This window comes from Podarcis raffonei, chromosome 2, assembly GCF_027172205.1.
Source record: "Podarcis raffonei isolate rPodRaf1 chromosome 2, rPodRaf1.pri, whole genome shotgun sequence".
Taxonomy (NCBI): Eukaryota; Metazoa; Chordata; class Lepidosauria; order Squamata; family Lacertidae; genus Podarcis; species Podarcis raffonei.
In genome coordinates this window covers 69,704,324-69,986,256 of record NC_070603.1, presented here as the reverse complement: position 1 = coordinate 69,986,256, position 281,933 = coordinate 69,704,324, and the positions used below count along the sequence as shown (strand labels likewise).

The following is a 281,933-nucleotide window of genomic DNA, read 5'->3' as shown; positions in this document are numbered from 1 at the left end:
GAAAGTAATATGGAACTAGCCTGAAGCAAATGCTATGCAAATGATTGCAAGAGTATTCTGGGCCCCTGGGGGGGACGACCTATTTGAACAAGAGTCATGCCTTCTCGCTGCATGTGGGTGAAGCAGCTGGCACTTACTTGCAAGCAAGACCCTTGTTTATGACCTATGTCTGTTCAGATTGGCAGGCAATGATGTTACCTTATGGAAGAGAGAGTCCAGTCCAATGCCGCCGACCTACAGGAGGAGGAAGGGTCTTGCGGGCACCACCGTATTCCTACTGCCCCAGCCCCCAAGGTACTTACTTAGCACGGGTGCCGACTCCTGCACCTGACTGTTCATCATACAACACATCTCTTATTCACTCTCTTATTCACTCTGCCTTCTTCTTGTCTTCCCTCTCTCTTCTGGAAGTACTGGGGGTTTGCTTGTTTTCTGTACAGTTAGCTCTCAAATAGAGATGTGTCTAGTCTACTTATTGCTAAAACAAAAGGACTCCAGGCAGAAGCCACAGCAGGTGCAAGGACGACAGCAGCTCACCTGTGGGAAGGGATAAATATGGTACTTTCACAACCTTGTGTCCTCCAGATATTTATTAGACTCCAACTCCCAACCACCCCTGTCAACATGGCCAGTGGTCAGGGGTTATGAGAGTTACAATCCTACAAAATCTGGAGGACACTAGGATAGTCTGTTACTTTGGGCATTGCATTTTCCTGGGGAGATATTGGGGCTCTTAAATATGGCACTGAAGATGGCCTTTTGGGGGGCGGATGCTGGCCTATCATGGGATGGTGCAGCAGGATTTCTTTCTGCTGGATCCTTTTTGGTTGATTAGTTCCAAGGAGAGTCTCCAGAGATGCTACTAGTTTCTCTGTGAACTGCTTTACTCACAACAGGATATCCTGACCTGGGACACAAGTTAGTAATCCACATCTTTCTCCACAGCTCTGCAGAGGATCCCTGACCCTAGAGCATATCTGTTTCCCACAGTCAGTACTGTGAGTCATCTGGACCATGAGTACCTTTGCCCAGGTTCTCCTGGGAAGTTGTCTGAAACCATGGAGAAGTATGAACTGGACACTCATTCCTCCAAGCCATGGAAGGGACCCCATGCAGGCTTGGATGAAGGCCAGAAACCAGGTAAGAGAAATATGCACAGGGCCCAGCTAAACATAAGAAGCTGTACTGGAGCTCCCTTCATTATTCAGTCTGTTTATTTATTATTATTGCAAGTAGGGAACATGGGGCCCTCCAGATGTTGTCAAACTACAACTCCCTATATTTGCAAAAATAATTTAAAAAACCCCAAAACATCTCACATCACCCGGGATTGTTGGCCGTCTTATTTACCGGTATTTTTTATATTTTTAAAATTGAATTTAGATACTGCCATATACCTGGAGGTCTCAGGGTGGTTCATCTTGGCTGAGGCTGTTGGGATTCAGAGTACAACACCAGCTGGAGGGCCAAGGGTTCCCCACCCTTGTTTTAAATATGTATGCCCAATTTTTAAAACAACCTTTTTTCCAAAGCAGTTTACAAGGAGTAAAACTGATTAAATACAAAATGTATTCTGTATAATGTTACATCCTGTTAACATTAAAACCAAAGAAGACAGCATAAAGGGGGTAGAAATTAAGAGGAAGCATGGCAGACCTCCCCAGGCAGTGTATTCTGCAACTGTGATGCCACCATTACTAAGGCCCTGTGAGTATCTGCATATCTCATAACCTGGGTGAGTTCACATAGGCAGAGGCGGTCCAAAAGCTATCCCTGCCCTTTTATCTACCTGGAGGGCATGCTCCAGCAGGGCACATCTGAGAAATAGTGCAAAAGAGGAGAGCTAGCCAAGTTGCCAAAGGGCACTGAGATGCAAAGTCAGGATTGCGAAAGTCACAACTTCTCCATGTACAGTGGTACCTCGGGTTACATACGCTTCAGGTTACAGACTCTGCTAACCCAGAAATAGTACCTCAGGTTAAGAACTTTGCTTCAGGGTGAGAACAGAAATTGTGCAGCAGCAGCGCGGCGGCAGCGGGAGGCCCCATTAGCTAAAGTGGTACTTCAGGTTAAGAACAGTTTCAGGTTAAGAACGGACCTCCGGAATGAATTAAGTTCTTAACCCGTGGTACCACTGTATCTTTCCAAGAAGGTATCAACTAGATCAGGGGTAGCAAACATAGCACCCTCCAGATATTGTTGGACTCCAGCTCTCATCAGCCCCGGCCATCAGAGCTGATGGGAACTGAAGTCCAGCAACATCCATGTTAACTTCTGAACTAGCTCAAGGGTAGCTATCAAATTCCATCATGGGGAACCTCTCTAAATCCAGTATGTGGTAGTGAAGGTGGGGTGGAGGGGAGAGGTTTGTTTTCCTAGGGAGAAATTAAGGGCCTCGTCAAACAATGTTCTGTTATTCAGCGAATGTATTCTGATTTATTGGGCTGGATCCAGATCTCTTCCTTCAAGCTAGTATTGTTGCAGTGTGATATGACGTTATCCTGAGATTCAAGCAGAATTGTTTCACGTAGGGGGTCCCCTGTCCCCACAGCTGCAGTCTCCGTACGCTAGGGTTGCCATATCTTGAAGAGCAAAAAAGAGCTGCTGCCAGCCCAAGCCGTGGAAAGAGGTGCACAGGGCTGCTGCTGCACCCACACACCTCTTTCTCTGGCTCAGGCTGGCAGCGGCCACAGATTGCAGAGCAGCCCAAGCCCAAGCTGCTGCCAGCCCAAGTGGAGGCAGGACCCCAGCTCTGAGCTTATCTTTGCTGCTATGTCCTCGCTCCACTGTGGCACTTTGACTTCCAGGCACAGTGCTTTCCCGGGCATGCACATGCCCCCCAACCCCCAAATACCCTCCCAAACCCAGACATTTCCTTTAAAATGTAAAAATCTGCCCAGATGGGCATATTGCCCCCCCCAAAAGAGGACATGTCCTGGTTCTCCTGGACAACCCTACGGTAGGCTAATGGCACTGCTGTATGTAAAGTGTTTGTAGCTGTTGCACGAATAACATGGGTTCCTGTTGAATGCTGCCTATAACATCATTGGCAACAGCTCTTTCCGCCCATGCCTCTGCCATTCCATAACCTTAAAAGTGCTTTAGATGCTGCGTCCTCCTCCACAATGCAAATCCAGCATGAGAGTACTTATGTAGAACACACATTATAGACAATCACCAGCATGGCTTCCCTACGGCAGTGCCTTGCTATTTTGTCATTGATTGAATTTTAATTATTCCTTTTGCTACAAATGTTCAAAGGCATTCTTTTTTGCTGCACGTATGCAGTGTAAGTGAACCCATCTTACAAGCACAGATAATTGCCCAGCTGCCTTTGCAAAGTCCATTGTTGCTAAACCCACAATGTTTAAGAAGTCTGTGAAAAGGGAATGAGGGCTGTTGCATGCGTTCAAGTAAGGGCGCTGGCAAAACTGAATGTCCCTGCTTAAATGCTTGTGTGCAGGATTGAGGGGGAATGAGTTCCATGTGCTTTGATCCTGTGAGCTACTGCTGCAGCTCCCTTGCCCTGCTCAAGATACCAGAAATTGACCTCGGGGCAAGGGCAGTGACTGCTGCTCCCTAGGCTTCACTAGAAGTTCACAAAAAGTTTGACCTGTTGCAAACATTTGCTTTCAGGGTGAGCTGCAGGATGCTTGTGCATTCACAAAGGGAACTTTGTGAACCCCTCCCGATAAGCCACAGCCACATTCTTCCTTGCGTTTCCATGATCTTTCACTTAGTCTTCACTGCCTGGTCAGAATATAGAAATATGGGAATCTTCCTTATACCAGATCAGACTGTTTCTCTGTTTAGCCTAGTATTCCAGGTATCTTCAACTTTTCAGATCCAGGACCCACTTTTAACCCAAACAAGAATTTACATGGTGCTAGTGCTCCTGTTGTGACCCATATTGTACTAGTGGGTCCTGACCACCACTTGAATTCCAGTGGACTCTACTCTTACCTGCGATAGCTTTCAAAGAGTTTCAGGCAGATGTTTCACACAGCACTTGCATCACTTGAGGTCACCACCTTGCTGATGCTAAGCAGATCTAGGTCTGGTTAGTACCTAGAGATGTGGCTGCCTGGGAGCCACCTTGGGTGGCCATGATGCCATGATGGAAGATAGGTGGAATATAAATGTTGGACATGAAGAAGACAACAATGAAGAAGACGATGCACCTTGCACAGCAGGGATGGATAAGTTGTGTTCTTTCCCATGCTTTGGACTACAACACCCATCATCCCTGACCACTGGCCATGCTGACTGATGAAAACTGGAGTCCTATAATGCCTGCAGGTCTCTCCATCTCTGGCGTGCACTATTGCTGTTTTGCAGAGGATTACTGGTTTGGTTGCTTCCACACTAGCTTTTTCCAGCATTGCTGTCCAGTCACTCAGTTTTTATGAAGTATCCAGATGATAAAATTGTCAGGTCATTGCATTCCAGTGTTTCTCACTTGATTTGTTTTTGCTGCTATTATTATTATTATTATTATTATTATTATTATTATTATTAAGCATCAGCCTGTCTAGAGCTTTTTAGGGATAAATTTAACTGAACATTTCCTGTTGACAGGCTCAGCATGAATTATTAATTCCAGGTGTACCCGGTAAAGCTCTCAGCAATGAATATCCTCCCCCCCCTGCTTATCTTAATTGCCCCAATACCACCCTACATTCCTGAGGTGGAGGGTAGAAAGAAGGCTTAAATTATTAATACCTTTTTCAATTTAAATTTTCTGTTGTGAAACAGTGCTATTTCTCTAAAGAAATAATGGAGAAATCAGTAATCAAAGCCTCCCTCACTAGTCCCCAGGTACAGAAACTGATATTGAGGCAATTAAGAGAAACTATTCAAGGGGCAATAAACAAAGTATTTGTTGCTAATCCACACCTCTAGCAATAAAACGGGCTGACTCTACACAAGCAGCAAACTTTTAATTAACAGTAGTGGCAATCTCTGCTGAACGGGAATTAGCTGTGAGTAAACATTATAAGAAGGTCTCTTGGCCATAAGATACGGCACCAATGAGTAATATAGAGCTGTAATAAGTGCTTGTGCGCACCTCCCTTTTAATTTCCCTTGTAGTGAAGTGCAGAAAAGCAATGCCTCAACAGCACTCAAGAGCCCAAGTGTGGTAGCCACCATTATGCTTTGAGTTTCAAACAACAGGCAGAAAAAAAGAAGTCTTGTTTACATCCTTTTTCAGTAAATGGGTTGCATCTTGGATTCTGTGTGTTCACCCTGACCACAGGCCCCTGTCCTTAACAGACAAAGCTTCAAAGAGGAGGCCCTCCCATTTATGTATAACCAGAACGGACTGCAGCCATCACCTCAGTGGTACCAGGGCAAGGTGCAATGGGAGGGAGGCGTGGCAAGTTGCTATGGAGACCGTGCCACGTCTTCCTGTCAGAGAGAGGGCCCGGGTGTCATGTGACATGGAAGCAGCCCTCCTGCCATGTCTGCCAGGGGCCTTTCTGAGGAGAGGACGGGGAGGAGACCGGCAAGGAGCCCTCCCTGGTGGCTCCTGACATGGGAACTAACGTGCAGACCGGCAGCGCAGGAGGAGGGTGCTGTAAACAGGTTCTGTTCTGGAGCTGAGGCCTTGGGCCAGGGGGAGAGCCACATCCATGGGCAGACGCAGGGAACCTGTGGCCGTCCAGAGACAGTTGGACTACAGTTCCACCTATTCCCTGACTATGGGCCTTGCTGGCTGGGGCTGATGGGAGGTTGCCAATATCAGGAGGGCCTCCGGTTCCCCAGCCCTACCCTTGGGCAAGAGGGCAGTGACCACTTCTGGTGGGCTAGGCATACTATGCTACTTGGGCAAAATTGTTACCTGTAATAATAATTTTATTATTTGTAATCCACCCATCTGGCTGGGTTGCCCCAGCCACTCTGTACCAGGTTTTGCAGGATTAGGGTGACCATAAACCATAGCCCAAAGATACAACTGTGTTTACAGGGGCTTAATTTTCTTCGAGGAACAGTCTAAGGCTACCACCCCAAATAAGCCCCTTCCCCCAGAAAGTTGTGATACCAAGGGACCAGTGACTCACCCATCCTTGATTTCTGGCCCTTCTACCATCAGTTCCAGGACTGCAGGAGCAGAAATAATGATAAGCCCAGAGCTCATTTGGAAGCCTAAGGCCTCGCTTCCCTCAAGGCTTGGGTAGAGGAGGAGACAAGGACTAGTCACTAGCACATGCTCTGGATCAAGGTGGTGGAAGAAGGTGGGGCAGCTGGGGTCTCAGTCTCTGCCTATGAATTGCTGGTGCAACAGCTTCTCGCCCAGCTTTGCTGACCCAGCCCTGCATTTGCTGTCTCTTCTAGCTCCTTCCCAGCTTTAGCCATCAAATATTTTAGAACATAAGTAGAGGAGTGTCACCCCCCACCCCCATCCTCCCATTTTGTATGTAGCTCAGCCATCTTGTGCCTTGGTATACTGGTACTGCTGGTACTGCTGGTACTGGCTGAATACCTGGCATAAGCTTCATCCACAGCTGCTGGTGAAATTATCATTACTTACATGGCCAGTTTAAAGCATGATTCTAGGGCAGGGATGGAGAACTTGTGGTCCTCTAAGATGTTGTTGGATTTCAATTCCCACCAGTCCCAGCTGGCATTGTCAATAGTCAGGGATGATGGGAGCAACCTTTGAAGAGCCACAGGTTCCCCAACCCTGTTTCTAGGAACTAGCCCAGTTCCCTCCTTTCCCCCAATACTTCAGCTTCCCTTATAATAGCATGTCATTTATCTTGCTGTTGCAGTTTGCCTCGTAGCTCATTGGCTATTTAGCATTTAATCACTATATAATTAGAAATGTGGACACAACTTGATTTTTTATCTTCTAGTATCAGGAGAAGTGAGACTGAGCTATGCTTGTGCAAGAACAAAAAATAGCACAGAATATCTGAGAAACTCCCTAGATACAAACAAAGCAGTGGGGGACATTTTCACAATCACATACTGTTCCTCCATGTACTGTATGTTAAGTTTTAAGCTTTTTTCCTCAGCCAGTATGACCAAACTGCCAACTGCTTATGTGTGTGAACTTTCATTTCAAATTATAAAATCTGTGGGTCGTTCCAACCTGCTAGATAACACAGTGTGTGCAATGAGTCAATACTTTAATGTTGACTATTACTTCTTTTAAGACAGTGATGGGATTCTGTGGCCTTCTAAATGCTGTTGGACTCTCAACTCCCATCAGTCCCAAACAGCACGGCTAATAGTCACAGGGATTATGGGAGTTGTAGTCAAACAACATCTAGATAGCCACAACTTCTCCATCCCTGTTTCAAGAAAGCAATTTTAATTCGGAGCATGTCCCACTGAAGTCAGTGAGTCACTTCTGAGTAAACTGGCGTACAATAGGGTTGCATATTATAGGATGCAGCTGAGGAAATAAATAAGTTCAACTAGCTACCGTTATGTCTGTTATCTTAATCAAGCTGATAAGGACTTTCACCATCCCCCTTAACTCTGGCCTAACAAATATCCTAACATTCACCCTTATACCCAAAATAAACAGAAGATGTGAGCATTTGTAAAAGTCAAAGCCGGGGTCAGAATGCCTGAAGGGTATTGTGTGCAAAGCCGTAGATACAACTTCATCATGAATCAGTAATGATTCCCTGCTTGTTAGACTTGATGTGAGACATCAAGGCTGTGTAACAGTGACAACGACACACAATCTGTTTCCAGCTGATAAATATTGAGAGAGAACATTTCCCACAGAGAAGTCTCCCTTGAGAGAAACAGCTGAGGCATAGGATTGTGCAAACTAGCTCAAACCTTTGCTGACCCCCATCTCTCTCACACTGCCCTTCGGTCAGAGTTAAGGTGCTCATGTTGTGTTAGGACGCACTTCCTTTGCATTGTTCTCAGTTGCCCATGCTGGCTGCGTGGGTGCCTGAAGGATTGCAGTTCCCACTTCTGTCCATTTCCCTGCTGCGAAGCACTCAGCATTTATAGAAAGATGATTGGCAGGTTCCTTACTGTTACTAAGCAACCCACACTGGAGTTAAAATGAAATGGGTTTGTTTTTAGAACTGGAATGCCAGTCTGACTAAATGATGCCTCTCCTCCACCTCCCTCTTAGTGCAGATTGGGGCACAAGCTGACCTGGTGGTCATTTTGTGCTTTTGCTTTGTACCTTTCCTTGTTATTTTTTTGTATTCTAGTTACAGGGCCTGAAAAACATCTCCCTGCAGAGATTCAGGGCTCATCCAGACTTCCTGTTGCGCCATGTTTTCCAGGCTCAGGTCTGGAATTTAAATTTCCATGTCCACGTGTTTGGCTTTTCTTTCCCCCTTGACACTTTCCCTGGGAAAACTCACATTTTACCGGTGAATCAGAGCAAATGGCAATCCTCAGTGGAAGCTCAAGTCTCACCCACACTTCTGTTTATCTTGTGCCTAGAAAGCATGTGTCCGAGCAGGTTTCCTGTGCTCTTCTCCTTTCCAAGAAAAAACTCACTCTTTAGCAATATATCAGAACAAATGGCAATCCGGGGAATACCTGAATTGCCCTTTGCTCTGATGGAGTGCTAAAGGGTGGTTTCCCCCCAGGCGAAAGCAGCTGGACAAGAGGAAGTATGGAGAAGCCCTAAGTGTGGGGAAAGAAGGGAATAATTGGTGGGTGCAGGGGACTTGAGAGGCTTCAATTGACCAAGATAATCTCTAACCTAATGTCTATTGTTCCATTGCAGCACTTGGAAGATGGGCAAGGACCAAATCCATCCTCATCTCCATTCTCAAGGTGCCTCTGATGTTTGGCTTTTTGTACCTGTTTGTGTGCTCCCTTGATCTGCTGAGCTCTGCTTTCCAGTTGGCAGGAGGTGAGGGTCACAATGAATGCCTGTCTCCCCTTCCTCCCTTCCTTTCTCTATAGGGTCCATGGGAATGAAGCTGCTTAATCCCCTTCCCTTTGGTCTTATGGCTTCCACTTCCTGCCTTTCTCTGGAACTGGAGTAGGTCCTGCTGAGTCCAGGCTATTGCAAAAGAGCCTGAGGTCAACAGCATGGACAGGGAGAAGTGCTTTCTCGTTGCTCCCATGGTTAAAGACTGCCAATTCTGGACCCCTTCATCCAGATGTGCTTTTCCTAATGGGGAGTCCAGAATCCTCAGAATCTCTTTCAAAAACAAGCCATTTTGTTTGGAACATTTATTTAGTTTTCTAGCACAACTAGAAAATGACTCATCCAGATAGGAAGCATTTCTGGTTTGCTTTGTCCTGCTGCTTTACAAGCTGCATTTAAATTGTGGTAGCCACATCTGCTACATTTTATAAGTGGCTCAAGGAAAATTCTGCCTTGCTTTGTAGGCCCTACTTGTCAATGTTAGTATTTCATGCCTCCGATGCTGCAGATGTGATTGGTGTAATTCACATGCCTGTCTGGGAAGAGTGTGGGAACGGAAGACAGTCTTATCTCTTCCGCTATGTGTACTGTTACACTGCACAGTGGCACCTCGGGTTGAGAGCTTAATTAGTTCTGGAGGTCCGTTCTTAACCTGAAACTGTTCTTAACCTGAAGCACCACTTTAGCTAATGGGGCCTCCCGCTGCCGCTGCGCTGCCAGAGCATGATTTCTGTTCTCATCCTGAAGCAAAGTTCTTAACCCGAGGTACTATTTCTGGGTTAGTGGAGTCTGTAACCTGAAGCATATGTAACCTGAGTTACCACTGTACTTTTGCTTTTGCTTTTGTTCTCTGTTCCCTTGGAGCTGGAGAGAAAACATGCAGTGATTCTTTTGCTGGTATGTAGCGTGTAAATAAATACGTAGATTAGCTCTACAATGTCTCGTTCTTCTTGCTGTGTTACGCCAGGAGATTAATGTGCATATATCAGTTGATGTATGTCGCTGAAGCGCACTGGAGAAGAAGGGGAATGCCTTTTCCAGAGCTGCGCATACCGTAGGAACGCTCAGAGTTTGGGGGCTGCAGGGGCACCCCAGGGTGTTTTTCCAACAGTCAACCCCACCTCTCAGTCCTGAAATGTATTGTCATACCACTTTGTGTTCTCAGTTCAGCATCTAACGGGGGCAGCGCAATATCTCATGAGCCCCGAGATTCATTATCCTTGTATTGCATTCTCTCCTTCTTTGGCGATCACTCGTAGCCAAGTAAGATTGTCTTCCATGAATATGATCTTAACAGTGTGTCCATAGGTGACTGAGGAGGCCAATTCTGGATCTGCACATCCTTCCACAGTGGGGACAAAGGTTTTCAGGCAGGAGTTGATCACAGTGAGAGTTTGCCAAATGTGCCTTCCTCTTAGCTTGTTTCTCTCTTTCAGCCTGAGTAAGTGCTTCTTCAAAGTCCATGACACCTTTGGTAGAGGCTGTTCTCCAATTGGAGCGCTCACAGGCCAGTGTTTCCCAGTTGTCAGTGTTTATACTACATTTTTTTAGATTTGCCTTGAGAGCGTCTTTAAACCTCTTGTGTTGTTCACCGGCATTACACTTTCCATTCCTAAGTTGGGAATACAGTAGCTGCTTTAGAGGATGATAATCAGGCAACCAAACAACATGACCAGTCCATCAAATGTTGAAGAATCATTGCTTTGACACTGGTGATCTTTGCTTCTTCCGATACACTGACATTAATTCGCCTGTCTTACCAAGTGATAGTAATTTTTTTTTGAGACACCTGAATCCCAAAATGGTTTTAGACCTTCTATATTGCATTATACCACATTTCATGGTTATGGAGTTAGTGATATTTCAAAATGTGCTCGCAGCAGAATGCTAGAGACTCAGACCCCCAAAAACATATTGCAAGAGGCCTCCAGTGACCAAGCATGGCTTTTGTTCTCTGCACAGCTTCTGCTTGTGCCTCCCACATCTCCACTTCTTCCTGATTTTTGGGTCCTGTTATCCCTTGTTCTTGATCAATTTGCATTTCACAGGAGAGGCCCTCTGTCCCTTGAGAAGGGTTATCTCGCTTGGCCTTCTAATAAAGTCACTTTGGTTTCCTTCTATATCAGGGACCTGCTACCAACTACTACTGGATAGCATCATATTCTCCTTTCCACTGCCTCATTTCACTGGCTCTCTATAGTTGGCTCCTTTGTGCTTGCCTTCCCATCTATGCTGTTGGCAGGGCTGGGCATGGGGGAGTAGAAATCTGGTTTTGAATCTGGTTACATTTGTATCCCATTCAGTTGAAGGGAGGGGGACCCATGTGGACTCGTAGGGTGGAAGGCTGTGTGGCCAACGGTAGGTGGAGCCTTTGCCAATGACTGGTGGAGCCAACTAATTCTACTTTTGCCCCCTCCTCCTCCTCCCTGCTGAATTATGCAAGGGCAACACTGGGACAAAGGAGGAGGCAGCTGACAGCCAAGGGCACCCCCTGGCTGGATGTAATCAAGAAGGCAGGCAGGCGGGGGCTGGCTGAGGGGCAGACTTAAGTTGGTGGGGCACTGCTTGCCTGGGTGGAGAATGGAGAAAGATGTGTGGAGCAGGCAGAAAGCTCTGACTTTTGCATGGCTGCTATGTAGCCTACTGTACAAAGTCAAGAGTCACATCCAGTGCTCTACCCACTTTGGCCTCTGGCCCCACTAACCAGTGGCGTGTGGCCTCTGGAAGGTCCCCCACAAGGGAATGTGGCCCTTGGTCTGCAAAAGGTTCCCATTCATGGTCAATCTAGAGAAGCATGAACAACCTTCCACTTACATGTTTCCTTCCTTAGTGAAAAGCAGCTAAACTTGGGAGTGGAAGAATGCCGGGGAGGAGGGGCTTGCTTAAGGATTTCAATTCCAGCCAGCTTGTTGCTGCTAGAAATCCCTTCCCCAATTTGTGAGCAAATGTGGAAACATTTGGGTCTTACCAAGTGCTCACACAGAGACTTCTGTCTTCTGCCCCATAGGTAAAGTAGCCGGGGACATTATCAATGACAACGCCATCCTCTCCAACCCAGTGGCAGGGCTTGTGGTGGGAATCCTGGTCACCGTCCTGGTTCAGAGCTCCAGCACCTCCAGCTCCATCATCGTCAGCATGGTCTCCTCGGGGCGTGAGTCATTCTGGCAAACATCAATGTAGAAGGGAGGGGATGTTTCTGGAGGTGTGGCTTCATGTGGGTGCAGGAGAAATTAGGTTGCATGCTCCCCGCTACTCCGTTCCCTCATTTGATTCTTGTATGTCTACTGGCATCACTGTAGCCATCAATTTGCCTTGGCAGCATTTTCATACTTTGCTGTTATCACAAGGTATCTTTGAATTTGGCTGGGAGTGGGAGACGGATGAAATCTGAATGGGATGTGTGCAGGGCTGAGGAGGAAGGGAGAAGAAGACAGCACATGTTGGGGCACCATAGAGAGGTTGTTTGCTTGAAACCTCACTCTGTTTCTAGTGCCCCAGATGGGGTACGGAGTCAGAGTACCCAGAAGGCACTGCCCTTGCCCTTTCCTTCCTAGTGCTGGAGGTACGTTCCGCCATCCCCATCATCATGGGTTCCAACATTGGCACTTCAGTCACCAACACCATTGTGGCACTGATGCAGTCCGGTGACAGAGATGAATTTAAGAGGTGAGTGTTGTGGTGGGCATGCGATGGGAGCAACCAGTGGGGCTGTTGAAAAGTGGAGATTGGTGTGGGCTGCATCTATGGGGTATTTTAGAGAGAAAGCCAGTTGTAGTGCAGCTGACAGAGATGGGTGAAGACCAGGAATTAGGAGGGGATCAGAGGCGCTTGGAAACTTTAGGGTGACTGAAGCTCCTGAGGCCCATCGGAACTGACTGGGGCAGTGAGGAACAAGACCATCTTAACAAGGGAGTAACTGTACTTTTGACTGACTGGGTAGGCCGAGTAGACAGACAAAGATCTGGAGTGGATGGGTGGATTGGAGAGAGATTTGGCCATGCAGAGGGAAATTGTTTGGCAACACAATGGTAATATGAAGTATCTGATATTTGGACCATTGCCCAGTTGAGACCATCCCCATCATTCTCATCCCCACACTGCTACAGTTCACATCAGTGATGGCTTCTCTACTGCCTTTCAGAGCCTTTGCAGGGGCCACCTTACATGACTGCTTCAACTGGTTGTCAGTGCTGGTTTTGCTGCCTCTTGAAGTGGCCAGTGGCTATCTGCACTACCTCACCACGGTGACTGTGGCAACTCTCAACTTCCCCAGTGGACAGGATGCTCCAGAGCTTCTGAAAGTAATCACAAAGCCCTTCACTAGCCTTATTATCCAGGTGTGTGTTGTTGGCAAGTCGTGCGTGGTCTCTTTGGGCTTTGTCATAAGGGAAATAGCCACCTCCCCATGCTTGGGACCCTGGCCATGTCCTTATCCTCCATTCTACCTTCCAGTTCTCTCTCCAGGTGGTGAGTGTCAGGAGCCTAGCCTTTGTCTACATCTAAGGACTGTGGTTCTGTTGGTCTCTGTGAAGTTCATACCTTCAATAAATTGTGGGGCTACTGAAAGATAATTATTTGGCTGCTGGTAAAGGGTCTATGTCCAAGATGCTGTAAAGCAAAGTAGGAAAAGGGATTTGGTAGCCAATAGTTGAGGGGGAAATGGGGAGCCAAGCAAGTCCTGCTTTACTCACTTCAGGTCACAACTCATGCAATGGGAGAAATGTTATTCTCTTATGGTGCAAGATATTGTGATGGGGACAGCCTTGGCAGGGGGAAGCCCAGGCAGGTGTTGCAGTCAGTTCCCTAAGAACCCAGCTCAATTCCATAGCTTCAAGCTGATATAAAAATTGCTAGTCTGTTTGTCCAGGATTTCTAAAGAGAACATAAATTTCCAGACACTCCATGCCAGGGGTCTGCTTCTCCTTCTCTTCCTTTTACGGGAAACTTTGGGCTCTCTGTCTCCCATCCCTGACAGCATATCCATTATCTTTCCCCCTGTTCCCACAGCTGGATAAGTCAGTGATCACCGGCATTGCTACAGGTGACGAGAGTTTGCAAAACAAGAGTCTGATCAAGGTGTGGTGTAAAGCATCAGCTCTACAGGTGAGAGTTCAGGGTGTGTGTGACCGGGGTGATGTGATGGGAAGGCTAGAAGCAGTAGGGGCTGAGTATCAGAATGTGCTGATGGTCCTGGCAGAAGACTTCAAGTCAGCGACTCAACATTTAACTACACAGTCCAGAAATTGATCAATAAGACACCTTTGGGCATTTTGGAGAACGGAGTGTGAACAATTTCCATTTCTGTGCAGGGTTGGAAAGCAAGGTTGCGCAGATCCTAGGGCACAATTGTGCTTTTTGGAGACAACAAAGCAGGAATGTTGGGGTGTGAGAGATGACATTGACCCGGTTCGCAGATCCTATTAAACCACCGTTAAAATTAAGCCATGGTTTAATGTGCTGGTTCACAGTGCTGAAATCACAGAAGCTTCACTTCTCCCCTGCTCCTGCTGCTACTGTCCCCAGGAAACAAGCCATGATTTGACTTGTCATGTTGTCTTAAGCCAGTGGTGTCCAAACTTTATTCAAAGAGGGCCAACCAAGTTGTTGAGCTTTTTTAAGATTGAAGTTGTGGAGGTTTTTTTTTAGGATTTTACCCCAGGAAATAAAATAAAATGCCACAGGGGCTGGATTAAACCGACCAGCGGGCCAGATTAGGCTTCAACCCAAGGACTATGGTCACAGTGCTTAGCCAAAAAGACTGGACTTATGTGAGATGTTAACGCAAGCACACAGAATCATTATGGACAGGCATGGGAGACAATGCATTAAAATGAGCATTATGCATTGCTATCCATTAAGAGCCATGAACAATGAAGTGCCATTTTAAGGATTAATTGATCACTGATGCAAGGTTGACAGCATTTAGAGGTTTTACTAGTGGGTTATCTAGAGACTCTTTGAAATAAGGCAAGTACTGTGGTGGAAACCTGACAAAAGAAGGATGATTGGTGTTGGAATTAGCATTTTAGTATTCTTTTGCCTGCTTGAAATAAGTCGGAATGCACAAAGGAAGTAATTTAGGATGGCTAACTGAAATGGCTAAACAGAGACACCAAATATTAACTATAGAACAACAAGGCCCTTTCTGTCTCAGCATGGGTGACTCTTTCCCAAGGTCCACAAAGCGCCTGCATGTGGCTGATGCCTCCCTCCCTTTTTCTACAGATTTCTTCCTTGAGCTCTAGAGGAAGCTTCCTGAACTGCAGCTCCCGTGCCCTGTGCAGCTTGGACAGTGCTGGGAACCTCAGCAGGGCTGTGAAAGAGAAATGTAAGAACTGCCAACCCCAGGCAGCAGGACCCTGTTAGAAACGGCAGCTGTACCTGTGCCGTTCCTGTGAAGGTGGCAAGGGAGAATCATGACTTAGGGCAAGAGGAATTGGATTGTTCCTAATGCACTCTCTGCACCTTGCTCCTTCACCTAGGCCATCACCTATTTGTGGACACCACTCTGCCAGACTTGGCTGTGGGCCTCCTGCTGCTGGCTGCCTCACTGATTATGCTGTGCACCTGCCTGATCATGCTGGTCAAGATGCTCAACTCTGTGCTCAAAGGCCATGTGGCCAAAGCAATCCAGAAGGTCATCAACACAGGTAGGCTGGCTGAAACCAGGCCCAGAGAGAACTCCTGGCTCCCTCAGTGGATACCCAGCCGTGAGCCAAAGGGTGTGGATTCTAGAGGAGACTCTCTGGGTTCCAGGCCACCAGAAGTTCATTAACTGGGTTCTCATGGCTGAAGCTATCTGTGGATCTCAGTCTTTCCTCCTTGTTCCTGGGCAGATCTGCCATCCCCTTTTGGCTGGGTTGCTGGCTACTTCGCCATGCTTGTTGGTGCTGGAATGACCTTTATTGTACAGAGCAGCTCAGTCTTCACTTCAGCAATCACGCCACTTATCGGTAAGTCAGCACTTACTCTGGTTCCATGGGCAAGATAGAAGGGATGTGTGTGTTTACACAAAAGGAAACTAAAATGGCCAGACTGACAATAAAGCCTATAAGTCCCGTCTCTCCCACTCGGCCTCTTATGAGGAAGTGGGTCTTCGGATACCTGAACATCACTAACCCAATATAAGCATTTAGAAAGACCAAGGTGTTGCTGTAACTTCTGCTAAACAGTAAGTGATGGTGCTGTGAAGCATAGCTAGCTCTGGAATCCCTCAGGAAGAAGATGTCATGAGTAATAGCAGAGTATGTCTCGAGCCGCTCTTTCAGTGGCATAAAGGTATTTAAAAAGGAATGTTCCCCATTGCCTGTTATCTTGAGTGACTGTTGAGGGGAAAGAAAGTGCTGTTTTCCTGATGGTTTTCTCTTTTTTTTTCTTCTTCTGTGGGACAGGCCTTGAGCTGATTAGCTTGGAACGTGCTTATCCACTCACCCTTGGTTCCAACATTGGAACAACCACCACAGCTATCCTAGCTGCCCTGGCAAGTCCAGGAGACAAGATGGCCAGTGCCTTCCAGGTGAGCAGATGCCCTCTCCCTACTTGGTTAGGGTGGAATTACTTTAGAAGAGCATACCTTCCAAGCCAAAGGGTGTGTGTGTGTGTGTGTGTGTTATGTATACATACACACACACACATATGCATTATATACACAAATGCTGCCAAACAGAATCCACCTTGCACAGTTTGCGCATCCCAGGTCAAATATGGCTGATTTCAGCAATACCCATCTGGTCTTTTATGTATTTCTGTTTACTGCAAATGCAAATGCAATGAATCTCTGTTTGGGAAAAAGGCAGTATAGAGAAGCAAGCAAGCAAGCAAACAAACAAACAAACAAACAGTTTGTCATGACCGTATTGATCTTGGAAGGTCCAGGGTTATTATTATGTATTACATTTACTGTATTTTTCACTCTATAAGACGCACCAGACCACAAGACGCACCTAGTTTTTGGAGGAGGAAAACAAGAAAAAAAATATTCTGAATCTCAGAAGCCAGAACAGCAAGAGGGATCGCTGCGCAGTGAAAGCAGCAATCCCCCTTGCTGTTCTGGCTTCTGGGATAGCTGCGCAGCCTGCGTTCGCTCCATAAGATGCACAAACATTTCCCCTTACTTTTTAGGAGGGAAAAAGTGAGTCTTATAGAGCAAAAAATACTGTATATCCCACCTTTCTTCCAAGGAGCTCAGGGTGGCATATGTAGTTCTCCCCCACCCCATTTACCCTCACAACAACCCTGTGAGGTCAGTTAGACTGAGAGACTGTGGCCAACTCAAGGTCAACCATTGACCTTCATGGTTGAATGTGAATTTCCACTCTTGTCTGTCAGATGTCAATCCAGCACTCTGGCCGCTGCACCACACTGGCTCTTAAAACATGAAGTGGCCCATGGGGAAAGTGGGATTATCTTCTTTACATGCCCTACTTGTTTCAGCCTGGCATGCCATCATTTCTCAGTCTTGCTCCAGGATGGTTGCTATGTTTCTGTTTCCCCCTCCTCAGATTGCTCTTTGCCATTTCTTCTTCAACATCTCTGGAATCTTACTGTGGTATCCCTTGCCTTGCACCCGTCTGCCCATTCAGATGGCCAGAGCGCTAGGTGAGCAGACGGCCAAATACCGCTGGTTTGCCGTCTTCTACCTACTCATCTGCTTCCTGCTGTTGCCATTGCTGGTTTTTGGACTCTCCATGGCAGGATGGCAGGTCCTAGTGGGCGTGGCAGCCCCTTTCCTGTGCCTTCTGGCTTGTGTGGCCTTTGTCAACGTCATGCAGTCCCGAAGTCCCGGCCGACTGCCCCGGTGGCTCCAGAGCTGGGACTTCCTGCCGTACTGGATGCACTCCTTGCAACCCATGGATGAGCTGATCACTAGGGCCACACTGTGTTGCGCTGGTCGTCGCTCAAGCAGCCAAGAGGAACAGAGTGATTTATCTCCTCAGATTAAAGCCAGTCTCTCAATCACTTCCTTAAAGGAATTGTCACTACCACCAAGGCTCTCTCCCCGACTAAATTTACCAGCAGTGCAAAATGCTACCCACCTGTAACCTGTGTTGGAACATAGCCCCATTGCTGCCTGCAGATAGTGGTGCTCAGCAGAAAAGGAATGGTAGACCTGACCTCTGAAAACAAAGTGTACCTGCCACCGTGTAGGGAAGGGTGTGTGTGTGTGTGTGTGTGTGTGTGTGTGTGTGTGTGTGTGTTGAGCTGCAGTGCTGGTGGCTTCATGTGTGACTCTAGCTGTATGACTGCCATGTGTGTACCTGTCTTCCAGCCATTGTGGATTCTTCTGCCACTGTGTATGACCCGGTATTGTGTGTGTGTATAAATGTGCATTCAACTGTTGCTTTAAACATCAGTGTGTGTGGCTTGCATCCATGAGTGCAAAATTCAGCCGTTGCAACTGTGTGTGTCTCAAGGTGAGGGTGTTTTGTGTGCAGTGCATTAGATGCCCTGCCATGAGTTGGTTTGGGAAGTTGAGCAAGGTCTAAGCTCGGGATGTTCTGCATGGAGACAGCAGGGAAGTTCTTCCTGTAGCAGCACTGGGGATTATCCTGTGAAGTATTTTTCAGGATGTGCCACACAGTTGCAATATATTAAACATAATTATGTAGTGGTGCTTGGAGATCATTCTCCACCCTCCTTTCCTGACAATATGGTGCCAATAGCCTCTTTGTGGCCTCTTGTCTCTCTATGACGGGGGTTCTAGACACTGCTTTAGTAAATATCATCTTTAATTTTTAAAAATTGTTTAGAAGTTTTAAGAAAAGTATTGCTGAGTTGGGGATTCACATTGCTTTTATATCTGCAGATGAGTTCTGAACAATTTTCTAGGTGGACTATCAGGGCTCAGTAGGATGGGAATGGGATGAGATAAGTGGCTTGAAGGGGCTTTTTTCCATGTATCTTTTGTTGTACAACTTCTTGCTTTCAGTCAAAGTGCAAACCAGAGTTTCATGGTTCAAATAAAAATCCAGATTGGGAAGAGCTTGATGTTTATTATTTACAAAATTTGGTGCACTATTATCTTTGTCACACACACACACACACACCCCAACTCACCCAATGTACAGCAAAGTTGTATAATGCAGATCAACAGCTAGCAGTCAGCAAAAAGAAATTGCACATAAAACAGAAGCCATTTCTTACATATTTTTGGAAAAAAAAACAAGTCCTGTGTTGTTAAAGAGAATATGAACACTTAAGAAAGCGCTGCCTTGGATGAGGAACCTGGCATGTGATGTGGGCAAATTCTCTGTTTGAGGCTGTCATCAAAATGCTTCTTTTGAGTTCTGAAGCCTGACCCATACTGCCTTAGGAAAATGTACACACAAGGATAAATTAGGAATGCCTGTGGTTTTTTTTAATGCTTCTAATTGTTCTATACCTCACTAAATAAATTTCTTTTCATTGAAGTTTCAGAACTGATTGTGTGGTTGAGTGTCTTTTAGACTAATTTGAGTTGTTCCAGGCACCTGCATTTTTTCTTCTTTAGATGTTCCCATGGTCCTTTTTCACACGTACCATGTGCTCTCCTCAAGAGAATCAGTCTAAGCCACCTACCCACTTCATCACATACCCTTATATCACCACCGAATAGCCAAGGTTCCTTCTCTTTTTGCGGTCTCCGGCACTGGCAGCACCTTTGAACTGCAGTCCTAGGATTCAGAAATGCATTTTCCTGTTGTTCCATTTGATTGTTCAGGTAGGGTTTCCAAAGGTAAATGTCAAAAATAATGGATGCTTTGGAGCTGTAGCTTTTGTGTTTGCTCTTTATGACAGCTATGACTATGAGTGCCATAGTAAAAGGAACATCTATTATAATCTTATGTGTCCCCACTCCCCCAACTGATGGGATGTTCCAAGGGTGTCATTACTTGATTTGGCTTCCTTTGGAGGAGAAAGAGCACTTTGGGGTCTGGTTCAGACAGAATGGGAAAGTATGTGAATGAGCCACAGTATGTCTCACACTTGTGTGCTCTCCATCTCTCATTCCCATACGGAGATAAGAAAAGTCTGCTTCCAGTTTAAAACTAACCACAGTTTTCTGTCTGAACTTGGGAAACTGTAGTTTGTTTAAACTATGGTCAGTGAGAACAAGCCAGGATCATAATGTGGTTTGTGATAAATCGTAAGTTTGCTTTTTTAATTTGGAAGTCATTCGGTATTGCAGTTAGTTTTACAAAGTGGAAACTTCTGATCTTTTCAGTCACAGAAAAGGAGGAAAGGAAAGAGGAAAGTCTGCAGAAGCTCGCCTCCACTTGTTCATGTCCAAACTAGGCCACGATGCCTTTATAATATTTGCATTATTTATAAATATGCAAGCAGATAATAAGTGGAGGTAAAGTGGTGCACTGTCAGAAACTGAGCTATGGTTTGGCTTAGTATTATGTCTGAACCCAGGCTTGTTGTTTGTCTCACTTCAGACAAATGATGAACTGTAACCAAGGTTTGTTCTTGGCTTACCACTTGTTGCTTGTTTGTTTGCGTGACTTAAATCCCTAAAATAACCTAAGGAAGTTTACATAAGGAAAATTTCCCATCCCCTTCTCACCCATGTAACCGCTTTTGAAGGGCAAGGGTCCCTCCTTGGTCAGTATGGGCTAAGACCAGGGCTTTTTGCAGCTGGAACTTGCCAGAATTTAGTTCTGGCACCTCTCAGGTGGGCGCCATTACCATTATAAGAAAACAAGGGATGTGTTCATGGTGAGTTTAGGCACAACTTTTTCTAGGAAAATAGTGCTGGCTAAGGCATTGTGGTGGTGGGAAACATTGCTTCTTTGAATTCCCTTGTTTAATTTATCATAGGATCTGAGTCTGGGCAGTGCCTCCATTTCTCAGCAGTTCCACCTGCACCCCAGCCCATAATGTTCAAGAGGTTCCCAGATTCTCCAAGCAGTTTTTCAGGAAGATGCAGAAAGAGGGCATGAAAGTTTCCTTCCATGAGCTTCCTTACCTTAGGATCCATGCCAGTATTATTAATTGCTTGTGGCGCAGTTCTGGGAAAATCAATATTTAATGCAGAGTATGAATAATTCCATGAGATCTTCTGCCTTGCATGGAACAGTTGCTATAAATTGCTCAGACTCTTGGCAGACAGCTCTTTAAAATGCTTACCTGTGTGTTTATGTGTGTCATATTTTAAGTTTTAACTTAAAAATCCCTTATTTGGGGCTGATCGTGCATAGTTTACAATGCCCCAGACTGCATCTTTTGGGAACCAGGAACAGACATGGCCACTGGATGGCACTCCTGAGCTGAACAGAGCTTGGAACGGAGTTTTAGCTCCTCGTTGAGCAGGCAAAAAGACTTGGGATTCATGGCGTGACTCCCAGAAGAGCCCAGGTGGGCTTCTGGCCACCCAGTGAGAAAGAACTGAGCCGTTTCAGGTCCTTGTCTTTCTTTATAAAGATGGAAGAGCATTGGCTTGGAAGAACAATGGAGTTCCAGCAGAATTTAGGTGAGAAAGATTTCAACCTGATCATCAGGAACCTCTGCACCTGGAGCCTTTTAATGAACCATTTCATAGGTAAACATAGGAATATGTGGTAGACTAATCAAAATGGTGCATCTGAGCATGTTCGGAGTTCCTTTTTCTCATTACTGAGTAACCACAGCCACAAATGGAGAGACACACTAACTGCAGGTTCAGGGTTGGTTTCCGGTGCTGGATATAAGGGTTAGTTTGCCTTCTAAAAGAAAAGACAGTGGTGTGTGAAGAGCTATTAAATCTCTGTGTACAGTAATATATTCACCGTGTACAATAACTTATTCACACTATACACATACATTTCTAAGAAATAAGCCAATCATACACCTGTGATGGAGGCATTATATCCTTTATTTTATCCTTTCTTACATTTGCTTAGGCTTTATTATAATGTCATCTGCTCCATTCCCAGCTATCCCAAATCCTCTTTTTCACAATTCACCATTGTTACACAACCACTACTTTCTTTGTAAATTCCATATTTCTTTCCATTCTTGCCTGTTTGTCACCTGCTCCCATAACTTACAGTTCCCAAGCCTCTGCAAACCTGGTCCTTGTTATCTTGTTAAAAATAGACATCACTTGGGACTTTTCTCCAGCTATCACCCCTGACCACTGGCCAAGCTGGCTGGGACTGATGGGAGTTGGAGTTCAACAACATCTGGGGTAGGGAACTACAACTCCCTTCTTCCTTGACCATTGCCCATGCTGGCTGGGGTTTGCTGGGGAGTTGTCGTTCAACAGCAGCCAGAAGCCACCAAGATTGGGAAGGCTGTATTGGGACAGTAAAGAAGCAAGAGAAACGTCATCTGCCCTGGCACAGGTGAGAGCTTTACTGGATGGTTGTCCACTATCACTGGTGGAACCTCTACAAGGAACTTCCCCTCTGGTGGCTCATAGAAAAAGCTGGGACCCTCTCTCAGTCAGTAGACTCAGAGGTAAGTCACACCAGATTAGCTGGATATATGCCTGAGTTTAAAAAGTTTAGGATCTGGGTTGTAGGTGGCTAGGCACAGCCCTTCCCCAGCCCTTTCCTCCTTGTGTGTGTGCACGCCTGCCAGGTGCTCTGAGCCTGGGTGAGGGAGGCAAGCTCCCCCTCCTGGGCTCTTAGTGTTGGCAGCAAGCAGCCTCTCCCACCAGCTGGAGCTGGCTGGGCGCCTGTAGGCCAGCCAGCCAGCACTGCCTGCCCCTCCCTTCCCTCCCCCCCAAGGGATCTGCTCAGAGGCCGGATGCAAAGAGGCTCAGAGCTGGAGCAGCTCTGCCGGGCTTCACACCACTGCAGGGAGAGGGAAGAATCAGCAGGCAAGAAGAAAGGGGTGTACTCTGCACATACCCACCGCTTTGCCTTGGACATGCTTAGTATCAAGTGGAAGCCAAGGGATTGAGGCCATCTGTGGACTGATCTCTGAGGGAACTGTGCATCTTCTAGATCTGCTGCCTGGGGGCACTAGATTTACCTATCTGCCCTGAACTGCGCTGAAATCCACTATAATGTTCCATGGGACATGACACTTTGAGATCTACCATGCCTCACTGGAACTTGTCGTTTTGCTTTAGTGTCTGATGTGCTGCGCCAGGATCTGTTGGGCCTTCCCACTGCTGTGCTGTTGAGCCCCACAAGGTAGGATGGTGCCAGGTGAGAGGAAGGCTGCTGGGCCCGTCCTTTTCTGGACCTGTGACCATGAAACAGAGCCTTGTGAGTAGGCCCGGGTGAGACTTGGGAGCCTGTGAACCTTGCACAGGTAGCTTTGGGCACCCCCATGGCCTGGTCTGGGGATGCGTGGTATGGAGCCACAGCAAAATGGATCTGGCAATCAGAGTGACCAGGCACCCGCTGAGCTCCCGCACTCGCCTCTTGGCATGGCACTCATCCTGGTGGCCGTGCTGGTCATGGCACTTGTGACCCTACTGGGGAATGTGTTGGTAGTGCTGGCCGTGTACACCAGCCGGGCCCTCCGGGCCCCGCAGAACCTCTTCCTGGTGTCTCTGGCTGTGGCAGACATCCTGGTGGCCACCCTTGTCATCCCCTTTTCCTTGGCCAATGAGGTCATGGGCTACTGGTGCTTTGGCGGCTTTTGGTGCAGCCTCTACCTGTCGCTGGACGTGCTCTTCTGCACCGCCTCCATCATGCACCTCTGTGCCATCAGCCTGGATCGGTACTGGGCCGTCACCCGCGCTGCCCGGTACAACCTCAAAAGGAGTCCCCGGAGGGTCAAGTGCATGATTGGGGCTGTCTGGGCCATTTCTGCCTTGGTGTCCTTGCCACCGCTTTTCAAGTCAACGCACCAGGACCAGCTGTGCTTGCTGCACGACGACACCTGGTACGTGCTGGCCTCTTGCACTGCCTCCTTCTATGCCCCCTGCCTCATCATGGTCGCTGTCTACTGCCGGATCTACCACGTAGCCAGGCACAGGAACTCGGTGGTCATTGCTGCGAGACGTGTCTCCTACCCCAACCTTATCACTGCAGCAAAGTGCGACGCCCGCAGAGTGAGCACCCAGCACCCTGGGGAAGCGCAAAATGCAGGCTCGGAGCACGGCCAGCTTCCCCACCCCCAGCTTAGCTTGCCCCGGCTCTCTCGGCAGTGGAGGGCAGAAGAGATTGGCAACAGTGCCAGGTCACAGAGGACCCCCAGGCTTTCTTGGTCAGTTCCCTCTAGCCGGCAGCAGCGCAGGAGCAGGGACATGTCCGTCTCCACCAACCGCCTGGTGCAGGCAAGAGAACGCCGGTTCACCTTTGTCCTGGCTTTCATCATTGGGGCTTTCGTGCTCTGCTGGTTCCCGTTCTTCTTCACGTACAGCCTCGAGTCCGTGCTCGGGGAAGGCTGCTGCATCTCCAAGCCTCTCTTCAAGTTCTTCTTCTGGATTGGCTACTGCAACAGCAGCTTCAACCCCATCATCTACACCGTCTTCAACCGGGACTTCCGGCGGGCCTTCCAGCAGCTTCTCTCCCATGCCGACCCACTTACATGCAGGAAGTGAGGACTCGTCTGCTAGAGGGCTGTTTGGGGAGGTGGAGAGAGGTGTTGGCGTGCAGGCTGGGGTTCTGGGGCCTGTGGCAACAGGTTGAGGCTGATGAGCGGGATAATATCGCTGCTGGTTTTGTGCTGAAAAAGCTCCTGCTAAAGTGGTAAATCTGTAGCATGAGTGGCACAGGCAGCCAGACATTTGTGACATGAAGGGCTGGTGGGCCTGGTTATGGCACAGAGTCAGGCTTACACATGCCCTGCCTACCTCTCCTGTACTGCTTACCAGTCCAATAGGCCAGAGGCCAAGCACTGGTGCATTGAGGGACAGGAGTAGACTGCTTATGGGGCAGTGGAGTAGTGGTAACTTCTGAAGTGCAGGTGTGCTGTTCCTGGCAACCCTTCAGCCCAACAATTTTTGGCTGAGGCTGACATTTTGGCCTCAGTACCTCACCAGCTTCTTTAACCTCTCCATCTGCTCCTTCGTTTAAGATATCCAATCTGATGAAGAGTTCTAGTGGACCCAAGAGCTTGCTCACTATCTTGTGACATTTGGTTGGTTATTTAAAAAAGGGACTTCGACTTTTTTCAAAAATAAAAGTGTTGACTTAACTCTTAATCATGCATATGAAATGAAATCTACCTCTTTCTCTGCTTGGTTTATTTAGTAGGTAGCTGTATTGTGCAGGGGGCGGGGGGAGTGTACACAGAAGATTGGCAAATGGCAGCCCAGTGATGACATTATCATTCTGGTAATGACATAAGGGGTGTAGACTTCATTTTTGCCCATCCCTGCTTCACTGCTCCAAAACAGTGGTACTACTCCTACTTTCACCTTACCTTATGGCAGACCTGCTAAAACATTTGCCCATCATCACAGTAAATTAAGCAGATGTGTGCTCTGCATTTTGCTACCTTGGTTTAGGACTGCCAAGTTACAGATCCCAACAACCATAGAGTTGTTTATGAATCCCTGAAATACGCTCTCTATTCCCAAAAGAGTTCTAGCCCACAAAAGCTTTGCTGCGCGCCTTTCTCCCAGCTGCTCTGCGGTAAGGAAAAGGATAAGGTCTGCCTTGGAAGAGATTCCGTGAGGTGACTTGCTTCTGTATTGGGGATGGAGACATACAAGGGATCCCTCTCAAATGCTTTTCCTGCCTCAGGTCAGTGGCATTTTGAGGGAATCATGGGCATAAGTAATAACGTAAAAATGGCCTTTCTGAATCAGGCTAAATATCCATTTAGTGCAGGGGGGAGATAACTTTTTTTCTGCCAGGGCCACGTTCCCTCAGGGGTAATCCGTTGGGGACTGCATGTCAGTGGTGGGCAGGACCAGAGTGAAATGTGGATGGGGCCATCTCTTTCTCTTTCACCTCTTTCCATCTACTCCCACCCCAATCAGGGGTCTGCTGAGGGAGGGTTAGATAGCCCATGCAGGAGTTCACAATGGGTCATTTGCAGAGGGCTTTTGAAATTAGATTGAGCCCCCCTCCCCATTTTCCCAGATTGCCCACCCTTGATTTAGTGGACCAGTCCTCTATATGTAAACCTTGGCCATCCAGATGCCCCTGAGAAGCTTGCAAACAGGCCATGGTGGCGACAGCCCAGCCCATTTGGCCTCAGTATCTAGTAGCCAGAGGCATTACCTCTCCCTCTGAATGTTTCTCTGTCACCTTTGGGCCTGAGAGGCTGGGGTTTGGGCCTACACCTTCCCAGAGAGAGCAGCAATAAAGAGACGTCAGGCAAAGTCACTGGTGACCCGAGGGCACCATGTACTGGAGCTGAAGTACTTGAGCAAAGGATCAGTGTGTTCTAGTTCACTCTCCCCTCTCTGTGCCCCCCCCTCCAAGAGTGACTTTGCAGAAAAGAAGACTTTTCTCTCAGTTGTGCACAGTGCGGAGTTTCCTTCCGGCAAGGTCAAGGTTGGTGCTGGTGGGACCCATGGAATTGCTGTGTCTCCTCTGCCTGCCCCCTTTGTTCAGTAATCACATGTTTTAGTTTTGGGATGTCTGCCTCTGCCTCAGTTAGTCTGTTTTGCTGATCCGAGGGGAGCTGGGCAAAGCTAAGAGGGAGGCCGGATGCTGAATCAGCCATCTGGCTCTGGGAAACAGATATTTACCCCTGATCCCACTGCTGGTCAGATGCCAGCTACTGAAAAGTGGGTTTCCGCTGGCCAGCCACAGGGAGCAAAGCTCTGGGGATATTTGGCTTTGAGGGGGTGAAATCCCTTGTTTCCTGCATGAAATGTCAGTTATTGGGTGTTTGTGTTGCTCCCCCAGCTGTGTTTCCTCCACTATTTAGAGTTGTAGTCAGGAGAGGATCCAGTATTTCAGGTTGGGGAAAACGTTGTGCCTGCAGCCAACTACTTGGGGGATCTCTGGCTATATGTCTTATTTGAGTTTGTAGCAATTAGTTCCACAGGTTGGAGCTGGTGCCACAACGCAGCGGCCTGCTCTTTGTAGAGCACCTAACCCAACTATCAATTCCAGGCGCCTACTTCCTATTCCTCAACACACAACATAGCTCCAAACATCACCACCCCTTGAATGGCCTCAGGTACCAGGCTGCTGTATAAACAGACTGTATAGCTAGAATTTCCTCTTTCCCCTGACCTTTTGATAGCTATGTGCCAGGCAGGCATTCAACGGATGTAGCTTTTCAAGGCATGGTGAGAAGGGGAAGCTATACTTACTCAACTTCTGCTTTTTCTGTTAAAGTGAGTAGAGTCTCTCTAAGGGAGAGTGGGGAAAGGTGCCAACCTTAGTACTGAAGGCTGTGTCCCAAGTTGCACTTTCTTACTGACAGGCCCTCTGGTGGGGGGTTTTGTGATTCCCCTTAACTGGGTGCCTGGTGTGTATTTGAAAGTTTTACATGTGTAAATTGCTTTCCTATCAATCTGCCTCTTCCATGTTTTCAAGTGATCCTATGGTTGGCTAACGTAAGAACCAAGCCTCAAATTCCCAGCAGATATGAATTAACAATGATGATATGAATTCCCAGCAGATATGAATTCCCAGCAGATATGAATTAACAATGATGAACACCGATCGCTCTGTTACCACACATACATACCCATCAATGCGGGAACGGGACTGCATAGTTAGTCCCCCTAACTTTACCTATTATCTAACTATACAGACAAGCAAATTAATAGCTCACACAAAAACATCTTCCCAGAAAACAGCAACTCAAGGGTGGTGGCAAGGCAGGAAGGTTTCCATGGAGACAGGCCCTATTAATCCTGTTAGTAATCTACCCCAGTTCCAGCAGCTTAGAAGGGGGCAGCTGGTGCCTGGCTGTTATCAGCTTGGCACTTTCCCCCCTGACAGAGCCCTGGTGGGTTCTGTTCTCATGTACTGACTGCCCACTTGGGTACCACGGTGCAGAAAGGCCTGATAATAAAATGTTTGTCTCTAAAACTGCAATGTACCTGGCACCATGTGTCAGCCTCCCCATTTTACATCAGTTTATCTGTCGCAAGCATCTTCCATGTGCACAGATCAAAATTTCCTGATGTTTCTAGTCTACCTATCAGGATACAGGAGTAGATTGGAAATATCTCCCAGTTTTCATCTTTCACTTCCACCTTCCAAGCGGTGCTGAAAGGTGCCAGTGGCTCATCTTCTGTGTATATGTTGGACATGCAGTGTTCCCCAAGTGTCAAAGCTCTGCCCTAGATATGGGCCAAACCCATGTAGCCATACCTGAAGGATCTTCTTTCCCAATTAACCCCCCACCCTGATTCCACAGGGTTGGAAAATGGGGATTGTTCCTTGTACTGAACATCATGGGTGATCCTTTCAAGGCATCTTGGGCATCTTCACAAGGATGTCCTATGAAGCAGGTCACACCACAACAGAAGGCAAATAAGGTAGAGTGTGATGCTGCCATTCAAAAAATTGCTTTGACTTTTTACACTGATTTTAGATTACCATCAATAAAGCAGGCAATGCAGCAGCTATAGCTTCCCTTGACCGTTTGTACTCTAAGCAACCATCCACCACAACCACCTGCGCAGCAAGCAAAAATTCCAGGTGTGCTGCACAGCAGGTTAGTTGATGTGGGGAGACCCCCCCCCTCTCAAACTCACTGATGTGGTCCAAAGGAAAGCACAGCAATACATTTGGCACCAGCTTGGCTGCAGGAGTTTCTGGAAGGAGGCATACAAGGCTCCATCCAACTGCCTTAGGGACTCCACTCTGAATTTGTGTAGGGTTTACTCCTCAGCCTTTCCTTCTCCTGAAGATATTCCACACAAGTCAGTGGAGGTTTAGGATCAGAATTTTCCGTTTCCTAGATGGGCTATCTTCCCAGATTGATGAGCCCCATCTGCCTCTTGCTTCCCTCTACTACAGCATGGGCAGAAACCGCCTTCTTGACTGTTGTTCCCACTATTGGTCTCATTCACTCAATTTGCTAGAGGCTGTCTTCGTATGTAGGTCCTTAACTCACCAAGGTTTTGAGACCCATCGGCTCCCCTCACCTGTTTTAGCTAACCAGTCGAAGCTATTTCCCAGGGTGTGGTTGCTGTCACATGCTGACTGCTTCGAGGAGCCACAGTGCAGGGTGGGGACCAAAGACGGACGAACTACCCCAGAAAGAGCACAACGTGCCTCCCACCAGCAATGGCTGCCTATTCTATTTTTCCCTCTCCGAGGATATTTATGTATCTTTCTGTTGCAGGAAGTTCTGTCACTGAAGAAAAAATAGATCCAGACCAACTGCTCTGCTCTGAGGGTTTTGAGTGCCCCTCAAAAGCAGTGTTTGGCCGAGTTCTGCTTCCTCTTTGAAGCCTGGTGTGTTGGGAATAAATGACCCCACATCCCAGGCAATAGGGGAGGGCCTCAACGGGGTTGCATTCAAATTCTTGTGTCAGTAAGCCCCTCCCACTCTGCATCTCTGAGCGGCAGCCAGCTGCCCTAGGGGACAATAGGCCTGGAAACGGCTTTGATGTCTGAATGGGATGGGCCCCCAGGGAGCTGTATAGTTAATGATTGTGCAAGGCGGTAGGAAGAGCAATATGTTCTCAGGATGTTTCTTGGATGCCCCTTGACCCTCTTGTTATTCTCACACCCCCTCCTTACTCTCTGCAATTTCCCTGTAGAGGTGTCAGTTTGGAGAAAAAGATGTCCTGAGCTGAGCCTTCCTGCTGTCTCAAAGCTGGGGACAGGAAAATTTCACTGCACTAACTGAGCTCTTCTTTGGACTTCAGTCCTAGGCAGAGGTGGATTTAGGGGACCGCGACTGATTGCACTGCACTGGGCACTGAGCCTAGGGGATGCTGCAGGGTACCATAAATGTGACATAGTGAACTGAGCAGAACGGAAGGCGAGAGGCAAAGGGCGCTGAATTCTGGCCTCACACAGGGTGCCACTGAAATTCAAAAGACCCAAGTCTAGCCCTGTCCTATGTTTCCAAAAGTTCTGAAAGTTTAATGCACCCATTTGGGATGGGGGAGAAACTGGATTCAGTTTGCGCTTAAAGGTGAACTTATCAGATGTGCACTTTCTGAAGCAGTTCACACACCGGAAGAAAATTCACACTTCTCCAAATTTTTCAGTGCTGTTCTTTAGCCAAGTCGTGTGTAAAGAAATGCATGTACTAGGGTGATATGTGAACAAAAATGCTTGCATTAATGAAAATAACTTATAAAAATGCACTGTACTAGACAGTATTATTTTTCTAGAAAAAGAGGTGCCAGAACTCACCACGAACTCCTGCCTCATTCTCTTAGAATGGCAATGGCGCCCACCTGAGAGGTGCAGGTCAAGTCCAGAGCAAAACTCCTTTTCAGAAGGGTAATTGCAACATCAAAGGTGGATATAGGGGAGCGCAACCTGTTTGGTCGCACTGGGTGCAGGGCTTCATGGGCGCCACAACTATGAAGACCAACGGAAGGCGGGGGGGAGGATTTTGGTGTTGCATTTTGCTGCTGGACGTGCAAAGGGACAGGCTGTAGTACAGAGGGGAAACTTTGCTCCCCCAGATGTTACTAATCATCCTTGGCCATTGACCATGCTTGCTGGGGCTGATGGGAATTGTAGTGCAGCAACATCCGGAAGGCCAAATGTACCGTGCACCTACTGTAGCAGCTTTGCCACGGATGCGGTATGTCCCTATTTGTACAGGGGTGACAAAAGGTAACCCAAAACTGAGGGCTCATCCACATTTCCACTTTCCCTGGGGAAACCTGGTGCTTGCTGCCAAGTCAGAGCAAACATCAATCAAGTTTTCTCTTCCCGATTTAGAGCTAAAGAGCAGTTTATGGGGGGAAAGTGGCAGGGCAAATGCAAAACCGCTCACACTTATGCCTAGAAAGCACAGGAGAAGCTGAAAACTACTTGGACCCGTGCTTTCTAGGCACAGGACAAGCGGAAGTGTGGACTCTGAGGGAGCAGGAGCTGAGCTGATACAGAACCTGTTTGTGCAAAATTTCCATCCTGGCTCAGCAGATGAATGTAGCCAAGCTGCAACTAAGGCCTTGGAGATGGGGGAAGGTGGGGGACGCTGAGAGGATTAAGGGACAGAGGAGGGTGAGTCTGCTCATGAGCTAGGATGGGAATCTCAAGCCAGGCTGGCCGGGCTGCTTGGCTCAGACACACAGAGGCCAGAGGCTGACTAATTTCCCCAGCTTTGTGGCTCAAAATAGAAAAACTTGAAACATTGACCCTTCACCCATCTAAAAACAGCTGTTGGCGCCATGGGAGCTGGATTCCACAAGGCCCAGGGCCCAGCTCCAAACTTCTGCACTCCCTTTAGCTTCCAAACCCAGTGATGCTGTGCGATAAGGAGCCAGGCCCAGAACCATCAGGCACCAGTTCTCAAGGAGACGTTGGGCCAAACATCCATCATAGCTGTGGTCTGGCACAGGCTCATAGGGGGCGGGGGAGCGGGTTTTATGGTCTCCACTCTCTTCTTGTGGCTCTGAATAGAATCTGCAGCCAGCATTCCTCGGTAACATTTCTAGCACTCAGGAACACTGATCGAGGCTGGAGGCAGCCCGCGGTTTCCCGCCCCCACCCTGACCCAAGAGTTGGAAGTGGCTTGAAAAATGGGTTGCTGCTGCTGATTTGTTGCCCCTGAAAATAGGTTCTGAAGAGTTTCCCCCCCGTTTTTAAAGCCCGTTGGATTGGAGCAGCACAGGAGTGGGGCGGATCTATCCATGGAAAACGATGCGTCTTTCATGCTGCTTCCAAATCTTTGCAGGAGGACTACAGCCCAGTGCGCAGTAAAGTACATGCAGAATTGTAAGCCCTGGCTGCTCATGGTCTCCTAGCTAGTCCACCTAGGGTACCTTGAGCCACACAGGATAATGCTGGCAGTACCAGGGATTCAGGGGGCAATCTGAGAAAACAGCCACAAAGCCATAGGTGGAGAGGTACTGTCAAAGTGGCTGAGTTGATTTTAATGCCAGACAGATCCTTGGAAGGTGTTGAAAACAGACTGTCCTATCATTGTGTCTGTAAAGAGACTTTGGGCCTCCTCTGAAGGAAGGTGAGGACAGGTGACCCCACCTAGGCCCGAAGTCACCCCCCACTCAATAATCACACCAGGCCTCAAAACTGTCCAAAATTCCTTTTGTCTTCTAAAAATCCACAGCTACAGCTTTTCACAAGATGATGTGCATAGGCAAACCGTTACTTTTTATCAGTACAAGAAGGCTTCAAAAAGCTAATGAATAGACTCTGTCAGAGCAGGCCTGAGAACTGACTTTTATCTCATTCGGTTGCAACATCTTTGGACATGCTGAACCGCTCTCAGCCCCCTTTCCTGGGAAGGGCGCCAAGAGTCCAAAAGAGTCCCAAGACAGGGGAGCTTTCTGTTCATGCTCAGAGGAACTCATGGGCAGGACTCCTGAGGGAGGAGAAAGGGGAGGGAATTGGAAGGGGAATATATACTCTGTGCAAATGACTGTGAACTCGTGCATACTTTTTGTGAACTATCACACTTGCTCCTTCTACCAGTTCATGGATGGTAGAAATAAAGCTTTTTCTCCGAAACTATTCCTTGAGTGTCTGTTGACTCCCATCTCCCTTTCCCGGGCGCAATATTTTTCCCACCCGAGGGCAAAGCCTCATAAGGCTACACCTTCACATGTTTAGACAACAGACAGCAGACTCCTGCCTTGATGGGATGGCCGTGTGTGAACTTCGCTTTCACAATATTGATCTGATTTGTTGGCAAGCCCAGCATAACCTGTCCTGGCATAGAGTAGCACTGCCACATCTTTATAGAGTTTTCATAGAATCAGAATTGTAGAGTTTGTCTAGTCCAACTCCATGTAATGCAGGGATTTAGGATGTCTTAGGCAGAACCTGAACACTTGGCACCCCAAATTCTATGGCACATAGTCTGGCTTTCTGTTAAAAACTTTCAGGGATTGATGGACAGATATATTCAGAGCTGGTTACCAGAGGTCTTGTCTTATCACAAGCTTGAACATCATGAAGATTATGCATCATATCTTGTGCATATAAGTTAGGATTATTTGCTAGTCAGAAATGTAAGGTTTCAGTTACTGTTGTGTCAAAGAAATATGTGAGCCTCTAATAATGGTGATTTGTACACAGAGTTACGTGTAAAACATGGGTCCCTTGGCAGTCTGGTTCCTTGTAACACACACATTTCTCAAGGAGCCATAAAGTCAGGCTGTCCAGATGTTGATGGACTCCAACTCCCATCAGGCCCACCTTGCATTGCCCATGATCAAGGATGAAGAGACATCTAGTGCAGCAACATCTGAAGTGCTACATGTCATCCCTACGTTAAGGAGAATGAGCTAGCCCATCCTGGCTGTGAGTCCTGAAAGACCTGCCCCCTGCCTTGCAGGTCTTTTTCCACCTGGCCTGGGAGGGGAGGGCCCTGACTGACCCCAGCTACAAAAGCTGAGGCTGCCAAACAGACTGTTGAGCTGGGGTTTTGTTTAGAGGGTTTTGTGAGGGGGGGAGGTTGTGCTGTTATTGATTTTCATTTCTTACAGTTTTATTTTAGACACAGGAATGGCAACAACAATGAATTTTTTTAGATCTTACGATAATTGTGGAAACTGTTTAATTTCGTTAGTGCACTTTTTATTGTTTACAACTACTTTTGTTATGTTTGTAATTAGGTGGTTTTTTCCATGTTGTGAGCTGTCTTGAGCATGGTTTTAACTATGGAAAGGCAGCGTACAAATAAAATGATGAGATGAGATGAGCCCTGAGACACGTGCTTTGCCATGCCCTGTATAATGCTGTGGTTCTCTGCCAGGGTATGAACATGTAGTTGAAAAAGGCACAGTGCGGTGTACTATGTACTTTCTTCTGAGAATATAAGTTCTGTAACAAACTCTTTGGTCCTTCTGCACTGTGCACATAGCACTTGCAGGTTTCTTTTTCCAGCTGGTCTCTGTCACTGTGTCCCAATTTCTATCCTGCTTGAATCCTGGTAGGCTGGGCAGGCCCTTGCTTGTCATCCCACCAATATCTGGGCTTTCTTACCTAGTGTGTGTCATAAAGTGGTGATAAAAATTATGTTCAATGAGTTTCCTAGTCTCAGTCGATGCAAATTTGCCGTCCACGCTCTAGAGTCTCTTACTGGAGATAGTGTGGACATGGGCTGCCCTCTGGTGTTCAGAAATTAATAAATCTTCTACCCCCCCCCCCCCGCTCCAACACAGTTTTTGTTTATTTTTTCCTCTTGGGGACCATGCACAAGATACTAACATGCTCAAATTAGGCCTGTGATCTTGGCACTACAAGCTCTTCTGCTGAGAGTCGGTTTTGAGCGGCCATGGGCTTGGCCACAGGACAACAGCTTCCATAGCTCTGTGAGCATTCAAAACCACACCTTCCCCCTCAAGAGTAATGCAGAGGGTGTTGCCTGGAGCTGAAGAATATGGGCTGTAGGGCGGGGGTGGGAGAAACATGCCAGTGTTCTGTGAGGAAGATGGAAGTGAGGAGGAGAAATGTGAGGTGTTCAGGGGAGAAGGCAAGACAAAGAACATGAAAACAGTCTTAGTGGAGATGAGGGGTAATCAGCTGGACCAATCAATGTCAGATAGCAGTACATTCCCAGGTAGCATTTCTTCAGAAATGATAGTGCCCATATTGGACAATTGACAATTTCCCTTTGTTGGAAATTTGATTTATTTTATGGTGGGTAAATGACACAGACATATCTGACTTTAAAAAAAATAAACCTCTGAAATACTGTCTAGTCTAGCAGAATTGCACGCACACACACATGCTTACACACATACACAGAGCAGATCAATAGCTGCAGAGAAAGACACTGTACCCCCATCCATCCCCCCACCCCCGCAAAAGGCAGCTGCATAGGTTTTGGTTTTGTGAAACTGCCATCTCAGGCTTGCTAACGCATGTGGTTTTGGATCCAGTCAAGATAGTGAGTGACTCTGGTATAGACCCCAGGCTTGTTCTCCAGTGCACAGCCTGTGCCCCAGCTGATGATGCCATATAGTGTGGCCTTGCCTTGCTCATCACACACCAGGGGTCCACCAGAATCTCCCTGCAACACAGAAAGCAGGGGTGTGAATACATAGGCAGAGGCCAGAATCAAACCCATCCCCATCCCACTTCACATTTTGTTATTGAGATCAACACTTAGAATCATAGAATCATAGAACTGTAGAGTTAGAAGGGACCACAAGGCTCATCCATCCAACTGTTGCGATGCAGGAATCTCAGCTGCAACATCCGTGACAGATGACCATTCATTCTCTGCTTAAAAACCTCCAAGGAAGGAGAGTCCACCACCTTCCAAGGGAGTCCGATCTTGTTACAAATGCCTCTGGTACTTCATACAGGGAATGTACAGAGATTAATAGCAGAGCATAGGGAGAGCATGGGAGTAGGAGGAACAGAACATAAATTCAAGGTTTTAGCCTTCACACTAGCTCCTAGCCTAATGGGCCGGTATCTACCTTCTGATGTATGCCACCTTGAACTCCCTGGAGAAAAAGGTGGGATCAGGGGTACATGCCCCACCCTGCATAATCAATCACATGATGCTGCGCACACACACCTTTTGAATGGCAATGCCTCCTCAAATATATCAGGGGGGGGGATAAAGGGACCTTGGCCCCTAGGAGTTGGCTCCTATGGGTGGGATATAAATGCAATAAATGAATGAATTTGCAAACATGAATGCTTGTCTCCACCACAAAGCCTGCTCTGTTCTGTGTGCCAGAGATCTCCCTGTGCTGCCGGTAATTCAATATAGTCTCACCTGACAAGCATCAGCTCTTCCATCCATGTACCCAGCACACAACATGTCTTCTGCAATGTGGGTCCCATGGACCTCTTCGGAACGACACTGCTCATGAGGAATGATAGGCATATCTGCCTCCTGCAGGTACACAGAGAGTTTGTCGGCTCCTGCAGGGAAAGAAGAGGACCCCAGTGAACCAATCCATCCCAATGCACAATCCAAGTTTGGCCTTGTGGCCATTGAGAAAACTGGGCATCCTGAGACCTCATGAGTCCGCTGCCAATCCCAAACAATCCCTCTTGTACGGAAGATTTTAGCTGTGGGCTGCCTTTGCTGATCAGTGGAAAAAACCCCTGCTCAATATGGTAGATCAAGATGGAAAAGATGCTAAGGAATTGCAGGCACCATCTGGCACCTTGTTTATCCAACATGAGTGGGGATTTCAGAAATGGATGATAAGGGAGGGGCAGAGAAGAATATGAGACAGCATCATGCCCTCCCTCTCTGTGGGAACAGGTAGCCAGCCAGCAGGCGTGGATGTTTAAGGGAAGGATAATAAGGCCTGCCTAAACTTCAGGTCTTTATCTGACCACTCCCTTCTCACCTTCATACATATGTCCCCATCCTGCGATCTGGCATGGCTTGCTGGTGTCAAATGTCTCTGTTGAATTTGGTAGGCACACTGGCAAGACGGAGTGTGACAACTCAGCACAGTGTCCTGGCATCTTCTCCTTCAATCGCACCAGTGCTGGGGAGGGTACAAGAGAGCAGGTTAGAATTGGGGCTCAGGGATGAGGTTTGCATGGGTGGGCGGGCAGACAGGTAGGAGTGGATGAAAGCCTTGTCTTCCTTGATCGACTCTGGACTGGGGCTGGGAAAAGAAACTTAGAATGAAGACTCCCACCCACAAGGCAGGTGAGCAGACATCTGGCCTACCATAATCCAATATCATATTTTCCACTCCCTCCTGGGGCAGCATGACATGGATCATGGCAGAAATGGTCAACCTGTGGCCTTTCAAATATTGCTGGGCTCCCAACTCCCACCAGCTCCAGCCAATGGTCAGGGATGATGGGAGATGGAGTCCAACAACATTTGGAGGGCCTCAGGTCCCCCAGCACCAGATTAGGGCCTTGCAGTTCATGTCCTTGAGCGATACACACAAGTCTGGAAAGACTAACTAGGGGCTCTTCTGGGTGGGTCTTGGTGAGGTCGAATAATAATAATAATAATAATAAATTTTATTTATATCCCGCCCTCCCCAGCCGAAGCCGGGCTCAGGGCGGCTAACAACAATAAAACAGTACAAAAGTACAACACAAACAACACTCTAAAATCATTCATTATAAAATTAATTAAATTCAAGCCACTGGCCACCATTGGGCCAGAGCTCCGCGAAGATTGCCGAGGGAGGGAGTCAGGCTGTGCCCTGGCCAAAGGCCTGGCGGAACAGCTCTGTCTTGCAGGCCCTGCGGAAAGATGTCAAGTCCCGCAGGGCCCTAGTCTCTTGGGACAGAGTGTTCCACCAGGTCGGAGCCACAGCCAAAAAAGCCCTGGCTCTAGTTGAGGCCAGCCTAACTTCTCTGTGGCCTGGGACCTTCAAGATGTTTTTATTTGAAGACCGTAAGTTTCTCTGTGGGGCATACCAGGAGAGGCGGTCCCGTAGGTACGAGGGTCCTAGGCCGTATAGGGCTTTAAAGGTTAAAACCAGCACCTTAAACCTGATCCTGTACTCCACCGGGAGCCAGTGCAGTTGATATAGCACCGGATGAATGTGATCTCGCAGCGAAGACCCCGTAAGGAGTCTCGCTGCAGCATTCTGCACCCGCTGGAGTTTCTGGGTCAGTCTTAAGGGCAGCCCCATTATAGAGCCATATAGAGCCCCCAAAATGTTTCATGAGCGACTTGGGCAGAGGAGATTGGACTGGTTGTTGTGGCCAAGGAGGGCTCAGGCAAGTCCGGCTACCTTGTGGTGGTGAGGGGGTGCAGGACATAAAAAAGAGGCTCTCACCAATGTCATGGCGTTTGGTGATCTCAGAATAATGCTCATGCAGTAGATAATTCTGTACTTGGAACTTCACGGAGCCATCTGTGCTTCTGTTGTATTGGGTCTGGCCCAGCACCACTGAAATCTTGGAAACATCTGGCCTATGGTACAAGATCTGTAGTCAGCAGAGTCTTTCATGGCTCAGAACAGGATTCTCCAGATTTTGGTGTAGCCAACATGGTTTTCTCCAGATGTTGTTGGACTCCCAATTCCTATCAGCTCCAGCCAGCATGTCCAACGGCCAGGGAGGATGAAAGTGGAAGTCAAACAACATGTGGAGGGACGCAGGTTTCCCAACAATCCTATGCACATTAACTTGGTAGTATATCTCACTGAACTTAGTGAGACATGTCTCATTGAACAGGCATAGGATTGGGCCACATAACATGGGATGCAGTGGGGGGAGAGAGCTTTAACAAGTGACCATCAATAAATTAACATGTCTGTCATCTCCATCAAGCTGATAAGGATTTCTACCATCATTCCAAACTCTGGCCTAATGTACCTCAGTGGGGCAAGCTAGCCACAACCTAACTTTCACTGATTTCATTGTGCACTATGTTCAAGTAGCCTGGATGCAGCCCAGTGTCAGTGGACTTTGGGATGGATGGTAAGACTTACCTGAACTCTAGGCAGTGTGCAGCTGTCAGGACCCAGCAGGAAGCAATGAGGCTTCCTCCACAGAATTGATCCCCTATGTAGATGGCAGCCATGTAGGGGTGGGAGCCACGAAGTGCCACCATGCCTCTCACTACACGACTGCGTGAGGAGGTGGTGGTCTTGGGAAAGCGCAGCCCACACACTGGAGCTGGGATGGGGACAGTTTGGCTTGGTCCAGCTGTTGGCCTGACGCTCTCAGGCTTCTTCGGAGCCATTGACTCTCTTTCCAAAGATGCCAGAGGTACTGCTGCCGTTGGTGCCATGGTATCTGGGGAGAAAACAGTTTAGCTCTCATTCATGTCAGGTTCAGCCACACACGCCATTTCTTCCAGAGCGAATGGTATGCCTCACCTGTATATTGGGGATGGCAGCTGGTGATATTGCAGAATTCCCAGCTGAGCTGCATATTGCGCAGCACATAACACCATGGGCGGCTGTCACCGTCTGGGTTTCTGCACAAAGAAAAGGCCCAGTCCTCTCTTAAGCAAGGGCAATGTTCAGCAACCTTGCTTCAATAATAATAATAATAATAATAATAATAATAATAATAATAATAATAATTTTATTGTGTGTATCTCCCATCTGTCCCCTGTCCATGTGCCAGCTGCATTCCTTTACCTCACCTCACCCCCTAGCATTTCAATTTCCTTTCATCTGCTCTACTTCTTGGATGTTAGTTGTGGCGCTTTCCATACGTGGACACTTTCCCCCAGATGCCCTCTGAACCAGTGCCAGACCAAGGCATTTTGCTGCCTGAGGCAAAAGCCAATATGGTGCTCCTCTCCCACTTCCAAAAGCCATCTGGAATCACAGCTGCTGAATTATACTTCAGCGCTTACAACAGGACAGTATCTTCTGCTGCACCTAAGGGGTTCAGCATAGTGTAGGAGGCACAGGGCAGACTGTATGCGGCACAGACTACTCTGTCCTTCAATCCCATGCCACCACTCCCTGACTCCCACCCCCAACACCTGCTGCCTGAGGCAGCTGCCTTACTTTGTCAATTGATAGAGCCGGTGCTGCCTCTCACTAACATTTCCTGTGTTCTGTCACAAGCATCCCCATTTCCCATGCTAAAATATATCTCACCTGCAAAAGGCGTGTGGCCCCAGGCCAAAGATGGATGAGTTGTTCATACTGCTGGAGAACTCATTTAACAGGAGTGGGGAGTCCCAGGGGAGGCACGGTGCCCCTGAGACAGTGTAGTGGGCCATGCCTCGGTATAGCCGCCCATTCTCTCTGTAGCAGGTCTGAGTGTGCTCTAGGGAATAAAAAGACCAGGGACCCTCAGGTGCTTTGGAAAAAAGGTTAGGCCTTGAATAAGGTAATATTTTTATGCCCCTGTCTACCCTCTCCAAAGAGAACAGCCCCTTCTCACTATTCCATCAGGGGTGAGGAATCTATGCTTCAGTTCAGGGGCCACATACAATGTTCAGAATTGAAGAACAGAACATTAAGTATGTGACTGAAGTAACTTTACCCGGTGTACATCTTTTTATTATTTTTTTGCCAACAGCGGCAGTTCCCATTTTCCATTTCATTAGCCAACACTGGTTTTCAAAGTTGGGCAGTTTTAAACATGCATACATGCAAACTGATATATTTTCCTACTTTACTATTTTTGATATGAGTTTCATGGTGCATTTTATTCTGTTGTAAACCACTTACAACTGTAAGATTTGTAAGTGTGATTCTTAAATATTATAAAAATAGAAACATACCTATATCGCACAGTGGCCCAGAAAACCCTTCAGGGCAGCTGCACACCGAGCTGTGCTTCACTTCTAGACAGCGGCCTCCATTCATACAATTGTTTGTTGCGCATGCTGTGGGTCAGAGAAAGTGATATAGATCACAGGAAGTTGCCTTGTATGAGGTCAGACTGTTTTGCCCCATGTAGCCCAATATTGCCTTACTCTGCTCTGACTGGCAGCAGCACCAGTCTAGGCTCTTTAAGCAGGGATCTTTTATATCAGACAGGGGTGCCTGGCGTGCTCTGGTCCATGGGGTCACGAAGAGTCGGACCAAACTAAACGACTAAACAACAACAACGCCAGGGATTGAACCTGGAACCCTCTGCATACAATGCATCTGCTCTGCCAACGAGCTATTGACCCTCAGAGACAACTGAGAGCATGGTCTGGCTCAAGAATTAACAGTGCAGTTGAGACTCCATCAATCTAGTATCTGCTTAACTGCCTACTCCTTCCCTTCCCTGCTATGATGTTTTTGACCTGCTGATCCATCAACTAAGGAATAATCCTATCTCTCCTCGTTCCATATACAGTGTGACAGCTGCATTCCTTGTGCTCTGTCATGACAAGATTACCTCTCTATGCCCATCTTTCATCTTTGCCTTGTGCATTATGAGACAAGTCCACCACCTATAATGCAGGCACCAGCATTGCTGGGTCCCCAGAAGCCATTCTTCCTAATTCCAGATGCATGGGAGTTGGCTTTGGTTTGGGCCACCCATACGGCACATTTGTTTTAGTTTTAACGTTCCAGGTCTAATGACTGGCCTCTGCTTCTGTCCATGCCTTTAAAAGTTGTTTCATCTGCAGATGTTAGCATGAGACACTGCTTATTTCCAAGCTGTGAAAGGATTCAGTGGTAGAGATATGAATATCAAGCAGCTTTTATAGTCACAGAGGCAGGAGGGAACATGTTTTTCTAAAGAGTGGAATTTTGGGGGGAGGGAAGCAGCAGGACAAGAGGAAGCATGGATGAGCCCTCAGACTCAAGTCTCACATTGAAAACAGTCTCTGGTGTAAATTCCCTGTGAGCCATGGCTCTAATGTGTTATGATTTCTTTAAAATTGTGTTTTGATTAAAATAATACATATTGTGTTAGGCTTAAAATGCAGGACTATGATCTTTATGGGTTGGAGCCAGAACATGTTAGTTGAACTTAGTTCCCATTGAAATCCATTGGCAAATAGTCAACCGTCATTCATTCTATTGATTTCAATGGAACCTAAGTTCAACCAAGGTTGCAGTCCTGTACCAACTTTCCTGGGAAGTAAGCCTCACTGGAAATCAATGAAAATTACATCTGTGTAGGCACTCTTAACATAGACTGGATCCATCTCATGTACCATTACTATATTACAGGCTCTAGGGATGATGAGGATATTGGAGTAAGAACCTTCATTACAACAATACAAAGATACCTGCTTGGAGTTTATATTTTGTTTTGATGAGGTTCAAAAGATTATAGGAGTTCTAATCATTTTAGAATTACAGTGGCTGCAGCCAAGGATGGGCATGAAAAGACTTATTCTCAAGCCTTTTAGATGCAGCATCACTGGAATACAAAGGACCTAACTAAACATTACATACAGATGCATGTAACAAAATGCTAGCAGCCTTTTTTTATTTTTCTAAAGGAAAAGGTGCTCCCGGAGCCCCTGGGACAGAAAAATAACAGGCAGGCAAAGAAAGGTTTATGCATCTCCCTGCAACACCCCCCCTCCACTCCAAATCAAAGTTTCCACAAGCAGCTTTTCTGGTTTCATTTGGTTTTTAATTATTGAAGATTTGTTACATGCAGTTGTGTGCAATGCTTCATTTTATCCAGTGAAAAATCAGAAATCTAGATATGATATAGTGAGCGATACTCAGTGATTACACTTTGTATTGTCTTTGTCGGGGAAGTGAATTAGAAACTATTACCTTTGTTAATAGTTATTTCAAATGAAGCCCAGGCAATGTAGTGACCACACAGGGTAGTCTTATCCCACCTGTCTGCCTTGTTTTGCCCCACCCACCCATCCCCACTTTATGTCAACTTCTGCTCAGCTCTGACCCTTTGCATGCATGGGCTTGCAGACAAGCTTCTTCCTTGCGCAATGGCACTCCTCTGGTCCAGTAGGCCGGTGCCGCACCCAGGTGTCCTTCCTGCCAATGTGCAGCAGTCCTTTAGTTCCAAAGCAGTCTTCTGAAAAATAAAGTGATGGGATGTTATGGACCAGAGCACAGTTGACTGGGACTGATAGGAACTGTGGTTCAAAACATCTGAAGGGCATCAAGTTGGCAAAGGTTGATTCATGGGGTGTGAAAACAGCCAGGTCACCATATGTGCCAATATGATGTCATGGTCCTTAATAATCTCCATACTGAGTTTTTATGTACCAGGAATAAAAAGAGCTACCCAACCTAACACTGTGAGGTTCTGGAGGTCCACCAGCCCCTTTCGTAATGGAGGCATGGCTATCAGCCATGTTGATTGATGTGCTGCCGGTTCTCAGTCTCAGGCAGGAGACATAAGATCAGGTTTGCCCCAGAGTAAAGACCTTTTTAAGTTGACCAGGGTGCCGGGGAGAGAGGGCAGATATCCAAGGCCAGGTCTCCATGTGCTATAGTTCCAGGAACCAGCCTCAGATACCTTTCTCACAGTGTTTCCCATGGAAGCCAGCTGCACAGATACAATGGAATCCTATTCGCCTAGCTTCACAGTCCCCACCGTTCTGGCATGGGTTAGGGTCACAGTGTCCTGCCAAAAAATAAATAAATCCAATAGTCAGTAATGGCTGGAAGTCTCAGGCTTTGGGCTATGTCGGGGATAGTTAATTTTTTTCAGTCCAAGAGTTATGTTCTCTTCAGAGGGTTGAACTAGATGATCCTCAGGGTCCCTGCCAATTCTATAATTCTGTGATTCTGTGAAGGTCACATGCCAGTGGTGAGTGGGAAAAGTGGCTGGAACAAATGAATTTTGCCCTTAGTATAGTAGGTTGGTTTCTACACACATTCACACACCCCTCGCTATCCTCCATCCAGACAAGCAAGAGGCGTCCTTGGAGTTCAAGGGCACATTTAAGCCAGGCAAAAACACAGAGTGTGAAGGAGGGATCGTGAGGGGTTTGACTTAGGGAGAGCAGGTGTGGCTTAGCCCAGGAAGAGCCCTGAGGCCTGAGGATAATTCTGTGTTTGGCCAGTGGGCCTGAGCTTCTCAGCCTGTGAGCTACATGGATATTGGAGTAAGGCCTGGGTGCTGCATGCTGCTGGTCGTAAAGACTGACAGCGCTGGAAGCTGTACAAATTTATTTCTTGCTTTCTTGAGGACCAGCATCACTTTAGGCTAAACAACCGGGGGGTGGGGCGCTTGCACACCCTGGTGAAGCTTCTCCCCTCACTGCCTGCTGTGGTTCGAACGGATTCTTTCATTCCCACTTCCCCCTACCGACTCACCTCTTGGCCTCTCCTCTTTCCCACAGTACCTCCATTTCCCATCTCGGTCGTAGTTCTCTGTGGTGGCACACCTGATGGAGAAACGTTTTGAGTCATGGAAGGAAAACCTAGAAGCTGGGCCTAATCCAAAGCGGGAAGCTGCAGGCCATCATGCCTTTCCCCACATACCACCTTAAAGTCCGCCGTCCCCATTTCGCTAGCGTGTTCTACTGTTTGTACTCCCCATATGACTCTTTCTCGTGAAGAAGAGAAGCTTACCAGTGCTTATGAAATATGGAATGACTCATGATGCAAGAATGGTGCATTTCACGTTGGAAGCGGAAAGGGAAATGGCAGGGCTCGTGCTCACTGAGTTCTGTCTCTGCAAGGCAAAAAATAAATGGGCTGCTTCCACTGAGGATACAGGCTCAGAAATATTGTTATGAGTTTGGATGGGGGGAGCAGAGACCCTTCTAACCCCTGGAACCAGCAATTGTTAAATTATAAGTCAGGCTGACTTCCTGTGTTGAGGTGATTACCTGGGTGGACCATTAAGAGAACAAAGGAAAAGCGTCTCTGTGCAAGATGGCAAGGTGGCCAAAGGCTGAGTTTTGCAGCGATGTGACTGAGAGGTAAAGCATAAGTTGGAGAGAAAGTCAGAGGAATGCTTCAGAGCCATGTTTACTTTCTGTTTGAATCCAAGGCTGCGGCTCTGGGAGAAACAAGACCCTTTTGGGTGTTGATGTTATGAACCCCTCCATTGTAGGCTCAGGTTGTATATATGTGTAAATAAACCATGTATCATAAAGGCGGCACTGTCCCTGCTGTGCCTCACTCCCAAAAGGAAACACAAACCCTGGGATCCCTGGGCTCTTGCACCGCTTGGAGATTGAGGTGGTGTGCAATAATATAAATGCGGGCAAATCACACTTCTGTCCTGCCTGGCCCCTGCTTCTGGTCACATCCATGTGCCTTCTAAGCTGATAGAAGACACCTACGCTTTTCATGCAATTGTGCCATGGACTCTAGGCTTCTTTCCTCAAATGAGCACTTCTGTTGCAGGGAAATAACCAATTCTCTTCCATCCCAGGCATGGTTATTAATCCTGAAACCAGCCTCCCATTCCTTCACTTCTATTGCGAGGTGAAAGACTAGTGCACTACTTTGCACTTAAGTAGTGCAATAGTCTTTCACCTCACAATAGAAGGCAGGGAGAGAGGTGATAATGCCTCCTTTCTTTGGTGATCTGGGTAGGACCGTAGGATCCCAATCTTGGAATCCTAGGCTGTGTACACAGCATACTTTTACAGCACATTCAAAACACATAAAAACAGTGCTTTTTCTGGGGGGATGCAGGGGGACGCATACCCCTAAACATTTTGTGAATCTTTGTATTTTTGTCCATTTACTGTATTTATTTTCCCCAATTTGAACTATAAAATGGTGATTTTCTTGAGTCAAAATGAGAGTACCCCTAAACATTTTTAAAGAAAAAAACCACATAAAATTAATCCTGGGATCTCACAGAGCTACAACCAAGTGTCCTTAACATACTAAAGTTCCCACTATTCTTGGGGGCAGGGAATGCTTTGAATGTGCTAGGAAGGTATAGCTCATGTTGTGGCTACTGTTCCTTTCACTGGCACAAGCACAAAGTTGAAACTCACCTTCATGCATCCTCCTAAATGGCCGGCCATGCAGATCCTACCCGGAAAAGAAAACAGATGTGTTGCAGCATAGTTTAAACATACCATTTTCTGTTCTGGGACATAAACACCTCAAAGGCCCTTTTGGGGCTTGCGTTCAACTGGCCCCAGAAGGGCTCAAGTGAGCCTCTCTATTCTGCATATACATATATTCTGTATAGCATATGCATCCTTGAAAGCTTTTAGACCATTTTTGAAAGTAATATAAATAATTTATAAATTATCTGTCCTTTTCCATTCTACAACACCTCTAAAATGTAAAGGGATAGTGTGAGAGGCAGGCTACCCTTTTAATGAATTTTATTTGTGATTTGTAATTTTTGTTTGTTTAATCAGAGCAGTCATCTGATTAAAGAAATCTCTGTTTATTCATCATAATTTTGGATTAGTTGATTAATCAATTAACAGTGCGGTGCTTGATAGGTCTATTCAGAAGTAAGCCCCAGAGGTCAGTGCAACTTAATCCCAGCTAATTGTTTATAGCCTAAATTTATATATGAATCATGGCTCTGAAGCCAAAAGCTTCCACTTTTTTTGTTTTTAGATTATATTCATGTGTTTTGTACGAAGCATCGTCTTAGGAAAGGTATCTTCTCCTGTGTATGAAAGGTGGGGTGCTTGCCATATGCAGTTTTTATAAGTACTTGTGCTTAGAAAATAATTTGTTTTATTTTTAAAAATTATTTAATCAGTTAATCAATTCAAATGAAGCCCTAGTTTTCATACTTATTCTGCATTTTTTTTATTTTCAGTGTGTTTTGACTGATTGTGTCATTGTTTTGGAAGCTGTCATGCCTTAGCAAATAAGTAAAATCTGTCTAAAAATCCTTAGGGATGCCTGTAAACTGAAGGTATAAAAGTTGAGTATGAGAGAGAGGGTCGGGGAAGGAATTAAAAACTTGTGCACAGCCAATTGTAATATTACAAGGTGGTAGGAAATTTCCTCTTCCTTCCAGCTGAGGGCCGAGACCCATGACGAAATGGTAACTTGAAGGAGGAATGGGAATGAAGGCAAAAGGAATGGCTTCTATTCTTACATAATGTATACATCTGGGTTGCCAGCATGTTGCTTCCAGGTACAATTGCCAGCATCCCTGACCATTTGCCACGCTCGCTAGGAATGCTGGGAAGTGGAATCAGCATTGGTTACCCTGATGTACTGATACACAGCCCACAGCAGGGATGACAGGAGTGAGTGGGAGCCCCCTCACTCTTGTGAGTATGCACCATAAAGCATGTGTGAGATGGGGGGTTGTAGCAACCCTGAAGGACGGCTTGTCAGCTGCTTTCTGTTTTAAATGGCACAATAGACATGTTTTCCGTGCAGAAGGAAACACATACCCTATATATACATTTTTTGGGGAGGGGGTAGTGCAAAAATGGCTGAGGCAGTTCTGCGAGGGAGGAAGCAGCCTTGCGCAAGTTTTCCAGATTTTAGGGTTGGGGCGGGCACGCGTAGGGGAGATTTCCCTCTCCCACCATGGCTACACTGGGACTCCCTTGGGAGCAGTAAAGGGGGACTGCTCGTCCTCTAAAGCCAGAAAAATAAACATGAAGCTCTTAAAATCTTTCACATCATTTTGTACAGGCATTGGGAAGGGAATGGAATGTGTTGCTTGCCACTAACTCACAGAGCTCCCATGGTTTCGCAAATTGACTTCAAGCAGTGGGTGGGTGAACCACATATCCCACTCAACAAGATACAATGGTCTGAGTGCTGAGGAAGCAGAGTTCCTACCTGGTGGGCATTTGGGGTTCCCTGGAACATTTGAGAAACAGCTATGCACTCGTTGTGTAATAAAGCAATACACCAGAAAAGCCCCTGAAATGAATCAGGCATCACAGTTCCTTCCTCACACCATGCTTGAGTTGCCTAGGCCGTTGCATTTTAGTCCAGACAGTGGCAACTCACAAGCCCCACAAATGCAGAGGGTTAGGCCCAAACTATTAGGATGGATCTGAGGTGGTGGTGGGGTGCTAGCACTGCACATTGGCCTCCATGACTCTAGGCCCTTCCTGAAGCCTATCTCACCCTGAATAGTTTACCAACAAAGACTACCTCCTGCTTCGCTTCCTTGCTGGAGGCCCTCACATACCCTCCAACATTTCTCTGATGAAAATTGGGACGTCCTATTCCATCATCATTTTACTATTTATACCCCCATCCCTCTGACTGAGTTGCCCCAGCCATTATGTGTGGCTTCCAACATAACGTATATAAAAACATAATGCAACATTAGATTTAAAAAAACTTCCCTATACAGGACTGCCTTCTGATGGCTCTGGTGCTGGATAACTCCATACCCTCCAACATTTTGCTAATGAAAAAAGGGACACCCTACCATACCCTCCAGCATTTTTCTGATGAAAATAGGGACATCCTAAGGAAAAGTGGGACATTATGAGATCAAATCAGAAACCGGGGTGGCCTCTGTAAATCCGGGACTGTCCCTGGAAAATAGGGACACAGGGACAAATGTATTATCACTCTTATTGGGCAAGCTGTAGAAATGTTAAAATGGGAATGAGATTTTGGGGATAAATTACCATGGGCCTAGGAGGGAGACCTAAGCAAAAAGCCAGGGGGTGGGGAGGAAAGAGAAATCAAATGGGTGTTAAATGGATGCCCCAGGAGTCTCACCCGGAATGGTTGCCCTGGAATAAGAACCACAAAGATCAGCAGCAGCAACAGCAGCAGCAGCAGGGATGTCATGGCGGCACCGAGGGAAGGACAAAATGGTGATCTTTGTTCCTTTGCTTCAGGCAAAGCAAACAGCCCCAGATCGATGCAGCTCAAAGCAAAGGTCTTTGGGTGGGATTTAATCAGCAGTGTAGGGATTGTAGCATGGAAACAAACACTAGACTATACTAGACTAGACTAGACTAAAATAGAAGTATAGGGCTGGGAGCCAGAAAATTAAAAAATGGTTTGACTCCCCGCAACGGACCCATGTGTCTGTTTTCTGTGTCCACAACATCTCTTCAGCCAGCACAAAAACCAGATGTCAAGTATGGTGAGAATATTAATTGATTGCCTTTTTCTCTAGGGGGTGGGGTGGAGAAAAACATACTATTGCAAAGGAAAGCTTGCAAGTGGGGCTGCTGAAATTTCAGTTACTGAAGGGGACATCACTGTGGAAGTTACATTGGCCAAAGATTTTATCTGGCTCACTCTCTCCTTAGCCTTTACCCCATCTAGCCATATCATGCCTGAATGTGTTTCCTCCTCTGTGGCTAATTAGTTTAGTAGATTTATATATCACTTCACAGAACCAGAAGGAATCCCAAAGCGGTTTACAAGAACAATTAAATACAAAAGTACCATATATAATAGAATATCTATTAAAAGAAGAGCAGTACCAGTTGGTGGTGTTGTATCAGGAAGGCAAAGAGGAATGGCTCTGAACCCATTAAAAGAGCATTTGGGGACATTCTTCAGTTCTTCTTAAATCCCCACTTGAATAGCAAGAGCCTCTCTCTCTTGCAATCTTTGCATCCCTACAAATCTCTCCAAAGTAACACATACAAGATTTGTTGGTGAGAACTGAGCATTATTGAGGATACTAGAGGTTGATTGACCTTTTCATATAAAAGATGCTCAATAGCTACTTGTTTGTTGTGGTGATCTTTCATTCACATCATGCTTTTGTAGGGACAGTGAGCATTTTGTGGGGAGTGGGGCACATTTGGGGGGAAAGAACAGGAACTCACCATACTTCCCCATCTTCCAAGCATAATGGGCTTTTAGCTACCTGTCAGACTTGATGGGCCTTTAATACAAAATGAGCAGTGCAATGAGGACAGGTCTGACAGGTTCACTCTGGCTGCAGCTGTTTTGGATACAAACAGTGGTGCTGCAATCAGTCAGCAAGGGCTCCTGCCTCTGAGCTCATTCCACTAAACATCACAGATGCCTTGTTTGCAGCAGCAACATCTTCCCACTGGGGTCTTGCTCACCAACTGATCGCCTGGTTTTGTAACTCAGCAAAACAGCCAGCTTCATCCAGCATATTTCAAGAGTACATAGTCAGGAACATGTGATCCTTTGATCCTTCCTTTTGCCCTGCCCATGCAAAATCTGCAGTGACTTGAAAGCTGTGAGCTTTCTGATTGTTGTGGGTGTTTTTCATTATTTACTCAATCTGGCTGGAGCTGCATATTTGTTTTGAAAGTACCCAGTCCCTGGGAATGAGGTGATGCTTGGAGATAACCTTATAAAAGCATACAGAACCATCCATTAAACTCACTGAGGCTTACTTCTAAGTAGACGTACGTAGGGACACCACCATCTATTGTATAGCCATCTATCATGGAGCGCGCAAGGGTGCAGGAACCTCCTTAGAGCATCACAGCTGCTAATCATGGGATGAATCACCCTCATGGCCTGCACAGAATGGGATGCAAGCTTTATTTTTTAAAAAAAGTTCAAATTATATGGCATGTTTCCACTGCTGTGTAGGAGTTTATTGTCTTTAATTTTTCTTGTTCAGTGGTTCCCATACTTTTCTCTTCCTCCAATGGGCCATTTAAAAATTGCTGCAGTTCTGGGCGGTCCACTTAATTATTTTTCTGCCTACTGAAGCAATTGTAATTCTGTATTTATCTAAGAGTGGAATTTACTTCTCAGTAATTGCACACACGGGACGCGGGTGGCGCTGTGGGTAAAAGCCTCAGCGCCTAGGGCTTGCCGATCGAAAGGTCGGCGGTTCGAATCCCCGCGGCGGGGTGCGCTCCCGTTGCTCGGTCCCAGCGCCTGCCAACCTAGCAGTTCGAAAGCACCCCCAGGTGCAAGTAGATAAATAGGGACCGCTTACTGGCGGGAAGGTAAACGGCGTTTCCGTGTGCTGCGCTGGTTCGCCAGATGCAGCTTTGTCACGCTGGCCACGTGACCCGGAAGTGTCTCCGGACAGCGCTGGCCCCTGGCCTCTTAAGTGAGATGGGCGCACAACCCCAGAGTCTGTCAAGACTGGCCCGTACGGGCAGGGGTACCTTTACCTTTACCTTTAATTGCACACAGGATCTTAATTGCACATAGGATTTCCAGGTATACCTGTTCAGAACTGTAGCCTTTGAGATGTTATGTATGGAAAGGTGAGAATGAATGAATGAATGAAAGACAGACTATTTTGTGTGCAAAACAAGAAGAGGGCACATGCAAAAGTGGAAGTGGTAGTATGCAGGTTCAAAGTAAGGGTGTGTCTTTGGGGCTCCTGTTGGTATCATTATCATCTCCCCACTTTCCGAAGCAGTGAGAAGCCCCCAGAGCCACGCAGAAAGCACTGGAATCTTTTATTGTCTTTGTAATATTTGCTTTATTTATTAATACAAAAGTGGTGCATAAGTGGAGACAAACAGGCACTCATATAAGGAAGAAGTTTCCCCATCCACATCAGAGAGTTTCTGGTGTTTGCCAGGCCATGACGCCCTCTGTCTTTGTAACCCCAGCTTCAAATCTGCTGTTTCTCATACTTACACAAAATCTGCCAACCCCTCCTCATAACAGACCTGCAGGTGAACTGTTGATTCAAGAAACATCCAGTCATCAGGTTCATTTGCTCAATCCCCAATTCCTACCCCGATGGTACAATCTTAAAATTGTCTACCAAAAACTAAGTCCATTAATTTCAATGGGGCTTACTCTTCAGTGAATACAGGCTCACAGCCTAAGCAACTTTTGGCAAAACAAAGTGCTGTAGATCCATTCACAGTAATCACATAGAAAACTTAGAAGTTTTCTAACTTGGGAGTTTTAACACAGGCAGGAAAAGCCCTATAGGTTGCAGAGGTGGATGGTTCTATTTAGACTAGGTTTCTGAGAGCTGAGCTGTTGCTACTTGTTTACAGTGTGTCAAGGAAAGCTGAGAACCATGGGGTGAGTGACTTCCTATGGCTCCCAGCTTCTCTGAATGTACCACATATGTACAGCAGTGCCCAGGGATTAAGGTTTGCACTAAGGTTCTTCATGTCCCAGTGGACATCCAGCAAATTGTACCTCAATATAATTTCCAGACCAGCCTTGGAAGGGCTTACCTATTTCTACCTCAGGTCCTCCTGATCTTGAGCAGGAATTTATTCCGCTTAGCCAAACAAATATTGCAAGGACCTGATGAACTCCATTACATGCTGTTTCATCTGAAGGCAGCCCTGTTTAGGGAAGTTATTGATGTTTGATGTTTTATCGTGTTTTTAATATTCTGTTAGGAGCCGCCCAGAGTGGGCATGGTATAAGTAATAAATATTATTACTATTATTATTATTATTATTATTATTATTATTATTATTTCCCTTGATTTCTGATTCCTGCCTGCCAAACACCTCTTTTACCCTTTATCTCTTCAACAAGCACACTTCTGTGTTGCTTCCCAAATCACACCGCTGTCTGGGCTCCCAGTCTGCTTGCACTTCTTTCTAGAGCTGTTCTTGCTTCCATTGCCTTTGGATTGTCTCTCTGGCTACAAACCTGATTCAGTCTTTGAACTCTGCTAATATTCTAACTCATTCCCCCATAACTTGGCTTGGAACAGCCACATCCAAATTACAGGCATACCATCTGCCACTGAACTCCCCCCCCCCAAAAAAAACCCCAACCAGCTTAGGGTGCCTTGTCATTAAGATTATTCTATCCTTTTGCCTTATTCAAACCAGGAGGCCATTCTATTAGTTGATGTTCTTCAAAAGGCAATGGGCAATATCATCTGATGGTGCTGGTGTTGAGCACTCCACAAGAAGTTGGACAATGCTGTGGATCCTAGGTAGGACCTCCAGCTAGCTCATGCTCCTGAGGCCCTCTGCCACAAGATTGCTTGAATCCACGAGGTTCTGGCTGCTTCCGCCACAGCAGGGCAGCCTCCAGTTGGCAGGCTTCATGTTGAAGTAGTACACCAGAGGGTCAAGAGCACTGTTGATGCTAGCCAGGGCCATGGCAGCCCGCTGGGCTGAACAAGTGAAGCGCAGCAGCTGCGGAGCAGGCAGAACCCCAATCCGGCCCAGTGTGTGCAGAATGTGGATGATATGGAAGGGGAGGAAGCAGACGGTGAGCAGGGTGGTCACCATCAGGAGGGTATGCAGCGGGTTCCTCCGCAGCAAAGAACCTTGGGCTGAGCCACGTCTCAGGTTCACGATGCGCCGGGCAATCACGATGGAGCAGATGACGATGGTGAGGAAAGGCAGGAAGAAGCCCAGCACTGAGAAGGCCAAAACCATGGCGGCCAGGCCTCCACTCCAGACACGAGCTGGGAAGTGCTCCATGCAGGCTGTATTCCCGTTGGGGAAGTGATGGGTCACGGTGCTCTTGGAGAAGAGGGTCAGCAGCCCGATCCCTACCACGGACCAGATAGCCATAGAGATCAGCACACGGTAGAGGGGCCACCGCAGGCGCAGGTAGAGGATGGGGTGGATGACGGCCAGGTAGCGCTCCAGGCAAATGCAGGCCAGGAAAAGCGTACAGCTGAACATGTTGGCCAGAAAGAGGGCGTTGGTGGCCTTGCACAGGCCTTCGCCAAAGGGCCAGTCGTTGCGCCTGGCGTGGTACACAGCCTGTAATGGCAGCGACAGGGCAAACAGCAGGTCGATGACAATGAGGTTGTAGGTGAAAATCATGATCGGGGGTGCCTGGGCCCGGGTGGCCCAGCTGCTCCACAAGGCTACAGTGTTGGAGGCCAAGCTCAGGGCGCAAACCAGGCTGTACGTGATGGGCAGGAGCAGGTACTGGAACTGGGCTTCAGCAGCACACTGCAAAGAGGCTGAATGGTTAGGGAAGGCCTCACCTAGGGGGTTCGTGCCATTTGCCCACATCTGCAAAGCGAAGAGAAGATCCACGGGTCAGATTAATCCTGCATGTGTCAGCTATTCTTGGAACCCTTTCAGGAAGCCCCTAAGTTTACATCTTGGAGAACACTCAGACATGTGGCAGTGCTGTCCCAAGGGAAAGATGATGGGATCAGCTATTTGATAAGGGCACCATTTGCCCCTGTGTGCAGCACTACACCCTCAATGACTGACATTCTAAGGAATCTGCACATCCCAAGGATTCAAAAGGGAATCACCTGATCCATTGGGGGACCTAGATGTCCTCCTCAAGGATATCTTCTGGCTGCTCTCATCCTTAGCCTTCCATCTCATCCAGCAAACTATATTCCAGCCCTCCTTCCTACACAACCCATTGACATCCTACTTCTGGGTAGGTACTTTAGGCCTTTGCAGAGTTCAGTATCCCTTTGTGCTGAGTGCTAGGGAATCTTTTTTGCTGGTGCTATTGCTCCCATGCTGCTCATCAGCCCCAGGAACTCTGGCTCAATATATTTTGCTGCCTGGAGCAAAGGCCAAGAATATACACCCAACATTCCATGTTTGGAAGTCAGCTGGACTAGTGATTAAGTCTTATTTCAGTACAGGCAATGGGTTAGTATCCTGCACTGTACTTGAGGGCAACAGGCTAGTTCTGGGGGCTCAGGACAGACCAAATGGCAAACACAGCTCCAACAGAAGGGTATGATCAGGAGGCTGAGGAGAAACAAATGTAGGGTGCCCCCCACTCCCTCCCAGTATTTGCCACCCAAAACACTTACCTCACTCTGCCTAATGGTAGGGCCGGTCCTGTTATTTGTTGTTCAGAACACCAAAAATCCAAATATGGCTAGCCCCAGAAATCTATGTCATTCATACCTTCTGTGTGTCAGACATCCAGAGACATGCTTGCTCCTCTGGTGGCTCTGTGGAACTTGAGAGAGATGCAGTTGAAATTGCTCAGGAAGGAAAGTGTGGGTGCCCCTATCAGCCTGTCCTTTTTCCTGTTCTTGGCCTAGACTTGCGCAGTTTAAGAATTAATTTTTATTTTGGGTGCCCATGGTTATGAGGCTCATGACGTCAGGGGTGGCAGTATGCTCCTGGTCTAGCCCTTGAATACCGTTGCCTCTGCTGTCTTAAGACTCAGCTTGGAGCCTTGGACCTTCATTTTTTAGAGTTCATTCTACTGTTCACACTCAGCTTCACCCATATTTACACAGAGTAAGGCCTCTGATCTTCTGGATTCAACAAATTAGATCAGAAAGAATATCCACAAGACTGAGCAGTGTGCAAGATACTAGTGCAATGTTTGCATTTTGTTTGTTTTATTTATAAATTAAATTTATTGGTTGCTTTTTTATCAAAGTGACAGTATATGCATGGGTTCCTGTGCTGGCCAGTTGTGGGTGGGCTTTTTGAGGAAAGAATTGTGTGGGTAACAGGGCTGGCCCAAGACATTTTGGCACCTGAAGCAGAACCCAAAATGGCTCCCCTTCTCCCTGCCAGGGAAGAAGGGGTGTGGGAAGATCTACATCAGGAACAAGGGGGGAAGAAATATCAACATTGGGATTTGCTGCCCCAGTGAATCCTGCCGCCCGAAACAATCACCTCACATCACCTCATGGGTGGGCCTGCCCTGGTGGTTAGCTGTTCTTTTGAATTCTGTTCTTATAAATCATGCTTGTACACATGACTTGGGTGTGTGACTTCTGGCTACGTTGAAGCCAAGTGACAAGTCCTGCTAGAAAAGTCCCTGGAAAAGCACCACTTCCCAGAGTGCTCTGGCCAGACCCTAGCATGCTATCTGTGTGACAAGCACTTCCGTAAGCAAGAGCATGGCCTCTTCACCCCTTTCCTGGCTGGCCCACATTTCCACCAGCCCTCAGATCAGACACCAGAATGTATAATCAACGTGAGAATCTCTCAAGGAGGAGGGGAATGTGAGTCCAAGGCAAAAAGTCCCTTTTTGCTTCCTGCTCCACCCTCTTAACAACACCCATGCTAGAGAGAAATATAGTTTGGGCTCAGCACTGTAACATCGTTTTGGTTTCCCTAGTAGTATAATATACTCCATCATATTGCCTTGCCTCACCCTGTACTCCTGTTCAGTGATGCCTTTTGTTTAAGAATTAAAATAATCACATATCATCTTCCCTTTTGCCAGCACCTCTGTAAAAAAAATGTTTTTATCTCTCAAGAGGAACCTTTGTCTGAAAAGGAAATACTTCCTGTTCCTGCCACATCAGCCCTTCTGCAAGGCCTCTGATAAGCCATGACCAATAATGCCGAGCATATAGTTAGCAAACAGCTGATCCCAGCTGCATACATGGGAACTAAACATAGAGCAGGCAGGAGGCTCTGGAGTTCCAAGAAAAGGATATGCCAACCACTTGGAGCAGCCTTTTTTGCTTTCCTGCAGTGCCACCTGCTGCTCTGGCTATGCCAGAGCATGAAACAACACCATAGTTCATTGACTTTTATCCCTGGGAAGTCTCATTCTCTGAAGCTCATGACTCTACATGGCATGACCATGCATCTCAGTCTTTAAAATAAGGTTACCAGATTTCCCCCCCAATGAATCCGGGGACACTTTTCAACTTCAGCAGGTTTTGTATGGGGACTGATTTGTAAATCCGGGGACTGTCCCCAGGAAACAGGGATGTCTGGTAACCTTACTTTAAAAACATTGTGCAAGTAGCAGCTGTGGTTGAGAGAACCCAGATTACAACAGTGGTGGTGGTATGCTTAGCCCTTTCCCATTGCACTATTGTGCTCCCTGCCCCCAAAGAAGATAAATGATCCTCCTAAAGTTGCTGTTTACTCGAGCAGGAAAAACATATTTGTACACACACACACCCTCCCTAAACTGGGGGTAAGTAGCAGACCTAGAGGTCTGATTTTCATTGAAAAAAGGGATAACCCCACACCACTGTCCTGAATCCAGATCCAACATATGCAGTTTTAAAATATGGAGAGCCATTCACACATCTCCATTATCACATCTAGATTCATCTGGAGATATGAGACTAAGCCTACTGTTAAGGCTTTATGCAATTATAAGTGGGAATATAGGTATGTGTACCGATTCACCCAGTATAAAGCAGATGCAGGTAGCAAAACCACTTCCCACTTGTGGCCTGCTAACAACAGCCATGTCCCATATTTATACTTATGGCTTATCCACATGTACTTTTTGCCCTGTGCTTTCTAGGCACAGGTCTACACTTTCCCAGTGTGTGTCCACACTTTTTTTCTCTTTTTTTGCCCTGGAAAACCCAATCTTTACCATTGTATTGGAGCAAATGGCAATTTGAGTTTTCTGCAGATTGCCATTTGTTCTGATTCTGTGGCAAAGAGCAGGTTTTCATGGGGAAAAGGGAGAAAAAGTGATACTGACCCAGAAAGCCTGGATATGTGCCTAGAAATGCTGAGCAAGGTAAGTGTGGATAAGCCCTAAGTTGCATCTCATGGCCAGGGCTCAGACATGGAGTTCAGTGCTTTGCTTAAATGTCCAGTGAATTTACTGGACAGGTTTTTGCAGAGAATTATGGCCAAATGAGAGGAAACAAATGTGTGGTCCAATCCTAGTAGTGATGGATCAATTCAAAGGACAATTGACTCATCAATTTCCTGCACTGCACGGAGTTGGACAACATGATACTCAGGATCTCTTCCAACTCTACCATCCTAGAGTTCTATGATTCTAATTACAAGTGTAACCTGAGAATGCTTGGGAAAATCTCTCTCTCTCTCTTTCTCCAAGAGCTCAAAATCAGTCTGCATATTGGTTTGTGTGTATTCGTGTGCTGATGCTCGAGTGTTGCAGTGAGGGCAGGGAAAGAAACATGTGCAAAGCCCCCTTCCATTCCACTTGCACTGTCACTTGTGCCATGATTGGCTGCTGGTACTTGCTACATGTCCGTAGGCATGAGGATGCAGTGGATCCACAAGCGGCAGAGACATGATTGGCAGCAGTGTCACCAGCCTTATGGGTAGTGGGTGCCACTGAGAAGTGGTTGCTGTGATACCATTCCTTTGCTGCACTTCTCCACGAGTTCTCTTCCCAACCAGAAGTGGAGCCAGAACTTATAGGCAAGGTGGGTTTCCAGAAGCACAGGAGTTATATGGGTGGGATACCTGATTTGAAATACCTTGAGATCTGTACTGTGGGTGGGCTGTGACTAGAATAAATTGACGGCTATGGTGCACAGCTCTTGCAAGGAACTCCTGGCACACTCCAATTGCAATATGGCAATAACAAAAATTCCGGACCATACTGCAGATTGATGATGTGGCAAGCAATTACCTTTCAGCCCCACCTTCACCTGCAAGGTGCACTTAAGTCAGAAAATCCAAGGACTGAGAATGAGCACACACAGCTTTGGTGCTGTGTAAATCCCCCCCCCCCAAACAGTGGAACACAAGTGTGCAATTGTGGCAATGATCTCGGAGCTGCAGTCAATCGCTAACTGAACACGAGTCAGCAGAGGGATGCAGCTGCAAAAATGGCTAATGTGCTTTTAGGCTGAATTGATAGATCCATAGTTCCAAGTCATGGAGTGTAATAATTGCTCTTTAATCCTACGCAGTTCAGATCTCATGAATCCAGTTGTAAATACACTTGAAGAAGGATATTGTAGACAAATTGAAACCGGTTCAGAGGAGGGTAATGGAGATGGTGAGGAATATGGAAAACAAGTCCTTTGAGAGGAGGTTGAAAGAATTTGGTATGGAGAAGAGAAAGCATAGGGAGGACATGCTAGCACTCTTCAAATACCCAAAGGACTGCCACATACAGGAGGGCAAAGTCTTGTTCTCTCCTGCTCCAGAAGGAATGACTAGATCTAATAGGCTTAAGTTTCAAGAAGGTAGATTTCAGCTGAACATTAGGAGACACATATTGATGCTAATAAGGGGTTTAATAACGGGCTCGATTACCTAGAGGGGTGAGGGCTCTTCTTCACTTGGAGGTCTTTAAGCAGGAGCTGGACAAAGATGCTCTAGCATGATTTTCTACCTCAATCAGAGATAGAGACTAAAGGTCTACTTTACAAAGCCCCTTCCAACTCTTTATCATTCTATGATGCAAGATTTTGAAATTTGTCAGCTTGCTCTATGTATGTTTAGCCTGGTAGAGAGGAGACTAAGAGGTCATATGATAGCCATCCTCAAACATCTCAAGGGCTGTCCTGTTTATTCCTGCTCCGGAGGCTAGGACCTGAACCAATGGATTCAAGTTACAAGAAAGGAGATTACACTAAACATCAGAAATAACTTTCTGATAGTAAGAGCTGTGGAACAGACTCCCACTACAGGTGATGGACTCTCCTTCCTTGGAGGTTTTAAAGCAGAGATTGGATGGCCATCTGTCATGTATGATCTAGTTGAGATTCCTGCATTGCAGGGGATTGGACTAGATGACTCTCTGGGATTCCTTCCAACTCTACAGTTTGATTGTATGATCCCGCAGTTGGTTGCATGTCACCTATACCAATTGGAATGCAAACCTTTTTATTTGTTTGTCTTGCTTTTAAAAAAAAAAGTTGGTAGATTTATTGTTAATTAGGCAAGTTTCCCCTCTCGTCCAAATGGTAAGACTCAGAGGTCTGTTTCCACAACAATTGGACTTGTGATTTGTTTTTGTAAATGTAACATTTACATGATGCATGCCCTGCCCTTTGGGGCATAACAATTGCTCAAGTCCAGAACTCAGGAGCCAAAGTATTGTTTTGCAAATTACATACGCATTTTAAAGAAGTTCAAGTCGGTTTCAGTTATCAAGGAACCTGTGCCAATCACCAGCACAGCAACTGCCTTATTGAGCAACTAGTCCTGGCAATACAGATTGCGCAGGCACATAAAACTCGTCACATGCTGATTAAATTATGTTCAGAACACCCTTTTCAGGGACAAAGGAGCTTGCCTAGTAACATATTTCTGCATTATGCATTGGGTAAATTCACATTGTGATGCGAGCCCATTATTTCCCAAAACTTCTGTGGCAACTGCCTACTTAAAATATGTCCCACTGAATTCAGTTGAATACAACAGAGAAGTTAATGATGTGGGATTAGAATAGACTTGCCTGCTCTTGATGTGGGGCGGTGGTTTTTGTGTGTGTTACATTTCCCCTTTTTATCTTGAGGGTACTTCTCGTTCTGAGATTGCTCCTGGATACCCAGGTGGAGACCCAGTTTCCTACTTATGTACTTGTATTTCTTGTACACACACATTACATTTTTGCATATGTAAAATGTTTTTCATCTGTCAAAATCAATGTATGAATCAGCCTTCATGCTGAAAGGTCTGTTCAATGCAAGGTCAATGGAATCCCAGAACTCCTTATGTTTCTATCCACATCATTCAACCATCTGTGATCATTCTTCCTTTCCTTCACCTTTTCATCATGCCCTGATTCTTCCTTTTTGTTGTTGTTTAGTCGTTTAGTTGTGTCCAACTCTTCATGACCCCATGGACTTGAGCACACCAGGCACTTCTGTCTTCCACTGCCTCCCACAGTTTGGTCAAACTCATGCTGGTAGCTTCTAGAACACTGTCCAACCATCTCGTCCTCTGTCGTCCCCTTCGTCTTGTGCCCTCAATCTTTCCCAACATCAAGGTCTTTTCCAGGGAGTCTTCTCTTCTCATGAGGTAGCCAAAGTATTGGAGCCTCAGCTTCACGATCTGTCCTTCCACTGAGCACTCAGGGCTGATTTCAGGGGACTCTCATTTAGTGAAAGCTTCTCGAATTCCTGAATTTTTACCCACAGGATTTCTGACATCCTCATCTCTTGCCATTATATATGTCAAGTCAGAAAGTGTTCACCTGTAGGCGATTTATGTATTAGCATTCCACACTAACACTTCCTTCATCCACATGCCAAACTGTTAGCTGTCCCTACAATTCACAGGCAACTCAGAACAAAAGCTCACTGAATTCAATAGGGTTTACTCCCAGGTAAGCAGGTGTAGGACTGCAGCCTCCATAAGTCAACTGAACCCCAGAATGTGTCGTAGCCCTCACTGCTGGATGAAGAGTTCCCATATTGGTTTCTGCCAAAGGTTTTAATGCATAATTCAGAACTGTTCACGGGCAAGGTTACAAAGTGCAGCAAGTATATAAGAGGCATAAATACATGGCTAAGCACAAAATAAGAAGTTGATCCAACAAAAGCTGTGCCCTCTGGGCCTCCTTTTTGAAGAGTGGAGTGGGCACAGAATTAGTGTGGCAATTGGCTGGAGTTCTGGGACTGGGCAAAAAATAATGGGCAGTCCTTCAGGAGGGTTCTGAGGTCTGTTCACAAAAACTCTTGAGAGGTAGGTTGAGAGGCAGCCACAGGCCCAACTTCACGGCTGCGTAGGGATTTGAACACTGATCTCCCAGGTTCTTGTTTGACACTCTACCCACTACACCACACTGGATCTCTTTTACTTTACTTTTTATTTTTTGTTAATGTATTCTGTTTTACTATGATGGCATGGTGAAGTATTATCTAAATAATTAAATTAAATAGCCTGCCCTGTGAGAATGCTAATGCCTAGCTATAATGAGGACTAGTTAATGAAGATTGGTTTAGAGTTAAGGAGGTGTGGGAGATAGTTTTTCCATTCCTTCCCTTTGGGAGATTTTCCATTCCTTCTCTTTGGAAGACTTAAATACACATCCATTCTGAAAAATATTTTCCTTCCAGTAGCACCTTAAAGACCAACTAAGTTAGTTCTTGGTATGAGCTTTCGTGTGCATGCATGTCTTTAAGGTGCTACTGGAAGGAAAATATTTTTTTGTTTTGACTATGGCAGACCAACACGGCTACCTATCTGTAACATCCATTCTGGTTTAAGTAATTCCCACTGGATTCAATGGGGCTTTTACTTCCAAGGAACGTATAAAGCATCGGGCCGTTCCTGGCCTACCTATAGGTTTCACCTGCAACCTTATTCCTAACGGCAACCCAAAGGAGCCCATCCTTGTTCCTCTGCACTCTGCACGCGCACCACATGTAGGACTTCACGCCCTCCGAAAGTGCCCGTGCCACCTCCCACCATAACTGACGAGCAACTTCTCGCCCAATCACACATTTGCACGGGCAACGCTTCCAGCCAAGGGAGGGCGGGCGGGCGGGCGAGCGCGTGGAGCCGAGCGCCCCACTCGAGCCCGTCCAATTCCTCCCTGCAAGCGACCCGATTGGCCGCTCCTTTTTCAAGACTCTCCCCGCCCCCGCGCCACACCCCACCTCCAAAAAGGCCGTTGGAGCCAATCGCCCCGCGAGGGAGGGTCTCCGCGCTCCCGGCCCGCCCCTCCTGTCCCTCCAATGAAAAAGAAGGGCAGAGAGGAGGCGGAGGGGGGCCCGCCCGGCCAACCGGGAGCCGATGCGGGCCGTGCTGGAGCGGGGATTGGCCGGGGCCTGCAGGCAGTGGGCGGGGCTATGCTGGAGGTAGGCGTTGGAGGTTGCTGAGGTGCCGGACCCAGCGGGCGGAGCGAGGGGTGGGAAGGGGGGGATCCGAGCCTGAGTGGTAAGAGGTGACGGCGGCGGTGGCAGCAGCAGGAACGGCTGAGGCGCCGCGGGCGGGCCCCGATGGAGCTCGAGAATATCGTGGCCAATACGGTGCTGCTCAAGGCGCGAGAGGGTGAGGAGCCGGCCTGGGGTCGCAGGGGGCGAGTGCGTGAGGGAAACTGAGGGAAGAAGGAGCCCAGGAAGCCCCCCGGTGCCGTTGGGCGAGCGAGGGCATGGCGGCGCTCTCCCGACCCGGGCATCTCCCCTCCTGCTTGGGGTCACCCCTTTCGCACGAGCCGCGGAGCTGCGCGTGGAGCGGCGGCGCCTGAGGCAGCGAGAGAGGTTCGCGGGCTGGGCGAGGCGAGAAGCGCGCTCCCCTTGCTGAAAGAGAGCCCTTCGGAGCCCGGCGTTGAGTACCCGGCAGCGGTGGGGTGGGGATGGGTGGCCGCTGTCAAAGGCGCGGGAGGGAGGCGGAGAGGCGGCGTTGCGTGTTATGACCCGGCCCTCCAGCTCTTTCTCCTTCTTCTTCCTCCCCCCGCCACCCCACCCCTCTTTCCTCCCTCCCTGTGTGCTGGTGGGGGGGGTATATCCGAAAGTAGAAAAACTGCGGAGCTTTGGAGTTAAGGACCAGCCAGCACATGCTTATAGAGGCCTCACAAAAGACCGAGGAACGTAGTGACGTGGGTTGTGGCCGAATGATGCTTTCTGCAGACACGGTTCGTTGCTTTTATCGGGCAGCTTCCTCTTGATAAAGGCTTTGAACTGTTCTTGTTCCCCGGAACCGATGTAGAGATCAGTGAAAGTTTGCACTCTTCTCCAAAAACGCTCATAAGAAGCACTCGCCCAAATATAGGGCTGCCATCTCACCTCCCTAGACTGAGAGGAGCTAATAAATTGACAAGATTTGGAAGTCTTCAGGATTATGGATGCTAGTAGAGTCAGAGGCATGCTACCCATTGCACTACTTAACTCTAGGTGGAGCATCAGAAGTTGTTGGTTTTTTAAAAAATATTGTAGTAGTAGTACAGTGGTACCTCGCAAGACAAATGCCTCGGAAGACGAAAAACTCGCAAGACGAAAGAGTTTTTCGTTTTTTGAGTTGCTTCGCAATACGAAAACGTCTTGCGAGTTTGTTTCCTTTTTTCTTAAAACCGCTTGAAGAGGTGCAGTTGCGACTGACCGTGCTTCGCAAGACGAAAAACCGCGCAAGATGAAAAGACTCGCGGAACAAATTAATTTTGTCTTGCGAGGCACCACTGTACATCTCTTGAATGGGTTTCCTCACAGGAACAATGTTCTCTTGCCATAGAGCAGCAGAGATGTTCTAGAATTGGCTTCTGACTTGGCATATGTGCATGAGATTCCATAAGGGACTGCTGCATTAAAAAACACAGGTCTGAGTGCTGGAATCTTCCCCCGCTTTCTTTAGCAGACTTTGGCAATGCTTTTTATTGGGATACTCTGCTGCCAGATATTTTCCTCTGTGTCAAAATTGTAAGCCTTAAATTTAAGGGAACAATTTGGCTTTGTAGTAGTGAGTCATTTTTGTGTATAACCAGACACAGGCTTATATTTAAGAGTCTGAAAAACAGAGGGTTCACAGCTCACTAATGAGGTAATGTAAAATGTGAAAGCAACTTTTATCAGGGTCTTTCTTTTGATCATCTGCACATGGAGAAGAAAATGAATGAGGAAGAAGATGAAGCAACCTTTTCCCTTACTGCAGAATACATTCTTTCCACAGCCTTAGATACCATCCTGGAGCAGAAGTGTCAGTTTAGTTTGCTCCTCAACTCTGATTTCTTTACTCTTGTTTCCACTATTTTATTTAGAAAAGTTGCAGATCTTAGCAAGTAGAACCCCACTTGACAATTTCCAGAGGGACAACCACCTGTTGCAACAAAAAATAAAGTATTGAAGCACCTTAAAAACCACGTATTATGGCATAAGCTTCTGTGGACTATATTCTAATCCCCAAAAGCTTGTTCCATAGTAAAAATGATAGTCTTTAAGGCAGCTTTCCCAACTTTGGGTCTTCAGATGTTGTTGGACTACAGCTTTCATAATCTGTGACTGTTGGCTATACTGGCTGAGGGTGAAGGGAGCTGTAGATCAACAGGATCTGGGGACTCACAGGGGTGGCGCTGTGGTCTAAACCACTGAGCCACTTGGGCTAAACAGCGTTTCTGTGCGCTGCTCTGGTTTTGGTGTTCTGTTGCGCCAGAAGCGGCTTAGTCATGCTGGCCACATGACCCAGAAAAATTGCAGACAAATGCCGGCTCCCATGGCCCGTAAAGCGAGATGAGCGCCTCAACCTCAGAGTCGCCTGCGACTGGACTTAACTGTCAGGGGTCCTTTACCTTTACAGCAGGACTTGGTAGAACTGTCTTTGTAGCTGCATATGAATCTCTATAGAGCCACTTATTTTGAATTACAGTGGTACCTTGGGTTAAGAACTTAATTCGTTTCGGAGGTCCATTCTTAACCTGAAACTGTTCTTAACCTGAGGTACCACTTTAGCTAATGGGGCCTCCTGCTGCTGCCGCACAATTTCTGTTCTCATCCTGAAGCAAAGTTCTTAATCCGAGGTACTATTTCTGGGTTAGCGGAGTCTAACCTGAAGCGTCTGTAACCCGAGGTACCATTGTATATGTCCTCTTTTTGCTAGTCAGTAAGAAGGGGCATGAGAATACTGAAGTCACACCACCTGAATGTGGAAGTCTTATCCCCCTCTGGTTTAGTTCTTGAGACTTCCAAGCACTTATGTCTTGTAAATGAAAACTGGGTGCCTTCAGCTGCTCAGTTCTCAACTCAGAACCAAATTCTGTGTAATGTTATGGCAGCACAGTAGATTATACCTACCCCATAGTTTTCAATTAGCCTACTTCACAGTATGCTATAAACACACTGCCTAATTAATATCTTCATGCCAGCCAGACGATACTCAGCCTTTAATGCAAAATTATTGCTAGCTGAGGTTGTGTTGCTGAAGGTTTTGGCTGCCTAAAGACAGTGAATATTAAAACCATCACCGTCCATTCTTAGCTTGCCACCCTAGCTTTTTCAGCCATACATACCATTCTCCTAAAAACTTTTTCATTATACAGGTATATACTGTACTTCCCCACACCAGACATATAAATGCATAATTTGTGTGAAATGAAAGTAAATCAACCAATCTGTCGTGCGAGTCTTAAATGTAGAACGTTTTATAGTGGAAGTGGCCCAAGCATGAAAGAGCTACAACATAATGCTAATCAAAAGAGATTTTAAGAGCTTTGTACTCTCTGGCTCTTTGGCAATGAATCTGGGTTCCTTTCATCCAGAGAAACAGGTGTTTCTTGATCATTTGGTAACTTCAACAGACAGAAGCTGTATAAAGTTAGAATTTCTAAGAACTGGTCTTGTTAAAGGCCTTGTTAAAAAAAAGAAACAAACCCTAAACCTTAGAATTACAGCAAATGTACGTTCCATGGGTAGGCAAACTAAGGCCCAGGGGCTGGATCCGGCCCAGTCGCCTTCTAAATCTGGCCCACGAACGGTCCGTGAATCAGCGTGTTTTTACATGAGTAGAATGTGTGCTTTTATTTAAAATGCATCTCTGGGTTAATTTTGGGGCATAGGAATTCATTCATTTTTTCCCAAAATATAGTCTGCCCCCCCTAAGGTCTGAGGGACAGTGGACTGGCACCCTGCTGAAAAAGTTTGCTGACCCCTGGTATATTCAAAGTACTTAATTCACAGGGTTTTGTACTGCCATGGATTAAAGCATTCATATACTGAATCATGGGAAGCCAAGAGTAAGAATATGGTGAAAGATTAAAATTGGAGTTCTTGATTTATATGAAGTTTTATGAAGTAGGTTGTGAAGCAAAAATAACATTGGCAGCTTCTTTCTCTCATCAGATTGGGATGAGAGAATTGAGGAATTTTTTTTTTATGAGAAATAAAAATTGAGTTCAGCATTGATAAACGTAAGGCTGTATGAAATCTGTATATGATACTGAGGCCTAAGTATTCCTTGCCATGAATTACTGACCTTTGTTTTTAAGAGAAGCTGCCAGGCCATTAGGCCTGAAAGGCTTTCTGGCAAGAGTTTAGGGTTCCCCATCACTTCTTCTATTCAGTTTTTGTCCAAATGGAATTGGGTCCAATTTAAATATCCATTAAATGTTTCATATTTGGCTGGGCAATAGAAGATGACCAGACATTTCTGTATTGTACATGGGCTCTAAGGTCCTGAAGACATCTGCTTTAACTCTTAAAAGTAAGTTTCTATATACCTTGAAAATTTAATGGCATTAGGTCTTCAGTGTGCGAACAATAAGATATACAATTTTAGATCTTGTGAACTGGGTCTCTCTGAATCCATATAATAAGTGATGGGCTTGCTCATAATTTTGAACATATGAAGCTAAGCAGGCTGGAGTTCTTGATCGTGCTAGGTGGCTGAAAAGCTTAGCTTGTGTAAAACTTCAATTCTCTCCCTCCCCCTGACCTTTTAGCTTGTCAGGAATTATTTCTTGGGTATACAGCCTCAAGGAAGGTGAGCCTGTGAAGACTAAAATCAATAAGAAAAGTCATTTGATTTTAAGTAGGCATATAAAAGTTTGCCATGTATAGATTGTTGTTCTATCTCATTGAAGGAAATGTAACTACTCAGAAATGGCTATGGTAGCATTTGAGAAGTTGCTTTATATACAATAGCCACTAAGAACAACCATTTCCATGAATTTTTTATGCACTGTTTTGTAATTGAGTTTAAGTACGGTAGTTATGTAAATTAGATGAAGCCGTTGAGCTCATTGTACATTTCCAGCATGCCCTCTTAAAGCCAAATGTGACAATTTTTCTATATAGAAAACACTTCTGTTCAGGAAAACAGAAAGGAAAGTGCCTGTACACATTCAAGAAGATGATGATGATTAACCTAGCACCATACGAACACTTAACAAAAAATAGATAACAGGTCCCTAGTTGGACTTACAATCTAAAATAAACATAGGGAAGCAATGGAGGAAGGGAAATGGAGGCATGGGTAGATGAGATCTGCTACAGAAGATGTGCTACACATGCATTTATTAGCACGCAAATATTTCAGTACACGCACTGAAACCCACTTAGCAGCTTGTGTACAAAAAGATATACACTTGGTTGTTTGCGTGGTCTTACATAGGAGTACTGTGACTAGGAACTATTCATTTGAAATAGCCTTTGATGCTGAACAAGTTGCCCAATCTTCCTTTGTTCAGAGCTACTTACAGGAGAAGCAGCACCTCGCACCACAGTATATTGCCTCTTCATGTACTTCTAGCCTTGGCTTATTCCAAACTGAAATGTTCTGCAACTCAAATGTTGTGAACTGCCCTGAAATCCACGGGTATAGCAGAATACAAATTTAATAAATAACAATAATAATTATTACTGCTTGCTAAAACAACTACCGTATATTCTGGTTCAGGCTGCAGGCTCACTGCTGACTTATGGGGCTGTGACTTATACCTCACTAACAGATTCTCATGCTTTTTAGGGCAACCCTCTTATGGTAATAACAGCAGAATTAGGAGGGAATTGAATATATTATTCACTTAAATTGTACAGATCCCTATGAGATGGTAAGCTTAAGTGCAGGGCTGTATGTACTGTCATGTAAATGAACATACTGTTCTAAGCTAGCCAAAAAACCATACCAAGAAAATTCTGACTTCAACAACCTATGTCAGTAATGTATGTTTACTGATGCTACATCATTTTGCTTCTGCTAGTCAAAGGAAGAAGCAACCAGATATGACACCGAGGCAGCCCCCATGGGCAACTGGAAATCCTGCTAAGCTGCTTCTGGTTTAAAAATGACATAAAACCTTGGAAGCCAGTCTTAAACCATAAGGAATAATTCAGCATCTAACCATTTCTTTTTTTATATATTTTAAATGCTGAAATTCTTAGGAGGATGAATTGTATACATAGTGGATCCCATGTTCAAATACTTGTGAAAGGGGCTGGCTATATTTACTGGTGATAAAGGAGAAGAGAAGATTCAGGAGAACATACTGTACTCCCTCTGCCTTTTCTCTTTAAAAATGCTTTTGCTGCAGTAGCGCTGACCAGCAGAGATAAAATTGCATGGAGTGGTGGTTGAGATACTGTTTTCTTTCTTTCCCTTTGTACTGAGTTGTAATGGGGGGCGGGTGGACTTTCAGCTCTGGCCTTGTTGAGAGGTGAAGCTGGGGACTTTTTTGCAGCAGAGATCTCTCAATGCCCCACCTACCTTCCTTCAGTGAGAAAGTATTGTGCAGCCCACTGCCTTGATTCACTTCCTTCCTAGATTTGTACAGTCAATAATATGGCACAACTCTTAGCTTATTTTAGGCAATGCATCTTTTCTTATGGGGGGTAGGGGACCTAGACAAGAATTGCTATGGACCATGCATGTGTGTTCTTTCTGCCCCTATCTTCCCCACAGCAGGATGCCAATGTAAAATATTTTAGAGTAGAACTTGTCTCAAAGCCACTGTCCCTTCTGTCTTAAATGATTTGCCTAATGGACAGCACTCTGGCAATTATTTCCATATAATAATGTTATGTTGGAGCCATGTTTCTTAGAAGTGCTTATCTCCTCCCATTCAGCCAGTTTCTGTTGATTATAATGGAGCTGTAGTGAATATAGCCTTTATTTAATAAGTTGGCTGAGGGTGGGTAACCTCAGGCCCAGGTGCCAAATGTTGCCCTCAGACCTCTATCTAGCCTTCAGGTATTTGCCAATGCAGTGCCTCCTCCCCAGGTCACACCCCTCACTGGCCTTGCACTTCATCTTCCTATAGCGTTTTTGTGTCCTTGAACTGCAACAATACCGCTTGCTTGCTTGCTTGCTTGCTTGCTTGCTTGCTTGCTTGGATGGATGGAGAGGGTTGTTTGTCTGACCATAGCTGCCATTCGCCACACAGGTAGGTGTCCGTTGCATTGAAAAACAACCCCTCCCCCCCAGTCTAGGCTATCAGGAATTCCATTTAGACCCGTAACCCGTGTTGGCTGGTAACCCGTGTTGGCTGGTACAGTACCAAGATGTAGTAGGCACTATATTATATACAGCTAGCTACTTCCCCTACCCTCATTTGAATAGCCTGTTGTAGTGGCAGTAAGTGGACACAATAAACCAGGCTGGCAACCTGTAGTTTAACCATGTTGCTGAGGGCTGGCTTGTTTTAGTTGTCTTGTACTGCTGACAGGTATGTATAGATTGAACAGCTTAGCAAACTTCAGTCCTGCTCATATATGAGCAGTAATTGTAGTAAGATGCTGGAATTGTATGTGGCAAATGCAGATTCAAATCTTTCTTCAGTTAGGAAGTTAATGGGTAGTCTGGCATGTCACTGTTTCTTGGCCTCTGCAGATTTTAGAACTATGCTTGTCCAATTCAGTTTTGTTAGTGTGGGAAAGAGACCTAAGTAGTCTCATGCAGTCTGGAAGTCTTTGCTCAGGGCTGTTAAAAAGGCCTAATTAGGCGACCTTGCTGGGTGGGAAGGAGGTGGCTTCCCTGTAGGCTCGCTTTTTCTTCTGATGGTATGTGGTGTGTATAGAAGTAGGTGGTATGTATAGAACAAGCAGCATTTTCAATCCCTAAATCTTATCATGCACAATAGTGCCTGAAGGCAAGCTAGAAGGCCTGGGCAATTAGCCCTAATACCTCCTATTAGCATGGTAAAATCTGCAGTGCCAGTTAGCCTCCTTCATTCAAAATGCTAATTAACTATCCCTTTATTCATTGGAAGAAAGAACTAAAGCAATAGATATCCTCATGCACTGTTTCAGACTGAAGTGGTTAACTTATGGCTAACTTTTGAATCAGTTTCAGCACTTAAGTTGAAATTTAGGAATGGCTGTGTCAATAAATTCTTCCTTCTTGGCAATTAGGTATATTTTAATTTAGTCAATCATGTAATAGGTTTATGTTACAAAACGAATATGGATTTTGAATTTGATGTTTGTAATTTTGTAAAAAAAATTCGGTTTTGGAATAAAGTTTTTAAAAAAATCTTCCTTCTTGGCATTTGGTTACTTGACTGTAATGCGTACCTGTAACTGTAGTATGCAAGACACTCTGAACTATCATATTTCAGTGCATTGTATATCCAGCCAACTGAAGTTTAGTTACAGGGAGACAATCTGTGACCTTAACCAAGTTCTTAACCTGAATATTTGAACTTTTCTGAAATGGTGATGTGGACAGTGCTCAGAAAAGTCTTGGAGCAAATTTGGCCAATTGTTTCCTGACCACCTTTAAAAGGAATTCTGATATGACTGAAATGTTAATAACAGAACATCAGAGGATGAACATACTGATCAGCTTCTGTTCTTGGTTTTCCTGCTGATTCCCCCCCCCCCCCCCAATTCTGTGTCATGCAGGTGGAGGAGGAAACCGAAAAGGCAAGAGTAAAAAATGGCGCCAAATGCTACAGTTCCCACACATCAGCCAATGTGAAGATCTTCGGCATACTTTGGGTAAGGAGCATGCTTGCATTGGGGAAATGCTGTCTTCCCTGCTTTCTTGTGTATGGAGTGGAAGTGGCTGGGTTACAAAGAAGCCTTGAGTACTTGGCATAAGATCTTATACATTCACCCTATTGTGAGCTATGCTTGTTCATATGATTGCCTGATGATGCAGGATTTTGTGGCGGTAGCATTGTCATTACCAAACACTCCTGTGCAATTATTTTGCCTTAGTATTGCATCACCATGACCCTCTGGCAGCATTGTGAGAGGTTCTAGTTCAGTAATAGAGCATATACTTTATATGCATTAAGTCCCAGATGCAGTCTTGGGTATCTGAACTGGGAACTGCCTCTGCTTGAGATGTTGTAGAGCAGCTGCTACTCAAGAGTAGGCAGTATTGGGCTAGATGGACCGGACATCAGACTTGGTACAAGGCATCTTCATAAGTTCAGGGATGCCTTTCTCCTCTTGCAAAGTTTACCTGATCTCATTTTAAGCAGCTACTTTACTGCTCTCCTTAATTTCACTTGCATTCCCCTGGGAACCAGTGATTTTATTCCAGCTGTGTCAAAATCCAAGCAGTCTCCTCTCCCACTTCTACTGGCTTAATCATTCCTGGGGAACTCCAGCCAGGTCTTCCCTGATCCCTTTGAAGTGCTTATGAAGTATTGGGGAAAACTGCATGTCAGTTTACAGCAGGGTCAGCAACCTTTTTTAGCCATGGGCCAGTCCACCGTCCCTCAGACCATGTGGTGGGGTGGACTATATTTTGGGGGTGGAAATGAACAAATTCCTATACCCCACAAATAACCCAGAGATGCATTTTAAATAAAAGGGCACATTCTACTCATGTAAAAACATGCTGATTCCCGGACCGTCCGTGAGCCAGATTGAGAAGGCGATTGGGACGCATCCAGCTCCCAGGCCTTAGGTTGCCTACCCCTGCTTTAGAGCCTGTATTCCTGCTCCAAGTTGGAGCTTGGTTGCTTCTTTTCTTCCACCTATTAACTATACAGCTCCTCATCTCTAATTATAGTGAACAAAAAATGCTCATTGAGAAGGCTGTGAACAGTTAGATGTGGTATGGGAAAACTTGAACTGTTGCCTGGCAAGTTGAAATCATGCAGTCTTCTAGCTTAAGCTTGGTTTCTGAATTGCAGTTAAAGCAATTTCTTCTTAAATGCTAGCTGGGGCCTCTTTCACTATCAGGATGCCAGCCCACAGACCTATCCAAGGGGAAAGTTGTTGACTTTCTCTGTAGAGCATCCCTTCAAATCAAGCCTGGGGCGCTTGCAACTCTCCAGATGTTTCTGCTCTTTGACTGTTGACCATGCTGACCAGGGCTAATGGAAGTTGGAGAGGCACATGTTCTCCAGGCAGGCTTCAAATTATTGGTGACAAAGGAATTCTTGGGAGTGACAAAATTGTGAAAATAGCCCAAGGTACAGAAAAGAATGCTGCACAGAGTTTCTTGTTACTGACAGGACTTGCTCAGCCTGGCTGCATTAGAATCTCTTTGCTATCGGGTGTATGGTAGCTGTACAGATTTCCTTGCAGTTGACAACAGTGGTTCTTGTTCCCAAGATCATGTGCCTTGATACAGCAGTACCATTAATTATTTAAAAAGAGGCCTTTTATAGATGACTTGAATGCTACTCTAAATCAAGATTTATCTGTTAGATTTGGATTTCTTTTGGTGGTGATTATTTCTGGAAGCCCAGCCAGATGGGCGGGGTATAAATAAATTATTATTATTATTATTATTATTATTATTATGGAATAATGGTGTAAATTATTTTCTAGCACTATAGATTCTTTGAAGAAGAACTGGCAATTTGAATAGGTCTTACGTGGTACTGTTTTTCGTGGGGGTTTTTTGTAGAAGGATGTTCTTTAATTCTAATAAACATTCAATAGTAACATTGTTACTTTTCAAATTTATAACATCAGGTTATGGGTTTACCATAAAAGGTTACTGAGATGAGTGAGAGAAACTCATTCCATTAAACACTTGATGATTTGCTTACACCCTGGTCATGCGGATTTCTGGGCTACTATTCATAAGACTCTGAATACTGATTTCTGGATCTTATTCAGACTATTGGCCCGTCAAACTCAGCATTGTCTAGACTACACAGACTTAGCAGCTCTTTGGGGTTTCACTTTCCCAGCTCTGCCTGGAGATATCGGGGATTGAACCTGGAACCCCCTGCATGAAAAACATGTGCTTTACCGCTTCACTATGGTCCTTTCCCTGAAAGAGCTTAATGTGTCCCTTCAGCTCAATGTCCTTTTCAGTTTCTCTCCCTGTATACTTCCCCTCCCCCTTGTTGATCCAAGCTGGACCATGTCAGGGTTTCCTTGTGTTGTCCACAATAATGCCCAGTTGTGAAGTGGTTTCACTTTAATATTCCATTTCCTTACAATGTTCATTATCTTGTGTTCGATTGAAGATAAAAATCACTGCTGGTTTTCTGCCAGTATTCCAGTGCTGACTCTTGAAACTCGCATTCTTCCTTTATAGCCTAGCCATTTGTCCACTTTGAACTCAGTTGGCCTGGCTTTGTTTGGATAACATTTTTCTCTTTCACTATCTTTGCTCTGGGAAAAGTCCCTGTTATTTCCCTGTCCTCCTTCTATCTCCTTATAGTGTCTAGTTTGCAGCTTGCCAGAACGTTCTTCTGTCATAGTTTGAACAAAATAACTTTGGACATGGTACATTGACTAGGGAGCTGCTGGTTGTCTGGTGTATTTTGTGTGTCTGTAAAAACTGGCTGTTCTTAGTAACTGTATGAAGAAGTCCTATTCCATGGGAGTCTGTGGCCCTCTAGATGCTATTAAACTATGGTTTCCATCAACCCTGGCCATTCGTGTTGCTGACTTGTGCTTCTGGGAGTTAAAGTACAATATTAATTGGATGGTAGGTTCTCCATCCCTGCCTATGGACTTTCTTTCCCTTTGAAAGAATGGGGGAAACTTGAGATTCCCTACTCTTTTATACTTCTTGTGTGTTAATTTCCTTTCCTCCCTCCCATTATGGAGACATAGGACCAGGTTGATTTAACACAGAGCTGCCTGCCTAGAGCAAAGCTCTTGCCTCTATGTGGCCTGGGTAGAAAATAATTTTTCTGCAAAAAGTGTCCATTATCCAACAGAGCTATGAAGAATCCTCTAATCCTGCCAGGCTCTGACCCCTTCACCTTCCTTCATTCAATACACTCATTTCCTGCAAGAGAAGGAAATGGTGCAGTTTGCATATGGCCCCTTCCCCCCCCTCTCCACACTTTCTGCATTGGCTTTGTTTTCTTCGACTGTATTCTTACATCAGGAAACCACAGCTTCCTTAGAGCAACTGCTGCACAGAAGAGAACACTTACAACATGCTCCGTAAGAGAGTTGGGGTGGGGTGATTTACAGAAGAACGGCTTCCTGGGAATTGATGATTAAACTCATTCCACCACAGTGGGTGGGGCTGTGGGCATAGCCGGGGGGGGCACTTGCCCCCCATCAATAAAAATCAATAAAAATACATAGCTAACTGAGGTTCTGCCCCCCTAACAAAAGGCCTGCCCCCCCGAAATCCTGGCTACACCTATGGGTGGAGCTACAAAGTACTGCCAGGTTCATTCAAAATATTGCCAGCTGTGGAAGATAAACAAACCCATAAACTGCAAGAAGCATCATCACAGTTCAGAGACATCAATCAGCCAGGCAAAAGCACTCCAGGACGGTGTGGAGCAGCGATGGGGAAGGGGCATGACACGGGGAGAATCTTGAGGGCAGGGTAGACGCTTGGTAGGCTGTATTGGCACCTGGGCTTGAGGTTCCTCACCTCCAACATAGGGATGGAAGCATAGCTGGCCTGTTTCTTTCTTGCAAAGTTACAAGTTCCTGGATTTCTGCACACGCCTCTTGATCTGAGCATGAATCTTGATTAGAAGGAGAATTGGGGACCCTGGAAAGGGATCATTAGCTACACTGGTCAGCCTGTACCCCACAGCCATAACCTACCTCTCCATAACTATTGTGGTTTTTAATAATTGTGGAATTGTGGAAATTAATAATTAAAGGATTCTGCAAACCCAAAGCACTTGCCTACAGATGGAGACTGCCTACTGCTTCTCCGCATGATATTGCTGTTCTGGCCTCGCTGCCTTCTATTAGCCTCTGCTCATTAATTCTGCCATAGCTCTGCATCTTGTGTGAACTAATCATTCAGTTATACCTAATACAGCTGAATTAAGTTACCCTGAGGAGGCTGACCTGTTGCTTTGCTGTTGACGTCACTTCTCTAGCTTTGTCCCCTTCAGATTAGAAGACATGCCCAGATCAGGGGAAGAGAGCGGAATCCTTTTAACATGATTTAATAATGTCGTTCCTCCTGTGGTGAGAAAGAGAGAGTAAAATTGTTGATCATTGTCTTTCTGTATGAATAATTGAAAGCAATAAAATGTAAATTTCAAAAATAATGTCACTCCTCTTCTCCCTACTCCCTCCAATTATGTCAGCAATGTGAAGGAGAGGGAACAACACCTCTGGTATATAGACTTCAGGTTGAGAGCATAACATCAAGCCATGAAAAATTAACCTAAATTTGGGGACTTGATATGTCTGACTTGTGGTTGTGCCAAGTAACTCCTCTGGTGGACAAGTTGACCTGTCTTTATTAGTATAGCCAAAATGGGGGGTGGGAGACACACCCTCATCCACTCGAACAAACCTATGACGCCCCAAAAGGCAAAAACATGAAAAGAAGCAAGCCTTAAGCTGGTGCCTGATAAGATCTCCCCTCCTCTTCTGAACAAGTGTTAAATAGTCTGTACTTTGATTTAAAATACCAGCAGCACCTTCCTAGGGAGCAATGAGTTGTGGTGATTCTGTCACATAGAAAAAGAAAAAAAAGGTTTATTGATATCCTGCTAGAGAAGATATGCGTCCATGGATGTTTTCATCCTGCTTCAAAGAGATTTAATATTCCCTTGTATAGTTGTGGGGAACCTGTGGCTCTCCAGATGTTGCTGGGCCACAACTTCCATAATTTCTGGTACTGGCCATGCTGGCTGTGGCTGATGGGGGTTTGGAGTCCAACATCATCAGGAGGGCGACAAGTTCTCCATTCCTGCCATACGAGTTACCAGATATATTGCTTGGAAATTCACTCTCTGCTCCATGATTCAGCTGTGGCCATGCAGGTTCCTAAACTTTCAGATAAACAGCTGAGTGACTTTGCAAAAATAGTTCTGTGCAGTGGCCAGAAGGAAATGTCAGTCACTCAAGAGAGCACTTAAATTCTTGAAGATAAAGATTTAACATGAAGATCTTATGGCTGGGAATTAAAATGAGTCAGACACACAGGTTATCTGCTCCATTGAATAGCTTTCAGGACTTGGAATGGACCCTTCTCCTAATCTTGTTAGCTGCTCTGAGCCCGGCTTCGGCTGGGGAGGGCGGGATATAAATAAAATTTATTATTATTATTATTATTGATTGCTAAAGGGGTTGCTTCAGATCAAGTAAATTCTTTTGAAAATGGATTTAGTGTCCTCCTCTCTTAAATGTTCCCTGATTGTGGTATGGGTTAGTAGCCGTTGACTAATGCTTCTTTTCTTTTCTTTCCAGAGCGGGACTACCACAGTTTGTGTGAGAAGCAGCCCATTGGCCGTTTGCTTTTCAGACTGTTTTGTGAAACACGGCTTGAGCTTATGCGCTGCGTCAAGTTCCTGGATGCTGTGGTAAGCACACCTATGTAAGCATGGGAGCTGATTAGCTGTAAGTTTTGAAGGAAGGGATCCTGGCATGTGGCCTATTGCAAATCCGAGTGTATGGAGGTGGTTTTATTCTTACCTCATTACTTTCACAGTACTCATATTCTGCTCATAGTGGAGTCTGGAATAGGTGGTGGTGGTTCTTGGACTATACAAGAATATGTGGTTGGTTTGCAGCATTTCTGCATTTTTATTCTTGGGAGAGGTATGTAGAATAATTGAATATTGCTTTCTTATCCTCATTCTTACATAGGCAGAATATGAAGTAACCCCTGATGAAAAACTAAAAGAGTGTGGTCAGCTCCTGATTGAGACGTATTTGACCCCTAAGGTGAGATTTGCATTAGCTAAAAAGAGGGAAAGTTGCCTTAATGAGAGCTGCACTTGCCCTAGACTAAGCTGGGTCAAGGATATGCCTAAATATTACCAACAGGGAGTAAACATTGGTACCTAGGCCTGGCATTAGCTCCCAGCAGGTGTGGGGGGCCGAGAACCTCCTAGGACTTACACCAGGTTTAATTTTAAGTGCCTGGCACTCCAAGAGCTAATACCAAGAAGAAGAAGCATCCGCCATGCCCCACAGGCTCTCCCCATAATAGAGCAATACTATGTCTGGGGCCAGAGGCATTTGGGAGGAAAGGTAGTAGTGGCGGCATCTGTCCAGCACTTGTCCTTTGACTGCCAGGTACTTGGAAGAAACCAATTATTTGTGCCAGCACTGCTGCCTCCCCAAAGTGCTAACCTGACCCCCCAGCAAGCTTGGCATTATTACAATCTTTTTAAATTTTAAGGGCCTGGTGTTGAAGGAGAAGAACAAGGCCGGGCAGCTGCCATAGTCACACCATGCCACTTTCCCCTGGTGCTGTCCACCCCTGCCACTCTGTAAGCTCATTGGGGGTCACCCCAGGATGGTGCTTTGGAGGGACCCAGAGGCACCTAGCCCAGGATCTCCTTCAAACCTGGTGCTGAACTTGACTCTACCAGTCCATTAGTAGTACCTTCACCATGGTGATGCCCCAAATTTGGAACAGCTTCTTACATGAAGGGCACTTAGTGCTAACTTCATTGACATTCCAGGGTCAGACTCAGGCCTTCCTGGTTTCCCCAGACATTTATGAATACTTAGTTGCTGCAATAATGAATATGTAATTATTGTTGTTGGATCTGATTATCTGTTCTCGCTATTCATTGTTTTCTTGTATTGTTGGTTGCATTAATAATGTTGTTGCCTGCGCTGGGATTTATGGGAAGGGCAGGATATAAATTCATAGGTATTAAAAACAACAGAACTCTGATTTTCCTGTCTGATCCTGTCTATCCTCAGGGTGTGGATCATGTACCTGAAGTGCCCTCAGAGCTAGTAAATCTGTGTTCTAAGCGACTGGAGCAGGAACCGGGTAAAGAGCTCTTTAAGGAATCTACCAAGTGAGTGGGGGGATTGGGAGGAATTTGTTTCATGATGTGCACATTTCCCAGGACAGTAGTCACTGATTATCTAGTAGGGGCTAACTTTGCATACAACCTGTTGCATCTGTAAGTGGGTTGTCACCAGCAAGCCTTGGAATTCATTGCTTGGAATTCATGTACTGTTTATTTCCCTGCTGTAGGAGAGCCAGTGGGTGCCATGTTGTGTATAGGTGGCTTATAAGGCTTAATAAATATTAATATTTGAGTTGCTAGATGGCTTACGCTGCTCTTGATGGTGAATGGAAAAGAAGTCACCCCAGTCTGTGATGCTCCTTTTCTATCTCCCTTGGGAACAATGTACAGTGGTACCTCGCAAGACGAAATTAATTTGTTCCGCGAGTTTTTTCTTCTTGCGAGTTTTTTGTCTTGCGAAGCACGGTTTCCCATAGGAATGCATTGAAAATCAATCAATGCGTTCCTATGGAAACCGTCTTCAGACCAGGTCCGGGGACAGTCTGTCCCCCGACCTCTTCTGAAGGCTGTGGGGGGGACAAGGGCTTTTCTTCCCACCGCCAGCCTTCAGAAGGCTGTTCTGAAGGCTGGCGGTGGGAAGAAAAGCCCTTCTCCCCACCTCCCGCCCCACAAGCTCCGGGGACAGGAGGGCTTTGCTGCCGCCCGCCAGCATTTTAAGATCACCCCGGGACAGCGGAGAAGTCTCCACTGTCCCGGGAAGGCAGGCGGGGGGGAGCAAAGACTTTTGCCCTCCGCTGGCCTTCAGAAGAGGTCCAGGACCTCTTCTGAAGGCCGGCGGTGGACGAAAGTCTTTGCTCCCGACTGCCAGCATTTTAAAAGAGGTCCCCAGAGATTTCCCTATGGGCTTTCTTCTTGCGAAGCAAGCCCATAGGGAAATTCGTCTGGCGAAGCACCTCGAAAAACGGAAAACTCTTTCTTCTTGCGAGTTTTCCGTCTTGCGAGGCATTCGTCTTGCGAGGTACCACTGTACTTTCATTAGAAGTCCCAGGGCATAGTCTGAAGGCACATGATGCAGTAGCCTTTGCTGAAGCCAAGCAGGTATTATCTGGTCAATACTTAGATGGAAGACTGGCTGCCTGAGAGCCATATGTATACCATCTTGATTTCAGTGGAAGAAAGGCAGGGTTTAAATAAGTCAGACCTACCTTTAAAACATCTCTCACTACCTTGGCAGCAAATATCAGACCAGGCTTGGATGATTGCAGATAACATTGTGGTGGCACTTTGTACTGATGGTAGTGGTGGTGCTTGGAAGCTGTGGCAGTATCAAAAGGAATTTTCTTAAAAGTGAGCCTTGTCTAGAGTTCCCTGCCTTTGTGCTCTTCATCTTTCTGCATTTGCCCATATAATTCAGATTTCTGGCCCCAGGTCTTGCTGCTGCAGCTGTGCAAAAAGCTCTGGCAGTGACCTAAGTGGTTGTGGTGTATGAACAAAGAGCCTCTGATCTGGAGTCCTGCTTTCTCTGGCAGCCTCTGAAAAGGGAAGTAACCATCATATTCCTTCCTATTGCTCTCCAGATTGGGTAGTATGTTGCCTGAGCCTTCTCAATGTCTGCTGTCTCTGGCAGTCTCCTTGCCTTATGATCCAAGAGCTTGCCAAATCCCTTGAAGCGTCTCAAGCTTTAAAACTTGATGTTCATTTCAGCTTTTTTTTCTCCCAGAGGTTCTGTTCTCTTTATTTTGTGGCATAGGGAAACCTCACTGTTTCTGATGGGTTCCACTTCCTTCCTCTAGGCTCATCCATGACTACCTTAGTGTGGCGCCTTTTGCTGACTACCTTGACAGCATCTACTTCAACCGTTTCCTGCAATGGAAATATCTGGAAAGGTAAACCTCCACTTTGCTATGGGGTCAGAGATAGGTGTAGCTTTGCTTTTCAACCTAATACCCTTTTGCACATTGTAAAGAACACATTTCATGCCCTTGATACTTTCACTGAAAAGTGAAAGAGAAAATGCTAGCCAGTGACTCCTGGTCATATAGTGAGAACAAGTCCTCTTCAAGATCAGTTTTTGCTTTTCATTTTGTCAGCCTTGAAACTTGCTGACCATGTAGTCTTAATCCATGCTGTATTCTAGTTTGTCAAGCTTGTGTGTATGCTATGCCTTGCATAAACTGCAGAACAACGGGCTGAATCCAGCACTTTCCATGTGTGAGTGAAACATGTATGCTTGTGTAGTGAGACTTCACTTTCCTCTGCTCTTTCTTGACTCCTCTCCTTTGCAGGCCCCCAGAATCTGCTCCAGAGGGGTGACAGAAGTCTGCTCACACCACGTTGGATTCTGCCCAAAAGCAGTTTTACACTGAGTGCATGGGGGAACAGGATAACCATTTTACTGTTTTTAGTGGACTACTTTCAGTTCATTCTCATTTCCTCTGTTCTCTTCTTAGGCGGCATGTGACCAAGAACACTTTCCGCCAGTATCGCGTACTAGGAAAGGGAGGCTTTGGAGAGGTATGTAGTCTGAGCAATGCAGAGAAGGTAGCCCCACGTCTGCTTTCAAGAATCTATAGAGCATGGCATATTTTTCTCTCACAGAATGAGTCCTATATGAAGGGACTCTTGGTCACCTAAGATGCTGATATCTAGAAATATTAGCTGAATGTTGGGTGGCATGTTGCTGACTGCTGTGTTAAGTATCTTTTATGCTCCTAAGTTTTACATCCAGCACTTCACAAGCAGGAGAATACTAGGTGTGACTTGGAAGTGATTCAATAGGACTGAGTCCTTCAACCATTCATTTTGGATTTGATTCTGAGCTCTGAGTTTGTCACCTTCTTGTTACAGCAACATGACTGTGAACCAATTTTTCCAGTGAAAGTTGGGGCTTTCATGGTGTGCTGCAATAAACCATTTACTTAATCTCTATGGTACCACATCACTTTTGCTTTCAGTATCTCAAAGTGAAAGTAATGATTTCGGGATCCAATAACCCCCTTATCAGAACTTATATACTCCAAAATTTACCTGCCCTATTGTCATTTATTTGTTTTTTTTCTTCCCTCAAGGTGTGTGCTTGCCAGGTGCGGGCCACTGGGAAGATGTACGCCTGCAAGAAGCTTGAGAAAAAGCGGATAAAAAAGCGGAAGGGGGAAGCCATGGCCTTGAATGAGAAGCAAATACTGGAGAAAGTGAACAGTAGGTTTGTAGTAAGTACATAGGAACTGCTTTACTTCTGCACTGAGGCTGAGACAGAACGTGGCCATGTCTTTGACTCTCTCACCCTGGTGAAGCAATCTTGACTAATTCAGGAGAGGACTGCAATATGTGGAATCTTATCCAGATGGCAAGAAAAGCATAAGGCTGTTGGACTTACATTCCTGGGCCATAAGTCTGCATTACTACATTTGCAGACTAGGATCTGGCTGTATGGAGATCCCTTTAGTAATAACCAGCTCATGCAGGTTCTTCACTTACCAGGGATGTTGTGGGGAAGATACAGGGAATCATTCTTTTTCATACAATATTATGCAGAAAACTTTCTCTCCCTTTTAAGCTTTAATGCATGACCACAAAGGTGCCATAGCTGCTTTTCCATGGCTTTGTCTCACACTGCCACTGCAACACTTGAAAATTATGGTCATTTGAGCAGGGCCAGTTTTGTGGGCCTTTCCCACTCAATTGTCTGTCTCTTTTAGCCAGGCAACTATCAGGAGGGAGGAACCTACACAGTTGGCTTTGCTCACATAATGCTGGGCTGTCAAAATATTGTTATTGTATGGCATGAAACAATGGGAAACCCGTCTATGAAAGGATTGTGATGATATAATAAAAGTACATTACTCTGGGGTCTGGCTGGATTTGTCTGTCTCACTGAAGGGGACGAGAGTAATAAGGGAATAGTGCTTCATTTAGTGCATTTCCCCCCAGCCTGGTAGCCTCCATATTTTTTCAACTACAACTCCCATCAGCTCTTTGCTAATCAGGAATGCTGGGAATTATAGCCCAAAATATTTGAAGGGTGCTGAGTCAGGGAAGGCTGCTCCAATGGCTGAAAAGTGCCCTGGCATCAGTTGTAGCTCTGCCATTCTTTGTTCTCTCCATCTGCAACTCACTATCATGTTGAGTCCCATCGCTATTAACCCTGCTCCCTCCATACTTTTCAGCTCCTCCTCACCTCTTACCCAAAAAGCTTCATGCAAAGTTAACTCTTCCTGTACAGGATACAGAAATTATCCTGCATCTTGCTTTGAGCATCTATTTTGTTGTGTATATCTGGTGCAGAATTGTGCCAGTTGTGTGTAGGTGCTATGCTGTGCGAGGCTGCTCTGCTTTTCTAGTGGTTGACTTGGCTTGCTTGTGTTGTAGGTGAGTCTGGCCTATGCATATGAAACAAAAGATGCCTTGTGCTTGGTCCTGACTCTCATGAACGGAGGGGACCTGAAGTTCCACATTTACCACATGGGAGAAGCCGGTTTTGAGGAGCCACGGGCTGTTTTCTACGCTGCTGAAATCTGCTGTGGCTTGGAAGACCTCCACCATGAGAGGATAGTGTACAGGTGAGAACAGTCTTTTCTCCCAGGTGTAGCTGGGGTTCACACTGGGGTTTTATGCTAACAAGGATTTGTGCAGTATCTTAAGCACTGCTACTATATTGTAAAAGCAGTTGTTCAGAATTTAGCAAGGAAACCTGAGGCAGGACTAGTTTCCCAGAACTCACCAGCACAGGTTTTCATTCTCCTTCCAAGCTGAGAATCCAAAACATATCAGACTCTCATTAATGCCCAAGTGGAAGAAAGAAGGGGGGGAAATTTGTACTGGGAAAGCGGCCCTGCCTCACAAATTTCCCATATGTGAAAGGTATGGCTATATAGTTCATATTTTCCTGTGATATTGTTTTATGGTGCTTGTCCTCTGCTAGTCCTGGAGAAGCAACCCATTGAGGTTTATGTCTTACACAATCTATTTTCCTCCATCAGGGACCTGAAGCCAGAAAATATATTGTTGGATGACCATGGTGAGTAAATGTCTGTTTAAACACTATGGCTTCACTGCTACCTGCAGTTTTTATATCATATTTTGTTCTGGGTTGAGGGAAATCTGCAAACTGCACACTTGCATGACTCACTTTCCTTTGATAAGGTCACATCCGCATTTCTGACCTGGGCCTTGCAGTTTATGTTCCGGAGGGACAGACGATAAAAGGTCGGGTGGGAACAGTTGGCTACATGGGTGAGTATGCAAGAAATGCCCTGTTGAATTGACTGGGGTCAACATGGAGACCATGAAATGCAGCAGCCAAGGACACTGGGTAAAAGCAATATCTTGTCAAAGTTTGCAGTTCAGAATAGTGGTGGGTGCTATTGTAGTATGTTGGAAATCCAGTGAAACTTAAACCCTAAGTTTGACATTCTGGTAAGATATTAATCTCCTAAGAAGTTAAATTATCAGTTAAATCTTTAAATTTGACTCAGAAAGTGCATTTGTCTTCATTGCTGTGTAATCCATTTCACTGCTTCTATTTTGGCAATACCTTACTTGATCCTAAGCATTCCTTCTCTTCAATTACATTTCGGCCCTAAGTTTTGTAGGAAAGTAGATGGAGGTGAATTAATTCTTTTTACAGTACTTATAAAACAAACAAGCTCCTATTGTTTCTGGAAAGCTGTAATTTTGTACGCTTTGGGACTAAAATTTTCCTGGTGTCCAAAGAGCAGCAGTCTAGATAACAAAATTGTGCAAGAATTGGCACCCCTTTCGAGGTGTCAGAACAAGGATGCTTTGGATTGGGTAGAACTGGCAAAGCAAGTAGAGTTCAGTGTTGCTGTTGACTTGTGGTGCCATGTTCTGTACAAATTCTTTCCTCTTACTGCAAGCCAAAAACCTGGTGGTGGTTAAAGTACAGTATTGGTATAGTGCCAGTTAGCCTACGTTCACTTAATTGGTATATCTTGGTAGATGTCCTACAGACATTGACTCTTCCTTGCATTGTTTGGCTGGAGGGGGGAAAAGGACAGTATTTGAGACATTGTTGGGCAGTGTGGAAGGATGAAGGGAGGAATTAAACATCATGCTCTGTTGAACTTTCCATCTGCACAACATTTTAAGTTTGCCAGATGGAACAACCTCCTCTGTTCTGGGGGTTCTCCCATCTCCTCCCACCAAGTTTGAAGAGTGCCTGGGCAGGGACAAAACTAGGCTTTATTTCACCCAGGTCAAAGACCGAGTTTGGCGCACCCACATGCATGTGTGTGTGTGTGTGTGTGTGCGCGCGCACACACACACACACTGGAAGCCTCAGTGGTGCCTCTCTGGAGGCTTCACCTGGGGCAAAAACCTGGCTAGCTGCCGCCACCACGCCATAGCTACATCTCTGGATTTTTGCGGGGGGGGGGGCACTTTCACCCAGTGGAAGACCTTGCACAGGGCTTCTGCTTATGGGGAATCATTAGGTGAATCCTGCCAAAGACTAAAGTACATTACAAAGGTGTATATGATGAGATGGCTCCTCTTTGTGGCACATCACTGAACCCTGGCTTGGGGACTGTGTTAAGCATTCCCTTTCCTGCCTGCTGCTGCTTCTTAAAGCAGTTACAAGTACTGTACTTTACACTGCCACTACATTAAACATGAGATTTGGAATTGCACTTGGCAACACAAGCATAAGTCTGACCAGTTCTATTGAGCTCATAGCTAGCTGCCTGAACGTTGGTCCACCTAGCTCAATATTATCTATGTTGACGGGCAGTGGCTCACTAGAGTTAGAGTTTTCCAGCTGTACTTGGAGTTACTAGGATCTGAATCTGGGACCTGTTGTGTGTAAATCGTGTTCGAGCTACAAACTTTCCCTTAACACTCAGCACCATGCATTTGAAGAATATCCACAGGCCTGTTCAAATGGTTCTTACTTTTGCAGCTCCTGAAGTTGTGAAGAATGAGCGGTACACATTCAGCCCTGACTGGTGGGCCTTAGGATGCTTGCTATATGAGATGATTGAGGGCCAGTCTCCATTTCAGCAGCGCAGGAAGAAGATTAAGCGCGAAGAAGTAGAACGCCTGGTGAAGGATGTGCAGGAAGAGTACTCTGAGAAGTTCTCACCTGCTTCCCGTTCTCTCTGTTCCATGGTACATATATTGTCTCATCCTTAAGCTAGTTACCCTCCTTTTAGCATTTAAAAGGGCTGCCTGCCCACTTCTAAGTGGGCTCTGGGTCCGTTGAGAAAGCTGTACCTGCTCACTGGAAACTAACTTCAGAGTAGTGCAGTACACCATAACTTTTGTTTTGCTACTAGATCTCATTTTGTGTGTATGACTTCTCCAGAGCCAGGTGCAGCCAGGAAATCAAGGCAGTGAACCTTTGTGAAATGAACAAAAATTGTAAAAATACTTCTCTTCAGGGCAGTTGTAGCTTGGTAGCAGTTTAGTGTCAGACTCAGAAAACATCATCTCATCTGTACTCACTAGTTCTTCATTCCTCTTCAACCTGGCTCCTGGAACATTTGTATTTTCAATAAGAGTAGGGTATGGTGCAGTATGGCCTAGCTGCAACTGTGACATGAATCTAGATCCCTTCCTAGATTACCTACCTACCTGGCATCAAGCAGTTTAATATTTTAAGCTTTTCCTTGTCCCATCCTGTTAATTTATTCTCTCAGTTAGCTTATTGGAGCTTAAGCAATTGAAGGAAACCTCAATCATAACCAGTGCAGAGGGTTTCATTCAAGCAGGAGGTCTCTGAAGTGTCAGTTACCCATTAAATACACATCAATAGTTTCAAAAATCCCTTCTCGTTTTTGAGTAAATGTAAAAAGATTGGTAGAAGAACTAAAGGTCGGGTATGAAATCATGTGAGTGCTGTGTCCCAGTCATCAATCTTGTTGCATACATAACAGTCTCAGATGTTTGGAAGAATTAGCAAGCCTTATTTACTTCTTTCCTCCACACTATAACTCACTTTACATAGCTAAGAATTTTTGCATCTTGCAAGAGGCTTGAATAAGCAATGGTTGGGAGGGAGGTTGCTTGCTCATGTAAGAAACTTTTATGTCCTTCAATATGCAGATTGATGTTTAAAATAATGCATGCTTCCTGTGATTATCCAGGATACCCTAGAATGCAACTATTGGACTAGACCCTTCCCCTCCAGCGGCCTTCTTTTGTCTATCAGTGTACAAGATACATTCATTCTGTATTGTAACTTCTGTGGATTGTTGTCTTAAAGCCATGGGATTTCTGACTGGCTATTGGAAGACGGGTTATAAGTCTCAGAAATAAAGCAACAGGGATCCTTCTTGCTGTTTACTGCCTTTGAAAGGGCTGAGAACCCTGAGCAAATAAGGGCATAATATTAAAACAAATCCTCCCAGATTATTTTGATGTCTTTTTACTTTAGAGTTGTCATATGTGGGGATTTAGAAGGCCATTTCATTCAGTTATTCATAACCAGTAACTTAAGCTGTGTTTCGGGTTCAGTTGAAAAGAACCCCATTCTACCAATAATGGTTCAAGTTCTGTTCCAGAATATTGTTCAGAAATAACATTTTAAGCAATTTTCAGCTTAGGTCTGTTGGCCTTTGTAGCTAAAGCCTTCTGGCAGTACAGAGGCTTTGGTGTGACACCCTGTGCTATGTTACAGCTCCTGTGTAAAGACCCACTGGAACGGCTGGGATGTCGAGGTGCTGGTGCTCAGGAAGTGAAAGAGCACCCTCTCTTTAAACACTTGAATTTCAAGCGGTTGGAAGCAGGGATGCTCGACCCACCATTCAAACCCGATGTGAGTTCAGAATGCACGTGTGTAGCAGCGCCTTCCTCGTACCATCTGTTGGTTGTGTTCAGGTGTAGGAGAATAGCCCTTACATTGCGCTCCTTTTTCTGCATTCTTCTTAGCCCCAGGCTATTTATTGCAAGGATGTATTGGACATTGAACAATTCTCTACAGTCAAGGGGGTAGAGCTGGAGCCCACCGACCATGACTTCTACCATAAGTTTGCAACAGGAAGCGTCCCTATTCCCTGGCAGAATGAGGTAGGTGCTCTTCTACTCTTCAGGAGAATTTCTGCTTCTGATGGGAAGACACGCTGAGTCATCTGCACTTGGGGGTGGGGTGCAAAGCTGTTCCATAACTGACTGGCTGAGGTATTGTATAAGTAGCTAATTTGGGACAAGTGTCATGGAGACACCCTGTCAATGAGGACCTGAGAAGGGAAGACCAATAGTGAGCTCGTCATCTTTTTATTCTCCCCTAGATGATAGACACAGAGTGTTTCAAAGAGCTGAATGTTTTTGGTTCAGATGGAGCCATACCGCCTGATCTGGACTGGAAGGGACAGCAACCCATCCAGCCCAAAAAGGGTCTCCTCCAACGTCTCTTCAGCAGACAGGTAACTTGCCTGAAATGTGGGAAGCAGGTTTGTTTTGACATGGGGATCAGAAACCAGTTCTGGAATGCTCTCTGCCCTCTTTTTGCACTGCACAGGGCTGGCCAATCCATGGGGCAAAATGAAGGAATTTTATCAGGAAGCATTGTCTGATAATGGGGCAGTAAATGAGTGCCTCCTGCTTGCTTCATCTGCCCTTCTTTCTCTGCCCCCACTTCCCAGGCTTCCCATGTTTTGCTGTTCCTTACATGGTGGCAGCCTGCTCGGCGTCTCCCTCCTCTGCCTTGCATTTAGGAAGGGTAGGGGAGTCCTTCCTCTGAGCAACCCAGGAGAGTGCCTGCACCACTGCCACTTTCCTGGGGTGGTCTTTTAACATTATTTAAAAGTTTAAGCGCAGCAGTGGTATAGGGGCTTTCCTATGCCACCTCTCTCAGTATATCTTGCTCTAAGGAAGGACCTCCTTGTTTTCCTGAGGCAGAGAGGAGGTGGAGGCATGCTGCTGCTGCTGCATTAGCACCAGCAAAACATTAAAAGAGAGAGAAAAGGAAAGAGGTGGTGGAGGAGGGGTGAAGGTGTGAGAGGAGAGGGTAGCAACTTTCCTCAAGTGGTACCATGTTGTATGCCAGTCCTAGCACCACTGATCTTTCTGTATCTATACACCTCATCTATACACCTCAGACCCATTAGCAGGCCAGCTGCTGTAGTGGCACTTGAGCTCAGCTAGTTCAGTTTACTAACGTCAGCTCCATAAACTATCCAGATGTGACTTCCCACTTCCAGAGCAACTTTCTTTCTGAATAACCGGAAGGACGTCTTGGGGTTTGGTACCCAAGAGGCCCTAGCTTTGTATGTGTGATACTTAACATGGATTTGTGGGTGGCTGAAAGCATAGTCTAATAATTCTTGGCTTTAGACAAGCAATGTAGTCCCCCATGTACCCAAATGCCTCTTGTCATGGCCAGTCCAGCCTGGCTGTTTCCCATCCCAAAACTTCTAAGACAGCTGTGGGAGAGAAACACTTGATAAAGTGTCATTTGTTCTTCTCAGAAACTAGTCCCTCAACCCCCTTATGTCTTCATGATTTAGAAATATAGCTTCTTGCACAGCACATGTGTTTGCGGTGCTTTTTGCTTAGAAAAAAGTGTTCGCTCCCAGTGCTAGGAGCGAACACACCACTTATTGTGGTGTGTTGTGTGAATGAGAGCCCATTTGAATTGGCATCTTCCCTCCTTTCTGTGGGCTCATCATTTTCCAGTATCCCTCACCTTGGCAGTTCCTCTGGGTCTTGCTCTGGCTGCTCAGTTTGGTGGTAGTTATCCCTGTAGACCGGGAGAGGCCTTAGGAGAGGGCATGGCTATTTCTGGCCGGGCTCTCACAGCATGTTTTCTCTTTCCAGAGGTGAGCAACCTCTTCTCTGCTGCTCTGCTCAGGAAAATGACTACCTGGTGCCCCAAACTCCCCTGGCGGACATGACAAGACGAGGGGATGAGGACTCTACCTCTTCAGTGCCTCCCTCTCCTTCCCCCTCTCCCCCCTCTCCAAAATATGCTGTTTGTTCATTAATAGTTCTTCAAGCCACTAATCCTGCTTCCTGCAAAGCATCATGAATGTCTTCCCTTGTTCCCTTACCATGGAAGCAGCTGGATTATTATTTAAACATCCCTTTTCTCCAGCTCCCATGCCTTCTTTATGTGGCCTTGCTATTAAGAATGGAAGTTTTTCTCTCTCTCCCTCATGTACCCAAGAACCCCGCACACTTTTTGAGAGCTTGCTGATGTTCTAGACATGTCCTCTTTCTACAGTTAGGCCATGCTCCTATCTTATTGCAGTTCCATTGAAGTAATGGTTCATCTTTCTGTGTTTATCTGTTTCCTGCTGTGGTTTTACTAGGCCTACGTAAGACCCCACTGTTGTCCTGGGCTCACTAACATAGAATAATTTCCGTTCCTGCTTCTGTACTTGGCCATGGCCAAGTACAATTAGATTCCTCACAGCCCATAAATAGGCATTGAAAGGGTATGGAAAAGGCACAGTCTGGTTGTGAATAAGGGAGTGTGGTAGGAGGTCCAGCATGATATTCTCTCTCTCCCTCTCTAGTCCTGCAGGTTGGCTGCCAGAGAGCACTGACTGCAAGCAGCTCCACCAGCAGATTTGGTTTTGGTGCTGAGCCCCAAAGTTCTTTTCTAAGCAGGGGTTTCTTTTTCTGTGGGAACTGGGAATAGAATCCTGTGGCATGTCTGCGTGTTGAATAATAACTGTACTCACTCTGTGCTTGCTGTGTGCTCTCCCTTTTCCCCTGGCTTTTCCCCACCCTTCCCTCCTCCTCCTGCCGCCTCCTCCTCCCTTCATTCTCCAGGACTGTTGTGGGAACTGCAGTGAAAGTGAAGAGGAACCCACTCGCCTATAGGTCCCGCCAGCCTATTATTTCTATGAGCCTGGCCAAGCAGCGAGCTGACTCAACAAAAGAGATGGTACTGGCTTAGCACGGGCTTGGCTTACAACCCAGCGCACATGCTAGCTGTATGAGTGTGGGATCATCGTTTCAGGGTGGCAGCAGACTCCACCCTACAGAGGAAATGCTCCAGGACGGGGGAAAGTAGACACCTCTGCAAAGGTCTTCAGTGTACTGCCGAGGGATCATCCTGCCACACCTTTTCCATAGCGGAGAGATGATGGCAGGAACTAGTGAAACATTCCAGGGCTGGCCCTGATCCTGGCCTTTGGCCTCCCATCTGCTCACCTGCTGGAGTTTGTTTTATATATTTATATTGATTATATCTATGAATGTATGTATATAGCATATGTACATTTTTAATTGTTGGGGATGGAGGTCCTTCTGTATCTCTCTCTCTTCCTTACCCCAGCGTCCTTGCTTCACCCTCGTGAACACTGTGCACCAGTAACTTCTAAGAAACAAGTAAGCAGCTCTGTTCCCCAAGCAATGGATCCTTTTAATGTTCCCTGTGGAATATTCACCAATCTGTTCTGCTGGTGAAAATGGGTAGAAGGAGAAGCTCAGGAATGGCAGCTGCAATGCAAGAGCAGCCTCCACTGGCATATCTAGTCTGCAGGGACACAATTGGGATAACCTGTGCGTGTCCCGGACTTCCCCCAGATGACTTGCCTTGTTCCCATAATGCACAATGAGAGTGATGGAGAGATGCTAAGGCTTGTAGACATGTCAAGATAATACCTGCAGGTTTTTCTGAGATGACAGGCTGTGGGTTTTTGGTTGGTTTGTTTTTAACATGGCTTAATTGAAGTAAGGAAGTTTTCAAACACTAGAGTAGCATTACAGTTGACTCTCAACTTACACAGGGGTTTCATTCCAGGGATATTGCATAAAGCCAAAATAATGTATAATCAAAACAACCCTTTAAAAACAGTAAAAGGCATGTCCCAGCACTCTCCAACCACCTCTACATTCTATCTGAAGGCTGCACACTCTCCCAAGGTTGCTACAGACTCTCCCCGCACCTCCAAACAATCTCCCAGGGTGGGTGCAATGGTTGGTGGGATTGCCAATGTTTCCTCTCCACCACCTTCTGACATTTATCCCTGCTGCCCCCTTTTCTTTGGCCAAGCACATAAAGCTGTGATCACACAAGTTAAATGGAAGCTGGTGGCAGCATACTGGTTTCTAGCTTTAATTTCTTTCTTGAAACTCCAATAAGGCCAGTATGAGTTGACAAGGAAAGCTGGGGAGGGTTTGTCATTTACCTTGGGAACCTATAAAAGTTGAGTCTGTATTTTTATTTATTTTATTTTCTGGACCACTGTGCCCTATTTTTCTCCCCCAAGAAATGATGTGATTCTGTTGTTTGTCCTAGTAATGTTTTCTAAAGAGTTCACCTGCCAACTGTGCCAATGTGGGAGCATGCATGGATTCAAGCCTAGAATCTTGAGCCCTCTGCACTTTTTTCAAAGGGTTAAACTTCTTGAAAAGTGAGAGGTTTCTAATAAAACCTCCTGGTGTCTTCATTTTTAATGTAAAGCAGGTGCTAGTTCTCTGAATTTGGAACAGCAGCATTGAAAGTGTAGGGTTCACCCTTTTCCCGTGCACAATTTTCCTAATCACATCGCACCTCAAAGCTGCTTGTTAGCCTTAGAGTAGAAAAATAGCAGCTTTGTCCAGGTAAAGCTTGGCTCTTTTGGTGAAGAGCTCAGAAAACATTAGGAGATTCAAGTGTAGATGTTTTCTGTCTGGTGTAACTAGGCTGAAAGTCCTAGTCATCTTTCTCCATAGGAATCTCTTCTACAGTCTTCCATGGCTGGGAGCCCAAGGCACCCACAGAGCTGCATTTGTGCCTTCATGAAGCTCTGATAAGTAGACCTATTTATTGCCTGGACTAAAGATTTCCAATCTCAAATAATTCCCCTTATTCTATATCTAGTGTGCACTTCTTCAGTCTCCCAGCAGTTATTTCTAACTTGGAGATTGTGGGTGAGTGGTGTGTGTGTGTGTGTGTGTGTGTGTGTGTGTGTGTGTGTGTGTGTGTGATCTGCCTTGCTCCTGGGCAGTTAACCTCATCTGCTAGTTCACCTATGGTATCTCATGCTAGTGTTGCACTGTTCTTGATAATATTGGAACTATTTTGAACTTGTTTGCTAACTGTATGTCCTGATGATTCATTGCTGTGGTACAGAAGTGGATGTAGTGAACACATTGCCAGGTGCTGGGCAGTTTCATTCTGATGCTCCTGAATGTGGAGCATCAGTCAGCATGTCCCTGAATTAGAAAAGAGCAGCTTCTCTTCATTGTTTTCTGTGTGGCAAATAGATCTTTTGTTACTGCCTTCCATCCTTGCCTGCTCTACACACTCTCACGTGCCTCTTGCAGCCTGTCAGTTAACATCCAGCTAGCAATTCAGTGAGCCTTTCTCATTCCTTTCCTTAGAAACTCCAGTTGAACGTGATATTTTATTTACAGACTTACTTCTTCATTGTGTCTTTTCCCTGTCTTCCCTATCTTTTGATTTTATTCTGCCTCTTTCAAATACTTTTGAAAAATATTTCTGATCATCTGAAAATTTGTCTGAGAATATCATTAGTCACTTCATCCCACATAGTATCTTAAAGCTGATGTACATTTGTAGACGCAACCTGAAAGGCAGAGTTTAAAAATGGAAAGTGGACTGCAACTGTAAATAGAACATGGGCAGGTTTCAGTGCAATAAATATGGATGTCAGTCCCAGTTCCAGATGTTACTGCAGGGAATCCATGTTTTTTAAACTCCTGTGCGCTGTTCACAATTGACAGGGAAACCTGTAGTTCTGTCATTAAACTTGAGTCCTTTTAGTAATGTTTAAGCGTGACATCCCTAAGACTTGTTATAGGTACATAATGCAAAAGACTAATAAAAAGGACAGTTTCCCTTAGGTGTAAGATTATATGATTTAATAAAATCATCTACTTATTGCCAGTAGAAAATGTCATCTTAATATTTTACATTTAATCAAATTTGGGAATATAGAATATTCCCTCCTTAACAAAAAAACACACCCCTTTCTTAAAAAAGAAATAAGACTTCATGTTCCATCAGTATTATAAATATATATTTAAGTGTAGTTATTGGTGTTAAAACACAGTGGCAAGTTTTGTGTTCTGGTTTTTGAATTGAAGTAGTGGAGAGAAAGAAATGTAAGTTTCAAGTATCTTTTCTTCATCAAATCTAGAAGAAGGAGTTAATTGTCTCCCAATTATCTGTATGGTGGTAGGTGCCTGTTAGGAAGTTACCTTGCATCAGGTCAGATTATGGTCCATCTAGACCAGTATTGTCTACTCTGATTGGCTAGTGACTTTCTTAGGTTCTCAGGCAGAGAAAGGTGTCCCTGAAATTCCCAGCACCTGCTACTCAGTTGTTTTTCATGAGACCTGCTAGATAATGGGCCTGGGACTTCCAGCATACCAATTAGAAACAGATCTTCCCTTGTTGGCAGCCTCTCTAACTAATTAGGAATCTTGCCCCCCCCCATATTTTAAAAGCTTGCTTGATTAGCAGTGCAATTCTAATCATGTCTACTCAGAAGTAAGTCCTATTTAATGGAGCTTATTCCCAGGTAAGTAGGGTGAAGATTGCAGGCTAAATCAAGGCCTAGGGTAGAATTCAGGGTTGCACTATGGTGAATGTCTCATCAGTGCAAGTATTGTAGCTTGTGACACAGAACAATTCCACCTCTTGTCCTGCACACCAGTGCTGCTGTGGGGGTTCTCCCAACTCCCAAGCCAATTTTGAGGAGCATGGGAGTAGGGCAGAGGGGAAAGCCCTGTTATGCAAACCAGAACCCTCATGCAGGACTTATGCTTATGGGACTCATTAGGTGACTTTCACCTCAGTTTTATGTGTAAGAACTGAGTGTTCCTCCTTTTATTCTGGCTTCAAATTCAAAACTATGGCTGTAGCAATATACTTCTAAGGTCAGGAGCATCTGAGCTCAGTTCTATGAGCACTTCAGAATTGTCCTTTGTGTCTGCCAAAACCCTGGTCTGACTTGTTGGCCTGGGTCTGTTCTCCATTCTCCCTGCCTCTTGAGGATAGGCTTCTGCCTTGACTCTTTCTTTCACCCCATCCCTGTTAAATTTTAAGTTTGTACCTTTGCTTGTTTCTCTTCTGTCTTAACGGGTCTGTGCTACAGTCTGTTACCAATTCTTCTCTAGCCTAACTCCTGTCTGATTTGTCTTTCCATAGCGGCAGTGAACTTATGTATGAAAGATATAAAATTGTGATATTATAAAATGTATATGCTGGAGATACGCCCACTGAAAGAGTTGGAAATTGGACATGCTACTATCTACTGTCGTTGCCTAGGCAAGAGTGTTTCTGGAATTGATTGTTTTTTTAGAGGGGTGTCTCCGTCTCCCCTCACCCAATGGAAATCCAGGAATAAAAGGACCTCCTTCAAAATTACTGTTGTGTGCCCCATTCATAACTGCAATAGCACTCAGAAACATGATTTCTGAATACGGCTCAAAATGTACTATTTCAACTTTCATCCCACAGTATTTGTTGTAGAAACGCATCACCTCCAGGGTTTTCTAGTGTATATGCCATCTTAACTGAGATGTAGCTGTTATCAGGGGGTCTGATATCTTTCCTTCATCTGTAAGATATAACTTCACAGATATGTATGTGGGAAATGCACAAGAGTTCAACTGCTACATTTTATGCGACTACACATATTTTAGAAGCTGTAGATTAAAGATAGCACTGAATGTGTTTGGCGTTGCTGAAGCCTGTAGAACACATTAGAACAGTTTTACACAGTGTTGCCATTCCAGCGCAAGTTGGCATCTGCACTACCCCCTGCCCCCTCCCAAATATTTAGCCTTGTAGGACTTCATGAGCCCTGGCCCTCTTCAGTAAGCACACTATTGCATTTCCTATGAAAAATGGCTGGGTGGAAGTAGTTTTGCTATTGGCAGTGGGCCAGGAAGGGAAGTCATAGTGCATGTGGAGGAATAACTTGTTGCTGGCCTTCCCTCATCTTTTAAACAACAGATGTGCTGGAGAAGAGCAGTGTACACTATTCAGAAAATTGTGGTGGGGAGGTGGGAAATGACAGGCTACTATTGAGGGGATAGCCTAGTAATTTTTTTTTACCTTCCCCTCTTTTTAAGGCACTGAATGGAGTAAGTTTGATAGAGTATCGATTTATTGTTGTGGCGTGCTCTGGTCCATGGGGTCACGAAGAGTCGGACACGACTAAACGACTAAACAACAACATTAAAATTAGGGCTGGCTTAACTTTCCCTAAAACCCTAAAGCCTTAAAATTCAATAAATAGTATGGATAGAAGAAAGCATCCCTGCTGCTTGTGAAGCACTTAACCCAGAGGCTTCTGAACGTCTCAGATTCACATAAAATACTTAAACAGTAAAAATATAAAAGGATATACTCTGGAATATGCAAATTAGAAAACCCAAATCAAGCTGGTTTTAAAAGAGTGTGCCATTTGTTTCTATGGCTCAAAGGCCTTCCTAAGAAAGACGGTATCTCTGGAGATTTGAATAGTTAAAGAGACAAGAGGGATGCATATTTAAGATCAGGGATTCCTTCAACTACTATGGGACCCAGACCCTTTGATTTGGGACTTGAACCAGAAGACACAGACACCCAGGGCAAATATTACAAAATATATGCAGCCTTCTCTCTGCTGACAACAGCTATTGGGAACAGTCACAGTTTGCACTCGTGAAAACTTTTCAGAGGCAGCCCTATGTAGAACACATTTCAGTAACCTAATCCAGAGATTATTATGGCATGTATCATGGTGGCTAAATTGTAACTGCCCTGTTTGTGCCAGTATCAAAGTACAGCAGGCAGCAAGCTTACTCTTGCAAGCCTGAGCTGACCTTTAATAGGGTAAGCATCTAATCAATGTCAGATCAATTACTCACAACCAGTCTGTCTTTGAGCTGAGCTTTGATTTCTTAGCCCTACCATCAGGGATGTGTGGGAATCTGTTGCTCAACCACAAGGGGAATCCCCATAGCTGACCCAATATATTTTAGCACCTGAGGCGAACCACAAAGTGGTGCCCCTCCTCACCAGGCAAGAAGCATGACATCAGGAACAAGGGGAGGAGGGAATAAAGAACAACGTTGGGATTCGCTGCCCTTGTGGTCGCTTCTTTGAGCCTCTGGTGGGCTGGCCCTGAGCAGCCCCTGAATCCTTTGTAATGCAATGCAGGCAGGCCCACTTGCTGTAGCCAAGGACTTGCATGTGCTTTGTGGCCCTCATCCAGCCCTTCACTACTTGGAGCAGGGGTAGGCAACCTAAGGCCCAGGGGCCGGATGCAGCCCATTCGCCTTCTGAATCCGGCCTGTGGACGGTCCGGAAATCAGCGTGTTTTTACATTAGTAGAATGTGTCCTTTTATTTAAAATGCATCTCTGGGTTATTTGTGGGGCATAGGAATTTGTTCATTCCCCCCCCAAAAAAAATTTAGTCCGGCCCACCACATGGTCCGAGGGACGGTGGACCGGCCCATGCCTGAAAAAGGTTGCTGACCCCTGACTTGGAGGCACCTATTTAAGCCTCTTACTTGGGTCAGCATAGAAGGTGTGAAATAACTCTTAAAGGAGCCGAAGCTGCTCAAAACCAGTTCTTGCCTAACGGGAGAACTGGTGTTTTGCACTTAACAGCACTAATCCAGGGTGGGAATTCAGCATTGCACTCTTCACTAGCAGGATTCCTTGCACAGACACTGGGTTAATTGAATCGGGGCCCATGCAATGGTGTGTTGTCACTCTTCTTGGTAAGAGTGAGCCACTGAACTTAGAAGGTTCTCTGAAATTAAAATTGGATAAATCATACATGTTGATTCAGCTTTCTTTGTTTAGCTAGCAAAAAGAATGCATTGGAAATACCACAGGCAGCAACTGAAGGAGTAGCAAGCTGTTGAGAAAGCAGCAGCTTTGGAGCTGAAAGACACCCAATAGATAGGTTTTTAATACCCAGGCCCTTTCTGCCCAAGATAGTTTATTTACTCACTACAGCTGCAGGAGCATAACTTCTAATTAGGGCTGCAATGTGTGGCCAATTGATCAGAAGGAAACCATTTTGATGGCTTAAAATGAGATACCCATTTAATCAGTTGGCAGATGTTATCTCCTTTTTTTAAAAAGAAGTGTCTAACAGTGTTAATTGAAACTGCATATGGCAAGCAACACTTTAGAAGAGGTATTGCCTCGTAGGTGAGAGAAAATGAACTGCCTCTTTTAAGATGATGCCTCCTGCGACACATCTAAAAACCAGCTAATCTTTTATGCAGAACTATTTTTTCTCAGAAACAATCTTTTGCAGACTTAACTGCTAAAATTGTGATTTGTATGACTGAGTTCCTTTAATCGATAGTACCCCAAGTTTGAATGTTCTTGAATTCAGCCTGGATGGCCTGTGCTCTTGATGAACATAACCTGCACCCTTTTGCAATCACTGCATAATTTGTCTACATTTGTTGTGTTTAAAGTCTGGGTTCACTTTACATTTTCTAATCCTCTGCAGAGTTTAGCATCTAATGCCATTGGGTGTCTGTACAGCTGTGCTGCAACAGATGCTTGTTCTCATACCTCCTACCCTCACACCTGGATTAGCAGGTAAAACATCTTACACTGTATTTCCCCGACAGGCCTAGCTTTTGACATTTCAGCTTCAGAAGAGAGGTTGATGGGCGTGTAAGCCTGCTGCCATATATAACACAATCGCTTAACAGGGTAACATTTAGTTTATGTTAAAACAAGTCATTGTGAGGGTGTGTAATAGTGCTCTCTGTTGGGCTGACTGTAGCTAAAAATAAGAAGAGAAAAATCAACGTTCTGTGCCAGGGAAACTTGCATTTTGTGCTTAAAACAAATTACGTCAATCCTGAAACTAATTAATTTGCATAATGTCAGTATTGCACTATTTTTGGTATATGCAAGGTTCAGATTAATTTGGCAAAAGAGGGATTGGCAGGGATGGGGTGGGCAATGGAGCACAGATAATGAGATAGGAGGAGGAGGTTTATGCAGCTGCCTAATTATGAACCCCACCCCCCCAAAAAAGTATTTCCAGGGCATGTATGTCGGTCAACTATTAGTTGAGGGCTCTGGTCTTGACAGTTCTTGGAGGTGGGAGCTCTTCCCAGAAGAAACCAAGGATGGCCCTTCTCAGCCCAAGGCTTTGGTTAAATAGCTGTTATCAAGAATCCTCACTGTAAGCGGCGGGGGGGGGGGGGGAGATCTCTTCCCTGTTCTTTCACCCTGCCAAGGAGGAGCGAGACACGATCTCCGTGCTGCTGTTTCTCCCCGACGACGTTTCCAAGGCGATGAGAATGGCGGAGCAAGGGGTGAGCTGAGCAAGCAGAAGCAGTCGGCGCTCTCGCTAGGGGGCGCGTGATTCTTTCCCGCTCGAGCCTCCTGTTGCTTGCGAGGGTTGCGCCGCGGCTGGAGGCAGATGGGGGTTGAGCGGAAACTGCGGCTGAGGGATATTTTGAGGGGGGAAGGAGGTCGGTGGTGCGCAGCGCGCGAGGTGGTCTGATGGCACATGGGATTCCTGAGGGCTTCGGCAGCGTGCGTCCTATTCTACGTCGCTATGCAAGGAACATGCTTAGGTTTCCTTTGTGGCTGGGATCGAATGGAACAAAAAGGGGTTGCTTTATTTTTTGGCCACACACCTTAGTCTTTTAAGAGTTTTGCTGCATTGTGTGTGGATTATATAATTTTTAAAGAGTCATGTAAGATCAACTATCAGTAGATTTGTCTCATTTGAAGGTGTTTTCCAAACAGCAGGTCAGCCAATGTTTCAGTAGATCTGTTGAGGTTTTAGCAGACGTGGCAATAAAGTTATATCCTTCGTTTTGGGGGCTCTCTGTGCCTCGGCCTAGCTAGTTCAGCCTGTTGGGCCTAGTAGCTCTCTGTATGGGGGTTTCTCTGAGCTGGTGATACAGGTGCTGTAAATTGAGAGAAGGAGGGAGGAGGAATCTGCAGGCCTGAAGAAAGAGTTGGGCCCTGTAAAGAGTTTATATATATTTTTTTTAAACTGAGAGAACTAACAGTTAATGATCTCTGTTAGAACTTAGCAGAGCTGGAGCTGAAGAGCTGAGCAAGAAAGCGCTCAAGGGCAGAGGGGAACTGTAGGTTTTGGAGTTCCTTGCTGTCTAGGATATGCTCAAACCAAGATCTCTGTTTGAAACTGTAGGGGGACATATTTAGCAGGGGGATATATCCTGCTCCCCGCCCCCCCATATATATGCCCCTCATCCATAGCTGTCAACTTACAGATTTGAAAATAAGGGACCAGCAGCCTCGAAAATAAGGGATCAGCAGCCAAAATAAGGGATTTTGCTTAGCTTATGCATGTCGGGGCTGCTGTCGTCCTGGCGTGAGGAGTTCCATCGGCCCTTCCACACCGGAGAGAGAGGGAGGGAGACTCTCGCCTGCGAGCCCGACATGAGGCGGTTGGGGCGCCACTGCGGCCACTGAAGCGCCGCCCTTCTGTGTCCCTCCCCACCCCTCCTCTTCCTCCTCCCTCAGGCCGCCTCCTCAGCCGCCACTGCCTCCGGCTTCCCATGGCAGCGCAAGTCTCGCAAGAGAGGGGCTGCCTGCCCACCCGCCGCCACCCGTCTCCTCACGACACGCCCCTGAGGGGGAAAAGGGATAGATGAAGACACGGCAGCTCGTGCGCACGCTCTTTCGAGGCGGAGGACCCCGAGCCACTGCTTCCCTCCTGAGCCAGGCGAGCATGAAACCCGGGAAATTTAAGGGACATCATCAATCCGGGACAGCAGCGGGAAACGGCGCTGGGATAAGGGAGTTTCCTGCCAAATAAGGGACAGTTGACAGCTATGCCCTCATCCCTGAGACTACAAACACTCAATAATAGCATGTGGTGTCCTGCTTCTTCCCTAAGCTAACTGCAATCCATACTGAAAGTCTGCACTGCAGGCGCTACTGACCACGGTGTAAAATGGACCAGTTTAAACCACAAGCTGAGTTGTGCAGGCAGTGTTGCTGAGCAGGCAGTGTTGCTGAAGAAGCCCAGTGTTTGAGAGGTGCCAATTCTGGCAGCACAAGTTTGATGAGGGGGCAGGAATGGATAACTTTCAGGATGATCCGACGGCCTTGGTGCAAGGGCCCTTAGATTTGTCTTGTCAGTGACCATAGTAGGTAAGATCTCCTAACTCCTATGGAGAAACGACCTTTTTTGTTGCTTTGATTGTGCGGTGCCGGTGGGAAGGGGGAATTGGTGCCGTTGTTAAATCTGCTTTAACATGCACAGCCACCCAGTCTTTTCCCCTCAAATCCTTGCAGGCGGCACTTCCAGCACGTGCGCAGCGCGGGCTCTGTCTGCTCTTTAAGAGGCTCATCTTGTTTACACGAGATTCGTCGTCTCGACATGACAGGCCCCTTAACTCGCCTCAACCGAGGCGGGTTTTGCTTGCACAACGGGAAGGGTGGGAAGTAAACACGTGGGAGGCTGAAATTCGTTAAAAAGGAGGAGAGGAAGCAGCCTCGGATGCGGAGGAGTGCTTTCCTCCTTGCCGATTGGATCGAAAAGCGCCAGGCGCTCCACTCCCGGAGCTGGGGCGGGGGGCTCCTTCCCCTTTCTTGCCCCGCCCCCTGCCTTGGCGACGGGACGTCCTGTACCTCCGACGGACGTGGCTCCACACGGTCGACGCCCGCCCAGCCTTGTCTTGGAAATCTCCAAAGAAGGGCATTTCGCAAGCTCACAAAGGCCGTTGTTGTTCCATTGTTGAAATGCCCTTGTCCTGACGAAGTTCTTCCTAATCTTGACTCAGAATCTAGCTTCCTGTCTTTTGGAAACGGTGATAAAAACCATTGTGTTTCTCCCCCCCCCCACCCCTGATCTATCCAACCAGGATGGAAGAGGAAGAGCCTTTTTATTTTTCCTTTTTGCTTCTTTGGAGAGTGCCTCGTGGTGTTGCTTCTCTTTTCCTTAACTGTACCTTTATACGTGGTGATTGTGGGCTGCCCCTGCTGTAAGGGAAGGTGGAGGGTGAAGTGAGGTTAGGAAGAGGAGGAGGAAGAGGCTGGCGCTGGCTGGGTCATTTGAACACATCTCTCTACCTCGGCGCTTAGCAACTCCGCTTCCTTCCCAGTGACAGCTCCGCCTCTCCGATCGGGAACAGTATGTGGGGTGGAAGGCTGTCTGCCTAATTCTGGAATCATTTACACTGACTTCAGATCTGCCAACTGCGGCTGCAAAAGGACGGGGAGGGGGGGCGCTGTGGGAGAGAAGAGAAAAAGATGAAGGCCCCTTTGCTATTCTTGCTTTGTAATTTACACAAAGGGGGAAAGGGGGGGGCAGCTCCCTTTTATAGCTGAGTGAAGAGTACTTGAACCTCTAAGGTAGTGGCTAACCAGGCTATGACCCTCCTGTGCTTGTTTGACTCCAACTCCCAACAGCACCCAGCCACCATGGTCAGTGGTCAGGGATGAGGGGAGCTGTAGTTGCCTACTTCTGCTCTAGAGGAGTGCTGTGGGCGGGGGGGGGGGGGGTAGGGAATAGCATGGTGTTTTCACTCACAAATGTTTCTCAACGAAAATAAGTTATGATCCTGTCACCTCCTCTTCCATTGAGCATTGTTAAGTGGGAATTTTGGTTTCAGATTGCCATTTTTAAAGGGGGTTCCAAAATTTGATGAGCTTCAAAAAGGCACAGGTGTAGGGACACTTGAGGGCTGTAGGTCCAATTATTTAGGCTGTCAATGTTCGTGGAGCTACCTCATTCACTGCAAGTACAGGTAAAGAAGCTCTAAGGCATCCTCTGCATTCCAAAGCAGCTTCAGGAGGAGATGCTTTGCAATGTGAATGGCAGGGAGTATTTAATCCTTTTGCTGTCCACTGTCTTCCCCCCTGCCCCTCAAGTAAACCCCAACAACTTCTCACCTAGCTGATTTTACTTCTGCCAGAGTTCTTACCTGGTATCTACCTCACACGAGTACACATGTTTCAAATTGCAACTAAACGAAAATACCCCAGTTTGCAAGGATGCCACCCCAAAAAACACACTTTGCTCAAGGTGTCAAGCTATTAGTTCTGCTGTAGTTAATGGGAGAGAAACAGCTGAGTTCAACAGAATTGGGTTTAGATGAGCTGAACTTTTGCTGGAGTGTGCCTTATGAGCTGACACCTAAACTGGGCTTCCTTTTGAGGATTGGGCCATTGAAGTACTGAAACTCCTTGCAAACAATTGTCTGAGATTGGGTGAGGGGGGGATTGATCCCAATTCTAAGAACCATGTCCCAGCTACATTTTCTGCAGTGCTTTGCATGAGACTGGTGAGTGCAGTTTGTTATCTTGGGAACAGTTGCCATAGAAACAGGCGGAGGTGGATGGATTTTTTCTCCCAGCCAGCAGGAAAAGGGGGCATTTTAGGGTAAAATCCCTTCAAATATTTTAACTGCGGAGACTCAGCAGAACCAAACTCTCAGTCCTAGAGAGGAGGTCCAACACTGGGTGTTTGGTCTCCTGGAGAAGCACAATGCATCCACAGCAGGAGCAAAAATAGGGAAGGGAGTTGCCTGCAAACGGGGTCACGGCAATCTTTGTGTTCCATCAGTCATTGTTATTCATTCCCTATAGACTTATTCCCACTCCCTGGACAGCCATAATATCACACCTGCACTAGCCTTAATACTTGATGGGGTAAAATATATGAAGCTGCTTTGTACTGATGCAGACTAGTAGGACTGATATTGTCTACCCTGACTGGAAGTTCTCTATGGCCTTAGACAGGGACATGTCCCCCCTCCTTCCCAAACCTTGTTCTTCTCTTTTTGATCTCAGTTCTACAAATGATGTCAAGTATGCATTGAACTGGTCATTTTTTCCAACAAATGTTGCTACTCAGGCAAAAGGCTCTTGTGTCAGCTAATAGACACCAAGTTAAAACACAAATAAAATTCAACGTAAATAACACACAAGAATCACAAAACCTTGACAGCAATAAAAGGAAGTCAAAGAAGTAGCAATGGACCATTTATCCAATGGCCGATTCATCCAAATGTCATCCTCTTAAATGGTTTAAATTGGCTCAGTCAACTGACCAAGTAAGTTTCTTTAGGCAAATCATTCCCCAATGAGGTTTCTACTATCAGGGAATGGGCCCTGCTCCTCATTGCCCTAAGCCTTCTTTTTGAAGGGAACAGTACCTCCTCAGAAGGTCTCAAAATGATGGTGAGAAATGCTGGAGATCACGGTTAGCCTATGAATTCATGAGATGAAAAGAGGGCAGCATCTAGCAGTGAATCCTGAAAAGAATAGCCAAGTGTGATATTGCATTAACTACTTGCTCCTAATTCTAGAGGAAACTATCCTTCAGCTCTTGTACATGAACCTAACCAGGACCAGTCTAACAGGTGAAAGCTAGAGCTAAAATAAAATTGTCCTAATAAACTGTCCCAAGAAGCAATTCGGTGTGTTTTGATTTCCACTATATTTTTGATATCTAATACTGGATGTCAGGGTTTGACAATATAGTTGATTCCAACTATTGGACACATTGTAGAAGACTGCTTAATATTTCACTTTCACTAAAATAGTCTATATGACATTATCAGTGGTATCTGATATATATAAATCTATATATGATATAGATCTATATATGATATCTATGTAAAATTTTTGTATAATTTTCTCCACTATTAATATATCTATTTATATGTTCATCATTTGATAGCTGATAGTCAACATCAGTTGACAATTATCTACATACGTTCATATTTAAAATCTACATTCCAAAGGAGTTCAGTTAATTATTTGCAATATTGCAATCATTTTTTTGGTATTTGTTCTTGACAAGAATTGTTTACTAAGATACGTTTTCTACAAGGTTCATGAATTCATAAAGGCAAATGTGTGATCAACAAAACAAAGAGAGGAATAAAAGAAAATTTGTCCTTCTTAGTGGCGCTATAAAGTCCCAATATGATATAATTGCCCCTTAAGTTGCTATTCTCCCAGGCAGTTCCATGCAGATAGCATACTTTTTCTGTCCAAAATATATAGTTCACTATGGAGAAAAAAATTATCTGAACTTCTTTGGTAGGAAGGGTGGCATATGAATTTAATAAACAATTAAATAGATATTTTAATGACCTGGGTTGGAGTGCTGCAACAGCTTTCTCTTTAACAAGACACCTGGGGATAGTAACATGTGCAAAAATGAGACAAGCTCTTGACACAGTACACTTAGAAACTAAAACTGCCTGAAAATGGAATAAGTACAAGTCTCACTCAAAAGCCCTAGGACACAAGACACATTCCCTCAGAAATAATTTGTGGATAGGGACAGAGCCACAACTGAGCAGCCCCTTTTATTTCTGTCACCCCTTTGTCATGCGCCTGAGGTCTGAAGTGTTCACTTGCAAAGGGCATTTGAAATTAGGCTGTGGGCCACAGGTTGCCCATCCCTGCCCTATGAAGAACAATGTGCTGTCAACATAGCAGTGGTAATTGTGAAAGAGGGCCAGCCCAAGACAATTTTGTACCTGAGGTGAACCACAAAATGGCACCCTGCTCCCCACCAGGGTAGAAATTGGGAGTGAGGATCGATATCAGGAACAAAGGGAGAATAAAGATCTACATCAGATTCCGCTGCCCCTGTGGATCCTGCCGCTTGATGCGGTCCCCTCATCTTGCCTCATGGGTGGGTTGGCCCTGTTTGGAAACAAGCTACTTCTCAACTGAATGCACCAAATGTGGAGAAGCCTATCTTTTTATTGTCGCAGCCATAGGTGTAAACATGATGGCAAAGCATAGAAAAGGCCACACCTCTCTTTACCACAGATGGGGTGATACATGCAAGCTCTTCCACATCCATAGCCAGAGGGTTTACCATTTATTGATTAGATTGCCACTTACAAAATAGCCTATTAAATGTCTGACAACAACCATTTATAGAGACTGCTCAACAGTTGAAAGCTCTTACAATCTGCCACACTTTAAATGTTAAGGCAGAATACTGCAGTTAGAATCCCAATGCTAAAACTGGAAATCTGGAGAGTTCAAAATGTCCCCCAGATCCCAAATCTGCTTTATTCCAAGCCCAGCCAATGGCCTCCCGACCCCAACTTTTCACTGCTGGCCTGGCAATATGGCTCCCATAAAGGTATTTCAAAACCGAGCTCCCCTTCCCTTGACTCTCAATTAAACTGGGCCTATGCTACCCTCTTATCCCTGCAGCAACCTGATGTCCTGCTTCTTTTCCTGGGATGAACTGTGGGAGGCTTCTTTTCAGGGTGAGCAGCGCTCTTAACTGTTGCTAGGAAACAGCTCCTCACTCCGCACAACACGCGGCTGATGGCAGCAGCTTTTTTGGATACTCCCTCCTTTCTCTCGATTCTAGCCATGACCTGTGCAGTTAAGAAGCTAGCAGCAAACCTGATTTTTTAATGGTTGTGGTGGAGTTGCAGTCGCAAGTGTTGTGTGCCAAAGTCCAGAGCATTATGAGACTGTGTTACCCTACAGTATAGCACATCTGCAGGCTCCCAAAGTCTTGGGGCTTGTGCACACTTCAAGGAAGCTGGGGTCCATCCAAGCAGTTTTCTGTTTGCATTGCCGCTTTCCCCATTAAAATCCGCTCTTTGGTGCTGAATTGGAGCAAATGACATACCACAGAAAACCTGATTGACATTTGCTCCGACTGAGTGGTAAAAATTGAGTTTCCCTGTGGGAAAATGGTGGGACACGTAGAAGTCTGGATAAGCCCTTATTGTGATCTTCCCTCAGTGTCAGTGTTTCTCAAACAGTAGGCCAGGGCCAAGTGGAGATTGCCCACTTCCAGGTAGGCCTCAGTGCCACCATCTACTCAGTGCCTCCCTCACTTGCCCACACCGCCCCTTCCCTGTGGTGTAATATTTTGGCTGAAGACCTGGAGCAATATCCGCACCAGCAGTTCCCCACATACTGTGTAGAGGTGAGGAAGGGAGGGCCCCTCTTTTAAGGGGTGAAGGCCAGAGATGTTGTCGAACGAAATTAGAGAGATAAAAGGTAAATCTTTGTTTAAGAATAATATGAAATGGGGGGGGGGTAGAAGGAAAGGGGACATAAGAAACTGTTATGAGGGAAGAAGTGAATGTAAAAGGACAGGGAATGAAATAGTGGCAGCTTGGGTGGCAGATAAAGTACAAGTGTGACAGGGAAGAAATTGCAGGTGAATAAATAATGTACACATTATTCCAAATATGCTCACACCATAGATTTGTATAACGGCATTATGATACTGGCAATTTTATTTTCGATTCTGATATGATGCAGGGTCTAACATAACTAAAGTATGCTAGTATAACCAGAGAAATGTTCAGTAGATTTTTGCTGAAGAATGGGCATCCGCAAATGGCCTGTTCCAGTAGGAATACAATGTTCCATGCACAACGCTGAGTAAGTCCCAGTTCCTACCCACACACAGGAAGTGCCATTCTGGGTCACATTCCACAGGGGGCAACAGCCACAGCACAACAGAGCTGACTCACGACATGTACCGTAACTGTTTGCTCTCTCAGAGTCTATCCCATGATGCAAGTGAAGATTGCTGGACAACTCAGTGATGGCAAGGAGTGTTCATTCATCTGTAGCAAAGGGAGCAGTCAAGTAGGTACATCAGGACCCTTAGCAACTGAGAACACTTGACATCTATTTCTTGCATCACACAGCTCCCCATGCCCAACATGCCCGGTACGCTGCATGTAACCACTTGGTAAGCTGCTTGCCAATGCTGTCTTGCTAGGTGGCAAGGGATTGTTCTTTTTATCACACCCATGTTGTCCAGACACCTTGGGCAGCAGGGAGGTGGTAACATTCTCAGCACCAGAAAGCAGGACATTAGCGAGATTTCAGATTGGTGCCCAAGGTGCCCTGGGGTGAGCTCTCTCAGACTGGGACAATGTGGCCACCTGGGTGATGTGACAGCATGCTTGCCTAGGCACATCCTGTGGGTCTGTCAAGTGGTCATGCCACTTTGAGGATGCAGCTCAGTGGAAGAGCATCTGCTGTGCATGCAGAAGGCCCCAGGTTCAATTCCTCGCATCCTGAGGGACTGTCCCTCATCTAAAAGCCTGGAGAGCCACTGCCACTCAACACTGAGCACCAATGGCCTGACTCAAGTTTCAAGCCAGCTTCCTATGTGTGTCCACTGTCTCCCTTCCTCGCCATTTCCTTTAGGGTGATCCATCCCCAAGTCCCAATACCCTTGCTTTGCCCCTACCCTGTGGTGAGGTGACAAGGTTATCTGTCCACTTACATTTCCCTGACAGGACTCCTCACAGCTCCCCTTCCCCAGGCTTCGCCAGGCTGGCACGACACTTTTCATTAACTACTATTGAGTGGCAGCTTCGTGTGTTTCTCCCGGCTCTGTCACCATGACAGCAGCACAGAGAGGCCTGCAGGCTGCATTATTGCTGCCATGGTGTGTGCGCGCCCCCCGCACCCCACCCTGCTTGCTTCTCTGCAGTCAGGAATGACAACTGTCAGCTCTGCAGAGAGCACATGGCTGAGGGGAGGAGGCATTGCTGACCAGCCCCAGGCTCTTCCACAGGACTCCTTGCAAATCCTCCAGTAACAATGACCCAGGCACTATTGCCAGCCCTCTCTGATCCATGGGGTGAAAGGGCCTAGCATAAAACACAGCCGGCATCATAAATGAGGAACAGAGCACCCCGGGAGTGTGGTGCAGTGACCCTTCCAAACAGCTATTTGGGTCTTTACAAACAAAACATTAAAAAACCTCTGCGCTTGATGGTGTGCAAGTGGTTAAAGGCCAGACTCTGCCGTGCTGGCATGTTGGGTGTTTGTAAGGGGTGAAGAGAGACTTTACAACCCCTAGTTAGTAAATATCCCTCACACCTCCCAGGCGATCTGCAGGGAGGTTAGACAATGGGCAGAAATGGTGGCTGAAAACCACAAAGCAAGGGTTATTGAAATTCCTGGCTTGTTCTTTATAGCAATAAGTCACCATCTTTGGGGAGAGCGGATCTGTTGCACAAGACCTCCATGTATGACCTGGGATTTGTGCCAGTACAGTGTGTGATTATCCCACCGCAAAAACCGGCAGCAGTCGGGAAGCACCCTCTCCTGAACAAGGTGTCGGATTGCTGGCCAAGCCATGCCACATCCCACTGGAGGCCTCCCTTTGCTACACCCACCCCTCCTTTCATACCCACCCTTCACATTTGGGTTAAGAAGGAGAGGGGGCCAGGTAGGGGAAGGGCAAATTTGGGCATGGGCTTGCCATTGTTAGCCCTTATCTTGCACCATTTCGACATATGATTCACTTAACTGGTCGACACCTGCACTGGGCATTCCAGAAGAGAAGGAAAAGGCCATGCCACATTAAGAAGGCATCTATCTACAGGGGGCCTCCAGAACCCAGATCTGAGAATAGCAGGGGATCTGCAGCATGTGTGTCTTCCCAGCACACACCTCAGCGCGGCACGTGCGGTTTTAGGTAACCCGGGGGTCTCCCCCAACCCAAGCCTTTTCTGCTTTCTTGAGGCTTTGCTGTGTTGCTGCTCACCAAGACAAGAACCTAGGAATAGATTTCCTCTTGCGTCTGTGTGCGTTAGGGTGGCGGAGGTGGGGGGAAGGAGGCTATGAATCAAGGCTTCGGTTCCAGGGACTATTCTTGGCTCGGGAAGCGAGGAGGGAGAGATCACGGATTTCTCTTCGGGGGGGGGCTGGGAGGGCCTCGGAGGTGCTTTTGCCGGACTTTCCCTGCTGCCTGGCGTTCTCCCCACCTCTGCGCCCCCCGCTTTGGCCCTGACGTGCCGAGGCTACAGTCGTGACGTCGGGAGGAGAGGGAGAAGCCCGCCCGGATCGGAAAGGACAGCGAGGAAGCCAAGCAAATCCCGGCAGGAAATTCCAACGAGGAGCAAAAAAAGAAAAAAGCAAGCAAGCAAAGGAGCCCCCAAGATCAGCGAGCCCCAGGCGCTGCCGCCACTGCTGTTTGACGCCTCCCGGCGACCCCCACCGCACCCCACTCCGGACGGCCTTGGAGTCCCGGGGTTTCTCCTAGGAAAGACCCGCGCGCCGTCCCCACGAGGCTGCAGGCCCCCCGAAGTGGGCAGGAAGAGGCTGGCGAGGGCCGCCGCCGCCGCCGGAGGGAGGAGCCAGAGGGCGGGGCCGGCAGAGCAAGCAAGCGAGGGAGCGAGCGAGCGAGGCAGGAGCTGGAGAGAGAAGAAAGAAGAAAGGAAGAGACGCGCGAGCGCTTGCGGCGGCGGAGGAGACAAAGGGAGAGCCCGGCACCGCCCGCGTGGAGCTGCCGCGTCGGGCAATGGGCAAGGCGAGAGGAAGCCCACACGCCTGACGCCGCGCTCTCCTGGTCGCGCCTGCCCCAGCCCCGCTCCACGCCACACCGAAGCCGAAGGGATGGCTCTGCCGGCTTCCCGAGATGGGGCTCCTGCGAGCGATCCCTGATCTCGGCGCTGGAAGTGACGGTGAGGACGAAAAAGGCGAGAGACCCTATGGGAGTCACCGGGGGCCCATCGAGGCGAGGAGGCGGCGGCAGCACCAGCACCAGCCACCTGCCAAGCGAGGCTCCTCTGCGCTTAGCTGCCTGTCTCCTGCTATCTTCTCCCCACCCCTCAGCTGCCCACAACTGGTGGAAGGGGCCCGGCCGGCCGCCCCTCTCCCCACGTGCAGCTGCCCCTTAAGGCGCCAGCAGACAGGACTGATGGTCTGCTCGCCCCCAAGCGAGCGGGGCGACCCCAGGGAAGACCCTCCGGGGTTGCAGCTTCGGCGCCTCCTGTTGCTTGGGCACCTGGGGACTTGGCATAGCTGGGGAACGTGGCGGCGTCACCCGGCGCTGGCAATGGACTTGCTAGGAGGCGGTTGGCAGGTTGGGGAAAGAACGCGGGGGGGGGGGGCAGGAGAGAAGTCCTGCGCGCTCTCGCCTGCCTTGGTTGAGCGCGCACCCATATCTGCGTTGTGGGGTGTGCGTGTGTGCGCTTGGTTTGTGTGCACGCGCGCGCAAAAGCCGCCTCTTCGCAACGCCAGCTTGGTAGGTGCATTCAGCTCAGGATCGGTGCCTCTCCTGTTGGCTGGATCCGCTGTGTTTTTGGGGTAGGGAGGATGATAATGGGCACTGCCACGGTAGAGACGGTAGAGAGCGGTGGGAAGCATCTTAAGTTAGCTGTAAGCACCGGAGATCATCATGCACCAAGACGGGGGAGAGTCGGAGGGCCTTGCATAGGCCCACTGGGTTTCCCCAAATGTAAGCAGCGTCAGAAGGTTGCTTTAGTGGACAGGGTTAATCGGCCTTCTAGAAAAAACCCCCCAGATAAATGGCCCCCCTCCCCATCCTTCAAGAGAAGGAGGCACCATAGCTCAGTTGAGAGATCAGGCCATGGTCCTTGTTCCCCAGTTATTCTTGCTCTGATACTAATTTCTGTGCCCCACCAAAACACTTGGCCAAGGAACTTCAGCTACTGTCAGTCTGCGAAGGCAACACTGAGCCAGATCAGTGGTCTGATTTTAGTATAAGGCAGCTTCCTTTGGGTGACAGGCTAAAAAGATGTCATTGTGTTAAACCTGACATCCAGGGTTTAATTTATGCCTGGGCTCAGCCCTGGAATTTGCTTTCTAGGCTGCATCTTGATCCTGGACCCTAAGATGGAAAAGCAGGACACCAGTAACCTTTGCAGGCTGCCTCACGTGGTCACGATCAGAAGTCAGGTCTTTTAGGGCAACTTGTAAAGCTTCTCAGGCAGGAGACAGCAGAAATTAAGTGCGCCTGGAAGCCACAGTGGTTCCTGGATGCCCACTTTAGGAGTGGATGGCTGTGTGCATGGCTGTGGATTGCCAGAGGGTCAGATGGACATGCTCAGTGGTCTGTTTGACTTCATGCTTTAATTTAAATTAAGCTTAGGAGCTTCTGTAGTGGTGGCTAGGTAGGAAAATGTCTTTGTAAGAAGTGCTTGCCTTGAATTTGAGGTGCCCTCTGTGCTATCAGAGAAAATAATTGAGAGCTTGTTCAGTTTCCCATTCAGTGTGGACACACACACACACACACACACACACACACACACTGCTGCCCAGGAATATATGTAACCTACTTGTGCACAAGGGCTGTTGGTGTCATCTGCATGGATGAGCAAAGCTGGTGTGCAAGAAGAAGCCACAGCCTGTAACAGTCCTGGTAGGGACATATAACCTGTAAAGGCACCCTATCTTCAGAAGCCAACATGTGTCCTGAGCATATGTCTGAAGATGAATGGGGAAGGGAAGGCCTCATGCCCACAAATGGTGGATCTGACATTGGAGAGGCAAGGAAGCCCAGTGCTCCAGAATCTCCAGAGGTTCCAGCTGCAAGCCAGAGCAGTCCCTGTTCTGGATGGATTGGCAGCCTGTGCTTTTAAGGTGGACTAGTCCTTTTGATGCAGTGCTCCTCCCTCCCTCTCAACCCCCACCCCTCCAGCAGCCGTAGCCAACACAGCACACCAGTCATCTCAGTGTCCCTTAGATGCCAGCCTTGCACGAGGCCAGATTCATGCTGTGGAGGAGTCCTTGCCAAGGTGCTGCTAAGTCTTTACTTTGACATTTATTGTTGTGATTTGAGGCTGGGATCTGCATTGCCCAGCACAGGCGTAGCTGTTCTCTCCTGTTTGAGGAGGAGGGGAAGCACTGGAGTCTTAGGGAGCCGTGCACAGGCCCTGTTGCAATTCCCTCCCGCATCACCAGTGGCAATGCTTTCTATGCAGAAACCCTCAATAACCATACTGAGGTGCATGTATCCATACCCATCCTCATCTTATTAGGGACTTCTAAAAAAGCACACACACAGAAAGGATATTTATAGGTAAAGATGAGCTACATTTGGAAGAACCATCCTGGCCTTCTCTGCTGGAATGGATTATTTTTATTAAGTATCTTAAACAGGATGTTAAGGCCGCTGGTGGGGGCATTGCCTTGTGAAGAGCTTGGTACTGAGGACCATGGGATCAGTAAGGGTCATATAGTAGGTTCACTTGGAACACAAGTAGATCCCTGCTGGATCAGACCAGAGGCCTATCCACTCTAGCTTCCTGTTCTCACAGTAGCCACCCAGTTGTTTTTGGGAAGCTCACAACATCAGGGCAATGCCCCTCTCCCTCTGTTGTCTCCCAGCAGAGGCATATATTGGTCACTGGTTTATGGCCACCTGTAACTGGAGCTTTTTGTCCTGCAGGTGTATGAATATTGCACTGGTCTCTGCTAGGATTATACTGTTCTCATGTACAGCAGACTATTCAGGGAAATCTAGGCAGCTCTGTGACCTCTTCCTTCTGGCCAGCAGCCAGCAATCTCACCGAGCACCAAGGTTGTCCCAGGTGGAGGTCTGGCACTGTGACCTTGTCTTTGTTACAGAGTTCTCTGTGCTCTGCATTTAGAAAGTGTCTGCAATTCTATACTTCTTCAGAAGCAGGTTGTGTGTGTGTATGTGTTTTTGCACTCAGTTAATTCTAGGAAAGCTGAATCTTTGTACAATTATGCAAATCAAAGCAGGCACCCAGGTGAGCCAAAATGGGATAAGATGAGGTAGGCTCTCTTGGATGGCATATTTTGAGGTACCATCAAGGAGAACAAAATTGTCAGTGGTTTTCTTATTACCATTTTTCTTTTTTTAGATCTCCTGGGAGATTTTTTGGGTCATTTTGCATTATATTTTCTTCTAACCAATGGGAAGGTGCAGAGAGCTATGCACAACCCTGTAAATCTTCTCCCTGGCAACTGAATATCCTGTTCATCTCCCACTGTGGCTTTTGAAATTTCACGGATTTTCCCCCCCCCCCATTCATTACATTTATTTCCCTGCTTTCCTTCGCGTTACTCAGAGCTACATACCTTGCCCCTCTGCTATTTTTTCTTCACAACAACCCAGTGGGCTAGGCTATAGGATAGTAACTGAACCAAGATGACTGAGTGTGGATTTGAACCCTGGTTTCTCTGGTCCTATCCCAGTACTCTAACCACTTAACCAGTCTGTCATGACACATTGCTTAACCTTACAAGCTTGCCTTCATGGCAATAAAGGTTAGAAACATACTTTAAACATAAAATCTGGTCTTCCCGGAAAGCTGAATTCAGTGCCAATTAACAAATTTCACCCTTGTACAAGGTGATCATTTGCAGCTTTTTTGTGGGCATTTAGTTAATGTCAGCTTGCTGTTGACCTAATCACGCTGAAATTTTGTAGTTCCTTAGAAAATCCTGTTTTTAATTAGCAGATTTTGGGGAAGAGTAAACCGGGAGGAAGGGGGGGAGCTTGGCTTCATCTTGGCAATTTCCCCTGTTGCTGCCATATTGGCAGCTGCAAAGTTGTTCTTCCTGGGCTTGTTTTAGCTCAATCACACTTCCTTGATGGAGCCACCAACTGGGACACGTGCATTCAAAGAAGGGACAAAGCACATTCCCACTCAACCCGTGTTTCACGGGCTGCTTCATTTCCTGTGTGGATTCAGCCACCCACCTGCCTACCCAGTTTCACTTCCTTTTCTCTTCTAACTTGTGGCCGCCACTTCTGAATGTAAACTTGACAGTCTTAATGTAATTTGTGTTTTTAATAATGGGCCTGCACATAGATAAGTAGAAAGGCTTATCTATGTGCCTTGTCAAAGATTCAGAAGGCCTATAGCTCAAGGTAATATGTAGTTCAGTTGGCTGAGTCCCAGATGGAATATTTGGGGGCTACTGCTTTAGAATATGGACAATAACAAAGGGAAGGATCCAGACAAGCACCACACAGGTGGCAAAAGGGTCCATTCAAACCCAAAACTTTAGTATAGGGCCATTATGAGGAAGACATTAAGCAGTGGTTAACTGCATTGAGGCTAGAAGGCTGACATTTCAGGCATTTTCTGTGATTGGCTGGCCTGTGGTGTCTCTTCTGACTAAATAGTTTAATGCTTACTGGTATTAATTTGCACCTGCCTTATGATGTATGACAGGCAGGTGGAAGGTAAACAGCAGCCTACTCAGACCAGGGTCCATGTTTCTGACAGAGCACTCAGTGCTTGTTGACTGATGGGCTTCTTACAAAGAATGCTTGGCCTTGATCTGACCTGATGTGAAGCAAGAGAACAGATCCAGGAACACAGCTTAGTTGCTAGCTGTTAACCTAAACTGTTAATGGCTGTCGATCCTGCACTCTGGCTCTGTTTAAAACACACTGACAGGGTTGGCAGCTGACAGGGGCTCTTGGTAACGTGAAGGAGATCCACACGAGGCTGAAGCTCAGCCCACTTCTTAAGTTTTAGCTGCTGGTTTGGGCTCTGATAAGAAGGCTGGCTTAGTGTAAGCAATAATAAAAGCTTTCAGGCTTATCTCTTAATGCCTTGATATGGTGGGGAATACCCTCTCAGCTGTGTTTGAGGTGACAGTGAGATACTTTTAAAGGAGAAATGGAGTTGTTCCTCAGTACAGAGTTACTCAGAAATGTCTAATCCCAAATAGGTCCTGTTAACATTTGGGGATGTTCTGATGACACTTTGAAAGGCCATTCTATGAATGGTGCTTACAGAGATTCCCAAGTTAAATTGGGTGCACACTAGCCAAAAGTGGGCAACAACAGGCCTCTCTACCTGGCCCTTGGTTGCACCCTTCCTGCCTAGGCCACACCCCCAGCTGCCCTGTTCTGCAGCCTCCTCAAGTGTGTTTGCCTGGGTGGGATGTGGAATACCTCTTGCTGCATGTGTGCCTGTCTAGAATGCAGCCTAAGTGTACAAAGGCAAGATTCAGATCACCTCATCCCCACAGCTTGTGATCCGCTGCAGTACACATGCAGGAGGAATTCTCCCTCTGGAATGATTGTGATTTCCTGAAACGGGGTTCTGGGATCAGTCCATTTATGAAATATCCTGGGAATAACGTACTTACTTGCCTTGGTTTATGGTGGCCTAGCTACTGGCAGACATCAGAACTAACAAGCAATGAACTAAGCAGGCAGGAGGAGGGTGGAGATGTAGCTGATGGTGGGGCCTTTATCTGATGCAAGTGTCAAAGTTCAGTTTTAGCTCAGGGCGACCTGCTTCATGCTTAGTGGTCCCTAAGCTGCATTGGAAACAGCTTTGCTATGAATGGGAGGTTGTTGGTTGGCATCCATTACCTGGGGGTAGGGGGTAAGCCAAGGCAGAGAAGGAGGAATCAGCACACATCTTGGCAGTGGCGTGTGATGCACCATGTGGAGAGCAGTCCCTTGAGGGGTGAAGCTGTGACATGTGTGGGCAGGAGGCTTCTGTGATGGTTTGTGGATGAGCAGAGGAGTGCTGTTGGGCTAGCAGTGCCATCAGGAGGAGAAGTGATGTAGTGCTCTGGTACTTGTGCTTTGCTGTCTTCTCTTGGCCTCTCCTGGTGCTTTTGTGCCCTGCTGTTTCGTGAGTCCTCCCCTTCACTGCCACAGCAGCAGCAGCAGGTCTGGAATTTGGGTTCGCTCCATCCCTGGCAGTTTATTGCCTCAGTCGGAAATGGCCAGGGTGATGGCGGCCCACAGCTTTGGTTGCAACCTGTGCAAGGAGCATGCCTGAATGCTGTAAGCCCAGCCTGATCTGTGAGTGTTCAGTGCATGAATGAGAGTGGGCGCATGTGATGGTGAGTGTGTGGGTGGTACTGTGGCTGCATGAAAGGGGGCACATGCCCACTTGGTAGTCACAGGCTTAGATTGCTGGACAGGGGTCGGAGGCTGTACAATACACCCAATTTAACCAAAAGCTTTCCTCCCCTCTACTTTGCTGTTGCAACTGGTGGGAAGCCAAGCCAAGCCACAGGCTTTTGTGTTCAAGGGGAGGGCAGTGTTTGCAGTCAGGGTCTAAGCTCTACACCCCTTCATTGGACCACCAGTGGCTTCTGCTCATTAGCTGGGGAAGGGCTTAGAGCAGGCAGGGTGGGTTCTGCAAAATAGCACTTGTCTCTCCTACAATCAATGGCATTGTCTGTCTGTTTGCAGGGAGCGAGTTCCTGTCGGAAGTGCTGTTGGCCCTGCAAAGCCCTGAGCCAGCAATGGGAAGAAGTTGGGCTGGGTGCTGGTGTTACTGGTCGTGTTACCCCAAGTATCCAAAAACTCAGGAGTTTGAAGAAGAGAGCACAGGCCGTGCCCATGAGCCTTCTCAGCACTCTCCTTTCCTCCCTTGGGCTCCTTTAGGAGCCAGAACTCCCCCCTCTCCGTGAAAGGCCCAAGCCTGCGCCCCAGTCTCCGGCCAACCTCTTCCATGGCTGCAGTTGTGGAGCACCTCCAGGAGGCCGCGTAACTCACAAGGGGCTGAGCTGCTGCAGACCCTGCTTCCACTGCCTTGACTGAAGCAGGGCCTTGGTGGTGGTGGCCCCTGGATTGTACTGCAGCTGAAAGAGAGCACCCTACACAATCTTTGGGGAAAAAGCAAAACTGGACGTACAAGGAGAGCAGAGGGGAAGCTTGTGATCCCATCAACATGACTGGGCAGCAAGGGAGGAAGCAGAGCAGGCAAAGGCACCCGCAGAACTGAGCCTAGTCCCTGCCTCTTTGCAGAAGACCCAAAAGTGGGGGAAAGAGAGAAAGAGTCTCCTGCCCACCCCCCACCCCCAAAGCTGGAACTGAATAAACTCCTTGGCTTCAAGGCTCGTAGGGCGAAACCTCTGCCAGTCCTCCGGAGCGAAGATGGTGATGTCCCACGGCACCTACACCTTCCTCACCTGCTTTGCCGGCTTCTGGCTGATCTGGGGGCTCATTGTGTTGCTATGTTGCTTCTGCAGCTACTTGCGGCGGCGCATGAAGCGGCGGCAGGAGGAGCGGCTGCGAGAGCAGCACCTGCGCACCCTGGAGATGGAGCCCCTCCACTACGAGGGCTATGGGGGCCCTGCCTACGGGGGCTCCGGCTATGGGGGCGGGTACATCAGGAACCCACCGGGCATCGCGGTACCTCACCGACTCCGGATTGAGCCCCATCGCCCTCACCTCCCACCCCCGAGGCCGTGGAGCTGCAGGCATGGTAAGGGCACCCGAAGGGGACTGAGCCCACTCCTGGTGCAGAATACGGTCGCGTTTGGGAGGAGCGCTGCTTCTGCAGGTGGGTAGCTGGCTGGCGAGAACAGGAAGTCAGGCCGTTGTTTCATCTAGCATAGGACGGGCTGCACTGGCTGGCAGGGGCTCCCCAGGGTTTCCCGCAGGAGTCTCCCCGCCCTCTCTGGAGATGCTGGGGATTGAATCTGCAACCTTCTGCATGCAAGGCAGATGCCCCACCACTGAGCTACAGCTAAGGGAGGCCAAGCTGCCTCCAGCAGGCTTAAGGGTTCAGCCTTCAGACCAAACTGCTATTCACCCAGAGCTTGGAAAGTTTCAGCTTAATGGCAGCTTCGAACAAAATATGAAGGAATGAAAGAAAACATTGCTTTGGGCTGCCTTCAGAAGTCTTCTAAAAGTCAGATAGTTGTTTATTTCCTTGATATCTGACACGAGAGTGTTTCACAGGTTGGGTGCCACTGCAGAAATGGCCCTCTGCCTGGTTCCCTGTAAATTCACATCTCGCAGTGAGGGAACTGCCAGAAGGCCCTTAGAGCTGGACCTGTGTCTGGGCTGAATGATGGGGGTGGAGAAGCTCTTTCCGTTATGCAGGGCTGAAGTGGGCAGGATCTCAGGAGGCTTATTTAAGAGGAAGGTGGGGTCAGAATGCTCATTCTGTGTATCCAAAGTCTTGCACCATCCCTGATCCCATTTGCTTGCCTGTGAAGTGTAGGTCTGTGGTTGTAGCCAGCTCTTGGATTGTGATAATAGAGCTGAGGGTGTTTGGGTCTCTGTTTCTCCCCAAACCTTGCTCGGGACAGGTGAGCTTGTATTTTGTATGCCTGGGGGGAACAGAGCAGGCAATGGTGGGATGGCACGCTTAACTGTATCAGTTCCTTGCACTCGGTCACTGTGATTGCTTTGCTTGCAGAACCAGATCCATCCAAGCCACCTTGCTACGAGGAAGCAGTGCTGATGGCCGAGCCGCCGCCGCCTTACAGCGAAGTGCTGACGGACACGCGCGGCTTGTACCGCAAGATCACCACCCCCTTCCTGAGCCATGAGCAGCCGGAGAAGCAGGAGCAGCCGCCCAGCTACAAGCCCCTCTTCCTGGACCGGGGCTACAGCTCAGCGCTCCACCTGCCCAGCACAGCCAGCCGGGGCCCCACCTGCACCAACCTCTACTTGGAGGCTGAGCACTCGCAGCGCATCTTCCCCAGCTGGACAGACTCAGAATTCAGCGCCAGAGACAGCTATGAGCCGGGGCCCTGGCACCTGCCGGTCTCAATGCCTTTGTTTGGCAGGACTACTGCAGTTTAGCACGCCATGCCACACCCTGGGTGGGACTGTGGCTGCTGCTGCACACAAGCTGGAGGATCCCGGCAGCCTGTTTGTTCCCTTGGTCTGCGGGAGCCACCCAGCCTCTCAGTCCGAGCCTTCCAGCCATGTCTGGGCCATGAGCCCTCGCAGTGCAAAGATCTCCTCCCCCCAGTTGCTCTTTGACCTCCTGGCCAGGATGAGATTGGGGCTGGTCTCCCCATCTCGCCCACTTCCCTTTTTCTGGGCCCGCTACAGGCTCTGTTGGTGCTGACTGCAAGGGGGCCTTTGGGTTCGTTTCCTATTTTTCGTTTGTTACATTTTGAAAATAATAAAAGTTTGTGGAACCTGATTTATTACAAACCTGGTGCTGGGTGGTTGATGAGTCGGTGCTGCGAAAGTGGTGGGTGTGCTGTGCTTTTAAAGAGTCCCATGTGCACTGTGGCAGGAAGTGAAGCAACCCCATTCCTAAATAATCCCACAGAATTAGGAGGATGGAGGCCTAGGCATGCTCCAGAAACACATTCCTTTGTTGGCAGCGACATCTAGTGGTGAGCTCTCCTGCTCAGGCTATGACTTCATGCAGGGCCCACTACAGACCACACAATGCCACGTTCAAAGTGTTCCAATTGCTCAAAATAATAATTCCCCTCAGCTTTCATACCCCTACCCCATCAAAGTACATTCTTGGCCCTTAAAAGCAGCTACTGAAAAAACTCTGAATAAAAGACCAGCCGTTTTGTGCCTGTGGAATATGCCCACCCGACCACCCGGTGGTCTTGCGTTGCCTCATTAATTCTGCCCCACCTTTGAAAGCAAAAAAAGGCACCCTGTACTACAAAGCCAGCTGCCCTGCTTGGAATCAATTTATTTATTAACATACATAAGCACATTGCTGTTACAGAATTTGTGCTTTCAAAAAAACAATTACTGTACGTGAGAGAAAGGAAACCAAGCATGGAATGAAAGAGGAAATAGGGTAGGGAAAGAGGAAAGGGGTTTTTTGGAAGGGGGAAGAGCCCACCAGAGTCTCCCCTTGTCCCAGGCTCTCAGGGCAAATAAAGGCCTAAGGAGAAGGGTCTGAAATGGGCTTATTTCTGAAACAAGAGGGGCATTTGGGCACAGAACTCTGGAGGGGGGAAAGTTCCTTGCTGCTAGAGCCCAGAGATGGACGGGGCTCTCCTTTGCTTCCCTGGGTGCCTCAGGTGTGTCTTGGGGGGACCAAACAGAGAAGTGGGGGGAAGGGAGCCAGAGCCTTGCCCACACAAGGGCCATTTTATTGCCATATTTTATTTTAAATTCGTGCAAAATACTGAAAACTCTGGGCAGAGTCTGAGAGGAGGAAGTGACCCTCCCCACCCACCCCCAAGAGCAGCACTCACAGGAGATCAACCCAGATGGTATACATGGCATTTGGGGGAGTGTCAGAAAAAACCCAATGGGCTAAGAGGCAATTGGGAGGGGGGAGGATCTGCAGGGAAGCTACCAACAAAGAGGGGGACCAGGCAGATTTACACGTTTCCTATTTGACAACATTAGAAAAACAGGGAGAAGAGAGAGAGAGAAAGAGAAAGAGAGCTGGAAAAAGTTACCCCGGAGTACCATGGAGAATATCCTGTCTGGCTGGGGCACATTCTTAGGCCCTGGACCGCAGGGCTACAATACGGAGCAAGCAGGCACCAGGCCCTCACTGCGGCTGCTCCAGGCTTGCACTCGCTGGGCTCGCTGGGTGCAGGATACAGGAGTCGGGCAGAGGAGCTGGCCTTAAACGCTGCCCCCAAAGTTCTCCTCGTCTTCTGGCACTGGGTCCGCATCCCAACAGGTGATATCAATCTCTGAGGGGGGAATCAAATGCATGACCTGTGAGGGAGGGTGGTTGGCTCTTTTCTCCCCTTTGAAAAGGGGTGGTCCCCAAAGCCCGCTCTTCTAGGGGTCCCCAGAAGAGGAAGCGCAAAGGTGGATCTTCCCATCCTCCCTCTCACCTGCCCATCCATCCCTGATCCTCACCTGGGGGCTTATTGTAGAACACGGGAGGAGGAGCTTTAGCAGATGGTTCTTCTGATTGGTTAAAGTCTTCATCTTGTGATTGGCTGAAATAACCCTCGCTGGTCTGGAAGAGAAAAGCAAAACGTGGCATGTGCTGTGCTTTGGAAGGTGTCCCTATTCTTTCCCTTCCCAGTTAACCCAGAGCAACAATCACTTTCTGGTTTTGTACTCTCAGACAACGAAGGCCTGAGGAGTAAAATGCTCAAGCTACCCGTGAGCTAGCACGTGTGAAAGGGTCCAAAAGTTTGTGGAACATGCATGGTCTAAAGACTGCAGCAAGGTGCACATATTAAGTTGTTCATCATCATTCTTCAACATTAATAAATAAAGGAATATTTTGTCTGTGTGTGTATAAATAAGACATGAAAGAAGATGTGTCCTGCATAGGGAAATTTTTAATGTTTGATGTTTTATGTTTTACTGTGCTTGGTGTTTTAATTTGTTGCAAGCCACCCAGGGTGGCTGGGGCAACCCAGTCAGTTGGGCAGCACATAAATAACAAAATTATTATTATTATTACTTCTCCAGTGGCAGGGCCCAAAGGAGACACACTTTAAATGAACACGAAGCAGCAAGCTGTGGTACCTCATGATCCTGTTTTGATCTGCAAGGCAGGACCAGGAGCTTTCAGAAGTGCTCCCCAGGCCAGCCTGAGCGCCCCCTCCTCACCTGCGTGCTTTCCTTTTGGGCAGTCTCCCCGTTGGTGAGCAGCTGGGGCTCTTGGTGCACCCCGGAAGCTTCCTGCAGGGCGTGCTGGTAGCTGAGGGTCATCTGGTGCAGCCCCTCGATGGCAATGATGCTGGCCGGCTCTTCATCCTGCTCAGCATCGCAGAAGGTGGCCGGGGGCTCGGGCAGGTCGTTGAAGTTCAACAGGTTGTCTTCCAGGAGGCTGGCGGAGGGTGGGGGCTCCACTGCCCCTGGGGGGGCATCCACCTCGACCAGCATGGGGGCGGCAGCGGGCGGCCCGTCGTGAAGGTCCCACGGGGCTGGGGTGGGGGGCCCGCCCTGGAGCTCCCAGGCGTCGGGAGGGGTGGGCTCAGCAGCGGCGCTGTCGTTCTGCCACAGGTCGAGGATGTTCTCTGATGGCGGGGCGGGGGGCTGGGAGAACCCAAAGGCCTCGCCCAGATCCAGGGCGCCTTCGCTCTGCATGGGCAGAGGGGCTGCTGGGAACAGAGGCTCTTCTTTGGGAGGCGGGGCATCTGGGAACAGAGGCTCGTCTTTGGGCTCTGGAAACACCAGGTCTTCCGTGGGGCCAGCCCCGCCTTGCTGCGGCTCTGCCCAGTCCGCTGCCTGCCAGGCTGTGGCCCCCACAGGGGGCTCCTCGGCCTTCTCCATCGGAGGCTCCACGCTGGCAGGGGCCCAGCTCATTGCGGATGCCACCGCTGTCTCGTCGCTGCTGGGGCTGGAGGAGTCTGCAGCAGGGAGGAAGCGAGAGAGGAGGTTCCTCAGCAGACCTGGAGGGAGGGAGCCCGCAGCCCGAGGACCCAGGAGGGGGGCAAGCCTATAGGGGCGAGGGGGCTGCACGTACCTTTCAATGCACCCTGCTGCGTTACCTCATCCAGGGCCCGCTCAATCTGCTCCCCAACAGGCGTCGAGGCTGTGCTGGAGTCGCAGGGGCTACTGGCGGAGGCAGAGACCTTTCTGTGCGTTTCCGACTGGCTGCCTGTGAAGGAGCCACATGGGCACTCAGGTGGGGAGCCCACAAGTCAAAGGCCACGACACCCCCCTAGCCACAGGTCCCGCCAGTTGCGCTCCCAAGCACGCAGGACAGCTTCGTTTGAACAACAGCGACGGCAACAAGGCACCAAGATCCGACTCCTCCTGAAATGTGCCATTTCCCCAACTTACCCAGTCGACAAAATTAACCGGTTGCCCTTAAGCGACCCTAACCCTACAGCAAGTTATATGGCATAAAGGTTTCGCTTTGCTTTTTGCAGACAAATGTGCTGGAAACTGAAGGAGTGAAGAAGGAAAAAATGCCCTCTTTGGCGGTGGGTGGAGGCAGAACTCTTTGTGTCATGCACAACCACGGGGGCCCTGAAGTTCTCTATGTCAAATGGCACTTAAAATTGGGAATGAGGAAACCGTGGCTCTCCCAGCTCCCATTGTCCACAGCCATCATGGCCAATGGTCAGGGATGATGGGAGTTGTAATCCAGCAACACTGGGAGGCTGGTTTCACCACCCCCTCCTTTATAGACTAGGAGGTGTCCTCCCCTTTTTACTATCTTTGGAAGCAGAGTCTACAGGAAAAAATAATGCCCCTCCCCACTGCAAACATCAGGTGAAGGGACAACTTTAGAAGGTCATCTCTGTCCCAGACTTAGTACTCCCATCACAAACCCAGTTCGCCCACTATATCCATCCTACACCCTGGTTCAGGGACATCCCCTGTTCTGCAGTGCAACTGCCCCCTGCAGCATGGTGTGTGTGTGCGCGCCTGTGTGCATACTGTTTGTCTCTCTCTGTGTGTATATGTGTGTGTGTGGTTCATCTTTTGTTTGCATAGATTTTGGCTCCCCTTTTTCTAATCTGGGGAAACGGATGCTCTGTTCTACAGTCACAATTGGCCTAACTGGTTTTCATTTGAGGCTCTCTGTTCACTGCCTCCACCCTGCCTATAGGGCATCAATACACTGGCCTGCAAATCCATGCTTGGATTTATGGTGCAGCTACTGATGTTGACAAGTCCCTGTTGCGGCCTACCTAACTGAAGCTGTTCTTTAAAAGGTGAACCAGGTGGGGGCATAGATGTGGGGCGCCAAAGGGGAAGTTTCCGTCTTATATACAAAGCCAGCCCTCCCGAGGGTGGTAGCTGCCGAAGCGTAACGCAACGCTAGGCCCCTCTCCGCTCTTCTGGGGCTACACTCCTGCCATGCAGTGAACACGAGAGAGAGCAGGGCGTGCCCTGAGCCTTCCCTGGTCCAGTCTGCGGGGCCAGTGTTTCTGGGACACTCATGGACTCTTAGTCCTTCCTTTCAGAGATGCCTGCGGAGTGAGACTGGGCGTGGCCAAAGATACAAGGTGCGGGGCGGGTGGGCAAGGCCCCCGAAGCAGCTGCCTCCCCAACCGACTCCCCAAAGCCCGGCCGGGGCCTGGCTACCTACATGGGAAGAAGGAGGAGAGGTTTGGTGTGCGGTGGCAAGAGATATAGGGGAAGGGAGTCCGTGGAGGGGAGGAGGAGGAGGAGGAGGAGAAGGAAGGCGGCCCACTGTCAGGTGTCTTTATGAAAGGACAGTGCAGACGACCTGCTGAGAGAAAGACAAGACAGACGGACGGAGACAGAGAAAGCAGAAGAGAATGATCAGTCTCCCCTCCAGCTGCCCACTCCATCTCCCGCCCGCCCCCCTGCTCATGCCACTGGGCAAGCAAGGCCCACGTGAGGGGCTGGGGAGGCAGGGGAAGACTGTGAGGGAGGTGGGTCTCTGCAAAGGCAAGGAGGAGGGTGGGAGGAGGCTCCTGGGGGCAGCAGTGCAGGGTGGGGGGCTGGGGAAAAGCAGAGGCAGCGGCTGGGGGGCACGAGGGCCAGGCTGGAGCAGAGTGGAGGGAGCAGGATGGCATCAGGAAGGCTGGGCGGTGCAAGAAAGTGAAGCGGGAGAGAAAGAGGAAGCTCGGAGGCAGGATACGCAAGTGGTGCCGGGGAAGACAAGTTCATGCCAAGGTCCCTACGTCAACTGGCAACCTGGTCCCCAATAGAGAGTTGACCCATACTATCACATAGAAGCGTGAACCCAAAGCCGTAATGCAGAGGGCTCCAGAGAGCAGAGTTCGTGCCTTAGCCCTGAGGCAGGGATAGTCGCAGCTGCGCCATCCTCTGCGGTGGGCAGCCCAAGGAGCCAGAAAAAGCCACAGCAGAGGTGCAAAGGAGTTCTCTAGCATGAACCACCCGTGGAGGCTGCTGCAAATAAAGCGCTGAGTCTCTGCGCCTCTTTGCCAAAACAATGCCTGGAGGTTCTGTGGCCTACTCAGCTCTGGTGGGCTGTGCAAAACTCACAAGCAGCCAAGAAGTGTGTCCTAAGCAGCAGCCAGGAATTGGGGTGGGAGAGAGCACAAGAGAAGATCTCACCCGCTGCTGCCCCTGCTTTCTTTTGTCCAGTTCCTTCCATAGGGAAACCTGTGGCCTCCCAGATAATATCAGGCTACACATCCCATCCCCTCTGATCATCAGCTATGCTGGCTGAGGCTGAAGGAGCCCAACACCTCCTGGAGGGCCACAGGTTCTCCCTCCTGGCTACAGAGACACAGACTCGCTTGATGCAATGAAAACTGCGGCAAGATTTCTGGGCCCCCTGTCTTGTTTACATTGGCTTATTCCTAGTGTCCCTTTGCTCACCTGCCCACCCCAGCAGTACCATTCTTCAGACAGCACTGTCAAGGACAGAAACAGGCTGCTAGGCTGGAGTATCCCCCCCAAGGCTGGCCAATTCGATAAATAACACTAAGAGCTCCTGCTGCCTAGCTAACATCAGACCCACTCGCATACTGGGATGATGTAACCGAGGTGATGGAGGACCACTTTGCTGCAGGGACACTACTTGGAAACTTCCCATCAGGGAAGCCAATTGTCTGCAGGATCCAGACACCATGAAAGCAGGGTGTGGTGATGACGGACTGCCAATTCAGATTTAGCCCAGAATGGAACGTTTTCTACATCAATGACTACATGATAAATGATCTTTTGCTTCCACGTTAAATTCTCAAAGGGTGAGAGGTTCGCTATAGTGTCCTCAAAGACAGATGATCCCCCAGACCCTGTCTTGAAAATCAAGCTATGCTAGGTTTGATCCACAGCCCAGAAACACACGCCTTGTGTGGCGTTGGCATCAGCAGCAACCCCTGATCCAGGAGCGATATTGTGAGCCTTGCGCAAGAGAAAGGCAGGACAACCTGCGCCACAGGTGTCTCACTCTAAGCCCCATGTGCTGGATAATGATGTAGTATAACCCTGAAGATCTCATTTCTACTGTTCTCCAAAACTGACAAAACTGTTGCCGTTTTGGACAATGAAATAGATATGAACTAGAATATATATATCCAACAACACCTAATCAAATTATTGGACGCAAAACTTGGTTATATGTGATAAGAAAGGACATAAGTATTTTGTTATAAGTTAGGCATTTGCCACTTTTCAGGCTTTCATAGGATGCTGGCTGTTTCCCTTATGGTGAGACTCAGCAGCAGGGAATGTCTCTTCTCTGCACCTCATTCTGTGTTCAACTGACCTCTGGTCATGTTTCTGAGGTTTTTGCATTTTGCTTTTGCTTCCTTAAACAACTCCCCCCATCTGCTCATATCACCCGTAGCAGACATTTCCAGGTGTCTGGATGCTCCCACTGCCTTGCCCTGAGATGTATACTGCCCCACCTTCCATTCGAAAACAAAAACAAAACAAAAACCAGGTTGCTGAAATCTTCCTGACCGCTTCCCCACCAACCCTCATTCCCCCATTTTCTGTACTCCCTGCCTGAAGCAGCGCCGGCGAGGGCTCTCTACCTGTTCTGTTGATGGGCGGGGCTGTCTCTGAACTGGCCGAAGCCACTCGCTCTTGCTGCCTGAAGAACTCGCGGGGGTTCTCGGGCCTCTGAGCAATGATGGCAGCCGCCTCCTGTCAGGATGCGAGGGGAAGAGGCGAAAGAGGACGGTCAAGGGCAGCCCAGTCCACAGGCCCACACAGACCCCGTCATAAACCCAGCCCGAACCCCCTCACACCCAGCTCTGCCCCTCCCCATGCAGTTGCCAGGGCAACAGTGACAAAACATGATACGTGCCACACACAAACAGTGTCCCTCACCCCATGCCCCACCCCCACCCCCAGCAGCAGCAATGGCACACAGTGACAGGGGGGGGGGGAAAGAAAAGTGACAGCACCACAATCTGTCTTCCTCTTCTGACAAAATGGAACATGTATGTAAGCAAAGGAGGAGAGACGAGGACAGCCGGGATCCCGCCTTGCTCCCCAGAGAGAGAACTGATGCCCAGCCTTGCTTAAGCACAGACTTCCGCTCATCAACAGCACACTCCAGCTTCTCCACAGGACAACAGTCGCCAGAATTGAAGGCCCCCCCTCCCCGCCAAAACTCTCCACACACAAACACGACAACCCTCATGCAGCAAGAGCCCTGTAGGGTGCATGGAGGTCCTGCTGCCTACACAACGCATGCTGTGCCCCGGGGCCGCACTCACCTCCACCTCTGACTCAGACTTTTTGGGCTGCTGCCTGTCTTCGTCGTCCTCCTGCTCCCCCTAGGGAGAGAGGTCAGCGTCAGCCCCAGGGCACCTCAACCACACCAGAAGACCCTACATTTGTCTGTCTGTCTGTCTGTCTGTCTGTCTGTTTGTTTGCTTTACTGTTATTCTCCTGGCCTAGCACAAAGCTGGAGAGAGGAAGAGCTCTTGGGCAGCAAGGCGTCCTCACCCTGGCTGCAGAGTGGGTCCCCAATGTCACCAGCCAGCCTTGGTGCTGAATCCCTACCTCTGCCAACCTCCTTGGGGGAGCCAGTGGCACAACTGGACAATCCTCCCCCAAGCTCTTGAAGCATCACTTACAAAGATGGACTGCTCCTTCAACCGCTGCTTGGCTTCCTCCGCCTCCAGGGTCTGCTGCTTTCGCCTGGTGGGAAGGGAAAGGAGGAGAAGGAGGAGGAAAAGAAGGCTTGAGAGGTCCTGGTACTGGAATGCTAGGGCCTGGGTAGGACAGGCCGCAGGCTGACTTGGCTTTCTAACATTTAACATCAATAATAATAATAATAATAATAATAATAATAATAATAATAATAATAATACCCCACCCTTCCTTGCAAAGCAGCAGGAAGTAGCCAATCAGTCAAAAGATAGCCTTCTCCATTCAGGAACCATGGAGAACCGTCTGACCTCCAACTTTATTCCAAAGTTGTGTATATTTGAAATTTTCTGTTGCACCCTCACTTAATCCTTATTATGCACCATTTCCCCCATTAGCTCTTATTTCAAGGCCTCTTAAATCATTTTCACTGGTCTCTAGAGCCCACTCTAAAACTTGCTCTGTGCCTATTTTGCCAGCAAGCAGGAAAATCTCTTGGGCACCTCCAGATAGCATGGCCTTTTTTTGTTTCCTGCGGGTATTTTCTGCAATGTGTCTTTGATGCAATAATAACGCATTAGCTGTGGATTTACACTGGACAGCCCACACATCATTCCGCTTTCTTAGTTGTTTGGCAATGCTACTGCATGTGCTGCTGCACTATTGCCATTGGGAGGGAGGGGCACCCTTTTGCTATAGCACAACCAAAGCAGGACAACCCACCCACCCCAGAAGTTGCAGGATTTCAGCAGGAAGCGATGGAGCATGCATCAGCTGGAAATGAAGCAGCATGTCCCCCTCTGAACTTTTGCAGGCCCAAACAACATTGAAAGTGGAATCACGTATAGCTGCCCTGATACCATCTTGAGCACAGATCATCATGCTTGTGTGATAAAAATAACATTTGGAGGGGTTATTATGCCTTGTGTTCTGGGAACCCCTCTGCTAAATGCCTCCTGTCGCCCCGTGTTTTGCAAGTGTGTCCCATTCCAAATCCCATCCTGTTTCTGCCTCCCACCTTTAAACGGTTACCTTCTGAGCTTCCTTTCTTAGCTGTTAGACTTTACATGTTAGCCTAATGCATTTCATACCTTGTCAGCTCACCAAGGTGTTCCAAGTGCTTATCCTACCACTTGGCTTTCTGTCTGCTGCATGTTCACCTACCTAGGAACCACTGTTGTGTATGAAAATGACGATGTGTTTGTACTCTTAATCCAGCCTACCATAGCTGTTTGGATATAAACCACAACACGAGAAAGTATGCCCAATTATGTCCTGCCCAGGCTGGGTCCAATCTATCTCTCTATTAAAATTTCATCACTGCCACTCATGCAAATGCAAAATGATTTAAGTGCTTCACTTCAGAGACCGTAATCGTTCAGCAGTTATGAAACAGCACTGCCATCCGACACACACAGCCCTCCAAAGAGCTGCAGAAGTCCTGATAAACCTGGGAAATCACAGAACAGGGACTGTTTATTGCACATATGGAATATGAAACCATTAAAGGCACATTGGCTACTGTTGCATGGTTCCCTCTGCTCCCAAATGAATATGCAGGAGGTGGCAAAGACCTATAATTTCAGATGTTTCTTCAATCTATTCTGGTAAGACACAGGGCAAGTGGTATGGCTTTGACCAAAGCAGCCAATCCTTCTGTCATCAGAAGAAGTAAACATCGTTCAGCCCAGACACTGAGGTCCAGCGCTGAGGGCCTTCTGGCAGTTCCCTTGCTGCGAGAAGCCAAGTTACAGGGAACCAGGCAGAGGGCCTTCTCGGTAGTGGCACCTGCCCTGTGGAACGCCTTCCCACCAGATGTCAAAGAGAAAAACAACTACCAGACTTTTAGAAGACATCTGAAGGTAGCCCTGTTTAGGGAAGCTTTTAATGTTTAACAGACTATTGTATTTTAATATTTTGTTGGAAGCTGCCCAGAGTGGCTGGGGAAACCCAGCCAGATGGGTGGGGTATAAATAAATTGTTGTTGTTGTTGTAAATTGAAAGCTTTGGATTATCCTACAACAACAAGGGAGAACAAACAACTGGGAAAGGGCACTGTGCCAGGGTGCTGCTGTGCAGTGGCTTTCTACCACACATGACTGCAGGAAAGAGCTCTTTCCAAACTCAACTGCTTAGCCACCCCCCCCCCCCAAATCTGCCATGAAATCTTTCCAAAGAACACACTCAGGTTTCTGCCAGGACTTTGGGGTCTCATCTCTATTCAGTGTGAAGTGCCAGACTGTGCTCCAACATAACATGGCAGAGAACAATCAGCAGTGGTGGGCAAGCCATTTTTCAGGGAGAATTGCCTGCCATTAATGGTCTTCACTGGCTTTCAAAGAGCCCCAAGATGCCATGGAACACAGCTTGAAAACCACTGGTATTATAGAGAGGAAGTAGAATGTGGATTGGGGAGGTTCCAATTCCCACTCACCCACGAAGCGCTCTGAATGACTTTAGGTCAGCCGCCACCTCCCAGCTGAACCTACCTCCTAGGAATGTTTTGGAGGAAACAGCTATTACCAGTGCAATACATTCAATAAACATGTACAGTGGATGCTTGGGTTGCGAACGTGATCCGGGCAGGATGCACGTTCGCAATCTGCAGCATTTGCAACCCACAGTGGCGTGTCTGCGCATGCGCGGGTTGTGATTTGGCGCGTCTGCGCATGCGCGACCGCCAAAAGCCAGAAGCAACCCATTCTGGTACTTCCGGGTTTCGGCGATCCGTAACCCAAAAAAACCGCAACCTGAAGCGTCTGTAACCCGAGGTATGACTGTATATGACTCTGTGAGCAATTAAATTGAAAACAGCAAGAGGTGAGGCTGATATATACCTCCAACCGCACTAAATTATCATGCTGAGTTCAAGCAGACTCTCACCACCATCAGTACTGGCAGCATAACATTCAGGGAGGACCAAGAGGCACTTAGGCCTATCCAAACAGAGGGAGGAGCAACAGGGCAGCAACAGGACCACTTTTGCTTCCCACAAGGAAGCACCGTGGAAGAGGCATCCTTGCCTGCAAGCAGGATTAGAGCACAAGAGCCCTCTCCCTCCTGTTGGACGAACCGATATTTGCCCATCTTGGCTTGCTAAGGAACCACCCGTGTTGCCTCCTTGGCTCCCTTTGCACACAGACAACACCACGGCCAGACCCTCCCGGCTGCCCCTTGCCTGTGTTCCTCAATCTGCTCCTCGCGCTCCCGGTAGCGCTTCTCTCGCTCCTCCTGCTCCTGCCTCTCCTGCTCCATGCGCTCTTGCTCAAAACGCAGCCGCTCGTCCAGGGCCTTCTTCCGCTCCTCCTCCTTGCGCAGCTCCTCCTCTTTCTGCAAGGGACAGAAAAGAGGGAGAGGGTAGGTGCTGCACCTCACACAGAAAGGCTGGAACAGGGATGAAGGTAAGGAAAGACATAGGTGTGTGTGTATGTGTATGTGTGTGTGTGTGTGTGTGTGTGTGTGTGTGTGTGTGTGAGAGAGAGAGAGAGAGAGAGAGAGAGAGATGATAGATATAGATAGATAGATGATAGATAGATAGATAGATAGATAGATAGATAGATAGATAGATAGATGATAGATGATAGATAGATGATAGATAGATAGATGATAGATAGTCATAGCTAATCACAGACTTGACCTGCCCAGGGACAGGGCTTCCTTGGTAAAACTTTTCTACCTTGGCCTGCTCCCAGAACTGCTCCCGGTTGAGTCGCTTCATCTCCACAGCAGCATCAGTCTTCTGGTAGGTGGTACCCTGAAACAAAGAAATCAAATCAGGAGAGAGACGTGTATGTGTGTGAACGAGCACACACAGATAACAAGACAACTTGCCAGGTTCTCACTGCCCTGGTGTGTTTCACAATGCTTTGTAACAGCATGGGGGTAACTGACCAGAATATTCTTCAAGGCAGTTCATAACGTATGCTGGAGGATTAGCAGTGCACCCATCGCAGCCAGTGAGGTTAATCTGAGGTTATTGCTAACTGAAATGTCCACTCCACTGTAACCATCTTTCTTACCCTGCGTCAACAGCCTTCCAAAACCTGGTGCCTGCAGATGGTGTTGGACTACAGCTCCCATCTCCCCCTAGTCCCAGGCCATGCTGGCAGGGGCTGATGGGAGCTGTAGTCCAAATCTGGGGAAGGCTGCCCTAAGTAGAAACTGCTTTCAGCAGACCAGCCACACCCAAGCCCAGAAGTGCCTGGTGTTGCTTCTCCCCAGCAAGGGGAAAGGGGGGCATGGCAAAGAAGGAGCATTACCACGGGCTGCGCATTCTCATCCTCACGCAGGCGGAGACGGTGCAGCACGGGGCTGGCAATGCGGGCGAGGCCGTTGGAGAGCCGCTGCCCAATGGCTCCTGGGTCGATGTCTTCCACACTGCTAGCGTTGACAATGACATCCACACCCTGTTGAGACATTCAAACCACACTGAAAAATGAAGGTCCGGCCACCAAGCTGGAGAAGATGACATAGACCTGTCTGTCCTCTGAGGCTCCAGGGAGCAGGACTAGGACCAGGAAATGGCAGGGAATGAGATTTCAGCTCAGCTCTTATTGGGAAGAGAGCTGCTAGACAGTAGACAAAGACTGTGTTGGGAGGTGGTGAGCTCTCCTCCAATGGATCAATTTAAGCGGAGTCTGGGTGAGCATATTTGCCAGGGATACTGTAGCTTCAAAGGCGGGGAACCCCTTTCAGAGAAAGCCTGCATTCCCTCTTGGGTCGTTTTCTGGGGGGGCTGCTTGCCAGTGATGGGCAGGGCCAGAGGCAAAAGCAAGCAGGGCAAAGGATGTGAGACGTTTACCTTTGTAGAGCAGGCTCTACTCCAGCCACACAAAAGCCAGATGCTTACACCCACCTATGCACCCACTACCTGCCTACCTAAACTGGGCAAGCAGGAGGCATGATCATGGCTCAAGGACATATACCAGCCAGGCAAAAGCACTTTAGAAAGCCATAAACCAGGCTGATGAGGGGCAAGGACTAAGAAGAGTCCCAAGGGCTGGGCAGAGAGGTCTGGAGGGCCACATCTGGCCCCCTGACCTCAGGTTCGCCACCCCACTTGAAGCTGCATTTTGCATTGAGCAGGAAGTCAGATGAGAATTTAAGGCAGCTGCCCTGGAGGACACAGTGGAGACCCAGCAGCTGGCACAGGTCTCCTGCCAACAGCTCACGATCAAAACTCCTTGCCCATCCCAGATGTGGAACCTGTGACCATCCAGATGTTATTGGGCTACACTCTCTGTCCACATCTGGAGGGCCACAGGTCTTTCCACCCCTGCATTGCAGAAGAACCATGCTCCCTCTCCCACAAAGTCCAAATCCCTTTCCTACAAGATGGGAAAGGACTGTTGCATCGGCACTCCCACCTGCGCACCCTTCCCCAAACAGTTTGCCACTGACCTGGAAGAATTCTGCGACTTTGGCCACATGGCTGGCACAGGCACACTTGCGGGCATCAGCAACATCCTCTCCCACCTGCCAGGCATAAAGGGGTACAGGGACGGGGAAGGTTAGTGCTGGAAGATGCCACTCTCGTGAGACAGCAGCAGACAGCATCTTATTCTACATGCACATAGAGACACAGGCTACTTGGGAGAGCATCTGGAGAGCTCAGGAGGAGGAGGACAAGGGTGGCACCATCATGCAAGAAAATGGGATATTCCTCTGGATTTCTGAATGGAAAGCAAGAGCAGCAAGGATTTTCTCTGCAGAAAGGTCTTCCTCGGTTATTTTGGATGAGATGTAGATCAGACATATCACTGTGTCAACAAGGTAGGGAAGCAACACTGCCCCACATGCCTAAGTCTGCAGCTTCTTCTAAGTTCTGGATCATCAATGCTTGGCAAGAGGTTTTTTTGCAGTCTTTTTGTTAAGGACTGGGAAATTTTACAGAGAGTACATCTTATACTCCTTCACAGTAGATCTCACCCTTGCAAAGGGGGTCTTGCTAGGGCTAGTAGCGATAGTCAGTGGTTTCCAAATGGCTGGGTATTTGTTGTTCATTTCTGCCCCGGGCAGCACTTTGTAATGTGTTTCTTCTTTTAGGTCACCCTTCCCCAACCTGGTTCTCTCCAGATGCTTTTGGACTACAAGTCCCATCAGCCTTAGCCACCATGGGATGCTGGAAATTGTAGTTCTGCCTGGACACTGAGGTCCAGCTCTGAGGGCTTTCTGGAGGTTCCCTTACTGCGAGAAGTGAGGTTACAGGGAAGCAGGCAGAGGGCCTTCTCGGTAGTGGCACCCGCTCTGTGGAACGCCCTCCCATCAGATGTCATGGAAATAAACAACTATCTGACTTTTAGAAGACATCTGAAGTTTTTAATGTCTGATGTTTTATTGTGTTTTTAATATTCTGTTGGAAGCCACCCAGAGTGGCTGGGGAAACCCAGCCAGATGGATGGGGTATGCATAACTAACTAACTAACTAACTAACTAACTAAATATTAATATTCAAAATGTCTGGAGGGCATCAGACCAAAGGCAGCTGGTTCAGACTGTTAAACCCATATTTCTACAAAAACATTTTAAAAAAGGCCTAGTGAAAGGAACTGTCCACAAAAGCAGTATTTAAAGATTGTCACAAGCTGGGATATGTCAGGTAGGATAGGAAGCAAGTCCGAACAGAAAGTGGGAAGGGGAAGGAGCCAGCCCAATGTGTGAGAGTGGTCAACCCTTTCAGATTCATTAAGGAAAATGGAATTTGTTCCACTAGAGGGCACTGCAGACAAATCAATGGAAACCCAGCAGTCAGCAAGGGTTCTGCTAGAAAGATCAACCTCCATCGTTACAGGCCTCCTCAGAGCCAGCCAGCTTTATGTGGACCTGTATTCACAGCCCAAACAGCACTCGTGCCAGCCTTCACAAATGATGGGCTGGTGCTTTTTCCTACACAGAGATTATCTTTAGGTAAACAAAGACACCAGGGACCTACCATCAGCCTTCGCCATTCAGTGTTTCTCAAACCGGGGTCTCCAGCTGTTGTTGGACTGCAGCTCCCATCATCCCTGACCACTGGTCCTGCTAGCTAGCGATGATGGGAGTTGTAGCCCAACAACAGCTGTGGACCCACGTTTGAGAAACACTTGGCTGTTTCTGAATTCTCCACCCTAGTTTGTACAGGGCTGCCAGCTCCAGATGCTGAGAGGATTCCTGTGCATAAAGAAGGCTGAATTTCTCCTTGTCTGACTTTTCTCACCATAGTGGGAGGAAAAGCTGTAACTGGTGCAGTACCAAGGTCCTCTTTTTGGGTGGCCCAGTCAACTTTAATATTGCTCCCCTTTTCAGCACAGAGCAAGCTGCCTCCCAGACTCTTCTTGGACTTACCCAGTTAATGAGGACATATTTAGGGAGCGTGGCCTGAGGGTCTTTGACACTGCAGAATCCGTACATCACTTTCTGGTTCTCAAAATGGCTGGAGAGTTCTTGTAGGCCGCCAGCTGAAGAAGCAAAGAGACAGATTTTATGGGACACAGACCACACTGCTCTTTCCCTTAGGGACATGATAGAGCCAGGGCATTGGTTCATCTATCTCAGTACGGTCTGCGCAGACTGGAGCAGGCTCTCTGGGGTTTCAAGCAGGGAAGCTGGAGATGCCAGGGACCGGACCAAGAACCTCTGCATGCAGAGCAGATGATATAGCACTGAACTTCAGCCCTTCAGGTGGGTAGACAGAGGAACACATGATAAAAGGGACTAATCTCTCAACTTACTGGGTGTGCCCTTGCCACAACTCATGACCATTTATCTCCCCACCCCTTGCCACTTCAACTCTAACCCTGTTGAAAAAAATGGGATTTTTAGTCGTCGTCTATTCATGTATGCGACGACAGCAGCGAGGATACTACTGGCCCAGAGACGGAAAGAAGACAATGTTCCAACCAGAGAGGAATGGCTGATGAAGATGATGGACTATGCCAAAATGGCGAAACCGACTGGGAAAATCAGAAACCAGCAAGAGAAGAATTTTAAGAAGGAATGGAAAAAAATTACAATGTACTTAAGAGAACACTGTAAACAACTTTGGTGGGATTTGAGTAATGCTTGTAATGAACAAAAAACTATGGAAAAATGAATTACTATTTTTTTTAACAAATTAAAGAAAATAAGATAAGCAGAAGGGGGGGGGGGAGATTGATAATGGTAACCATGGAAGGGTGGAAGGAAGTCAAGGGATTCAGAGAATCCTAATGGAAGAGGTGAATGATGTGTTTGAATTTAAATTTGTTATGTAAAACTTAATAAAAAATATACTTTAAAAAGAAAAAAAGGAGATTTTTTTGTTTTGTTTTAGGAGAGGCAAGTTTGGTGTAGCACTGAGAACTGCCAGGACTGGATCGGCTAAGCAACATAAGGTTGCCCAGCAAGGAGGCAAGGGCAGGGACAGGAATACTCACTTCCCGAAGCAGCCAGTTTCAGGTTATCGGAGTCATCTTCGTAAGTGTACAAAGCCCTGCAAGTCAGAGAATCACACAAACAGGTTAGCATGTACAGATAAGGGCAGGACCGCGCAAATCCTTCACTATCCAACTCCTGCACCAAGGAAATGCAGATATAGTGCTAGGTAAAATTGGAGGCTAGGGCTTGGATTAAGCAGATTTGCACATGTTGGCTTATTTTGCTGAACTGGTTCTGCTCCTGTAGCCCTCGAGTAGCAGGGAGAGGAACAGAACCACAAAGCCCAACCACGTAGTCACTGAGGTTCTGGGGCTTCAGAGATCTTGGTGGGATAGATACACACTCTTCTTAGTCCCCAAGGTCTACAAATTTGATTTTTAAAATAAAATGTAGGTTTCCTGGTATGGTCTATGGACCAACACAATAAATACTATTTTAATAAAATGAAAGTTGACCCTCAGGATGCTGAATTCGGTATTTGTGTGGTGCTTGCACATGATGCACAATAAACACAGTTCTGAGTAAAGGACAACAATGTCTTGTCCAGAGAATGCCCCTCATTCCAGAGAAAGCCTTGCATTACAACATAATATATTTCAACCCCTCTGAAAGCCGGGCACCAGGAAACAGAAAGAAAGCAACAGATATTTCCAAACTTGCTTCCTTCCAAATCACATTTGGAGTCTAGGGGAAGAAATGATGGGCTCACCCACACAAATCCAAGATGATGTTCACTGTCATAGGGTGATGCATCTACCAGTGTCTTGGTTAGTGAGGGAAGATTCACAGCATGCTCTGGGATCCTATTCTATCACCCCTGAAACTTTGCTCTTCCTTCCACTTGTCCCCCAAAGATGCACATTCCACAAATTTGAGAATTATTTATAGAAAGCACCATGTATATTGGGCAGCAGGCACCCTCAGAGGACCAGGCCTCCTGGAGCATGCCTGGAGCAGAGAAATTAAAAATGCCCTCGAGCAACAGCAAACTGCCTGTCTCATGTGTGATTCCCAGATGGGCTATATTTGGTTTGTGTGCATGCACAGACATAGAGTCATTTGAATTAAACTATTTTCAGTAGATTTCCTAAGAAAAGCTCTGCTGAATCAGACCTTTTGTCTGTTCTGAACTTTCTGCCACTAAAGAGCTAAAGAGCCCCAGACCCAAATGTTGTAATCTTTCCTTATTTGGGAGTTTCTCCAGCCTCCTGGTCACTTTGGTTGCCTGTTTCTAAACACTCATCCCAGACTAGCAAGAGGCATTCTCAGGCTTCAAGGACTCATTCCAGCCAAGCAAAAGTACTTGGGTGGGAAGGAGGGCCAGTGAAGGCGTAGGGAGAGCTACAAGGGCCATATACAGAAGCCTAGAAGAGTTGCATTTAGCCATGGGGCCTAAAGTTCCTCACCCAAACAGATGCAACCCAGGACTGGCCTGTGCATGCAGGATCCGGCTGGGCTCTCAGTTCCTCCTAGCAACTTGTGTAGGTAAAGCAAGCAGGCTGCCATATTTGATATCACCAGTGTAGGCAAGTTCCCTACACTGGTGGGCTCAGTCTCCACAGACAAGAGCCCCTAGTGGGTTATTGCAGCATGCGCTGCAATGTCCAGTCCCCCGCAACATGTTGTAGACTGCAGGGGTCAGCAAACTTTTTCAGCAGGGGGCCGGTCCACTGTCCCTCAGACCTTGTGGGGGACCGGACTATATTTTGAAATAAAAAAATGAACAAATTCCTATGCCCCACAAATAACCTAGAGATGAATTTTAAATAAAAGCACACATTCTACTCATGTAAAAACACGCTGATTCCTGGACTGTCTGTGGGCCGGATTTAGAAGGCGATTGGGCTGGATCCGGCCCCCAGGCCTTAGTTTGCCTACCCATGATGTAGAGCAAGCATTTCTAGAACACAGCTGCTCCTCCAGCCTGCCCAGAACAAAGCCCCCATCCCATCCTGCCTGCCCTTTTTGTTTTACATTCTGTCTGGCAATGCTGTGATAAGGAGAGGCGCTCCCGAAGGTTTCAGCTGGTACATCTACCCCAACTTCACTTCCAGAAGAGGAACAGCAGGGAAGAGCGATGAAGAGAGGGTGTACAACATCTCCTACATTACGGGGGACAGTCTTCTGTTTGAGGGGATCCTCTGCTAGAAAGGTCATCAGGTCTAGGCCTGGTTGAAAGACAAAAGAACCCCAAGATGGTATGTGGGTGGGTGTGGTGCCCGCGGGGTGGGATGGGACAGGGCGCGCCAGAATCCCAGAGCCCGGGCCATGTTCTGCTCCTGTGCCCAGCAGTCCCATGTTGCTTTTTTGGGCAGTGCGGAGCCTGCAGATACCTGAGCCACTGTGTCACTCCCAGGAGAGATGTGTGGTTCGGGCGTGCTGCAGGCCCCATGATAAGTGCTACTCCCTGCGGTGTGGGGCCGTGTGCCCCACCCCCTGCACTATGCCTCTGGGCAGGCACAATCACCGCAAACACAGAAGTGGCACAAAAAGGGCAAAAATAGCCTTAAAGAAGCACAAAAATGGCACAAAACAGTGCTTAGGAACCCCACAAGCCTTTGCATCAAGGCCTGTGGGGAGCTTGAGCAAGGTTTGGAGGGAGCGATTGTGGCGTTCATTTGCAGGCTCTTTCAATTGTGTTCTCATTACACAATTGCACTTAAATGCGTGGTGCCTCAGAACGTAACCCCTGCGTAAATGGGGAGTCGCCTGTGTTGTATTTCTATTCAAATTATACTGAATTACTTCTAAATTTGCTTCCCTACAAAACTATTAGAACACGGCTTTTAAAAATGCAAATCAGCACCTGCCTTTGTCCTCTCTTTTGTTGATGCGAAAGAAAGATGCTTCGCTGGTATCAGTTCCAGGTGCTTTGTGCTCAAGTGAGAAAGACCCCCTCCGCCCATATCCCCTTGTCTCCTTAATGCTGCATGTGCCCGCAGGCCACATGCAAAAGGCTGAGGGAGGAGCTTCTGCTAAATGGGGAGAAATGAATGCGCTGCTGCAGCAGAGGCCTCACCCCTCCAGGATGGTATAATTGTTGCCCACCTGGGGAGCAAGACCCACTCACGCTTCTGGCAGTGAACTGCCTGCTGCCCAATAAGAATGTGAGGGGTGGAGTGGGGTGGGGTGTTAAGAGGCGGAGAGGGAGAAATAGTGAAATTAAAGCAGCAGTAGCAGCATATCAATGAGCCATCAGGGCTTGTGTGAAGGGGCCTCCATGGAAACCGTCTCCAAGATACCACCCTCTCTTCCATCTCTGGCGGGGTATAGCCATTCCCTCCATCCTTTGCCAATCAGCCAGCAGAAATCAGAACCAATGGCTTTCACACCCTAGCTGAGAGCACATGGGGGTTCTGTTCTCTTCGCAACCTCATTTCGAGACCTCATGCGAAGGGGGAAGGAAGGAGCACGGAGAATTGGTCCAGGTTGTGTGGGCGAAGAGACCGAAAGGGGGGGAGACTCCCTCAGCTTATCAAAGCAACCAGCATCTCTGTGTCACCATGGCAACCACACTGCCATCCAGCTGGGACACAGTTCATATGAGGAGGAAGGAGGTGATTTACAGGGGAGGCTGGGTGGTGGGGGTGGGAGGGAGGGGGGAGGTATTCGCTGGCAGCTGGCCCCAAATGCTGCTCCTCCCGTGCGCACCTACCGCCATCCTCTCATGGCAAATTAGGAGGTGCTTCCCTGCCCGGCCTTTCCACAGCTTACAGTGGGAGTTTGCTGAGTTGGGTCTCTTCCTGGGCATCATGTGCTCCATTTGCTGACCTGCCAAATTCTTTGGCTGTTTGCATTCCAGTAAAGGCCGGGGCGCCATATGACCTCGGTTCCTTGGGCCAGAATCCTGCTAGAGTCAGAAGGGGAACTCCACTGGCAGGAGGAAGGATGCTGGTTGCCCGGAATCGCAGGTGGGCAGAGGGCTCCCGCTCACAGGCATGCAAGGACAGGGTGCTGGACTAGATGGGCCTGTTGGCCTCATTCAGCAGGCCTGACACATGTTCTCAACTCCCAACATGAACTGGTTGCCTTTACTCCCTGGCCCCAAACCTTCCACAGCCGCATCTCATCACAATATTGGCTTTAGCAGAAGTTGCTTACACCATCGGTTATCTCTTTGTTTCTCTGTGATAAGTCTAGTCCTTTGATATGGGAGGAGGGAGCAAGGCTGCCATCAGCACCTGGCATCCTGCCAGGGTCTAGCAGCCTGGTAAGGCCTCTTCCTGATTACTGCTTATGAGCCCTCGCCTTAAATATTATCAGGCTCAGCACCAAGCACCTGAATAGTTTAGTTTTCCACAACACCCTCAACCTATTAGGTGTGAGGAGGGGTGGGGAACTTCAGGCCTGTGGGCCAAATGCAGCCCTCTAGGCCTCTCCTTCTGGTCCTTCTGTACCCCAAGTGTGTTTTTTGCCTGGCAGAGATGTGTCCTTGTGTGCTAATAACACCTCCTGCTTGCCTGGACGGAGAATAAAGTCAGATGTGTTTACTTTTGTAGTTTCCACACAGTAAACTGCCTACTGCTGGCATGTAGGCCTTGGAAGGGTCCACAGAAAAGAATGCAGCTCTTGGGCTGCCTGCCGCAACCAGGCAAGGCCCCTACCTCCAACCACTGACAGAAGAGAGACCCCACCAGATGACACTTCCTTCAGAGCATATGACTGCCTTCGATAGAGGGGAGTGAACAGTTGCCAAGGGAGGCTGGAGTTCTGCCCCGAACCTCCCCATCTCATGCAGAGAGGAATAAGCAGAGAGTGGGTGTGTAACAGGATGAAGGGGCATACAACCATGCATGCTGTGGAGAAAGAGCTTCTCCATCTCTCGTAATATTAGAACTTGGGGCCACCCAATGAAGCAGAAGGGTAGGCGGCTCAGGTAGACAAAAGCGAAATTCTGAATCACACAGCGCATAGGTAAACTGTGGGATTCACAGTATGTGGTGACAACCACCAACTTTGAAAGGGGATTAGACAAATTCATGGGCGATAAGGCTACCAATGGGATCCAGTATTAGAGGCAGTATGACTCTCAGGGTTTGAAATTAGCAGGGAGCCAGGCGCATTTTGCACCTAAAGATTCTCCATTTGCGAGCACCTCAAAAAGTCTGGGTGCCGTTTTTTTGTGCCTGGCTGACACTCAAGGATTACTGAAATGTATGTGCTTTGAAGCTTTGAAGTGTATGTTAAGGAGAGAGAATATAAGGAGTTTAACAATAAAGAATAGAATATTTTGAAAACTGAAGTATGGTACCAATATTTTTATTTAAACACCAAATTAGAAACGTATTAACAATTTATGGTAGACATATGATATTAACAAGGTGTCACTTATGTGACTTGCGCATTACTTAATGCTTATCACAATAATAAATAAAAGGTGTTGCCGCCCCCCCCCCAAAGGTAACTAGACATTCTGTTTTGGCGCCCACAACCCAGGTTCCAGGAGCCATCCTAGCTTTTCTATCCCGATTTCTAATGCTAAATTGACTCTAAAGTTGCTGAGGAAAATGGATGGGCTGCTAAGGGCTTCCCAGAGGCATCTGGTTGGCCATTGTGGGGAATAGGCTGCTGGTCCAGATAGGCCTGTGGCACTGATTCAGTAATGTTGAAACTACAAGCCTGCCTTCTTACTCCTTTTCCCCAATCACTGTGCACGATGCTGCCATGTTCCTTGGAGTAAGCTTTGCCCCTCCCTGGGGCTTTTCCCATTGATTACATCTGGTCTTGTACCTGGGCTGATGTTGCTGATTGGTGGGTCTTTATTTTGCCATAGTAAGAATAGAGGATGCTCAGCATTTTTATTTCATGACTCGGGGAGGGTTACTGTGACACGGGTGGTGCTATGGTCTAAACTACTGAGCCTCTTGGGCTTCCCGATCAGAAGGTCAGCGGTTCAAAACCCTGCAATGGAGTGTGCTCCCATTGCTCTGTCCCAACTCCTGCCAACCTATCAGTTCGAAAGCACACCAGTGCAAGTAGATAAATAGGTATCGCTGCTGCTGGAAAGTAAACGGCGTTTCCGTGTGCTCTGGCTTCCATCACGGTGTTCTGATGCGCCAGAAGCGGTTTAGTCATGCTGGCCACATGACCTGGAAAGCTCTCTGTGGAGAAACGTCAGCTCCCTCAGTCTGAAAGCGAGATGAGTGCCGCAACCCCATAGTCACCTTTGACTGGACTTATCCATCCAAGGGTCCTTTACTTTTTACTGTGACCAAACTGGAAAAAACATGACATCTGTTGTTTGACTGTACCTTCAGCCAAATTGATGGGGGGGGGGAGAGGAAGAATACTATTCTTAAGCTCATACTACATGTATATTAAGAGGGTGTTGGAAAGAAACCTACAGAAAAAGAAACCCAATTCTTAAGCTTTTTTCTACACATCTATGGAGCTGGATGAAAGAGGGCACCCATAGATTTCATAAAATTGGGAAGGAATATTTGCCTATGGGTCTTTTTAGCCTTCCAAAGCCATCAGCATTTCATAGCATTATAAGCAGAGTTTTATTACTGGCTATTGCTGCCTTTCGTACAGCAAATGGTTAGACAGTTCATCTGTGTGCTGAAAGCACCCACGTCAGCTAAAAGTAAGCTGCCTGTTGGTTCTTAGAATAGCATATTTTTACCCAAACAACCTGAAGGGACACTCAAATGTTTGGATGAGATTAAATGAGAATGATGTTATAAACAGTATTGCAATAGATTTGCCAAAGGATTTTTTTTAAGAGGCAAGAGAAGAGACTTGGGGACTGTCGTGCCAATGCTATGCTGTTCAATACAGCTCTGATGCTCTGATATAAAGGTCATCTCTTGAAACAAAGGACGTCTGGTAACTATGGCTTATGCAGACATGGAGTCACATGAAGCATACACTGAATTTATTTATCTATCTGTCTCATTCCGACAGGAGGGGGCCATGGCTTTCTGATATAGAGCAGTATTCTTCAACCTTGGGTGCCTGTTTGTTGTTGGACTCCAACTCCCATCATCCCCAGATAGCTGAGCCAATGGCTAGGGATGAATGGTGCCTCTGGGGCTGGCCAGGGGATGCTGGTTGCAAGGAGCTGAGGTGGAGTTAAGCAAGCAAGCGGACGAGGGAGCCCAGCGAGCTCTTGCTGTTGGAAATGGACAGACTAGTGGCAGGCAGGCAGGCACTGACCTTTCTTGTGCTTGCTGTTTGCAAGGCCTGCCTGGGAGCTGAGCGCCCAGTGCTGAAGGGGAGCCTTTCCGCCAGGCAGGCCCAGCAGCGCCCACTGCTGCCTCCCAAGGTAAGGTGCTGGTCTCACATTCACCTTTGGCCAGTCTCCGTTGGGCCAGTAAGGCTGGGGCCATCCTCTTCCTAGGCCCCTGTGGGGCAGTGTGAGGAGGCACCTTTCTTTGGGGCGGCAGCTCCCAGACCAGGGGCAGCAGCAGCAGCTGCTCAGAGGCCTCCCAAGGCAAGGGCAGGAGTTTGAGGGAACACTCCACAAGGAAGGGTGTTCAAAAAAGAGCAAGAGACCACCAGTTCTGCAGGGGTGACATCACTGGGCTCCTGAGCCCCACAGGGGTGCCACAGAAAGAATGTAGTTGGTCAAGGGAGCTGTGGACTCAAAAAGGTTGAAAACCTCTGCTCTAAGGCAGAGCTGGATAACCTTTTTGGCTCTATGGGGCTGCCCACCTGTCAATTGTATGTCATTGGGTGATTTGGTGCTTTGGAGCATCCAAGTCAGGATTTCACCTTGGAAGCAGCAACATGTAGCTAATTCTCTACCCCTCTTTGTTTTAGAAGGGATTTAAAGGCCACTCAGCCATGCAGGGGCAACTGCTCAGCCATTGCAGAATTAAACCCTATCCTTCTGCTTATCAGTTGGTGTCAATGAGTGGTATCTGCTGATTGACTTGGCATCAAAATGGAACCCTTGGTGTGTCAAGAATGGTCAGATTCCACAACTCTGCTCTAAGGAGCTCATGCAGCCTATATGTGAGCTATCTAGTGCTATCCTCATTAATGAATTTGTGGAGACACTGCAGACCAAGTAAGGATGCTTGGCTAAAGGCCATCCAATGAGCTGCTTGGCTGGATATGGATTTGAACCCAGGTCTCCTTTATCCAAGCCCAGCACTCAACGCCCCTATGCTACCACACTGGTTTTCACTTTATACCCTAAGATAACAAGAATTTCAGAGACTATACAAGCCTTGCCAACCCTGACACCCTCCAGATGTTTTGGACTACAACTCCAATCAGTCACTGTGGCTTGAGCTGATGTGAATTGTAGTCTAAAACATCTGGAGGGTGCCAGGGTTGGCAAGGCTGAACTACACTGTTCTGTTATTTATCACCATATTATCCTAAGCAAATTGGGGTTGGCCACTGTGTATCCACCTCAGGGGATTAAATAGGATAACCTTCCATACACCACACTGACAATGGAGGCTGATGCTCATTGAGATGGGTAGGGCAAAGGACAGGTGGTCAACAGTAGATGGAACCAGAGCTTTGGGGTCTGGTTGAGACCAGACTGAGATTAGTGGGGCAAAGCCCTATTCACTCTTATGGACCAGCCTCTACTGTACATGAAGTTTCTTGGAGGAAAAGTGGGACACAAAAACTTGATAAATTATACAACTGTCAGCAATTTTTTTAAAAAAAACAAACAAACCCTTTTTGTTTTCTAAACAGAAAGTGCCCTAATTTTGCATGTCTCTTTGACTAGATCCTGTGCCAGAATGTCAATAGTCTGCCTTCTGGAAACTTTACCAGCTTCCTGCGTAGTACAAACAGTGTGGAACATCTGCAATGGGGACATGGAGAGCAGAGACCCAATATGATTTGCCTGCCCAGTGCATTACTTTAAATCAGAGGTGGGGAACCTTCGTCTGATGAAGGTTCATTGGCTCACATGAAAAGTCAAACAGGGGCCACAGCCAATGGTGGGCAGAGCCATCATCAAGAGCGGGTGGGGTCTGCAGGAAGGCATAACACTCTTTTTGTACCACCCCATTCCCACTCTACCTTTCCCAAAGCGGAAGCAATGCCAGGGTTTTTATGCCATGGGGGGCGGACAGATGGACAGTGTGCTGGAGAACAGAAGAGGGGCTTCAGGAGGCAGAAGGGCTGGAGGATGCTGAAGGCTGCCTGAAATCAGGGCAAGGACCACACACCATCCCCATGAGTCTGGTTCCCTAACCCAGCTTTAAATGGTTTTGTCAGTTTCTCTCCTGCTTGTGAATACTGCTGCAAGTAAGTTCAGACCTGCCGGAAAAAACAGGAAATGCAGCAGGAGCTATATAGCACTCTGGTTTGCCCTTCAACATTCCTGAATCTATATACCCAAAGCAAACCCTGCTATGCAGAAGGGTGATCAGCTTCTGCCATGGTGGTGATGGTTGATGAAAGCAGGAACTGATGAATGGTTCATCAGCAGGACATTTTAAGATGTTAGACCCAAAACAAAGGCGGCACATGTGTGCACACAGCACTTGGCTCTGCTTCATCTAGCAAAACCACCCCATCACTGGGATATTGGGTTTTGTAAACTCTGGGTACGAGAGCATAATGTGCATTCTGCACATATGCAGAATTTGCCAGCAAGCTGCTTTTTAAGAATAACAAAAGATTCTAGCTCTCATGATTGCAGACACACATTTGGAATGACGTTGGCAGAGTCTGATATTCATAGTCAGGCTGCACTTCTGATTATTAGTGGTGCGTGCAGGATATCAAAATGGCGCCACCTACCTCCTTGCGCTCTGCCCACCCGCTCCAAGCCCCCTGTTCCCCCTGCTCTCAGATCCCTTCCCACTTCTGTTTTCTGCCACCCGAGCTCTTGCCCGAGGACTCTAAATCCTTTTCAGAACTTGCTCATTGCAGAAGGGGAACTATGCAAAATAGAAGAATGTAAATAGTTTGATTTGCATAATTTATTTTCCACGCAATATAATTTATACCTCTTTGGTATCAAGCGCACATAGCACCATCCGCCGCGAGACGCTGCGGAGCAATTTAGAGCGAAACTACCCACTGCAAGGCAAACACGGGGTCTCTGCCCTGTAACATTCATTTTCAGGAGGTAGGGGCATTTTCAGGGAAGAATTGGTAGGGGCTTCCAGCCAACATCACTGCTCCATTGCAAACTGGTGTTTCAGTGCCAACTCGACGCGAGCCAGTTCTGCCCCTGCCCCCAACAGTCCCCCCCCCCACTTTTCCCTCCACATCAGAGGCTAGAAAATCAGCTGGAAGAAAAACAACCCATCCTGCACCCCAGGGTATATATAGGGAGAAATTAGCATCTTCAGTGAGCGTTCGGCACCCCCACCCCCCAGCTGTTTCTCCCTTACAAATACAGTGGTACCTCAGGTTAAGAGGTCTGTTCTTAACCTGAAACTGTTCTTAACCTGAAGCACCACTTTAGCTAATGGGGCCTCCCGCTGCTGCGCCACCGCAGCACAATTTCTGTTCTCATTCTGAAGCAAAGTTTTTAACCCGAGGCACTATTTCTGGGTTAGTGGAGTCTGTAACCTGAAGCGTATGTAACCTGAAGCGTATGTAACCCGAGGTACCTCTGTAGCTCCCTCTGCATTACCTTTGCAAATGCACATCTGAGAAACAGGTTTTTCTTGAAGTAATGTGGGGTGTCCATAAGCTCCACCTTTGACCAGATTCACAGGGAAATCTCCAGGCGCAACCTATATAGAGAAGGGGCTATAGAAGACCTACCCCCAAACTGTAGCAACTGAACCATGGGGTGGCAGCCTGTGGCTGCCTAGATGTTCCTGGACTCCAACTCTCATCAACGATGACCATTGGTGATTCTGGCTGAGGCTGATGGGAGTTGGGAGTCCCGGAACATTTAGAAGGCCCTCATATTCCCCATCCATGATCTAAAGCCTTCAGAGTTGGTAGGTCCTTCCCCCCATCCAGGAAAAAACATGTGCTAGTTCTGTTGGAAAAGGCGCAACGCCCCATTGCTCTTCTCCCCACCTTCAGTGAATGCACCAGAAGAGCTGCAGCAGCAACAACTAGCGCACTGGAAGGAGAATGTGCTGGCTAAGCATTTCTGCGTTAGGTGGGCACTGCACCCAGCCCAAGCCAGGATAGAAGGGAAACAAGCTATGGTCAATCCCTTCTCAGCCCCTCATGTATGAAGACAAGAAAATCTAATGAGTTAACCACTGGCAAAAGAACCTAACACACTTATGGCCATACTTTTCAGCCTCTGCAAAGCTCATGCCTCCCTGGAAGAACTCTGGGGAGAGAGCTGTGGGTGGCACAGCAGGGGCAGGGACTGGCATGGAAAAGGAGCAACAAAGCTGGCCAAGGTGGGAATAGCAGAGGACTGAAGAAGAGGTGTCAACATATAAAGCAGCTTAATAGTGGTTGCTAAGCTTCTGGCTCACACCAAACCCAATTTATCCTGCAAGGGTCGTACAGCCACCATCCCCATAGTGGGAAGGCATGGTGCCATGCAGCACCCTTCCCATGGCTGGCTAGGCAAAGCAACAGCCACACTGCAGGGAGCCGGACACAGATAATGGCACAAATGAGATTGACTCTAATCCAAAAAGCCAAATCCGCTAATTGGCAGCTCAGGACCAGGCTCTTTCCGGGAATGGAGCTGCAGCTGCTTTCGGAGAAGACCTTGTGATCAGGCACACCTCTGGGCCCAGCAAGCGACAAAGGCAGGATGTGAACTCGAGTCCCCTTGGTGGGCACATGTCTTACTGGCCCAGGCCACGCAGGCACTGAGGCAGCGCCAGCAAACATGCCAGGATACTCAAAGCCAGCTCCAGAAGGTGGCGAGATGAGAAAGATGCCAGGGACCGGAGGCCAACAAGGGCTGAGGGAGCTAGGAAAAGGCAACGAGGATGTCCTTGATTTCCTGTATAATATCTGTCTTGTGCAGTTATCTCTCACTGGTTAAGGAACTATCAGGGTATTCTGATGCTCAGGAACCTCTAGCATCCTAATGGGGGTCCTGCAGATATTCACCAGGGTCAATATCAAGTGAGAAAGTGGCTATGGGGTTCTTACCTAGATTTATATGGCTTAGGAGATGGGGACCACATCAAGCTGTGCTCAGGGTTTATCAGCATGAATTATTCTGTCCCCGGAGAATTCATTAGCTCGCATACACATTGCTGATTCCTCTTGGAATCTGGACACACGCCCTGTGAAAGCAGGTTCCTTAGGGACATTACGTGATTGCGGTTCCAGGGCTCATGGAAGGTCCAGCACTGTGAAAGACAGTCCACGGCAACCGGGGGGGGGGCAACTCACCTTCCTCACAGCCCATCAAGAAGAGGAAAGAACACCTTCAACCTCAGCCTAGGCCGTATTATTTCATGTTGGCCTCCAGCTTACAAATGAGATATATATAGCCCGCAAATTATACTATATATTACACACACAAACATGGAATCAAAAGCCAGAGATTAGTTGGGCGGAATGTCCTCGCAGCCGTGAAGTCGCTGCCGTTTTGAGGGGAACAATGAGGCTGAACCAACATAGGCAGCTAAACACCGACAAAGAGCACGTCGACGCATGTGGCATTGCAGAACGAAGAAACAACGGACAGGGGCTGGCAGGGCAGCTCGGGGTGGAAGCGCATCAGAAAGCAAGAGGATTTAGGGGCTTTCCAGACAATGTGGTTTTCAGAAGGGTAACGAGTTCTGCTTACTAATTTACTGGGCTCCTGCCAGATGATGTCGCCCCAGCGAGAGTATCTCTTACTGAAGGTAGGGAAGAATTGTAGTTCCCCAGAACTCAACCCACTCAGTTCAACTGCTACAAATCTGAGATTCTTTTCCCGGGGATGCACACCGACTGCACTGGAAAGTACTGTGTGTTTGGTGGCTGCTGCAGGAGTAGCGGGGGAAGTGATTAGTTACCGCCCATGACATGATCTATTGCACTCCTCATTATATGCTGGACTCCACATTGTGTACTTGTGTCATCCTCCAAAACAAAAAAGAGAAAACCCAACCCTGTTATCCAGGCAGTAACCCAGTTTGGAAAGTGGATTAAATGAGTTATTTCCTTATCCAGGAAATCTCAGTGCCAACCAAGACATCTAGGGGCAGAAGGGCTGGGCTAACAACCCACTCGCTTTACCTTGGCTGAAATGTGTATTGGAGGAGAAGCAGGAGGAAGATTAGCACACAGTGAGGCAAACAGTTTAGAAACTAAAATTTGGTAGAACCATCAAAACTTCAGAAGATTGGACAAAGCGCTGGAACAAAGAGAAAGGCAGGTTCTGGTCTCCTTCATCTTGAATTAGCTTGAGGATGAGGACACAGAGGAAGGCATTAGCTTTTTAGTAGAGAGCCTAGTGTTTGAACTGGGCTTACTTTCTAAAAATGGCATTACCCAGTTCTGCTTTCTAGAAATGGTCTCACCCAGCTGGTATCTGGCCTAGTGTTCTGTCTAGCAGAGAAACAGTAAACATTCGTTTTTGAAACTTGGGGCGGGGGGGAGACTGACACGGGCTTATCAATTTTGGATGGCCTTACTACTTACAGAACTGGTGTCCCTTCTTTGCCCCTCTAAGTAGCTGGGAAAGGGGGTTTTCTTGACACAGGAGGCAGGGAAGTAGAAACCAGCTCACAGGAATTTGAGGACAAGCTGCCAAAGGACCGTGAGACATCCTCAGAGCCCAAGCAAGAACACTTGGTATTCTATTTTTTAAAAAACAAATTATTTGTTTTATAATTTCTTTTTTCTTTTTACTTCTACAGATGCAAAACGCCCTGTGCCAATGCAGCAGGGAATGCTTGCTATAGTTTTACAGTCTGGGAGGAAGGAAACAGGAAACCTGTATCCCTTCTCTCCTCTCCATTGCAGACATTACCCACCGTTTCCAACTGAATGGTTTTGTCCCCCCACCCCTTCTCACTTCAAGATATGACTACTGCACACTGCCTCTGCTTAGGGCTGAAATGCATGTGCATCCTTATGTGTGTGGGTTTTTTTAATAAAAAAAAGCAAATAAAAATAGAAAGAGCCACAAATAGACTTTCTGGAATCTAACGAAGTGTCTATATCCTCGGCAGCGGGGTTTGTCATGCTATAGCAGCAGCAGCATCAAGGATGCCACAATGCTTCCACTAAGGAGATGGGGGCAGGGGAAGCAGTTAAAAAACAAAACAGTGAGAAAAATGGCCCAAATCAGAAAAGCAAGTGGAGGGGAGGGGGAGAAGGAAGGATGCTTTGATCTTTACATCATGGCATCCAACAAAAAGTGAGTGGAAGTTTAGCTAATGTGTTTTTACACATCCCTTCCTTTAACAAGGAGCTTGGGGAATGTGCCCCTTCCTTCCCACTTTGGGCTGCTGGCTAGAAGACGGCCCAAGGTCACCTGGAAAGTGTTAGAAACTCAGATAAGCTAGGCACCACATTGCACCTTAAATCTAGCCTATGGTTGCCACAATGGAATGCCTGTTCGCAAGGGGGCTGGACTAGATGACCCTTGGGATCCCGTCCAACACTGATACTATGATCTCAACTACATCCACTTGACAGTAGCTTCTGCTCTTACAAGAATCTGCTCTTCCCGCTATGCAAGGAGGAGAAACACAAACAGTGGAAATGGAATTGACTGTGGACTAAGGCAGAGGATTTTAAACTGGCGCCCAGAAATCTCCACGTACTGTAATTGCAACTGGACCCGCACCAGTAGCAAAATGCGCTTGGCAAATTTCGAACACGGCCTGGAAAGTATCGCAGTCAAGCGAAGATCTGGGTCTCCCAGGCCTCAGTGCAACACTCTAACCTTCCCACCACACTGCAAAATGTTGTGTTCCTGTCTGAGCTGTCCAGCTATGGCCTCTGGTGGGGAAGGGGGGCTGCCTTGCATTGGGCAGAGAAACCGCATAACACGATTGGTACCTTTGGAATGAATGGAGCGGATAACTGGTTAGCTATCTGTGTGAATCCAGAGCAGCTCTGTGTCCCCTTTTCCCAGGTGACCTTGTGGAGCAGCCAAGCCTAGCACTAAAAGCAGAATCACCCACACTCACCTCCGTTCGAACAATGGGTAGCTAATTTTAGTAGTCTTTAGCCACTGCTGGTTTGGCCCCCCCATCCCACCCCGCAGCATGCCCCAAGCTAGCAGCTGGAGTCAAACATTTCCAAGGGCACCTGCAGGCATCTGAACTTGAGCGGACAGGAAGAGATAGAGCCTTTCACAAATGACAGGGATGTCTGGCAGCCCTATCATGCGAGTGGGGCAGAAAACCTCTGAATTCCCTGTCTCCAAACCGAGCAATTAGGCTGCTAGCAGGGGCTGCATACAACTTCTCCCTGGAATATAATTGCTCCCCACAGGTGGGAATGGAAGGAGATCAGCAGCAGCTGTTTTCCTTTCACTAAACAGAGCCCCACTGAGGTCCTCCCAGCGGCACAACCCACCATTGCCACCAGCAAGCGGCAGGTGAGCCCCGGCTTCCCTTCCCGCTATTTATTATTGTGTTTATACCCCACCTTTGCAAGGAGCCTAAGGTGATGTACATGGCTCTCCCCTTATCATCCTTCACAACAACCCACTGAGGTAGGTTAGGCTTAAGAGTTGGTGGTTGGCCCTCCTAAGGCCACCCAGTGAGCATCGTGGCCGAGTGGGGGATTTGAACCCTCGTCTCCCAGGTCCTGGTCCAACACTCTAACCACTACACCACCCTGGTTGCCTTCTCTCTTGCACTCCCAGCCAGCTCTGTAGTTTGTAGTGCCAGGATCTTGTCCAATGATCTGTGTGTTGATCCTCACTCCTCTTGCAGAGCTGGTGGGTTGCAGCATGCTTCTTAGTACGAGTGAAGCTGCAAGGCCTAACCCTCTGCTCTGGATCATCCCACCACGGGCTAGTCAAAAGGAGAGGAGTGTGGGGAAATGAGGAGCTGCCCAAGCCAGACGTTCTGAAATGAGAAGTGGCAGTCGCAGAGAAGAACTTCCACCCAACCGCACCCAAGAGCACCTGGATCCTTACTGACCTTCAGAGTTTCCTAACGCCTGCAGTGTTAAAGGGGGCATGAAATTCTCCTAAAAGGAGATAAGTTACACCCACCCACACCCACTTAGGAGGGGGAGCTCACCTATTCCACGGTAGTCATCGATTTTACTTTTCTGTTTCTGAGTAAAAATAAACCACGCGTGCACACAATACTCAAAACATGACCAGCTTGTGTTTAAAGAGACACCCTCGCTACACCTTCTCCCACCAGGCCACAATTCCAAAAGGAAGCCTTCTGTACTTATGGCTTATCCCAAGTGCCTGCAGTTAAGGGAGGGCTGAATGCACCAGGCAACAAAAATGTTTTAACCACCAACCAAGTATCCATCCGCAGCCAGGGCCACTGCAAGCATCTGCTGCATAACCCACCAATAGCACCAGGTTTCTGCAGACAGAGCAGGAACAAGACACCAATCCCTGCTGCCTGCCCCCCACCCCCAGCCCTAGAGTGGAAAGGGAGAGGAGCAGACCCCCACCCCCAGTGCCACCCCCCTTGTGCAGCCCCTGGCCCATGCACATGTGTTTCTAATGCACCGCGAGCCCCAGGGAACCCGTGTGCAGAAAAATGGCACCAAATTCCTTTCTGATCGAGTAATGGGCCCCAGCAGCCTCCGCATGGGGGAGGGGCAGCTTGGACCACCAGACCCTCCACAAAGGGGAGGGGGAGGGAGGAAAGCAGCACATGAAGCCTCCTCCTTTTGTGGAAGGGGCAAGGCCGGAAAACAAAGCTTGGCCTGAAGATGGGGAGAGCATTTAGGGATTCTCCAAGAAAGCAAGGACTAACTATCATCAGGCGGATTGCAGCTCTGGATCTGCACCCCGCCCCCCGCGCAACTTGCTCTGGATTCTCCAGTATTAGGCCGCAGCCTCTGCAGGCCTGCGCTCCAATGCAATCCGCACCTGCGCAACAGGGAGCATGCCTTACTAAGAGCACATGGGCTAATGTAATCCCAAGGCAGTGGAAAACCAAAATGTGGGCAGCTGCCTCTCATCCAAGGCCCACATCTAAGCACTCCCCCCCCCACTTCTCCCATGGTAGCCCAGGACCTCCTCCCTCCCTGCTAGCTCTCTGGGCGCCAGCTTCCAAGCAGGCCCACATGTGCCATCCCTACAGCTGGGGATTCCAGAAAGCACAATTCAGATGGGGCTGCTTCCTCAAGGGCTGGCTATTTTGCCACCGCCCTGGTGGGCCAGCCCTGTAGAAGGTCACAGGTGGATGGGAGGCGGCAGCAGCAGCAGCAGCGCCAGAGCCGAGCCAGCACTTTCTACCCCACCCAGCGCAGAGAGGGAGAGAGGCCTTTGTCCTTCCTCCACCAGCTGGTTTTTTTCTGCCATGTTCAGCACTTTTGGTGGCTCTCAATCAGGAGTCGCTCCTGCCAGGTGATTGAATGGATGCCCCACAGCCCAGTAAGCAAGCGCTGCCTGTCTGGGGATTTACTGCTCCCCACAAAGGTAGGCAGGCTGTCTCACCCCAATGACCTTGAGCTACAGGAGCTGGCCAGGTGCCCCCCCTCCTCCACCCCCCACTGGATTTCTCTGGAGCCTGGATTTCTCAGACCACATGCGCTGGTGCATTGACAGCTGCTGGCCCACCAGGGTGGGGCTCCCCACATAAAGAAGTTATTGTTCAGCCCCACCCCACCCCTTCACCCCCAGCTGCCTCTCACAGCTCCTGCCAGGAAACATGACCCAGAAGAAGGGATGAGCAGGCTCCTTCACCCCATTTCCTAGAAGCCCGGGCAGGGTTTCCTTTGTGCTGAAGTTCAAGTCCAGATTTCATTTTTAAGTGCCTGGGCTGAATCCTGGAACATGCCTCTGTGCGTATGCCATGTGTCGTCCCTATGCCCTACTCAGCCCAACAACACATTTAGAGTGAAGCAGCATGGCTTTGGATTGTTAGAAATTACATACAGGGCAAACGCAGGGCGGGGCTTTTTCATGCTATGTCTCTGCACGGTCTGATCTTAGTTAGCCACTTTGATGGTCTGGAGATTTTTTATTCTCCAAAGCAGCAGAGCTCCCCGCCCCCATACATTGCACCCTAGACCTACAGAGACCACCCACGTGCCACAGCTCTTGCGAGCTCAAGCCACGCTGGAGCTGGGGAAAACTCTCCCAGAAATGGGGAAGCGACTCAGAGGGAGCCAGAAAAGAGAGTCAAAGGGAGCCAGAAATCTCCACTTGCAAGACGGTTTTAAGGACAAGGTACTGGGGGTTCAACTGCAATGCTTTAGAGAGCAGGAGTGGGACCCTGGCGGCTGCACAGGTTTGCCTTTGATATTTGTTACCTTCAAATCCTGTTCTCCCAACTCTAGGCTCAAATCCCAGTGGTCTCCTCTACACATTTCCTCAGCTGCATGGCTTCCCAAACCCTACCCAGTGACTTGGCCTGCTCCAAAGGGCAGCCCAACCTTCCCTCTTCCATAGTTCACATCTCTCAGTCCCACTGAATACCCTCCCAACCCTCTCCTGCTGAGAGTTCAGCCTTCTTCTGCTCTGGCCCTCACTGATGCAGTTGCCTTTTCTCTTTGCCATCAATTATTTTCACACTGAGAGATCTGGGCACAGCTAATGGATCAGAGGCCTGCCCTGGGCCCTCAAAGTGGGGACAGCCTCTAACCACAACGAGAGAGAAAACACCTTGGAAGAGCACATTGCATGGGAGGGGGGCGGGAAGCCCCTTCAACCCCACACCAGATGGAAGGGACTTCCTTTCTCTCCCAAGGCCAGCTTGATGCAAGCACTTCTGCTGCTCAGGAAGCAGGAGCAGACACAGCAAGGCCAGCCAGCAGAGATGGGATCCCGGTGGCAGGGTAGTTGAGTTGCAAAAATACACACACACAAGGTGCCAGGAATCTAGATTCAGGTAGGTAGCCGTGTTGGTCTGACGCAGTCAAAATAAAGAGACCAACTAAGTTTGCTCTGGATATAAGTATTCGAGTGCATGCACACAATCTTTAAATTTATTTCAAGGTGCCAGGAAGGCAGAGAGAGACTCCAGTAGGAGGTAAGAACCAATTAGGTGTAGCGGTCAGAGGAGGGGAAGCAGACGTGATCCTCCCCAGATATTGCTCCAACTCTTGTCAGACTCGGCCAGCAGGAATGATGGGCAGGAATGATGGCAGCAGAAGTCCAGCAACATCGGGGGGCACCACACTGACTCCCTGGGTCAGGACAGGACCAGGGAGCTCAGGACTGGAATCCCTGTCTAGCCACAGAGCTAGGCCATTGGGCCAGTCTCTCTTTCTCCTTCTCCCCACCTTCTCTCTAACCCACCTTATAGGGTTGTGTCATGAGGATAAAATGGAGAAGGAAAACCAAGGATGCCACAGAAAGCTTTTTGGAGGAAGCATGGGATAAAATAGCCTAAATATGATAAAATAGAGATAGGTCGCACAACAGTGGAGCAGTGGGAAAGTCACAAAAAGGAATGATGATTATAGGAAGGGGGGAATCTGGGATCCATAGTAGGAGAGATTTTAGTAATATTTTCACAAGGGAGGTGTAAAGTTAGTGGGTGCAGTGAGTCTGAACAGTCAAAGCTGGTTAGGGGGCTAGATTCTCTATCTAGTCTCTGGCCAGCTTGCAGCATAGTAATTTATATCCTGCATCTGTGGAGGCAGTGGGAGTGGTTTAGCTTCTTCCTCTTCAGACTGACACAGGGCAGAGCACTAAAATCAGAGTACTGCTATAGAGCTCCCTGGCAGGAATATTTTTTGACTCGGATCCAAGATATGCTGAACCTCTAAACCTTTCTCTGCTCACTCGGAAGATCTCTTTCGCAAGCCGCTCAGAAACTGGGGCTAGAGACTAAATAAGACATAAAAGGCTAGTAGACCAACTGCTAAACCGCTGGGGACATTTACTCCGCAGAATCTTATTGGCTGCAAGGCTAGATTCTCATCCTGGCAATTGCCAGACAGGCACCATCTTTTCAGAAAGGATCAGATTCAGGTGAGTTGAGGGCAGCCCTCTGGTGAGCAGTTCACCAAGGGGGCACTAGGTTCCACTCAGGCTGGATTCCCTTTGTGCTCTCTTCTCCTTAAGAAAACATTGCCCAGGAGACAAATCCATTAGCACACCCAGAGCACTCAGCCCACTCAGAGCACTAGACACCACTGCAGAAGCAACCCCATTTTCCATTCAAGAGATCCCTCCTCCCCCGTTTGAGGCCCTGCCAGCAGTACTGATTATATTTCCCATCACCTGTGGCCGACATCTGCCGCTCACTGTCTATCATCCCACAATGACAGTCCATTGTCCTGGAGATTCGGGTGCCTCAGCATGGGTGCTACTAATTTTGCTTGGCTCTTCCTTCTCAATCTTCCCCAATAATCTCCTATGCACCATCGTTGATAACCAAACCATTATTGTACTCCTATGGCCCTCCGTACATTTTTGGACTCCAGATCCCATCTGCCCCAACCAGCATTGCCATTATAGCCAGGGGTGATTGGAGTTGTAGTCCAACAACATCTGGAGGGCCAAAAATATATCCCTGACATACTGACAATTTTACAGTGGGGAGGGGGGCAGGAAGGAAAGACAGACCCCTGCTTCTAGGCATTTTCAAGTCTGAAAGTGGGGACATTACTTCCTCTTTACTCTCTGCCTTCCTTAGCTTGCCTTTGTCTTTGAGGGTGACCTGTCCTCCCACCTCTCAAATTCATGCCTTTCTGAGCACACAACTGCACCCTCTCCACCCACACTGTCATCTCGTGTGTGTGTGTCCCACTTTCTACAACATACACCACACATACTATGTGCCCGCTAACCAGCCACACTCCTGGCTGTTTGCATGTGTGTGTGTGTGTGTATCATCTGTGGGATATGTCTCCAGCTGAACAGACCAAGAGGCCTGGCTTGCAAGCTGGAAACAAGAGAGGGGTGTCTGAAGTGCCTGGGCTTTGAAAGAGAAGGAAGCAAGCAAAGAGGAGCAGCTGGAGACCTTCTGGTCTAGAAGGAAGAGGAGGAAACGGGTGGGGAAGAGCAAACTACAAAGAAGCAACAGCAAAATAAAGCACTGGGGAGGAGGGGAGGAAAACTGATAGCAGTGCAGAGTTTACTCCATTTGCACTAACAAAGTTATAAATTGTCAGGCTGCAGCAGGTAAGAGTACTGATGAAGCTTTATCTAAAGAGAGCAACCAAGCTCTATGTCTCTCCACAAGGTGACATGGAGCTAGTAAGGGGCATACCAGGACCACTGCCTTGTTCCTCTGTCCCCCTGTAATCTATGTGCTGCTGATGTGGGCAGCTCCAGCACCATTGTGAAAGGAGAGGCTGAAAGGAAAGCAGTTGTGATGGGTTTCAGCTTCTGAACCAGGAGGTTTATGCCGCCCAAAGGCCACTAGCGTTTGAAAAGACCTTGCCTTGGAAGGATGCCACACACCTGCACACCCCAGGTTAGCAAGGAAGGGGGTCAGAAACGGCCCTTGGCAGTGAAAGTGGTGGCTCACAGGGAGAAGAGCACTTTCACATCCACAGGGCGCCTTTTCATTTTTTTCATTTTGGCCTTCCGGAGACAAATGAGCTTTCAGCAACCTGAGTGGGAAGAGAAAAACCACAACAGCCGATACAGAGAGCAGAGCTCCTGGCAGACAGAAAGGGCAGGGTGTGGTAGGGATAGTATGAAGTGGACCCAGGAGATGTAAGAAACTATTTGCAGAGAGAGAAAACACTGCATGTCAGTGCAGACTGAGAAAGTGAGGATCAGGGCAGAAGAAATCTCACAGGATTTCAAATTCTGGGTTAGCAACTGTGGAAGGAGAAGGGAAAAACAACAACAATTCTCCAAGCACACTATGGACTTGGTTTCTTTAAGAAGCATAAAGTACCGTATTTTTCGCTCTATAACACGCACCAGACCATAACACGCACGTAGTTTTTAGAGGAGGAAAACAAGAAAAAAATATTCGAAACGAAATAGTGGATATATGATTTTTGTGGTTCATGCTGTGGCCACAGACATGTGATCTGACAGTGAGTTTGGAGTAGCCCAATGCAAAAATCCTGAGGATCCATGTGGATCCATGCTTTGTAACCACGGAGGAGGAAAGGAAGGGGAACCATGGATCCTCTGCTCACGACTGCAGCAGATCCCCCCGCCACCCGCAGGCATTCGCTCCATAACACGCACAGACATTTCCCCTTACTTTCTAGGAGGAAAAAAGTGAGTGTTATGGTGCAAAAAATACGGTACTTGTCAGTTAGGTTTTTAAAAAGCAAAAGCATTTCCTAAGAGCTGCTCTGGAACAGACCAGGAAGCATATAGTGGCTCCAATTATTATCAGTCATACACAAGCACATGTACAGTACAAAGTGATTTCCATTATTCTTTAACCAGCTCATCTGCATAACAAGGCATGGGCGGTCTCCGATTCCCATTTTACACATGGGGAACGGATGCTGAAAGAAAGTGACTTGTTCAAAAGCATCCCACAGAGGCTATAGGTGGCCACTGTTTTGAACCTAGGTATAAGCACTTGTAAATAATTAGTCCCCCTTGTGGTGCATATTAAGGACCAGATTAAGTGCTCCATAATTGCAGGGTGAATTAATCTTACAGGAGACTACGTGGCAAGTGCTTCCTGGCAACTGAGTCCTGCTATCTTATGTTTAGGGAGCATGACTCGAGCCCTCTGTGCAATTCTGCTTCAAACAGAAAAAAGAGGTCCAGAAACTGAACTACCGGGGAGAAACCTTCAGTTGCCTGGGCCATTGCTGCAGACATGGGTGGACTGCTTCATCGCTTGCAGGGAAGTCTCAAGACATGAGGAAGGCAAAGGAAACGTAGCATGAAGTCTCTCAAGAACCTTCTGCCTCTCACAAAGTGTGAACATTCATTGGCTGGGAACGCCAAGTATGCAGGCCTCATTAACAATAACCCCCAACACCCACAACACACCCACACACAATTGGGTGACTGCAGAAATGGAGCACATGTCTATTGTTTGGGGCTTTGTAGGAGATGGCTCCCATTTCATCTCAGGAGGCAGCCTTCAAATCAAGGCTTCCCCATATCAGCAGGCCCAGAAAATTGCAAATAAAGGGTCGTGCTGAAAACATCCCCCAAGTCTATTCTGGGAAGATCCCCTGCGAGCAGGGATGGGCCTTCGCTGCCAACACCATCTCCAAAGAGAAAGGAGAGCCCCTTTGCCAAAGAGACAGGCGGCCTGTGGACAGCCAGGCCTCGCAGCCCAAAGGAAAAGGATGCGGCACTTGGGGGCCCTCGACGCCTCCTCCTTGCGCGGGGATGGCTGCCTGCGGAGGGCCCCCTTGGCTCCTCTCTGCCTCTCTCCTTCTCCTCCCCTCCAACCCCACCTCTCCTCCTCCTCACAGCCCACCAGCCCCTCCCCTCCAGCCTCCAGACCCCCTCCTCCCCCTCCCCCTCGCCAGCCCCACCTTCCTTTGTGTAGCGCGTCTCTATCAGATAACTTTCACCCCAAAACTGGAGGAGAAGAGAGGCTGGTACCCGGAGGCGCGGGATAAGCGCAGATGGGCACCGGGCGCCGAGCTGGACGGCGCGGGCTGGCTCGGGAGGGCGCCGCGGGCGGACGAGCAGGTGGAAGAGGCACCGCGCGGACCCGCCCCCGCCGCATCCGAAGCGATGCGCCCGGGGATGGGGTGCGGGGAAGGATACTGCGGGAGGGTGGGGGGAAGAAAGGGGGCGCGTCCTGGCACCGAGGTGGCTCCCACAGGGCTGGTGCGCGCCTCCGACCCCCCCAATTTTAGGGGTGGAAAACGCCCTCGGGACTTCTCTGAACTGCTCCCCTCCTCAAAAGAGCTCCGTGGGGCTCCAGGGCGGGACGCCGCTCAATACCCCCCTCCGCCCCGGACTCTGAAAAGGCTGCTGGAGCATCCTCGGGCTGTGCCCTCCTTGCGCCCCACAGAAAAAGGCCTCGCCCCAGCTCCCGGGCCTGGCCGCGCGTTGCCAATGCACCATTTTGGGTTGCTAATGGCTTCTCCCCCCCCCGCGCCCCCCAGTCATGTCCCAGGTCCGGGAGGCGAGGAATCTCCCGGATCGCCTCTATGGGGAGCGGGAGGGTGGCGGCGGGGGGGGGGAGAGCGCTGTTGGCGACTCCCGGTAGAAAAGCGGGCGGGCAGACGCCGCCCACGCCCCCCTGCACAAAGCAGAAACGGCAGGCAGCGCCCCCCTCCCCACCGCGGGGACAAAGAGCCCGCTCCCCCGGGGGGGCTTACCAGTCGGTGGGGCTGTCCTCGCCGATCACCTCCTGGTACGAGGCCAGCAGCTCCAGGCGGTTGGCGCCGAAGCTCACGCCAGCCATGCCGGCGGCGGAGAGAGAGGGATGCTGCTTTCCGGGACGTCGGCGGAGGGGCAGCGAGGGAGCCGCGCTCGGATGGAGACAGGCCGCCTGCCTGCTTGCCTCGGAGACACTGCAGCAGTAGCAGCCGAGGGAGGGAGCCGGGCGGCGCGGAGAGGAGGCTCCGCCTGCTGGCGCACCCGGTCCTAGCGCCGGCCGCGGCTCAGCATCCCCCTCCCGCCCCTCGGCCGCCTCTCCAACGCCGCCGCCGCCCACCTCCTCTCGATTTGTCCACATGTGGGTTGCCTGGGATCAGCCATCTTGAGCTGGATCACTTCAGGCACCACCACGTATGTGCGACGGCGGCTCCCGCTTACATTTGGCCCGGGCGACGGGGAGAGCCGAAAGTTAGAACTTGAGGCACCTGCGCCGTCGGGCCCAAGTTTTTGCAACAAAAACCTGAGCTCCATAGAGAAGTTCCCTCACACTTTTTAAAGCTCAGAGTTGCTGCGGCAGCGCAGAGGGGTCCAGAGAAAGGGGCACTCTGCGCACGCTCAGAGGCACTCACGCTCATCGCAACTTTACACGGTTGGCAGCTGAGCCTTGCCCGGTAAAGAGTTATAGGTCTGGGAAAGAGGGCCAGACTTCACGCAGGACACACCAGAGCAGAAGCTGGCAATTCAAATGACTACGCTGCCGGCTGAGCTGGGATGCAGCCTCAGGCTCAGCATCAGTGATCTACACCAAACCTTCAGTTGCATCGATATTGTAGCATCAGTCAGAACTGACTCATCCTCATCTCATGCACTTCAATAGAAAGTGAAGTCTCGCTGCCTACTGCAGTTCAGATCACATTCTTGTGATCTCAGGGGGGGTGTGGGGGACACTTGGTGGCACTGTGTGAAAAATCCCATTTTGTTGCTAGCACACTGTTTGCTATATAGCAATCATGTAGTCATGATTGAGTGATTGACAATACCCAGCCAAACAGAACCTCATGGTTTTGTAGTAGTGATCCCAGCACATCTCTCATTCTACCCAGGATGCCTCCATACAAGCCAGTCTGGAACCATCATATACACTTAGCATCCTCTCCACAAGCCCACCACCACCACTTGTTATAGCCCTACTCAAATGGCTCTTTTGGGAATCCGGAGGAGCTCTTAAAGGATTTCTGGATCCCACTTTGCCTCTTGACTTCAAGGTCTTCTCTGAAAGTGGCCTGGAAAAGCAATCTCACTCCCATACAGTGTGGGCAGCATCTGGGCCTCCATGGCACCTTATGAAGTAGGTGCCAACATTCTTCAAGTGTGAGGTGTTTTTTCCCTCTTAGCACTGCATTTCTTTTCTCAGTCACCTGGCACTTCAAAGCAAAGCCCACGTGGTTTCTAGCAGAAATGCAATTCAGACTTGAGCTACTGTGGAGGTGACCTAGTCTAGGTGATAGAGAAGCCTTTCTATAACAACAACAACAACAACAACAACAGAATAAACCCTGTTGCTTTGGTCACTGTCTACCAGTACTTGCCTGGCACTCCCAAAATTCAATGGGAAAGGCTTAAGCCTCTGCAACCTCTCCCCAAAACAGAAATCCTGGTTGTGACATGCCATAAGGCCTCCCTATTTTCAAGAAGCAATTTATGAATGGAGTCAAGCTGGGGTTTCCATCTGTCCTAAAGCTCTGCTTATAGATTATCAGCCAATTACGTTCCTTGTGATTATGGCCTTTAAGAATTCATCCAGCCTGTGGCTTTGATGATGCTTTGCCTCTCTGGAAAAATCTGTTCCATTTAAGAAAAAAAGGGGGGGAAAGGGAAAACATCCCCGTAAGAAGAAAAACCATTCTCCTTGCATAAAGCAAAGCAAGCGACCCCAAAGACAGTGTGACAGGACAACAGCAGCACTTGCCCTAACATACGCCCCCTTGCAAGACACAAATCAAAGCTAGCAGGAAGCACAAACCAAGTAGTTCCCTACAACAAGAACTGCAAGCATCAAGGAAGTTTCTCGCCAAATATAGGATCAGTAACCACTAAAGCAGAAGCTGGAATGAAAGCACAAATGCTACAAGCTGCACGAGGGAGGGGGACCCTGAATAGCCGGCCAAACAGAAACAGCCACACAGCAGACATAAGCTGCATCAAGGCTGCAAATAAGGAAGTGCACGAAATACTTCTCCAAGTTGCCAACTGTGTTTATCTCTGAAAACGAGTCCTTGAATTCAAGCTATTCTCAGTCACCAAGAGGTCTCTGGGCAATCTTTATGCTACCCTAAGCAGGTGCCATGTTCTTTGGGACCAAGTCATTAACTTTGACCAATGAAGCTTCATATATATGGTTTTGCCAATGCAGATGCCTTCCTCTGTTTAGGCCCACTGTGACCATCCTCTCCTTCGCTCACATTAACCTGCAAACAGCCACTGCCGCAAAAGGGCTTTGCTTATTTATGCTGGAGGCAGCCTCGCACACCACACCGCCCAATCTGCTCCCGGAATGCCTGATTTTCCATTAAAACATTTACAGTAGCAATACAGGTATGAAATCAAACTCCCGGCCAACAGGATATCACAGGCAGTTCCTGCTAAGTTGGGCAGTGCTAAGCTTTCCCTGCACCACTGTTGCTAGCATTTTCTGAAATGAAAAGTTACCACTCGGCTGAAAGTTGTTCTGCAGCTGTCACTTTTCAACAGAGAGGCCGTATTCAGTTTCAGCAATGCTGAGTTCCTTAGTCGCGTGCACAGTATTTCCACGAAACTATTCCCTTTTGCTTTCCCTCTCTGAGCATAAGAGGGAGGGCTCAGGTTGCTTCTTCCCAAGTAGGACTAATATTAGTTTCTAGAGTGTCTGTCACACCATATAACCCGCACCTGTATTTTTCACCCACTTTTCACCCCCTTCCACACACTGCCCTTTTAAAGACAAATCAGCACAACTCACATATGTGACAAAAGAATTAAAGACATATTTTATTAGGCATTCAAAGCACCACCAAGGTGGCAAAGAATTGAAGACTCCCAGCCGGACAGCACGGTTCTGGGAAACACACTTAGAGCAAATCAGAAATAATAACTCTTTGGTAGGGATGCTCTGGGGCCACATCCAGCCCAGGGCTGTGCGCTGCAAGCAAACGCAGCGTTGTATGGCTGGGGAGTGAATCACACGTTCATCTCATGGTGCGAGGAGAAGCAGCTTCTGCTGGTGTGGAGAAGAGGGCTGGATCCTGTGACAACTCTGTTCTCCATGGCACTTTAAATTTACTTTGCTTGAGGTCTGTTGCAACTTTATAGCACAAGGCTCCACACACCTTGGAGGTAGTCTGTTTCCAGCTCTAGGAAAGGAGTGGCTAAGTCTTGGGAGGGGAAAGAAAGCTCTTTCTTTTTCTTTTTGACTTGGTTCTTCCCAATTTCACTAGGGCCACATGTCTACGTGGAGGTGAGTTTCCATCACTGAAAGTGGAAATGCATACTAACAGGCAGGACAGAGCCAGGCCTGGATCACAGAAATCACTTGCGATGCCTTCTCAAGGAAGGAAAGGCAGACAGGAGCCAAAGTTGGTAGTTACAACACAAAGGAGGCAAGAAGTCACAAGAAGGAGCCCTACTCTGGCATTGGGAAAAGCTGTCGCCCCAAGAGGGCGAGGCAGCAAGCGTTCACATACACCTGAGGCAGTTAATGGACCTCCTAGGTAAGATCAAGTGTCAACTCTGCCTGCTTTGCAACAGCCACTAACGTATGGGATCCTTCAGCTAGGAAGTAACATTTCTGGGGCTCCACTTGGCTGCAGCTGTGACAAGAGCACAAAAGTGACAAGAGGCACGGGCAAATCCTTTGGACATATGGTGACACTGGCTTCACAGCATGCAGAAGGGGGGTGGTGATTCTGCCCCTGTCACTCAGTGCTGGTGCAGAATGGAATTCTATTTGAAAAAGAGCAGCAGCCTAAAGCTCAGACTCTAAATCCATGTACCTGAATCCTTGCAGAGTACTGAAGGGAAATCTGAGCACTGCAGCTCCCCCATTGGGAATGATTGTCAAGTGAAGGGTTTGAGGTGGGGTGTGGGGGCAGCTCTCTCAGGACAGGACAGGGCAAAATGTGGGGGAAAGAGGAATGCAGGGCTTGGGCGAGCAGCAGCTTGGGCAGTCAGATCTACTCTTCCCCACCTACTTCCTCCTCCTCACACATGTGAGAAAGCATGGCTCTTGCACAGGGGCTTATCCTTTTTAGAGTAGAATGTCTTTCCTTCCAAGTTGATCTGGCAGATCTGTGGGGGGAAGGAAGGGAGGAAGGACTCAGTGAGGCAAGCATCAGTTCCACGCTCACAGGCCCACCACCCACTTCAGCTCATCCACAGGGACAAAAGAGGAAGGGCAAAGCCACAGGAATCACCCAATGCACCGCTGCCCGGCTTCACCCCCAACAGTCGTTGCCCTGCTAGACCTAAGGCATTGCCAGTCAGCAGGAGGCACCCGAGAGTGCTTGCCACAAAGGGAAGCAAGGACGAAAGGTTAAACCAGACAGCTCCACCCCCAGGGAAAGAGCCAAGCTCAGAAGCCTCATCTGACAAGCTTCATGCTAGCAAATTGCTGCCCCTGCCTGCCAGCGATGTCCCTCTATCACGGAATGCTCCTGGAGCAAAGGCTGGATGGGGTTAGTTAGACCAGTGGAAGGTGGTGGGTGGCGGAAAGAGGTGCTCACCGCACAGACGAAGCAAGTGTCATGCCAGCTGAAGCCCAGCGCCTCCAGGAATCGATCGCCAGCGTCTATCTTGAAGTCACAGCCACGGCATTTGGTTCCAAACATCTTCTCATAGTCTTGAGGCAGGGAGAGAAGGGGGAGGAGAGATTAGGCCAAGGTGTTCAGAATCTGGAGGCCGAGCTAGGAAGAAGAGCGCTGCTGCTTACATGAGCCATTGCCACAGCACCACCCGTCCCACTCACCCGCTTGGCAAAGGGAGGCTGCTTTGATTGCAGCACCATGTTCGAAGAGCAGCTAGGATCAAAGGCACTTGCCTTAACACCAAGCCTGTCTGTATATCAACTGGCAAGGAGTCCTGTCCTCCCCAGCCCTACCTGGAGATGCCAGGAATTGAACCAGGGACCTTTCGCATTTAAAGCACGCACTCTACCACAGAGCTACAGACTGGGTTGCTAGAGTCTGGATCACTGCCCCAGTGATCTCAGCTACCAGCACCTTCCCCCTCTGATCCAGTGTTCTCTGCTCCTGCTCTAGGTTCCCTTCTGTTTCTGTAGCTCTGCTTCTGTCCCACAAGCCTGTCCTCCCCCCAGTATTTGCTTTTCTCTGATCAGAGCCCTTCCTGAGCTAAGCAACAGATGCTCTGATGCTGCCCTGGAGTCTGTTGGGCTGGCTGGAAGACCAAAGACTCCGTGAAGAGATGGCAGACAACCGTCCCAGCCATGTCAAGCAAGGCTGCACATGCTGTTAAGAGCCCTGCACACCCCACCCGGCTTATGATGAAAGGCAGCTGTTCATTCATCTGGGAGAATTCCAGATTCTTTCACAGCATCAGATAATGTGGGGGTGGAGAGGGAAGCCACTCCATTTGTTAAGCCTTTCTCCCCCTAGAAACCTCCTCCCAATGGAATATTCCAAGAGAAGGCTGTGTTTATCAGGACTGGAATGAAAGGAAAAGAACAACACTTCCCAGCATGCTTTGCTGCATGCTTACGTGATGCAGGTACTACTCTACTGATCTCCATAGCAACCTGGCAGAACGGGCGCTGCCCGGCAACCATTACCAAGGGGCAGCCAGACCAGGGTCAGAGGAGGACGCCATTGCAAGTGTTTTGCTGCCCAAGCTCTCCCTGCCACTGAAGGTCAGTACTAGGAACTGTTTCTGTGGGGTATCCCCCCACCCCTTCCAAGGAAGGCTGCTTTGGTGCTGGCTGCTGCTCCCATTCCAGGGGGAGCTTGGGACATCCCATATGCTTCCAATTTTACAAATCCAGAATGTTAATTAAAGGCTAACTAAAAGACTTCTAAGAAAGACCCACTACTTTGTGGGTACCACAGCCAAGTATTATCCATACCTCTCTCACAGTAGGGCTGCCCTTCTTCCATGTAGAAGGCACGATTGCGGATGGGCGTTTTGCAGGCAGCACAGATAAAGCAATGTACATGCCAGGTCATCTTGAGGGCATGCATAATTTCCTAAAGAAGCACAAGAACGCGAGTCACTCCACTGTAGGGCTGCCCTTTGCCAACAATGCAGGGTATTTAGACAGCACACTACATAGGCAATACTGAACTTTCCACATGCCAGCCATACATTATTTCAACCATCCCAACAACCTGGTAGGGGAGGCCAGGATTTAGCCTCCACAGATTTGGGGAGGGTGAAGAAGGCCGGAATACAGAGCAGGTTGCTCTAGCCTGCCAAGTGAGTTCATGACTAATATGAGATTTGAAACAGAGTTCCAGCTCGTGCTCATTGCTGTGCTATGTTTGCTCTCTGGAGCAGGACAGAGTCTGGGAGTCCCCAGCCTCAAATATAGTAGCAAGACAAGTCTATCAGGTTTGTACTATATGGCAAGAGCAGGCTTGGAGAACTTTTTTTGGCTCAGTTGTCCGGATCCTTAGCTGTCCACACCTCCAAGGGTCAGCTGTGACAGGTGAGTAGGACAACACACCTGTCAAAGTCCCTTGATTAGCATTTCCCGAGTACCTAACAGCTAGCTGGTTGTCTGCCACTTGGGAGTCGCAGTTCAGGAACCCGCAGGGCTGGTAAAACTGCTTTGTGCAGAGACCAGACCCACACATGGGGGACCCACAAGCATGGTTGGGGAGAAATGGCCCCACAGGCCAGCCAGAGGTCCTCCACCCCTGCTTTAAAGCATCAACCCTTGAGTTAACATAAGGAACTAGAGAGGATCACCCCTGAGTGGAAAGGGCTAGGGAAATCTCAACATCAGGGGTGTGGGACCTGCGACTCTCTAGAGGTTGCCTGACTCCAACTCCCATCAGCCTCAGCCAACACAGCCAATAGTGAAGGACGATGGGAGTCAGAGTTCAGAACCACTTGGAGTGCACAGATTCCTCCCCCCCCCCCTTCCTGACTCAGGATGCTTGAGAGCAGGCCTGCTTCCACGGAGGCTGCGCTCCAACCGAACTCACCCCTGTGATCTTCTTCTTGCACTTGGCACAGTTGGGGGCATAGCGTATGTCGTAGCACTTGGGGCAGAAGATGGAGCCCTTCTCCTCAAAAAACCCGCCCTCGTCCAGCACCTTCCTGCACTGCGAGCAAGTGAACTCCTCAGGGTGGTAGTAGCGTCCCAGGGCCACCAGGTAGCGCCCTCTAGTGGAAAAACAAAAAGAGGAAGGGTTAGCTTTGAGGTGGGTGATGAGCCTGGCCTCTTGCCTATTGGGGGAAAGGACAGGCGACCAGGGTCTTTCCCTTTCCATTGCCAGAAGACAATTCTACCTGTTGTTATGAAGCATGAGTCTACAGTACATGGAAGGGAACACTTCCAAGGGCTGGTTTGCACAGTGGCGTAGCATGGGGGACGGTTGCTCAGGGTGCAAAATATCAGCACCCAGTGCTGCCTCAATACAACTTTGCACATCTGTCGCTGCACTCTGTTGAAAACAGATTTTCCATGCAAACCAGGAAGTGACCTCTCCAGACAACGGAACAGCTCTTCTTATTTCTGCGGCTGCAAACTCCTGGGTGATGCGGATGCCATTAGGCAGTTGAATGTGCGTGTGTCCTCCGTCCATTTCCCTTCCTCCACACAGCCCTGGGCACTGGCAACTCACGCTATGCCACTGGGTCCGCACAGTATGACTGCAGCATTCCAACATCAAGCAAGGAACTCGCATTTGCAAACAAGCCACTGCAAGTATAGGCACCGAACTTCCAGGTCACCTCTGCACACAATATCCATCGGTGGAATCGGTGCACCCATCCAGAAGCCAGTATTCCAGGCTGCAACAGACTAAGCGAGGTGCAGGTGTACGTGTGTACAAACCACTTCCAAGAATTGGGGGGGGGGGAGAGGAAAAGGAGGAGAACGATCCCTCCGCACTGCTGCAACTCTCACCTGATTATCTTGTTGCACTGGTAGCAGATAGGCGTTTTGTCAGCACTCTCAGGGGCTTGCTGTGCAGCCTGCACAATGGAGTTGCGGTTCTGCATCGGGGTTGGCGTAGCCGGCTGGCTGTGCTTGCTCAGGACTGTGCTGGTTTTATCTGGGGCATACCGCTCAGCAAAGGAAGGATCCACAGCCCAGGGTGGGCGGCTGGCCGGGCCAGAGACAGGTGCAGGCTTCGGAGCAGGAGAGCCTAGAACAAGGCAATGGCACTTTATCTCTCAACAGCAACCCACTTAAGATCTGAAGCTTGCATGACATATGCATTGGCACTGTGTCTAGGGTCTGAGCAATTCACTGGGGATAATCTCTGCCCTTCGACCTGGGTGGACAGACCCTCCTTCCCAAAGGAAGGCCACTGGCCACTGCTCATTTTCAGGCACACATGCATTCAAAAATTTAAAGCTAACACAGCTTCACAGCGAGAAGCTACAACAGGTTTTGCTGTAGACACTGTGGAAGATACCAGGTGCCAGTAGGCAAAGCTTTCCCCAGCAAGTATCCCTGCCCAGAGGTTTCATCGCATGCACAGCGCTCCCAGCTTACCATATCCAGGCTCCACTTTCAAGGCTGGCGCAGAAGACAGATCCGGTATGGAGACCTGGCTACAGAATAACCAATTAGTTCCAGGCAACCTGGGCCCATTACCCACCCACTCCAGCAGAGGCTGCTACCATGGCTCAGGTCTGGCAAGTCAATGTAGTGGGGATACCTGTTTTTAATCTTTTCACAGACCTCAAGGGGCTCACTGGAAGAATGAAGTCGGGGGACACACAAGAGCATCACTGGAGCAGATTGTGTGCAGTCAAAATATGCCCATACCCACAGTGTAGCAGTGACCCCTATTGGCTGGTGGCTTTGCTGCCCAGAGTGACCAGCATTAAGAAGAAACAGGTCCTATTATGCTAAGCCCAGGCTACAAAGCCTGTTGCCGAGGATGCAAGGACAAGCCAACACAAAAGACATTCTCCTCGTTTATGTGAAGAAGGAGCATTCATCTTCCCTTCTCTAAAGGAGGAGTTCAAACAAGTCCTGGAGGAGGAGGAGGACATGCATCATGCTGTCCTCTCAAGCACAATGACAGTAGCCACCACCTGCATGGATGGAGGATAAAGAACAAAGACTCCTGGGCCTGGTTTGCTCTCCTAAAAAAAAAGTAGGACACCAGAGCAGGTTCTGCACAGGAGCACCAAAACCATTCCTGTTAACTGTACAGTATAGCCAGGTCAGAGGCAGATGGAAAACGGAAGGCAGGATTTATTTAAGGAAGTGTTCCTTTCCTTGTGCACAGCAAGTGCCTGCTTTCCTGGCATACCTGGGGCAGTTCCTATGTTCCCAAACTGGGCAATTGTGTGAGGACAAGCACTGTGATAATATCAGCATGAAGGAACAGCCTTTCAAAGCCTCCCAGCGTCAGGCTGCAGGGCAGGTCTGCATAAGAGGTACAGGCCTTAGTTCAGGGGTACAAGATCTACTTTGCAGGCAGCAAGGTCCCAGGCTCAGTTGACCAGCATCTGCAGGCAAGGGGCAGAAAAGATTCCCTGTCTGAGAGTTGCTGCCAGCCAGCGTAGATAATACTGAGCTCAATAGACCAAGAGTTTGACCTCAGTATAAGGCAGCTGAGATAGCTCAGTCAGTACAGCATGAGACTCTTAAGCTTGGGGTCATGGGTTGGAGCCCCACGTCGGGCAGAAGAATCTCAGGGTCGTGGACATTGGGCAAAATATCCCTGCATTGCAAAGGGTCGGACTAGGTGAGCCTCGTGGCCCCTTCCAACTCTACAATTCTATGATCAGCTTCCTGTGGCGGGACAGGTGATGCCGCAGAAAAAGGACATGAGGTGTTATCAACCACGAAATGCACTTGTGGCCAGGGAGTAACAGTGACAGCAATTCACCTGTTTTGCAATCAGACACACAGCTCAGCACTAGTAGCTGGCATCCACAGAAACCTGAGGGGCTGTGTGCTCATCTCTTGGCATAAGATTCACACAAGACAGCAAACTAGAAAGACATGCTGTTCCCTCTCACACATACACCAAATTCCACCACCTGTTCCAATGTGAGTCCAGAGTTTTGTGCTGTCAGAGGCCTGCCCCAACTTTGCTGGAAAGCACGGAAAGGCCAAAGTGCCCCAATCAGCTCCTTAGCCGTCTTGTGCTGCCTGCTAAATCACTTCCTTAAAGCTTCAGGTAGAAGCTATTCCACATGTTTAACCCCAACCCTACCTTCTTGCAGTAAACATTTTGCTTCCCATTCTTTCCTCTGAAGGTTACCATGAAGGTCCTCTTCTCTACAAGACCCTTTCAAATATTTCAAAAGGTTTATGTGGTGTGTCGGGGGGTGCGGTGTAGACAACGTCATATTAGAAGCATGAAGCACACCCACAGACAGGTCGCCTCACATAGGGCTCCAACAAATGACACCTCAACTTGGTCCGAGGGAGAGAGCCTATTGCCCCAAGGCCATCTAGCTCAGGGCAACAGGTCCATGCTACTTGCCCCACATATTCAAGGCTTTTCACTTGGGAGAGAGCCCTATGGCTTCAAGATGAACCATCAGAAGAAGTGTGGGCTTCAGAATAACTTCCAAGGTCACATGACTCAAGAATGAGATCCATGGCAGGGGAAGAGTGTGAAGATCAGAGGGGGAACCTTAGGATGTGGCAGGAACAGCAGCCCAGCTGTGTAGGCAGTCATTTGAGGAGACTCAAACACTCCTAGCCAAGAGCAAGAAACTACAGTCTGTTCAGGAGTAGAAGCCTATGTACAAGGAAGGAGGCGGGGAGGAGAATGGGAGATGTGTGGGGTTTGGGGAGCTGCTAATAAAGGAGAAGGGTGTCTTGAGCTGTTCCAAGTGCAAGCTTGAAAATGGAAGAGAAATAAAGCCTGCCCTTGTTGAACCCCTTCCTTCCCCCTTCTGAGCTCCCCTTGGGCAACCAGCTAGAAGAAGATACCAAGAAGGGGCACAGGGTACACATATTCCCCCACACCACCTCCTTCCTGTACATAGGAAGCAGCTATCTTGTTGGGAAAGGCTAGACTAGGCTCTCTCTTCTCATCATGCTCATTTTCTAAGTGTCTGATACAAGGGTAGCAGGGAGAATATTCTAACCTGAGATTCTCCACCTGCAATGAGAAAGGATACAGCTCATCAAGAGCTGCACTATGTGATTATCCCAGACAGGAGCAAACGGATTCTGCACACAAGGCTTGTTGCAGACTAAAAGGAGTGTGTGTGTGTTCATTAATTCCATTGTGCATGTTACATCTCATCCAACCTATCCAAGGACTTTTCCTAAGGTGCAATCAACAGAAGAAGAAAAAGAGTATAGTAAATTACTATAACAGCTGTTTCAGTGCATCATGCAGGCAGAGGTGGTGAGATCCTGGCAGTCTCCTGTCTCACCACCCTGGTCCTTGCCTGCTATCCTGTGATGTGGGCCTGGGATGAGAAGTTCACAATCCCCCATATTTATCCCAAGGAATTAAAAGTATTGAGAAAAGGAGAGAGAACTCAGTGGTGGCCTGCCAGTCAGGCTCCTGCTCCCAGAGGAAAACCAGGGCACAAAATCACCCCATAGTCATTGGTGGGCAAAGGCATTGCATCTTTGCTCAGCTTCCCAAACAACCTTACAGAGGACAGCTGGGTTTATGCTCAGCTGGAAAACAAGTCGTTCCTCTAAGAAAGCACACAGCCTCCCTACTTCAGGTGTGCATAGATTAAAAAGGAAAGAAAGACAGGAGCCAGTTACGAGAATAGGAGCATTTATTTTACTACAAAATGAAAGGTAGTAAAGCCAGCCTCCAACTAGATTGCAAACTCCTGCCTGGGCATCGGCTCCAGGCAGCTCAGGGGGTGGGTGGATTACAGCACCATACAGATATAGCAGCTGAATTAGTGTCATGCCTGCAGTCAAAACAATGATTACACACTCTTTCGAGAGAAAGGGGCACACAGCATTTCCTCCACCAAGCAACAGGACATGCCTGCTGTGGAAGCAGGTTACCCAAAGAGCCAGAAGTCCCATCCCCTAGGGTTTTTTCCCCAAGCCCAACACAAGCAGCCATATTAAGTGTTTCCAAATCAGAGAGCCTTTGGAAAAACTGAGGTATAATGGAGTTAATCAAGTTCAAGGAGGACAAGTCTAATAACCATTGAGGGGTTGGGGAAGAGAAGGAATCCCTCTATTACAGCGTTATGGGTGGGCAAGTTCTGCAAGCCTTCACGACCTTACCAGGCATCTAGAAGAGGAATGATTGCCGTTTCCTCAAAGTGGTAGCCACAACCAGCTACTCATAGAACAATGATGGGGAAAGGACCAGGGGCTAAGGGCATATGCATTCACCATTCACTGATAAAATAAAATAAACTGGAGAGGCCTGTTAGGAGAAGAAGTTTTATGGGTTGAGAAACAGCACTCAACAGTGGACAAAGGAGGGAAGGGGAAGATCAGCCACTACCAATAACAGTGTTTTTAAAAAATCCCATGCAGGGTTGAAAAGGAACCCTTCCAGATATGAATGTCAGGAAACGACTTCCCTCTCTCTGAAATGCTTGGCCAGGAAGAAGAGCACTGGCAGCTCATTCAATGCGGCAGGTCCCAAAGGAAAGAGGTCTCAGTGCAATGCCATATTGCATTGGGTAGAACCTTCCCCCCGCCTCCTTGGTTCAGTATGAAGGCCAGAAAGGAGCATACAGAGGTCTCCACAGCCAATGTCTCTTCAGTCAGGGAAGAGAAAACACAGTTTAGAAACAGCTTCCTGGTAGTACCAGAGCATCTTGCTTAGAGTTGGGAGAGTCAAGCCTCCTGCCCAACAACATGAACCCTCTTCCATCCCCTCCACAGCTGGAGGTGTGACATGAAGCTCAAAGAGAAGCAGCCACCAATGCGGAAGACTCCTGACTTTTCTCAGGTTCCCCCCTGCTCAAGTCGTTCCCCAACACAGTTCAGTTGCTACATTTCCAGGAGTTGCTGTGGATTTCTAGTGGGGGGGGATTTTGGGGGGGAGGGGGGTTGTTTTGCTTTTTTAAAGTTTTGTTCAACCAGTTAGAAGGAGACAGACAGAAACACGCCCTTCCCATTCACATCGGCATGCAATAGAGAAGAGCGGAGTCGAGAAGAGAAAGGCCAGCCCATCGCAGGCAGCCTAGGAGAGCACGTTCAGAGAGGTAGCCGATCGCTGGTGGTGCCAGTCGCGCAGGCGAGTGTAACGGGGGCTCTGAAGCTCCGAGACAAACTTTTCTCTGGGAGGGGAGAGAGAAAGAGAAAGAGACACAAGGAAGAGATGGGAGGAGAAAGCAGAGACTGAGAAGGAGAAACCAGAAGGGCATACCAGGCATGCAAGGTCAAGGGAACAAGAACAAGGTGGGAAGAAGGCTTTCATCCCCTCCGCCCCGGACAGATGGGAATGGGACAGTGGCCCTGGGCATCTGCCAAAGCTTAGGAGCGAGTCTGGACTCTGCACTTTCAGCTCCCAGCCCCTGGCACATTGGGAGTGGGGAGAAGTCAGGTAGAAACCCACAGACTCTCCTGGCCCTATCAAAGGGACCTTCTTACCTGGCTTTCCTAACATGCTCATCATCCGGGTCTTGCACTGGCAGCGGGAAAAGGAGAAAGAGAATATCATGGTCTGAGCCAGTCAAGCTGTTTTAGTTTTCAGAGAAGAGAAGTGGATTTTTTGTTTTGTTTTTGGAGGGGGGTGGGATGGGCAGGGAGAGACTAGGCACAAAATAAGAACATTCCCTGGAGGATACAGGGCCTGGGCATCAACAATAATGAGTGGGAAGCAGAATGAGGTGCCTGCAGAGCTCTTTGCAGAGCAGAGATAGACTGAATGAGGTCAGCAGAGCATCACAAGTGGAAGAGAGAGAGAGAGGATCCTCCTGGGACTTGCTGTAGGACAATCTGCCAGCAGAGCCTTCCCAAACTGGCCCAGGTCCAGAATGCTTGTGGAAGGTGGCCAGAGCTGTCCCAGAACAAGCTCAGGTGCCTCTGCAACCTTTGCCTTGTCGCCGGTGGCACCAAATGCCTCGTGACTCCCTGCCACTTCCCAGGCTGGAGCCAGCCAGCCAGCCAGCTCTCAACAACACCCCCAACCTGGAGTGGCTCCCCCTGAGAGGGAGGCACTTACTGAATTCCGTGCCTGTCAGATGGGCCAGGATACGGAAAGAACGGGACTGGGTCGTGCCCGTCCGCGGTCGCCAGTCCTCTGTGTCCTCAATGAGCCTCTTTTTGCTGGAGTCATTGGGGAGGAAGGCCGGCAGGCTTGCCAGCCGCAGAGAATGCCTACGAATAGACAAGGGCACTCAGCCAGGGCTGCACTGAGATGAGCATCTGCCAGGCATGCATGACACACACAAACACAAGAAACTGCATCAAGCGGCGAGGGGCGGGGGGAGAGATAAACCACCATGAGGCACAAATCAGGACATGGCCATAGTTTCATAATTCTGAAGATCACAAGTAACCTGCCCTGCAGACACACTGAACAGATCCTGAAGCCCCTTCTGTTCCCTCTCCCCCATCTAGGCCAATTAATTGTCCAGGCCTGAGGTAGCTCTGCCGGTAGAGCATGAGACTCTTAATCTTAAGGTCGTGGGTTCAAGCCCCACATTGGGCAAAAGATTCCAGCATCTCGGGGCGATGGACTAGATGACCCTCGTAGTCCCTTACAACTCTACAATTCTATGATTTGAATTGTCTGGATAATTAAAACCACACACGAGACAGCATTTGGATGAGGACGATGTATGCATGCTGCAAAAAGCCTGTGCATTTATGAGCAGCACCAAGTCCACAATAAATAGCTGCATGGAAGTGTTCCCTTCCAGAAGGGGCCTTGACTCTGTGTGAGATCCTTAAACCTGAAGCCTCCCATGTCAGGCTGCAGCAAGGCCCCCAGTTCCTCAGCACTGCTCTGGTGAACATCTCAAAGGAGATTTTTCACTGATGAAAAATTTGAATCCTTGTTGAGGGAAGCCCTGTTACTGCTTCTAGCGCTACTCCAACTTCACCAAAGGGATATTCACACGCTATAACGGGACGACAGCAGCAGCAGCAAACAACATACGAGGGACATAACAACATCTGTCTGAAAGTTTCTACCCTCCCCTCCCCCACCTCTCCCAGGTCTTACTGGTCCTCCAGGTAGTAATCTCCATAATCAGGTGGGGGGTTGCTCTGGGGTGGAGCCTTCACCTCAGGGGGGTGAGCGCTAACCCTGAAGCCACGAAAAGTGAGAGAATAAGAGAAAAGATTGGACAGGTCAGGTGAGACATGCTGCCCTAGTACACAACAGCACAAATAAAAGGCCACATCTCCTGAGGGAACAGCCAGCACCACTGGAGGTAACAGCAGCTTGACTGTGCAGTGGAAAAAACACACACACACACACTGCTCCCTGCCAGTTTTAGCACCACTTCCTTTCCCTTATCTGGGTCAGGCAGTTACTGCTACAGTTGTCAGCGCAGCCTGAAGAGTCACAGCAGGCCATCCCACTCCCTTGGAAGCATCAGGAAGTTTCCCTGAAGCCAAACTGCCAACATTTAAAGCCTCAGGGCAGCCACCGTGCCCCCAACTGGCCGTTTCACCTCAGATTAGCCCCCAGGCCTGGTTCACATGACACGCTTAGCCAAACCGTGGTTTAGTGCGTATGTGAGGCCTCCTGGAAAGAATATCTTGGACTCTTTGGTTTTTTGCTGCTGCGTCATACTGAGCTAAGCCCTCATTTGGTTTAGCATATTGTCTGAAGCTAGCGGTCTCCAGACTAATCGCAAGCTGAAAACCAAGGTTTGTTGTGTGGGTTACACTTCATGGTTTGTCCAAGAGAGAGCTGAACTATGAGCATAGGCTTAATTAACACACTATGCCAAAGTGTGGCTTGGCTCAGCAGCAAAACAACCAGGAAGGACCAAAGAGGTTGTGATGTCCTCTCCCAGAGTCCACACAGTCAGGGGAAGCCATGATTTAGCTTAGCATGACATGGGATCCAGGCCACCAAGTCATTCAGACAGGCTCCAACACAAACCCAACAAGTAAAGAGGACACAAATGATGTTGCCCCACATATTGTAAGAAAAGGAACCTCCACATCCCAAGTCCCACGCGAAAGTCGTCTGTTCTCCACCTTCCCCGACTCGCAAACATGTCCCTCAAGCATCTCTTTTTATGAGGGGATATAACCCGCCATAACCACACACTCCTGTGGGAGAGTAGGATAGGGGGTAGGAAAAGTCAGTGAAGCAGGAAAAAAACCCAAAAAAAACCCAAACTAAAAAACTGGCAAGGAATGAGGAGGGTTTTTAGGTGTTGAAAAGGAATTATGTTTAGGTCATGCATGTTAGCAATAATACACTTTAAAGTTACAGAACAAGCAAAGGCTTACTGACTTGTCAGGGTTCTGCACCTGCAAGAGAGAGAAAGAGAGAAAGAGAAAGAGAAAGAGAGAGAGAGAGAGAGAAGGGAAAAGAGCAAAAAGTCAGGAAAGTGAAGGACATGTTAGAACCATTAGACAAAAATATTTTAAAAAAACATGCTTCCCTTCCTGCCTCGTGTGGGTGAATAGAGCCGAGATTCCATGCACAGCTAACCTAACTGGGTCATGGATCCTCAACCTTTTGGACCCACTTTGAACACCCAAACACGCATTTGTGGACCCACTGAATATTTCACCATATATTTGTATGGTGGTAGTGCTCCTGTTAATGACCCACCTTGGATCAGGTCATGGCCCCCTAGCAGGTCCTGGCCCACCAGTTGAAGTCCAGTGCTCTAGGACATAGGATCAGGAATGCAGGAGTATGAAAGAAATGAGTAGCAGCACCATTTCTGCCAGCATGTAGACTACGCTCACCATGGTCCTACAATTGGTCTCATCTAAGGCACCTGACTGGCAGGGGACCCCACAAAGGCCAATGAGAGACACTGGGGCAGTCAGAGGTATACAGGACCGCATCTAGCACAGATATAAGCTTTTCCGTCCCCACCAACAAAGGTGCCAGGGACACGTCAATGCACCAAACGAGAAAGGAATCACCTCAAAAGAAGCAGCATCCAAAGCCTAGAGTGTCAGGACACAATTTGCATGCAGCCAAGCACTGTTAAAATCATTTCGGGATGTTTCATCGGTGATTAATAAACAAAATAAACAGAATTAATTTAGGGCTGCATTTCTAGACATGGGAAGATAGCAGTCAGAAGATGCCAGTTTCGGGCTTGAAAAAATGAAATAGTCAAGTATAGATTAATCGGTATACAATTTCACCCAAGTCATTTCCTTAATAAACTGGAAATCTGGATTTACCATAGTGCTGCTCCCTTCCAAAGGATGCCTGAGAACAGCTACACTAGTATGGGAATTTTATGCTGGGAATTGGAAACTCAGCCCAAAGCCTTGATGTCAGCTACTCAGTATTTTATCTGGGGTGGACAGCTTTATGCATAATTTCTTTTAGTAATTTTAAGTTTGCATATCATATTATTGTACCCAGTGCTGAGACCTTATGGTGCACGGCAGGTAAAAAATCTTATAAATGAAGATACTGAATCTGGGACCTAGTAAATGATGAACAGTTTGGAGAATAACTGTAGCTCAGATTGCCAGGGAGGCGGTGAGGATGGAAAGTTACATTGGGATCCATAAGCGACATTCATTCCTGCCATAGTGAGTCAGCCACAGAAGAAACCACAAGCAGATAGCACCAAACCTATAGATACAGATCACTCGCCATAGCACAATGCCGCTCAGACCAAAGAATCTAGCGATTCCTTTGTGTTGGTGAGTCAAGAGAACTACAGGCTGGGGTTCCTGGGATGCCGCCCCATGCTCCTGACTGCCACCTACGATAGCATTATTATTATTCTTTGCCCAGGAGATAAGATTGCAGGACTTGAAAGAAGTGAAAGATGATGAAATGCAGGCCGCTAAACGGTCTGGCTTTTTCAATTAGGCATTCCGGAATGAACAATACACAAGAGAACTGCCAGATCTAGGCATCGTAATATGAACTCCAGCCACCAGGGGTCACTGCAACACCAGATGTCTTAAGTTCTAGCACAGATTCTGATACAGAGGGAGGAAAGGGCCGCCCACACCCAGCCATTGCCCACCCATAAAAAGACCACACAGGCAGAGCCCGACATGCACAGTGCGGGCAGACAGGCGAGTGTGTGGGCAGAACAGCACAGGGCAGAACTCCACAGTGAGGCCACTCAGCCCCCCCCCCGACTCCCCAGGGTGTCTAAATAACACAGCGACACATACCCATTGTGCTGTGTGGTGCAGACGGACGCAGAGGGAGTGTATGGCACCGATTTCGTCACCAGCCCGGGCTGGGAGTTTGGAGCAGAGCTGACTCCAAAGGGCCGGGCCGTTTTGTTGAGGGCAGAGCTGGGAGTGAAGTTATATTTCGGGCGCTCGGAGGAAGGGAGCGCATCCTGAGCAGAAGACAAAACACACAGACGCCCAAGCTGGCACAGCAGGCAGCATGCAAGTGCACCCCCCGCTGCCAGGCCACCATGCCAGAGGCCACCATGCCCAGGTGGAAGCCAGGCCAGATTCTGGCCACAAGGGCATTCCTCAAGTCCCAGGGCAATAACCACAGCCAGCCAGCCAGCCAGCCAGCCGCATTCCTGGCTGACAGTAGCCAAGACACAAGCAAACACGCCCTGTATGTGCCCAGTTGCCTACTGCCAGCTGACTTCATTGAGCACCCTATGTGGGCAAATGTGGCCGCTCTAGAACTGACCCCGGGATGAGCCTTGGAGAGCAGGTCAGGCAGTTCAGCGTGGGCATGTGTCGTAGCAAAACTAAACCATGCATATCCATTTCTACACCCTCCATCTCGTTCCCTGCCTCCTCCAACCACAAGGGAAACTGAGGAGGGATACGCCCAAGCAGAGAGGGAAACTAGAAGACAGCCCTGGCCACAATCTTGGAGAAGCTGTTTCCCTCCACAGCCTGACTGCCTGGAAGTCCCCTATCCCCGCCCAGCACTTCTTTTGTGAGGCAAGGCCTCAGATTCCAGAATAAACATTCATACAGGGTTAGACTATACAGGGAACATAGAGGCAAGGGCAGCAAATGGCTCTGTTTGCTGCTCCAGCCCACTTAAGGCAGGCAGCTTCCGGTTCATCCTCCACCTGACCTCTGATGATCACAAATAAATTCAATATTGTGGTGGCCATCTTGAGTTTCTGGCTTCTGAAGGTTTATGGGTGCAATCAAGAGGAGTTCCATTGAACAGCAAGAAAATAAACTGCTATAGATTTGGAGGGCTGGGGAAAAGGCAGCAGTGAGCTCCTTTAGTGCCAGCACACCAAGGTTCAGGCTACGGTGCCTGGTTAGCTCCAAAAGTGAGCTGCAAAGGGGGGAAGATTCCACCAAAACCAGGTGTAAAAAGGAAGACGATAGCAATGGATACATACAAAACACTCTTGCTTGGAAACTTCAAATAATCAAAATGCCAAGGAGTTGCAAGCTGCACATCACTTATTTGAGGGCATGGTGAATGCAGTAGGAATGTCTGACTTAGAAAAGCCTTATAAGCACATGGCAGACATAGCCATAGAGTTTGGCCCACAGATGTAGCACAATCGGTGTAGCTCAAACAGACCCCTGGAGAAGGGCTGTGCAGCCTAAAACGCATTGGTATTTGTTATTATCCTGAGTTTCAGAATGGATTCTTCACACCCCACTACAGTCTCATTTATTTATTTTGGCTTTTACATTGAGCACCTAACTCAATGAGTGTCAAACAAGCTAGGGCACTTGTGTTTCCTCAACTCCCCTAGACCAGCGGCAGAACTGGTGCCCAGCTTGGTCTGTGAGAGAACAGACCCACCATGGAAGAAGCGGAGGAAGACGTACCTTCTGAGGCTTGCCGAGGAGATTCTGGACTCTGCAAGAGAAAAGCTGCCGTTAACAAGAAGAAAGGCACTGCCAGGTAGGGACTCTCCTGGGGCAGCAATAACAGGCAAGAGGGTGGCAGCAGGTGCTTTTGACTTGCAGCAACAGAGCTGCACTTCACAGCAGAGATTATGCTCAGAGAGCAGGGCCACAGCAACATGAGGAAAGCAGCCTGCTCCCTTTTACACCATGAGGGAAGGTAGTGGTGACAGCTCAGACATGGAAGATCCAGTGACTGGATTGGTCCTGCCTGGGAGAAAACTCTTCTGGGGCATGGCTAAAAGCCCTCTGTCCTAAGAGCACACCCTTGGCCTCTCTCTGTGTTAATATCCACTCATTCACACACTCACTTAAGCATCACTCTGCCTGGCTGCATAAGGACCCCTGGAGAGTTAGAGAGGCTTTCTTCCACTCTCCAGTGATTCAGATGCAGCCAAGATCACTGTGGGTATAAATATGCTATGAAGCGGTGGCAGTTCACCAAAGTGAAAAGCTAGTTAGCCTACTGCTATGTTTATGAGTTAAGACAGTGCTTCTCAAAGGGTGTGGGACGCCATATTGGTGCGGCAGGAGAAGATGGAAAGCGTGGCACGAAGATTCAAGGAGAAAGAAACTTTTAAATATTTCAGTGTAGTGTAGTATCTATATTGCAGAATATGGATAGGTATATTTTCAAAAAGAGCAAGAGCATCAAGTGATATTGAGCATCAAGTTGTGATCCAGGATTGCCATTTGAACAGTCTGCTGGAGAGCAGCATTGGCTATTCTGCAGTCCCACGACACATTGTTGTGAATAGGGATATTCAACTCTGACAAATGCAAAAGATCAGAAAAGAGAAAGGCTTCTTTGTGCTGATGAGATGAGTTTGTTTGACTCAAGTTAGACCTAATATAAATGAAGTTACCAGCAAAAGCAAGCTCACACCTCTCATTCAGTTTGTATACATGCTTAAAGTACATACGTAAGAGGCTCGTTGATCATTATATTTTGGGAATGATACATGTTATTATGTAGCTGCATTGTTCTATACTTTCTGGATCAAGCACTGCTAGTTGTTTCGTTTTTGCTTTCCAATATATTTCTTATTAATAAAAAAAATGGTGTGGCGTGAGCAAGTCGTTATTCTGGAAGTGTGGTCCAGAGAAAAAAGTTTGAGAACTAGTGAATTGTTATTCCGAGGAAAGGGCTTGATTGCAAGGAGTAGGTCAGCTGTAACCACTTCTCGATCCTATAATGAATGCCATGCTCCTGGTATCTTAACTCACACCAAGAGCCTCTTACCTGCTCAAGCTGAGCGAGAGCTTGTCTCCGCACGCACGGATCTTGTTCTGTGCTTCAATGTGGGTCAAGGAGCTCGTGTTCTCTCCATCAATGCTTAGCACCCAGTCACCTACTCCCACACCTGCTTGGGCTGCCTTGCCCCCGGGGGTGAGCTGCAAGGAGAGGAAGAAGAGGACTCGGTGACACAGAATAGTTACCCACACGAAGAGACAAAGGCAGGAAGCAAGCAATGTGGTTCTCAGCATTACACCATGTCTAGTGGAGCAAGATCTGGAGTAGTGGAATCAGATCCAATCCTGTCTTCCTCTGTTTCCCCCATAAAGGTAAAGGTACCCCTGCCCGTACAGGCCAGTCTTGACAGACTCTAGGGTTGTGCGCTCATCTCACTCTATAGGCCAGGAGCCAGCGCTGTCCGCAGACACTTCCGGGTCACATGGCCAGCGTGACAAGCTGCATCTGGCGAGCCAGCGCAGCACACGGAACGCCATTTACCTTCCCGCTAGTAAGCGGTCCCTATTTATCTACTTGCACCTGGGGGTGCTTTCAAACTGCTAGGTTGGCAGGCGCTGGGACCGTGCGACGGGAGCGCACCCTACTGCGGGGATTCGAACTGCCGACCTTCCGATCGGCAAGTCCTAGGCGCTGAGGCTTTTACCCACAGCGCCACCTGCGTCCCTAGGGGTTTCCCCCATAGTTTCCGCTAAATAAAGTGTGTAAATGTTGCATGCTCCAGAGGTGATAGCACTGAAGAGAACAATGCTCAAAGTAGCTGGAACTGATTTATCAATGGACCTGAAAGTTGGAAACCAAGATTCAAACCCAGCAGGTAGGGCAACTACAGGGCCACCCAGCTATCTTCCAGTCTAACCTGCCTCCCAGGGATGATGCAAAACTCATAGAGGAAGAGACAGGTACAAATTTATGAATGAGACATATTTCACTGCATAAGACTTTGCTGTCCCATCTCTCCTCCTGCCATTAAAAGGAGATCCTGACTTGCACCAACACCACCCATGCCGGCCTCCAAAGAGGCTCCTCATGCCTAACTCATGGTCTTTGACTTTGATCAGCAATGATCAGTGTTAGAAACTCAGGTATATAAGCTGGGTGTAAAATTGCTCCTTAAACCAGGGTTATAGTTGTCAAAACGAAATGTCTAGTTGCCATGTAGCGGCCAGACGGCTCGAAAGTCATATTTTTCAATACAACCTTTTGGTTCCTGAAATTCATTCTGATTGCACAAATAAAATATCACAGATACAATTCTACGGGATGTGTTGTTAGTGTGTGAAAACAGTCAAGATCCAAGGATCCCCAGGCATGCATCTCCAGATGGTGGAGACATCATGTTCGCTTGGTCGCAAGTGGCCTGGAGAATTTCGAACACTGATCAGCATATCGTTTTCTGGTAATATAAAGAAGCCTCTGAAGCATGCCTTGGCTGCTTCTCCACAAAACCATATAGTTGCACGTCTTAAATTGCCAACAATTGTATGCATGATCGGTCTGGATTCACACTGTCCCATACCATTCAACCCCCACCCACCCCAAAAAAACCACAAGCAAACACAGCCATGCAGGGCGCTGGAGAGGAGGAAACTTGATCCCTGATAAAATTCCTCTCGTAGGCCCTGCAGCCATCCTTAACAAAGCTGGATTAGCTTAAATTTGCTGAGCATCATGACACACCCAAAACCTTTCCAAACCCCAGTTCTTAGTCTTAGTGCTGCATTACTGCCATCACTCACTGAGCTCAGTGGTGCATTGATCACATCCCATGTTTTGCATTGGTTACGTCCACACACTGGGGCATGAATGAGTTTGTGGATGAATGGTGCCAGGTGTGTGTCTGTGTGCTGACGTCCGAGTGCTTTCAATGTTATGTCTCCCAAACCTATGCTGATGTTTCTTACCCGCACAAGTGGGCGGTGCCTGATGGGATCTATTTCTGCAGTGTGTTGTTGTTCCCTCCCCTCTACCTGTGTCTGTCAGTAACCCTGAGTCATTGTCGTGAGCAAAGCGATTCAGAGACATAAATATAAACAATAATCCCCCAGCCCTCTGTGAGGTCTGGCATCCATTCTGGGCATGCATGCAATGGCAAATGGGCACCTTTTAAAAAACGAAAATAAAAATTAATTATCTGTGGAATGGTGTTACAACAAACTTCTGCCAAAGCCAATGCTTTGAGCATGCTTTATAGAAGGACAGATCTGCCAGATTTGCACAAAGTGCAAGTGAAAATATTTTTTATTAAATGATATGTCATGGCCAGAACCACCAGTAGGTCACTGAAGAGCACCGTACAAGGATAAAGAATGGCTGGCAGGTAGATGTACAGGAACCTCCAATATGTTTCCATTGAGAAAGTGTGCGTGTTTGCAAAGAAAGCAGGGGCCCTGCTTCATCTTTACATAATAATTTTATTATTCATTCCCACACCCATCTGGCTGGGTTTCCCCAGCCACTCTCGCCAATCAAGTAATTGGAAATTGGTCACATCTCTGTAACCTGCATAATCATTGCTGGGAAGATGGCTCATCGCCCACCACCATGGGCACTCATTTTCAGGCACAAAGCAAATTTCCTTTTTACGTTTGATATAGCTGTTCTGCAAAATTTTTTTAGCAGTTTTATTATTATTATTTTTTTATGCCCCTTCATTTGAGCTGACAGAAGTAAAATGGGAGTAGAGGGTGTGGTGACAGACAGCAATGAGTGAGATGTAATGACACATGTAAAAATACGCCCCCACACAATGCGCTTCAGTATATCCAGATGTAATTTCATATTGGATATACTTTCATTATCAGATTATCCCCAAGGCTGGAGATATATAATAATGTTACGGTGGAAGGAGCATAATAATAATAGTAACAGCAGTAATTTTATTATTTGTGCCCTGCCCATCTGGCTTGTCACTTGAGCGAGGAGGCCATTATGTGGGCAATACCAAAAAAATTGAGGCACAAGAAGTTGCAAAACCACATTGAACTCCCATGTAGATGAGCCCACACCTGTGGGCAAAAGGAAGCAAAACTGGAGGAATAATATGTACTTCCAGAAAAAGAAAAAAGCAACTCCCGGGTTAGCTTTACAAATACATTATGGGGGGAAATAGATACCTGCAATACAAAAGCTAGCTCCTAAACAGCATAAAACTAATTCAGTAAGGGGTTAAGAATGAATTTTATGTGCCACGTGGGTGAGGGGAAGAAAAAGCGCAGAATGACCAGGCTCCTGTAGCTTTAAGACTTGTAGAGAAGTGGGAATTTCAGGGAGGCGCAGCTTTTCTCACCCATGCATGGCAAGCCGCATCTTGCAGAAATTCCTTCCCTCCTGGCTTGGCGATAGAGGAGCCCTGTCCCGCTTTGCGTCCGGTCACCGTATTTGGATCCACTGCAGAGAAGTTGAGCAACGACTGCACATTTATTGTGCAATAAAAACAAATTATCTGGAAGAGCCCAGGGCCTACGGGAGAGTTTAGACTTGCTGATGAATGCAGCAGACCAGACAGAACAGCCCAAACATAACTTTGCAGTTGCCTGGCTGCTGACCCAAAGTGCACTCCTTGGCCCTTTGAGTTGGAATATGGCAATTCCCACCACGATGCTGTAGCAGCCAGGGAAGCTGCACCTGCCGATACTCTTGTCGTTCAGCTTTTAAAAGCAGGTGGTGAAAGGCCCTGTCTAGCAACACACATTCTCTCCACCATCCCCTCCACCCTCCAGTGTTTTGGCTTTCTACTTCCCTCCTACTGCTTGTATTGGCGGTCCTCTCATGTTTGCTGCGTTTGTGGACACAGAAGCGCACAGTGCTCCCTGGGCAGGCAAGATTAGAAGTCTGATTGAATGAACTCTGCGCCCGGGTTCTCACCATTAGATTGTGGCGGTGACTTCTACAAAAGGGCACCAAACTGTCAGTCTTAACCCGACTGTCTTCTTATTGCGATACCTGTAATATACAGTACACACACAACACAGGATGAGGGGGGTTCAGAGATCCCCAAATGATTAGGCGGGGGTGTTGAAATTCACCCCTGATGATCAGGCAAAAGGAAAAAGAAAAGAAACAACCTGAGTCAAGGCTAAATGAAGTAAGAGAGAGGCACAGCATTGCAACTGATTGCACCATCTTGCCTGCTGAGCCTTGGGAGAAGAGCATTGCAGTACAAGGAGCCCGTTTTTATTTATTTGAATTATACCATGCCCTTCAGCAGTTTCCCAGGGCTGCTTTGCACTAATATGTGGAACAAGAAAGGAAGGGGAGGCTGAGTGGTAGTTAGGAACCGAGGAAGCTGCCTTGCTTGCACTACCTCAGACTTAACTGGTCTGTCTGGCTCAGTCACCGACTACAGTCACTGACTGGTAGCGGTTCTCCAGAGGTTCAGAGAGGGGACAATGCCCAGCCCTACTCAGAGATGCTGGGGATTAAACCTGGGACAGCATGCACCCTACCAGACAACTACCAGACTTTTAGAAGACATCTGAAGGCAGCTCTGTTTAGGGAAGCTTTTAATGTTTAATAGGTTATTGTATTTTAGTGTTCCGTTGGAAGCCGCCCAGAGTGGCTGGGGAAACCCAGCCAGATGGGCAGGGTATAAATTAATTACTACTACTACTACTACTACTACCGCTAAGCTACAGCCCTCCACAAGGTTGAGAGTGAAGAGGGGGAATCTGGGACAGTGTGCTCCTAGAACTCCTTTCACACATTGCCCATGCAATTACTGCTGGGCAGGCTCCTGGCATATTAGTTCCCTCTCAGGCACTGCTGAGGGGACTGAGGCCATGCTTTGGGTCCTGCCCCCAGCATGCGCATGCTGGTCGCCCTCACCCACCCCACCCCAGATTGGTGTGCTTATCTGCAGGGAAGAAGCTTCAGAAGCAGGCATGAGCGTCTGCTTAATGCCACATGCTGTCTACAGATGCCCAGGCGCTAACGGGCTTTGAGCAAACACCCACCCACCTTGACCGCCTGCAGGGAATGGCTTCTCTGTTGCACACAAACCCACTTCTGTCTCTGCCCTATTTGGATATGTTTAGTACTGGTTGGAATCTTCTCAGAAACGCTCAGGACTGCCAGACAGTCATAAACTTCCACAAAGCGAACAGCACGCACACCCACAAAGCCACACCACTTCAAAACTATTTGGGAGCATCTCAGAAAAAGGGAAAGTTCTGAACGATGCTTTGAAGAACAATGTTGCTTGCAGCAACGGCAGGCAGTCATAGGCGCTGAAAACTTGACAGAGAGGAAGAAAGGCACTCCCTTTCCCTAGGGTTGAGAAGCCTCTATGAAAAGCTGGAAGTACAGGAGAGGGCCACATTTATTCGTTCAGAAGTAGAGTGTTACCAATGGGTGGGGTGTGTGTGTGTGTGTGTTCCCCCTCCACCTGTTGGACTGTGCCTTTAAACAACTGCCAGGCAAACCAGCAGAAACACAGCAGATAAACCCATCCTCTGCAACAGGCAGAAGTTCACCTGCAGAGTTCCTTTTTGTTGTGATGCTAAAAAGCACAGGAGCCCTGCCAGGAAATAAATATGACAACCCTAATTCAAATGTGAACTTCTAGAAGTCTGCAGCACCCAACAAGGCAATCTTACTGAAACCACCCACTCTCACACCCATGTTATAATCCAGTGTTTCCCAAACTTGGGTCTCCCATCACCCCTAGCTAGCAGGACCAGTGGTCAGGGATGATGGGAACTGCAGTCCAAAAACAGCTGGAGATCCAAGTTTTAGAAACACTGGTATAGTCCATATGCAATGAGCAATCCCACTTGGAAATGGCACACCTCTTCTCCCCTTACCCCAATCTCTGATAAGCAAAGGACACCCAATATACATAGCCTCAGTGTAGATGCAAATGCTTCAAAGGGATAGGACCATAGGAGGCTGCCTTATACAAACCATGGTCCACCTACCTCAGTATTACCTACACCAAGGGTAGCCAATGTAGTGTCTTGCAGACATTGTTGGGACTCCAACTCCCATCAGCCCCCACCAGCATCTGCAATGGTCAGGGGTGATAGGAGTTACAGTCCAGCAAGATCCAGATAGCATCACATTGGCTATGCCCGGCTTAGGCTGACTGGCAATGGCTCTCCAGGGTGTCAGGCAGGGGTCTATCCCAGCCCTGAAGAAACCAGGGATTGATCCTGATATGCAATGGGCTGGAAGAGGGCCATGCGATCAAGGGTGTTGCGGGAACAAGCTTTTAGGATCAGCCATGAGGCTTTTAAGCAGAGGTAGGAATAGGCAGGTGTAACAATCCACACCGTGGGAAGTGCATGGAGAAGGCAGACATGATCCTGCAGCTTGGCCCTTGACCCCTTAACCCTGTGCAACAGCAAGTCTGCGCTGGGCCACATGTTTTGCAAAGGTGATGATGCAAGCTCCAACTTACTAATAATCATTCTGCTATTGGATAGCATTTTAGATGCCACAGGGCAATTTGTCATCTTAATGAAACAGCCTGTGAAACTTAATAGAAAATAGCACTATTCTTTACTTGGAAAGAAAGGAGAAGGGGGTTGGGGAGAGGAAATGACAAATATGAAACTACCTATGATGAAAGCAGCTAAGACCCAGCCAACCCTTATCTGAGTAACCTCCACACTGCATTAATGCAAATGTTGTTTGGATAATCAACTCAAGAGCTGGTACATTCAGGAACCTGGGGGGCGGGGGGGGGAGGTATGTATTGGATGGTCAAATATTTACAAGTTTAAACACAAAGGAGTCTGTAGATAACACAGAAGTCTTTCTAGCCTGCTTTACACAGTACAGAAGGGTGTGAGACCGTATAGGGAAATCCAATTATTCATAAACTTATCATCAAGCCACTCTGAGCAAAATCATTCATCACGCTGAGATTTCCAAAGTTCAGCCCAAGTGGCACAATTCTGGTCTGCAACTGAACACAGTTTTAGGGCATTTTGTGCAGATTCACCTTCTGACACAATGCACAAAAGTCTTGTGGCTTGTAGGTTTTCTTTCTGCCACTCAGTTACGGCTGAGAACCAAACTACATGTTACACTCGATGTGCAGCATGCAGCTACATCTTTTGTTTTTTGTTTTTTTTTACATACACCTATCTATTCCCTCACCCCGAAGAAACAAGCAGCAGTATCGCCACCTTCCATATAAGTTCCCTTATCAGGGCACTGGATATTTTGTGATCACGCTGGATGGTTACTTGTGAATTGCTGCATGCACTCACTGATCCTCTGGATATGTCCTCCAGATGCACAGCATGTTGCCTTTTTGCCTACCACTCATGGAGACAATGTCCTCCACAAATAATTTTGATTTCCCAGCACGGTTCAAAAAGGCATTTTCCGGGTCAAACAACCAAAGGAGGATCCACGCTACCAAAGCTTTTCCTCTCCTCATATAGCTGAACATCTACACACATCTATGCACATGCAGCTTTCACGACATGAGTCTCCTGCATGTGCTGGATCATCCGATCCCCATTTTAACAAGTTTGCGCTGGAGCTAACTGTGGAATAACTACCCATACACACCCACCATCCAGTCATCCTGTTGTGCTTTTGCAAAAGCCCCGTGGCACAGGGCCAGCCTGTTCCCAGCGTTACAAAAGCACCGTTCAGCCTCCCATTCCTTTTCTCTATTCGTAAGCCAACTGAGGCACTCAGCAAAGAGGGGAAGAGCCACCATGTGCCCCGTACCCCTGCACTGGGCACCAACTGCATGCAGATCCCCCAAAGGCAAGAGAAACCTGTCCTGCTTCTGGTGAAAGGACCTAGTGTTGAACTTTGCTGGAGAGAAGCAGGCAGGTTTTGAGGAATCCGAGGAGCCTGTGCTCTTTTCTCCACCGCTCACCCCAAGCCCATCTCTGGACTGGGGGGGACGAGGGAGGGAAGGAGGGAAGAGGTGACTGGCTCCAGCATCCCCAAGGGTTTCTCCAGACTTTACTAGAGAGCAGGGCTCTGAAGGAGGGAGCCTGGAGTGAATCAATGCCTTTCCCATAACGCAATCCATGTGTCACACTCACGGCCCCGTCGGAGCTACAAAGCCACAGAAATTCCTCAAGCCTGTATGTCTGCTTAGAGAGTAGATGGGGGCAGGCAAGCAGCCCACCTCTCTCGGCAGGATCACCTCTCCCAGCCATCTCATTCATCTCCCTCTGTCAGCAGACAGAGACATTAGCTCATCAGCAGCAACGCAATACCCACCCTGGGGGCAGTGAGGCATTAATTAACCCAGAGTCTTCCTGTTCCACAAGTCCCAAGCAGAAAGAAGCAGAGAGGGAACAGGGAGCATGATTGCACTGTTTGGCCAAAAGGGAGCTAGCTGTGTCCAAGAAACTCAAGCCGCAATCATGGCTGCCTGTGGGAGGGGTCAGCAGAAGGCTACGCTAGAGGTCTTGGCTACAGCAATCCATGCTGGCAACTGGAAGGCTACCATGTGGCTTCCTTAGGGCAGGGTTGATTTTTAGAACAGAAAAACCACTTGTGCCTGTTGAGAGCACGGAGAATTCAACTAATTTTCCAGAACAGGCCTGGATCACGGGCGCAGCCAGGTTTTTTTTGGGGGGGGGAGGACTTTTGTTAGGAGGGGCCAGAACCAACGTGACTGGTCAGTTAGTTAAGCATTTCTATTGTTTACTTGATGGGGGGCAGCTGCCCCTCCCCGCTCTGCCTTGGCTACACCCATGGGCCTGGTGTCAGCGCCATCAGATGCATGCTGAAGCCCATGGATCGGCAGAGGGGAAACCACCAGAGGGGCCAAGGATAAGCCTTGGCTAGCATGCAAAAGGCAGTGGTGCTCTTTCCTCCTCTGCTGCTGTGGGAGGCCCTCCCCACTGGGAAATGGAAGACCGTCTCAGGTACAGTGGTACCTCGGGTTACATACGCTTCAGGTTACAGACTCCGCTAACCCAGAAATAGTACCTCGGGTTAAGAAATTTGCTTCAGGATGAGAACAGAAATCGTGCTCTGGCGGCGTGGCGGCAGCTGGAGGCCCCATTAGCTAAAATGGTGCTTCAGGTTAAGAACAGGTTAAGAACGGACCTCCGTAACGAATTAAGTATGTAACCAGAGGTACCACTGTATGCAGGACCCCTCAGGGCAATTCTTGAGTGGGAAGGGGGCCTCCAGAGGAAGAAGAGCATGGCTCACATGACCCTTTCGGCCCCACCGACATCATCTTCTCCCCCAAAGATGGTCATTGCTGGACAAGCTCAAGCAGGGGAAGCCAGCCTTTCTGCCCCAAGGAATGCATGGGACAGTGGTTGGTGGGTCAGGGGCCAGCATGCACCTGGTGAGAAAGGCAAGGGCTCCCCCCAACACTCTTTCATTGCCTCTGCTAAGAAGCCAGCAGCCTCTGGCCCTCCCTCAGCTACTACCTAATGGCAACCCTTCAATCAGGTGGCTGTCCTAGCTGGGAGTCGGTGGTATTCTAGTGGATGCACTAGACCAGTGTCTGGCGTCAGGGATGGTCTGGACCTGTGGTGGCTCTCTGACTGTGCAATGCTCTCTCCAGAGATATGTGTCTGGTGCCATCACCATCCGCCTTTAGGCGCGAGGTGAAGATGTTCACCCAATAATTTTGTGCTGAACTGATGTCCATCTTTTAGTTGAGTGGAGCAGGATGTGTCCTTTTAGTTTTGCTGTAAGATGAGCACTTTTAGTGAATAATTTTTAAAACAAATCATTTTTTTTTTGTATTTGGTATTTTATCTTTTTTATTATTTGGTATTTTAAAGTTGGTATTCTAAGCTTTTTTTAAAGAAAATGTAAGTCTCTTCGAGATACATTTTTGGAGTAAATGACAAATGAATAAATAATGTTTTAAAACAATAATTGGACAATTGAACACTATGACCAAATGTGTAGGGAGAAGCTGCACTAAGGGCTTTCCTGCCTGCCTAACCCCCTAAAGGCTGAAATTGACTTTGTCCAGAACCAAAAAGAAGCCGCTTGGAATAGAAGCACTATGTGCTCCCACTTCTGATTTACTGGTTTAATACCAGCTTTCTCAGTGACATGGGTGGCACTGTGGTCTAAACCACTGAGCCTAGGGCTTGCCGATTGGAAGGTCGATGGTTCGAATCCCCACAATGGGGTGAGCTCCTGTTGTTCGGTCCCTGCTCCTGCCAACCTAGCAGTTCAAAATAATAATAATAAAAACTTTTATTTATATCCCGCCCTCCCCAGCCAAAGCCGGGCTCAGGGCGGCTAACAACAATCAAATAATCAAACAATCAAATAATCCAACATTTTAAAAACATTTCATTATAAAAATTGATTAAAATCAAATTGATGGCAACCGTTAAGCAAAATTCTGTGCAGGTTGCCAGAGGAGGGGGTCAGGCTGCGCCCTAACCAAAGGCCTGGTGGAACAACTCTGTCTTGCAGGCCCTGCGAAAAGATGTCAGGTCCCGCAGGGCCCTAGTCTCTTGTGACAGAGCATTCCACCAGACTGGAGCCGCAGCCGAGAAAGCCCTGGCTCTAGTTGAGGCCAGCCTAACCTCTCTGAGGCCTGAGACCTTCAGGATGTTTTTATTTGCAGACCGTAGGTTCCTCTGTGGGCCATACCAGGAGAGGCGGTCCCGTAGGTACGAGGGTCCTAGGCCGTACGTCAAAGTGCAAGTAGATAAATAGGTACCGCTCCGGTGGGAAGGTAAACAGCATTTCTGTGTGATGCTCTGGTTTCGCCACATGACGAACTGGCCACATGACCCGGAAGCTGTCTGCGGACAAACACCGGCTCTCTCGACCAGTAAAGCCAGATGAGCGTTGCAACCCCAGAGTCATTCGTAACTGAACTTAACGGTCAGGGGTCGTTTACCTTTTTACCTTTTTACCAGCTTTCTCTGGGGCAGGGCCAGTTACTCCTGAGGACAGTGCAACCATTTCTCTGGGCAACATCCTCTAGATATTCCCCCCTTAACCATCTGCCTCCTGACTTGAGGATGGTGGCAAATAAACAGTCCATCTTTAGATTAAGTCGCTGCAACATAAGGACCAGCCACTTAGGCACATCACTAAAATGTCTCAAGTATCACTCCAGCCAACCTCTCCCTCTTCTTGCCAACTCAGCTAATACATCCTCTTATTGTATGAAAGGGCAGAAAACTACTGCATCCGGGCTTAAGAGCATCCAGGGGTGATACAGCTTTCAACCATCCCTGCTCACTTGGGATGAAGATCTGCTGGCACTTGGAGGAAGCCCAAGTATTCTTCCAAGTCCAGCTCAACATGAACATAAAAGGAGAGTCTGCGTCTGCTGCTAGATCTCCAGGCAGCTCAGAGGGCTGGCAAACCCTCCTGCAAAGCCCAGCAGCAACTTCTCGCTTCCTTGACACAGGGCTCCGGATGAAAACTCCGGGCTTTGTACCAACACCATGACAGCCCATCGCAAGAGACCCGTGTGAAATACTGAGGACATAATGCTCTAGGAGGGCTGGAAAAGAAGCACCTTAAATGGGTGGAACTTGAAAGGAGCTCTGCCAAGGTGTTCCCCCTGGTGAAGTAGGAACAGAGTGAATCGTTTGCCCCTAGCAGTACAAATTCACTCTCAGCAACAAAAGATAAATTACTAAGAAAACCGCATGCTGCTATATATGGCTCCCATGTTATAAGGGACATTTATGTAGGAACTTGCTGTGGCCAGAGGCTTATGGTGCTATTGCTCCAGGCAGCTCCCGTGTTTTCATTTTTATATGGAAAGAATCCCAGGGACAGAGCCATACACAGGGGGAGAAGTGGAGGAATGTGTGCAACTTTAGGTGGAATGCAGAAGTCCCCCGAGGGATGGAGCAGCCAGATCATAAATTTGTCTGATCTTTCAAATGGGGGGAAATGACAGCTGGAGTCAATGTGCACCAAGATATACCTTCTCCCAACCTGTTCAGTTCACCCCACCAGGCAATTCTGACAGGCCTTGCCCAGCGGGCACAATGCCACCAACTTTATATATGGTGCCAATGTATCCTTTTCCCCGGGCGTCTTTGAGGAAAAGGCTTCCCAGGCATAAGGGAGTGGGAAGTCTCGAAATCAGGTCATTTCACTGTTCAGGGTGAAGGAGGTGTCTGGCCTGGCATGCAAATGGCTCCTCTTAAGGAGGATGAGAAGCCCAGTCCCCAACCTGCGGCCCTCTGGACATTTTGGACTACAGCTCCCATCATCCCCAGATTGGGACTGATAGGAGTTGGAGTCCAACAACACCCGGGGGCACCAGGTTGGAGAAGGCTGAACAATGCAAGGCTAGGGAAAGGCAAACTGCTATATTCAAATAGAAGGAGGATTTCCTCGTTTCCACACGTACACTGAAACTATTATTGTTTTAAAGCTGGTTCACCAATGTAACATTTCATTCCTTTTTCTTTTCTTTGCAAAATCCTGCATCTTTAATTTGCTTTTTAACATGGTAGTGTCATGACACAAAGAGCACGTCCAGAGATTAGGACACGTTTCAACAACCCCACAATCCCAAAATCTGAAATCACTGGGGATAAAAAGACAGAGGTCATTCCACAGCAGTTATATGGTCAGAAAGAGAGAACACAACACGTCAGGCTGGGCAGTACAGCTAATCCAGAAATGCTCTAGATTTCCATCTTCTGGCACAGTCAAATCCACTCCCTCCTTCCTTCCTGCCTTATTACACATGAGCAAGTCTAAAAACGACCACCCCTTGGCGCTGTGTGTGCATTTATCCAGGCTGGGCAGGAAGTTCGGGGCTCTGCAGTTCCCTGGCCCCAGAGGACAGCCAGTCTATTCCCAGCCAGCAAGCTTAGCTGGCCTCCTCCACCCCCATTGCCCACCCCACCAGTACAGAAAAAAATGAGGGTGGCTGGTCACTGTGGGAACAGGCATTTCTTCCCCACTTCCTGCCTGTGGCGGGGTTTCAATCCTGGAGCCAGCTTGCATCAAAAAGGGTCTGGTTTTCACCAAAGGGGGGAAGCAGTTTCCTTCCTTCAATCTCCACCCCTCTGGCCTTTCCTCTTCCCTCGATTTCAATGACCTTCACATTGGGGCGGCCCACACCTGCTTGCTGCTGCTCAGTTTTAGAAACCTGAGCCAACTCACTCCCAGCAAACATAACCAGCTCTGTTGCTGGGAACAAGAAGCCACAGACTCCCCCGCTCAGCAATCACAGAGCCACCAGCTCTCAAGCACAGAGAGCTGACAACTTACTTTTGCAAAACAGTTTCGTTCAAAGCAAGAGAAGAACAGACCTGGCTACTCTCAATCCGTGTTGCTTCAAAGTAGTTTGTGTTCTGCAGTCAACACTGCAAGCTGCCTTATTCCGAGTCAGGCCATTGGTCCATCTGGCTCAGTACTGTCTACACAGACTGGCAGCAGCTTTCAAGGGTTCCAATCCAGGCAGGAGTCTTTCCAAACCCAAACTGGAGGTGCTGGGGACTGAACCTGGTCCTGCCACCTTCTGCATGCAAAGGAGGAGCTCTATCATGGAGCTGCAGAGTGGTCAGGAAGGTCTTCTTCATGCCCCACCATGACTAACAAAAGCAGCAAAGATAATGCAATATTGCACGATTTGCATGGTTTTAGACCTATGGCCTTCCGAATTCCCATAAGCCACAGTCAACATGGCCAATGGTCAGGGATGATGGGAGCTGTAGACCAACAACATCTGGGCAGCTAGAGTCTCACCATCACCGATTTAGAATTCTGCTTTTTAAGTGAAGGATTTTACTCTGTTTGAGTACAGAATACACACAGCCCTGCTTCGCAGCAGCTATTATGGAAACCTGCATTTTCTTCTTCTTCGTACAGCTGTAATGAAATGAAATGCGAGTGTTCAGAATCTATCCTAGCAAACCGGGGCCTTTGGGAAAACGTCAAAATCCCAACGAAATTACAGCCTTGTACTCAGTTCCCTGGCAAGTTAGCACAAGTGCCTCTGAAGGTACAGCCAAGCTGCAGTACATGGGGGAGACACCCCTCTGGGCCCAGCCAATGGGCTTCCTTGGACAATGCTCACCTTGCTCCATCCCTCTTTTAACAGCGAGGAGTGTATTTTTATCCTGTTCTCCATCTGACCTCAGCAGCTCTGCTTGGTTTTCAGAACTCAGCCTTGGGACAGCTGAACCAGCCAGGCATCAATCACTGCACCTGCTCTTTTCTATCACCCATCATGGCCTCATCCTTCCACCATGGCAGGCACCTGAAATGTGTGCCCACTGCAATACCCTCCTCCCTGTCACTCCTCTCTAGGTGGCTCTTCAAAGGAACTTCCAAAAGTTAAAGACACAGGCACTTGGTACAGAAGGAGCAGGTCATTTCTGGCTGTAATGGACACAGCTAGGAACCTGAGCAAAGGACTTTCATTCTCCCCACACTGCTCTAGGCCTGACAGCTTGTCCTGTCCCAAATATGCAGGAATAAAAGCAAAATAATGTGGGCTCCTAAGGCTGTACATGAGCTGGAAGACCACTCTGACACATCGGTTTCCCAGTTGCATCACCACCCCAGATATTTCACCTACTTGCCAGTGTGTGACTCACAGAACATCTTTCTTGTATGCAGAAGTCACAAGTTCACAATGAGCTCAAGGAAGCCTGGCAGCACAGAGCAGTCACACAGCCCATGAACCGTTAATTCGGAGGCATTGAGCTAACGAGCCAGTAGCTTCCTTCCTAACGCAACTAGCCAACATTTATTTAATACCCACCCTGCAGCACTAAAGCTGGACACGTGTTAAGCTCTCTATTCCTGTTCCACAGATTCCTCCATTGCTTCGATCCAAGGGGGATGTTCCAGACCAGCCTTCCTGATTATTAGACCACAGCTCCCATCAGCCCCAGACAGCAAGGCCAAGTCAGGAATGATGGGAGCTGTGGTCCAGCAACTTCTGGAGGGGCACAGTTTCCCCACCCCAGCTCTGGGTGACCCATGCATGCAAATATGTTCTACATCCTGTTTATTAAGAGGTGCACTGTATGGTATGGGGAAGCCACTCCTGCAGATTACGCCACCAATTCGTTTAACATAGAACCCTGGACAGCAACTAGTTTTGCCAGAGGCCTGCATTGAGCAAGGGGTGCAGTGGGTCAAATGCCCAACCCAACCTCCCTACAGTGGCTTTCTGGCAAGTCCCACTGCTGCAGCTGTGCCTCATCTTCTACATCCCTCCTTTGCTTCGGGGTTCACAACTCAAGGGAACAGATTTGGCACAGAAGCCAAGTGTTGACAATCCTCGTCACACAGCCCAGGCAGTCTTCAGACAACTCTGGAGGAACAGTGAAGCCATTTTATCCCCTGCACCTTCTGAGATTACCAAGTTGCAAGGAATCTAATGTTTTAACAGGAACGAGCATAAAGGAGCTATGAGCTCACATAAGCTCACATTCTTCTAGGTATTCTGCTGTAAACATTTGATCTTCCATTTTTAGGGGATGAAATCAACTATTCTCTAGATTGTATTAAGAGTTTCCAAAACACTTATTTAGGTACTACCATTTATTTAGGTCCTTCTAAGAGTCAACCCTGCTGGCAGTTTTGAAGATGGCAGTCAGATTCAAGGTGTATTCAGGTCTACAAGGTCTGTTACTAATATTTGCACTGGGGGAGGCTCAGTCCCAATAAATACAGGATCTGTTTTCACCCTACTTCCTGTTTATTTTCCATGCAAGACCTTTCATCTCATGAGAGAGCAGCATTTGTATCAGACACCCAGACAGACATTTCACACTGCTGTGCTTCCTACCTATTACTCAACAGCCCCCCCTCCACCACCAGAGCTTTTCTCCTTGCCTCCCCCCCCCTATATATATCTCATATAGATTGCAACCATATGCTTCACTAGTTTTTATTTTTGGCCTAGCAAATTATTTTAGCAGAAGAGAAACCTTTCTACCCAATTCTCACTACTTTTACAAGCCCCTGCCTTCTTCTCTCACACCTGTCTGCTGACATCTGGCATGCAGCATCAAATCAGGAAGCACTTTTGCAAAAGTTTAGCATTTCTTATTAATGGGAATGCTAAATCCCACATCTCTCAACCAGGAAGAGAAAAGTGCATTGCACGGTAAAAAAATACTGCCGCTCCCCCCAAGGTCTGGGACAGTGGAGGACAAAAGCAGTGTTTGAAATTAGCCAGGTTATCAGGTGCACTTTGCACCTGGCTATTAGCGACTTTGCTTTTGAATTATGGTGCTGGAGGAGACTCTTGAGAGTCCCATGGACTGCAAGAAGATCAAACCTATCCATTCTTAAGGAAATCAGCCCTGAGTGCTCAGTGGAAGGACAGATCGTGAAGCTGAGGCTCCAATACTTTGGCCACCTCATGAGAAGAGAAGAATCCCTGGAAAAGAACCCGATGGAGGGCACAAGGAGAAGGGGACGACAGAGGACGAGATGGTTGGACAGTGTTCTCGAAGCTACCAGCATGAGTTTGACCAAACTGCGGGAGGCAGTGGAAGACAGAAGTGCCTGGCGTGCTCTGGTCCATGGGGTCACGAAGAGTCGGACACGACTAAACGACTAAACGACTAAACAACAACATCATTAGCGACTTGCAACCAAGTGAAGATGCCTGGGTGCCAGGATGATGCCTGACATCTCCACCACCTGGAGGTGCATACCTGGAGATCACTGGATCTGTACTGTTTTCACACGCTAATACCACATCCTGTAGAATTCTATCAGTTATATTTTATTTGTACAATCAGAATGAATTGCACGAACCAAAATGCTTTTTCTGTGCCACCTGAGCAGGAGCAGTGACCAATGTTATAGCTAATTGTTGTAGCTTATCTTCACTTACCCTACTGCCCTGCTCACAGTTGTGAAGAATATTCTTACGTTATGAATGGTCTGTGTCCCCATTAAGAAAAAAAGGTGGGAATAGGCCAGTATATATGTGGACTGTCCCAGGATAAAGGGACTTTTCTTCCTTAAGTTCTTAAAGTTATTAACCTAGCTGAAGGTTGTCATCTGATCTAGCAAAGACGTTTAACTGAAAAAATAAGACTTTAGCCACCTTGCCCCCAAAATGGCAAGAAGACATTCCATTTTGGCGACTGCAACCTTGGTTTAAGAAGCCATTTGGCACCTGGGCAAAAGAAAAATGAGGTTAAATATGACAGCCAGTGGTGGCTGGAACCTAAAATGCCATCACAACAGCCCAGAACAGCTAAGCTCCAGTTCACTTAGTGGGACAGGGAACATTGCACAACACTCCCTCTGAAGCTGCTACAGATGCCAGGAGCCTTGCCAAAGGAGGGCCTACAGCCAAACCACAGGAGTACCGGCTGACTGTAGCCACCTGTAGCTGCCTGAGCAGAAGCACAATGGCCTAACAAGTGAGACCCTGGCCATCCTTGGCTGTGATAGCCACAGCCAAACGCAGCAAGCCACCCTCCCCAAAGAGCACAGGAAGGAAAGTCTTTCTCAAGGCCTGGCCACAAAGGAGCTCTCATACTTCTTGCAAGAGGGATGGGCTGTGGCATGCTAGCACAGGGGAAAGGAGGGGAAGGGTGCTGCTGCTGCTGCTGCTGCTGCTGCTGCTGCTGCTGCTCTAGCCTCTGGTATGTTTGCGGGAGGCACTAGCTGGGGTCTCTCTGCAGAGAGGCTCTCCCCTGTCTAGGCAGGGGCTTTGCTAAGGATTGGCCACGAGCCAGGAGAAACTCTTTTTTTAAAAAAAAGGGAGAGAGTGAGGGAACAAAAACAGCGGAGGCTGCCTCAGCACAAAGCCCTCCAAGCAGGAAAGCAGAGCGTCCCCAGAGATGGGCTGGGAAGAATAGCTAGGAACAGAGCAGCAGAGAAAGTACAAACAAAACCTCCAGCACACAACTGATGGGGAAACCAATAAGGGGGGGCCGGGGGGGGGAGAGATGGTGGTGCAAAAGATGTGGACGACTATAATTGCATGTGGGTGGGGAAAGTGCCTGGCTGTGGAGCAATGGAGAGGGGGCTTTCTGGTGCCTTTCTCCAGCCCTCGGGGCTTCTCGTTTATAGAGAAACATTCCGCTTTGCCAAGCGGCTGCAAGCGTCAGCAACAGCAGCAGCGGCTGCACTCAGCATTCCAAGGCTTATAAGGCAAAAGGCAAACGGAGCAGGAGTTGCCTGCAAGCCGTCCAGCATGTGAGCACCCAAGCCAGTCCAGAAGGGAACTTTCAGGTCAGGAATGGCTCTCGTGGGCTGGCAGTCCAGGATGAGCAGGGGCTCCTTCGAACCCTTGGAACTTCAACCAGTTCCAAGAAGAATGGGGAGCATCAAGAGAGTCCTTATTATTACTTCCAAGCCGCAGGGTGTTGCCAATTTCAAACAACAGAAGTAGAATACTTAGTGCTTGCCTACGAGGTGCTCAAGTGCCGGAAGCACTCCACACACATCCTCAGTGCGACCCTGTAAGGTAGGCCCCTATATTGCAGGTGGGAAGCCAAGGCTCTAATCCAGCCGCAAGCCTTAAAACTGTTCTGTGTGTTTATGGATGTGATGAGATTCGAACCAGTGTCAACCAGAAAGTGGTCCAGCATGACCTTGAGCCTCATTGACAGCACAGGAAAAAGTAGGGCCTGCTTGGCCGTCCTCTGCCCTCCACTATCCAGGGCTAAAGGTCAGCTCTTGGTGTTCTGGCAGAAGGCATTTAGAAGATGAAACAAACACTGCTGGCATCCCCTGGTGCCTGGGCTAGGAGTGTGGGGTTGAATTTCATTTCTGCTCCAGCACAGAGTGGGTGGAGATCCCAAGAAGCCACCCAGAGGGGAGAGACTGTGTGCCTTATTTCTCATCCTAAAGAAGTCAGCCCCGCTTCACCCAAATAGGAGATTCATGAATATGCAAAAAAGAAGAAGGGGGAGCCTAAAGAAAGCATCATCTGGACAGAGAGGTTTGATTGATTAGGTACCAACAGAATCAGCTGCCAACTACAAGTCAAAGCCAGATTGCTGCCCCCTAGAAGCTGGCATTAAGATCGACTAAGTTACACGCCTTGGCATCACTCTTGGAACAGCCGGAATATCATATTCACATTACCACAAACCCCAAGTTAGCTCCACCCAGCCACAGGCAAGAGCCATTGCCACAGATCCAAAAATAGAGCGCAGGAGCCCCAAGGAGCCCAAGATCAAGTAACAGGCTGAATGCTGAGGACCTTCTCATTACATCATGAGAGCAAAGAAGGCTGGCAGCTCTGGGCGGGGTGGGTGTGGGGAGACCTTTTGCCTTTCCTTTCCTTTGTGATAAAGAGACCAGCACACAACAGAGATGTGAGAGTGCTTGAGCCTAGGAAATGAATGGAAGCAACGGAAGAAAACAACCATGGCTGACCAGCAAGGACTAGCATAGTTCCCTGAGAAAGAGCTTCTTCATGACTTACCCTGGAGATGGAGAGTGGCATGTTGAAGTCCTTGCCACCCTGCAGCCTGAAGCCCCATGGCGCCGGCCCATCCAGTAGCACCTTGTATGAGTCCATATCACTCATTTCTGGGGAGGAGAAGAGATTATTAGCTTTAAAAGTGATGCAGCAAGGGACAGGAGAGCTGGGAGAGGACAACTGAAGAACAGGAAACATCTGCCTCACACAGTAGAGCCTTGGCTGCCCCAAGTGAAGGCAAAGGGAAGTGCAAGCTCCTTCCCCGGAAGTTGGCACCAAGGCCTAAGCACTGCCCTTCATCCTACCCCAGCCCATCCCTGTCGCCTCCCCACAGCAATGCTCTTCAGCTTTTCCTTTAGGGACAAAGGAAGCGGCCTTATACCAAATTAGACCATTTGGCCCATCTAGCTCAGTATTGTTTACACCAGGTGTGGGGAACCTTTGGCTTTCCACACATTGTTGAACAGCAACTCCTCTCAGCCCCAGCAAGGGATGATGGGAGTTGTAATTCAGCAACATCCAGAGGGCCACATCTAGTCTACACTGACTGGAACCAGGTCTCCACTGGGTTTCAGATTCCCAGACCTACCTGGAGATGTCAGAGAATACGTTTCACTGTCTTTAGTCTAAACTCCCAAAGGCTGTCCTAGTGCATCAGGCAAGAATTGGCAGAGGCAGAAGCACCACACAAAGACACTGAGGAAGCATTTCCTTTCCAAGGACTCGGCCTACCAATACCACAGAAAAGTTTGTTTTCCTCGTTTTGACAATATATGTGAAACCAAGAACCTCTGTACGCAGGAATCACATATGAAATGCATATTCCGGGCAAATCCCACCTCGTCTTTGGGTGGGCTCGTTTTCAACTTGGTTAGCTCGAATCAATATAAGCATTTGCAGAGTTGTGTAAATGGACTTGCCACTAGAATGGCCATGTGAAACCTATTCACACAACCAGAGTCTAAATGGCTTCCCCACAAGCCAACCCAATTTAAGCCCTCACTCAAAAAACAGACATGAATTAGTTATCATCCCCCCATCCTCAAACAGAGGTCATTAGCACAATTTTAATCTGGACAAGACAGAGTCTGACCCCGCTCATATCAATCAGTAACAACTCATGAAGTGCCCGTAGGGTCTGCAAGTGCCATTTTTTAAAATAAATGCATTCCCTACAGCTGACATAGGAGATTCCAACTTGATAATATGAACATTCAAGAATGGGGGGGGGGGATCCAGGGATTAGGATGGAAAGACAGATTAATTGCTCTGTTCCTATGCCTTGTGTTTTAGGCAGCTGCTGGCTGATCAAGGCACCAAAAGAAAAGCCTTCAATTTGTTCCTAATTACTTAAGAGATGGCTTTTGTTAGGTGCAGCTATGACACTTTTGGCGTTTCCCAGTCAACGCACCCCTACTATATAGCAAAAGCAATCAAAAATTGCCTTCTGGCCACAAAATACTCCCTTCACCCTCCCCTCCCATTCTCCCCAGGCAGTTTGTTGTCTATATAAGGCATGCAAGACAGCACTGCCATATTCCAGTGGTTGCTCATCAGGACTGGGAGAGATGCAAATGAGTGCTGAAAACATAACTTCCTGGCTGGGTCTAAACAGAGGAAATCAGGACAATCCAGGAGGGGAAAGGAGAAAGGGAAGGGAGAGAGAAAAACAGAAACACAACCCAGGAAGACAGTGTTATTTTGGGCTGGGATCTAGGACACCCCTTCCCATCCAGTACAGAGGAAAGAGCTGCAGCAGGGCCTTCTCAGAGAGCTCCCTCTGCCAGACAGACAAAGGTGGAGCCCCTCACAGGCAGAGTACCAGCTTGTACCATCCCTCCCTGCCAGGCTGGGACACTTCAGCTTGGAGAGATTTCAGCAGCAGCTTAATACCTTCTTCTCCATGGGAATGGCAAAGGAATGCGCTTGGCTAGGAAGAGGCAGGGAGCGTTGATTTCTCCCTCCTCCTCCTCCCAAGGCTGAGTCGGCAAAACATGCCTGGACGGAGCCTTGTGCCACAGGGCTGCAGGAACAGCCCCTCGGGCCTCTGCTCTCACAGTGAGCGCTCGCTCAGGAGTTGTTCTGCCTGCTTTGAAGTTTCCACACAGCATCTACAAACCCGTGGCAACCTCAGCCAAGCAGTTCCAGGGAGGACACAGCAAACAAGGCTTAGACGACATGCTGTGTGGCCTGTAAGCCTGAGTCCCAGGGTCCCAATGCAATCCTGCATGGCTCTCTATCCAGCCCTTGGGACTTTCCCCATCCCATGCCTCCCCCCATTGAAGCCACACACCCCGTTGGTCCTGCTCCACGCCCTCCTTGAGCTGCAACGCCTCTTGGCTGCCCAGGAGCAGGACGAAGAGATGGTGTGGGTGGGAATGCAGAAACCGCTCTGTCTTTCGCACGGCTGGAACAGAGCCCAGTGTAGAGAAACATCCATTGGGCTCTGCCCACTTTTGCCCACAGCCCTGCCCATCACTGGCATGTCCCCCTCCTCAGAAGGTGGCCCACGAGATTCCCGTTGGGCTGAAAAACAGTGAAATGAATGGGGCATCAAGAGCTAGCTGCTCTCAGGATAAGTAAATGAAGTTTGGAAAAAGCCAAGGCATGGTGAAAAAGAAACAGAAATCAAGCTGAATTCAGAAGATCACTAGTGAGCAGAATCAGGTTGTGTGCCACGCTGCTGCCTAGTTAATGCCCCCTACCCAGCTCAGGTCTAAGGGACCAGATTAGACTGCAAGGAGCCCATCTACCAGGATAAGAAGTCTATATGCACTGATAAAGCACTTCCTGGAAGTGCCTGACAGAAGGCAAGAATAACAGGGGAAGGGCAGGGCTGAGGTGCATTAAGTTGAAGAACCAAGAAAAGGAGACAACTGAACAGCCAGGGCGACAAGAATAAATAAATGCATTCTTGAAACGAAGACTACCCTGCAAAATAAAACGGCACAGCAAGAATATCTGCTGCGGTTGTTGTCGTTTTAAATCCAGATACATTTCTATACATTTGCCAGCACTAAATTAAAGTTTGCCAAATTCTCATTTTTAACAAGCAGCTGCCAATTCTCTTGCAGAATTAAAATACTAAAAGAACGCTTATCCACAAGGAAGCAAGTTTTAAAAGAAAAATACTGGTCCCAGGCACAAAAGGAATCAGAAGTACACTTCATCACACTGCTGAGAAACACTGAGCGGAAACTTTTTTCACTTTGCACAACAGCTCTTCCTGGACTTTGGGAAAGCAAATTCCACCCTAGGAGGCTGCCAGCACCTGGCAAACCTCATGATATTTGTCCTCACCCTCTCTGGATAACGTCACATGGGAATGGAGGATGCACCAGGCTCCATTTCTCCCCTTTTGCCCCTTGTGCGCATATCTCCAGATGATGACCAAGTTTATTTTTTGTTTTTGTGGATTCAGCTGGCAGCCCTCGAGGAAGGAAAGAGCTGGATGAGCAATAAATAGACCAGCAGGAAAATGCTGCACTCACTCTCTCCCCAACTCCTGGAAAAGTTCTTTTCCCTCAGTCCTCCTGCCACCACTTTTTTCTTTCACACAATGAAGAGGGTCATCAAATAAAAGCCTTGAGTGAAATAAAGTCAGGTGCCTGCCTCCTTTGCTTGTGTGAAGCTGCTGGGTCTTTACTCCATGATCCAAAGCAGGCAAGGATTTGTGATAAATATGACAGGTTATGTCTGCCCCCTTCATTATTAAACACATTTGCTCAAAATATATGCACAGAAGAAGTCTGGAGGTTAATAGCAAACTCTCACAGAATTTCTAGGTGGTCCTGATAGCAGCCCTGCAGGATCAGGCCAAGGCCAGCATCCTCTTTCTAACAGCAGCCAGCCAAATATACTTGGAAGCCCAAAAAGCATGAAAAATCTGCCCCTCCCAGTGAACATTTCTATTGTGGAATGCTTTCCACAAATCTTCACAAACAAGGCCACCAAGCTCAAGGGCCAACTGCACCTCATGTGGGTTTTTTGAAGCTGCGCTTAATAACACAGAAAAAAAAGTTTATCAGGAACACGACCCATAATTTTAAGAAAGCCTATGAAAGTCACTGAAGAAACAGCCATACTTGTGCCATCTCGACACTGACCGCCGCAGGCGCAATGCTTGTTCACAGCCCTTCTGGAATTCAGACCTCCTGGACATGCTGCAATATTAAGTTACAGCTCAGAGGCACTTTTAGATGAACGACGAGAATAGACGTCCAGAAGAAGAGCGGGGAGCCAGGAGGGACGTGTGCCGGCGCATGCATGCCCAGGTTCAGACCCTTGACGGCGAGGAGCCCCGGGAGAGACTCACTCCTGCGACGGGAGCCTCCAGCACCAGCCCCTTCCCTCGGCTCAAGAGGGGATCCCTACCAGCCATCACACCCACGAAACGGGACGTCCCTGCTCCGAGCCGCCGCAGGAAACCGAGGGTGACGGTTACATCCTGGTGCCATGAGCAACACGCTAGTCTCGCTGAGACACCGCTAACGCACGGCTAGGGGGCACGCCCCAGCCCCACGGCAAGAGGACGTCCCTATGGAAAAAAGAACGGGGGGGGCACCCAGGAGACTTCCTAAAGTACACACTCCTGCGCCACGGGGAGCCGGGGAGAGAGAGAGAAGCGCGTGGGAAAACACAGAAAGGGAAAGTACGAAGGGGGGGCGAGTGAAGAGAGGCACAAACTCTCGTTCACATCTGACCTAAAGCATGACTGGGATGGAGAAGGGGGTGGGGGGATATGTGGGGAAAGAGGCACTCCTGTCACCCCGAGGCCCTTCTCTGCCCACACGAGTCCCCAGAAAAGCCACATCACTTTCCCTTTCCTCACCCACCACCAACTCCAACCAGGGACGGGATGCAATACCTGCAAGGTCCCCGCGCGCGACCTCCTCAGAGAAGGGCGGAGCTACTGAGCAGCCTCCGCCGCCCCGTCTCAGCCGCAGCGCCGCCGGCACCCACGGAGCCCTTATATATCTCTCTCCCGCGGGGCTCCGCCTGCTCAGCAGTTCAAGCGCAAGCCCCGCCCCCTGCTGCCCCCCCCCCGCCTCACCATTCAACAAGCGCGCCGCCTGCTAGGTAGAAGCGCATGCGCGCCGTCGGGGGCGCTTGCTCGGCGTAAGAGCGCCCCCTATTGGAGGTGTGCGGCGCCCGCGTCCCCTGGCTGGAGGAGAAAGGGCGGAGCGCGGCGCCGAAATCGCCGCGCCCTCCGCGGATGTTGCGCCCAGGAGGGCGGCGTCTCCTTGCGCAGCTGCCGCCCAAGCCCCGCCAAATAGGATTGGTACAGCCCCGTCCTTCCTTCTGGAAATCCTAGTTTCGCCTCTGAAAGATCTCCTCGCTGTTGCTTGTGAGGTGGGAGGTGCTTGTGGGTCACTCGCAGCATTCTGCACATGCTCAGGAACTGAAGAGGCGCTTTATTAATCGGGTGAGGGCATTCCCTGCGGCAGCCCCTAAACTGTGGAATTCCCAGCCCCCACCTTCACCATCGTCATGGTTATTATTTTTACTGCAGCTGCTTCACACAGCCAAGATGCTTGAAAGCTAGTGGCAGGGCCAGCACCAGGCATAGGTGAACTCGGCCCTCCATATGTTTTGGGAGTACAACTCCCATCATCCCTAGCTAACAGGACCAGTGGTCAGGGATGATGGGAATTGTAGTCCCAAAACATATGGAGGGTCGAGTTTGCCTATGCCTGGTGTACACACAATTTCTCTTTGGAAAAAAGAGAAATGAGTTTTTGTACCTAGTGCAAGTGGATAAATAGGTACCGCTCCAGAGGGAAGGTAAACGGCGTTTCCGTACGCTGCTCTGGTTCGCCAGAAGCGGCTTAGTCATGCTGGCCACATGACCCGGAAGCTGTAGGCTGGCTTCCTCGGCCAATAAAGCGAGATGAGCGCCACAATCCCAGAGTCGGTCACGACTGGACCTAATGGTTAGGGGTCCCTTTACCTTTACTTTTAGGGGAAGAACAGAGAAAAGCTCCTGTCCAAAACATGGCGAAGGAATCTGAAATGCTTTTTTGCAGGGTGCCCAAACTTTTCCATGGTACAGTATGCAGGAATGTGTTTTGTGCAACTGCAACACAACACAGGTATTAACAGACACTGCCAGTGTCTCACTACAGTCATACCTCATTTTACGTTTGCTTCAGGTTGCATTTTTTCAGGTTGCATCCCATGGCGACCCGAAAGTACCGGAAAGGGTTACTTCTGGGTTTTGCCGCTTGTGCATGTGCAGACATGCAAAATGATGTCACACGCATGCGCAGAAGTGGCATATCGCGACCAGTGCGTGCGCAGACACAGGTTGCATTCTTTTCAGGTTGCGAATGGGCCTCCAGAACAGATCACATTCGCAACCAGAGGTACCACTGTAGTTCAATATAGCAGGCCAAGCACAACTATGGAGGCAGGATGAACAACAGAACCTGCAAAGGATGCATAAATTCCCCTTTTAACATTGGTACCATGGGGGAGAAGAGCAATCCTTTCCCCAATGAAAATAAGGCTTCTAACCGTCAAGCAGACATGAAGCTCCTTTTACTGAGCTAGAAAGGTCAGTGGGCTCAGTCCACATGTGACTCTCCAAGATGTGACTCTCATGGGGAGCCTTTCCCATTTCTGCTACCCAAGGCCCTTTTAACGTAGAGAGATCTCACATTTGAACCTGCATGTAAATGCAGTACATACAGAGTGCCATTGAGTTATGGCCCCTCTCTGGAGCTCAGCTTTCTTCAGTGACCGTAGTTCTTCATGGGTGACCACTGTGTTCCTATGCCAAAATGTAGGACACCCACAAGCCGGATGTCACACGCTGACCACAGCTAGTCCAAAGTCTATTGGACCATAAATCCACGGTCAATAGCTCTGATGACAGCAAGTCCTTTCGTTTTACTTTCAAATTTGCAGAGCTTTCCCCAGGTGAAGCCAGCCCCTGAAAGCACTCTGTAAAAACAAAGGACCAGGAGCACAGGAAGTTCCTGTTCCAGAATGTGCACAGGCAACAGAACTGACATCATGCTATGTATGTATAGGCAGTGGCATCCAGAATGGGCAACAAGAAGACAAAAAAAGTCAGATATTGGAGCTAAGGAAAGTGGCAGGAAAGTATGGGATAAAAAGTGCTTGGCATAAGGCCATGTAGCCTATTTGGAAAAAACAAAACTAAAGATGGAGATGGGGGGAAGCATTCTGATCATGCAAAATTGCTGCCACATGTTTTGAATATTGTTGTTTGTTGGCACACAAGGCTGTAAATAAAACATCACTATACAGAATGCAGGGAGCCCCAGTTCTGTGTGGGGAACAAGAACGCAAGCTCATACCATCTGAAATCCCTCAGAGGACATCTCACAAGCGTTGTGTGACTTGCCTCTCTAGGATGCCTATTAAAACCCAGCACAGAGCCAGGGGAAGCCGCTGAACCAAAGCAAAATAGCAGCTGAATAAGGCAACTTCTCAGCCCCCTCTCCCTCTCTGGAAATCTCCAGTCACTTTCTCTTCTATTTAAGGCAGAATTCAGTGATTCATACTCAGCGCATGTTAGAAGCGGGCTGACAAATCTCAAAACGGCAGATTCTGTAAGTCATGATACTTAACGTTTTAACCTGGAAAGAAGCCAGTTCTTTCCCAGTGAGGTCTCCGAAGTACTCATTACTTAGCACTGTCACTGTTAAAAGGTGCTGGGATCAGGAGGGCTCCCTGGTCTTTATGCATCAGCTATGATTTCTACACACAGGATAAAGGATCAAGGCGGAGGAGGTTGAAAGCAATGTTTAGCTTTGCTGCTTCAGCGAGAGGAGGCTGCCAAGTTTCTCTCTGCGGGAGGTAAACAAATAGATTTATTTCATTTTTATCCCACTCCTCAGTGGTTCTTCGTTCCCTATTTGTCATCGCAACAGCTCTGTGGGGGTAGGACGGGGCGGAGAGAGCGGATCAGGGTTAACCAGTGAGAATAATAGCCAACTGGGGATTTGATCCCACGTCTCCTTGCTCTTAATCTACTGCTCTGACCACTGACCACAGTGCTCTTTCAATAAAACACCTAGTAGTTTCCTTTAAGCCACTTTAATCCCACATACTCTTAAATTATTGTGCCATCAAAAGCAGAAACATGGTGGGAGTGGGGGAGGAACAAACTGGTGGATGAGAGCAGAGCAAAACAAAACAAGAAGGGTTAAGCTGTGTTCATTTTTAACCTGGTCTTGGTCTTTTTCCTTTAAAGAACAAAGATTTAGGGATGTAATCTGAAATGAATGCAAATAGTTCAGTACCTAGATTTATTTGGTTTTCTTTCAACATAGGTCGGGGGTCAGCCAGCAGGGGCAGAGCGTGTATGGGCTTTTTCAGGTAGGAGTGGAATTTAGAGCTCCCTCTTTTGAACTTTCAATTGCTGGCAATTATGCACATGGAGGATTTGTCAAGAAGTTATTGGTTTTGCAGTAGCAGGAAAACTGGGCCAATGGTCAGCTGACAACTGTACCGAGTACAGTTCCTACAGATACCCCTACAATTGCAGTCCTGGTCATGGAAACCACACATGTCCCCCCAAGTGATATGTAAAAATTTTCAGAGACACCGTTGATGGTGCTCTAATTGGAGAACAGCCTTTACCAAAGGTGTCGTGGACTTTGAAGACACTCGAACTCAGGACAAAAGGGAGAAACGTGCTAAGAGGAAGGCACGTTTGGCAAACCCTCACCATGATCAACTCCTGCCTGGAAACCTATGTCCCCGCTGTGGAAGGACGTGTGGATCCAGAATTGGCCTCCACAGACACTTATGGACTCACTGTTAAGACCGTGTTCACGGAAGACAATCTTACTCTTCTACATGCGATTGCCAAAGACGACGATGACATGTTTCCCCAGAACACCATGCATTACCTGATCAAGGCAGCTCGCCTGGCCTCTGCTCATATGTCCAAGTCAGGAGCAGTTGCTTTGATTAATGAAACCACCCTAGACCTTTATTTCCATACTTTATTTCTATGATTCTATGATTACGAGAAAGTGACCTAAACACAGAGCAGAAGAAACCCTCTTTCTGCCCTCTACAGCACCCACTTAGGTGCTGGTCAGCAAACCCATTTTTAAAAAAGATGCTACTGGAAACCTGGATTTATTTACATCCTTGAAAAATGCTACCCCAAAATGCAAGCAGTTAATGGATGCCGCCTACTTTCCTTCTGCTTAAAGTCCAATTAAGTACCAGCAGAGGAATCTGATAATCTGACTCCCTCTGCTGGACATAAACTGGCACTGCAACAGCCATATGGCCCTGCCTTCATTTTACGCTTCAGAGCTACCCAAATGAAAACCATCCTGCTAATAAAACTTTCTCTCTCCCCGCCCTCCCTCCTGGCACCGCCAGTCTTGGATTGAACTGCTGCATCTGAGTTCAGAGAGCCTAAAGCAACTGGGATCCATTGCTACCTGCCCCCAAATCACACCAAAGTAATAGATATTTGTGACCCTCACCCTCCTACCTCACACAAATGCATTCATAAGGAGCTTGGCATTGTCTGATCTGTCTTGTGGTGGGTTCTTCAGGCAGAGCTTCCTCATGAACCACAGGGTTAGGCTACTGCGCTGGCAGAGCAGCGGCTGCCGCCATCCTTTTGATTGAGGCCTGGAGTTGTTTACAGCAAGCTGCCTGCTGCTTCTATTCAGAAGGCCCACATCTGGATTTGCTTAGCAAAGCAGAGCAGGAAGTGGCTCCGTTATTATCCTCAGATGGCGCCAAAGGGAAATCCCTCTTCCACTCTCTGCGTGTGCAACGCAGCCTCTTAACAACAGAGCTGCCTCGCTGTGAAAGAGACACACACACACTTCCCTCATCTCCTTATTGGAAAGCTGCTCTGCCATGGCTTGCATTTTAAGATTTGGCCCATGTTTCAGAATGCCACACTCCCCTCTCTTATTTTACATGAACTTTCCTTCAGATATTACTCACACGCACGGTCCTGTACAATCTCCTCCTCATATGTATTTGGGGCTGCATTCCACACAGAATGTGGTGACAGACCTAATGCTACCCTTTCCGGGTCGTGACCTTTGGAGCCCACTGATGACAACTTTTGCTCTTCTCAGGGCTGGCTCTACCATTAGGCAGAGTGAGACAACTGCCTCAGGCGGCAGGTGCTGAGGGCCTGCGAAGCAGACAGAAAGGGGTGTGCCACCATCTGATTTGCACCACAGCCTCTAAGCTCATCTGCTGCCCTCTGGTGTGTAGCTGGCTGCATACACACCATTTAAAGCACACACACACACACACACACACACACACACACACACACACACAAGATAATCCTGGGAACTGCAGTTTATTCCTTGTAGAGCTGCAATTCCCAGCACCTTTAACAAACTACAGTTCCCAGGATCCCTTTTAGGGCAGGGTGAGGCAATGTGCTTTAAATGTGTGGCATATACATAGTGAAAGAAAATGCCAGAACAGTTGTCTTCTGTACTGTTACATGCAATTTGGACTGGTGGGCCAGTGTGGGGGTTCTTGTTCCAGACAGCAAAACCTCTTGGGTTGGGCCCTGCCTCTTAAGTACTGCTGAATTCATACTCCGGGCAACTTAATGCCCAGAAACGCCAGAGAAATAAATGAAAAAGAGATTAGAAGGAAAAGGGAGGTTGGAATCTAGGTCTGTTGAGGGTCACCCCATTATTCCAACTCAGGAATTTACTCTTTACAATAGGAAATGGCCACTCCAAGACATAATTTAAAAGAAAACTCTCCTCACAATAGCACACGTTCCATTCACAACTGACTGGTCAGCAGAACATGAAAGCCACGCAGGGTCCACCTTTGTCTCCATGGGGCTGACATGGAGCAAGCTGGAGCTCAGTTACATGCAGAGGGCATATTGCCCTCTAGTGCAAGAATAGAGCAATTACTTGAAGCTCATCATACTATAGCATGCAAAAAAAAGGGGGGGGCGAAAAGAGGAACCTATGGCCTTTGATATGTTGTTGGACTACAACAACTTGCCATTGGCTATGCTTGGTGGGACTGATGGAGTCCAAGAGGGCTAAAGATTCCCCATCACTTCAATAAAAGGACGGTGCTAGGATACTAAATGGATAAGAACAGAGGAAGGTGCCTTAGAACAGAGGAAGGTGCCATTGGCTATCTAGAGAGCCTGATACCATAGCCTCCCAACGCGTCATGACGAAAATCTAGGGCACCATCTTCCAGAGCTGCACTACTGCATGAGTCATGTGACTCGTGCAAGATCACGGCCCCGAAAAAGCACTTTTTTCAGGGTGAGATTGTGACGCCCAAAATGGCTGCCATGCTCCCAGGTGGTGGGATGTCCCAGTTTTTTCAGGACAGTTGAGGGCTATGTGATACTGTGCTGACTGGCATGGGTTCTCCAAGATGTCACATGGATGCTTTTCCCAGCCCTGCATCCAGAGATCCCAGGGATTTAGCACTTGCCAAGCAAGAATGCCCTTCACCACCGAGTGAGGCTGGCCCTCATAACATCAGCAAAGTTCCCAGGGGGTTTCCATGAGAAGATCCCTCCCTGGGAAGTGCAGCAGTGGCAGGTGGTCTCAAAAGCAAAAGAGCAAAGAGAGAAAGAGCCAAGCAGAGTCCGCGTCAACAGAGGGACTTGATAAACCGAGAAACTTTGTTTTATTTATTTATTGAGACACAAAGGAAAAAAGAAAACCCAAAATGTACACCTCACCCACCTGGTCCCTCAGATCTCCTTGTTCCCAAGCTAGACATGCTTCACCTGAGGAACCAAGGCTGACACAATGGAGTTGAGGGCATCTAACCAGCCTTGCCTCCACCGTGTCACTATCTAACGATTTGAGAAGCTGCGTCTTGAGGTCACATAGATCCCGCCTGCCAAAGTCTTGATAAGGAGGAGGCAGAGGAGGAATAGGAGATTAAATTGGCGGAAGGGGCTCCCCAAACCCCAGGCAGCTGGAGGGCTCCATCATGCTTTGTCCATTGAGCCTGCGTTCTTGCCGGCTGCTTTGCTGGCTCCTCCATCCCGGCTCAACATAGTGACCAGCTTGTGCTTGAAGGCCCCAGCCCCTCTGGCCTTGGCCCTGGCCCGGCCCCCACCTCCGCTTTCGGGCCCCTGGCAATCCAGCAAGGGAGGAGGGCACTGGCTGTCTGGGGTAGGGTCAGCCCCCACAGCGCTGGGATTGAAGCCAGGGTTACTGTTGGAGCGCCTTGCCACTACGGGGCTGTTGTCGTAGATGGGCGACCCCCCGTTGCTGCCGCTGCCCTCAGGGGAGTCTCTGTAGCCGAGGCTCAGAGGCTCCGCACAGAGGGCCTGCTGCTCCAGGCTGCGCAGGTTTTCATAGAGGTGGTCCGAGCCCTGCTCTCTTCCCGCTTTGGGTTCTGCCTCTGCCTTGCCCGAGGGCTGGAACGGGAGAGGGAAGCTCTTGCCAATGGAAGCGTAGATGATGGGCGAGTCAGAAGGCTTGAACTCTGGGGAAATGGAGCGGCTGCCGCCAGGAGGCACTGCCGAGTACCCCATGTCCACACTTCCCTTTGGCGTTCTTTCGTACAGCGGCTGCGCTCCCTCCGGGCTCTCCGGGCTGGTGGGCCAGGACCAGCCCCCTGCTTTCTGCACACAGTCCTGGGCTGGGGAGATGCCAGCTTTCTTGTCTCTCTCCAGAAGAGTGGCTTTCTGGCGGTCTATGGAGGCTGAGACAGCTCGGCAGATCTCCGCAGCCCGTACGGTGTTAAAGATAAAGAGGCCCTCTCCGGAGTCACAGCGGCGCCCGGCCTCAAAGGAGAACACCGTCTGGGGAGAGAGTGGGGGAACACAAAGGTGCTTTCTTAAGGTGATTCTCATACTTGGCCATCATTGAGATCTCTGCTCAACTTTCCCCTGCAGCATCTAAGGCAAAGCAAATCAGAGCAGCACCAAACATTTAAAGCACACCCAACAAACATTTAAGGAACTCCAAAGAACCCTGGGAACTGTAGTTCTACAGTGCCCAGCAGCCTCAACAAACTACCGTTTCTCAGGGTTCCTTTTTGGGGAAAGCCATGCGCTTTGAACACACACTGGATGCGCTTTTCATGTATGGTGTGGATCAGCCCGTAGTTGTCTACTGATGCTGAGCCTCATTGGAGACAGATCCAAGAAAAACAGACTAAATAGAAGTTGCTGATTTAAGTCAATGGGACCTTTTAGCCCAGGATTATGATGGGCAGTGGCTCTGTGGCATCTCAGCCAGACATTTCCTCTTGCTATGCCACCCAAAATCCTTTTAGCTGGACGTGGCAGAGATTTACCCTGGAAGAGGCCTTATATTGGGCCAGTCTCAAGGGCAGCCCTACCATTAGGGCCAAGCAGGGGGGCAGATGCTGGGGGAGGGCAGGCAACACAGGCTGGTCCATTCAGGGCAAAGGGAGCCCTGTCCCACCAAACTCAGCCTGCCCTCAGCCAACCCCAACCTGCCTTCTTTCTTACAACCTGTCACAGGTGGCTCTGCCTGGTCATTGGCTCTGGCGCCACCTGCTGCTGGTCTCTCTGCCTTCCTCCCAACCAGTCGCAAAGGGGCACCATTCACCACTGGGGGCAGGGCAGCAATCCACCATCATTCCTCCAAGTCCCTTAAGCTAGGCTGCCCTGCACTCGACCCCCTCCTGCCTGCCAGGATAGCCTGCTGCCCCCAGGAGTGGTAGAGGGTGCTGTGCCATTGCCAATGCCAAGACTCGGCTGTCAGCCCAGGTAGCTTCTGTGCATGGAATGGAAGGCCGTCATCTCGTCTTTGGCATCCAGCAGCAAAAGGTCCATCTGTTTGGACTATATTTTCTCCATCTAGCCCAGGATTGCCCAGTTTAGCTTGCCACAGCTCTCAGGCAGAGACTCTTCCCCATTGCCTTCTACCTGTTTCTTTTAACTGGAGATGCCAGGGATAGAATCTGGGGCCTTCGGCATGCAAAGGATGTGCAGCACGCTTTCAGCAGCTGATCTATGGTCTCTGCATATGAAATAGCTCTAACTGAGTCTAATCTGGATGGGTTTAAAAAGTCCCAGGAGCAGGCAGCAAACTAAGAAGGTGGGTGGGGCAGCGGGAGGAAATATACCAGCCTCCAGGATTGTCAAATCAGAAGAGTGGATGGACAATTTTTTTACGTGTTCAAGTGAATGGTGAAATAATGGGAGGGTGAGCATTTCAACTCCTAGCCCAATGCACCAAGGCAGAAAAGGGTGGGTGTGAATTTACTAAAGATACTACTATTCCCAGAACAGCAGCAACACACTACAAGAAGCATCACCTGAAGTGTGAGGTAGACTTATCTGCTATCCCTGTAAAGGTAAAGGGACCCCTGACCATTAGGTCCAGTTGTGACCGACTCTGGGATTGTGGTGCTCATCTCGCTTTATTGGCCGAGAGAGCCGGCGTACAGCTTCCGGGTCATGTGGCCAGCAGGACTAAGCTGCTTCTGGCGAACCAGAGAAGGCACAGAAACACTGTTTACCTTCCCGCCGGAGCGGTACCTATTTATCTACTTGCACTTTGACGTGCTTTCGAACTGCTAGGTTGGCAGGAGCAGGGACCGAGCAACGGGAGCTCACCGCGTCGCGGGGATTTGAACCGCCGAACTTCTGATTGGCAAGTCCTAGGCTCTGTGGTTTAACCCACAGCGCCACCTGCGTCCCAGGTCCGCTTATTTTGAAATCATCCTGTGGGCTGAAGGTGTGACCAGGGCCTGCTAACACAGCCCACTGTCCTCAAGCTGCAGGACAAGACAGGATGTTCCCTGCCTTTGATGCTATTCCTGAGGGCAGTCAGTAGAGGACGGGTGTTTTCTGGGCCACTGGAGGAGGAAACAGACACAACATACCTTTTCCTGGCCAAATCTTCGGAGGAAGGCATAAGGCCAGGTATAGAGGGCTTGCCCGGAGTGCATGTCCTTCAGCACCAGGTGCTCAGGTAGAGTCGTCATCAGGTAGTTCCCTTTCAAGTGACATCTTGCAGATGCCTCTGTCGGGAAAACTGACACGGGGAACTCGCAGGCTGTTGAGAAGGCATTGCAAAAAGTTAACAAATCCCTTAAAAGCCATGCGTGTTCTTAGTTTTAATTCCTCCCAACCCCGCCATGGCTCTGACTACACTCTGCGAGCGCACTTTTTTTAAAAAAATAAGCAAACAAAAACTTATCAAAACTGCACATCACCAGAGTACATTCATACCTTGGAAGTCGAACCCCCTTGCGAGTCGAACGTTTTGGCTCCCGAACACCGCAAACCCGGAAGTGAGTGTTCAGGTTTGCAAGCGTTCTTTGGAACCCAAATGTCCGATGGGTTCCACGGCTTCCGATTGGCTGCAGGAGCTTCCTGCAGCCAATCGGAAGCCATGGCTTCATTTCTGAACATTTTGGAAGTTGAATGGACTTCTGGATTCCGTTCAACATCCAAGGTACGACTGTAACCAAAACTGCACAAAATGAGCGGAGGTTGCAAAAATAAGATTAAGTAGCTGGGCACATGTGTTAGCTTATTTTGAAAACTGTCTTCTCCTCAAGGGGGAGGAGCAAACTGATAGGGGAGGAGCAAGTGGAACTCTGGTGGGAAAGGGATTCAGAAATCTGAAGAGGACCCTATATTTTTGTTGTGCTTCTATCTAAAGAGCCTGACTCATTTTTTTTTTATGGTTGAAGACATTTTTGGGACTGCTTTGCTTCCCCTCCTCCTCCCATGCTATCCTAACTGCCTTGTGGAGTGCGCAATGGTTGGAGCAGGTACTTTGTTTTAGAACTGCTCTGTTCCCTTCAGACATATATTCCCCCATCATAATATCCACTGGTGTTTGTGAATTTACATCCTTCCAAAATGAGACTCCTTTTTTAGCTTGCCCATCTGCCTCAGTAAATATAGAGTCGCTGGGGCACAGAACAGTGTGGGAACAGCTAAGGAGAAACTCCTATCTAATAATAGGAGCACACAAAGCTGTTTGTTTTACGCTTCTTGTCAAGAACACTTTGCCTCTAATTGTCCCTGTTTTAGAGGGTCCTTTGTTTCTAATGCTGATATCATTGAAAGGGACACATGACACTCTATTATTATTATTATTATTATTATTATTATTATTATTATTATGATGGAACACTTCACGAATTTGTGTGTCATCCTTGTGAAGGGCCATGCTAATCTTCTCTGTATCGTTCCAATTTTTTAGTATATGTGCTGCCAAAGCGAGCACTGCACATGACACTCTTGAAGAACAGTGGGGTAAAGCTGTCAGCTCAAAAGAGCTGGGTGACTCCAGTTATTAGAGTGTTGAACTTTGGACCCCTGGTTTCAAATCTTTTCAGCTCAGCTATGGATTCACTTTCCGGGTGGGGCGTGGCAGCCATACCTCAGTTGGCAGATTTTTTTTGGGGGGGGTACCAGTAAAGGGAGGCACGTTATCAATGATTCAGTAGAGAACCTTCAGCTTGTGGGTCTATTCTACCCCACCAGGCCTGTCCCAACAAGCGCTTCTCATCTCCCGTTCATCTCACGTCATTTCATCATTTTCTGGCTTTTACTATTAGTCAGCTTAGCATGACTACTGGCTCAGTCAGCACATCTATCACGTTCTAAGGATCAGAATCTAATCATTATGTTTTGTAAGTCACTTAGGGGTATATAGAGTTTGTTAAATAAAATAGATGAACTGAATAGATTGGTGACAAGCGCTTGAAGAGCAGGCAGCGGGATCTCTTTATCTCCAGTGTTAGTGCTGAACGCCACTGCACTTAGATGAGAGATAAGAGCAAAAGGCAGCGTTTCCACCTGCCGTGCTGGAGGGGGTGGGAGGGAAGAAATGCTGCCTTATACTCTCATTCTCCCATCCTAGCGCTAAGGAGCTAAGGTAAAGATTGAGAGATCCTATCTAAAGAGCAGGCAGGTGGATCTTTCCAGCCACCCTAGTGCTGAGGTAGAGAGCACTGGCTGGAAAAATGCTGAGTGTGTGTGCACATGTAAACACATGCCTGTATGCCAGTGTGTCTGATGTGGGAAAGTGCATGTATATGTGACCGTATGCATGCATGTATGTATGCATGTGTGGGTGCTGTTTGCCTGCGTGTCAGGTGACAAGGTGGAGGTGGGCAGGGGGAGGTGCTAACAGAGGAATTTTTCTTGTGTTCATAGAATCATAGAATCATAGAATCATAGAGTTGGAAGAGACCACAAGGGCCATCGAGTCCAACCCCCTGCCAAGCAGGAAACACCATCAGAGCACTCCTGACATATGGTTGTCAAGCCTCTGCTTAAAGACCTCCAAAGAAGGAGACTCCACCACACTCCTTGGCAGCAAATTCCACTGTCGAACAGCTCTTACTGTCAGGAAGTTCTTCCTAATGTTTAGGTGGAATCTTCTTTCTTGTAGTTTGGAACCATTGCTCCGTGTCCGCTTCTCTGGAGCAGCAGAAAACAACCTTTCTCCCTCCTCTATGTGACATCCTTTTATATATTTGAACATGGCTATCATATCACCCCTTAACCTCCTCTTCTCCAGGCTAAACATGCCCAGCTCCCTTAGCCGTTCCTCATAAGGCATTGTTGTTTTGCTCCATCCACTTTTGCCCCCACCCACCATTGGAATACGGCCTCCGGACAGTTGATTAAGTTCAAATCTGGCCTTCAGGCTGAAATAGGTTCCTCACCTCCAATTTACCTTATCCCATTTTTGCCAGCATGGGGGTTGGCTGTTTGGGTTTTCACAAATGTCCTAGCCTTTCTCAAACTTGGGTTCCCGGATGTTGTTGGACTACAACTCCCATCGCCCCTGACCACTTTTCCTGGTAGCTAGGGATGATGGGAGTTGTAGTCCAACAACATCCAGGAACCCAAGTTTGAGAAAGGCTGTAGGCCAACTTTGAGCAGAGGACTGGGGCCTGTGCAGCAGAGATGGGAAATCTGTGGTCCTCCATGCTGAATGGGGTTGATGGGAGTTGGGAGCAAGAAGAGGGTTGCATGTTCCCCACTGCCACCACCTTATAGCACCTGCAGCTGCACCAAAGCTCCTTACAAGCCTGAATTCCCCAGAAGGCCTCTCCTTCCATCAGCTGCCACTTGGTAGTACAAGAAACTGGTGTTTTGTTCCAGGTCCTTCACCCCCCCCCCGCCCCTTAGGCACATACTTTCTTGCCAGGATGAGTAGATGGTGTTCTCCTCCATGAGGGGCTGTGGGCTGGGTGTGTTTCCAACTGAGCCGGACGAGGGGGCAGGCATCCTCTGTGTGCAGCACAGCAAAGGGGAAATGAAGCACGGAGAGCATTTCTCAGATGAAAACCATCACAGAAACAGAGAAAGGCAGGGTGACTTGTTCCAACATTTGGATTATTCCCTTTGAACCTCAACCTGAACACAAAGACAATTTCAACCATGTGCCCATCAACCCTTGGTCCATTCTTACGGGCCAGAAACATCCCTTTAGCTGTTCCACACCTTACTGTTCTTATGAGCAGCTAAAAACATGGATCCTCCCATTCAGCTCTAATACTTTCCCTTTTTCTTCTCCTTGTGTCTCACCAAGGATCTGTTGACTTTGCAAAGAGCTTAGTTGCCAGCTCTGCATAAATACTATTTCCCCATGAGCCATTCTTTTTCTCGCTCAATCTCAGTTTCACCATTACTAAAGCCCCACCATCATTAACAGAGCACTCTGCCTGCATAAAGAACATCACAAACTTATTATCTTCCTCATCTAACATCCTTGGAAACTAGGCTGCTATTTTCTTCTTTTTAAGTGGCAACCAACAGGAATGACCAAGAATTTACTGAAAACAGAGATTGCGCAAATTATTTGCACATTAAGGCAGCAATTCTGTGTATACCTATGTGGGAGTGAGCCTCACTGAACACTGTATATTCAAGTAAATATAGATAGGAGTGTCCTAGAAGGTTAAATTCTTATGCATTCTTTCTTGAATGTATGCCCCATTAAAATCACCGAGACAATGTTCTGAATAACATGGGTTGAGAATAGGCTGCAATACATCACGTCAAGGGAGATTTCAGACCCAGAGGCCATGCCCAGAATTTCCAGAGCTTCATCCCCATCTACATTCCCAGAATAAACCTAAAGATTCTTTTTTTTTGCAAGAATATATAAACCCTTGTATTCAGAACCTTATGTGTATTCAGCACATTACCAACTACAAACCTAACCTTGGTGCTGTCGACGGTGACCCTTTGCTGGCGGAGGAGCTTAACCTCTTCTTTGCTCGCTTCGAGAAGGAGCCACCTGAGACGCCGGTATTACAGCCACCAGCCCATAGGGGCCCCTCATTCACGGTAGAGGAGCATGAGGTGAGAAAGGTATTGAGGATGGTGAATCTGAGGAAGGCGGCTGGACCTGATGGCATCACTGGAAAGGTGTTGAAGGGCTGTGCGGATCAGCTGGCGAGGGTCTTTACTAAGATCTTCAACAAGTCCTTACACCAGTCTATTGTCCCACCCTGCCTGAAGTCGTCAACTATTGTCCCTCTGCCTAAAAAATCCACAATCAGTAGTTTGAACGACTACAGACCAGTTGCACTGACTCCAATCATCATGAAGTGTTTTGAGAAACTGATGCGCCGTCATATTATTTCCTGTCTTCCATCAACTTTTGACAACTACCAGTTTGCATACAGGGCAAATAGATCCACAGAGGACGCTATCACCACTACTCTCCATGCTGCTCTGTCCCATCTGGAGCAGCCGGGGAGTTATGTGAGGCTGCTGTTTGTGGACTTTAGCTCAGCTTTTAACACTATCCTCCCCCATAGACTGGTGTCCAAGCTAGAGGCGATTGGACTCTCCAACTCCACCTGTCTCTGGGTTTTGGATTTTTTGTCAGAACGTTCTCAGAGGGTTAGAGTAGGGTCACATATGTCCACAGCCCTTAGCCTTAACACCGGCTCACCACAGGGTTGTGTGTTGAGTCCCCTGCTCTATGCTCTCTATACGTATGACTGTACAGCCACCTATTCCAGCAACAAAATCATCAAGTTTGCTGATGACACTACGGTGGTAGGGCTCATTTCAGGAGGGGATGAGTCCGCCTATCGGGACGAGGTGGAGCGGCTCTGTGTTTGGTGTGGAGAGAACAATCTGGCTCTTAATACGGCTAAGACCAAGGAATTAGTGGTGGATTACAGGAAAAAAAAGGCGGACATTCAGCCCTTGCATATCAATGGGGAACGGGTGGAGAGGGTGGCGGAATTCAGGTTTTTGGGAGTAACTATCGATCAGGGCATGACTTGGAGCGCAAATACCACTGCTCTGGTGAAGAAGGCCCAGCAGAGAATTTATTTCCTCAGACTTTTAAAGAAGAACAATCTGAGTGAGAGACTGCTGGTGTCCTTCTACCGAGGCTCCATAGAGAGCATTCTTACATACTGTATTTGTGCTTGGTTCTCCAGTTGTACAGCTAGGGAGAGGAAGGTGCTCCAGAAGGTCATAACCACAGCACAAAGGATTATTGGTCAACCTCTCCCATCTTTGGAAGAATTGTACGGTTCCCGTTGTCTTAGGAAAGCAAACAACATCCTGCAGGATTCATCTCACCCGGGATACAGTCTGTTTGCACTACTGCCTTCTGGCAGGAGATATAGAAACATCAAGTCAAGGACAAATAGACTGAAAAACAGTTTTTACCCGAGAGCTGTGGCCCTTTTGAATGCTGTAACTCGATAGTGTGACCTGGGAGATTGATGGGTGTGGGTGTGGCTGGAATGTGGTTTGTTGGTTGTTGTTGTTGTTTTGCTTTTGTTGTTTTTAAGGGATGGCATCCAATTTCGTTGCACTTGTGCAATGTTGCACGTGTGTAATGACAATAAAGAATCTATCTATCTATCTATCTATCTATCTATCTATCTAAAAAGACACAATTAAAAGCACTTATCATTAAGCAACTGGGCAGGGAACATCGGCCACCATAGCAGTCAAATTTAGGACTTCAGTCAATGGAATGCAGGTCAAAAAGGACTTGGGAGGTCATAAAGTCCAACCCTCGCTGAGGGCCAGAAACTTGCAACTGCAAGCCACCTCTAGAGGAAGCAGCTTGGCTCCCCTCTGAGATTCCACTCATCTGACTTGTGGCCAGGAGGAATCTCCCTGTGGTTCAGCGAGACACAGGGCCTTCCCATTGAAGATATGAAGAGGTCAATACCTGAAAAGCCAGCTGGCAGATACATTCGATCCACTCATCTGCTTGATCCGCTGCCAGCAAGCAGTTGCGCTCCATCATGCTCAGGAAGAAGGCTGTGGTGTCCTTGGGAGAGCTGTGCTCGCCTGCCCGCTCCACCGAGACGCAGTCTGAGAGGCGGATCACCTTCCGCTCGCCCTTCCTCAGGGTGGCCTTCTCTGCTGCGGCCCCTTCACGCCCTTCGAAGTACTCGAGCCGTGCGATGCCAGAAGGGCTGTCGGCAAAGAGCTGGGCCCACACTTTCCGCCAGACCTTCTGTGAGCAGGGGGCAAGGGGTGACAGCACACAATCAGGGACAGGCACCGCTTAACAACAGTCTGCACTAGGAAATCCACACGAAGAGGGAAAGGCCTCTTTAACAGGCGCGTTACCCAAGCAGAAATGTGATCCTCTCTGGGGATTTATTGCCCTGTAGAGTCCTTGCCAAGAGCAGAAGTACAGTATACGGAATCAGAGGTTACGAAGAATTCTTTGGCGATTACTTCTCTTAGGCAATTGAATGCATAGAGCCACAAATCTGCATGCCCTGCAAGCATTAGTGGGATTGCTGTGTAAATACCGTAAGCCCTCAATTTACACAGGGGATTGTGCCGAAAGCCAAAGTTGTGTATAGTCACCTCACATTGGTACAATGGGAGGTGAGACTGCCAAAGACATTTTTCCCTGGGTGCTCCAACCATTTTTATTTATTTTTTCCAAGTGCGTAAAGCTGAACGTGTACAAGTTAAATGTGTGTAGGTTGTGGGCTTACTGTGCAGGAATTTAGCATCTCCTCCTCCTGCTGCAGCCAGCTGCTGAAATCATACTTTTTTTTTTAAAGCAAGTTTCTAAACCTCATGGAAATAAAAGAAAGCCTGGAAATGTGTGTGAAGTGTCTGGCGGAAGCCTCAGAAGCCCAAAAGACATGTGTAAAGCTGACAGCCAGTAGTGGTTTCAGGGCTGTGGTCTATAATATTTATTTTTATATTATTTCCTAAAATGTATACACTGCTTTGATTGTAAAAACAACAACACCCTCAAAGGAGTTTACAAAAGATAAAAGAGTAAAATCGGGAAAATTCACAATCCTACTTTAAAACATAAAGAAGTGAAAACGCTAAAACAAATGATGTCCACTTTCTAAGCATCTGGGCAGGCTTGTCTAATCAATGTTTTTAACAGATACTGAAAAGAGTAGTGAAGGCGGCAGGGCGATCTAAAGTGTAGGCGCTGCCACCTGAAATGATCAAATTCTTACAAATGTGGAACAGGCATTATGTGGCACCTGCAATAGTGCCGATTCTGCCAATTAAAGCGGTCAAGTGGGCACGTGTGGGGTAAGGTGATCTTGTAGGTAAACAGTAACACTTTGAACCTGGCCCAGCAGCAAATCAGCAACCACAGCAGATCTCTGAGCACAGGTGTTATATGGTGCTGCAGCTTCTGAATCAAACGCAAGGGAAGAACCACATAGAGCACAATCCAGTCTAGAAGTAACTAGCGCATGAACCACTGTGGCAAGGCTTTCCCAGTCCAGAAATAGCTGTAGCTGTCAAATCAGTCACAGTTGGTATAGTGGCCCTTTTCTCTTCCAGCTCACCTAACACCAGGCTCCGCCTTCCCCACCCCCTTTCTCTTCCTTTTCAAAACAGTCCAATTTCTTTCATGATTGGGACTCCGCAGCAGGACAAGTGGAAGCACCAAATCTTCCCAGTGCACAAATGGCATGCCAGCTTGAGGTCTACCAATGTAGCCACCAAGTTGCTGGTGGAGAACAGATATGTCAACCTGGCTGGCCCATGAGAAAAAAAACCACTTTGGTCTAACAAGAAAAAAATAAATCTAAGCAGTGGAGATGTGCCAAAACATCTTTTTTTAAAGAGGTGTGTCCTAGCACCCGATTGGAGGTGTTACTGCAAGCAGCCAAGCATGGGTGCACACATGCACAGCACTCCTCCTCTGTTAAACCCCCTTACTGGGTAGCAGGTACACTTTGTCTCTGTGGAGCAAGTAGTAAGAAAGTCAATCTGGCAGTGGCTAGAAACAATGGTTGGCTTGGCTCCCAAGCTCAGCCAAAGTTTATGTGCCTCTGGTGATGACATTGCAGGGTTTGGATGGTGGTAGGTTGGGCTTGTTTGTTATTTAAAGTGGTTGGTTAGTAAAGAGTCTTAATTGCCAGAAGAAGGGAGTTTTCACCCGTACACTAGAATACAAGGCAGGCCTGGTATTATCAGTGGGCGAAGCTCTATCTCCCAATCTACTCTTGTGACAAGGAGGACTAAGAAGGATGTCAACACCAAATATGGAAGACACCCAAAGGGCTGTTTCTCTCTTCCCTCTACCCTAGAGTGTTCATTTTAGACAGGGGGAAGGAAGATACCTTCCCAGTGCCCATGGGGAGTAACTATGGCTACTTCCGTAAAGTCAAGTTTGCTGAGTAATAAGAACAAGATAGCAGGTCAGCAATGCTGCCTGAACCCTTTAGACCTTAGCATATATCAGCTGCAGACATTTTCAGTCTCGCTTTGCCAGTAGCCGTTTGCCACAAAGCAATATAGCCACTTTTGCAATCCAGGTTTCTTAACAATGTGCGATGGATGTAGAACAGTGATTAAGAGCATAAGCCAAGAGTCAAAAAGGCCTCATTTCAAACCTTAGCTTGTTGTGTGGCCTCAGGAATTATTATTTTTTGGGGGGGGGAGTGGGGGGAGAATATTGACCTACTTACAGAGGAAATGTTAAGAAATACTTTTTGAACACCTCCAAGGAATGCAAAAATATCTAATTGTGACTGCCTTTCGGTGTGGGTGGTGTCATTTGCTAGCCCTGGACGTTAAAAAGGCAGGTGACCGAAAATGAGAGAACCACTGAGCCATTTCTTTTCAGCCACCTTGCCATATCCGCTGCACATGGGCAGGCACCAAGGGGGCTCTGGCACCTCAGTCAATTCCACCATAGGGGAGCTTGAGGCTTCAGCTGAGTTCACTAACACCTGCAACATGATACGTGATCAGAAAGAAAGAAAGAAAGAAAGAAAGAGCGAGCGAGGGCGAGATCCAGGTCAATCCCCAACCTCAAGAGATAGGACACAGCAATATGGCTGCCTTGGTCAAGCAAGTCCCTTGACAACAAACTATAAATGGGCCAAAGTACAAGCGCCCAGTTCTCTAGAAACCTCCTGCAGCAAGAGAAAAACCAGGCACTGGGGCCCCCACTTTTAAAAGGCAGAACCCCATAGGACCACCTGCACACTCACGCTCAGTGGCGGTTTCAGGCCAATCCTGCTTATTTTATGTGCTCTCTCTGTCTCTCTCTCCCCGCCTCTCTCCCCCACACACCTTGCTTCAGGTACACCCCTTATTTCATATAGCATTTTAATTTGTTATTGAGTTTATTTACATTCAGTTTGGCTGTAAATTCACAATACGGTAACATGACAAAGCAGAAGGTGGGAAAGACGCCAAGCAATGACAGCTCCTGCAGCCACCCTCTTGCACTACAGAGGGTGTAATCTCAGGCCCTAAAGAAGGCAAAGCTAGGAAAAATGCTCCCCTGCATTTGACAAGACTCAAAATTCCCACTGAACCCACCCACCCATACAGCAAAGGCTCCCTGGGGCCAGACACTCCACCCACCAAATCACACACACACACACCCATTTACCTTCCCAAATTTGGGGTGCTGGATGTATAGGATCCCATCTTTCACAGGACACTCCATGGGGCAGGCTCCGAAGGGGCAGCCCAGTGAGGAGCGAGGCAGTCTGCAGGCTCCACAAGCCGTTGTGGCTGCCACAGGGATGAGTCAGTATGTACGATAGCGCTGGCAACTTCCTCTGCCTGCTAACTTCCTCTTTGGGGCCTACATGCACATAGGGAGCTGCAACAGGCAGAGCCGTCCCAGGAGACACAGGCTCTCCCAGGGGACTTCTGACTTGATGAGCGTTGGTGGGTTAACAGCCTTCTCTTCCGGCAGCTGCAGAGTAACTGCAGAGTGGGCCAGCCAGAGGCACATGACGTGGCTGGGGACAGACAGGTGGGGTCACACAGAGAAGGCTGAACGTCCCTCTCTGAGAGGGGGCGCAGAATGTCTCGGAAACCACTACCGGAGCTGGGGAATGGAGCAGCACAGGACTTGCCAAGCACAACAGCACTTGCCCAACACAGCCTAACCGTAGTTACTGACGCAATGGCCTATTGCATCACTGCCCTGCTACTTTCAAGAAAAAAAGTGTCGAGCCTGCTTAAAACAGAGAGGACACGCCTCCTATATATTCCCATCCTGCAGTGCCCAAACCAAACTCCTGCACCAAACAAGCACAAGTAATCCTATTATATGCATCTCCCATTTCATCCCACGACAGGATCAGCAACTGCCACAGTGACAAAGAAGCACTAGGCTTCCCAAATGCACAAAGTCCACTGTGATGCCTTTTTCCCACTCCAGCTGGCAACAGTATGCTAGAGCGGGATTTGAGCAGAGCTGGCCTTCCAAAGCAGCAGCAGCAAAGTCCATTTCTTTGCTGGGCCCAATGGCAGGATCTCTAGAAGTCCATGGAGCTGTGTGCCAGGTAGTCCTTGCGCCCAATGTTGCTGACTTGCTTGGTCTGCATGGCTTCCAGCTTGGGGCAGTCCGTGATGCGGTGGCCCAAGCCCCCACAGAAAGCACAGCCCCTCTCTCCTGGAAGAGAAAAAAGGACAGTGTTAGACAGAGCTCAGGCCCTCTGTGGGGGCACAAAAGGGGGGAAAGACAGAAAGACCTAAGCAACACTCTCAGGTTCGGTTGCAGCCAGGGCCAGGGAACCTGTGGTTCTTCAGGTGCTGTTGGACTCCAACACCCATAAGCCCCAGCCAGCATGGCCAATGGTCAGAGGTAATGGGACCAGGAGTGCAGCACCACCTGCAGAATCACAGGTTGCCTGGAACTTGATTTCGAACCTTTTGCTTTTCGTTACAAACAACGGATAGGCCTGTCCATGGTCTGGTTCTATTGTTTGGTACTTTGATCTTCTCCTTATTGAGGCTAATGACCAGATAAGGACTTCTTTTGAAGAACCATGACCTGATTTATTTTCAGGAGACCATTGCTCCAATCTGGCTATAGCTGAGCTGTTTCTCCGGTGAAGTCAACCCCGCCGACTCTACAGCCTCAGACAGGATGGTTGCCTCTTGTCCCATTTGCTTACCTCCGATATCCAGCATGGATTCGTCGCCGCAATGCAACACCTGCAGCACAGGTGGCACCTTCTGCTTGGCCTCCAGCAGCAACGCCTTCAGGTCCATGAGCACAGACTCGTCTGGGGACAGAGAGGCAAGTTAGAATGGACACAGGCCGGCTTCTCTGGGAAAGCGCAACAGATTTCAATTCCAGGAAGCCAAAGGAGTTTGCCCACGCAGAAGTGACTAGCTGTCTCCATAAGGCAGGCACTCGCAATAGACCCAAACCACCCACCCGTGATGTCTTGGCTCCCTGGAGGATTCTATTTTCAGCAGTGACTCACAAGGAAGCATGGCTCTGGCTGGCTCTTCAGTAAGTCCTTATGTTACTAGGACTCTGGCCTGCCAACCCAGCTCCTCAGCTCCACCCCCTTTACACCCCCATGCAGTCTACCTCCCACCCCTACCCACCATAGCAGCCCCTCTCAATTCCTCACCACAGGCTTTGTTGATGAAGGTGGTGGCAATGCCAGTATTCCCTGAGCGACCTGTACGTCCAATTCGATGAACTGGAAGAATACATACATATATATTTACATTTAAGTCAGCTAAGGGAGAAGCTTTTAGCTCTTTTTGATTTCTGTTGTCTATGGGGCATCAATCTTCATTTATCCAAGCACATTCAAGGACTCACACACAGCCTATGTACAGAACAGTCAGCCAAATCTGACTTGTTGATGTTTCGTTCACCTACAAGGGTTTCTCCACATGCCTGAGCTCCTTCTCAGGAGAAGCTCTTCACTAGGATATGAACAGATGCAACCAGGTAGCCAAAGCCATCCCAGGCCAAGCCTGTCTCCTCGTACCATAGTTTTCTATCTCCTCGGGCATGTCATAGTTGATGACATGCTGGATGGCTGGGAAGTCCAAGCCTTTGGACGCAACGTCAGTGGCGACAAGGACATCCTTCTTGCCATCCCGGAAGGCCTCAATGGCCTTTGTCCGTTCCTCTTGGTCTGCAAGATGAAACAGAGGCTGTTAAGAGGCAGCAACAGTGAGATTTCCATTCACCCATAACCCAAAGACAACAAGAGTTTCCATTCAAATACTCTACCGGGAATTATTCACAATCCCATGACAAAAGGACCATTGTCCCCACAGACACATCTATGAAGTGCCAGAGTGAACAGCTCCACAAGCCACTCAACTCTTGTAGTGACAGCTATAATGTGCAAGAAAGGGACAGGGCGGGAACTTGTGAAGCTGGCTGATATGAGGGGCTGTTTCCCCCGGAAGGCTTCTCCTTAGTAGGTTTAAAAATCAAACAGAAGAAGGGGTTTGTCCCAAATTTAACAGTGTTAATATATGCTTCTGTACCAAGGATGTAGGGCTAAATTCTCCACTGGAAGAGAGAGATGCTCAGCAGTAATGCCCACAGGTTTTCACCAATACATTCAATTCCATATCTGTTCTCATATTACTCATCCAACGCTGTACTGTCTAGAAGCATCAGCTTCCTAGCTCCAAAGGTAGTTTAATGATTTCTGTAAACACAGAGGACCTTTAAAGGGCTGATAAGTATCTCTGGCCTTGTTCTGAATGCCTGTTCTAGATCTTTTGACACTTCACACCCAATGGAAACAAATTCCACAACAAAAGACAACACTTGCCTTTTGGTCTGTTTGAAATTGGGCACATTTCCACTCAACTGACCAGTTCCATATATTAATGAAAGGGGAAGGCAGACGTAAAAAAGGGTAACCACGGCAAGCCAATAGTTCTGTTATATTCTCAATTCCTTCTACTGTCTTAGCAGATGACTACAAATCTGCGGCCTGGACGTACTGCCCTTGGATAAAGAGCGGATTTGAATCAAGACACTTACTGACCTTTCCCACCATGTATAGCCACAGCCTCTACACCTTTGAGTAGCAAGTATTCGTGGATTGCATCTACATCTGCTTTCTTCTCAGCAAAAATAAGAACCTGCACGCACACAAAAGAGCAAAAGTGCCAAGCTATAAGGGGGGCTCTCAAAGAACATGATTCACTCCCTCCACCTAAGCAAGGCTCCCACCCTTGGTTCCAGAACCAGGATGCCCCACAAAATTCTGGAACGGCACTTGGTTGCTTCTCTAGAATTTCCTGCTTCAGAATAAAATCAGATGCTGCCTTTAATGCAACTAGCACTGAGACTCAGACTCAGGACTGAGCATAAGTACTCACAGGTGGTGGTGTCTTCTGTAGACACTCAAGCAGATAGACCATCTTGGCTTCCTCCTTTACATACTCTACTTCCTAGATACAAGAGAAAAATGGCAAAGGTCACACGGTGCCAGTATTTTCAGTGTGAGAAAAGGCAGAAGCTACAGACCAACTGATCAGGGCTCAGATGAACTAGTGTCGTGTTGTGTTTGGACACAGAAAACACACAGGTTAAAATTCATAGGCAGCTGTAAAGCTCAGTGCGTTATTTCAGCCAGGTTATCACCTCTCAGGCTAACCTGCTGAATAACATTGCAAGAAATACACACAAATTAGGTGAGAATGTTAAACACTTCTCTTAAAAGAGCTGTAGTAAAATCATCATTTGTACTCCCTTTACAGTGGGACAGAAAGAGTGATGTGACAGGCTCTCTGAGCTGTACTGCACCTGAATAACATCCAAGCTGGCAGCTCCTGCACGTCCCACGTTGATAGTGATGGGCTTCACAAGGGCACTCTTGGCAAAGTTCTGGATCTTCTTGGGCATGGTGGCGCTGAAGAGAAGGGTCTGTCGCTGGCCCTAAGGCAGGAAAAAGTCATGATAGGGAAATGGGCAACTAGGGACATCCCTTTTTATTATGCTACACCTCCCAGAATCCCACTTCCAAGCAATCTCTGGGATCACTAAAAATGGGTCAATGAAATTGTATGCATAAGGTAAGATGGCGGGACTATCTTATTCACATATGTAATTCTCAATATGGACCTTGCTTTGTACTGAGCAAAAAAATTAGCTAAGAATCTCAGCTTTCATTTCTAAAGGCAAGTTTCTAGCCCTTATGGGCTGCAGAGGCAGACATGAAAGGCAAAAGCAATGGTTGGCAAAGTCTCAGAAGCTAGAGGGCAAGGGTAGGAGGGGAAGGACAGGACAGGAGAATTTCTAGTGGTCAAAAGAGGGGCTTTAGTGTCTTGCATAGCTTCTTGCCCCTTCCCATAATCAGTAGAAGTATAATAAATTATGCAAAAATAATACATGCAAACTCTGCTCCATTTATGTTATGTATAGTGATCACAGGATCCAGCTTTCCTTGACATAGAAAGTGTGTGCCACTTTGCGGCAGAGTATACACAGTCCTGAATATAACCAGTCCAACCAATTGCACTGCAACAAGTAACAGGCTGAATTTGGATGAGAAAAGAGGGATTCATAAGATAACTTACTGTGAACTCCTACGTGTTTATTTGGGCATATGCTGCTCTCTGCACAGCAGGTAATTTCTACAAAGGAGAAACTTGCCAGGCCTCAAACCTGACTAGAAATCACAAATCTAACCTCAAAGTCTTCCACCCCACCCTCAATTCCAGGTACAAGGCCAAATTGTGGCTAATTTGAAGCAAGGAAGAGGCAAAGGCATGCTCTTCTTTGTTATTCTTTCCAAGCTCCAGGGTAGATAACGGGCTCTGAAAACAAGTTCAAAGGCATAACCCAAACACCCCCCCAGCTCAGTTAAGTCCTGTCCCCAGCAACAGTCTGCATGTTTTCATCTTGACAGGGAGAACACTGCTGTTGCCAGAAGCAGCAGTGCCCAAAGCAAGGAGGAAAATTCAAGTAAACTAGTGGAATGCTACCTGAGAGCACACCAACCATGCCTCTGGCACCAGAAAGCACACGAGTCCAGGAGGAGGGTAATACACAACTGCCCAATTCAATTAGATAAAGGCAGAAGCACAGTCTGTCTAGCCCGGTACCTTGAAGTAGGAAAAGATGGTGCGGATGTCTCCCTCGAAGCCCATGTCAATCATCCTGTCTGCTTCATCCAGTGCCAAGTAGCGGCAGACGTCCAAGCTAACCATCTTCTTCTGCAAGAGATCCATCAGCCGGCCTGGAGTTGCCACCATCATGTGCACACCACTATGGGAAGAGAAGGAGTCAGAGCTGCAGAAGGCCCTCTTCTGGTAGCATCCGCATGAACTTGGAGTTCAGGAGTAGGAGTATGGCTATTCCCCTTTCAAGGACCAATGTCCCGTTGCCTCCACACTTTTGAACCCTTCCCTCTGCAAGCCCAGCACTTCAAAATGCCTTAAGGACTGGTTAGACTGAGCAGGGCCTGAATGCTGGACTCACTGCTTTACCAGGAGAAGCAAAGCAGCAAAGCAGAGCAAGTCAGATATGTGTGTTTGTTGTGCATTCATAGTCAGTTTGGTTGTCAGAGCAATTTTGTTTTTTAAAAGGGTTTTTTTTAAAAAAAGTGTTAGTGACTAAAATAAAGATGGAACAACAAAGTCCTGAAATTAGCAGCAGCGAATACCAAACGGATTGGAATAAACCTGCCTTCCTCAACCTTTTTGCCTCCAGATGTTTTGGACTACAACTCCCATCACCCCCAGCTAATGGTCAGGGATGCTGGAAGTTGTGGTCCAAAACATCTATAGGATACCTGGCTAGAGAAGGCTGGGATAAAATATAGGTGACTGACAAGAGCGGGGAGGCCCTGCTTTGTTTTTTTTACAGACACATGCATTTGCTGCAATTCTAGTTCTCCTTTATTTGGCCCCAACGTTGGCCTTACTGTTTGATGGTCTCCATTTGCTCCTTGACAGACATGCCTCCAATGCAAAGGGCACAGCGCAGGGCAGGCATCCCATCCTCATGCAGCAGGCGGCAGTAGTACTCAAGGATACCATGGGTTTGGCGAGCCAATTCCCTCTGCAGAAACAAAAGCCCTATTAGCCAGCAGCTAACAGTCCCCAGGTGCTTCCTATTTGCACCTCTCTCTCTCTTGCTACAACCATTACACACTTCTGCTCCCCTCTGCCCCCAATATCCAAGCAAGTGAACAAGGCCAGTTAAGTGGATGACAGGAGACTTACTGAGGGGCAGATGATAAGCCCGTATGGCCCTTCTCTCTTGGAAAACGGCAGCCTCTTCTCCTGCTCCAGGCAGAACATGATAACAGGGAGAGTGAACACAAGGGTCTTGCCAGAGCCGGTGAACGCAATGCCAATCATGTCTCTGCCAGAAAGGCTATGGGGGCAGAAAGGAGCAAGTTAATGGGACCTGTTTGGGCTGGAAGGAGTTAGGGCTACAGTAGGAAGGAAATGGGATGGGTGTGGAGGAGACTCTCCATCACTGCAGGCTACAAACTGCTGCTTTTTAGGTGCCTAAATAGTGCATCCATCCAGAAGGGAACTCAGTGGCTATGAACTATGACAACACGCAAAGACGTACAGCCTTTGTTTGAGAGAAAGCATATTTCTAGCCTTCATGGCAAGAAAGAAAAGGCTGGAAATGTATGAACAACTATGGTCCTCGGTACCAGCTTTTACTCAGGACGTACATTCCTCAGTATCAGTAGATTGTCTATTAGGGCAAACGGGGCATTGCCCCACCAACCCCACTTGCCTACCTTTTTACATATAAGCTGCCCAGAGAGGGGCACCAGCACTCAGCTCCCTCCCTCCTTACGTGTCTGGGAGGCTGCTGACAAGTGTGCACCAGAGCAGAGGGGCTGGAGTCTGACTTGGGAGAGGGGAGCAGTGGTTTGTGGGGACTTGTACCAGCCAGAAGGCAAGAATCAGAAACAGGGAAAGCTTCAGAGCTGGAGGGTGCAGCACAGGGTGGGTCTGGAGATGAGGAGGAAGAGGCAGGTTAGGCAAGTGAGGGACCAGGTGCTTCCCCACCCTCCCCTGCACCACTGTCTCCCAGAACCAGGAGGGGATTGAAAAGGGATGAGCAGGGGAAATTTCCATCCAAGCAGTCTCAGGCTGTGTATGCAGCCTCTGTCGGGGGAAGTTGCATAAACTGGTAGAGGGTGAGTGGCCCCCCGTTGCTGCAACTACATGGACCAGGGAATAGTTGCCTAGCTATTAGACTGGTGTGTGTAGATATCCAGAGCTGTAGAAGCGACTGTAAGTGCTATCTTTGACAATAAGGAGTTAATTATCTGCTGTGTGGATTCCTTGGCTGGGCAGTGCCTTTGACAGTCTCAGTGTTGCCCTTATATATCTGAGAACGGAGACCGGGGGCAGAACTAGAAATGTGTTGGCTCTGCCTGTCATTGGCTCTGGTGACACAGACTTCCTTTCCTTCTGCCCTGCCAGTCCCAATGGGTACCAGTCACTACTGCTCAGTACATAGCAAATTCCCATAAAACTGAAAATATGCACCCAAAATACTGTGCAAATCTAGAATCATAGAGTTGGTAGGGACCTTGAAGGTCAGCCAATCCAACCGCTGCACCATGAAAGATCTCAACACAGCAGGAGCCAACAAGAGAACCCCTGATGGATGCAAATCGAGCTTCTGCTTAAACACCTCCAACACTCACATGGTGGGAATACCCTGTATCTGGATGGGGGTTGGTTGCTGGATCCCCTTCTTCTTCAGACCTCGCAGGATTCCTGTAGAAGGAATTGGACACATGTTAAGCTAAAGAAACATAGAATTGTAGAGTTGGAAGGGACCCTGAGGATCATCTCGTCTAACCCTTTGAAATGCAGGAATATGCAGCCATCCCATAAAGGGAGAGAACCTGCAACCTTGGCATTATCAGCACCACATTCTAACCAAATGAGCTATCTAGGATGACAAGAGAACAGAAATATCTCCTATCATACCTGTAGGACAGGTGATGCTTATTTTTATTACCTATGTATCTCAGAACAACATACATTCACACAGATAGCGTCAAATGTAAATTACGTGCACGTATTAGTAGATCCTTCTGGCCAAATGCAAGTATATGCATGCCTTTATCATGAATTTTTGAAATGATGTGAGCATATTTTGCATTCTGCTTTGTGCATCCAAGAATAAAAGGTAGCATGAGAAGCGGCCCTTAAGAGTAGGGATGGGGAACCTGTGGTACTGCAGAAGTCTAAAACTCCCAGCATCCCTCACTACAGACCAAGATAAGTGTTGCTGGTGGGAAACATCAAAAGGGTAACAGGCTCCCCATCCTTGCCTTAGCATATCGCAGCTGGGTAAAGAGATCAGCGGGACAGCTCAGAGCCCTGACCACTAAATTCAAAGGACAGTCAATCCTTTTAACTCCCCCATGTGAAACTATGCTCCTCAGAAACGGTTTCCTTGTTTTTTCAATCACCACCTTAGTCACTTACCTGGTGGGAACTTCATCTCTTTGAAGCTTTTGATAGGTGGTGGAATGCCTTCCCCCTCCACGAGGATATGATACTTCTTACGCACACGGTCATGTCGGGCCTCTGACATAGTGAGGATGTACCGAGGAGCCTTCCAGCTGGCGAAAGAACACACTGAAATTTCAGCAGGGAACAAGAATACAAGATGCAGGGCACTCATACAGAAATGGAATAATAAACAAAATACAGCCAGAGATAGCTATGTCTGTGCTGAACCCTCAACAGGACTTTCCAAAAAGTGATTGTGATTCTGACAACAGTACTGAGACTGTATGGGCTTTTCACAAAGGAGGAAATTAGTAAGTCCATTAGCACAGCTCAGCTCCAGAGTGAATCTGTCTTCCTGCTTGGCAGTTACAAAATAAAGTACAAGACGTGCTATGCAGAGAAGCAGTGGCATTATTTATTGATTTTTACATTGACAAAAGCATCCCATTTTACTCGAGGCTGGACACTGTTTGAATTCTTATCCACATCAATGTAACAAAAATATAGATCAGCTGCTCAAGCAATATGAAAGACTCAAAGCCTTTTAAAAGTAATGAGTCTTGTACCTTTTATAATATAATATACCTTTTATAATATACCTTTTATAATATAATATACCTTTTATAATATAAATGCAGATGCTAAGCCCCTTTCCCTTCAGAAAATCTTAGCCACTTCATATTCCCCTTGTAATGGGAAGGACTGTACACAGTGCAAATTCATCCCTTTTGCAAACAAAAACATATATATGTGTGTGTGTGTGTGTGTGTGTGTGTGAGAGAGAGAGAGAGAGAGAGAGAGAGAGAGAGAGACTAGTTCCTTTGTTTCCAGAATATAAAATGTCTGCTGCAGTCTATGTTATGAATTGCGCAACAGTCTAGAGCTACTCCCAGTTTAACAAAGTTTAAAAAATTGCACACCAACACCAATATCTGCAATATAGATAGTGCAACAACATATGGAGGGCAGCACATTGGACTACAATTGCCATCTGTCTCAGCCACCATGGCCAGTGGTCAAGGATGGTAGTTGTCATCCAACATCTGGAGGATATTAACATTGTACACTGCTCTGAAGTCTTTCAATAAAGGGCGGTATATAAATCAAATAAAAAAATAATTAAAAAATACCCTTGATAGCGCTTCTCAGCAAACAAGTGACTCCACATCTTGATACCTTTTCTTGAGGATCCTAGCAAGATCACATGTTTCTGGAAGGGTCTAATATTACCCACAGCATCATTTAAATTGTACGAATGGCCTGCAAAACCTACCTGGTTTTAATGGGATCATCATATGTAATGCCCTTTGCCATTTCCTTCACAGACATCAGAGCTGCATGAGAGAAAGAAAACAATGAGTAAGCCCAAAGTCAAGGACCAGGTGGTCTCATCATCAGAGCAAAATGGAGAGTAAAGCAAAGGATCTATAGGGGATTGCTCTGTCACATTGGCTTTATTTATGATTGCAGAAACTGATGGGAGGCAATGGCATTAACTGTGGATTCCTAGGTGAAACACTCCTCCAAATCACCATCACTTCTGTCCAGTATCAATGAACTGTAAAGATCACTGGGAAAATATTCCCTGGCACTCACCTCGTCCTTCTGCCACACTCTCCAGGATCTTCTCTTCCTCCTTCAGTTGCTTCTCTTTAGCCGACTCTTTACGTGCTGGGAAGAAAAACAAAGTTGTCAGTTATATCCCTTTAGTCTAGCATCCCCTCCCTAACTACAGATCCATCAGAACATGCTGACTCTACCTTCTGCTTTCTCTTTGAGGTGCTGGTGCTGATCAAGGAGGCTGACGTTGGACTGTGGACCCAGAGGAATGTCATCTTCGTCGCCATGATATTCACTGCCACTGTCCCTTTGTTCCTCTTCCAATGCCCCCTTGCGGCGCATCTGAAGCAACTTTTGCAGCTGAATATATAGAAAAGAGGTAGAGTTAGGAGCTTAGACTGACCCATTGGATCTAAGGCCTTAGCTACAAGTCCTCAGATATAATCCTCTTACATCCTCTTCAGAACTCTCCTCAAGGCTTACAATCCTAGTAAAGAAAAAAAATTAAAAGTGGACCACCCCACCCCACCCCACCTTCTCCATGTACCTAGACACCTCCCACTCATAACCCATTTCCATGCTAATTTTGAGATCCCTGACTTGTGAATGTGGATTTTAAGGCTACTGGCCAAATAAATAAGTAAAAGTATTAACAGTAAGATTCCAGCCTTTGCATAGCAAAGAGGGTTCCGATCCGTGGTATCCCTCCTTTCTTTCTGGAAACCAGCTGTTAAGAGACCAGGCCGAAGACGGGGGTCAGCCAAAATAGAAAACGGGACACAGGGAGGAGCTGCTCAGCCTGCGATCCTTAAAAGTTACCCGAACAAACTCAAGTGAGACTTTCTTCTCCAGTAAACCGCGCGCATGACCTGGCTGCAGGCCGGGTGGGCAGAGGAGCGCAGCGGGCGGGCAATGGGTAAAGGGGGTGGAGGGTAACACCCTCTCTCTCTTCCTCTCTCCCTCCCTCCCTCCCCCAACCCCGTCCCTCTTTACCATCTGCTGCTTGCGCTGCTTGACGGGCACATAGGGCACATAGTCGTCGTCTTCGGCGTCCTCCTCTCCTCCGCTGGACTGGCCCGACGCCTCCGACTCCGCTTCGCGCTGCCTCTGCGGGAATCAAGAGATCCGACTCAGAAGGGCAGAAGCTCCTGTCCCACCGCGGGGGGTGGGGAACGGGGGTGGGGAACGGGGTGGGGGGGAGGCACCTGCCGCAAGTCTTTCTTTCGTTACCTTCCTGCCGCTTCCGGCCTCCATGTTCTCAGCGCAGTCCCCTCTCGCCGACTCTTCCCGCACGACAACACGCGCAGAGCCAATGGGAACCGGCGCTAGGGACACGTGCGCGCAAAGGCCTGCGTCGCTAAGCAACCGCGCCCCCGCACGGCCTTGGAAAGAACAAGCGCAAGACGGGAGGCGCCGAGGGACAAACTAGGCAGGGGAAAGCGCTCTAGAAGCCCGCGCCTCGCAGGGCGGTGCGACGACGGTGTCCCTAATGAAACAAAACTGACTCGGGCTTCCTTGCTTTGTTTGGTGGGAGAAATGAGCGGGGCAGTTTTTCTGCGTTCCCAAAGCCACCGCGCCAGCAGCGGGCAAGCTCCGTCCGGGGCAGCGGGGAGGCTTCCTTCGGAGGAGGCGTGCAGAGCATCGCTAGGGATGCTCACGAGCTTTACATGCTCCGTACATAACGGGAGGTGGAGGAGGAAGGCGCTGCTGATGCTGATGCTTCTCCTCATTTCGTTTCCGTTTCCTACGGAAGCTGAGCGAAGTGTCGCCCGCCTTTCCTGGAACTGGCCGGGGGCGAGCGAGAGGGAGGGACCAGAGTCGAAGCAGCTGGGAAGGGGGTCAAAGGAGGGGTTGACTTGGGTGGGAGTCGCCTTACGAGATCGTTTAATTCTCATCGCATTCATTTCGGGTTACTGGGATCTCCCCCCGCCCCCCCATACAATCGCCCCTCAAATAAATGGATTATTCTGGGTGATTATCGGTGAAATTCCTGCTAAAAGGACTTGGACTTTTACCCTATCCCACAGGTTCGCAGTGCTGTTAGTGCACCAAGACCGAGACAGCGTTTTAGGGGAGCCGTTGTTGGGGATTACTAGATTGTAGTTTTTGAGACGCAGCTGCCCGTTTTCAGGTTCTGGTATTGCCTTAGAGAGCTGACGCTGGACCGGGCAACGCGTCTTTCCTGTAAATGTCATTTGCTTTTAAGCGTGTCCAGAGTGCCTTCTCTTTCCATTGAGTATGTACCATCGTATTTATCGGTGTTACTGTGAAGGTGTTTTCGCCGCTGACTTAGTACCACTTCCTTATCTCCGTGGTGTTTATGTCACATATTTTTACCATTGATTTTTGTAAGCTACTCTGATGTCCCTTTAAGCTTAACAGCAGCATAAAAATGCTTTAATTTTAAAAAAAATGGCATTCCTGTGCCGGTATCATATCTCCTGATGGTGATTTTTTCAAGCACAGATGGAACCATTAGTAGTGCAGTAACAGTGCAAAATGGAATGGAGTTTCTAATCTACAACATTAAAATATCAGAAAATATGTTCAAAAGGATAAGAAGTAAAATAAAGAAATGGTCCAATTCTGTGTAACTGAGGACTGAATAAATTATTGCTGTAGATTTAAACAGGGCAGCAAATAGATCAGTTTCCCATCTCTCTGGTGTTTAACACCTGATTTTATGAGATTGAAACAAGTGCTTGTATGATATGTTAGCATACAAATAAAAAAATATTGAGTTGTCTTTCTTGTGACTCCTGAATCTCAGGTTGATTTTATCAGTCTGTATTTGTACATGAAATACCTTATTCAGCAATGTTGTATCTTACATAGATTGACTAGAGACAAAAATAGATTCAAGTAGGTGCATGTATTGATATGTCAGCAAAAATCAAAGGCATGCAAAATTGGCATGGGTTTTCTGAATTACGGTACTTTGAGGGGAAATAATTGTGGATGACACATGGTAAATTACATTAGCCAGTAATGTAAAAGATTGGGAATGCAGCTCAGTTCCATTATTTAACTCATTCTGGCATTGTGCCTTTTAAAAAAAATACACAGCAGATGGTTGTTTGGGGTGTGGGGAGAACCACAGCTTAGCAGTAGAAAACATAGTTTGCACACAGAAGGTCCTGTGTTTAAACTCTGGCACCTACAGTTATGAGGTAGCAGGTAATATGAAGCACTTCTGCCTGAGATACTGGGGAGCCACTGCCATTCCAAATACGACAATACTAAACTAGAAGCACAGATAGCCTGACCTGGTATATATCAACTCCTTCTGTACCATCCTGTTTCAGGCTTGTGCCATCAAGTCCAGAAATATGCTTGTGACCAGCAAGGAAGTTTTGGCGACCTTGATCTAGGATTTGCAGCTGCCATTCTAAACAGACTTGCTAATGAGTGAGCCCCACTTGGTACAAGAGAACCTATTAGTAAATGTGCATAGGACTGCACTGTAAGTTATTCAGAGTGGTATACTCCCTCGGAGACTGTGACTAGCTCACCAAACTCGCTGAATAGACAACAAAATGGCAGGTGACACTTGATGGGTGGAATTCAATGTCATGCTAACATGGTTCTTCTGTCAGCTCAAGCATTTCCGCTTGCAAGATGGAACACTCTCTCCTTCCCTTGTTTTGGGGATTCTCCTGATCCCCCAGAGCCGATTTGTGGGCAAAAGTAGGAAAGCCCTATTGCACTGGGTCCTGCTAGCACTAGTTGAATATAGCTCCTTGTACAACTGATACAAAAAGTGTTGGAGCACCTTAACAATGTGGTAAGGCAAGGTGACTGGATATTTTTTTAGTTCAGAAAAAAGAACTGGGGTGTGACAATAGAAGCTTAGAAGACTGTGAGTGGCACTGAAAGAGTAGCGATAATTCTCTACCTTCTCCTACAAAACTAGTTGCAGAGGTCACACAGTGAAACTGACTATTCAGGAAATATGAAAGGAAGTTTCACATCATGTAGAATTAATATAGGATTCTCTTCACCTTGGTTTAGATAGCCTAAAAAAAGATTAGACAAATTAAGAGAGAATAGACTACTGATCTTCAGGGGCAATAAACTTTCAGAAGACAAATGATGTACAGCTGTTGTTTTCATGCCCCACTTGTTGCATCCCAGAGGCATCTGACTGGCTGCTGTTGGACAAATAATGCTGTTGAACTGATGCATGTTTGGCTTAAACTAGCAAGTTAATTCTTCTGCCAATTTATCTCTCATTGCTCCAGCTGTGTTTCCTTAACTCACTTTTTTCCTCCAGTCCTCACATCACTGGTGTGTGTGTGTGTGGGGGGGAATCCAAGCACGATAAGCATTTAGATAAAAGGGTTAGACTAAAAGAATGCAAAATATATCAGTACATACTTTCCTCAGAGTAAAGAAGAGCCAGCTGAATCAGGCGAATGGCCCATTAGCATCCTGTTCTCACAGTGGCCAACCAGATACCCGTGAGAAAATCCCAGGTGGACCCAAGCACAACAGCACTCTTCTCCCTTGTGGTTTCTCACAACTGGTATTCAGAAGCATTCTTGCCTCCATCCATAGAGGCAGAGCATAGTCACCATGGCTAGTAGCCATTAGTAAGCTACTGATAATTTCCCCTGTTCAACGCTATGGCATGGTGAACTACTATCACTCAAGCCTAGGCAACCTGAGGTAAATATCAGTTTGCTTAACTACCAATATAATTGCTAGCAGCTACCAGATCTTATAATAGGGAAGGAGCTAGCAGAGATCATTTACGGCTTGGAAACCGGTAGCCCTCCAAATTATGTTGGGCCACAACTCCCATCAGCCCTAGTCAACATGGTCAGTAATTAGGGATGATGGGAGTCGAAAGCAACACTATCTGCAGGGCCAGTGTCTCCCAGTCACTGATATCTTCCATATGGGTAGAGAAGGTAATCCAAGGGGATTCTGGCTTCTGTTGTCATCCTGCATGGTTTAAGGCAGCCAATGTGCTGAGGAATGTGCCTATTCCTTTCCACCCATCACTCCTCACGCAACAGTGTTAACACAGTCTTAGTAACATTGTACTGGGAGACCTGCCCTCCAGCTCAAGCTAGCAATGTACCTAGTAGGTGGCCTTAGACAAGTTAAATCAGTTTGTTCAGTTCTTCAGCAGGACTGATGGGCAGAATGACTTGCTTTACCAGGCATCGTAAGGATGAATGCATTAAGCCTGCCTTCCTGAAAAATGCTACAAATAATTTCCTGTTATACAGCTGGCTGAAGTAAACAAGAATCACAGATGAAAGAGGCCCCTCTGCGCCATGCCTAGAAACCAACAGGATTAAATCCTGATGTGCATTTAGGGTTGGAGTACAGGCTGTAAGGTGCCCACCATGTTTCAGCAGCAGAGATACATGTTCCTGACAAAACGAAGATGGGCAATTTGGTTCAAGCACCCAAGGGGATTCCAAGGGTTGTGGCCCATGTTGACTTTTTGTACCAGCAGCTACTCTGGATTCAAATAAGTTTCAAGCTAGAGGTGAAACCTCAGTGCTAGCCATAGGCAGCAATTACACAGCACACATAGCCACTCTGTGTCCAAATGTCAGTTTATCTTTCAGCACGAAAGATTTCACAGTATCAAAAAGTAAATAATTTAATAAAAAACCCAAAAAAGTTGATACACCTGTGGTCTGTGGCATGGTATGGCCCAATCCCTCTGAGATGTCGGTTGGGCACCACCCTCAAAAGTAGGGAGAGCCTGGGTAGCACCAGAAATTGGGGTCAGAGACCCACCAGGGCTCAGTCGCTGCTGCAGTTAGGTTTGTTGTGCATGTGACAAATGAACAAGGATGTGTGCAGGCAAGATTTAGCTGAGGCAACATGAAGCGAAGTGCAAACACTGGTTGGCCTGACAGGATGGTCAGCATCACTTGAGGGAAGATAATCATCCCAACTGGGCTACTGGGGAGATCAGAATCAGTGGCTGACAGAGTAAAATTCAAGGGCACAGCTAAGGCCAGTAGAGTTCAAGCAGCAATCTGATGTTTGCCTTGGTTGTCAGGGGAAAGGTGCAAGTCAGACTCAACAGGCTCAATGGCAATGGGGCAGTTTCTCCTTTAGCGAGGAACAGCCAACCACTGACTACGGCCATAGCTCTGCTCATCCTGAAATGGAATGATGGTTTTCCACAGACAATTTCTTCAGAGGGGTTGTGATTATTACGGTCCTTTTACCAGCACCAGAACAGTCCTAGGGCTTTGTTGAGCAACTGTGGGATCGTAAGAGTGCACCTCTGCTAGCACAACCAACTTGCTATGAAGTCACAGATATTTAGAAATGACGGGGCTGTCACTCCCCACCATCATCAGGGCTGATGGGGCGCAGCACTCTAGCGGGGGAAATAAACAGGGCCTTATGGGCAGGGCTTAAGTCTGTTGAGAGGTAATCAGAAACGGGAGCAGTCCAAAATAGTAGGCTTTTGGTGGTGGTGGAGGAATGGAGTCATGCTCCCCACCTGATGCGAGAGCCAACGTGCAGCGTTATTTGCAACAACGGCTGTTTTGCACAAGAGAACTTTCCCATGTGGATATCACTTCCTGTAGGAAATAACACATCCGTGGCCATGTGTGAGGAGCACAAACATGTTTATTTTGTTGCAGGAGCCTGCAGCCAAACTGGGGATGTCCTGCTGGGAGCAATCATGGTGAAACAGACAGGAGTGCGCTCGTCATACATGGTTGGTGTTGATGGAGCCACCTACATGGAAGTGATATCTGCACAGGAAAGCTGAAGGGCCATAGGCTCCCACAGAGCACATCTACCATTCTTGGACTTGAACTCAACTGTTATGAAAGCAAAGGAAAACACTGGCTGTCCCTGTGACAGAGGCTGCCTGCTTGAGAAGGCATGGCGGCGTTTCCGCTGACAGCAGGCTCCTTAAGACAATGTTGCCGCAGGATGGCATTTCGGCCGAGAGAACATTCCCTGAGAAGTGGGGTAGCGCAGCCAAGGATTGAATGACCCGTGCAGTTTCCAGGAGACTGAAGAGAGCTGCATCTTCCACCAATAAGCTCTGCCACTGTAAACTGTGCAAGGAGATGGCAGGGTTCTCAGACTGGAGAACACAATGTGCGCCGGGTGCCCAGATGCGAACCAGCCGTGAGTGCAATTTGAGCGCTCGAGGGAAGAGGTTCTATGCCGAGTGTAGCTGGGTTGCTGCGGTCGCCCACCACCACCAAGGGAGCCCTGCCCACCACCCCTAGGGACCAGAAAAGCCAGAACAAACAACAGAAAAGTTGGGTTTTTTAAATAAAATAAAAAATTAAAAAGTCCTTTATTGGGTGCAGCCTGGTCCCTGTGCCACGCTGGGCCTTGGCCGATCAAGACTGCCCCTGGGCTTGGGGCGGCTCAGTCAGCATCTCCCCGAACGTCGAACACTTACGAGGTGAGGGACGCAAGGGCTGTCCAGGCCTTGCCTATAGGCTAGGAATAGGAGCCCCAGGGGGAGGGGAGGGGGGAAGAGCAAGGGTTGGTGAGGCCAAGTGTCTGTCTATGGGTTTGGGGGAGGGAAGGCGAGGTGTGGGGCCCTGCACATATACCAGGGGTGCACCGCACACCTCACTGAGCTGCACTCGAAGTGGTTTTCTTCAGGGTGAAATTGGTCCAGTTCACAGCCACTTTCTGCCGGGTCTGCTTGGCTGAGTCCAGGCAAAACCTGCAAGTACAGGGAAAAAAACAACTAGTGAGAGGAAATGACGGGGCTGCGGGACCCTTGTTTTATTCACACATATAATATAGCTGCCTGTCTCCTGTGAACTTCCCCTTACTCCCTCATGGAGTTGCTCAGATTTTTCAACAAGGAATGTCCACAAACATCCTAATGATTTTAAGGGGCAAAGGGTTAACAGCACAATGGCACCAGGCGGCACCACTTCTGTGATGAAAATACTTTGGAAAATATGTTGCAGGACAACACAAAGATGGGCTAGGTCCTACTGGCAGAGACAGGCAACATAGGCAGGGATGCTGGACAAAGCTGAGGAAGAAGATACAAAGTGTGTGCTGTTTGCAGCACAGAAGCCAAGATTTTTAGGGACTATAGGGCAGGTAGCTCATCAAAAAGGGTATGGGTGAATTTGGTGATTCCTTTTAGCCAAAGAGGAATGAACAACTTGATATAGGAAGCTCAGAGAAGATGTGACACTGGTCTCTTTGAAGAAAGGAAATGGGAGACCACTCCTGAAGAAATCCTCTCTGGACCTAAGATGCCTTTCCCAGGCAGCAACCAGTTTTCAATCTCCTCCTTCTGGGCTTGAGCTGGTGGGCAGAACCACATCTTCAGATTTTCCTGGACTATCATGCTTTGATGGCTCTCTCTGACAGAAGGTGGTGCTTGAAGACTACTGCTACATGACACTTGTACTCTGGGGTGCTGAAGGGAACTTGTCCCACATGTGTTAAACCACAGGCGTAGCTTGGAGTGAGGTGACTTCAGCTCTCCTTCTGTTTTTCATCTAATCCAGATGCACTGGATATCCAGAACAGGTTTCTGGAGTCAGTAAGGAGTCAACTGAGGGCCAACAAACTGAAGTTCAATCCAACAAAACCGAACTGCTGTTAGCAAAGGATATGCTAGCTCATGGACATGGTCTTCAATTTCTCTGGGATGGGGCTGAAATTCCCCCTGAAGAATTAACTTTGCAGCTTATGGGTGCTTTTAGATCCAGCTTTACCCATGGACACCCAAATGGCTCAAAATGCCTTTTACCACCATCAGTTGATATGCATGGAATTTCAATTTAATGGAAATATTAAGCAACAGCTTGACTTATAAAGGTCTCTAGCCCTGCCTAAATAGTAGGTTAAAATGCTGAGGTGGCACATCTCTCAAGACTCTGAAAGAGTGTAGTGGAAATGATGATCCCATTCTCTCACATAGATAAACTTGGCCTTGATCACTGCCATGAGAACAGCCTGCCCAATACCTTCCTCCCCATAATACACTGAGTCAGGACTCCTCCTCTCTAACATGTTGATGGATGGCACCTCTTCTCACTACAATGTGGCACTGCAGGGCCCATGTTGTATTTACATCAAGACACCTCTGGAAATTTGTGAATGAAATAGAAAGACTGCCTGAGCTAGTCTCATCCATATATGGTTGAAATGGGAAACCATCTTCAGCTCAAGGGCCTCATTCCCTTCCGGGCAACCTTCTGGGCATCACGTACCAAATGCAGGTGGTGCCAGAGGCAAAAGTGGAGAAAGCAACAGAGGTGAAATTTGCCCCTGTACGATTTCTACACACATGCACACACCTCTCTCCTTCCTCCATGCAGGCAAGCAAGAGGCACTATCAATGTTCAAGGCACATTCCAGCAAGGCAAAAACACTCAGGGAGGGAGCAGGGAGGGATGTTGCCCTGGCAGAGGGTGTGTGTGGTGTGGCGAGTACCCCAAGGGAGTATCTGCATTTAGTTCCCAGACCTGAGGTTTCACATCCCTGATGTATGGCATTGATTTATTTCTCGTCTGCAAGGCCCTGATCCCAGCACTCCACAGTTTATCGGGACCAAGTCTTACCTCTTGAAGTATTCCACTTCTCTGTCAGTCTCATCCATTTCCACACCATCTAAGTCTTTGGGCAGGAACACATCATCTAACAAATCACAGCAGTGAAAAAGAAGAAGAAAGAGTTAGCTGAGCCCGAGAGCTGCTCACAGTCAGCGACAGGCATCTCCTCCTTCCCTTCCAAACCAGGCACATGCCTCACACCACTGAAACATCACTAGCTGCCCAAGCCAGGAGACTCCCCTGCAGTGATGCTCAAGGTGCCCAAGTCCACAACCACTGGCCCAAAGCAGAGAAAGCGAGATGTGTGACAAGAGTGTGACTACTCTACCCCAAGTTTGTGATGTACAGCAAGCACTGGTGGGGTAAAAATAAATTTCAGTGGGAACATAGGAAAGTGCAGTTAAATGGTTTGCAAAATTCCACACTTCTGAGCTTGAGCTTGGCTTTATGAGAATCTCAGTTTTAATCAATGCCAACATGCTCTCATAATTGCAGGGAGAAGTCTGAAAATACATAGAGTTTTGAGCTGGGACTTAGGGAGCTGAGCAGTCCACAAAAGCTGTCTCACCTTACCCCCATTAAACCTTAGCCCTACATACAGCTGTTTTAACAGCCATGTCTCTCCTGCACCTTCACAACATCAACTCTTGCCGCAATATTCCAAATTCTTTAAAAAAATCCTATATGGAAGAATAAACTTGGTCCAGAAAATGTGCATAGCTCACACTCAGGATACAGTATAGGGCCCCATCTGCACTATTCATTTAAAGCAGTATCATACCAGTTTAAATAGCCCTGGCTTCCCTGCAAAAATCCTGAGAACTGTAGCTTGTTATGGGTGTTGAGAGTTGTTAGGAGACCTCTATTCCCTGCACAGACCTACAATCTCCAGAGTTCCCTGGGAAGAGGCATTGATTGTTCAGCCTCTCTGGGAAGTGTAATTCTATGAGGAGAATTCTCCTAACAACTGTCAGAACCCTTAAACTACACTTCCCTGAATTCTTTGACTGTTTAAAGTGGTGTGATACTACTTTGAATGTATAATGCAGATGGGGTAGTCTCCCTGGTACTTTTGCAGTTTTTTAAAGTGTTCATCCAAAACATACCCAGATTCTGGGCTGTTATGCATGCCCTCAGGATGTACGCCAGTATCTGCCCTCTCACTAGCCTTCGTAACAGGACTGGCAGCTGTCATGCACTTGGTGGGCCTCACCAGTGTATAATGGGCCTCAGAAGCGCCAACGTCCTGAGTGCATAAGGAGCCCACCCCAATCTTAATGAGAAGCTGGGATAGCTCAGTCAGTAGAGCAGGAGACTCTTAATCTCAGGGTTACCGGTTCGAGCCCCACGTTGGGCAAAAGATCCCTGCATTGCAACAGATGGACCCTCATGGTCCCTTCCAACTCTCTATTTTTGTGAAAAAGCCAGAGAGCAGAAATAACAGCCCAAAAACAGGAAAAGCCTTCCGGATACTCACCAATGGAAGGGCTCGCTTTCTCCATTTTGTTCCTACTCTTCTTGCCTTTGCCCTTTGGCTGGGGCAAGTCATCTGGCGCAGTTGTATGGGGCAGATGCCGCTCGCCAGTCCCCAAGGAAACAGGCTCCTGCTCGGCCTGGTCGGTTCTGCCTTCCCCTCTCCGGCTCCTGCCCTCCGCGCTCTTCTCTTTGTCCACCTTAGAGCCGCCACAACCCCAGCCCTGCCCCTGCCGCAGCCCTCTGGCCCCATCGCCATGCTCCACGCTGCTTCCTCTCGGGGCTTCAGGAGCCATACCCTTCAGGGGGTTCTTCTGCCCCACCCCCTTGGAGCCGGAAGCCTCACTGCTCAAAGCGAGAGCCTCCCCTTTCTTGGCCGGGCAGCTCTGCCGCTTGCCCTTCCTCTGCTTCCCGGTGGCGGGTGCTTGCTCCTGCGGCTCCACTCCCCTGCCCGGGGTCACCTCCTTGGACTCGTGGCCGGCCCCACTCTCCAGGGGAGAGTCTGTTGGCTTGGGGGACTGGACCCAGATCATGCGCGAGAGGTTGGGGACGGCGTTGAGTCGCTTCACCACGCCATTCTCACAAGCCGGGGGCGGTGGGGGCGGCACCTCGCCTGGGCTCTCCACCCATCGGGAGGCCACCTCGCTCCGCAGCAACGTGTGGTTGTGTGGCGTGCCCAGGCTAAGCGGAGACAGGTCGAGGTCGATCTCCTGCAGCTCCGAGGAGCCGTTGAGGTGGGAGAGCAGGTTCTTCTGCTCCAGCACGGCTGCCTTCTTTGGGAAGTCGTTGACGTCCAGGTTGAGGTCGTAGACATTGAAGCTGGCACGGATGGAATCCTTGATGGTGTTCTTGATCTCCTGCAGTCGGCTGCTCAGGAAATTGTTCACTCGCTCCAGTTCTAGCTGGGGCCACTCAAGAAGCTTCTCTTCAGCCAGCTCCTGGTCCTGACCCGTAGGCGGGGTCCGGTCCACTCGCTTCTGGGCCTCCGCCTCCAGCTGGGCCTTCTCTTTCTCCTGAAAGTCCAGAAGTTAGCAACATGAACTCGAGTCATTCTAGTATTCCTACTGGCAACCGAGAAGAGGGACTGTGGTGAGGATGGCAGCCAAACTCCAGCTGGCTGGCTGAAGAGGCCCCTGCTTCTCAGCTGCTGACAGTAACTACTTCTATGCAGCTGCACGGGGACTATGGCAAACCACCGTGCACTTGGGAATTGGCACTGGGAACTGGCATACACAAAGCCTGTGCTATGGTAACAAACCTTAAGGAACAGATGCGCTGCCAGCAATTTCCCACAGCCATTTCCCTGTGTGTACAAGCTCCAGAAAGGTTGCTACACCTCAGGCCCTAAACTTAGTTCATGTGGCGCTGGAGCATTTGGGGCGGGTGTGGGGCAGGAAGGTTGCAAGCAGAGAAACACAGTTACATTTTCACACTGCCTGCCCCAGCTCAGCAGCAACTGAAGAAGACAAGAGAGAAAGACTGAAGGGGCCCATTTCACTGACCAGGCATCCTCAGTCAATAACCCAGCGTGAGAGAGCCAGTGTGGCATGATGGTTAGGATCTGGGAGAGACCAGGGTTCAAATCCCAACTCGGCCATGAAGCCCTCGCTGGGTGGTGACCTTGGGCCGGTCATTGCCTTCTCTCAGCCTAACCTACCTCACAGGGTTGTTGTGGGGGTTAAATGAGGATGTGGGAGGACCATGTACATGCTACCTTGAGCTCCTTGGAGAATAAGGTGGAATATAATGTGATATAACAACAACAACAATTGTAGAAGCAACCTTAATTCACTTCAACTTCTGACTAGTTTACACTGCGTGTGTGTGAGAGAATGAGAATCAGGCATGATAAAAAGTGCATGAGAGTCTGAGGAGAGAGAGCTTAAATTCACCTCTTTCATCTCTCTGTGAAAGAGATCACATCTCCTGTTTGCAAAGGTAGTAGGGAAACTGAGTTCCTTGCCGATACATAGCAACTTGTGAATAACATGAAATGCCAGGCAAAACAGCATTACTGAAACATACTAAGTAGTCAAGGAGTGTTCGTACAGGTTAACAGCCAAGTCGGCACCCTTCGAGTAAACATCAATGAAGTGTTCTTGTAGCATACACAGCACAGGCTGTGCATGCAGAATGTTCCTGAAATGTCTATTTAAAAAGGTAACAAAGATGGGAAAGACATCAGCATAAGACTTTAGAAAACCACTGCAAGTCAGAGCAGTGACTGCAGGGCTAGGTGGACTAGTGGTCTGATTCTGCATAACACAGTTTCATATCTTCAGGAATTCCCCTATAGCATAGGCAAGCTCCAGAATGAATCCCTTCACAAAAGAACCTAAGCTAGCTGCTTGGCATGTTCACGTGTGGATATACTGGAGGGAGAGCCCTGTTTCATATGGCTCAGATCAGGCCCAGAGGTACTCACAACACTCATTAGCAATACTTAGATGAGAGTGAAACTGCAGTATCTATTTGCAAGAAAGAAAGAAAGAAAGAAAGAAAGAAAGAAAGAAAGAAAGAAAGAAAGAAAGAAAACAGCTTGTGATCTTATTATGCCACTATGCATTTTGGCATCTGTATCAATTATGAAAATATGTCAAAAGTCGACATGGGGAAGCGACAGATATTTGTCAAATAGTTCATCCTCCTTTCTGTTTAACTCTTTTATCTACAGTCATCTGCCCACCCAAATGCATACACAACTGGGGACTGAGGCATAACTGCCCCACTTCTATGAAGAAAGGACATGCCATAAAAATTCAGATTAGTTTCTAAGCAAGTTCTATCCCATTTCCATCCCTAGCTAGGGCCAAGATTTAAACCGTTCCCCCTAATCTATGGACTCATTCTATCAGGATTCTGAAATGATCCTTACCCTCTTCCCCTTCACATTCAATCTCCAAGAAGCTGTGGGCCAGCGTACGCTCTGTTTTGCACACTCATCCACGCACGCACACCCAGCCCACCTTCTTCTTCTGCTTGTGACGTGCACGCTTGGCAGCCTTGGCACTGTTCAGGGGCTTCGGCTCTGTGCTGTTGATGTAGTCCAGGAGCTCATCCACGTCCCGGTGATCGACCGCTGGCTCTCCCGAACTGCTGCTGTGCCCCAGCTTTTGAGGGAGCTCCTCTTTTCTCTTGGTCAGCCGGGAGCGCAGCTTCTCCCGGATCTCGGCATAGTTTCGGCTCGTGGGGGCGGCTGGAGGCTGCGGATAGAGTTGAACTATTGGTCTGCTGCGGGTGCAGGAGATGGTTACTGCTCTACAACTGCCACTGACAGAAACCATGTGCTTTCCTGCTCTCTCTCCCCTCTGCTAGGCCCACAGCTAGTTCCATCCACGTAACCACTGGCACTACAGAGACCCCAAAGCTGGAACAGCTGAGTGCAAGATGCAACAGCAGGGCTTTACTTCAGCAGCTCAGGACAGGAACAAGAGGAAATGGCAGGGTTGAGAGAAGTGTGTGGAAGTCCAAGGCTAGAATACTGGGGTTTGGGGGTGGAGAGAGAAGCTAATCTCAAGGCTACCAAGGCCAAGAGAGATGAGCAATGATGCATGCCATGCGTGTGTTGTCAACATGGTGTTTTTCCAAGCTGCCCACATAGAAACAAGTCTGTGAGTGAAGGTCATGGATGCTGCTGACTCTGATTCTACTTACCGCGTTGTGGCCGAAGAACTCACAGTAGCAGCAGTCACAGAACTTCCCATCTTTCTGGGTTGTGGAGGACGAGGTGCAGGAGCTGCGCTCAGAGCTGCTGTCCTCGTCCTCGCCAAGCCCCTCGTCTGCCTCACAGGACTGTGGTGCGTGGCAGCTTGTACCGTTGGGGAACTTGTGACCTTTGCAGGAAGGGTCCCTGCAAGAGGAAGGAAGAGCAGGCAGGTGAGAGGCAGGCCAGGCAGATGAGCTGAATTGGCCTCTAAGCTCGATTCAAATCACTGGTTTTGATCTACAAAGCCCTAGGTGGTCTGTGAGCAAAATGCCTGACCGAGTTCATCTGTACAGACCCTGTTCTATGTCACTGCCTTTGAGAGGACCAAGCAGGTAGACTGTTAGAGAAAGGGGATATTCTGTTGTTGGAACACCCCATCTTTGGAGCTCACTCCCCTGGCATTGGAATGAAAGCAATCTTCTCTTCCCTAGGCCTCCACTGACAGATTATGAATGTTTCTGCAGTTTGCCTTTTTTGAAAAGGAAAAAAAAGGTTTTAAAGCTCTTTACTGAGTCTATACCTATGTAGGTTGTGTATCTTACATATATAAGCATATGTAAAATTACTCAGCCCTCAGTAATAAGCAGGTTTCATTATTACGTACATTAAAAAAACAACAACACAAAAAACCCCAGAACTATCACTGGGTATATTTTCCTGAAAATGTATAGTTTGGAATTCCAATTATGGAATTCCAAATTTATTGTATTAAGCAACTGTTTTTGTCCTTCTTGGGATTATACTAGGTGAGTCCATTTAACCATGTACAATGTGTTCTAAACCTTATTCAGCCAATCTTTTATCTGTGGGCCTCATGTTCGCTTCCATTTATAAGTAACTTCTATTTGTTGCAATAATGAAATATTTGACACCAGTTCTTGTTTCTGTTTAGGTACCAGACTAGGGGTTGGTTTTTTTACTGTTTGCTTATTTTTTGGCTTGATGAGGGCTTATATATTTATTGTTGTGAGCCATCTTGGACACTTGCATGAAAACATGCAACACAAATGATTTAAGCAAACAAAACAAAATGCTTCATCCTCTCCTCAACCCTGCAGAGGCCTGAAGATTGAACTCGGGGGGGGGGGGGGCGCGCTGCGAGTGAGGGGGGGGTTAAGCCTGAGAAAGCAGAAGGCTTTGAAAGTGCAGCATCAACACAGAAATTTGACCATTCTGATGCTGAAGTGCTGCATGGCTAAGAATTAAAAAGAGGCTGTAATATGGCTAAAAAATGGCAAATACAATGGAAAATAGGGATCAAACCCCACAGCGCTCCAGCACCCCCATCTTCAGAGAAGGCCAATAATATTACTTTGCAACACTTAACAACAGGTTCTGAAATAACTTTTTCCTTCATGGCAAAATATTCATGAAAAAAGTTTCAACGGAATACAAAAGGCTTGTGGACTCTGTAGGATAGATCCATGAGTGGGAGAGATTCCCACCCGCTCTCATTCACAACTCTTTCGTTCCAAAACTACATGGAGTTTGCATTCTAGTGTAACTTTTTTCATTTATATTTTTTTACGGAAAGAAAAATGTTATGCCAGCACTGACTCGTAACAGAGCAAGTGAAGCTCCAACAATGGCGGGATAGCTATGCCCAAAATAACATTATCCAGAGCTGGCACTTCTAAGAGCTTAAATAAAACCCTGCCTCATGCACTGGTCCCAGCAGGTTGGACAGGCCCTCTCTCCAAATGGTTCGTGGTAAGCATCACTAAATCTAGACGAGCAAATGCTCAAGCCATCCCTACTGTAACAGCAATCCCCTCAGGCGCAGAAGTCACAGACTGCCTCTGGTTTCAATTTTTTAGGACAGGATTGAACACAAGCCTCCTTTGGGAGCTGGAGAGAACAGAGCAGGGAAAGAAGACCAAGTTGCCCATTCAGCTGCCTAGACAACACAGGTGAAAAGAGGGCTTCTCCAGAAGTCCTGTTAATTCAGCATTCACCTTCATTTGCTTGCACGTAGCATACAGGGCAATTAGGCTCATCCTTATTTGTTTGCAGAGCAGTTACATGATAACGAGCAATTGTCCTGCATTCATCCTGAATTTGTTTGCAGGATGCCTACACACCCTCCCAATAATCACTCCTCCATCTCATACTTTTCACATTCTCCTGTTATTTCCAACGTGCAAAACGTCCACTTTTTTGAAGGTGGATCTACTACACTAACTAGTCCAGGATTTCCCAAACTTGGGTCTCCAGCTGTTGTTGGACTACAGCTCCCATGAACCCTGGCCAATGGTCCTGCTAGCTAGTGACGATGGGAGTTGTAGTCCAACAACAGCCAGGGACCCAAGTTTGAGAAACCTTGAACTAGACCAACAGAAAGCTTTAATCAACTTTAATTGTGCCATCCTGCAGTTCTGGTATGCACTTAAATCCCCCCCCCCCGCAAAATAGTGACACTGTAGAGGTACCCCTAGTCTATCCACCTGCCTGGAGTTTCAAATGGTTCACTCACACTGAGCAGAGATAATGGTCCTTAGGCTGCTATCCTAAAATGCACGCCACATGTTCTACAGCCGATGGCAGCAAGGATGACTTCTGCCAAGTGGCAAATTACCCCAGGAAGGTGCTGGGCACCTTCCTATCAGCAACCCTATGCCCAGGGCTCCACTCACCTGTTGGTGCTGGGCAGTTGATGCGAGGCAGTCGGAGGACCCAAGGAGCCACTGCAATGGCCGTTGCATGGATGAGTGCAGCCTACGGGAGGCGGTATCTTCAGCAGTGGCACATTGGCAGTTGGCAGGTGTGGGCTCTTGCAAGATCCAGTGGGAGGGGAGTCTGCTCCTGGCTTGGGCACCGGTGTGTGTGGACTGAGGGCTGGCGCAGGGAAGGGGGCCGCCTGCGGTGAGGAGCTCAGGTGGACGTGAGGAGGGGAGCTGAAGGGCCCAGGGTGGGCAGGCATCTGCTTTGTCGGGAGGAGTGCCGGCGGCTGCGAGGGGAGGCCTGTGGGGCTGTTGGGTGGAGCAGTGAGGTCCACATGCCGGTGGTGCTCCGAGGAGTGGAAGGCCTCTCCTGCAGCCAGATGGAAAAGGGAAAGCTATTAGGTCCAATCCTGAACAGCAGGCTTTTCACACACTACTACAAGGGGCAAAACATTCCACGGGTGCTAAGCTTCCCCACCATGGAGACCTCTGCACCACAAGGTTCTTGCCCAGAAGTATTGCCCCTCCCATAATATTTCCAAGGCTCTATGGCCATACACCCAGGCATGCCGCTCAAGCCAACCCAACCTGGTGATCATATTCTCAGCTAGAAGCTTCCCTGCAGCTGTGGTACTTTCCAAAGCACTTTCCAACATACCAGGGCTTGCAACATAACATGTTTCCTCAAAACATGCTAGGGTGTTTGGCCACACGTATGACATGTTTAACATTTTAAACCCACAGCTCTCAGAAGGGGAAAGGGGGCAACCCTTGCCCTTTGGGGTTGTGCTAAGGTCTCACTCAGCCCAAGGATGGGCCCTAAGGGGCTGCCCCTGAGAGGAGGCAAGATTCCACAGTAGTGAGCCCAGCAATGTGGTGCCACTTTTTGCCCTGAGGATGTGGTCAGCTGGCCTTCCCCAGGCCCCGCCCATACAGACCTGGCGGGGTGGGTCTCCGACACATGCTCTTGAACTGCTTGGGAAGAGTTTTGCAGAAGTCGAGTGAGGTAGGCAGAGGCGAGCCTGGGGTGCCGCTGGGAGCTGGGGAGAGCGCGTGGCTGTAAGGGCAGGCTTTGAGCCCACCTCCCACAGCAGGGGCCTGGCTGGCACACTCCGGAGGGAGGCCGGGGTGCTTGTCACCTGAAATGGAGTCAGAGATGGAGCTGGCTGCTCTCCAGGCCCCTCACTCACCTCCCCACTTGTGGCACCTCATCTGGGCCATGGAGATTGCAAAAGGCCTCTGGTGGGAAGACCTCAGTAAGCAGGGACCTTCATATAAAAAATTGCTCTCCCTCAGGAGAAGAGCAAGACAGGCTTGTGTATGGTCATCCCTTCTCTGACAAAATGTATTGATATAGGTTGCCAGATGCTAGCACTTCCTAAGACAGTTAAGCAATTGCCACGCCCCCTCCCAACGACTACTGGCACAGCCTCCATAAAGAAGCTGTAGGGAGAACCCCGCATCTAGAAGGGAGAAGACCATCACTGGCCCAGGGGCAACATGAACTTACCTGGTACAACAGGTGTTCCCCCCAGGGAGCTCCCTTGAGCTGCCCCATTGGCATGCTGGGAGTTCCAGAGCCCCGAGAGCTTGTGTGCAGACAGGAAGGAGCTGGGGTCCCAGTCTCCTGAGTTCCCGTGGCACGAGGATGAAGATGACGAAGACGAAGAGGAGTGGGAGCCTGCCCCGCAGGACTGTGACTTGCAGGCCGTATGCGACAGCGAGACCTGGGAAGAGAACGGGTGGCTCAGACCACAAATCCAATGCAACACGTCTGCTTGGAAGGGTAAGCTCATGGCTGATCTGTGAGGAATAGTAACATTGGACTAACCTTTGCTCCAACCAATTCTTGTCCTGGACCCACCATGGCACTTGCCCAGGAGGATGCAGACTCTCGGTGAGGAGACAGGCTTGTCTAGTCTTACCTCTACTCTCATTCCCTTTCCCACCACCGCAAATGATGACAGTGACAAGAAATAAAAGAGTCAAGGCCCTGTTGTTGTAGGCAATACATTCACTCAAGCCAAAGCTGGCAAGTTCCACAGCCTAGAGCTGGGAGCAGTTAGGATCCCAGAACATAATACAGCCATCCGACAGTGGTCAAGGGTGTGCAGCTTGACCAATCCAGGAAGGCCTTTTATGTAGACTGCTTCACAGCAGTTAACCCTCCTTGACCCAAGAACATTTGTCCCGGAGTGAGTGATGACGTGCGTTCTGGTGGGGTTAAATGCTTACCGCCAGCGCCTGCTCCTGGACTGCCCTCCTTTCTTCCTCTTCCACGCTCTGCCTGCAGCTCTGGCAGATCCACAGAGGCATCTCTCCCAGCAGGTTCTGCACCAGCGTCGGTACAAAATCCGGAGGCAGCCGCTCGCCCGGAGATATCAGCCCATTGTGGGATGGTCCTCCCCAATCTTTACGCTCCCGGTGGCACAGCAAGCAGCACGTCTGCACCGACTGGTTGGAGGTGGGCAGCACCTGCAGCAGGGCAAACACACAGAAAGGGAGGGTTGCTCACGGGGAACACGAGCTTGGGGAGCACTGGGCCATGTGCTATGACGACAGGATATGCTTAGGAAAATCCCCAAATCCGGATTAGGGCAATACCTTTTGTCATGTCATGGCTTTCCCACAGAGCTCTTGCAAACCTGTGGGCAAGCAGGCCATCCAGACAGCCGGCAGCTGGGGTGCTCCCAGAAAAGATTTTCTAGTGCTTCCTGCCTAACTCTGCTATTAGTACAATACTGTTCACACTAAGCGACCTCAGAACTAAGCACACCAGCAGAGTGGCAGATCCGGGGCAGGAGGAGAGGGAATGAACAGTCTGTGATGGCAGAAGGGTGTGTGTTTCTGTGTGAGAGCCACAAAGGTGCCTGATTTGTATCCCAGTTCTCTCTGTCCCTTTTATTCTCCCACCCGCAGTTGTCCCCCAGCTCACAACTCCTGCCTCAGCACAGGACGCTGCTTCCCCCACCCAATGCTTCCAGCACTATCCCAAGGCCCTGTGGGCCCAGAAGACAGGCAGCCTGCTCCCCCTTGCTCCTGTGCAGCTGAAGACGGAGGAACAGCTGCAACATGTAAGGCAGAAACCTTCTCCTGGCTGCTCCTTTCATTCTTCCCACACAAGGCCTTCAGCTTCCTGTCTGGCTCCGGGGCGGAAGCCAGGCAACAAATCGGCCTCGGCACTGCTTAGAGATGGTGACAGGCATGAAGGGTTAGGGGCAGGGTTGCATTGTTTCCCCACCGACTGAGGAGCCCGGGACAATGGGCCGTGCATCTGACTGCTGCTGCAAAGCAGATGGTCGTTCTCAGACTCAAGGTGAGACAAAGCCCAAAGGGGCAAAGGGTGCAGCACGAGGAGGAGACAGAAGGAGAACCGGCCTTCCCTTCTCACAATCACCGCAGGAACAGGTGTGCTCGGGGGCAGGGGTGACGGAGGAAAGTGACAAAGGAGTAGTTCCACAGCAGGATGTGGGCTGGCAGCCTCAGAGCATGCCCAGAAAATCAGACACACCCCTGAGGGGGAGAGTCCAATCAGCAACAACTTGTCAGCGTATGTGAGAGAATATTAATTACCAATCCCATGGCTCTACTTTTTCTGCATTCTTTCATCATAAAACCCGAAAATGCTGTTCATCAGAATGAAGACAAATTATCTTATCAGGAGGAAATCTGGCACTGGAAATCTAAGAATGCCAATGTGTGATAGCAGTTTAATTGTGTCCTGTTTTTGCACACCCCTTTTCTCAAAACATACCTAGAAATTTCCCCTTTCACGTAAGCGAGAAAACCAAATTGCTGTTTTGGTGAAAGTCTGTTAAGTATTCCTAAAGTTATGACAGTTCAAAGTTCCCGTTTTAAATAAACAATTTAACTAAGGGCAAGTATGACAAAATAGATCTGTTGGGCAGACTGAAGTTCCCCCGGTTGAACCTGCTTCCCCAAAGGAAAAGGGTTGCTGCCAGAGGGAACTGGTTGGAGCAGTGTGCATTTCTAGCTGCTCTGCGTGCGACATTGTGCTGCTGTGCATGTTCAAAAGTGGTGTGCTGCTTGCGCAATGGGCTACTGCATCTGTTTGTGCATGCCTGCATATGGCATACCCTTGCACATGCCTACCCATGGCGTGCTCCTGCTTATTCCTGTGAGTGGTGTGTTGCTATGAAAGTTTGATTATTACGTGCTCCAGCAGATATGTGCATGTGTGTGTGTATATCAAGAGAAAAGGTGCCCCAACTCCATTAGACTGCACGCCTGGAGCTTAGATCACAGCCCCCACCCCTTCCATTCTGCTGGTAGAAGCCCAGTGGTTCCTTCACCTTTGATCTTCTCTCTCCCACTCACTTTGGATTGCTTTGTAAGTCTTTAGAATTCAGGAGAAGAGCAAAGCAAAAGTGCAAGTCTGATATCCTGATCAGTTTTGATAGCTACTCTGCAGGTTTTGCTTTCAGATCCACATGTACAGTTTGTACTTTACAGCTTAAGGTAAGCAAATCAAAAGTTTAGGGTTATATCCAACTAAATCATTACATGCATGGAATGACTTCTGCAAGTGCACTGGAACTTCTCCTCTCCTCTCCTCCAAATCTGCGCTGGAAAGTTGGAGGGAAGAACCAGAACCGATTTAGGGACTGACAGTCGGGGGTGGGAAGAAGGGGGGGGGGAGGAATTTCATTGTCTTTACCAAATCTGTTCTGCTTGCACATTGATTTCGTTGGATACAAACCTTAGAATGTAAAACTATATATCTAACTAAAGACCAGCTTCCCAGCTTCAGAGTTCTCCCAACCGATATAAATAGAGGATTTGGGATGAAAAACCAAGGTAAAATTTGTGTGCACAGACGCTAAGTTGTAAATGGGCACAGCATATAGATCAGACTGTGCTTACCTGTGTTTTAGACTGCAGCTCCCATCAACTTCAGCCAGTCACCATCCAAAACATCTGGAAGGCATTGGGTTGGCAAAGGCTAAGGCAATACATAGGTTTTTACCACTTCCATGGCAGAGAAGCTAAGGCTGTTGCCTTAACTTACTGTTTCCATGCTTTTTGGTGCCTGAGTGAATTCATAAATGCCTTAACTCTTCTCTTAAATGAGTGTTGTTGTTTTTAATCCTAGAATATGCACCTATCGCTGGCAATCATCAGATGTTGATTTCACCTCCTAAATTAAACACTGCAAGGCAGACAAACATCTCCTTAAAACACACTCATCTTTGTTCCTTAGGCAAGCCTCTTCTCACCACACCTTTGTTCCCTGGAAATCCCTATCAAGGAGTGAGGTTCTCAAAAGGAGGACTGACACAGCAAGAGACAGATTCAGAACACAGGACTCAAATCCTCGTTATGCCTGTTTGGAAATTCCAAACTTTCTGGAACAAATTTCAATATTGTTGATGGAAGTAGTACCGTATTTTTCGCCCTATAGGGCGCACTTTCCCCCCTCCAAAAATGAAGGGGAAATGTGTGTGCGTCCTATGGGGCGAATGCAGGCTTTCGCTGAAGCCTGGAGAGCCCCACCGCCAGCCCCACAAACTCGGGGGACAGCGGGAGGCGCAGCTTCGGCATGGCTCTGGGTCCCGTTCTGGGGGCTGGGGGAGGGGGAAGCTCGGGCTTCCCCCGCCCCAGCCCCGCGCCTGGGGGGGGGGATAAATTTTCCCCCCTTTATTTCTCCCCCCCCCAAATCTAGGTGCGTCCTATGGGCCGATGCGTCCTATAGGGCGAAAAATACGGTAACTCCTTGGGTATAAGCAGCAGCACTCGTTATTTCCACAACTCCTGATGTCACTTAGAGCAAATGCAAACAAAGGTCTTTACTTTCAGCTATCCAACCCACACCGTAATGAAAAATATATCTACTGCTTAAGCAGTATCTATTACCGGGATCCCTGAAATGTATCCATTTCGCCTGTTGCTGCTGCTCCTGGACTTAGCAAACACATCCCCGAGTTTGTCATAAGCTCCCTACCACCACATCTACTTCACACACCTACAGCAACCCTCACCAGGGCCAGCCCTGCAATGAGGCAGAGAGAGGCAACTGCCTCAGGTGGCAGATACTGAGGTACAGGGAGTGGGCAGAGCAGTGTGTGCCATGTGGCCCATCCTGCTAGCCTGCTGCCCTCAAGTTCAGTGGAAGATCCTGTTCATCAGTATTGGAGTAAATTTCAAATGCCAGTCCAATTGGCTTCTGTATGTTCCTTGGAGCTGGGGCATAGTTTAGGGGGTTTTGTTGGTTGTTTTTTTCTGTTGTTGTTACCTTCTTGTATCTTATATTTTGTATCTTATGATTTATGTGTAAATTGTTCAATTTGGTTGTGAACTTCTTGACATTTTGTTTATTATTTAGGATTACTTGCATTACATTTGTAGTTATGTCATTTTTAAAATAAATTGTAAGCCACCTTGAGCATGGTTTTAACCTTGGAAAGGTGGAATATGAATAAAATGACTGACTGGTTGGTTGGGGGAGGGCACCAGCTGGTCCTCCGTCTCAGGCAGCAAAATGTCTTGAGCCAGCCCTGACCCTCACCTATCCCTGCTTCAGCTTCCAGCCACAAGTGCCACAACCATGATAGTTCTACAAACTTAAGTAGGCCTTCCTAAAGAAGCAAGAGCTTCTCTCTCATCCTATCCAGCCTTCATTTTGAGTGCTGAGGTTGAGTTAGGAGGTATTGCCCTCTCATTCCTTGCTTCCTTCTGATCAGTAGTCTACAGGCAAGTGTGTGAGTGCCCTTCCTTTTTTCCCTCTTTTGCCCACTGACAATACTTTACACCCATCCAGCAGTGTCCTCCACCCACTGGCGGAGGAAGGGGAGTACGGGGGGAGCACCCCGCCCCAGCAGTGCAATCCCGGCAGCCCCACCCCGTCTGCTCTCTGCCCCGCCCCCCAGTGCCAGAGCATGAAGCTCCACCACTGCCTCCACCCTCATTTTAGTGAACATGCTGCTCTGTCAAAACACACTGGGAGCCTACATGGCCCTGCCCCATCATGTCAATTTAACTCAGGGATGGGGAACATGTGGACCTCCAAATAATGTTGCACTCCAACTCTAGAGAGCCACAGATTCCTCACTCCTGAATTCTAAACATTATGCCTCTTCTGAGGTTTCGGATGAGAACATTACCAGCCAAACACTTATCTCTTTGTTTTGTCTTGCATCTGATCCAGATATGAACTGTCTGGTGCACATTAATTCTCCTGCAGGGCTATTCCACATAGGAAGTCCCTTGTTTAAAAAGAGTCCCCGCATGAAAATTGCACCCTATGTCAAAAATGCATCACCTTGAGCAAATACTGACTCCTGAGTTTCCCCATCGTGGTGGCAGAGGTCGCGTGAAATATATGTAGGCAGAAAGTTCTCTTAAGTATGGGGAACCCAGGCTGTGTGCAGACATACTTCAAAATCAGGGCAAGCTGCTCGTTTCCACATGGCTTGAACCACCCCTTTGCAACCCTTTCGACATGCATTTACCAGTGAATTCAGTTCTGATTGACTACTCCATTTTGACCCCTTCCCCATTTCGGGCAGGCAGCCTGCCTTTTAAATGTATTTTTTAAAAAAACTATAGCTTAACTATGTCCGGTCACTTGAATGCTTACTCAGAGCCCAATCTGAATAAAAACAATCAATTCCTTATTTATTTATTTATTTATTTATTTATCTATTCTATTCTATTCTATTCTATTCTATTCTATTCTATTCATTTTGGGGGTTTTTAAAAAAAGAAAACTGGAGGGTGAATGAAAGAAATGGCAGTGCTATCATAGGAATCAGTCAATCAATCTCCGTGGCCAGCTTCTGCAGAAACAAGTTAAGCTGGTCTCCCAGAGATGGATCTTGAAGAGAAGTCTGTATGTAAGGCACAATACATTAAGAGTCATTCAAAAGTAAAACCCTCAAGCTCTGAGAGAGAAAGCAGGGTCCTGTCCACCAGCCTGTAGCCATCACTGGCTGGACAAATGGCAGGCATTTAAAGAGACAGTACACATAGTGTGTACACAGGTAGAACTACTTCAGATGAGTGGGAATTCTGAGTCAATCTCTTTTCACATGTATAGAAGACTTGAGTAGTGGGGCAGGCCACCTTCTGGACACACCAGCAGGGGAGGGGGAGGTGTAACCCACATAGCCCTGTGACACCCCTCATGCATTCTTTGTATGAATGAGTTGTTTGACCCCCTCCACAGTGAGTGCTCTTTCCCTGCAAGCTCGCCACAAAGGTCACATACATCTGGACACAACCCCAGAATCAAATCGCTGCTCATCTGACTGGACATGCTCTCCAGCAACCTTGTGTACCTTACAGAGTTGCTGAGGGCAGAAAGGGATAGTGGCATGTTTAAGAACTATGGTCTATGGATCAGACTTCAGATATTTAATCCATATTTCTTAAGGCATGTGGGAAATGCCACAGAGGTAGATCTTCTTTATTGCTAATAGGAGGTTTGAAAGCTGACCTCGCTGTGACTGACACCACACTCCAGGATATGAATCACTAACAAAAGCCCGCTAAGGTCATACTCATCCTGCAGATCGTAGGCTAAGCAGCATGTGCCCTGCATTGTCAGAGAAGACAAGTTTCTTGTTCTGTTAAGCAGTCATCTCTGCTCCTATTCCCCTGAAAAGCTGACTTGTCAGTGCCGATGGCTTGGCTACATCAGAACGGGGTACTTGCTTCCACACTAGACCAGATCAACTTAGATAAATGAAGTGATGCCATATATTTAACTACCATGCACAATTTGATCATTTGCTGGTAGAGGGGACCCTATCACTGAAACCCTGGAAAGCTACTGCAAGTCTCTGTAGACGATACTGAGAGATGAACCAATAGGCCAAGTCAGAAAAAGGCAGTTTCTTATGTTACTAATCACATCAAAGAGTAGGGAAGACAAGATTTACTCATGCTGAAAACAATCACAAACAATTTTATTTATTTTTTACTGATTAGGTTGATCTACAAGTGTCTCTCTTTCAGAGCATGAATTAAATGCTATCGCAGCATGCTACTGTTTCAATTTGATAATGGTATTACCAGGAATACGAGAGGCTAAAGGTGGAGTTCAACTGAGTCTTGCTAGTGGAAGCCTGTGCAAGGACTTCCTCTAGCACAATGCCTTTCTCACTTTCCCAAGCCCCAAAATTGGATGGGGGGGGTGTTCAGGAGAACCCCCAGTACAGCACACAAGGGGAGGAGAGGAAGGAATCCAAAGAAGGAACCCAGGAATCTTTCCTGCTCCTGCTCCAGACATTTTTGGTCAACAACTACCATGCTGCTGTCCAATATCATATGCAGTACTATATACAAGTATTTAGAAGACCCACTGAGTTCAATGGAGCTTACTCCTATGTACGTGTGCATAAGACTGCAGCCTCACTAATACTAATCTAGGTTTAAAATTTCATCTACAACCTATTAACCTCTAAACCAGCCTTTCTCAACCTTGGGTCGCCATATGTTCTTGGACTACAACTCCCATCATTCCTGACCACTGGCTAGGGGTGATGGGAGCTGTAGTCCAACAACATATGGCGACCCAAGGTTGTGAAAGGCTGATCTAGACCAGTAGTGGAGAACCTCTGGTCTGCAAGCACTAATTAGGCCTGGCAGGGTTTCTAGTTTGGCTTGTGAGGCAGTTTTCCCCAAACCACACCCACCTAATATCATATATGACATCAATTGTGGGCCAGGTAAAACCTCAACAGCTAATGAACAATCTGGAACTTAAAGGGTCCTCCCAACTGTGCCTTGGTAAGCAAGGCTTGATGACAGTACTGACCCACGTGTGCCAATGAATTTTTCCATTCACAGGCATCACTTTGATTCAAACCACACATGGAAACGGACTTCAAAGAGGCTTGCTGTAACCACTGAGCAGCTAATCCGGGCAATGGGGTGAGCTCCCGTTGCTCTGTCCCAGCTCCTGCCTACCTAGCAGTTCGAAAGCACACCAGTGCAAGTAGCTAAATAGATACTGCTGCGGCAGGAAGGTAAACGGTGTTTCCGTGCACTCTGGTTTCCGTCACGGTGTTCCGTTGCGCCAGAAGCAGTTTAGTCATGCTGGCCACATGACCTGGAAAGCTGTCTGTGGACAAACACCGACTCCCTCAGCCTAAAAGCGAGATGAGCGCCGCAACCCCAGTCACCTTTGACTGGACTTAACCGTCCAGGGGTCCTTTACCTTGACATATAGGCAGCCATATTCACCTGTCACGGGGTGAGGGAGGTAAAGATCAGGCCTGCCAGCCAGATCTAATTCCCTGCCCCTGCTCCAGATGTTTGAAGCATAATTCCCATCAAACCCCAACCAGAATGACAATCATCAGGGATGATAGGAGTTGCAGTCCAAAAATCTGGGGGCCACCAGGCTGAGTGAGGCTGCACTAACAAGATCTTTGACTTAAAGTCCACACACATTACCTCAACCTTTCTGGCAAGAGCTTCTGCAAAGGATTCCAACCCTACCTGCACCATGTGGCACATTAACGGTTGAGCAACATGATATACCTACCTTGGAATGACCTGGCCTACTCTGAGGCAGGCCTCCAATTTACAATGTGACAGCTAGAAAAATAACCAGAGTGCAAAGCTACCCACAAACGTTTTTAACAGGGAATCAAGGCCACCCCAAGGGAAGCGTTTTTATGAAAACATCACGAACCTACAACAACTACAATATCAAGATACCACCATAAAACTTGTTTGGTTTGGGACTGCTAAGTTTTACCTGAACAACGTATGAAAAGGAGATGCCCTCCGCGATAAGGAGAACCACATTTGTAAAGACACACCTTGACTTAATTTTACCAGCTTTAAAGTTAAAACAGAAAATAAGTATTTCCAAAAATGTTAGGGGAAGGGGAGAAGCACTTTCAGAAAATAGTAACTACAGCAAGGGAAAGTGTTTATGAGAAAATAATCCACACAATCATTAGTTAACACATTTCCCCAGAACATACCAAACTAATTGGACCATATAAAAACCAAAGCCCCAACCAGGAAGTGTTGTATTTATAGTTTCAATTCCACCCACTCCTTGGTCATGCATCCAACCAGCAAACAAATACAGTACTGAGCATGTGTAGTACATCCTCAGGTGCTTTATAAGGGAAACAGGCAGACATATTTTAGGATAATACTGAAGGGAAAGACAGAGAGTGGGTGCTTTCTGGCCAGCTGAATGGTAACATCACTACCACCCTCCCCATAGTTTCAAATTTTAGATGTGTCTGTGATTCCCCTCTGTCTACTATAAGGCTTCTTAACTAGAAAATGGCTCGAACAAATGTAGTTCTAAGCGTACCCAGACTATAGCATGTTCCAGCCTATGCTGTTCTTCCTGCTAACATTCAGGACTATATTAAGCAGGTGAGTCCCGAGAGAATCCTCTTCAGGTAATTGGAGAGTGAAAGTGTGCTGAATAACACAGGTAGTTCTGACTTCTGTTTTTAGATATACATTTCCTATAGGTTTCAAAATTAAATTTTCCTTGTGTGCTCACAGCTAGTAACTGAAATCTTCTTGTACTGTGGTCATCTTGGTTAGTATATTTTTATATTCAGATGTGCTACCCCAGGGAGCCTTGGTTGACTAGGAAGGGACTCGTTTTCCCAGAGAGGAGGGACTTTCTTGTTGGAAGAGTCACTTGTTCAAGATGAGATACATAAGCTGCATCTCATCTTCCCATTTCTTAAAGCCGGAACTAATTGTGATTCCCCTCCTCACCTGCAGATATCCTATTAGAAGCTCTCTTTTAAAGTCACTTCTGTGAGTCCAGCGCTGCCCTCTAAGACATATAGATGATTTATTTGCTCTTTGAAAAATGAGGAACTGAAAAGAGGGGTGAGGGCTTATGGTAAACTCCATGATAGAAAGCTATCTGTTTGAATTAGGGCAACAACTTTTAAATCTATAAATCAATTGCCCAAACCTTTAGCCACTTTAATGAGGGGAAAGTTTTAATTGGTAGGGCTGTGATTTAAAAGCAAGTTTGGCATTTGGGTTCCAATGTATAGCGAGGAAATAAATGGTAGGATATTTTGCATGGCGAGGTCTCAAAAAAGCAGTTCTGTTGCAGTTTTAGTAATATGCAAATTGGTGTAAATGTAAGTTGTTAAACAGCAGACACACCAAATTCATTTTGGTTTAGCTGACAGCTCTAAACAGAACAGTGAAAGAAGTGTGGAGTGACTGTAGAAAGAGAAGTTAATAGGGCAGATTACCTCCCTACACAATTAATTATTTGATTTTTTAAAAAATATTGTAGCTTTTATTGTGATGTCTTGAAGAGCTCTTGCCTGGAAGCAGAGTATATGTTTTCAAAAAACAGGAGCAAAGCCTACCTTCTTATACCACGGAACAATATCTATCTGTTTGGGTCAGAGCAATAGGCACACAGGCAACTGCTGTTATATAATGTCTAAATATTGGGATGGTGGTGGTTGTGTGTTTTTAAAAATCTGACCAACTGACTCTCAAGCTGGTGGGTGGCTTGCTGCTGAAGTAGGTAAGCTTTTTGCCTTTATTTGAGCATAGTGTATGGAATGCCTAAACAGAGGATAAGAGTTAGATGCAGGAAGAAATCCAGCTTGTATTTAACAAATAATATGTTCCAGTCCTGCTGTGTAATATCCAAGCAGTCCAAACACAGATAACAAATCAGCACTCACTAGTTTGTTCCCAATGCCACTATTCAAGTCTCTCCCTTTTTGGCTCTCTGTCCCTAAACTGCTCTCTTGGTACCCTCTCAAAGCAAGGACTAACTTGGGTTGTGGAGAGGAAGGAACATCCTATAAAAGCTCCCTTTTGGGAGAATGCTTGTAACCAGTCCATTTCAGCCTTGCCGCTGAAATGATAACTAATAAAGCTTACTAGTATCTTGCTGCACACCTTTTTGCAAAAGGACCTCTGAAACAAGTGACCAATCAACAGATTTTTTTTTAAAGAGAAATGAATGGGAGTAATGTAAAGACCAAAAGGCTAAGAGGCATGGCCAAACTTGGCCCTCCAGCTGTTTTGGGACTACAACTCCCATCATCCCTAGCTAACAGGACCAGTGGTCAGGGATGATGGGAACTGTAGTCCCAAAACAGCTGGAGGACCAAGTTTGGCCATGCCTGGGCTAAGACCTTGCTATGGAATGTTTAGTGTAGACAGAGAAGAGATATTTGTACTGATTCTGAAGGCTGGGTCATTTCTTCCAACCTAGGCTTCAATCCAGAAGTGTGAGAGGCTCCCTTTCAGCTGGTATATCAACTGAGGACCTGAGCTGTGCCTTTCAAAACACTCCCACAGCTTTCAGAAGCATCTTGGTATCTGAGCTGCTGATACTTGTACATGCATATCTGAGCTAGCCCCCCCTTCTAGGAATTCTTGCACCTGACCTGCTCTTTGAAACTGAATTTAGAAAGTAGTTTAGAAGTTTGGCTCTGCCCCAACTCCCTTCCGGTGCATTAAAAGGCTACTGGCTGTGGCCGTTTAATCTGAGAAGAGAAAATGTTGGGCACAATCTCTCAATGCTAAAGAGCAAGTGTGTTCTGGCAACTGGGCAGAAGGAGAGACGCTTCCATGTATCTTACTCTACAATTTTGCTACTCGGCTCCTAAGTACACATGGCCTACTGATATAAGGGAGTTGACCACACGCATATGGGAAGGGAAAGCAGAGGTGTCTACTCTTCTTAACCCTCAGCCTCCTCACCTCAAACTACAACTTCTGGATACAGCAGTTTATTGATGTTGTTTTGCATGCAGCACTGGGAGCACTAACTTTTTCCAGTAGTCAGGAGTGTCAGTAAAGATGGTAGTAAGGATTTTGACTTATCCCTGTCACCGCCTCTCAGTTGCTCAGCAGCTAAGTCAGCAGCATGCCATCATCTCATTGCAGCCTAGACAAGCAGAGGTGGCAGCAGAATGGCCTGATCCTTCCTCACACACGCTCCCGAGGTGAGCATGCATCAAAACCCTTTCTTGTCCTTGCCAAGGAAATCTACTAGTACAGAGGTTTGTAAAAAAATTTCTCTGGGCCACAATGAATTTTTTACTGATAAGAAATACATTAGAAAACAAAAAGAAACAACTCCTAGAAATGCTTGATTTATAACACAGAACACAACTACTTTATAATATGAAAAGAAGAAATCTGGAAAGTATATAAAACAATGCAGCTACATATTCCATGGTTTAAAAATCGTGGGGGGGGGGGGTTATGCTATACTACACTGAAATGTTTGAACGTTTCTTTGATTGTCCTTTAATCTTCCCACCACACTTGCCATCCTCTCCTGCCACACCCTTTGAGAACCACCGCACTAGTACCAAAGTATCAACTATTTTACTAGAAAAAGAGGTGCCTAAACTCGCCACAAATGCCTCCCTCATTCTCTTATAATGGCAACAGCACTGTAAGGTGCTGACACTGAGTTCCGGTGAGTTCCAGCTGAAAAAAAGCGCTGTAAACTACCAAGATATCCTTTTCTACTGAGTGACAAGAAAGGCAGCTAACTATCCTCTTCCCTGAGCCGCAAACGGGGGACCTGGTGAGGGGATATTTTTCCACAGTCACATAAGTGGGTGGCTACACAAAGGTGACTGCTATGGGCAGGGCTTTTTTTCAGCCAGAACTCACCAGAACCGAATTCCGGCACTTCTTTGGTGCGTTCTGGCAAACTGTCACTGGAGGCTGAGTGCCAGAAGCTGTGGGCGGCACAGCGCTCAGTGTTGAGTGATGGAGGCGATTGGTGTGAGAAGTTCAACAACTTTTGATGGTATCTCCCTTAAAAAAAGCTCAACAAATTCTGGCACCTCTTTTTCCAGAAAAGGAAAAGCAGCTCTGGGGTCTTTCACTGTCTGCTCTGGCTTCCTGTGTCTTCTGCTACTTATGGAGAATAATAATAATAATAATAATAATAATAATAATAATAATATTTTTTTTTGTTATTTATACCCCACCCATCTGGCTGTGTTTCCCCAGCCACTCTGGGAGGTATCACAGCGGTTCCCAACAGAATATTAGAAACACAATAAAACTTCAAACATTAAAAACTTCCCTAAACAGGGATGCCTTCAGATGCCTTCTAACAGTCAGATAGTTGTTGATTTCCTTGACATCTGATGGGAGGGGGTTCAACAGGGCAGGCACCACTACTGAGAAGGCGCTCTGCCTGGTTCCCTGTAACCTCACTTCTCGCAGTGAGGGAACTGTCAGAAGGCCCTCAGAGTCCAGGCTGAACGATGGGGGTGGAGACTCTCCTTCAAATATACTGGGCCAAGGCCATTTAGGGCTTTAAAGGTCAGCACCAACACTTTGAGAAGGATTGTATCTCAGTTGTAGAGCTTCTGTTTACATGCAGAAGGTCCCTGATTCAATCATTGACATTTCCAGGTAGGACTGGAAGTGTCTGCTGTCTGCAACCCTGAAGAACTGAGCCTGTCAGTATGGACAATGGGACAATGGGCTGGGTGGGACAAGGGTCTGCTTCTGTATACAGCACCTTCCTGAGCTCCTAGATATCCAATTGCAAGATCACCTAGAATCCTGTCAAAGCAGAACTGGAGCACCAGCAGCTTCCTAACACTAGGAAGGGAAGAGTAAGTGTGTCACCTTCATGGCGTAACCTCTGCAAAACAAAATGTCACAATGTGAAGCCTTTGAACATTATGTGTACTTGCTCTTCTAGTATTGGAGCCACTGGGTCTGTAATGCTAGAGAGCAGAAGGACACATCCAGCTCCCAGCACGTGACTTTGTGGTAGGCACAGCACTGTGGCGATCTTGTGCAGTATGCTATGGCTAGCAAGCAGTTGGCCATTTGGGTGTTCACCAAGAGGCAGTTGCTAACTGCAAGACTGAATTAGCGTGACAGCTGCTGAAAAGAAACATACAAAAACAACTCCAGTTAATGCACCCCCGGATCATGGCCCTGGGTAACAAGACTGCACCTTGTACTTGAATCTGGGGAGAAGGAGGTTTGTTAAGTAGTTTTGTTAGTTCGCATTCTCAAACTCTGTCTGGCTACCCCAACCTCAAGATGGGCTGGACAGGATCTGGGAAATGAAGCCAGGAGATGGATAAAGACAACTCCATAGTTTTCCAGAAATTGCCGTGAGCCTCTAGGTAGTCAACTGCTAATAAAAACCAGCAGCAAAAAGACAACATTAAACAATACACTTGGATTATTGTGGCAATCTTTCGTGGCATCATAGAATCTAACCGCTGACAGTTGTGGCTGAGAAGTGCAAAAAGTCAACATCAAAGGCAGGGAAGATCTTAATGCACTCTGTATAGTCGAGCTAAAGAAATCTGGCTGCTGTGCTAAGCAACACCAACTTATGGACAAGTATGTCAGCATGCCTGCCCACCCTTAAGTGTTTGTGGCAAGTCTAAATCTCACTTTGTGAACCCGAGGCATTACTACTAGCAGTCTGTCTCGCAAAACTTGTACAATTCTAGCTCTGGTGTGCTGCCTGGCAGCATCCCTGTCGCTTTTGCTTGGAGGACTAACTTTCTTTTTAATTACTTTAATTAGACTATTGTAAGTTAGCCTCCATGCAGCTCCCGAACAAGTGCTGTGAAGGTCAGCTCCACTAGTACATTCCTAATTGCTTAGAAATGAGTGGACAAGAGAAACTTGCCTCATTGTATTGAAGTGCGGCTGTTGGTTTAACTGCAGGCTCCAGGCTCTGGTGCCTTGAAAAGCTATATAAAAGGAAGATGATCACTAGGTACTGTTTTTCTTAGTGCGGTAGTGGAAGCAGATACACCTGTGGATTCTTCTTGCCACGCTGCTTTTTAAGGCATAGCAGATCTGTCCCATTTGGTGTATATGGCAACCATTGCCTTCCAGTTTGCTGCTGGCCAGTTTCCAGCTTGCTGCAGAAGCCTGCAAACTGTAAAGGAGAGTGTGTGCACGTGTACAGCTGCATACGCCCAATTCATATGCACATACTTGAAGTTTTAGCTGAGCTGCAGGGAGAACAGAAAAGCTATCCTAAAATCTCCCTAGAGCTATCCTGAAAAGTTTACATGTAGCTAGTTGCACTGTCCCTTTTGCAGAACACTTATAGCATCCTAAAGTAACAGGCTGCCTACTGTTTGTCTTCTCCAATTCCCCACATTTCTGCTTTGCTCCAAGCATTAGACTCTGATTAGATGAAGAAGCACTTGTTAGAGTAAATGAAATGATGTAAAGTCGTTTAAACACCTGAAAGCACAAAATAAAAGCTAGATGATATTCCTAACAAAACTTGCTAGGATAATATCCAATTGGAACTATTTATGTACCCTTATTTAATGCTTGGAACAAAGGCTCTGTGATTCAGGCAGGGCAAGGACAGCATAGGCACAAATCTATGCTAATGCGCTCAGCACCTCGGCCTTCTCTTTCTGCAGCTTAGGTTAACCTGCAGTAGAGCTACACATACCAGAAAGCTCTTGTGGAGTTTCCATCAAGGTTTCCCATATCAGCCGATTGAAACATCGTGGCTGGATATGTGAGATATAGTTAAGAAGCAGAAAGTATGGAACTTGTGATTCTGTGATTTTCTTCTCCCCACCCATGTCTTAACTAGAGGCAAGTGGCTTTGTGGAACAGTAACTCCTCTCAGAATTCAGGTGCTGCTGCTTTTTGTTCATTTATCAACAATGCTTTCTGATTTATTTGCAATACATAGGTACTTCAGACACCACATGCAACTAAAAGTGTCTTTTGGTCTTTGTTCGCAGACTACCTCTCCAAACTGGATTTGGAAGCCTGCTCTGTGCTTAAGTTTCCACTGCAGGTTTGCATCACACTTCATTACACTGGGACAGTAAGAGTAACAGCTCTGTTCAAGCCACTGTAGCAATTGCTCTTAAGCCAGCAACAAGCTGGTCTTTCCAGTTACTATTTTGCGTCCCAAATACCGGGAACATAGAAATCACATAATTAGGAAACTGATTACAGTGCATCATAATGGGTTTTAACTAATAGTTTTGTATTAACCTATACCTGGCTGTTCCAACGCTAAGTCTTTTCCACTGGCTTCTACTTCTGTACTTATCTCCTGAAGATGCTCAAATATCCTCTGCGTGAACCTGTTGATCGTGGAAGCCTTTTCTGCCTTGAAAGTCATAGCTAGCATTAGACCCTTGGAAGTGTAGATAGCAGGGCTGCTTCGAGGTGCATCTTCCACAACTATGGAAGATGAGCAACTACACAGATGAGCAAGTTACTGAGTGTGGGGGTAGGTGTGGATTCAAGGGGTGGAGTAGCTGAGATGCTCAAGGACCAGATCCCAGCCCCCAGTCATGAATTTATTGTCCCTTACCCCAGCATCTTGGCCAGGGGAGCTGTTCTTCTATCTACAAAGTGAAAAGTGAGGCTAGGAAAGTCGTGTTCTTTATTTCAGTGTGACAGGTCCGTCTACCAAAGGAAACCAAGAAGCCGAGAGTGACTCCCTAGCATATTAGCACACTGTATCTTAGAGTTGTGTTTCCCAAACTTGGGTCCCTAGCTGATGTTGGACTATACCTCTAATCAGCCCTGACCACTGGTCCTGTTAGCTAGGGATGTTGGGAGTTGTAGTCCGACAACAGCTGGAGACCAAAGTTTGAGAAACACTGTCTCAGAGGCATGTGAGAGGAGTGCCATGAGGCAAGAAGTTAAGCCCTGTGCATCTCATATGGCATGGATGTTGGCCATCCTTGGTATAGACACGACAGACAAACAGCACTCCTCTCCCCACCCGGCAACTCTCAAAGCTGCTGTGCTGCACCCTGACTTGACTTATCTGTTGCACACTTATGTGCTAGTCTCTTAAACCCAGTTCTCCGTAGAGAATACGTGCTCTAATAAGCAGCAAGGGAAGCACTCCCAACCAATTCCCAACCCTGCTATAGCACATCATAGTCTATTGTGGTCTCATTTATGTGATATTTGTAATCCTCTCATCTCTGAATAATGAAGTTGGCATATTTGTGGGGAGGGGGCAGATCAATGCTTGAATTACAGGCAGTCTAGAGGGGCCCCAGTTCTCTTTATTTGATGCTAACCCCCTCAGCCAGTTTTTACAAAACTAAAAAGGGATTCAAAGTATGATGTAACAGACGAATTGGATGAATTTTGTTAAAACTGTAATGATATAATTTTATCAATTTAAGTTTAAAAACTGAGAGGGGGGAAAGGCTACACAGAGGCGTGGTGTTTAAAAGCAGGGAAAGTTGGGGGTGCGGGCTTATGACTTTCACTAGGGACCCTGTACCTTTTTGTCCATAACTTGAGCACCGGGGCAGATGAGACACAAACTTTCATGGAGAGAAACTACCTCTTAATCATTCCCACTGCATGCAAAAGTCTAGGAGACACAATCGGACAAAAAACGTTGACTGCTCTCCTGCGACTGATAACTTGCTTGCTTACTTGCTAGCTAGCAACTCTGTATGATGATAGTTTGGGATTCTTTTATCCTGGGCCAGACACATGCCAGTCTAGGTGCACTGTATCCTATCCAGGGACAAATTTGCCACTGTGCCCGCTTCACCCACCAAATGGCTCGTTAGCCAGGCTAAAAAACAGGTGTGCAAACAAGAAGAGCGCTCTCTCCCTGCCCCGCCCCCTGAAAAAGGCTGAAAATGCCTTGCCGACTGGCACAGTCTGTAGACAAGCCCCCACTTCCACAGACTCTGTGTAACTCTGGCTGAGTCTCCTGCAGGTCTGCTGTCTGCCAACAGCAGCCTGGCTTCCCAGAAGGCTAATTCTACAATCCTTAGTTAACACAAAGCTGTCCTGAGGATTTGCCACCTCAGCGTACATGGCTAACAGTACAGAGATAGGAGCAGTTTCCCCAGTGCCCATAAGGGTAGATGTTACCTATGCAGACTCAGGACCAAGAGACACACTGGAATGGATTTTGAACATCCTCCTCTGTCCATGCCAGGTTCTAGCTCTTTCCTTGGCTCAAACGGCATTCTGCTTGCAGCACAGCTCCTGTCCAATTGTCCCACAGTAACTCAGCAAAGCTCTGCAAATTCACCCAAATACCAACATCCAGCTGGAGAAACTCAATTCCTCTTGCAGGGCAGAGCATCACTTACGCAGTGACCTTCTGTGGTGTACACTGGTCAGTGCTGTCTGCCATTAGTCTCATGTGTTCTCTGTCCACACATCTGCCCTTACCCTTCCAAGGCAGCCTTCTTGCAAGAAACATTGGATGGTGGCCATTTGTTGATTCCTGCATTGCAGGGGGTTGGACTAGATGACCCTCATGGTCCCTTCCAACTCTACAATTCTATGGTGCTAGTTCATCTGAGCAAGCAACAATAATTCCCTACTCTGATTTCTTGTTTAGTAAAAATATAGACTGCACAAAGATTCAGTTGGCAGCCACCCCCTGCCTATTGGGAAGGGATGCGTGCATATATCTGAAAACAGGCCCAGGCACAATCTGAAGGACAAGATACAGCATGGTCGCAGGCCCCACTCAATTTTCAGCCCCACAAGAGAAACAAATGAAATGGAAATGCTCAAAATGCAAACATAAGATAAAGGTGCATATGCTAAGTACTAGTTAGTATTTGGGGGAAGTCTTTCTATATCTGAGGAAGATGCAACAAGAAGCCTGAAAAGATGCAGCAAGCACAGAATGTATGGGTGCTCCAGCACCAAAAGCTATAGAATTGGTGGTGCGTCCAACATATGGAATGGGGTAAAGGAGAAGGGGACCTGGTCTAGCAGCCTTCTGCAGGCTAGGGTGGACTATAAATGCTCAACGACTGTTGCATGCAAGCAAAAAGGTGGCCACTGCACACTGAAGGGGTATCGGTAAGTAGTGCACATAAGGATTGTGGATGTGGGACTATTTGTGGTTGGACTAGAGTAGATTTGAGTGCTGAAACAAGGGGGTGGGCAGAGGAAGAGAGGGCTTGACATGAACAGAGGTGGGGATCTGGGCCTGACGGGCGCTGGATGTGGGGGAAGCAGGTGGCTTCAGTGTAAGGGGGGGATAGGGAGAGAGCGAGCCACACACACACCACACACACCCTAGGTCATGATCTAGACAGCTTGGATTCAAGGTGGATCTTGAGGTGACTGCACGGCGCACACTGGGTGCCGCTGCTGGATGTCTGGTGGCACTCGTGCAATGTGCTGCGGGAGCCGCATCCAGGAGGGCGATCCCAGTCGGCGGGGGCGGGGAGTGGGGGGAGGCGAACGGGGGGCACCTCGGGTGGATGGATCGGGGCGATCCGCGTGCAGGCGGACGTGTGCGGTCGGGGTTTCTGGGTGAAGGGTGGATCGCGCGCCGCAAATGGATGCGGGGCGAGCGGTCTAAGGGCAGCAGAGGGGTGTGGATGCAGGGCGGGATATGGGCGCGCGCTCCCGGTACCTGTGAGGCTCTGCCCTGCTCCGCACTGCTCGCCGCCGCCGCCGCCTCGGGAGTCTCTGGAAGGCCGGGCCCGGCGGGGGGCGCGGGCGGCTCTGGGGGGGCTGCTCCCCCCGCCCGCTCCCGCCGCGCCCCGGCCGCGCCCACCGCCTTGTTCCGCCTGCGAGTCATGCCCGTCCCGCGCCCCACGCTGCCGCGCTCTCGCCGCCGCCGCTAACGCCGCTGTTGCTCCCGCCGCCGCCGCCAACGCCGCCGCCGCCGCCGCCGCTGCTGCTGCTTTCAGACAGGACAACAGCCAATATGGCGGCGCGGCCCGTCCGGCCCCTGCCCGCGGGGGGAAGCCTCCGCCGCCATCGCCGGAGCGGGCAGCGCCTGGGCAGCGCGCCCCCCAGCGGCTGGAGGAGGCGCCGTCCCTGGCAGAGAGCGCGTGTTCCCGGCTAGAGGCGCGGAGCTGGCGGAGGGGCCGAAGCGGGCCCGGTCTCTCCGGAGGCGGGAGCTGGTGGGTGGCGCGGGGCGGAGCCGGAGTCTGCAGCTCCGACGGGAGGCTAAGGTGGTCATTTGGGGTCACCGAGGCCCATTTAAAGGGAATCATCAGGAAAGCCTCAGTCGGAGCCCTCGGCGTTGTTCCACAGCATCTCCGACGAGCGCGGCGGTGCTGCAAACTTGAGCAATTCGCCTTTCTGCTCGCTGCAAGCCCTGTGCCGCCACCTATGCAGGCCCGTCTCTGCTTCTCGCGGCATTGCAGGGAGGGCACAAGGTGCAAATGTACCCCACTGCCCCGGGTGTGTCTGAGCCTTAGCAGGTAACCTTAACTAAATACGTCTATGCGGGGATGTTAAACAACTGACACCGGAGTGTTATGGTGCTCCGACATAGAATGGTGAAATCTCTATATAATATATAAGTATCTTGTAAATTAAGTTTTCATGCATCTGAAAATACCTATTGCCAATAATACAGTAGAATGGGGTTTTTTTTGGGGGGGGGGAATCATATACCTACTGCAGTATAAAATTAATGAGGGGCATCGTTATAGATCTAAAAGGTGTGTGAAGTTGCATTTTAACAGGAAATAAAAGAATATCTGGAAACCATCAAATTATATATTTAGAAATAACTCATTTTGCTAATTTTTCAAAAAAATTTAATGTTAGTTATCTAGCAGATTAGTTGGAATAATTATTCTTAAGCCCAAAATTAGAAATTTGTATGCTGTGTGTTCTAAATGTGGTTACAACTGCAGTCCAAACTTGGGACTTCTGAATAAGCGGCAAAGCAGTGGCCAATCGCAAGAGGAGTCTGTCACTTGCAGCCATGATCTGGTCCTGACATGCAGCATGGTAATGTTAACCTCTTCAGGAAGCACCTAGGGGGGAGTGGTGTGTGGAATAGAGATTAAGGCTGGAATGGAGTTTTGAAAGTGTACAGTACTGGTAGCCCTAGTGGTGTGGAGTGGAAGTGCCATTTGGGTAGCAAGTATCTACCCAATTGTGTTTTAAACATGTGCTGCCTTTTTTAACATGTACAGTTAAAGAACGTAGGTGCCACTGATAACTCTGTTGCATAGCACTTGCTACGTAACTGAACCCTGGGCTATGTGATATCTTGACACCTGAAATTTACTAAGGGTTTGGCTGCCTGAGCTAACACTGGAAGGAACTGCAGGCATCAGAGCAATAAAGGAGAATTGTAAATCATGCCTACAACATGTGAAGCAGCCCCAAGTGAACTCACACTAGCAGCAGATCTTTACTAGGAAGAACAATAGCTCCATGTCACACTGATCTTTACAAAATAAAGCCATTCTCCCAAACCAGTGCTTCAGGTAATAGAGGTACAGTTTAGAAGTCTCATGAAACTGCAAAAGAGCAATGATGTCTATTGGGTCTTACAAGATATATTGAGTGAAAGCAGAAAAGTGATCACTAATGAGAAAATAGATGCCTATAATGAAGTAGCAATCACCATCCTGAACAGCAGCTCAGAAAAAGAGAGCAAAAGCTAAAGTAATTTTTTCCAGTGTAATAATAATAATGCAATATATATGAACAAGCTGGAAGAAAAGCAAGAGTCTGCCCAGAAAGAACTGCTGTATATTGTACTCTTGGAATTATGAACGGACTGGGAGGGCCATGTTTTCATGGGTGTGCTGGCCTTTTGGTATACAGCAGAGGGCACTGTCCCTTCACTTCTGGCAACATTAATACAACTTGCCTTACTGGCGTATCTTTCAGCCTTCATTAATTTTATGGACATTGGCCAAATGCAGAGTGAAGTATTAGAGTCCTGTCCCTTCCATTTTGGGAAGCAGCTGGCTATTTTGAAATGCATTATTTCGTATAAAATGAGCATAAATTAGCTATTTTGTATGAAAGGTGTTTCAAAAGACATTTTTGGATCTACACATGCCTCCTAATGCCCAATTGATTTTATTTCAATATCTGCTTTTTGCCAGTGCCTTCAAATTCCTTCAGGCTATGTGATCTTCATCACCAGCTTCTCTTCAGTGCTTCCTGCTAGCCCAGCCATCCACCATCTCCTGAAAGAGCAACTCTAGGGGCTCATCCGCATGGGAATTTAATGTGGATTTGAAGCTACATGTGCCTTGATTTGGGGGCGTTGTCCACATGATGTTCTCCCCCATTCAACTGACAGCCTACGGTTCTTCAACGCTAAACTTGGATTTTTATGATCAAGGTGAAATCCAAAATGGGAGAGTAATTTCAATATAAAATTGTTTGTTTCCTGATTGTGAATGCACCTGGAGCACATTGTTGTGGGTGGGCCTTCGACATGTTTCTCTGGTGCCATCTATTGCCACCATCCCCCCCCTTCCATTTTGCTTCCATCAGCTGATAGGGAAGGATGCATGCTCCCAGTATCATTGTTTTTGAAATTTTAAAACATCTGTTTTGCACAGACGAGATCTTGCACAAAACAGCTGTATTAAAAATAAAATTTGCCCTTGCAGGTAGAGGAGGTGATGAAGGAATAGGGGAGGAAAGGAAGCAGCAGCCTTTCATGTGAGTGACTCCAAATCCTTGCTGGGCTTGGAACAACAGAGGTCTTAAAATATATTTTTACAGTTTTCTGCAAATCTGGAATATTAGGAAACATGTATTTCAAATATACATCCCAGGAAGCACCAAGAAAGATGCTTCTGTGTGGACAAAGGCACACAAACCTACACACAGAAACAGTGACCCAAATACGCAGGCATGTGTGGACATAGTCTGCTTCTTTTTGTTCTGAATATGATAACCAACTTGATAGAACAACAGTTTTTCAGAGGCCCTAGTTTGAAAAATGTTTGTGCAGTGACTTGTCTCCAACTTCTCTGTAGCAATGCTTCCCAATAGACTTCTGGACTTTCATAGCTTCTTTCCTCCAAACAAAAACAAAGCTTTTATTTTTCATCCCTGTTTATCTGAAACTGTCCCATAATGATTACACCCCGGTCATATTACCTTTTTTTAAAAAAATAATTTTTATTAACAGGTCAATCACATCATATTGTTCAAATCACATTAGTTCCAAATTATACAGCCAAATTTTAAATTTTTGGGGGGGTACCCATATATCAAGCTCCACACGAGTCCAAAATTCCGACTAAGTCCAGACTTCACTTATTTTACTGCATTAATTAATCAGTCCTATCCAGTTCAGTCCAGATAGTTCTTTATATATTTTCTTCATCTTGTTGTTGTCGTACATTCCTTTCTTTGCGATCTCTGATGATTCTCATAAGCAGACTGAAAACTGGTTTCTCTGTGTTGGATTAGTCCAGGACAGCCCTGTTCAACACCTCCATAAACAAAATTAATCTTCATTGTCTTTTATTTTTCCAGGCTAGCCGAATAAATCAAATAGATCAAGGGGCTCTGTCAGATCAAACTTCAGTTTCGTACTCCTTCTCTTTCCAGCATTCCTGATTCTGCTCCCCCATCTCTCTTTTCTTTTCTCCGGCAGCCTGTCATGGCGAGACGCCATTTTTTTACTTCTTAATAAAAATTCCTCAGCGTCCACCGATCTTATTTTCCACCTCCCACACAGTCTTAAACTTCTCCTTATGCTTCTTAAAAAAGACGCAACGATCTTGTTTCTTTCTGGAGTGGAGGGTTATTTTTGTCACATCATATAAAGAAAAAAAAAGAGTTTTTCCTCCACCCCCCTTCGTTCCAAACATACAGTCTCTTGTTGATGACATATCAAAAGATTTACTTATCCATCCGTCGCTTTCAGTCGCAGAGATCCATTATTCAGCAGCCTTATCTGTCGAGCTTTGCTTGATATATGTGCTTCAGCTTCATTTCCAATCATCTGTTTCCAATTATAATTCCGGGCTGAAGCAACCAGCACGCGCTAATCGGAATCGGCGTCAGGAAGAGCTGACCTCACCGAGGGCTCGTGCCAAGTGTTCTGCACCCCCATCTCTCGGATCAGGGGGTGCATTGTGAACACCGCTGGCCAGGCAGCACCCCACCACATCCTGGTGGGGAGGGAAGGCTGCCTACTTCCCATAGCAGCCCCTAAACTACCTCATGTGGGTCAGAGAGATGTTATTGTCAGCCATCTTCCAACGCGCCCCCTGGTGGGCCCCCCCCGGTCATATTACCAATTGGCTATATACCTATCACATTTCTCTGTAGTAATGACTACATGAAGACATCTTTAATGCTTCAATAAAGCAAATACCTCCAATAGGCTGCCTTTAAACTCTTAGTTGCCATCACCTTGTGACAACCTGTATCCTACCTAACTTTAGGTTTATTCCCGCACTCACATATTTAGTTTAGAAGGGTACAGTAAGTGTCATTGACAATAGGAGTGACTCCCAAGCAGACTAAGGCATAGAATCTTAGAGTAGGAAGGGACCCAAGGGACATCTCGTCCAACCCCCTGCAATGCAGGAATCTCAGCTAGAGCATCCATGACAGATGCTCATCCAATCTCTGCTTTAAAACTTCTAAGGAAGGAGAGTCCACCACCTCTCGTGTGAGTCTGTTCCACTGTCAATCAGCTCTTACTGTCAGAAAGTTTTTTCGAATGTTTAGTCAGAATCTCCTTTCTTGTAACTTGAAGCCATTGCCTCAAGTTCTACCCTGCAAAGCAAGAGAAAACAAGCATGCTCCCGCTTCCATATGACAGAACTTCAGATATTTGAAGATGGCTATCATATCTCCTCTAGGCTAAACATACCCAGCTACTTCAAGCGTTCCTCGTAAGACTTAGTTTCTAGATACTTGATCATCATGGTTGCCCTCCTCTGCACACATTCCAGCTTGTCAACAGCCTTCTTAAATTGTGGTGCCCAGAACTGGACACAGTACTCCAGGTGTGGTCTGACCAAGGCAGAGCAGAGTAGTACTATTACTTCCCTTGATCTGGACACTAGACTTCTGTTGAGGCAGCCTAGAATAGTGTTCTCTTTTTTTGCTGCTGCATCACACTATTGTCATGTCTTAAGAGCTGCTTCAGGCTCCCTCTGCTGACTGAAAAAGGCAAATATTTGTTGTTTTTAAAAGTGATTGGTAGCTATTTTGAAAGAGGGGGCTGTCAGTAAGCAAGGACAGGCCTACCCCTCCAGACGTGTGAGGATAGTATTGCTGACCAGGATGGCTGTAGATAATTGAAGATGCATCACAGCAGTTTCAGCTGGATGCCAAAGGTGACAATAAGCAGAATTGTTGCAGGAAATGTTGCAGGCATATTTTAAACACCAGATGGTTTACCTTGCAGGAAATGGGAGAGGAGAGAATGGCAGAACACCATACGAACATAATAAAGTCATACCTCATGTTACATCTGCTTCATGTTACGTTCTTTCAGGTTACATCCCGCGGTGACCCGGAAGTACTGGAAAGGGTTACTTCCAGGTTTCGCTGCTCGCGCATGCACAGATGCTCAAAATTATGTCATGTGCAGAAGCGGCGAATCGCAACCCGCGTGTGCGCAGACACGCCACTGTGTTCCTTTCATGTTGCGAATGGGCCTCTGGAATGGATCCCATTCGCAACCAGAGGTACCACTGCAGCCCTTCTGAATCAGACCAAAGGCCCATCTAGTCCATCTCAACCAGATGCCTCTGGGAAGCTTGTAAGCAGGACATGAGCACAACAGCCCTCTCCCACTTGTTCTCTCCAGCAGCTGGCATTCAGAGACCTGCTGCCTCTGACAATGTAGAACATAGCCCTCATGCCTAGTAGCAATGAGAGATTGAAGTCTGTTGTGTTACCTGTAGCACATGTCATTTATCCACAAGCAGGGATGTGGATGTTCTAGAAAACGTTGCGTCAGTAAAATTTTCGTGAAAGTTTTCTGCTGCCTTAAATTGATAAGGGATCTGAACTACTAAATATTTATTTCATACTTTAAAATAATGATAATAATTGTATGCCACATTTGTACATTGTATGGATTGGATTTTTTTTCCAGTACCCAAAAGTTTTTACTGAAATAATTGAATAGGAAATAAAATCAATAAACTACATGTTGTTTCAATGATATATTCAAACAGATTTAAAGTGTTGGTTGGATTTTCATTGGAGCACTTGGAAAATCATTAGGTTTTTTTTTATTCTTTATTGAAAAATAAAAAGTACAAAATTACAAGTGCCCAGAGCAAGGTAAGACACGAAAAGGAAGAAGAAATAAGAAATAGTACCCATGAAAAAACAACAACAAAGATATTGCGTTCATTACAAAAAAGGGGGGGACTTGTTATTGTAGTTAACCAGATCATTGTAAGACTTGCTAATGTCATATATTTCCTTTATATTATTAAGATTTTGAGTGGGGAAATGAAGGCACTGAAAACTCTGCAGCCAGCTTTGAAAACTTTTGATTAGTACTACAGTAGTAGCTCGAGTTACAAACGCCTCAGGTTACAAACACTTCAGGTTACAAACTCTGCTAACCTGGAAGAGTTACCTCGAGTTGAGAACTTTGCCCCAGGATGAGAATGGAAATCATGTGCTGGTGGCGCAGTGACAGCAAGAGGCCCCATTAGCGAAAGCACGTCTCTAGTTAAGAACAGTTTCAGGTTAAGAACAGACCTTCGGAACTAATTTAGTTCGTAAGTAGAGGTACCACTGTATATCCACTGCAGCTGTTTACTCATTGTGAGATCAATCCAAGGGAGGTTGTGGCTGAGTCCATGGGAGAGCAATTGCCACATCTGCAACCCTTCTTGCTGGCCGGCTGTGGCCAGAGCGGGAGGGTGAGCCTTTTCCTTCTCCTCCCTGGCCTTATGTTGAATCCAGTGGGAGAGAAATTCTGTGCCAGCTTCAGGGCTTCTGTTGTTTCTGGCCCTCCCTGGAGGTGTGAGACAATGGTGGCTGGTGCCCACTGAGACTGGTAGGGCAGAAGGCCAACAGCAGGTGGAGCCCGAGTCAATGACAGGGTGAGCCAACTAATTCCAGTTTTGTCCCCCTTCTTCCCCTCAGCGGAGATCTACAAGGGAAACACTGAGACTAAGGAGGAGGAAGCTGATAAGGCAGTGCTACACCCTGTATTGGTTATAAGTAACAAAGGCAGGTGGGTGGAGGCTGATTGAAGGGAGGCTGAGGTTGGTGGGACTGTCCGAATGGACCAGCCTCCACTGGAGTGGGAGCAACAAGGGTGCTGGAGATCTTCCAGATCCATAGCCAGATACACACATCACAGGTGGAACATCAACAGCAGGATGTCACTGCCTACAGCTTAACCTTGAAATTATTTACTTGTGAAAATATTTGTTTGTTTTAAAAAAATTCAAAAAGCTCTGTATGGTTTTGTTAATATTCTGTTGGGTGGCTGGGGAAACCCAGCCAGATGGATGGGGTATAAATAAATTGTTGTTGTTGTTGTTTACCTCCACCTTTTGAAGGAAGGGATGAAAAATCTTTTTTTTTTTAATTAATAAGTTTTTATTGTTAAAATAATTCATCATTAATACACATATATTACAAATATGCAAGCATACAAACATACATTTCATACAATCCTTCAAAGTGTTCAAACATACTTACACTCAATCCAACAAATAATTCCTTTTCCCATCACCATCTACCACCCCTCACCCCACCTTTGTGTTAGACTTCCATCTACTCAATTGCAATTTCTTTCCACTTCTATTACTTTCTTTCACACACCTTTAGCCTAATTTCATACTTCTTTTTCTATTACACATTGTTATCCATCTTATTTAGTATTTCAGTATTTGAAACGGAACTTGTTTATTCTAATAGGAGTTCTGATTTTTCGATATGGTTTTGCAAGTATCTTTTAAACACCTTCCAGTCCCTATCTGGATGAAAAATCTAAACAAGAACAACAATAACATAATTATGAGTGCTGGTTCACTGGCAGCTGCCTTCTTCAACAGGGGAGCAGCACATGGTAACATTGAATAGCCTTTAACCTGTCTGGGGAGTGCTTGGCCCATTACTAATGAATTTTATGAAAATTCATTTCTAAAAATGGAAAACTTTCCAAACCTTCATCACCATGCACAAATGATTAAAGAATTCCTGCCCTGAGTAGCTGTTTCTTATAATCATGTGATGAGCTTCTGGAGATGATTCTTTGCTCATCTTAGATGCGTCTAGAGACACAGGCCGATTTAAATACTATGCTTTTTATAAAAAATCCAATAAGAGAAATACAGGTAATCATGCTCAAAGCATATATATGTGTGTGTACTCATATTTTTTAGTTAACAATATTGAAACTGAAAACAAAAGTACTATTCAGTCTAGTAGTGTTCATATAAACCTCTAAAATGGTGAATAGCAACCTCCTTATCAATAATACTTTACCAGTTACAGCAGCTGCTCACCTCCTGACACCATTCCTTGGGTTATTTTAAATTGGTAGTGAGAAACCTCTGGTCCATCAGGCCTCCCACTTTGGCCTACAGCATAGTTTAGGCTAAACCACACACACCTGTGCATCACCTAACCTCACTGAACCTGCAGAG

General features: G+C 47.8%; 11 protein-coding genes, 2 long non-coding RNA genes and 1 other non-coding gene across 32 annotated transcripts in view; 6 read left to right on the top strand and 8 right to left on the bottom strand.

Annotated features, from left to right (window-relative positions):
* SLC34A1 (solute carrier family 34 member 1) overlaps positions 1-18,188 on the top strand; it is an 18,627-nt gene extending 439 nt beyond the window's left edge. For 2 of the 4 annotated variants that reach the window (XM_053377268.1, XM_053377269.1), the window contains 12 exons: positions 178-294; positions 946-1,140; positions 8,717-8,845; positions 11,874-12,017; positions 12,421-12,532; positions 13,008-13,203; positions 13,874-13,969; positions 15,092-15,194; positions 15,349-15,516; positions 15,703-15,819; positions 16,258-16,382; positions 17,368-18,188. In XM_053377268.1, the coding sequence (XP_053233243.1) occupies positions 189-294; positions 946-1,140; positions 8,717-8,845; positions 11,874-12,017; positions 12,421-12,532; positions 13,008-13,203; positions 13,874-13,969; positions 15,092-15,194; positions 15,349-15,516; positions 15,703-15,819; positions 16,258-16,382; positions 17,368-17,907 (2,031 nt within the window). In that variant the 5' untranslated portion in view covers positions 178-188 and the 3' untranslated portion in view covers positions 17,908-18,188. Of the gene's footprint in view, positions 1-177; positions 295-945; positions 1,141-5,425; positions 5,587-8,716; positions 8,846-11,873; positions 12,018-12,420; positions 12,533-13,007; positions 13,204-13,873; positions 13,970-15,091; positions 15,195-15,348; positions 15,517-15,702; positions 15,820-16,257; positions 16,383-17,367 lie in introns of those variants that run through there. The other 2 variants (XM_053377270.1, XM_053377271.1) reach the window with 2 other exon arrangements.
* Positions 18,189-21,895: 3,707 nt separating this feature from the next.
* Positions 21,896-24,402, top strand: LOC128408076 (alpha-2Da adrenergic receptor-like). Its single transcript, XM_053377267.1, has one exon. The coding sequence runs from the start codon at positions 23,127-23,129 to the stop codon at positions 24,330-24,332; it is 1,206 nt and encodes a 401-aa protein (XP_053233242.1). The 5' UTR covers positions 21,896-23,126; the 3' UTR covers positions 24,333-24,402.
* Positions 24,403-34,552: 10,150 nt separating this feature from the next.
* On the bottom strand, positions 34,553-48,053 carry F12 (coagulation factor XII). The gene is made up of 14 exons (XM_053377266.1): positions 47,751-48,053; positions 45,071-45,107; positions 43,683-43,785; positions 43,425-43,495; positions 42,622-42,729; positions 42,043-42,174; positions 39,956-40,060; positions 39,324-39,495; positions 38,586-38,686; positions 38,196-38,502; positions 37,539-37,675; positions 36,132-36,275; positions 35,546-35,694; positions 34,553-34,825 (listed from the first exon to the last, which is right to left on the bottom strand). Exons 1-14 carry the CDS (start codon positions 47,820-47,822, stop codon positions 34,670-34,672), a joined length of 1,794 nt encoding a protein of 597 aa, XP_053233241.1. The 5' UTR covers positions 47,823-48,053; the 3' UTR covers positions 34,553-34,669.
* Positions 48,054-51,874: 3,821 nt separating this feature from the next.
* On the bottom strand, positions 51,875-52,903 carry LOC128403696 (lysophosphatidic acid receptor 6-like). Its single transcript, XM_053368711.1, has one exon. The coding sequence runs from the start codon at positions 52,901-52,903 to the stop codon at positions 51,875-51,877; it is 1,029 nt and encodes a 342-aa protein (XP_053224686.1).
* An 8,474-nt stretch (positions 52,904-61,377) lies between these two features.
* GRK6 (G protein-coupled receptor kinase 6) lies at positions 61,378-93,309 on the top strand. 2 transcript variants are annotated; one of them, XM_053377265.1, is made up of 16 exons: positions 61,378-61,522; positions 69,793-69,888; positions 75,499-75,611; positions 75,898-75,975; positions 76,969-77,069; positions 78,818-78,910; positions 79,475-79,538; positions 80,093-80,233; positions 81,393-81,583; positions 82,004-82,041; positions 82,167-82,256; positions 83,941-84,149; positions 85,660-85,797; positions 85,911-86,048; positions 86,270-86,404; positions 87,798-88,749. In XM_053377265.1, exons 1-16 carry the CDS (start codon positions 61,471-61,473, stop codon positions 87,801-87,803), a joined length of 1,683 nt encoding a protein of 560 aa, XP_053233240.1. In that variant the 5' UTR covers positions 61,378-61,470; the 3' UTR covers positions 87,804-88,749. The 2 variants fall into 2 exon arrangements, with proteins under 2 accessions (XP_053233240.1, XP_053233238.1); XM_053377263.1 differs by lacking the exon at positions 87,798-88,749 and adding an exon at positions 88,758-93,309 and having other exon boundaries at positions 61,379-61,522.
* A 14,341-nt stretch (positions 93,310-107,650) lies between these two features.
* Positions 107,651-117,516, top strand: PRR7 (proline rich 7, synaptic). Of its 3 annotated transcripts, none has more exons than XM_053377262.1 (3): positions 107,651-108,336; positions 115,601-115,914; positions 116,779-117,516. In XM_053377262.1, exons 2-3 carry the CDS (start codon positions 115,617-115,619, stop codon positions 117,165-117,167), a joined length of 687 nt encoding a protein of 228 aa, XP_053233237.1. In that variant the 5' UTR covers positions 107,651-108,336; positions 115,601-115,616; the 3' UTR covers positions 117,168-117,516. The 3 variants fall into 3 exon arrangements, with proteins under 3 accessions (XP_053233237.1, XP_053233235.1, XP_053233236.1); XM_053377260.1 differs by having other exon boundaries at positions 107,654-108,336; positions 114,819-115,914; XM_053377261.1 differs by having other exon boundaries at positions 107,666-108,336; positions 114,819-115,836.
* Positions 117,517-118,012: 496 nt separating this feature from the next.
* DBN1 (drebrin 1) lies at positions 118,013-158,573 on the bottom strand. 4 transcript variants are annotated; one of them, XM_053377257.1, is made up of 15 exons: positions 158,346-158,573; positions 134,165-134,220; positions 133,095-133,207; positions 131,172-131,246; positions 130,034-130,177; positions 129,448-129,525; positions 128,950-129,101; positions 125,759-125,822; positions 125,396-125,455; positions 124,706-124,817; positions 122,317-122,460; positions 120,739-120,873; positions 119,880-120,622; positions 119,172-119,274; positions 118,013-118,999 (listed from the first exon to the last, which is right to left on the bottom strand). In XM_053377257.1, exons 1-15 carry the CDS (start codon positions 158,429-158,431, stop codon positions 118,929-118,931), a joined length of 2,136 nt encoding a protein of 711 aa, XP_053233232.1. In that variant the 5' UTR covers positions 158,432-158,573; the 3' UTR covers positions 118,013-118,928. The 4 variants fall into 4 exon arrangements, with proteins under 4 accessions (XP_053233232.1, XP_053233231.1, XP_053233234.1 ...); XM_053377256.1 differs by having other exon boundaries at positions 130,031-130,177; positions 158,346-158,571; XM_053377259.1 differs by lacking the exon at positions 122,317-122,460 and having other exon boundaries at positions 130,031-130,177; positions 158,346-158,570.
* A 3,987-nt stretch (positions 158,574-162,560) lies between these two features.
* PDLIM7 (PDZ and LIM domain 7) lies at positions 162,561-204,003 on the bottom strand. 7 transcript variants are annotated; one of them, XM_053377249.1, is made up of 14 exons: positions 203,888-204,000; positions 199,024-199,130; positions 179,703-179,854; positions 178,382-178,412; positions 174,903-174,919; positions 173,652-173,735; positions 172,647-172,801; positions 172,073-172,109; positions 167,060-167,118; positions 166,466-166,706; positions 165,540-165,720; positions 164,456-164,576; positions 163,104-163,219; positions 162,561-162,669 (listed from the first exon to the last, which is right to left on the bottom strand). In XM_053377249.1, exons 2-14 carry the CDS (start codon positions 199,126-199,128, stop codon positions 162,583-162,585), a joined length of 1,386 nt encoding a protein of 461 aa, XP_053233224.1. In that variant the 5' UTR covers positions 199,129-199,130; positions 203,888-204,000; the 3' UTR covers positions 162,561-162,582. The 7 variants fall into 7 exon arrangements, with proteins under 7 accessions (XP_053233224.1, XP_053233223.1, XP_053233222.1 ...); XM_053377248.1 differs by lacking the exons at positions 173,652-173,735; positions 174,903-174,919 and adding an exon at positions 176,777-176,949 and having other exon boundaries at positions 203,869-204,002; XM_053377247.1 differs by lacking the exons at positions 173,652-173,735; positions 174,903-174,919 and adding an exon at positions 176,777-176,949 and having other exon boundaries at positions 203,888-204,001.
* Positions 163,215-206,265, top strand: LOC128408069 (uncharacterized). 2 transcript variants are annotated; one of them, XR_008328963.1, is made up of 3 exons: positions 163,215-164,242; positions 180,397-180,528; positions 205,930-206,265. It is a non-coding gene; the product is annotated as an uncharacterized LOC128408069 (long non-coding RNA). The 2 variants fall into 2 exon arrangements; XR_008328962.1 differs by having other exon boundaries at positions 180,397-180,613.
* A 4,395-nt stretch (positions 206,266-210,660) lies between these two features.
* DOK3 (docking protein 3) lies at positions 210,661-223,892 on the bottom strand. The gene is made up of 5 exons (XM_053377255.1): positions 223,836-223,892; positions 220,158-220,448; positions 217,141-217,234; positions 213,856-214,028; positions 210,661-211,798 (listed from the first exon to the last, which is right to left on the bottom strand). The coding sequence occupies exons 1-5, from the start codon at positions 223,890-223,892 to the stop codon at positions 210,977-210,979; spliced, it is 1,437 nt and encodes a 478-aa protein (XP_053233230.1). The 3' UTR covers positions 210,661-210,976.
* Positions 215,106-215,213, bottom strand: LOC128409677 (U6 spliceosomal RNA). Its single transcript, XR_008329289.1, has one exon. It is a non-coding gene; the product is annotated as a U6 spliceosomal RNA (small nuclear RNA).
* Positions 223,530-235,726, bottom strand: DDX41 (DEAD-box helicase 41). Its single transcript, XM_053377246.1, has 17 exons — positions 235,472-235,726; positions 235,235-235,348; positions 234,442-234,601; positions 234,278-234,352; positions 233,955-234,015; positions 232,655-232,791; positions 231,862-231,934; positions 230,405-230,558; positions 230,104-230,240; positions 229,283-229,445; positions 227,982-228,113; positions 227,555-227,626; positions 227,218-227,314; positions 226,195-226,344; positions 225,826-225,897; positions 225,358-225,468; positions 223,530-224,852 (listed from the first exon to the last, which is right to left on the bottom strand). The coding sequence occupies exons 1-17, from the start codon at positions 235,493-235,495 to the stop codon at positions 224,716-224,718; spliced, it is 1,869 nt and encodes a 622-aa protein (XP_053233221.1). The 5' UTR covers positions 235,496-235,726; the 3' UTR covers positions 223,530-224,715.
* A 5,796-nt stretch (positions 235,727-241,522) lies between these two features.
* Positions 241,523-273,246, bottom strand: FAM193B (family with sequence similarity 193 member B). Of its 3 annotated transcripts, XM_053377243.1 has the most exons (10): positions 272,978-273,246; positions 253,855-254,094; positions 253,130-253,346; positions 252,558-252,758; positions 251,593-251,989; positions 248,908-249,103; positions 248,220-248,456; positions 245,258-246,266; positions 243,790-243,865; positions 241,523-241,922 (listed from the first exon to the last, which is right to left on the bottom strand). In XM_053377243.1, exons 1-10 carry the CDS (start codon positions 273,143-273,145, stop codon positions 241,826-241,828), a joined length of 2,838 nt encoding a protein of 945 aa, XP_053233218.1. In that variant the 5' UTR covers positions 273,146-273,246; the 3' UTR covers positions 241,523-241,825. The 3 variants fall into 3 exon arrangements, with proteins under 3 accessions (XP_053233218.1, XP_053233219.1, XP_053233220.1); XM_053377244.1 differs by lacking the exon at positions 252,558-252,758; XM_053377245.1 differs by lacking the exons at positions 253,855-254,094; positions 272,978-273,246 and adding an exon at positions 253,451-253,795.
* Positions 273,247-273,710: 464 nt separating this feature from the next.
* Positions 273,711-275,723, top strand: LOC128408070 (uncharacterized). Its single transcript, XR_008328964.1, has 2 exons — positions 273,711-273,776; positions 275,430-275,723. It is a non-coding gene; the product is annotated as an uncharacterized LOC128408070 (long non-coding RNA).
* The last annotated feature ends 6,210 nt before the right edge of the window (positions 275,724-281,933 follow it).

Bases quoted from the DNA above. Each gene is read 5' to 3' on its own strand.
- LOC128408076 (XM_053377267.1), top strand. From the start codon at position 23,127: ATGCGTGGTATGGAGCCACAGCAAAATGGATCTGGCAATCAGAGTGAC.
- F12 (XM_053377266.1), bottom strand. From the start codon at position 47,822: ATGACATCCCTGCTGCTGCTGCTGTTGCTGCTGCTGATCTTTGTGGTT. The intron at 43,496-43,682 runs GTAAGCTTCTCT...TTTCTCCATCAG, and splicing joins TCCATATTTCATAAGCACTG to GTGTGCCACCACAGAGAACT. The intron at 39,496-39,955 runs GTATGTTTCTAT...TTTATTCCCTAG, and splicing joins TGGGCCACTGTGCGATATAG to AGCACACTCAGACCTGCTAC.
- LOC128403696 (XM_053368711.1), bottom strand. From the start codon at position 52,903: ATGTGGGCAAATGGCACGAACCCCCTAGGTGAGGCCTTCCCTAACCAT.
- GRK6 (XM_053377263.1), top strand. From the start codon at position 61,471: ATGGAGCTCGAGAATATCGTGGCCAATACGGTGCTGCTCAAGGCGCGA. The intron at 77,070-78,817 runs GTGAGTGGGGGG...TCCTTCCTCTAG, and splicing joins CTCTTTAAGGAATCTACCAA to GCTCATCCATGACTACCTTA. The intron at 86,405-88,757 runs GTAACTTGCCTG...TTCATTCTCCAG, and splicing joins AACGTCTCTTCAGCAGACAG to GACTGTTGTGGGAACTGCAG.
- PRR7 (XM_053377260.1), top strand. From the start codon at position 115,506: ATGGTGATGTCCCACGGCACCTACACCTTCCTCACCTGCTTTGCCGGC. The intron at 115,915-116,778 runs GTGGGTAGCTGG...CTTTGCTTGCAG, and splicing joins GAGGAGCGCTGCTTCTGCAG to AACCAGATCCATCCAAGCCA.
- DBN1 (XM_053377256.1), bottom strand. From the start codon at position 158,431: ATGGCTGGCGTGAGCTTCGGCGCCAACCGCCTGGAGCTGCTGGCCTCG. The intron at 134,221-158,345 runs GTAAGCCCCCCC...TCTGACTTGCAG, and splicing joins GAGGACAGCCCCACCGACTG to GGCTTTGTACACTTACGAAG. The intron at 124,818-125,395 runs GTGAGTGCGGCC...GCATCCTGACAG, and splicing joins AGTCTGAGTCAGAGGTGGAG to GAGGCGGCTGCCATCATTGC.
- PDLIM7 (XM_053377248.1), bottom strand. From the start codon at position 199,128: ATGAGTGATATGGACTCATACAAGGTGCTACTGGATGGGCCGGCGCCA. The intron at 179,855-199,023 runs GTAAGTCATGAA...CTCTCCTTGCAG, and splicing joins TGCCACTCTCCATCTCCAGG to CTCACCCCCGGGGGCAAGGC. The intron at 172,110-172,646 runs GTAAGTGCCTCC...TCCCGCTGCCAG, and splicing joins TCTGACAGGCACGGAATTCA to TGCAAGACCCGGATGATGAG.
- DOK3 (XM_053377255.1), bottom strand. From the start codon at position 223,892: ATGGAGTGTCCTGTGAAAGATGGGATCCTATACATCCAGCACCCCAAA. The intron at 217,235-220,157 runs GTATTGACCTCT...TGCTGCACACAG, and splicing joins TCTGCCAGCTGGCTTTTCAG to AGGATGCCTGCCCCCTCGTC. The intron at 214,029-217,140 runs GTATGTGCCTAA...CCTTCTCAACAG, and splicing joins CTACTCATCCTGGCAAGAAA to CCTGCGAGTTCCCCGTGTCA.
- DDX41 (XM_053377246.1), bottom strand. From the start codon at position 235,495: ATGGAGGCCGGAAGCGGCAGGAAG. The intron at 225,898-226,194 runs GTACGAGGAGAC...GTATTCTTCCAG, and splicing joins CGAGGAGATAGAAAACTATG to TTCATCGAATTGGACGTACA. The intron at 225,469-225,825 runs GTGAGGAATTGA...CTCTGTCCCCAG, and splicing joins CTTCATCAACAAAGCCTGTG to ACGAGTCTGTGCTCATGGAC.
- FAM193B (XM_053377243.1), bottom strand. From the start codon at position 273,145: ATGACTCGCAGGCGGAACAAGGCGGTGGGCGCGGCCGGGGCGCGGCGG. The intron at 248,457-248,907 runs GTAAGTAGAATC...CTCTATCCGCAG, and splicing joins AGTTCTTCGGCCACAACGCG to CCTCCAGCCGCCCCCACGAG. The intron at 241,923-243,789 runs GTAAGACTTGGT...CTGTACTTGCAG, and splicing joins GAAGTGGAATACTTCAAGAG to GTTTTGCCTGGACTCAGCCA.